The following is a 288,358-nucleotide window of genomic DNA, read 5'->3' on the forward strand; positions in this document are numbered from 1 at the left end:
TCTTTGACGTAGATTTTATAAGCATTCAGGAAGCCTAAATTCCTCATATAATATATCTAAAATTATAGCAAACAAAGGTTTGAAATTTTAACCATAGGTACATGAATACGTTTTATCTGTTTCCTTCTTATTTCATATTTAGAAACATCTTAAAATAAAAGTTATAGTGAAAATTCCAAGCTAGCCTATTTGATGAGCATTGAGGCTGTCTAATTTCCTTAGACCATATTTGTCAGGCCAGGAGGTAACTCCTCAAATGAAATTGTGTTTACATTTAGATTGTTCATAGTTACATACATGAGGGAGTGACTCTTGGGTTTCATCTCCCAATGACTCTTCTTTTTCCATTATTTATTATTTACATTATTTGCAACTGTTCACCCAATCCCCATGATTAGGTGTCAACATTAACCCCTTAATATGAAGGGATGTTGGTGATTCCAAGCATCGTTCTGAATCTTTCAAGCACTTTGGTGAAGATGTTTGCAATCTTCTCATTAGTGGAACAATGGCGTAGATGGATTGTCTTGGCCTCAACATGATGTCGAATCACATGGTATTTTGTATTGATGTGCTTTGTTAGATCATGGAATTTTTGGTTCTTGGCCAACTTTATTGCAGAGGTGTTGTCAATCATGAGTGGAGTTGAATGTACTTGTTTTATCTGCAAATCTTCCAAAATTTTCCTAAGCCACACAATTTCTTTTGTTGCCTCAGCTGCTGCTACATATTCTGCCTCTGTTGTGGAATCTGTTGGAATTGATTGTTTGCATGATCTCCAAAAGATAGCTCCTGATTCAAGACTCATAGCATAACCAAAAGTACATAACCCAATTTCTTTGTCTCCATCGAAGCCTGAATCAGAGTATCCAATCAAGTTGAAGTCGACCACTTGTGTATACTTGAGTCCAAAGTCTTGAGTTCCCTTCAAGTACTTTAGAACTCTTTTTGCAGCAGACCAATGTCCCTCACAAGGCTTTTGCATAAACTTGGAGAGGATTCCAACAACAAACGACATGTCTAGTCTGGTAGTAGTGATGTAATTGAGACTTCCTACAAGCTATCTATAATTTGTTGCATCCTCAAATTCTTTTCCTTCAGTGGATGTGAGCTTTAAGTTTTGTTCCATTGGAGTAGTTAGAGGATTGCACTCACCCATGCCAAACATGTTCAACAGATCTCCAATGTACTTCTTTTGAGAAAGGAATATAGAATTCGGATGTTGAATTACTTCAATACCAAGATACTAATGAACATAGCCCAAATCAGTCGTTTCAAAACCTTTTCTCAATTCTTTCTTTATGGATGGAATGTAGCTCTCATTATTCCCTGTCATCAAAATATCATCTACATATACCACAAGATATACAATTGTTTTGCCAACTTTCTTGACAAGCAAAGTTGCATCATCAAGATCATAATGTTTGAAATTGAGTTTCAGAAGATTCTCAGTTAACTTTTCATACCAGGCTCGCAGTTCTTGCTTGAGGCCATACAAGGATTTTACAATTTTGCATACTTTATGTTCATGTCCTTTCATAGAAAATCCTTCAGGTTGGGACATAAAAACATTATCTTTTAGATCTCCATTTAAGAAAGCTGTTTTTACATCCATTTGATGGACTTTTCAGTTATTCTAAGCTGCTAGGGAAAAGAGTGTCCAGATGGTAGCCCATTTTGCTGTGGGGGGACAATTCTCCTCATAATCAACCCCTTATTTCTGTGCAAAAGTTTTTGCCATAAGCATGGCTTTGTGCTTTTCAAGTGAGCCATCAACTTTATACTTGTTCTTGTACACCCACTTGTAGCCAGTTGGTTTGGTTCCCAATAGAGGATCAACCAGCTTCCAAGTGTCGTTCTTTATCAAGGAATCATACTCCTTTTGCATCACTTCTTTCCACTCATCATGAGAAGCGTCTTCTTTGAAGGAAGTTGGTTCAAAATCTATAGACAAATTTAGTTCAAAATCATAAGAAACATCCATATCAATAGGTCAATCAGAATCATCTACATCACCTCTATTTTGCCTAGTTGAATTTCTTGTTCCTGTCTTTCCAACTTCATCAGGATGAACACTTTCAAGTGTCTTTGTCAACCACTTTGGAGGACCTTTCTGAGATGTTCCAGGTTGCTCAGTTGATTGAGTTGGGACTGAATCAAGATTGAGTCTCCCAATTTTGTCAATCACATCACTCAAAGTATCACGAGTGGTTGGAGTTTCATGTGGTGGAGAGAGTGCTTCAGAAGAAAATTCCATAGATTTATCGAGTATATTAATCCTCTTTCAAGATGTGGAATCTGATTATCAAATTCTTGAAATGATTTTGCATTTGCGAATCTATCCAAGCAATCAAGTTGCCGCTCAACAACATTGTCAGCTTTGGAAGATTCAAGAAAGATTACATCTCTAGACACAATAAAATTTTCATTAACTTCATCATAGAGATGGTATGCTTTGGAGGTGTTTGAATACCCCAAGAAGATACACTTACGACTCCTTGCACCAAGTTTGTTTCTATGTACTTTTGGTATCAAGGCATAACAGGTGGACAAAATACCATGAGATGATTTACCAAAGGAATGTGGCCATACCACATTTCATAAGGACTCTTGTTTCTAATAGTGATAGATGGAAATTGCTTAAGTTTGCTAGGAATTGTAGGAAAACCAGTAACCCCATTTTTCTTCAACAAGCGAAGGTTGTCATAGTTCAAGTGTCCAAATCTAGCATGCCATAATAGACTTGATGGAAATGTACCTTCATCATAAAGAGAATTGTATGAGAAATTTTGTGCACAAGCAGAGGTACCTTGCAGCTTGAGAAGTCTTTCTTCTTCTATCCCCGTCATAACAAGTGGGTGATCTAATGCTTTTCTCACCTCAACCTTTTCATCAAACATATTAATGGAGTGTCCTTTCTGGTGGATGTGGACCAATGACAACAAGTTTCTCCTCAGCTGTGGGAGATATAAAACACCATGCAGATGAAAGTCTGGAAGACTAGGAAATTTGAGCCTGATTGTGCCAAGCCCTAATGGCTTGAGTTTTAATTTGTCTACAAAGTATACTGCTCCATAAACATTTTCAGTAAATTCTTCAAAAAAATCTCTTCTAAAAGTCATGTGTCAATTTGCTCCTGAATCAAGCGACCAATCATTTTTCCAAGAGGCAAGTGAAGCATTAAACAAGTCTTCATTTACTCCAAGATTACAATGTGCCACAACATAGTGAGCGGATTCAGGTGCTTTACCTTTCTCTTTGTCATTATTTTTACCTTTGGGTTGACTTCTTTCCTGCTCAATTCTGTCCCAAGGCAACTTTCATGTGGATGCATCATGTGATCCATCTCTATTGCAATGTATGCAATGCAAATCTCACTTTTCTCCTTGAGAGTGTCTACCCCCCTTGCCTCTGAAATTTCTTCCTCTTCCTCTTCGACCACCTCTTCCTCTGGAAGAATATTGAGAAAGATTCTTCTCTCTATGTGCAAGGCACATAGCCTCTTCAGAAGATTAAGGATTTGTCTTCTTCCCACAATATTTCTCTCTCTCAACAAATTTATTCACAAGGGAGTCAAAGGTAATTTCCTTGAGGTTTCCATTTTCTTGCAATGACACAAGATAATTTGAATAATAGGGATAAAGTGCCTTGACAAAAGCTATCAGAGGAATGTCTACTTCAACATTGGTGACTTTGATATCATGCATAATAGATTTTACTTTTGATGCAAGAGCAAGGGGATCATCATTTTGTAATTCAAGGCCGAACAATTTAATCATGAGTTGAACAACTTTAGGTGCAAAGTGTGAGTCATAGAGTTCCTTCAGTTCTTGTAAGGCTTTGAAAGCATTTGAAAATGTTGAAATATGGCGACTCACCTCTTCATTTATGGATGTTGCAATCATGGCATAAGCCTTGTTGTTCTTATTTTCCCAAATGGCGAATTCCTTGTCTGAGGTAGGCTTTTCTAGTTCTTTGTCTCCTTCTCCAACACACACTCCTTTCCATAGCTCATTAAAAATGAGAGTGTGTTTTATCTTTCCCAAACATTCTAGATAGTTATCCTTCCCGGTGAGAACCACTCCCACAATAGATATCAATGAATGCATTGTAAAATCTGTGTACTCTAGAAAAGAAATACTTCTGTTGCCAATATGTTGTAAGAAATAGCACTTCTAGTGGTAGTTTTGTAAAAAAAAATATAATTCGAATATCAATATGTAGCAAAGGTATTATATGAGGGAGGCGATTGGAGCCACACAATAATATATACAAAAATGAAATGTAGACAACCTGATACGGAGGCCAGCTAAGGGTTGAAGTATTAAAAAACACACTATTAAAATGCAGTGGGAGTGAGTAATAAAAAATGTATGGAATAATCTCTTATAAAACTTCAAACTAGAACATTCAACCTTTGGTGAGTAGTAGTATCCTGCACAAGTAAAAAAACATGTATATCATTCCCAAGTTTGCTACCCTCATTCCAATGTTTGGTGGCCATAATAATGCATTGAATGCATTGCCTTCTGACGTGAGGGATCAACTATTTCAAGTTGAGATTAATTCCCCAAGGAGAGGAGGACTCGGAGGGTGATTACACGTCACTGTCATTGACCAACATTCTGGCAGACTAGAAGGAGATACCCCAAGCACTCATTTTCATGGTGGAACTTCTAAGTCTGAGCAAGGAGATGATAAAGATATAGGTGTGACCTCCAGACAACATATAGCACAGCGAAGAGCGAACTTGTATTATGGTAGATGGGTTGTATGAGTCGAGCGTATTATCATAGATAATGCAGAGCGTATAAGTTGCAGCATGGGGTGTGAGGGACTACTCACCACACCAGGGGTTCCGACTATGCAAGGGACTGGGGTTAACATATCACGCCTTCCGAGATATAGTCAACACCACCATGATTAATGTAGGCACCTGTTTTAGCGGCTACAACCACCATCCAAAATTTTTCCTTAGCTTCGTTTTGGAGCCTCCCTACTAACCTTTCATAGTAGCATGTGTTTCCTTGTCAAGTACACAAGCTTCAGTGATTTTTTTCTAGAATGAAAGCCTGTCCATCAAATCTTGTTGCATCCCCCTCACAAGATGTTTCACCAGACTTGGTCTAGCTGCGGGTTTAGTAGCTCCCTTAAGAAATTGTGCAATTCTGGAGGGGAACCAACCTTCCCTCCAGAAATTGCGTAATTCTGTTTGGCAGCCTGCTGGGCTCCAGAATTGTGCAAATATACCTATCAATGTTCATTGGAAAAATTAGGCAATTCCTCCCAGCAGGACTGCTCAGCCCAAAAATTGCGATATTCTGGGTAGCAATGAGCTACTCTACCTAGAAATTGTGAAATCCCTCTAGGGAGCTAGCCCAGCTTCATCCCAGAAATGCACATTTTTTCCTCCTAGCTGAGCAGACTGTTGCATGTGTAGTTGAGTTGACCAGTTCCCTCCAGGACCAAGAAAAACTGATTTGCATGCATGGGCTTCTTCTCCCAAGGCAGCATGCAAAGGCATCCTTGATTAAAGGATCTACTTTTAGTAGAAGGAGGTTGCATGCAAGGATCATTTCAGAAACCTCCCACCAAGTGTCGCTCTTCCTAGATTTGTGGCATGCGCGTCACATCTTCGATTTTATCGAAACTCATGAATCGAACGCCACAGAGCTCATTCCTCGCATCAACCTTACACCTCTGACATCCCACATTGCATTTGGGATTCGTCGGCACATTCAGCTCATTTGTTTTAGGGTAAGCCCGCATTCCATGTCTTGTGTTACATTTCTGTCGCTTTTGGTGTTTCGCTTTGTGTGATTGTTATCTGCTTGATTTCATTGAGTGTTTGTTGTTTCTTTGATGCATGTTAGCTTGTAGAAGCACCATTTCAGTTTTCGTTCGCATCTCACTGCTATCGCATGCATGACACTGTTTTGCACAGACAGTCATCATTATAGTGAATCGCTTCACACACATGCATGCTTTCCCGTTTTCAGAATCCTACACTTGTTGTTTGCATGAATGATCATTCACTCTTGTTTGCAATCGTCTCATCATGCATTTGCACTTCTCATGTTTTCAGTCTCCCACCACCCAGACTGGGCTGCCTTGGCTCGGACCATGCCTTGCCTGGCTAGCATTGCGCATTTTTGGAAGCGAAGTCCCTTCCTTCCCTCTAGAAATTGTGCAAATTTAGCCAGGCACTGACCTCCATGCTTGCATTGCGCAATTCTTGGAGGCAGTGTCCTGTTGGCCCCAAAAACTTTGCAATGGAGTTTGCTAGTTGCATGACTACTGACTGAAATTGCGCATTGCGTAGTTTCAGTCCTCAATAGGCCAGGATGGACTGTGCATTGTGTAGTTCTAGTAGTCAGTCAGGCACCTGACAACCCAGACTATGCCTTGCATAGTTTTCGCAGTAAAATCTCCCAACCTCCCAGCGGAAATTGCGTAACCTTCATGATGAGTCACATAGGTATCTTGCAAGTCAGTTCTCAAGTTTGTTTTGGTTTTTGAATGACTGATTTCTTGCCATGAGTGTTTCCATGTCTCCAGATATCACAGGTGTTCATCTGCCTCTCAGTAGCATAGGTACTATGGTTTCCAGGAGAGCAGAGTCAAAGACACTGTCCACAGCACACTTGGGGATGCAATTGATCAAGTGTCTATGAACTTGCCTACCCACAAAGACATCGAGTTGTTCATAGACAAGGACATCAAGATATGACAATGGCAGCATCACAACAAGAAACACCATCAACAACAGCTAAAGGAAGCATACCGGATGCAACGAACGTAAGAGGAAGTTTGTTGACAACACAAAGGTGGAACAAAGTTGCAAGCTAGAGCAGATCTACTTGTGATGAAAGAAACTTTGGAGATTGAGGCTATGAGGTGATAGTACGACAAGACGATTTCACAAGAGTAGAGAAAAGAACAGAGAAGGAGTTGCAGGTGATGAAGCAGCAACTCAAGGAAGAACAGGAATTTCACAGATGAGAGAATGAGTTCCAACAGGAACAAGTACATCAGGGGACACAACATGCATACACGGATGAAACTACGCCCATACAAGTTATATATCCATCCCATCAACTGGCACAAAGCAGACATGGTGAGCAGTGTTGTTGATCACATGCAAGGGAATTCAGCAGCATGCATGCATGAGATCCCACCCATTCAACACACTCACCAAGGCAAAGACAAGAAGAAAGTCTGACTGGAGCTGAACATGTAGTTGACAGTTGATGCGCATGACCACTAGCACACACTCGAAGATCAGCACGGACATTGTGCATCAGTGTGCTGCCAGTTCGGCCACACCCAAAAAGACCATATGCATGTTAGCAGACCAGTCGGATGGAGGAGCCACACCAATGTACCGGGATGCAACAGAGGTAAGAGTTCGCTTCAGTAAGATGTCACCATGGAGCGCATGCACACCATCATGGATGACCAAGCTTGGCATCAACTCACCACCTTCACCATCACAAACACGTCAAAGAGTTGGTCTCATCACGACGGACCAAGTATCAGTGATGTCTTTCATGGCTCGTTGAAGCCATTTTGTCTCACATGGGCACATGTGCATTGTAATGTAACGTCTTGTCAAGTGTAAGTTCAAGTGTCGATAGTTTGATGTAACATTCATAGAGTAGATGAAGAATCATGAGGGTAGATGAACTGTCACAAAGGGGATTGTCAAGGGTCACCCCACCCTTTGCTATAAATAGAACCTCATTAATCGTTGTAAAGGCTTTTTGTCAGCCAAGCTTCCGATAGGACTATCTTAGAGAGAGCTTGGACAGTATTGTAACAAGCCTTGGCTTATCCACTACACAGAGCTATTATATCTCTTTGAAGGAGCAGGTGGTTGTGGCTGTAATGTTCTGCTGTCGGAACTAGTGGTTGCACATGGATGTATTGTATGACTGGAACTTACACTTCTTAATATAATAGAGCCAACATGTTTCATGCATATGTTGTATTGTATTCTATTTGGTTTACTCTAAATGATATATGTGTCTGTTTTCTTGCGTATGCATGTATGGACTATTCTGTATAAGTATGTATGAATATTTCTTAAATGTGTTGTTGGTTTAACCATCACTTTGGATTGCTAGCTAACTTGCCTTCCATGTTGTGGTGCATCTTTGCTTGTGTGTTCCCTTCTTAACTCCCTGCTATCACAGGTTTCCAAGGGGCGCACTCATCTCAACCCCTATGTGTTTGAACCTCTCATGCACTAGTTGGAAATAATTAATTCCTACTTGTCTATGGTTGTACTTTTCTATTTGAGGAGCTTGTTCCTATGTAATAGGAATTTAGTTTCTCCTAGTTTAGTGTGTGGTTGAGAGAATCTCTCAACCACACTACTGTACGTCTAAGATAGCATTCCTGTCTTAAAACTACTGATTGTTTAAATATGTGTGTAATCATTCAAGAATTAATAGAATATATTGACTATCTATAATTTTATCTTGGTATCCGAGCCTGAGGGCCTAGCCCCTCGTGGGCTTGGCTGCTCCTGGGTGGAAGAGAATAAAAGTTTTGTGTATATTTGTTTGTCCATCATCCGTTGTCCAATTAATAGTTCCAGGTTACAATTGTCTCTGAAATCGGCTGATTTGTGTCGTTGAGTGTATTCAGATCGGGTAATTCGAAATGGCGAAAGATCTCTAGAATGTGGCGTAAGGAAGATTCTGTATAGGCACCCCTATTTTTAAATCATGGCATATGACAGTAGAGTTTCAACGTTACGTTGCGTGGTGCAGTTCGTTTGTTACTGGCCTCTGCAATACTATATATTGACTCTGTGTTTCGATGGGATTCCCGGATCCAGATTCAATTGAAGGAATCAAAGAATTCTTTGTGTGAAATTTTCAGCGGATATCGAGACAGCGAGCCGAGCTGGTGTGGGAGAAAGCCGTGGGCAGAGACGAACTGAGGAGGGTTTTCTCAACCTTCGACCAGAATGGCTACGGGCTTATCAGCAAAGAGGAGATGAAAGAATCCTTTGATAGGCTCAGTCTGTGCGTGGGCGAGGAGGAATTGGCCTCCACATTTCGAACCGTGGACGTCAATGGCGACGGGTACGTAGATTTTGAGGAGTTCGTTTCGCTGTATGAATCGATTAGTGGTAAGCGAGGGGGTGAAGAAGAAGACGACGCAAGGGCGGATCATGAAGACACGGATCTGGCGGAGGCGTTCGGCGTTTCCGACGAGAATGGTGACGGTTTGATAATGGTGGAAGAGCTGCAGGCCGTGCTCAAGTCGATGGGTCTTAAGGAAGGCCGAGTGATCGAGGAGTGCAAGAAGATGATACAGAAAGTTGATAAAGATGGCGACGGGATGGTTAATTATTTGGAGTTTAATGAGATGATGAGCACTGGTATCCGTGGTGCCTGTGCGTGTGGGGAAGGCTTAATACATCGACCCACTGCGCTTGCATATATTCATCATCTCTGAGGTTGGATCCTGCTAGGAAGCGGAGGAGGCTGGACCTGCATCGAGAAGAAGGCCTGATCGCTGACGCAGAAGGCCTGATCGCCAATGGAGGCCGAATTGGCTGTTTGGACAGAAAGAAGAGGGCACTATTGGTGAGGAGGCACAGCAGTGGAGGCTCAGTGTAGATCGGAGGAGGTAGCAAGAAGGGTGCTCGAAATTGGTGAGAATATGGCTTCCGGCAGAAAGAAGGTTTGAAGGTGCCCTGCGCTGTGGAGGTTTTTGAGGAATCGCTGCGGAGCTGTTGTGATTGTGGCAGTAGAGCCGATGGATTGCAGATCGCGGGCTAAGTGGTTTGCTGGAGATGGTGGATCGGAGCGCCTTGACAAAGCCGAAGTCGCTGGCGGAAGCGAGCAGCAGGATCCGCAAGAACTGGACGTATTTCCGCGTCAATTACCTGCTGCTTCTCTGTGGGGTGTTGGCCTTTAGCCTCATTTCGCACCCTGTATCATTGTTCCTTCTTGTTGCTCTGGTGGGGGGCTGGATCTTCCTTTATCTTCTCAGGACGGAGCCCCTGGTGCTACTCAATAGGACCTACAGTGACAGGGAGGTTCTCGGGATCATGACGGTGCTCACCATTGTTGTCGTGTTTCTGACGAACGTTGGGTCATTGCTCATCTCGGCTCTTATGGTTGGATTGGGGATCGTTTGCGCGCATGGTGCATTTAGGTTTCCTGAAGATCTGTTTTTGGATGAGCAGGAGCCGACGGTCGGATTCTTGTCCTTCCTCAGTGGTGGTGGATCCCAGCCCCCGGTGGTTAGCCATGTTTGAGAGTAGTCTTCTGACTTGTTGGCGACTTAAGTGGAATTGAGCTACCGAGGCTGCAAAGCAGAGCATTGGTGCTTTGGACATAACTGGATACAAGTGACATTGGTGCTTTGGACCTCTTGGATGGTTAATTCCCAGCGAAACGTTTCCCCTGGAAACAAGATCTGCTGGACAGAGCGTGACAGTGTGCGTGAATCTGCTTTGATGCTATTACCGTGGAGCTCACGGAATCATTATTGTTTATGATGTGACAGATATGGACAGTTTCAATAATGTCAAGCAATGGCTTAGTGAGATTGATAAATATGCAAGTGACAATGTGAGCAAACTTCTAGTAGGAAACAAATGTGACTTGACAGAGAAACGAGTTGTTGATCAGCAAATGGCAAAGTCCTTTGCAGATGAACTGAGGATTCCATTTCTAGAAACAAGTGCGAAAGATGCATCTAATGCGACTCTGAGCGGAGCCGGCGGCGTGGAAGTCGAAATCTGAGTGGATTTCCTGTCATTTGAGATTCGGCATATTTATGTTTTATGCCATTTGGACGGTGATTATGAAGTGTGAACCTGCGTGCAGGAGCAAAGAGTTGTTGCGTGGAGAAGAAAGCAGCATGGGTAAATTTTTGAGCTGTTGGTGTGTGTAGACCTCCTCAATGTTCTTGATGCCTTGCTACTACGCCAGTCTGCTGCGTGGTTTGTTTGCTGAATGGTCATGTGAGTAAAGTAAATCTGGTTGGAAAAAATTAATTTACTTATTGTGACAGTTAGTTTGGCAAACTATTGTCACGAGTATAAATCTATGTTGGAATTTGCCATTCCAACAATAGACAAATTTATTTGCAGGAATGTTCTATTACCAGATACGATGATGACATGACAATGAAAATGGCATCAAACAATAGTGGTTGGAGCTGCATGATGATCGCGTTTGTGTGATAATGCGACGGAGAATTGGACCATGGAGTCCTGGATTATTGTTCTTGAAGGGAAAATTGTGTTCTCTTCGTGTGGCTGTGAGTGCCTATGTTCCGGTTTCTTTATCAGTGGACCCCTCATAGATGAGGTAAAGGAGCAGCAACAATGTTTATGGTGGACAACAAAGTAGATGTTTTGGTTTGTGGAATAGACTCCCTAGCATGTTATTGTAATAGTCATTGTATGTACTCTGAAACTCCAAAATGTGGAATCAGATGTAAGATTTTTAAGGGCATCTGAAAGTTCGTGGTGATCTTAAAACCACTTTGTAATGGTTTATGGTTGGTGGTGAGCCTGAAACCATCTTTTGTCACTGAATGTGAGGGTTGGTGGTGAGCCAGAAACCATCTATATAGTCTTTGTGACTGAAGTGCCTTTGTGGCCAGCTTGCCTTTGTGGCTGAATCACCTGTGTGGCTTGAGGTGCCTTTGTGGCTGGAATCGTGGATGTCAACACGTTGTTTGACAAGCTAGCCTTCGTGGTTGTGTTGATCTCTGGCTGATTTGAGTCAGCGTGCCTTTGTGGCTGTGTGTACACGAGATCTTTGTGCTCAATTGAGCAGGTGGACTGCAGAACACCTGGCTTGGACTCAGATGTTTTTTTTTTCTGAGTAGAAGGGGATTGGTGTTTTGCGTTGTCTGTAATTTTATCTACACTTTCCTTGGCTTGCTATAGCTGTCACACCCTTTCTACCAACAGAGACACCTTACTTGCCTCTGTGTGAAATCGCAGTCAAGGCATTACGATATGACCCACTGCTGGGACTCCTACACCAAATGGTTTGAGGTCTAATTTGGACTTCTTACTGGGGGGATCTCCTTACATGTTGGCGGGTCGAGCACCATCAACAACACCATTACCACACACAACGGGAACCATTACCACATACAATTATACAAAAAAAATAGTCTTCAACAAATATTTAACATACAGGTAGCATACTGTCACCTTTCTCATGCCACTCCACAGTCAGCCCTCCGAAATCAGTGGTATCGGTTCACCTCACCGAATTGTTGTAATCATGGTATCACTACTATGAGGACTCTGCCAATAGAATTCAATGCACAACAGTGAGGAGAAGTGTGTGATTCTGCTACATATTCGACAACATTCAACACACAATAGTGATTTGTCAGTCTCCAAAATTGCATAATAGAGGCAGAAGGAGTTACAAGAGAATGAAGCCAAAAATAGAGTTTCCTTTGATACCATGTCAGGATAGGAGGTAACTCATCAAATGAAATTGTGTTTATTCATTTAGATTGTTCATAGTTATATACATGAGGGAGTGACTCTTGGGTTTCATCTCTCGATGACTCTTCCTTTTCCATTATTTATTATCTAAAATTATAGCAATCCAATGTAAAAAAAATTAACCACATATACATGAATATATTTTCCCTATATCCTCCAAGCTTTCCAAAACATTATAGAACAAAATTTATAATGGAAATTCCAAGATGGCATGTTTGATGAGAATTTCGGAATCCTTTCTTTCTTAGAACATATCTATGAAACTACAGTGAACTAGGGTCTAAAATTTTAATCATATGTCTATGAGTATCTTCTATCTATATCCTCCAAATTTCATGTTCTGAAACATCTTAGAAAGAACATTATAGTGAATCTGTCAAAATGACTCATGCACCCCATAAATGACATTTTTTCTTTACCTTTAGACTTTGAGAATCACCCCAAAAATAACTCCTCAGATCCTCTTACAATCTAAGATCTCTTGTTTATTTGATCAATATACAAATGAACTCATATTACCTTTAGTTTTAGTGTTTATATATTCACTTATGGGGTTTCTTTGAGAAAGTAGTTGGGTGGGCATACTTGTACTTTTGATGGGTCCTCCTGATGAAATATTTCCCATCTCCTCATTCCTATGGAGTTAGAGGGGGTACCATATACCATTGATAAGGTATGGGAATAAGATTTCCAACCATTTATCATATTCTCCAATTTGAACTATGAAGTTAGAGAAAAAGTGCCTTCAAATATATGGTATCCAAATTGGGCATAAAAAATCCAAAAGAAATATTTCCAACAATTTCCATTTTCCAATATTTACCTTGGACATATGTATTATCCCTGTGTCTTTGACATCAATGAAAACAATTTTTTCAACAACCTCCCCCTTTTTCATTGATGGAAAATCTTAGTCAATTCTACAATAATATTAACAAACTCCATCAATCTATGATTTTCCTTGTGCCTGCAACTTCTTCCCCTTTGACATCAATGAAAAAGGGATTCCGCCATCCCCTAACTTGTGCTTCTCCTTATCTGCAAACATTATTTTGTATGCAACTTTTCTTAGTTTCTACAACTCTTCCTCTATTTTCAACTTCTATTTTTTACTAAAACTCTTCCTCTATTTTTAACTTCTCTCAATAACTACAACTTCTTCCCCTGTTTGTAACACCCTCATCCCACATTTACCCAAATTACCGGTATGCTAGGGTAAACATGTGATGAAGAGTTACTATGAGATGATTCAACCTCCTAGATCACCTTAAGGAAGTGGGATCGACAAGAAAATACCTTAATGACTTCCTCAAGTTCTACAGGACCCCCAAGGGCTAAGCCATCCTTCTAGGTGCCCAAGCCCTGAGATAAGGCTTTGTTTCAGTGCCCTGATCTCTGAGATGTTGGCACAACTCTACCTGATTTTGACTAAAATCCTTTGGTCACATGCATGATATAAGGGAGTGACTATATTCTTTTTCACCTAGTTCTATGCCTGTGATTGTAGGATTTAAGCCACTTTTTCAGGCTAGGATTCAAACCTCTACCAGATTTTAATGAAACTTTCTAAAACCATGATTGACTCAAGGACAAAGCCTCCCATACAAATATTAGACAAGAACTTGACCTAAACAAGCACAACCATGATAGAAATTATGTCAAACACATCATGCACATGAAATGTATAGGTCATAAATACACATCTGAATATAGGGGTTTCATAATTATCTGAGAATCGCTAAGAAGGATTGGTGTCCTCTCATTATAGTTACATTATCATCTATTAGGTCATACATTCATTTTTCATTCATTTAATAATCAAAACATGATGAGATTCGTGACTAAGATCTGTCATAAAACCATGCTAATAACCAGCATATAAACAATATATTAACAAAGATAGGACATCCATTGAAATCACATAATAACCAAGCAAATTTGCTCATAAAACACAAGAGGAAAGGAGCTCATACTAACATATGAAAAAGACAACCAAGTTAGGGACTTCCATGTACCACCCAGCCATAGATTGGGCTGAACCAAATATTTCCTTAAGCCAATCACCCTCATTCCATATTCCAACCATGAATGAAGGACTCACAACAAAACTAACCATGGATTCATCAAGCTTTACCACAATCCCACCATATACTGATTAAATATTCCTAGGCCCAAACTCTCATCTATATAACCAGGATTTACCACAATCTCGTCATTACCGTTCAAGGATTCCCATGCCAAACATTAATCATACACTACTAGGCTTTACCGCAATCCCACCATTATCGGTCGAGGGATCACTAGGCCTTAAAAAACATGGATGCCTCAAGATTTCTCCACCTAAACTGTGAGGAATTTTACCGTATCCACCCTCAGAATTTACCACATATCCCACGTTTACCGGTCCAGGGATTTCTAGGACTTTGGGAATTTTCTTGTGACCAGCCCACTCAGTTTCAAAACCACATGGAAATCCATCTCAACCAAGTAATAGAAACCCATCACACCATGGCTATCCGGAAATGGAAAGGTAAGGTTGAAACCATTGTCACACCTGTAAAAACCATTTCCAATGACAAAAAGAGAACCAAATACACCCATGCATATACCATGCATGCCAAAACTAACAAGGAAATCATACATGAAACTAGATACCTGCAAGTAATCCCGTTGTAGCAGCTTAATCCAACTCTTCTTTGTTTGATCTTTACTTCCCTTTTCTTTCTTTTCCTTCCCCTACCTTCCTTTCTCTAATGCCAGAGTACTAAAAGAATGCTCTAAGTGTGCAAGAGTATGTGAGATAGAGAATAGAGAGAGAGCTCCAAGCTAATACTGAAAGAAGCTTGTGAATTGATCCTTAGAAACCTTTTTATCAATGAGGCCTCTATTTTCTTCATTTTCCATTATTTTCCTTCAAGTTCCTTCTCACATGCAACCCGTGACCTTTCACCTTCCTTTTCTCCTAATTTCAATTATTTTCATAAATAAATGTCAAATAATTCCTCTTGCCTTTTTAGTTCCTTTCACATTTCCTTTGCTAATTTCCCTTAGCCATAATAAGCCAAAATGAACACCCACTAGGATGCTTTTCCGAGCATTCAACTTTGAATACGCGTCCTATGACCTTGGTTTTTTTTCCTTTATTAACTTTATTACATGGATTTTTAACCCGAGACTGTTAGATACCCCTCCACCTTAGGGAAACACCATCCTCAGTGTTCAATGACACCTACAACCAGCAAACTGATGAATACCAAAACATACTACCCATGGAGCTTTATAACTTAACTCGATGTAGTATTTACAATGAACAACCTGCTAAAAAGAAAAACCATCATGACAAATATGACACATGAAAACCATAACACTTATTGGAGCTTTATAAAACAATTGTTTTGATTTTCCGACACATAGGAAATAGTTAAGTATAACTTGGTCTAGTATAGAGTCAGGTAAATTGTGTTTCTTTACGATGTACATTTTGTAACTTACAATCCGACGGTCACGATATGTAGTGATCCGACGGTTCATTCTCTCCTCGGTATTACTGACACTTGATTCGTGGCTTAACACCCGATTGGTCCATGATCTCTATTTAAAGAGCATGGAGGGTCATTTGTAGGTTAACTTGTTTGTGAGAGAAGCTTATGTAAATTTTCATTCTTTTATTAATAAATTGCCTAAAGTGGTCGCGTTGGCTCAGGCCATGGACTGTTTCCCTCTTTGAGGGTTTTAACCATGTCAAAAGTATTGGTGTATTGATCTGTGATCTTTTTGTGAGCGGTTTCCTTTGGTGTTCTATCTGAGGAACTTACCCTGTAAATTCCTACATGGTATCAGAGCTATTTGAGGGCCGCGTCCATTGGTGATCCAAATCTGAAGCCGGTAGAACTGCATCTGACTGCCATTTCCTAGATCTACTATTTCTGACTACTTTCAGGTTGATAGGACTGCTCTGTTGTGTTGGGAGCATCTGTTCCAGTGAGGAACCCCTTTCGTTTCACACGAAAAGGTTTCCGGTAGCCCTAGCTGTGTCATTTTTAAGATCTGGAGGTATACAGTATTTATTTGCAGTTTACAATTATTTTCTCTCTGTTTATTTCGGTTTTGGTTTATTTAGATTTTTTTTATTACCGGATCTATACCTTTCATTTCTGCGTATGCTCTTTGCCCCGCGACTCTGTGCGATCTGGGCAAATCAGAAACATAAAGGAAGGATTTTTCTCATGCGTATGCTCTTTTCCGCTGCGCCTTAGTGTGATCTCGGAAAATGAGAAACATTGAGGAAAATATATAGTTTCCGGCTAAAGCTAACTTCGAGCCGCAAGGTTCATTTTTTTTGTATGTCTGTGTTGGGTTTTTTGTTTTTTGTTTTGTAGGGAAAAAGAGCTTTCTCAAAGAAAGCACGCAACCCAAAGCATACACCTCTCTCTCTCTCTCTCTCAAACTTTTTGTATAGCTCACTTGGACCAAATCTAATTTATGAGAGTAGATGTCTTGTGTTCAAGTCTCCTTTTTGTGGGGGCGGATTTTTCATTTCCGCACATTCCCACACTTCGTCGGCATCTTCATCAATTTTTTTTCAAAAAGCCATAACTTCTTCATCCGGAAGCCGTTTTCAGAAATGTCTTTTTTGAAACAGCCTAATTTTTTGAGATCTTTCCATTGGAACACTTAGTTTCAGCATCTATAGCTTCAATTTCTGTTAAAATGGAAAGTCCATGCCAAGTTATTCTTGACAGCACCAACTACTTCCAATGGTGGTCCTACATTGTGGATTTACTTAGAAGTAAAGGTCTCTACATAATAGCCATAGGCCAAGAAACCAAACCAAAAGATGAAGATAAGGCAGCTAAATGGGAAAATAGGCATGATCAAGCACGTGGGTTGATAGGGATGTCTATTTCTCCAGATATTAGATTCCATATTGCAGAACTTGATACTCCTGATGAAGCATTGAAACAAATTACTAAAGTTTTTGGAATAAAAAATGAACTTAGAGCCCATCAATGAGTTTCTTACATTGGACCCCAATAATTTTTCTTGCATTGAAGATTTTTTGTCCAAGTTCAAGACCCTTAGACTTCTCTTGGAAGGTGTTAAGGTTAAGAAAGAAGATAGTAACCTTATCTATTCCATTCTTACTAAGTTGGGACCAGCCTACTCTGTGTTTGTTTCCACCTTCCATTCTACAAGAGAAGCCTTCATTTCTCAAGGACAAGACTACAAGTCCCCTTCCGTTGATTCTTTTTGTGATTCTTTAATAAGAGAACAAGAAAAACTCTTACACCTTTGTCTTCTTAATCTTGGAAACTCTTCTAAGAAAGCGTTAGTTGCCCAGCAGCAACCAAATCCAAAGAATGCTAAGAAGTTGTATCCTAAAAGGAATGGTCCTAAACAAAACAAGGGTCCTAAGAAATTTCAGCCTCAAAATGAAAAATCATTTCAACAAAATGATAAGACAAATAGAAACAAAGGGAAGAAGACTGATAGACATTGAAACTTTTGTAATCGAGATGACCACTTAGAATCCAAATGCTTTAAGAAGGTGGAAGCCTTGGAAGCAGCAATGAAGAAGCATAACATCCATTTGGAGCACTCTTCAACTTCAACTTCATCTTCAAGAATCGCACTTTCTGCATGTGGTTGTCAAGCATCTCGGTTTGGCTATGCACTAAATGTATCTTCTTCTTCTCATTCTCATGAGTGGCTCATTGATTCTGGAGCTTCTTATCACATGGCCAAAAACAAAGCCATGTTTTCTTCTTTAAATGATTGTAACACCAAAAAAAAAAATATGTTGGTGATGATAGCTATCTTAGTGTTGTAGGGACTGGAACTGTTCATCTAGACAATGGTCAGTTTAATGATGTATTATGTGTTCCAACCTTATCCTGCAACCTTCTATCTATATATCAGATAACTCATTCAGGTGAAGGTAAAATCGTTGAATTTTCACCTCACGATGTTGTAATTAAGGACCTAAGAGATCCTAGACAGATTTTAGCTACTGGCATTGCTGATGATTCTACAAGGTTGTATAAGTTTCAAAACTTTGGGTCATCAAATCTTCCCTCAATATTTGTTGCTCATAATGATGAAGTGAGCAAACTTTGGCATGAGCGATTTGGTCACTTAAACTATCGCTCTCTTCAAAATCTATGTAAAGAAAATATGGTGACAGGTCATCCAATGGTATCTTGCAGAGATGGTGTTTGTTCCAGATGTGTACTCGGAAAACATCATCGAGACAGTTTTGGAAAACGTGCCTCTTGGCATGCCTCAGCCCCTTTACAGCTCGTGCATAGTGATTTATTTGGTCCACTTCCAGTTGTTTCATTCTCTGGCTACAAGTTCTTAACTTTCATTGATGATTTCTCCAGGCGCACTTGGGTATACTTCTTAAAACTCAAGAGTGAAGTATTTAACATGTTCTTGGCCTTTAAGGCCTTTGTTGAAAAACAATTTGGACATCAAATTCTTAAGCTACGATTTGATAATGGTGGAGAATATGTTAACAACAAATTCATCAACTTTTGCACTGAGAATGGAATTCAAATGCAACATACTGTTCCATATACTCCACAATGAAATGGTGTAGCTGAAAGAAAGAATCGCACCTTAAAGGAAATGGCTAATTGTATGCTTCAATCTAAAGGACTTAGTCTTAATTATTGGGCATAAGAAATTAACTGTGCAAATTACATAATAAATCGCACTCCTACTAAGGTTTTAAAGAATATCACTCCAGAAGAAGCATGGAGCTCAATTAAACCAGATGTAAGTCACTTTCGTGTTTTTGGAAGTGAAGCATGGGCCCATATTCTAGATGAGAAACATAAAGCTTTAGAACCTAAGAGTGAAAAATGTATTTTTGTTGGATATTCTGAAGATGTCAAAGGATATAGAATTATTCCACTTAAGTCCAAAAATGTTATCATTAGAAGAGATGTAAAGTTTGCTGAAAATATATCAGCCTACTAGCCTAGTTCGGCAGATGTTCCACCTCTCCCTATCTCTTCTACTTTTGAAAATATTTCTTCTTCAGATGATGAAAGCGAGGATGAAAATCCTCCCCCACCTTCTCAGGATCCCCCTTCAGCTCCTTATCTTCCAAAATGGGTCCGTGCTACTCGGGATGCAGTAGGTGCTCTTGCCGGTGATCCTACAAATCAGCAACGTACACGTTCTCAGTTTGATAGAGCCTCTTCTTTACTGGCTCAAGATTAAGTGAATTATGATCCTGACACCTTTGCAGAAGCTTCAGGCCATCCATATTGGGAAGCAGCTATGAATGAAGAATATCATTCATTATTGGCAAATGATACATGGGATCTTGTTCCTCTACCAAAGGGACGAATACTTGTTAGATGCAAATGGGTTTACAGAACCAAGTATGGACCAGATGGGAAAGTTGATAAACATAAAGCTCGTCTTGTTACTAAGGGTTTTTCACAAGTTGAAGGCATTGACTACACTGAAACCTTCTCCCCTGTTGCCAAAATGAACTCTATCCGCCTTGTTCTTTCCCTTGCTGCCTCTTTCAAATGGGAAGTCCATCAGATGGATGTTAAATCTGCCTTCTTGCATGGGGACTTGCATGAAGAAATCTATATGGAACAACCTATTGGCTATATACAAACATAATCCAGCCTTTTATGTCGGCTTAATAAATCCCTTTATGGTCTCAAGCAAGCTCCTCGAGGTTGGTATGCCAAAATGGATAACTTTCTTTTAGAAAATGGCTTTTCTAGGTGTCATTTTGACAATACTGTCTACACCAAGAAAGTGGGCAAGTCCCTTATCATTCTTGTTCTTTATGTTGATGATCTTATCTTGACTGGTAGTGATCCCAACCTTATAAACCATGTGAAGTCTAGCCTTAAAAGGAAGTTGGAAATGACAAATTTAGGACACTTACATTATTTTCTTGGTCTTCAAGTCTTGCAATCCAAGGAAGGTATTTCCCTTTCCCAGTCCAAGTATGCCTGTGATATTCTACGACATTTTCACATGGAAGATTGTAAGCCAGCCCCTTCTCCCTTTCAATCTGGAGTCCAACTTTCAGTCACTTGTACTTCTCCTGAAGTTGATGCTACCTTATACCGTCAACTTGTAGGAAAAATTTTGTATCTAACCCATACTCGTCCTGACCTTTCATTTGTTGTTGGCCTTGCTGATCAGTTTATGCAAAACCCACGTGAAATTCATTGGAAAGCAGCTAAAAGAATACTTCGTTATGTTTGAGGTACAATTCAGTTTGGGATTCATTACAGTGCCGAAGCAGCTCCTCTATTGGTTGGTTTTACTAATTCCGATTGGGTTGGTGACCCTGATGATCGGAAGTCTACTGCAGGTTATGTGTTCACTCTTGGTTCAGGACCTATTACATGGGGTTACAAGAAACAAGGTTCCATTTCTCTTTCTTCAGCAGAAGCAGAGTATCATGGTGCCATAGAATCTAGTAAGGAAGCCTTGTGGCTTCGTCAGATCCTATCAGAGTTTGGCTTTCAGCAGCAACATCCGACTACACTTTGGTGTGATGATCAAAGTGCCATTCAACTATGCAAAGATCTAGTCCAACATCAGCGCAACAAACACATTGAACTGCACATGCACTTCATCAGAAAGCTCATCCACGACCATGTTCTTGAAGTGCAATATTTTTCAACAGATGATCAAGTTGCAGACATCTTTACAAAGGCTCTCACAGAGGTGAAGTTCACTAAACTTCGATTTATGGTTGGAGTTCAGGTAGTTGTCACTAAGGGGGGATAGGCTCTAGTGCCTCCTTCCTTCTCCTATTGTGTCATATTTGTAAATCCTTCAATCCTATCCCAATTTGTTCTTAAGGGGGGATGTTAGGATATTCTGACACATAGGAAATAGTTAAGTATAACTTGGTCTAGTATAGAGTTAGGTAAAGTGTGTTTCTTTACTATGTACATTTTGTAACTTGTCCGACAATCACGATATGTAGTGATCTGACAGTTCATTCTCTCCTTGGTATTAGCGACACTTGATCCGTGGCTTAACACCCGATTGTTCCATGATCTCTATTTAAAGAGCATGGAGGGTCATTTGTAGTTTAACCCATTCATGAGAGAAGCTTATGTAAATTTTCATTCTTTTATTAATAAATTGCCTAAAGTGGTCGCGTTGGCTCAGGCCGTGGACTGTTTCCCTCTTTGAGGGTTTTAACCATGTCAAAAGTATTGGTGTATTGATCTGTGATCTTTTTGTGAGCGGTGTCCTTTGGTGTTCTATCTGAGGAACTTACCCTGTAAATTCCTACATGGTATCAGAGCTATTTGAGGGCCGCGTCCATTGGTGATCCAAATCTGAAGCCGGTAGAACTGCATCTGACTGCCATTTCCTAGATCTACTATTTCTGACTACTTTCAGGTTGATAGGACTGCTCTGTTGTGTTGGGAGCATCTGTTCCAGTGAGGAACCCCTTTCGTTTCACGCGAAAAGGTTTCCGGTAGCCCTAGCTGTGTCATTTTTAATATCTGGAGGTATACAGTATTTATTTGCAGTTTACAATTATTTCCTCTCTATTTATTTCGGTTTTGGTTTATTTAGATTTTTTTTATTACCGGATCTATACCTTTCATTTCTGCGTATGCTCTTTTCCCCGCGACTCTGTGCGATCTGGGCAAATCAGAAACATAAAGGAAGGATTTTTCTCATGCGTATGCTCTTTTCCGCTGCGCCTTAGTGTGATCTCGGAAAATGAGAAACATTGAGGAAAATATTTAGTTTCCGGCTAAAGCTAACTTCGAGCCGCAAGGTTCATTTTTTTTGTATGTCTGTGTTGGGTTTTGTGTTTTTTGTTTTGTAGGGAAAAAGAGCTTTCTCAAAGCAAGCACGCAACCCAAAGCATACACCTCTCTCTCTCTCTCTCTCTCTCTCTCTCTCTCAAACTTTTTGTATAGCTCACTTGGACCAAAGCTAATTTATGAGAGTAGATGTCTTGAGTTCAAGTCTCCTTTTTGTGGGGGCGGATTTTTCATTTCCGCACATTCCCACACTTCGTCGGCATCTTCATCAATTTTTTTTCAAAAAGCCATAACTTCTTCATCCGGAAGCCGTTTTCAGAAATGTCTTTTTTGAAATAGCCTAATTTTTTGAGATCTTTCCATTGGAACACTTAGTTTCAGCATCTATAGCTTCAATTTATGTTAAAATGGAAAGTCCATGCCAAGTTATTCTTGACAGCACCAACTACTTCCAATGGTGGTCCTACATTGTGGATTTACTTAGAAGTAAAGGTCTCTACATAATAGGCATAGGCCAAGAAACCAAACCGAAAGATGAAGATAAGGCAGATAAATGGGAAAATAGGCATGATCAAGCACGTGGGTTGATAGGGATGTCTATTTCTCCAGATATTAGATTCCATATTGCAGAACTTGATACTCCTGATGAAGCATTGAAACAAATTACTAAAGTTTTTGGAATAAAAAATGAACTTAGAGCCCATCAATGAGTTGCTTACATTGGACGCCAATAATTTTTCTTGCATTGAAGATTTTTTGTCCAAGTTCAAGACCCTTAGACTTCTCTTTGAAGGTGTTATGTTAAGAAAGAAGATAGTAACCTTATCTATTCCATTCTTACTAAGTTGGGACCAGCCTACTCTGTGTTTGTTTCCACCTTCCATTCTACAAGAGAAGCCTTCATTTCTCAAGGACAAGACTACAAGTCCCCTTCCGTTGATTCTTTTTGTGATTCTTTAATAAGAGAACAAGAAAAACTCTTACACCTTGGTCTTCTTAATCTTGGAAACTCTTCTAAGAAAGCGTTAGTTGCCCAGCAGCAACAAATCTAAAGAATCCTAAGAAGTTGTATCCTAAAAGGAATCGTCCTAAACCAAACAAGGGTCCTAAGAAATTTCAGCCTCAAAATGAAAAATCATTTCAAAAAATGATAAGACAAATAAAAACAAAGGGAAGAAGACTGATAGACATTGAAACTTTTGTAATCGAGATGGCCACTTAGAATCCAAATGCTTTAAGAAGATGGAAGCCTTGGAAGCAGCAATGAAGAAGCATAACATCCATTTGGAGCACTCTTCAACTTCAACTTCATCTTCAGAATGGCACTTTCTGCATGTGGTTGTCAAGCATCTCGGTTTGGCTATGCACTAAATGTATCTTCTTCTTCTCATTCTCATGAGTGGCTCATTGATTCTGGAGCTTCTTATCACATGGCCAAAAACAAAGCCATGTTTTCTTCTTTAAATGATTGTAACACCAAAAAAAAAATATGTTGGTGATGATAGATCTCTTAGTGTTGTAGGGACTGGAACTGTTCATCTAGACAATGGTCAGTTTAATGATGTATTATGTGTTCCAACCTTATCCTGCAACCTTCTATCTATATATCAGATAACTCATTCAGGTGAAGGTAAAATCGTTGAATTTTCACCTCACGATGTTGTAATTAAGGACCTAAGAGATCCTAGACAGATTTTAGCTACTGGCATTGCTGATGATTCTACAAGGTTGTATAAGTTTCAAACTTTGGGTCATCAAATCTTCCCTCAATATTTGTTGCTCATAATGATGAAGTGAGCAAACTTTGGCATGAGCGATTTGGTCACTTAAACTATCTTTCTCTTCAAAATCTATGTAAAGAAAATATGGTGACAGGTCATCCAATGGTATCTTGCAGAGATGGTGTTTGTTCCAGATCTGTACTTGGAAAACATCATCGAGACAGTTTTGGAAAACGTGCCTCTTGGCATGCCTCAGCCCCTTTACAGCTCGTGCATAGTGATTTATGTGGTCCACTTCCAGTTGTTTCATTCTCTGGCTACAAGTATTTCTTAACTTTCATTGATGATTTCTCCAGACGCACTTGGGTATACTTCTTAAAACTCAAGAGTGAAGTATTTAACATGTTCTTGGCCTTTAAGGCCTTTGTTGAAAAACAATTTGGACATCAAATTCTTAAGCTACGATTTGATAATGGTGGAGAATATGTTAACAACAAATTCATCAACTTTTGCACTGAGAATGGAATTCAAATGCAACATACTGTTCCATATACTCCACAACGAAATGGTGTAGCTGAAAGAAAGAATCGCACCTTAAAGGAAATGGCTAATTGTATGCTTCAATCTAAAGGACTTAGTCTTAATTATTGGGCATAAGAAATTAACTGTGCAAATTACATAATAAATCGCACTCCTACTAAGGTTTTAAAGAATATCACTCCAGAAGAAGCATGGAGCTCAATTAAACCAGATGTAAGTCACTTTCGTGTTTTTGGAAGTGAAGCATGGGCCCATATTCTAGATGAGAAACATAAAGCTTTAGAACCTAAGAGTGAAAAATGTATTTTTGTTGGATATTCTGAAGATGTCAAAGGATATAGACTTATTCCACTTAAGTCCAAAAATGTTATCATTAGAAGAGATGTAAAGTTTGCTGAAAATATATCAGCCTACTAGCCTAGTTCGGCAGATGTGCCACCTCTCCCTATCTCTTCTACTTTTGAAAATATTTCTTCTTCAGATGATGAAAGCGAGGATGAAAATCCTCCCCCACCTTCTCAGGATCCCCCTTCAGCTCCTTATCTTCCAAAATGGGTCCGTGCTACTCGGGATGCAGTAGGTGCTCTTGCCGGTGATCCTACAAATCAGCAACGTACACGTTCTCAGTTTGATAGAGCCTCTTCTTTATTGGCTCAAGATTAAGTGAATTATGATCCTGACACCTTTGCAGAAGCTTCAGGCCATCCATATTGGGAAGCAGCTATGAATGAAGAATATCATTCATTATTGGCAAATGATACATGGGATCTTGTTCCTCTACCAAAGGGACGAATACTTGTTAGATGCAAATGGGTTTACAGAACCAAGTATGGACCAGATGGGAAATTTGATAAACATAAAGCTCGTCTTGTTACTAAGGGTTTTTCACAAGTTGAAGGCATTGACTACACTGAAACCTTCTCCCCTGTTGCCAAAATGAACTCTATCCGCCTTGTTCTTTCCCTTGCTGCCTCTTTCAAATGGGAAGTCCATCAGATGGATGTTAAATCTGCCTTCTTGCATGGGGACTTGCATGAAGAAATCTATATGGAACAACCTATTGGCTATATACAAACATAATCCAACCTTTTATGTCGGCTTAATAAATCCCTTTATGGTCTCAAGCAAGCTCCTCGAGGTTGGTATGCCAAAATGGATAACTTTTTTTAGAAAATGGCTTTTCTAGGTGTCATTTTGACAATACTGTCTACACCAAGAAAGTGGGCAAGTCTCTTATCATTCTTGTTCTTTATGTTGATGATCTTATCTTGACTGGTAGTGATCCCAACCTTATAAACCATGTGAAGTCTAGCCTTAAAAGGAAGTTTGAAATGACAAATTTAGGACACTTACATTATTTTCTTGGTCTTCAAGTCTTGCAATCCAAGGAAGGTATTTCCCTTTCCCAGTCCAAGTATGCCTGTGATATTCTACGACATTTTGACATGGAAGATTGTAAGCCAGCCCCTTCTCCCTTTCAGTCTGGAGTCCAACTTTCAGTCACTTGTACTTCTCCTGAAGTTGATGCTACCTTATACCGTCAACTTGTAGGAAAAATTTTGTATCTAACCCATACTCGTCCTGTCCTTTCATTTGTTGTTGGCCTTGCTGATCAGTTTATGCAAAACCCACGTGAAATTCATTGGAAAGCAGCTAAAAGAATACTTCGTTATGTTTGAGGTACAATTCAGTTTGGGATTCATTACAGTGCCGAAGCAGCTCCTCTATTGGTTGGTTTCACTGATTCCGATTGGGTTGGTGACCCTGATGATCGGAAGTCTACTGCAGGTTATGTGTTCACTCTTGGTTCAGGACCTATTACATGGGGTTACAAGAAACAAGGTTCCATTTCTCTTTCTTCAGCAGAAGCAGAGTATCATGGTGCCATAGAATCTAGTAAGGAAGCCTTGTGGCTTCGTCAGATCCTGTCAGAGTTTGGCTTTCAGCAGCAACATCCGACTACACTTTGGTGTGATGATCAAAGTGCCATTCAACTATGCAAAGATCTAGTCCAACATCAGCGCAACAAACACATTGAACTGCACATGCACTTCATCAGAAAGCTCATCCACGACCATATTCTTGAAGTGCAATATTTTTCAACAGATGATCAAGTTGCAGACATCTTTACAAAGGCTCTCACAGAGGCGAAGTTCACTAAACTTCGATTTATGGTTGGAGTTCAGGTAGTTGTCACTAAGGGGGGATAGGCTCTAGTGCCTCCTTCCTTCTCCTATTGTGTCATATTTGTAAATCCTTCAATCCTATCCCAATTTGTTCTTAAGGGGGGATGTTAGGATATTCTGACACATAGGAAATAGTTAAGTATAACTTGGTCTAGTATAGAGTTAGGTAAAGTGTGTTTCTTTACTATGTACATCTTGTAACTTGTCCGACAATCACGATATGTAGTGATTTGACAGTTCATTCTCTCCTTGGTATTAGCCACACTTGATCCGTGGCTTAACACCTGATTGTTCCATGATCTCTATTTAAAGAGCATGGAGGGTCATTTGTAGTTTAACCGTTCATGAGAGAAGCTTATGTAAATTTTCATTCTTTTATTAATAAATTGCCTAAAGTGGTCACGTTGGCTCAGGCCGTGGACTGTTTCCCTCTTTGAGGGTTTTAACCATGTCAAAAGTATTGGTGTATTGATCTGTGATCTTTTTGTGAGCGGTGTCCTTTGGTGTTCTATCTGAGGAACTTACCCTGTAAATTCCTACATGGTATCAGAGCTATTTGAGGGCCGCGTCCATTGGTGATCCAAATCTGAAGCCGGTAGAACTGCATCTGACTGCCATTTCCTAGATCTACTATTTCTGACTACTTTCAGGTTGATAGGACTGATCTGTTGTGTTGGGAGCATCTGTTCCAGTGAGGAACCCCTTTCGTTTCACGCGAAAAGGTTTCCGGTAGCCCTAGCTGTGTCATTTTTAAGATCTGGAGGTATACAGTATTTATTTGCAGTTTACAATTATTTCCTCTCTATTTATTTCGGTTTTGGTTTATTTAGATTTTTTTTATTACCGGATCTATACCTTTCATTTCTGCGTATGCTCTTTGCCCCGCGACTCTGTGCGATCTGGGCAAATCAGAAACATAAAGGAAGGATTTTTCTCATGCGTATGCTCTTTTCCGCTGCGCCTTAGTGTGATCTCGGAAAATGAGAAACATTGAGGAAAATATTTAGTTTCTGGCTAAAGCTAACTTCGAGCCGCAAGGTTCATTTTTTTTGTATGTCTGTGTTGGGTTTTGTGTTTTTTGTTTTGTAGGGAAAAAGAGCTTTCTCAAAGCAAGCACGCAACCCAAAGCATACACCTCTCTCTCTCTCTCTCTCTCTCTCTCTCTCTCTCTCTCTCAAACTTTTTGTATAGCTCACTTGGACCAAAGCTAATTTATGAGAGTAGATGTCTTGAGTTCAAGTCTCCTTTTTGTGGGGGCGGATTTTTCATTTCCGCACATTCCCACACTTCGCCGGCATCTTCATCAAATTTTTTTCAAAAAGCCATAACTTCTTCATCCGGAAGCCGTTTTCAGAAATGTCTTTTTTGAAATAGCCTAATTTCTTGAGATCTTTCCATTGGAACACTTAGTTTCAGCATCTATAGCTTCAATTTCTGTTAAAATGGAAAGTCCATGCCAATTTATTCTTGACAACACCAACTACTTCCAATGGTGGTCCTACATTGTGGATTTACTTAGAAGTAAAGGTCTCTACATAATAGGCATAGGCCAAGAAACCAAACCGAAAGATGAAGATAAGGCAGATAAATGGGAAAATAGGCATGATCAAGCACGTGGGTTGATAGGGATGTCTATTTCTCCAGATATTAGATTCCATATTGCAGAACTTGATACTCCTGATGAAGCATTGAAACAAATTACTAAAGTTTTTGGAATAAAAAATGAACTTAGAGCCCATCAATGAGTTGCTTACATTGGACCCCAATAATTTTTCTTGCATTGAAGATTTTTTGTCCAAGTTCAAGACCCTTAGACTTCTCTTTGAAGGTGTTAAGGTTAAGAAAGAAGATAGTAACCTTATCTATTCCATTCTTACTAAGTTGGGACCAGCCTACTCTGTGTTTGTTTCCACCTTCCATTCTACAAGAGAAGCCTTCATTTCTCAAGGACAAGACTACAAGTCCCCTTTCGTTGATTCTTTTTGTGATTCTTTAATAAGAGAACAAGAAAAACTCTTACACCTTGGTCTTCTTAATCTTGGAAACTCTTCTAAGAAAGCGTTAGGTGCCCAGCAGCAACCAAATCTAAAGAATGCTAAGAAGTTGTATCCTAAAAGGAATGGTCCTAAACCAAACAAGGGTCCTAAGAAATTTCACCCTCAAAATGAAAAATCATTTCAACAAAATGATAAGACAAATAGAAACAAAGGGAAGAAGACTGATAGACATTGAAGCTTTTGTAATCGAGATGACCACTTAGAATCCAAATGCTTTAAGAAGGTGGAAGCCTTGGAAGCAGCAATGAAGAAGCATAACATCCATTTGGAGCACTCTTCAACTTCAACTTCATCTTCAAGAATGGAACTTTCTGCATGTGATTGTCAAGCATCTCGGTTTGGCTATGCAGTAAATGTATCTTCTTCTTCTCATTCTCATGAGTGGCTCATTGATTCTGGAGCTTCTTATCACATGGCCAAAAACAAAGCCATGTTTTCTTCTTTAAATGATTGTAACACCAAAAAAAAAAAATATGTTGGTGATGATAGATATCTTAGTGTTGTAGGGACTGGAACTGTTCATCTAGACAATGGTCAGTTTAATGATGTATTATGTGTTCCAACCTTATCCTGCAACCTTCTATCTATATATCAGATAACTCATTCAGGTGAAGGTAAAATCGTTGAATTTTCACCTCACGATGTTGTAATTAAGGACTTAAGAGATCCTAGACAGATTTTAGCTACTGGCATTGCTGATGATTCTACAAGGTTGTATAAGTTTCAAAACTTTGGGTCATCAAATCTTCCCTCAATATTTTTTGCTCATAATGATGAAGTGAGCAAACTTTGGCATGAGCGATTTGGTCACTTAAATTATCGCTCTCTTCAAAATCTATGTAAAGAAAATATGGTGACAGGTCATCCAATGGTATCTTGCAGAGATGGTGTTTGTTCCAGATGTGTACTCGGAAAACATCATCGAGACAGTTTTGAAAACGTGCCTCTTGGCATGCCTCAGCCCCTTTACAGCTCGTGCATAGTGATTTATGTGGTCCACTTCCAGTTGTTTCATTCTCTGGCTACAAGTATTTCTTAACTTTCATTGATGATTTCTCCAGACGCACTTGGGTATACTTCTTAAAACTCAAGAGTGAAGTATTTAACATGTTCTTGGCCTTTAAGGCCTTTGTTGAAAAACAATCTGGACATCAAATTCTTAAGCTACGATTTGATAATGGTGGAGAATATGTTAACAACAAATTCATCAACTTTTGCACTGAGAATGGAATTCAAATGCAACATACTGTTCCATATACTCCACAACGAAATGGTGTAGCTGAAAGAAAGAATCGCACCTTAAAGGAAATGGCTAATTGTATGCTTCAATCTAAAGGACTTAGTCTTAATTATTGGGCATAAGAAATTAACTGTGCAAATTACATAATAAATCGCACTCCTACTAAGGTTTTAAAGAATATCACTCCAGAAGAAGCATGGAGCTCAATTAAACCAGATGTAAGTCACTTTCGTGTTTTTGGAAGTGAAGAATGGGCCCATATTCTAGATGAGAAACATAAAGCTTTAGAACCTAAGAGTGAAAAATGTATTTTTGTTGGATATTCTGAAGATGTCAAAGGATATAGACTTATTCCACTTAAGTCCAAAAATGTTATCATTAGAAGAGATGTAAAGTTTGCTGAAAATATATCAGCCTACTAGCCTAGTTCGGCGGATGTGCCACCTCTACCTATCTCTTCTACTTTTGAAAATATTTCTTCTTCAGATGATGAAAGCGAGGATGAAAATCCTCCCCCACCTTCTCAGGATCCCCCTTCAGCTCCTTATCTTCCAAAATGGGTCTGTGCTACTCGGGATGCAGTAGGTGCTCTTGTAGGTGATCCTACAAATCAGCAACATACACGTTCTCAGTTTGATAGAGCCTCTTCTTTACTGGCTCAAGATTAAGTGAATTATGATCCTGACACCTTTGTAGAAGCTTCAGGCCATCCATATTGGGAAGCAGCTATGAATGAAGAATATCATTCATTATTGGCAAATGATACATGGGATCTTGTTCCTCTACCAAAGGGACGAATACTTGTTAGATGCAAATGGGTTTACAGAACTAAGTATGGACCAGATGGGAAAGTTGATAAACATAAAGCTCGTCTTGTTACTAAGGGTTTTTCACAAGTTGAAGGCATTGACTACACTGAAACCTTCTCCCCTGTTGCCAAAATGAACTCTATCCGCCTTGTTCTTTCCCTTGCTGCCTCTTTCAAATGGGAAGTCCATCAGATGGATGTTAAATCTGCCTTCTTGCATGGGGACTTGCATGAAGAAATCTATATGGAACAACCTATTGGCTTTATACAAACATAATCCAGCCTTTTATGTCGGCTTAATAAATCCCTTTATGGTCTCAAGCAAGCTCCTTGAGCTTGGTATGCCAAAATGGATAACTTTCTTTTAGAAAATGGCTTTTCTAGGTGTCATTTTGACAATACTGTCTACACCAAGAAAGTGGGCAAGTCCCTTATCATTCTTGTTCTTTATGTTGATGATCTTATCTTGACTGGTAGTGATCCCAACCTTATAAACCATGTGAAGTCTAGCCTTAAAAGGAAGTTGGAAATGACAAATTTAGGACACTTACATTATTTTCTTGGTCTTCAAGTCTTGCAATCCAAGGAAGGTATTTCCCTTTCCCAGTCCAAGTATGCCTGTGATATTCTACGACATTTTCACATGGAAGATTGTAAGCCAGCCCCTTCTCCCTTTCAGTGTGGAGTCAAACTTTCAGTCACTTGTACTTCTCCTGAAGTTGATGCTACCTTATACCGTCAACTTGTAGGAAAAATTTTGTATCTAACCCATACTCGTCCTGACCTTTCATTTGTTGTTGGCCTTGTTGATCAGTTTATGCAAAACCCACGTGAAATTCATTGGAAAGCAGCTAAAACAATACTTCATTATGTTTGAGGTACAGTTCAGTTTGGGATTCATTACAGTGCCGAAGCAGCTCCTCTATTGGTTGGTTTCACTGATTCCGATTGGGTTGGTGACCCTGATGATCGGAAGTCTACTGCAGGTTATGTGTTCACTCTTGGTTCAGTACCTATTACATGGGGTTACAGGAAACAAGGTTCCATTTCTCTTTCTTCAGCAGAAGCAGAGTATCATGGTGCCATAGAATCTAGTAAGGAAGCCTTGTGGCTTCGTCAGATCCTGTCAGAGTTTGGCTTTCATCAGCAACATCCGACTACACTTTGGTGTGATGATCAAAGTGCCATTCAAATATGCAAAGATCCAGTCCAACATCAACGCAACAAACACATTGAACTGCACATGCACTTCATCAGAAAGCTCATCCACAACCATGTTCTTGAAGTGCAATATTTTTCAACAGATGATCAAGTTGCAGACATCTTTACAAAGGCTCTCACAGAGGCGAAGTTCACTAAACTTCGATTTATGGTTGGAGTTCAGGTAGCTGTCACTAAGGGGGGATAGGCTCTAGTGCCTCCTTCCTTCTCCTATTGTGTCATATTTGTAAATCCTTCAATCCTATCCCAATTTGTTCTTAAGGGGGGATGTTAGGATATTCTGACACATAGGAAATAGTTAAGTATAACTTGGTCTAGTATAGAGTTAGGTAAAGTGTGTTTCTTTACTATGTACATTTTGTAACTTGTCCGACAATCACGATATGTAGTGATCTGATGGTTCATTCTCTCCTTGGTATTAGCGACACTTGATCCGTGGCTTAACACCCGATTGTTCCATGATCTCTATTTAAAGAGCATGGAGGGTCATTTGTAGTTTAACCCATTCATGAGAGAAGCTTATGTAAATTTTCATTCTTTTATTAATAAATTGCCTGAAGTGGCCGCGTTGGCTCAGGCCGTGGACTGTTTCCCTCTTTGAGGGTTTTAACCACGTCAAAAGTACTAGTGTATTGATCTGTGATCTGTTTGTGAGCGGTGTCCTTTGGTGTTCTGTCTGAGGAACTTACCTTGTAAATTCCTACAACAACTCATTGTGGTATTTACATACATGGACATATATACATATAGTACCAAAACTTCTTTGCCTCAACAGGAAAATAAGGAAGGATACATAGCCCACATCTTATCAGCCATCTCCCATGTAGCTTCATCGGGACCAAAGTGCTTCCATTACACATTAACCCACTTGATTTCTCAGTGCTGGAGCATGAGCATCTTTCTTCGCAAAATGCATTGAAGTTCTAACTATAATTCTCCTTCTGGTTCCACCTGCAATACAAAATAATTAATCACATGATCAGCATCTTTCACATATATTTTAAGAGATGAAACATGGAAAACATCATGGAATATCAATATCGAAGGTAGTACGATTCTATAGGATGCTAGCCTAATCCTCTCAGGGATCTCGAAAGTCCCACAAAACTGAGGTTCCAACTTCGCACATGACCCAATACTCAAGGAGATTTTCTTGAGCTTGATCCGCAAGTACACATGTTCCCTAACATTAAACTCCTTGAATTCCTTGTGTTGATCTGCATAACTCTTCTATCTATCATATGTTTCCTTTAGATTCTTCTTGATGACTTGCATTTCTTGTTCCATTTCTACCAACATATCTGGTCTTATCAATACCCTGTTTACTAGATCACTCCAACTTATAAGAGTATTACAATTTCGCCCATAAAGTTCCACAAATGGAATCATCCTTAGTGACTCCTGATACCCATTGTTGTAAGAAAACTCCACCAATGGAAGATACTCTTCCCACTTCCATTGTTGATGTATCACATATATTCTCAACATTTCCTCCAAAATCCTATTGACCTTCTTCGTCTGTCCATCTATCTGTGGATAATAAGTTGTGTTGAAGACAAACTTTGTACCCAAACCCTGCAAATAACTCCTTCTAGAACCTGGAAATGAATTTGGCATCACTCCCTAACACAATCTTCTTCGGTTGACCATGATGCCTCACTACATCCCTGATTAATACATGTGCTACATCACTAGCTGAGTAAGTAGACTTAACTGCTATGAAGTGGGCTACCTTTGTCAATCTGTCACTCACAACCATGATGGAATCATGCTATCTAGATATCCTTAGAAAATATATGATGAAATACTTAGAAATGAACTCCCATTTCCACTTTTGAGTCAGAATCAGTTGTAGTAAACGACCTGGATGTTTACACTCTGCTTTTACCTGTTGACAATCCAAGCACCTAGCCACAAATTCTGCCACTTCCTTCTTCATATTTGGCCAATAGTAGAACTTCTTCACCACTATCAATTTCTTGTGATATCCATGATGACCTGAATATAGCTTAACATGGAATTCCCTCAAGATAAGCCTCTTGATCAAACACATAGATCATGTCCCTAAACTTGATCAAACCATGTGATGTAAGATAATAGTCCACATCTTGTTCACCTGTATCTTATGCCTAATATCCCTATACATGTCATCCTATTGTCCTGAATATAAGATCTGATCCTGTAAATCTATCCCATAAGAATTCATAACTCCTATATGATCTTCCTATCCTCTTCTAATAAGAGTGTCTACAACCCTGTTCTCTTTACCCTTAATATACCTGATATCAAAGTCAAACTAATTGATCGTCGCCAACCATCTAACTTGCCTAACATTCATATTTGGTTGGTCAAAAAATTATCTCATCCCACTATAATCACTCATCAAAATGAATCGCCTGGAAAGAAGATAGTACCTCCATATATTCAAAGCATGGATGCTCGTTGCCAAGTCAAGATCACATGCCACATAATTCTACTCGTGCTCATTCAATTTCCTTGATTCATTGCACACTACCTATCCTTCCATCATGAGGACTCCACCAAGTCCTATCTTACAAGCATCTTTACACGCCACAAACTCTTTATTTGAATCTACTATTTAGAACTAGAGTTTTTGTCAAGAACTATCTCAATTGCTCAAAACTAGTTTCACATTCCTCTATCCATTCAAATTTATTTCCTTTTTTTGAAATGACGTAATAGGATAGGAAATATTTGAGAAGTTCTTGATGAACCTCCTATAATAACCAGCCAACCCCATGAATGATCTAACCTCATCCAAATTTCTAGGAGTTTCCCATTCCATGATATCTCTTATCTTTTCTGGATACCTTGCTACACCTTCCTTGGAGACAACATGCCCCAAGTAATGTACCTTTGTCTAAAAGAAACTACATTTTTTAAGTTTGGCATAGAACTAATTCTCTCTTAGCAATCATAACACTGCAGCTAAATGTTCGACATTATCTTCCTCATTACTAGAATATATCAATATTTCATCAATGGATACTATCACAAACTTGTCCAAGTAAGGACACAATACACTATTCATCAAGCACATAAAAGTAGTTGGAGCATTAGTCAAACCAAATGGAACTACAACAAACTGATAATGCCCATACCCAGTCCGGAAAGAAATCTTGGAAATTTCCTCTTCTTTGATGCATACTTGATGGTATCCTGATCTCATATCAATCTTCACTAACATTGTTTCACCCTTCAACTGATCAAACAAGTCATCAATCCTCAGCACCAGATACCTATTATTGATGGTTACCTTGTTCAAATTTCTGTAATCGATGCATAGCCCGAGAGTACCATCCTTCTTCTTCACAAACAATACTGGTGCACCCTAAGGTGACACACTTGGCCTAATGTATCCCTTGTCAAGAATTTATTTCAACTGTAACTTCAATTCCACTAACTCTGGAGTGCTCATCATGTAAGGCGCCTTTGATGTTAGTGCTACCCTTGGTACCAACTCAATAGAAAATTCCACTTCCTTGTGAGGTGGAAACTCTGAAATATCCGCGGGGAATACATCCTAAAATTGTTCTAAAACTGGATACTTGTTCAATACCTCTGCATCCTCAACATCCTTACCTTTATCACTAGAAATATGCACTACAAATAACACACACCCTTTCCAGTGAGTATGCTTTTCCTGCATAACTGTAACCATTCTAACCAATGTAGCCTTCTTCTTACACTGTTGGATTCTTTGTTCCCCGTTATCATCCAAGCACTCAATAGCGTTCTCATAACAATCCACCTTAGTGATGTGAAGATATAACCAATCCATACCCAATAGCATACTATATGATCCCAACATAAGTACATTCAAATGCGTTGATGTAGGCATACCATTCAACTCAAATGCACAAGCTATTACCCAATGATGAACTCTTCTATTTTTACTTGTAACCAACTATACTAACCAAGATTCTGCATGTACTTATTTTTACAAACCACACTTATCTACTAGGTCAAGACTAACATAACTATAATTAGATCCAGGGTCAATCAAAATAGAAACAAATTGGTCACAAAGCTTATCGTCCATCTCAATAATAAATGCCTAGTGACCCACCTGCCTATTATCCAATGTTGCATAACTCTGTGGAATACTCTGCCCAACACCCCCCATTGTTTATGCTTCCTGTGCATTGTAGATATGAGGCCTACCACCCTAATTAGACAGAGAATCCTTCTTCAGATGCTCTATGCCACATGTCCAATACTGTAATTGTCTCCTACCATTACCTTTGTTTTGTTGTTCTTCAGGTTGAGGTCCATTAAACTTCTTGTAAGGTACAACATTCTCTTTCTCACTTGCATCCTGGGTTCTTTTTATTTTCAGCTGCCATTTATGTTTAGTCTTTTCTTTCCCTTTCCAACCTTGCTAATATTTCATCTTACACTTGATTGATCATAACAGTGCTTCAACTTCCCATTGACTTCTTTAAGTGATCGAGGCTTATCATACTCAATTTGATATTTAAATGCTAATGGTAATCCACTGACAAATATTTGGACTTTGGCCTTCTCATCCTTAAGAGATGGTGCATCCCTAGATAACTCCAATAACTTAGTCATGTACTCCTCATCTTTCATAGATCCCATCTTTATCTCATAGAACTCCTTGGCCTTACTGTCTTAGTACCTTTATGACAAATAGTTCTTCTTGAAAATTTTCTTGAATTCATACCAACTCAACTCCTTTTCCCTGATGTCTCTAACACGTTTCACGTCTTCCCGCCAAATGTTTTCTTTCCCTTTGAGGCTGAAGATATTTATTATGGCCTTCACATTTTCTGTGTAATCATTCAACTCAGAGAAATTTTTCATCCAAAGAAACCATGCTTCTACATCTTCCGACTTCTTCAAAACTCCATCAAAGGTCGCCGGCTTGGATTTCTTGAACTCATCTAGAAAATATCCCTTGTTATTCCTCCTATAAGGATGATGACAATTATGACCACGATACTTGTCAGAACCAAAACTAGAATAGAACTTATGTCCATTACATCTCATATTGCGTGTATCCAAGAACCTGTCATCTATGATCATGTCATCTCTATCCGACTTATGCTCACTTTGAGACCTACTACCATATTATCCATTAGTCCTTTCCTCCTACTCATAACCTATCCATGGTTGTCCATATCTCTGCAAGTTTGAAAAACTCTAAAGGATGACCACATTAATCGCTGCTTGTTTCTCCTATTCCCTAGCAAGTCTCTTTTGTGACTAAATGATCTTGTCATTATATGCCTTACAAATCCTTATTTTTGCCTTCAAACTTCTCAAAGTGTCCGCAATGTGAGGGGAGTACTCATCTTATGGCTGCTCATCTAACCTGTAAGGAGAGTCTCAAGAACTATAATCCATCCTTCTGTTATTCATATTTGCCTTCTACCTTTTGCAAGTATACCATGTCAGATAAACTAGATATAAAAACAAAATCAACATACCTTAGCGATGTTCAAGGGAGGATATCTCATCTGCAAGATCAATCATATTAGAAAGATACATGTATAATCATAATCATAACAATGTATTAACATCATCTTAGTCATTTCCCAATTACCATTCATGACCATACCAATTGTATACCATGACCTCATGTACGAAAATCATAACCACAACAATGAATGCATCACAAACATATAAACACTAACATGCATAAAAAATTCATAAACGACTAACATGTATTCATGAAAAACTCATCCCAATCAAAAACACCATCAATTTCTACATAGCAAGCACATATACAACCTACATGCATGCAAGACAACCACATTATGCCCATCCAGTCCAAGATTTCAACCATGCTCTGATACCACTCTGTAACACCCTCCTCCCACATTTAACAAAGTTACCAGCCTACTAGGGTAAACATGTGATGAAGAGTTACTATGATATGATTTTACATCCTAGATCACCTTAAGGAAGTGGAATCGATAAGACAAAACCTTAATGACTTCCCTCAAGTGATATGGGAACCCCAAGGGCTAAACCACCCTTCTAGGTGCCCTAGCCTTGAGATAAGGCTCTGTTTCAGTGCTCTAATATCCTAGAATGTAATATTCTAACTATACAAATACAATGAAATATCAATACATGAACTAGCTACAATAAACAAATAAACATGCAATTTGAAATCTCCACAAGAACAAACAATTTTAGAACATTGTTGAGTAGAAATAATAGAGTTGAGCCATTTTAATAAATATCCAATGAGAAGCCACGTACAAAAAATAGTGGAATGTGTGCATCTGGGCTTGCTAAAGAAAGCATGCAAAACCTAGGTGAGAATGAAGAAAACTCCATGCTGAAATGGCTCGCTCACTTTATGCTCTGCCCATAAATTTATTGTTGCTGCCACTAGATGAAAACGGATATTTAAGGCCTCAAATATGCTCCAAAAATTCTTAAATATTAGAGAGATACTTCTCACACCCCAACCAATAAAACCCAAAAATATTTTGAGCTAATCCCAACTAGCCTAGAATGCCCAAATTAGTGTGAAAATCTTAGCTAAACCAGCAACTCGCCCTGTTATAAGAATGATTATTTCATGCCTAAATATTGCTCATAAAAATTTAAAAAAAATTAGGACAATTGTCCCCAACCTCGGACCGACAAAACCCAAAAATATTTTGGGCTGATTCCAACCTTCTAGAATTACCCAAAATTATGTGAATTTACCCACTATCCAGCTCTATGTCTCACCAAAAAAACTGCAGCTTCTCCACCCAAAATCCTCCACCAAATAACTGAGAAATCACTGAGAAAAAAGCTTGTGAAATAGTAGAGTGAGGTTCTAGCTATTTCTGGCACAAAGCTGCTTGACAAATGCTCAACAAAACTGTCTAGAAAAACCCCAACACTGGCCCTAAGAAGAATGCGGCCCACACAAATGCAACAGTCTCGGGATTTGAAACTCCACAAGGAAATTTGTCCTCCTCCATGTGAAATTTCTACAAATTCTTAAGGTAAATTTCCCCAATAATTTCCTCCTCTAAGAAACTCTATTTCTACTACTACGTCCTCTTGAAAAAAATCATCCCACTTGTTGCAGAGATAAAATGACATAAAATTTAGCGGAAGAAATATCCAATCAGATCAAAATTTCTCTCCTAGGGTGAAACTCTAGGTTCATTGAAAGAGAGTTAGGGTTTTCTTCTTGGAAATCCCTGTGCTAAACAAAATTGGTTGATTTGGCTCAATATCTCAAGTGAACACTCCAAATTAGAAATGAAATGCCAAAAATAGAATGATCAAAATGAGGCTCTGGTCTTCCTTTTATAGTTGTTTTCTCTTCCTCATACCATAGTTTGATTTCTCCCACACTATGCTTTGATACCATGTTTTTATTTTTTCCATGGTCGATTTCCATTTTGGTAATCTCCACAACTTATCTTCACTTTAATTTTTCTTCTTTTCATAAGTCCAAATCATTGCCTTTTCTCCAAAATTTATTTAATATCTCCATATCTTATTTCTCCTAATTTATATATATATATATATATATATATATATATATATATATATATATATATATATATATATATGTCGCCAAAATTGAAAATTTGGGAATTTCCTTGTCAAAATTTTAATTTGGGACATGACAGTCTTCCTTGCCAAAAATTGATTGTCCTCAAGAAATACCTAAACAAGTAACCTCTCTGACTGTTGATCACCAGTGTAATCCACCAATAATACCAGGGTCCCAAATGTACCACTAATCCATCCCCAATATTAGCACTATCTCAACATGAAGGAATTCCTCAATACCAGGATCCCAATTTCTCCTGATCAAGAAGAACACCTTTCTCCACTCGCCGTCCAACCAGATACATGTACTAGAATCCCTCTGCATACTATCAATAAGTAGAGAATCAAGATAATAAATGATCATGAGAAACTCATCATGAATATTCCCTATTGAGTAGTCAATCTCATGTACATTAGAGTAGGCTCCTGAAGATATAATCCAATCCCTATGGAGATGAATTCCCACTTGCATGAGCTCCACTTGATTTCCTCTTGTTGTTCATCTGGTCATGCTGGTGAGGTACCCCATGCCAACAACAAACCACTAAAACCCAATGGAAGATCTAAATGATCTCCCCCTGCAGAAACCAAATCACCCCTGAGGGTAGTTGATCGAAGAAATCCTATGATGCCTGAATCCCATGCTAGTCTCAGAAGGGTGCCACCATGTTGACATTGCATCATTCTGAGTATGACAAACTTCCCATCATGCGTAGGTTATATCCTCCTCTCCTAGAACCTGATGGCGAAAATCTGTGAAGGCCAAGCTCATATTTCCCTGACATCTCCATGATGTCAATGTCTACCCATCTACTGCACATCTTGGTCCAGAGCAGTACCAAGGAAAATCGACCTTGCCGTGTGACTAAGGCCTTCGCACTCCCCCATATGTTAAAGCAAAAGTGAGTTGGGTCACTTTCTACCCTGATCTTGCTCGTCACAAAATAGAGTAACCAATCATCCAACTAAATTCCTAGATTTCATAGCCATATCGGTTGTGGAAAGGTCCTGAAAATTGTTGGCACCAACTCTTCACCCTACATGCAATTAGTATGTGTACTCTATACATCCTGAATTAGTCTAATGTGTCCAAGATTTCCCTGTGTTTTCCATACCACATTATGAGATCTGTTATCTTGTCTCTTGTAAGTGCTACCCAAAAGTGGTTGGAGTCTAAACATCCACTTGTAATATGGGCCCACCGACCATTTATATGCTCCTTATACATCTCTAAATGTCTCTCCCAACAGGTGTCATGCATCTCCCTAAATGTGGTCTCAAGGGTGGAGCACATGCTACCCCTGCAACAAATGAAACCATTCCCAAGATTCACCTGCTAACTCGCACCCTGACCATATGACATGACTAGAAATCCTCTCTTCTAACGAATTATGCCTTATCCAATTGTCTCAAATGAACCTCATGGGTCTTGTTGCTTGTGATGAGAGCATCAAGAGACAATAGCCAAGTCCCCTGTGTCAGTGTGTAATGCTGGAGAGTGATAAATGGAAGCTCAAAGTCAAACATGCGATCAACTCACTCTCCAAATCTGGGTGTGCCAAACCTAACAATGTGCCTGATATCCCCGTAAGGATATCTCTCTGGTTGCAATACTCCAACAACCTGTTGTGCATCACCATGCTCTGTTGTACATAAGTATGAACCCCTACACTCCTCTTCATAACAATGAACTCTGAAGCACAAATCCATGCACCACTGGATACCAATGCTCATAGTCGTACCAACCTGTAGCATATGGCATCCCATATGTTTCAATGCATCTCATGCTCCACTAGCAAACTCAATGTGTTGTAATTCTTTCCTCCCACTCCATGGTGCAAATCCATGCGCCACAACACACTTCCATGCATATACATGCTCACTTGCAAACCGCTGCTCGACGATGCATACTCCTACACTCCACTAGATGCCATGATCTAAAGCTGAGATAGTACAAGTCGACCTGCACCGCACTAGTATCGCCACCTCCATTGTTGATTCGGGTTCCTTCAACTACCAGAATTATCCAAGATCTTTTGCTTTCGTGATGTGGTTAGAATTTCATTTTATAAGAGAATAAATGAACATATATGCACGCTTAAGAAAATGGAAACATAATGACAATCAACAAACCATAAACAAGAGACATTGATAACGGAGTTCATCCAGTGTGGACTACGTATCCAAGCCCGATGTTAAGATGGTGTTGGCCGCTTCGTTTAGTGCTGGAAATGGTGAAGATGTACATGGACTATGTTTTCTTTCATACAAGGACATGTTCCCTCTACATGAGTGGCAAATTCTTTCCACGAGACGTTCCACTACAAGAATTATCACTCATAATAGACCTCCTATCAGCATGACATAATCTTACACATGGTGACAATGAGTATCCCTCCATCATGGCATCAAAGGGATATTAACTAAAACACCGATGGTGACAATGAGTATCCCACCATCATGGAAACAAAGGGATCTCAATCAAAACATACATAACAATCCATGATGAATACATCTCACATGAAATAGACACAAAGATTTTGCATCATACATCAAGCAGGAATCGAAACAACATCATACATCTCACAACAAATGATCAAAGAAGTACATGACAACAACACTGCATATACCTCAACTCTGATGTTGACTGAAGAATGGAATACTCAGTTGCTAGATCTGAATGCACCATTGAAATCGTGGAGTCGAATGGTATAAAATCAACTGTCCACACTCTGAAATTTGACACCATCGCTCCAATATAGAAAATGGTTGAAAAATAGAAGGCTCGACTGAAAACACTGACTGCACCATTGAATTTTTATTGTCGGGAGGTGTAAAATCGACTATCTATTTTTCGAATTCTGACACTGGAAAAATCTGGGCATGTAGGAATCTTTTAGATTCCCCCATGATTCTCCAAAGATTCCCTCTTCTGGGTTGACTGGAGATCTGTAACTCAAATCAGAAAATTGATCTTTCCATTGAGATCCTTGCAAAATTCTGAGAAGAATGAGTATAAAGTTGGTTGCATTCTGGATCTGGGAAATTTCAACCTCCAAGGAATCTAGAAGATTCCCTCAAGATTCTCCTCCATTGGGAATCTGAAAATCCACTACTTAAAAGGCAAATCCAGCCTCACCATTGAATTCCCTACAAAAATCTAAGAAAAATGATTGTAAACTTGATTACATTTTGATCAAATGAGATTTTACCTCCTAAGGAATCTTCGGCATCAAAAGAATATTCCTTGTCTCGAAAAACATGTCAAGGTTCTACCTCCTGGAACTGCGTCATGGTTGCACCTGGGTGTGGTTTAGCTGCACATAAATTTGTTTTCCTTCTGGCGCCATCCATTCTGTTCTACACTCCTCGACGCACTACAGAGAAATGTCTTTTATATTTTTTCGCAACAGAGATGACAAGAAAGGTTTTTTGCTGGCTAGTTGGGTCATTTGGTTTGAGGTAGGGAGGTCGGAGGATCAATTCCCACCCCAACCAAAATACACACGTTGTTTTTTTTTTTTGACATATGGTTAGTGACAATTTGGTTTAATGTCGTTACATTTAAGTTTTAATATGGAATTGGTTTGGTTGCTGTGTTGCCACATGGGGCCGCTCAGTGGGGGCCAACCCACGTGGGCCAGGCGGGTTCAATCCCCATTGGCTCCACTACTCCAAGTTTCACTGCATTAACATGTTGTGGGCCACGGGGAGGGTTCACGGTCAACCAGGCCCCGACCCCTCTTGTATACATGTTGTTTTTGTATGGACTTCGGCTGGGGATGGCAAGGTTTGATCGTCTACCACCTTATTCTTAATAAATTGTTTAATAATACATATCCAACTAATCGGTGGGGGTGGTGGCCTGCCACCCCTATTATATATATATATATATATATTTTGTTTTTAATAACCATTATGGTCCTTTTAAATTTGAACGAAAATAAGGGCCATTGGGCATTTTAAAGAGGAAAAAATTTCACCCGTCCGGTGGCCGGGTTCTGATGACTACTACCATGCAATTTGTAGGACCATTAAATGTAGCCAACAAGGAAACTTTGACCAAAAATTTGACTGGCTCTATGCCCTCCATACGAGCTCGAATTTGAGTTTCGTTCGCACTATTGGAATTAGGGCAAAAAATAATTCGATCTGGTGTTGGTTTGGGAGTAATATGACCACTTTGAATTTTGACCATTTCTGAGCCCTCTTGGACTTCTACATGTGTCTAGAGCCACATGGATCAATCCTCCCCACTGAGGAGCTTTTGGTCCTCCAAAAGCATGGAAAAAATAATCTGCAACTTCTCTATACATTGTCTGCACCACAAGTGTCTGATAAGTCACCCTTCCTTCTCCTTCACCTTTGTCCTTTGGAGCATAAGTGATGAGCCAACACCTGCAACCTCTACAAACTTGTAGTACAATTCTGCAAATTACATGCTTAATTCACATGACCAACTAATGACCCAAGCATCCCATACTTTCCATGAGTTTATAACACATACTTTGTGGTCAAGTTTACATCAAAATGGAAATAATACCCCAGCTATGAAAACAAGGCCAAAATATCATTGTTTCTTAACAAGTGATGGAAAACACATCATCACTTTTACATTTTAAATTGCAACAAATGATTTACAAAAACATGACCATGACAAGCTAACATATCTAGAAACCATTTTTCACTTATCAATGTGAATGGGTCATCCCCCTGTGGTGGTTTTTCTTGTCGAACGACTTTTTCAACTGGTTCATGCATTGACGCTTTGTCTTTAAGGTGTTGCTCTGGATGGAGCCTCCAACACGTGGCTCTTTGATGGCCACCTTTGTTGTAGTGACTGCAATAAGTCTTCTTCCTCCAGATCTTCTTAACCTACTTCTTTCTCTACTGTGGAGAAGGCCTTTCATGCCTCATCCTCTTTCGTGTTTCCATTCTCTTCCAAAATTCAACAAATATATGGTTATGTAAACCACAAAATGTACATGTTTTTCGATGCCATGATAAATGTCCATCATTAACAACATGATTGTAATCAAAATCAACATTAGAATACTGAGACTATTTATACATTTCCTAGTTGTCTTTGGTGTAATTATGGTTATGAGAGTTTGTCTCAGCTCTTTCCCTACAATGGGCACTTCCATGGGATGATGGTGATGTGTTCCCATCATTCTCTTTCCTCGACGATTTCAACAATGTCTCATAATCATGTAAAATCCTTGAGCATTCTCCTTTCGTGTATCCCAAGCCTGCAAATCGAGGTATTTGTATGACCTCTAATGGTTGAGTTATCCCTTAGCTATTAACACCAAGTACTTCTTCTTCCTTGTCCCTCATCTTGGTAAGGAGCCTCAGGTTTGTCCTTGTAATTGGTATCTCCACATTTCCAACAGAAATTATACTAGGTGAAGATCAAACTGAAGGGAAATCAACATATTTTACCTCCACTGTCGAGTTGGAAAGAACTGATGAGGCCTCCTCATCATCTGTTGTTGGTGGTTCGTTGGCTATCTTAGTGCATTCCCCAACTTCCTTCCCGACATACCCAAGTCCTACTTGATGGGTTAATTCCTCTACTTTGATGAGGTTTACAATGCCTTGGCCATTAATGCCCAAGCCTTTTCCTTCTTACCCCATTCTCTTCAGCAGTTTGGAGCCAATTCATGTGGTATGGTTTTCAAAAACAACGAAATCATCATCAATAAGCGTACATGAAGTCAGAGAATTATATTTTACCTCACATGGGTCACGCTGCAGCTTTTCCAAGACCTCTTCCTTAGCCTGTAGTTGTTGTAGCAACCTTTGTTTCTCCTCTTTCTCTTCTCGTAGAAGCATCTTTAATTCAACGTTATATGCTTAAAGACTCTGTTTTTTGTGCTTCAGTTGTTCCAGGGCCTCCTCCGTGGCTCGCAACTGAAGCTGTAATGTTGCTTTTCCTTTGTCTCTTTTTGTAGAGCTTCATACATTATGTCCATCTTTTTGGACACTCTGAGCATGGTCTCATACATCTCCTTGTCATCCTCCATTGTTGCACGTTCCATTGTTCACGCTCACAATTCACATCCATGTGAAGACCACTCCGATACCAAATTTGATCTGGGTTCCTTTAGCTACCAGAATTATCCAAGATCTTTTTCTTCCATGATGTAGTTAGAATTGCATTTTATAAGAGCATAAATAAACATATATGTATGCTTAAGAAAATGGAAACATAATGACGATCAACAAATCATAAACAAGAGACATTGATAACGAAGTTCATCCAGTGTGGACTACGTCTCCGGGCCCAGTGTCAAAATGGTGTTGGTCGCTTCATACATTGTTGGAAATGGTGAAGATATACATGGACTATGTTTTTTTGTTATACAAGGACATGTGCCCTCTACATGAGTGGCAAAGTCTCTCCACGAGATGCTCCGCTACAGGAATTATCACTCACAATAGACCTCCTATCAGCATGACATAATCTTACACATGGTGACAATGAGTATCCTGCCATCATGGTATCAAAGGGATCTCAAGAAAAACACCCATGGTGACAATGAGTATCCCGCCATCATGGCAACAAAGGGATCTCAATCAAGACATACATAACAATCCATGATGAATACATCTCACATGAAATAGACACAAATATTTCGCATCATACATCAACCAGGAATCGAAACAACATCATACATCTCACAACAAATAATCAAAGAAGTACATGACAACAACACTTCATATAACTCAACTCTGATGCTGGTTGAAGAATGGAATACTCAACTGTTGGTTCTGAATGCACCATCAAATTTGTGGAGTCGAATGGCATAAAATCGACTGTCCACACTTTAAAATCTAACACTGTCACTCCAATCTCGAAAATGGACGAATAGAAGGCTCAGCGGAAAACACTGACTGCACAAGTGAATTTGTGTCATCGAGAGGTGTAAAAATGACTATCCATTTGTCGAATTCTAACAATGGAAAGATATTGGCCTGTAGGAATCTTTTAGATTCCCCCGTGATTCTCCAAAGATTCCCTCTTCTGCGTTTACTGGAGATCTACAACTCAAATCAAAAAACTGATCTCCCCATAGAGATCATTGTGAAATTATGAGAAGAATCAGTATAAATTTGGTTGCATTCTGGATCTGGAAATTTCAGCCTCCAAGGAATCTGGAAGATTCTCCTTTGTTGGGAATCTGAAAATCCATTTCTCAAAAGGTGAATCCAACCTCACCATTTCGTTCCCTGCGAAAATCTGAGAAAAGTGACTGTAAACTTGATTACATTTTGATCAAATGAAATTTTACCTCCTAAGGAATCTTCGGCATCAAAAGAATATTCCTCATCTCGAAAAACATGTGAAGTTTCTGCCTCCTAGAACTGCATCATGGTTCCACCTGGGCGTGGTTCCACTGCACGGAACTTTGTTTTCCTTCTGGTGCCCTCTGTTCCACCATGTTCTCCCTCTGTTCCGTTCTATAGTCCCTGACGCACTACGGAGAAATTTCTTTCATATACTTTCATGGCAGAGATGATATGAAAGGTCATTTCGCCAGTTGGTTGGGTCATTTGGTTCGAGGCAAGGAGGTTGGGTGATCAAATCTCGCCCCTGTCAAAATATACGCGGTTTGTTTTGACATACGGCTGGTGACAGTTTGGTTTAATGTTGTTACAATTAAGTTTCAATATGGAATGGGTTTGTTTGGCGTATTGCCACATGGGGCTGCCCGATGGGGATGGCCCAGGTGGGCCGGGCAGGTTCAATCCTGGTCGGCTCCACTACTCCAAGTTTCTTTGCATTAACATGCTGTGGGACACTGGGTGGGGTTCCTGGTTAACCGGACCTCGACCCCTCTTATATACACGTTGTTCTTTACTACCCACCACCCCATTCTTAATACATTGTTTAATAATACATATCCACTCAACTGGTGGGAGTGGTAGGGGTGGTGGCTCGCCACCCCTATTTTATATATATATATATATATATATATATATATATATATTTTTTTTAATAACCATTATGTTCCTTTTAAATTTTAACAAAAATAAGGGTCACTGGTCATTTTAAAGAGCTAACAGTTTTTCCTATCCGGTGGCTGGGTTCTGGTGACCATTGTCGATGCAATTTGTAGGACCATTAAACCTAGCCGACATGGAAACTTTGACCAAAACTTTGACATGCTCTATCTCCTCCATATGAGTTCGAATTTGAGTGTCGTTCACACCATTGGAATCAGGGCGATGAGCACTTCAACTTGGTGTTAGTTTGGGAGTAATCTGACCTCTTTTAATTTTGACCATTTTTCAGCCCTCTTGAACTTCTGTATGTGTCTAGAGCCACCTGGATCAATTGTCACATCACCATACCCTCTAATGTATGGGGCTTGCCTCCAAAATCTCCTTGAGAGACATGAGAGGTGAATCCCCCTATGTACTAGTGGTGATGCCATCAATGTGTTGCTCTGCCATGACCATTGTCCCCCCATAACTGGGGAGAAACCTTGGCCCCATACAAGGCACTATCTAGTACCCTGTCAATTCCACCTCCTCTACCAAACTCCTGCCAGAGTATGGTGATCATCTTGTGACTCCATGCATAACCAACATGCTTAAACAACATGCAAAGTCTACTTTCTTCCCCTGTAAACCCAAGTTGTCACTAATGTTGATGGTGATCCGAAAGTGTGTGGATGCTCAGTAACTAGATCTATCACACAGCCAATGCCCTCACCAACCACATCCATGATGTGGTGGGGAATCCCACCTGGATCCCAACAACCATCATCCTCCATCTTAAGTATATGGTAGGAAGCCCTTCCTAGATCCTAATTCCAACCTGGGCCTCCACTATCCCCAATGTTCGGAAGATCCTGTTGAGTTTTACTCCCTATGTCCACCATCTCCATAAATGTAGCCCACTCCATTGGGTACCAACTTATAATATCTCACCATCCAACCCCAAGAAAGGAATCGAATTCATGAACTCCCATACACAAAAAATACATCGATGTTATGAATGTTGAACTCTGCGTAGCTCATGTCACCTCATCTCACCATTCCGTTCAACACATAAAATTTGTCAACATGACTCTACCTATTCTTCTCTAGCATGCAGAAGAAACCTACTAGTGCTAAAAGCCCCAACTATGTATTTCTGAAGATGGTTTCTTTGAAGCTCCAATGTGTACCCTAGTGGTACCATTAGGGAATCTAATTGTTCCCCAGTGCGAGTGAATTTGGCCACTGACTTGGTACAAACTTCTCCCATGCCCTCTAGCTCCTGCAAAATGGACCCTCCTATTTTTGTCGCCTTCTTTTTCAATGCTAGAAGGTTTGCATCGAACTGATGAAACTGTTGTGGGCAACTATCATTTCTAAACTTGGTCACAACTCTGGGCCCCTCTATGTCTCCAAGCACCTCATCATTGGTGGATATATCTCATGGTACCTCATCAATGGTGGATACCTTTGTGTCTCCTGGCACCTCATCAACCTGATGTAGGCAGTCATCTTCTGGAAGCTCTGTGACAACTCTAGGTCCTTCATCAATGAATATCTCCTCAAAATATGGCCCTACAGGTGCATGCTCAACTGTCTCCACTAAGGTGTCAAGTGGAGCTATCAAAGAAATCTCCAACAAGGGTGACTCATATGTCACTCTGGGCATATCTATGTGCTCCTCCTCTGCATCATCAACTTCATGCTCCACCTCTTCCTTAGGCATATCTAAAGCCAGGTCTCCACCAGTAAACACAGCTCTTGTTCTCACCCTCCAACTTCCCTCATCTATATGATGATCTAGTCCTTGATCTATGCTCCTCAAATGAGAGAACCCTCCTCATCCTAGAGTCCAATGTCTCAAACTCATCAATTGTATTGATGAAGGGCCTCATCAAATCTATAAAGATGTCGGGTTTTCTATCCTTCTCCGGTTCATATAGAAAATAAGGCATGGTAGGTCAATTAGGCTGGCCATGAGTATTGTTATTTTGTACTCCGTGTGCATGTGCATAGCATCTTTGCTAGTTATGTATCAACATTCCCAACATTTGTTGCATCCCCTATGGAATCTGTTGGTTTTGCCTCACCAACTCCTCCAAGATCCTCTGTGTACTCTTCCCATTTTGCATCATTTGAGTGTCCATAAATTCACCAATCATTGTGCATGCATATCTAAAACCTTCATGATCTTGCTAGCTTCCCTGCAACTGGCCAAGATCATGCTCTAATACCATTGTAATATTCTAACTACAAAAATACAGTGAAATATCAAAATATGAACTAGCTACAAAAAACAAATAAACATGCAATTTGAAATATCCATAAGAAAAAAAAAAATAGAACAAATTTAAGCAAAAATAATACTGAGCCATTTTATTAAATATCCAATGAGAAGATGAGTACAAAAAATAGTGGAATGTGTGCATCTGGGCTTGCTAAAGTAGAATACATGGATGTAAGTCAAGCAGCATGTGAGGTGATCTGGATGAGAAAGATACTTGTTGGATTTCTTGGTTAGATGATAGATCCAACTATGATCTACTGTGATAATCAGAGTTACATCAAGCTCTCTATGAATTACGTTTTTCATGATCGATCCAAGAATATAGATATACGGTATCACCATTTTAGGGATTGTGTGCAGAGCCAGATAATGTTGTTGCAGTACATTCAAACATAGGAAAAAGATGCTGACATTTTGACAAAGGCCTCGTCAAGAGTGTTATAGACATTTTTGTGCCTTATAGCTCTAAGCATGAAATGTCCATAAACCAAGGGCTCCTAAGTCCCTAAAATTGTTGTTCTAACTCCTAAAGGAACAAGGTCAAAACATTACAGCTTCTCCCAGAAGTTCTCCACCAGAAACTGCTCATAATAAGTCAAATCAAGATCATTTTAGCTGCTCCACTAGCCAAGTGCGTTGCATAGCACCTAAGTCCACTAGCTAGGTGCGTTGCAATGCACCTAAATGCACTACCAGGGTGCGTTGAGCGGGAAATGACAAATGGCAGTGTCATTCCGCGAGGTGGAGAGACAATGGAAGCTTCCAGAATCTTCTCCAATGACACTTGCCTCACTGAATTCGACCAAGGATGAGTAAGAGGCTTTCAGTCTCCAAGTGGAAGCAAGAACTGACAGAGAGAAGCCACTAATCAAATCATGAGCTGACTCATCCTCCTTGCATACATCTATATATGGATCCCTCATCCCAGAGATCCAGAGGCTGGAATTTTGCACATTGTAAGGAATTGTTGTTGGTTTTGAGATACATATCAGAGAATTGGGTGATCTATGCTATGTTGGGGTTGAAGAAGGGACTTCTTTGCTGGGAGGTTGATGCTGGGTCAGGAATCATCGGTTGTAACTCCTCCTGGATCTTCTTTTATATCAATAAAACTATTTGAGTTTCTTCTCCATGCTTGTGTTTCATTGATGCTTGTTACATTTGTATGGTTAACTTAAATCTAATCCTAAGTTATTTGTGAATATAAACCCATGTATTTGTATAGTTTCCTTCTTCTGTGATCTTACAGGTACTTGGTGAAGCTGGGCAAGTGAGGGAGCAGGTAGCTGGAAGCTGTCAAAGAGGAGAGAGATTGGATCAAAGGACTAGCGCAAGACACAGGTTGGTTCATCCTATTCCTCTTTGTTTATAGTTCATAAAGAAGAATACAAAAGTAGTTTTCTCTGTTTGTTTCTAAGGTAGATGTCACACCTTAGTGGGATAGAGCAATTCTAAATAGACACTTTTCTCGATAACAAAATGGCGACTCCGCTGGTGATCGTGTCTAATTAATTTGTTTGTGTTTCTCTTGTTGTTTATTTCATAAACTTATAAGTAGCAATCGAACTGTATTTTCCATTAGCAAATGCAAAGTAGACATCTGCTGCTTCAATCCATTCACTGGATCTGTTTATGATTTGAACAGCTGATTCATAGACTAACTAATTGCCCTTTGTTATAGACATTTTTGTGCCTTACAACATTGAGCATGAAATTTCCATAATCCAAGGGATCCAAAGTCCCTAAAAGAGTTTTTCCTACCCCTAAAGGAACAAGGTCAACAAATGACAGCTTCTCCCAGAAGTTCTCCACCAGAAACTGCCCAAAACTAGTCAAATCAGGATCAATTCAGAGGCTCCACTAGCTGCCTGCTTTGAAATGCAGAGGCTACACTGGCTAGGTGCGTTGCAATGCAGGTGGAAGCACTACCAGGGTGCGCTGAGCGGGAAATGACAAATGGCAAGCTCATTCAACGAGGTGGAAAGAACATGGAAGCTTCCAGAATCTTCTCCAATGACACTTGCTTCAATGAATTCGACTAGTGATGAGTAAGAGGCTCTCAACCTCCAAGTGGAAGCAAGAACTGACAGAGAGAAGCAACAAGTCAAAACATAAGCTGACTCATCCTCTCTGCTTACATCTATATATGGATCTCTCACCCAGAGGTTCAGGAGGCCGGAATTTTGTACTTTGCAGAGAATTGTTGTTGGTTTGAGATTGAGATTAGTAAATTGGGTGATTTATGCTTTGTTGGAACCGACGAAGGAATTCTACAATCAATGTTGATTGAAGGGACACCATGGAATGACTGCCACCATCGTTCCCTTCTTCTAGAATATGAAGAAGATACTCAAGATGACCTTTATCACCCTACAGTTTTTGAATTCCTATCAAATACTGTAAATACGGTGGATTCCGAGCGAAACTTATCCAATATTGGAGAGACTATAGCCATAAATATCTCGACTAAAACAAATGTTGTAGAGAATATTTATGTCGGCAAAGGTTGTTCTCCTTCAGAACTGGAAATTTATAACGCTCTTTTTCGCGAATTCAGAGATGTCTTTGCTTGGTCATATGATGAAATTCCAAGCATTGACTCGAGTATCGTTGAACACGAAATTAAGATGTATCCAGATGTCAAACCGGTACGACAACGGCTCAGGCAGGTGCACCCCAAGAAAGCCGCTGTCATTAAGGCAGAAGTTGAAAAACTTCTCCATGCTGGTTTCATCTACCCGGTTCCTCTAACCGATTGGGTATCGAATATTGTCCCTGTTATGAAGAAACATGGGAAAATTAGAGTGTGTGTCGATTATAGGGACGTAAACCAAGCTTGTCCAAAAGACAACTATCCTACACCCTTCATCGACCAGATAATTGATGAATGCGCTAGATGTGAAATCTTTTCATTCATGGATGGATTTTCCGAGTATAATCAAATAAATATCCGCCCACGGGACCAGTCAAAGACTGCATTCATTTGTCCGTGGGGCACATTCGCATATCGAAAATTACCCTTTGGTTTAAAGAACGCAGGGGCGATGTTTCAGAGGGCAATGAATTATGCCTTCCATGACATCAAGAACGTCGTTCAACCATACCTCGACGACCTTCCGGCTCATTCGCGAAAGCGGACTGATCATCCGCATCATTTAAGAGCGATATTTCTACGTTGCCGACACTACAAGATACGACTCAATCCACACAAATGTGTATTTTGCGTCAGTTCTGTTCGTTACTTGGCTTTGTAGTCTCCAACGATGGGATTCGTCTCGACCCTTGCAAGGTCCAGGCAATCATCAATTTGCCTCCACCTTCGAATTTGCTTCAGATTCAGAAACTCCAAGGGAAAGCAAACTTTCTGAGGAGGTTCATTCCAAATTACGCCGAACTTGCTAAAGGTTATACACGTCTTCTGAAAAAAGAGGTACCCTTCGTCTGGGATCAGGTTGCGCAAGCTTCCTTTGATGCTTTAAAGGATTCCTTAATAAAAGCATCATTAATGTACGCACCCGATTATCAAAGAGACTTTAACCTGTATCTGGCTGCAACAGATACAACCATTGCAATGGTTTTAGTTCAAGAAGTCGATGGAATTGAACACCCTATATATTATTTAATTAGAAACTTAAATGATACAGAAAGTAAATATTCTTATGTTGAAAAACTAGTGCTTGCAGCTGTTCAAGCGATACAAAGGTTTCGACACTATGTCCTCTTTCGGAAAACTACCATTCTGTCTGATTGCAACCCCATGACTTATATATTGTCGCGACAGTTGCTGGGGGGCAAATATTCAAAATGGATAGCAATCCTTCAAGAGTTTGATTTGGAATTTGTAAAATCCAAATCAAAGAAAGCTCTAGTTTTCGCAGAATTATTGTGCGATCTCCCATCGTCGTCCAACGATGAAACATCCGAAGAATCAATTGTGGACGAGAATTTGTTTCTGATATCCACAAGCAATGAGTGGTATGGAGATATAATAATTTATCTCCAAACCCAAAATTTTAGGCCTAACACCTCTCACTCAGAACAGAAACGTATACGATACCAAGCAAAAGACTACATGATCGTCGGTGATACACTTTACCGTCGTGGTGTCGATACAGTTCTCAGAAGGTGCCTCACCCATGAGGAGGCCGAGAAAGCTCTGAATGAGTTTCATTCAGGCGTGTGTGGGGGACATCAATCTGGATATGCTATAGCACAAAAAATCTTACGAGCAGGATACTTCTGGCCAACCATGTTCAAAGATTGCATAACCGCAGTCAGAAGTTGCCATGCTTGTCAAATTTTTGATAGCAAAACCGGAAGACCACCCGCACCTTTACAGCCAATAGTTGCTGTTGGGCCTTTCGCCAAATGGGGCATCGATTTCATGACATGTAACCCCACCTCGACCGAGGGGCATGGGTATATTATAGTCGCCGTTGACTATTTTACCAAATGGGTCAAGGCAATGCCTACATTAGATAACACTGGTGAAACAGCTGCCCTTTTCTTTTTCAATCATGTAGTCACCAGATTCGGCGTACCACAGGCTATAGTTACGGATCATGGATCACATTTTCGCAATCACATGATGGTTGAATTAGCTGCCAAGCTAGGGCTATCTCACGACAACTCTACCCCGTATTATCCGCAAGCCAACGGACAAGTTGAAGCGATCAACAAGGTCCTGAAGCGTATGTTGCAAAGGATGATCGGAGTTCACAAAATAAGGTGGCACCTAATCCTGTACTCAGCCTTGTGGGCTTACCGAACATCGGTAAGGAATGCAACCGGGTTCACACCCTTCCAACTGGTATATGGCTTGGAAGCAGTCTTACCAGTCCAGTGTGAAATCTCGTCTCTTAAACTCGCAATTGATCTCCTCCCCGGAACTTCAGGAGAAGAGGCCCGTTTCTTGGAATTAATCCAATTGGATGAAACCCGTCATGATGTCGCTTTGGCTAACGAAGCCCATAAGAAACGAGTCAAGGCGCAGTTCTACAAAAATGTCAAACCCCGTGTCTTCTCAGAAGGTGACTTGGTCTTGCTTTATGACCAAGAATCCGATAAATTGGGAGCAGGTAAATTTAATTCGTTATGGATGGGCCCCTATATTGTTAAACGAGTGTTAGCGAAAGGAGCCTACGAGTTGATGGATTATGACGGAATTCCACTGGCGCAACCCCATAATGGGTTGTACCTCAAGCATTACTATGCTTCAATAGTAACCAATATGCTTTTGTTGTATTTTGTTTTCGCTAAAGTGGTCGTTTGGTCGAGTAATCCACCTTTTTACATTTATTGCAGATGTCAAAACTTTTGGAGACATGTGTTGGATATGCCGACGGAGCGAGTCGTAGTTCGCAGAACCTGTCCTCCGCAGCCTGGGCCATTTTTGATCCAAGCGGCGAGTTAGTAAGTTTCAGAGGTGTATGTATTGGGAAATCAACGAATAACATCGCTGAGTATAGCGCGTTGATAGAACTGCTCTCTGATGCCATCACCCATGGTATACGTCGACTAATCGTCAGGCTAGACTCACAACTCGTAATACTACAACTCAATGGTATATATTCCGTCCGAAATCCAGCTATTTATCACATGTTCCTAAGAGTTAAGATTTTGGAAAGACAATTTGATTTAATTCAATACCAACATATTTCTAGAAACTTAAACACATTAACCGACTCATTAGCAAACTATGTGTTAGATGGACATTTGCAACATTTATAAAAAGAAACACATCATCAATGTTGTACATGTGGATCACATAACTCAACCAGAATAAAACCCCGAAAATCAAAATATATATACATAAGTTGTTTATGGTTTACATATAATGTTCTGTAACCAAGACAAAATCGGTCACATGACCCAAAAACTCAAAATGCTAGGGGGCACCCTAGTCTAGTGATGCTCGTGATAGCACGTCACAGCCTGTGCGATCATGCGTAAGAGACGAGTCCATCGTCTAGGCACACCAGTAGTATGCCGCTGCAACTGTAAAGGTAAGTCGTCGATCCTCACATCTGGAATACCGAGAGTAAGGCTCTCAACCTTCTCCTGCACAGCTGTAAGGGTCTCGGCCACATCAAGGTCACGAAGGATAACCCTCCCGGCGGCCTCTCCTGCTGGGGCAGCAGTTGGCACTCTCAGGCGAACTACTGGACGAACAGGACCAACATCTGCATACACACATGAGTTTGATTAAAGTCTTGATAGAATAAAGCACAAGGACATTATGAATAAAAACAGTAAACAATGATATGTTCGAAGATTTTACCAATAGCTCCCCACTGCTCGCCGTCCGGCATTACTAAATCCGGATAACCCCGGAAGTCCACGCCAACATATGGATACTCGGAATAGACCATCTCCTGACGCTAAAACCACCTGAAGGAGGTATCAGAAAAATAAATTTGAGATTGACCAACATGCCTAGACATGTGGTCAACCCATCTCTGCATGCGTGGTTCAATAGGAGAAGGCAAGTCGAGTGCAATGTACTGTGGCTGCATCAGTGGTATCTTCTCCAAAGCAAAGGCGGTCAAAATAGAACCGAACCCAAAGTTCTTCAACCTCCCGTCCTTTACCTTGGTCAACTGACTTTTCATCTGAAGAAGTACTGCATCACACCAGTTGAATATTTTCGGTTGGAGGCACTCCAAGGCATGCTGCATATAGGATCTGTTGGCTACATGAAGAGATGCACTACCGGCCATCCTACCAATAGTGTACAGGATAGACCTAAGGGACCTGTCAACAACCTCACGGATAATGATCTTGCCGTCTTTACTCGGCTGAGATCCTTCCCTGCAATACTGGCGGACATAATCTCTCACAGAGTCACTCCCTCGGGCCGAACCTGACAAAGAGATGGGGGCACCCCGCCTCGACAAGCCAGTCAAGAAGTAAATGTCTACTGCGGTCAAGGGGATATATTTTCCCCTAATCTGGAAAACTTGGTTGATAGGATCCCAAGCATCGAGCAAATACTGCAGTAGGTTGATCTGTTGTCTCATGCTAGAGATGCGGAAGAACTTCAGCAGACCACAGTTCCGCAGCGCGTTCACCGTAACCAGATCATCTAGGGCAATCATGTCCTCTTCTTCATGTTCTCGTTCTCGCCATGTAAGGGTCATTTTGCTCCAATATCTCTGAAAAACAAACATGAGATGAGTTAGATCCTGGTTTTCATGAGAAACAGGCAAAAAGTTTCATCAAAAACTGTGCAACAAAATCCTTTTCTGTGCCCAACGCACCTGCACAGTGTTCCACCTGCGTTGAAGGTCAAACTGCCTTCATACTGCTTGACATTCAGCGTAGGTTTCGAGGGCCCAAGGTGCGCTGATGGCAAAGCGACCCCATCAAACCCCAGGGGCTCAGAAAAATAGGAAATCAAGCACAGAATGCAGAAAGGAAACCATGAAATGAAAGAGCTCAGGTTTAGCTCCTACCTGGTCTAGACGGCGCCGAGAATCGTCCACAGAATCTCCCGAAATCAGCTGATGAAAATCAAGGGGAAGAGGCACCTCCAAAGCTCCAACAAACCAAGTTCAAATGAAATGGTAAAATGAGAGGTTAAAACACTTTTTAATTGCTTTTTACGTAGTTCGACGTGAAATATTAGTGTTTTAATCTCATTTTCAAGCAAATGTTATTCATTTCTAACTAGTTTGATGCAGCAATTGAGGGTACAGTACTATCTTTGAAAAGAGCAAAGCTATTTATGGTAAAAATCAAAACAAGACCATGTTATCGAGCAGTTTTAGCACATAGTTCATGCTCGTTAAAAAATAAACATAAGATCGAGCAAGTGTTTCAACCCGCGTTTAAGCTCGTTAAAAAATGAACTATCCTCCGGTAAATAACAACCATGAATGTAACATTATCAGCCATTAAAACCTTGGTCGTGTTTGCACCGTCACCTCCACTTTTCCATTGGCCGATCATTCACCTCCATATGATTGTTTACTCGTTTTGAGGAACAACTGCGAAGAGTGATTTCACTAGCCATCCTTGTGACACTGCTGTGATTGGAAAATTCCAACCCTTACCTGGAATCAGCTGCTAACCCGTTTTATCACTCGTTCCTCAAAAGACGAGTCTTCTTTAAGCTCTTTTCATCTGACTCGTAAAATATGAAAAGATTGCCGAGTTTTGGCCTTCCAGCTCGTTAAAGCGACCGGAAGTGCTATCCCTCCTCTAGATTTTAACCTTTTTGGACCTGAGGGATTATTGCACAAAAAGATTGAGCTCTTGTTTTGTTCGGCTCATTAAAACTATCGAAAACTCATCCCTTCTGTATTGTTTTATACTTTTTCGGACTTAAGGGATTAGATGACGAAAAAGGAACTTTGGAGTTATCTTTACGTACCTTTTTAGACTCTCTAAAAATGAAAAGGGACCGAGTTATCTTTGTCATTAAACTCGTTAAAATACATTAATAGCGACAAACTTGTCTTTAGACGAGAACGAGTTTCACTATCGCTAGGCTCGTTAAAACATAGCGATGGGTTTGCCCGAAGGGAAATTTATAGAACAAGCATATGTTATCCTCCTCAAGCTTGACAAAAATAAAGAGGTACTGGTCAACAATGACTGGGGTAAAATTTGGAAGAAACTCAAAGAACTTTATTGGTAGCAAGTCGCTCTTGAACATGACACTTTCACTCCGTGCCTGAGTCGGGTTGGGTTGTTTCATTCACCGGTCACATCACCATGGTCTCGCCATACCATCCACCTTTGGGGTAAATGCTACCAATCCATCACATAAGTGTCGCCGATATGTTCAAGAGAAGTCATCCAGAGAAGTCAACCGTGTCCCATCCACTACCATACATTATCCTTCATTTTTCATGACCGCCACCCTGAAACATATATCATCAGATCGTTTTCACCTCCATCAAAATCATTTGCTCCGTTCCATGTCACTGATGTGGGATACATTAAGGCCCTCCTTTGATGGATCGCTTCTTGTCGACATCAGCTCATTATCCAAGAAGTTGATCTAGGAACAACCCCTTCAGTACTTTGAAACTTGCATGCCTCAATGGCAAGTTTCTCACTTCCGGCGACAAGTATACATCAATGATCTTCGACCGAAAGATTTTGCGTGGTGTTCGACGCCAAGTCCTTTATTCACGCCACGTGAATTGTACTGCAGTGCCTTGAGGGTCATTATCATTATCAGTGATTCCTCTCGCGCTTGTTAACAGTTTACATCATCGACTGGTAATCAAGCGATGTCTTTCCATGTTCGAATTCAAAACATTTCTCACATGGATCGACTTGTACTTAGAGTGAAGATTGGATGAGATTGAAGACCCTGGATCTAGTTTCATCCATCTGGGCTGCGATATATATTCAGGAAAAATAAAGACATTGACATGTACAACATTGCAGCACAGACAATCATCCTACCAAAGGATGATGATTTCAGCAGGATCATCAGTCTATCATCAGACGATTGTTTGTTCTATGTATAGGAAAATGAATTTATAAAGCTGAGCATGGGAATGCCCGCCTCAACTATATCATGAAAACAGTATGAAAAATAATGTATTGTATTGTATCTTATTACAGGTCTCCTCCCAGCATTGAATGAACTTCGGATCCTCCTAATAAAGCATTTCACCCGATAAACAGCCTCATACTTTAGGGGGCACCTGTTATAGACATTTTTGTGCCTTACATCATTGAGCATGAAATGTCCATAATCCAAGGGATCCAAAGTCCCTAAAATAGTTGTTCCTACCCCTAAAGGAACAAGGTCAACAAATGGCAGCTTCTCCCAGAAGTTCTCCACCAGAAATTGCCCAAAACTAGTCAAATCAGGATCAATTCAGAGGCTCCACTAGCTGCCTGCGTTGAAATGCAGAGGCTACACTGGCTAGGTGCATTGCAACGCAGGTGGAAGCACTACCAGGGTGCGCTGAGCGGGAAATGAAAAATGGCAAGCTCATTCAACTAGGTGGAAAGACCATGGAAGCTTCCAGAATCTTCTCCAATGACACTTGCCTCAATGAATTCGACTAGTGATGAGTAAGAGGCTCTCAACCTCCAAGTGGAAGCAAGAATTGACAGAGAGAAGCCACAAGTCAAAACATAAGCTGACTCATCCTCTCTGCTTACATCTATATATGGATCTCTCACCTAGAGGTTCAGGAGGCCAGAATTTTGTACTTTGCAGAGAATTGCTATTGGTTTGAGATTGAGATTAGTACATTGGGTGATTTATGCTTTTTTGGAGGAGAGGAAGGGATTCCTTTGTTGGGAGGTAGATGCTGGATCGAAACTCACTTGGTTGTATCTCCTCTTGGACTTTCTTATTCTATCAATAAACTATTTGAGTTTCTCCTACATGCTGTGTACCAATGATGTTTTGTTATGCTTACATGTTTAGCTTAATCTGATCTTGAGCTTTTTATGAATGTATATCTATATCTTCGTGTAGTTTCTCTCTCTTGTGATCTTCCAGGAATTTAGTGAAGCTGGGCCGGTGAAGGAGCAAGGAGCTGGGAGCCACTGAATAGAGGAGCAATTGGATCAACAAACTAGCGGAAGACACAGGTTAGTTACATCCTTCCTCCTCATTTACATTTCATAAAGAAGAAATACTCAATTAGTTTTCCTTGTTTGTTGCTAAGGCACTATCACACCTTAGAGTGGGATAGGGGCATTCCGAATGGATACTTTTCCCAACAACACCCTTGTGATAGCTCTTAGACCCCCCTTGTGATTCCGAATGAATCTAACAACGCTTTGGAACTTAACGCACAACATTTAGAGGTTTAGGCTAGAGACGTATTCTAGCGTCGTAAAACCTGGTAACTGTTGTTCTCACTGATGGTTGGGTGATTCCTCCACGTTGAGATGATAAGTGCCAGTACGGACTTGTGCTCCTACGTACCGTCGAGTATATATTGGGAGACCCCTATAGGCTTAAAACCTTTATCCATAGGAAGCCGTGTCGGCCGCCCTACTGATCGCAATGCACCGAACACAGCATTCGGGAAGATTGACTGCCGTACCGTAAAAAGTATTCTGCAGTTTTTCGATTGGTTTGGTACTCCCTCTACCTAGACCTCCAGAGCAATCCCTTTCGTTCCTTTTTAGACTCTTTAACGGAAAAGGTCCATCTGAGCACTTGTCACTTCAGGCTTATTAAAAATCAAAGGAGACTAGAGTCATCTTTTGTTTTTTCTCGACTCTTAAAAATTGAAAAAACAAGTTGTGTCAAAGCGTCTAAAATTTATTTTAAACGGAATAATCATCACTTTTCCCTCGTTAATCTTCGAAGTTAGCCTCCCTTCATCACAAGTTCTTGTAGAATCGCTAGGAAATCTTTTGGATAGACTAGATATGTCTGAACAACCATCAACATCCAGGACTGTGTCATCCGATGCAGCAGTGGCAGAGCCTCCTGCTGCTACCCCAACGATGTTCGATGGTATACCAACTGTCCCGGCAAGTTATCAACAACAAGCCGGAGTCCAATCGGGGACTGTTTCGACAACATGGTCAGTTCCTATTTCTTCATCCAGATTATCATCGGGTATTTCTTATGTTGAAACTCAACAAGTTGATCCAATGTGTCTTCAAAGGCCAATCTACCCTTTAAGTACTGGATTTCCACCATATGGAGGGCAGTATGCCTTTTCATTGTTCCCTCCCAGAGAACAACCATATGGGAGTTTACAACAAAGTTCAGGTCAAACTGGAATTACATCCAGCGGTTGGGTACTAATACTGCCTCAACAACCAAGGGTTGTATATTCAATGCAACCAGTCCACCCTGTGTCGAATATTCCCACTATACCTGCTATGGTGACTGTGTCGCAAGTACAAGCGCTACCTATTGTATGTCAACCCCAAGTTTCTCAGGTTGCAATACAACAACCTCTTGTCTCAATGACTCAATCACAACCTCAGGTTAGTGCCTCCTTATCTGGAGCGACTCAAACTCAAACAGGTACTATGACTCCTCATCTTGGTCAATCATCCAGTATTGGGCAACAGAAAATGGTCCAACAACCATGTCTGGTTCAACCTCACAACCGATATTCCAGCAATCATATCAAGGACCTGAGCAAGAAGTCTCTATAAGTAATGGGCAACCGCATTTCCAAAGCGGTTATCAACAACCATATTATAATGGTTATGCCCATCAACCTTGTCAAAGTTTCCAGCATCAAATACATTATGTTGGTATGCAAAGACCCATTGCTCAGGCGATTCCATCTTATCCTGGGTATGCTTCGCCTAACCTGAATCAACAGTTACCCTTTGTAGCAACTCTAGAATTACTAGATCTAAATTGGCTGACAAATGATCCAATTGCTTATGCCACTTGGTGGCCAGCAATTCCGCATAAACTTCCATCAGATATTCCTAAATTTAATGGAAATCCGGGTGAATATCCGTTGAATCATGTGATGACCTTTCATCTGTGGTGTTCATCAAACACCCTAAACGATGATTCGATTAGGCTTCGCCTTTTTTAGAGGACGTTAACTGGTCCGACAACAAAATGGTATATCGAATTTCCTAGAGCTTCATTCGACAACTTCAGTACCCTAGCCACAACCTTTTTAACCCATTTTCAATTACCGATAAGGTACGAAACGGGAACGGAACTTCTTACCAATTTCAAACAAACAACGGCCACTCACATATCTGATCATATACATGAATGGCGACGTCGTCGTAGAATGGTGAAAACGTATGTTCCCGATCAGCTTTTAGCTGAATGGTTTATTAAGTCATTATTGCCTTCCATCACGGAAGATGTGGCAAAAGGGGGAGTCGTCACCGAAGAGCAAGTTATCGCTCATGCACAATATTTGGACTTGATTTACACTCAGTTCGGCACGCTCTACGATAAAATACCTGAAGCTCCTAGACCAGAATTCTCAGTCCCTCCTCCTCCTAAATCAAACAATGACTCTCATGCCGGCGATGGCGTGATTGGCACAATAGACATGAAATCGACAAAGGCTACATCTAAAAAGGCCTGTAAGATTTCTAGTCATAATGCAAATGAGGAACTTCTTGCCTCGGAAGTAAATGCCGTGTCGACCGACAAGGGCAAAAAACTAAAGCAACCAGGAGGAAAGAAGAAAAAGAAAGGGAGAAAAAGGAAGCAGGATGATTCATCTCCTGAAAAACCTTCTACAAACCCTTCTGGGCAAAGGAAACCCCCTGCTGGGTGTCATATATGCGATGAGGATCATTGGACGAGAGATTGTCCACATAAAGCTGAAGTTAAGAAACTCTTTAGGAGTTAAAAAACCTCAGCAGTATTGACTGATCCGTTTCCAAACCCGGGAACCAAACTGGTTGCTAATCAAAATTCTTATATTGTCTATCTCAGAGCAACAAAATGATGCTTTGACAAGGAATAAAGATTACGGGAATCCACAGCTGTCGAATAACAAGGCTAATAACAACCTAGTAGTTCGACAACAACTTTGACCGAAGTTGTGCCACCCATCATTCCTGAGCCAATGATAAAGTCGCCAAAGGGAGTAGTACACAAATTGACATTTAATCCTTGTGCAAAAATAGCACAGATAGAGGACCTGGCACAATCGCCGTCCGCTATGTCGACACTTGAGGTACCGCAAAATTGCCTCTCCCAAGAGCAAGCTTTATTATCAGCAATAGGTGGGATTGACCCAATGGATTCCAATCTTGTGGCCCTTGATCATAAAGGATATGACCCTCAGTTACCAGCTCAACTAGCTTTCCTTATTCAAGTGAAAGCCCTCAACAAAATTGTTCATCGAACAATTATTGATGAGGGGGCATCCACATGTATTATGTCGATGAGTTGCTGGAAAAATTTAGGGTCACCACCCTTGTCGCGATTGTCAACAATGTTAAAAGCATTTGATGGACGATCATACACTCCATACGGGATTTTAAGTAACTTGCAGGTTGAACTGGGGGGTAAAACAGTAGAAATTGATGTTGAAGTAATCGACAGAAACCTCGATTACAACATCATACTGGGAAGACCCTGGATATATGCCATGGCCGCAGTTGTGTCGACCTACTTCAGGAAGATTGCATTTCCCTTCCAAGGAGGAATTACAATCGTCGACCAACAAACATTTCTCCTCAATAGTTCACAAGTTACGGGAAGCATTCCAATGATCCATGGAAGCAATCATTCACTCCAAAATATCGGAGTAGGTCTCCTAAAAGAACCTACCTTAATGGGTATTTTTTCCCTACCGCCTCCGAGTAAACTGGCGGAAGTGGCCACAGTGGAATATGAAATCTTCTATATCTAATGGATTATGATTTCGAGGATGGTTCTTATCTCGTGTCAACCTCGTTAAAAAATGAAACAAGGAGTCATGAGGATAGTTCTTTTACTGTGTCAACCTCATTAAAAAATGAAACAACTCCCCTATCCAAATCTCAATGGTAAACCTTCATTCCAACCACCGAGTTGAATGCAATGAAGCTTGGGGGGCATGTACCTCGATTTACGTTATTATGCTGGGGGCATGCAAACCGCCACGAGCAGTGTTACTGCAGGGTTCAAGCTCGTTAAAAAATAAACCCGCATCGAGCAGTTTTAGCACATAGTTCAAGCTCGTTAAAAAATAAACATAAGACATGAGCAAATGTTTCCACCCGCGTTTAAGCTCATTAAAAAATGAACTATTCCCCTGGTAAATAACCATTGTGAATGTAGTACTTCAGCCGTTAAAGCCTTGGTCGTGTTTTCACAGTCACCTCCACTTTTTCATTGGCCGATCATTCACCTCCACTTGATTGTTTACCCATTTTGAGGAACAACTGCAAAGAGTGATTTCACTAGCCATCCTTGTGACACTGCCGTGATTGGAAAATTCCAAACCTTACCTGGAATCAGCTGCTACCCATTTTTCACTCGTTCCTCAAAAGACGAGTCTTCTTTAAGTTCTTTTCAACTGACTCGTAAAATATGAAAAGATTGTCGAGTCCTTGGCCTTCCAGCTCGTTAAATGGACAAGAAGTGTTATCCCTCCTCTAGATTTTAATCTTTTTGGACCTGAGGGATGATTGCACAAAAATATCGAGCGCTTGTTTTGTTCGGCTCGTTAAAACGATCGAAAATTCATCCCTTCTGTATTGTTTTATACTTTTTCAGACTTAAAGGATTAGATGACGAAAAAGGAATTTTGGAGTTACCTTTTCGTACCTTTTCAGACTCTCTAAAAATGAAAAGGACCGAGTTATCTTTGTCGTTAAACTCGTTAAAAAGGTTAATAGCGACAAAATTGTCTTTAGACGAGAACGTGATTCACTATCGCTAGGCTCGTTAAAACATAGCGATGGGTTTGCCTGAAGGGAAAATTATAGAACAAGCATATGTTATCCTCCTCAAGCTTCACAAAAATAAAGAGGTACTGGTCAGCAATGACTGGGGAAAAATTGGGAAGAAAACTCAAAGAATCTTTATTGGTAGCAAGTCGCTCTTGAACATGACACTTCCGCTCCGTGCCCGAGTCGGGTTGGGTTGTTTCATTCACCGGTCACATCGCCATGGTCTCGCCATACCATCCACATTTGGGTTTAATGCTACCAATCCATCACATAAGTGTCGCCGACATGTTCAAGAGAAGTCATCCAGAAAGGCCACCTGTGTCCCGCCCACTACCATACATTATACTCCATTCTCTCATGACCGCCACCCTGAACCATATATCATCAGATCGTTTTCACCTCCATCAAAATCATTTGCTCTGTTCCGTGTCATTGATGTGGGATTCATTAAGGCCCTCCTATGACGGATCACTTCTTGTCGACATCAGCTCATTATCCAAGAAGTTGATCTAGGAACACCCCATTCAGTACTTTGAAGCTTGCATGCCTCAATGGCAAGTTTCTCACTTCCGGCGATAGGTTTACATCAATTACCTTCGACAGAAAGATTTTGCGTGGTGTTCGACGCCAAGTCCTTTATTCACACCACATGAATTGTACTGCGGTACCCTGAGGGTCATTATCATTATCGGTGATTCCTCTCGCGCTTGTTAACAGTTTACATCATTGACTGGTAATCAAGCGATGTCTTTCCATGTTCGAATTCAAAACATTTCTCACATGGATCGACTTGTACTTCGAGTGAAGATCGGACGAGATTGAAGACCCCGGATCTAATTTCATCCATCTGGGCTGCGATATATATTTAGGAAAATAAAGACATTGAAATGTACAGCATTGTAGCATAGATAATCATCCTACCAAAAGGATGATGGCTCTATCAGAATCATCAGTCTACCATCAGACGATTGTCTGTCCTATTGTTAGGACTCAGAATTGACCAATTTTGACCTTATATTTTTGCCATAATATTATCCTTTTCAGTCATAAGTTGTAAGCTTTGATTACATAATGACTTAATCACCCCAAGGTACGAAGTAACTTTCCGCACATCTATATGTTTAATTGTTCATTGCATATTCGTGAGTATCTTTATATTTATCTTTGGAAAAGCTGACTAAGTTGCCAAGTAATTGTCTTAAGCCTGCAGGAATTATAATTTATAGTTGCTGTAACAATAGAAACAACAACTACGCAGTTGCCGCAACACCAAAAACAACAACTACGCAGTTGCTGCAACACCAGAAGCAGCAACTATGCAGTTGCTACAGTCAGCAACAGCAACCATCTAAAGCAGGCTATTTTGCAACAACTGGGAATAACAAATGGCAACTATCTGAAGAACGCTGACGCGGCAAGATCAAGAAGCTGTCTAAAGTGGGTAGAACACGGTTACCATTGCCTAAATTAGGAACAGCATGGGGAAACGATAAAGGAATGCGAGGATCCCAAGAAGACGGTCGAAGTCGGTTACCAGCTGTGTAACAGCCAGAACCTAAGAAAGAATATATTATTATACTCTTGTAACAATGTTCTGTAATTTTTATTTTTGATAGAATGGGTTAACTGAATGAACTGTAATAATCTATTGTAATAGATGTCTCCTCTATAAAGAGGAGACATCTACATTAGAAGGGGGAGGATTGTGGTCTGTAAGTGAGATTTTGAGAGACATCAGCAAGTCTGAACTTTATTGTACTTGAATCTTTTGGCAGATGAATAGAAGATTATTCTGAGCACTTAATCTAGCCTTTGTGTTCTGGGGAATCTTGTGAGAGGGACTGGGCCCACCTTCCTCACAAGATTCACCCATTTACTTTTCTGTCAAGTGTGTAAGTGAGTGATAGTTTCTTTCTGCTGGTACTCTGTTTGGATTCTGTAGCATTACCTCTGGTATTTCCGTTTTGCTAGTACTCTGTTTCATTAATTGCTTGAAGTTGTGCAAGGATATTTCACCGGTGAATTAGAGTGCAGTGTGTATTAGCAATCTGGTTACAGGGGCAGGTGTTGAACGTCCTCACCTGGAGGATAGGGTCCTGATCCTTTGCCAACAGAGCATCCATCACTTCGCTTTCCATATTTGTAATCTTAATTAATTACTTCCATTTTATCGGTACTGTGATAACTTAGCGTAAGAATCACGTATACTACAGCTTTTTAATGCTTTTAGAATTAAGTACATACAGTACGCGGTAGCCTTTGGAATAAAAAGACTTTCCTAGGTTGACAATTAATGTGGTACTTGATTGTTTAATCAATAAACAATTCAACTAGCCAACATTTTGGTGCCGTTGCCGGGGAAGGCAACTAGAGATTTCTAAAGGCATTAATGATTTCTTTTCGAGAATAACAGATGCATGAGAGGATGCAAGAAACCTAATTTCACAGGCGGCAAAGGAGGAAGAAAAACTTATATTGACGAAATCATCTCAAAGGCTGAAACATCACAGAGGACAAGTTCCCGGAGACCTCAGATCCAGTATTCCTCACAAACAGATCGACAGACGGAGGAAGTACTAGGACCTGAAAGGAAGCTGGAAGTACCAGAATACACCGAGGAACCAGTAGAAGAACCTGAAGAAACAGAAGACACAGAAGATAAAGCAAGTGATTCAGGAAAAAGATCAATGGAGGATAACAGAACAGAAGGAAGAGGGGAAAATTCGCTCTCTACCCTGGAACTCCCTATTGGGGAGCTCCCGAGAGGAACAACCCCCATGAAAAACATTCCACTCTCAGCATTACCCAACTTTCATGGGTTATCCTCTGAAGACCCGGATGAATTCCTCTTCGAATTCGACATACTATGTAGGAGTTATGATTATGTGAGCGCTAATTAGAAACTAAAACTATTTCCAGCAACACTGAAAGGGAATGTGTTAAGATGGTTTATGAGCCTAGGAGCTCAGGCAATCACTACCTGGGATCAGATGAAAGAGAGATTTCTGGCTAAGTATCAAGATTACTGCCAGACGAGAGAAAGGAAGGAAGAGTTGTTTAAAATGGTTCAGAAAGAGGACGCGAATTTGGAAGATTTTGCGGAAAGATTACAGTATAATCTGCAGCGGTCTGACCATCCTAATATGAGTAAAGATATTTTGAAGACTATATTGCTGAAAGGAGTACGTGATGACTACCTGTACATGTTAAACATGCTGGGAAAAGGGGACATTTCCAAAGAACCCTTTGATGAAATTATCAATCTCTACATGAGATGTTCAAAGGGAGCAGTAGGCAGATCAAAAAGCAGAGATAATGTATATTCAAGAGTTCAGAAGTCAGCAAGCGGAGGAGCAACAAGGGCTGAAATAGGTAATTTATTAGAAGAATTTAAAACTGAGATGTTAAGCTCTTTTGCTTCACAAATTGATGCTCTGCAGGTAAAGAAGAAACAGGCAGAAGCAGAAGCTGCCCTAGCTATTTTTTGTTCCAAATGCAGAGAAAAACACCCACTCAGGGAATGCCCACTAGATAAGATACCTATCTGCACAATCTGCGAGAAGGACCATGAAACCCAGCAATGCCCCTCTCTACCTGGAATCAAAGCAGCATTGCAGTCAACTGAAGAAGAGGCTGAAGCAGTGTACCTAATGACACAGAGGAGGCAATGGCCACAAAGACAAGGTATGAGCTCTAACACAGCATTCAGTCGTTGGAATAATAATTCTCCTTTTCAAACAAATTACCCACCCATGAACCAAATGCAGTACCCACCCTTTAATACAATGAATTTTCCACTTATGAAGCAACCAAATCTTCCTTTTCCTAATCCTACTATATGGAATCCTTGGGCTCCCCAGCAACCGTATTTTAATCAATGGAATCCAAACTGGGCAGCCCAACAGATACCATTTCCTCAACAACAACAGTCTCTTTCCTTACCATCCAATACTCCTCCAAATAACCAGGCAATTAGACCACAGCTGCCTGTACAACCTAACCCCAATCCAAATAACAATAAAGCCCTGCAAGTAATTGACATTCAAAATCAACCTGTCTCTCCCCTGCAATGTAACGATATCCATATTCGCTCAGGGAGAATTGTTGAACCCATTATAGATGATATCACTGACTCTGACAAAGAAGAAGTTAGAAAAGAAAACCCAGCTAACAATAATGCTGAAACAGCATAATCAGCACCTAATAATAATGATCAAACAATAGATCCGTCATTCCCTGAACGGCTGGCTCTCACTAAAACACTTGAGCAACCTACCTTTAACCTTTTAGGAGAGCTACAGAATTTGTATGTTAAAATCTCATTATTGCAAGCATTAAGAGATGTTCCTATTTATGCTAGAACTATTAGAGACATTTGTATAAAAAAACCGGGAAGAAAGGCTAAGGATCCCCTCACAGTTCATGTGATGGGAGAATTAATTGCTTTAATGACCGAAAAATATTATCCTGTGAAGTATGGTGACCCTGGTCACCCTACAGTAATAGTCCAGGTTGGAAAAACCTTTATCTCTAAAGTTCTAGTAGATTTAGGAGCTGCAATAAATATTATGACACTCAAAACAGCACAATTGCTTCAGTTAAAAAACTTTATTAGGGAAAATCCAACTATCTTAGAGTTGGCTGACCGCTCTACAATTAAACCTGAAGGGGTCATTGAAGATCTTATAATTTCTGTAGAATCCTGGAGTTACCCGGCTGACTTTGTGGTGTTACAAACTAAAACAAAGTTGGGGGGTCATCCGTTGATTCTAGGGAGACCTTGGCTGGCTACAGCAGATGCTTTCATCAGCTGTAGATCAGGATCAATAACCATCTCTAATGGGCAGGAAACTAAACAGCTTACCCTCAATCCTCATGCTACACCCATGATTAATAATGACAATTCTGTATGGGTAGACTATGAGGATGAAGAAACCCAACCTATATTGACTATTGGACAAGCCTTGACTTTTAAGGACTCCACCGAAGATGAATTAATCAGCAGCTTTATTTCTGAACCCTATTCGGTCAGCCCTGAAACATATAATCACTTCACTGCAATCTTAGAATCTGAATCCCAACAGAACATGAGAGATGAAAACTTATTTCAGACAGCAGTAGGCAGCCCTTCCAAAAGTACAACAATTGAAATTGAGCCTGGCAAAACATTAAATATAAATCCTGACTTGACTGATAATGAAAAACAGCAATTAATAAAGTTACTCCAAGAAAATAAAGAGGCATTTGCATGGGACTACACAGACATGAAAGGGATCTCCCCTAAACTATGCACTCACCGTATTTATATTAAGGAGGGATCCGGGCCAGTCTGTCAACCCCAGCGAAGAATGAACCCCAACCTTAGAGAAATTGTGAAGGAGGAACTCCAAAAACTCTTGAATGCAGGATTTATATACCCTATATCTGATAGTGAGTGGGTTTCCCCACTTGTAATTGTACCCAAGAAAAATGGGAAATGGAGAGTATGTGTGGATTACAGAGCATTGAATAAAGCCACCCAAAAAGACCATTTCCCTTTACCATTTATTGATCAGGTATTGGATAATTTAGCAGGTAAGAAATTCTTTTCATTCTTGGATGGGTTTAGTGGATATAATCAAATTAAGATTGCACCCCAGGACCAGGACAAGACCACATTTACTAGCCCATGGGGGACCTTTGCTTATAGAGTACTTCCATTTGGGCTATGTAACGCTCCAGCAACATTCCAAAGAGCGGTGATAGGGATCTTTTCTGATATGTTAAATGATTCATTAGAAATATTTATGGATGACTTTACTCCTTATGGAGTGACCTTTGAGGATGCACTGCAAAATCTTGAAAAAGTACTTAAGCGGTGTATAGAAGCACACCTTGCCTTAAGCACTGAAAAGTGCCATATGATGATGAATCAAGGTATTGTATTGGGTCATTTCATTTCATTTTTAGGAATTCAAGTCGATCCAGCTAAAATACAGGTAATTCAGAACCTTCCTATCCCCAAAACACAAACTGATGTTAGAAGCTTTTTAGGACATGCCAGATACTATAGAAGATTCATTAAGGATTTTTTCAAAATAGCTTCTCCTCTATTTGTGTTGTTAACGAAAAATGCTGAATTTAAGTGGACCGATGATTGTGAAAATGCATTCAATAAACTTAAACATCAGTTGTCCGCAGCTCCCATTTTGAGAGGACCTGATTGGGCATTACCCTTTCATATCTCCTCTGATGCCTCACACACGGCAATTGGAGCTATCCTGGGTCAGGAAGAAAACAGTCTCCCCTATGCCATATATTTTATTAGCAAGAACATGACACCAGCTGAGCTAAATTACACAGTTACTGAGAAGGAATTTCTAGCAGTTATTTATGCTATTAATAAATTTCGACATTATATTACTGGCTACACTACTTTTGTGCATACAGATCACTCGGCCATTAAGTATTTAATGAATAAATCAGTTACAAATGCCCGAGTCACCAGATGGTTATTACTATTACAAGAATTTGATATCACAATTGTAGATAGGCCAGGAAAAGAAAATATAGTTGCTGATTTCCTTTCTCGTTTAAAAACTGATGAAAATGCTCCAGTAGATGATTCTTTTCCTGATGAGTATTTATTTGCAGTATCTGCTCACTCACCTTGGTATGCACACATTGTCAATTATCTAGTTGCAGGAAAATTACCATCACACCTATCACACATGGAAAGAAGAAAGATCATCCAGCAAAGTGCTAGGTACAACTAGATAAGCAGGTGTCTGTTCCACATAGGAATAGATCAAGAAATCCAGAGATGCATTGGGGAAGACGAGATTTATGATATACTAAAAGCTTGTCACGATGGCCCTTGTGGAGGACATTTTGCAGACAAAAGAACAACACACAAGGTACTTAGAATGGGTTATTATTGGCCATCACTTTTTAAAGATGCCAGAAAATATGTGAAGGCTTGCGACAGCTGTCAAAGAATGGGCCAGCCTAACCATAGGGATGAAATGCCACTTAATCCCCAGGTAACTCTTGAACCTTTTGAGAAATGGGCATTAGATTTTATAGGTCCCATTAATCCTCCATCTAATCAAAGAGTGTACATATTAGTATGCACGGATTATATGACTAAATGGGTAGAGGCCAAAGCACTCATTAAAGCTAATGAAGAAGCAGTACTAACATTCTTATTTGAAGAAATCTTTGTTATATTTGGACTACCCAGAGAATTAGTCACTGATGGAGGACCTCCTTTTAATTCTCATGGCTTCAAAAATACGCTCCAAAAATATCATATCAAGCACAAAATGACTACACCGTACCACCCCCAAGCAAATGGGTAGGTGGAAAGTACCAACAAGGTCATAGAAGCCATTTTAACAAAAACGATAAAGGAGAATAGAAGGGACTGGTTTCAGAGGTTGCCCGAGGCTCTATGGGCCTATAGAACCACTTGGAGGAATACAACAGGGTTTTCACCCTATGAATTAGTTTTTGGAAAGAATGCTATTTTCCCTGTAGAGTTTGAGATCAAAACCTTAAGAACTGCCTTAGCTGTTAACCTTGATTTAACTGATGCACAGACAGCCAGGTTGCAGCAGCTTCAGGAATTGGATGAGAAAAGACTGGATGTCATCCATCAAACAACTATGATACAGCAACAAAGAAGCAGATGGCATGACAGAACCATCAAGCAAAAGCAGTTCCAGAAAGGTAACTGGGCTCTACTTTATGATTCCCGTTTCGAGAATTTCCAAGGGAAGCTAAGAACAAGGTGGTTAGGGCCGTATGAAGTGGATGTTGTTTTTCCAAATGGAACAGTTAGACTTTTAACAATTGATGGGAGCAGAAAACCACTGTTAGTGAATGGCTACCAACTTCGGTTATATCAGCGGCCTGTTTCCAAAGAAGATTTTAAAGCCACTTGCATGGCAATAAAACAGTATTCTTTTCCAGGGGAACTTGCTGTCCCTCAAAGCACTTGAGTTTCTATTATTTATGCAATTTTTTTTTCTTTAGGTTAGATATTCTTTTTTTTAAGAAACTAATAAATCCTGCCAAGGATTGCGATATTACATTTCAGTATTTTGCAGATTTTAGCTTGGGAAGTAGCTGAGAACAAAAGTTTCAAAGGAATTACTTTGCGGACTCAAAACTCCTGTTGCTGCAACACCATTCCCTGTTGCTGCAACACCATTCCCTGTTGCTGCAACACCATTTCCTGTTGCCGCAACACCATCCCCTGTTGCTGCAACACCATCTCCTGTTGCTGCAATGCCATTTCCATTGCTCCGACACCATTCATGTTGCTGCAACACCATTCCTATTGCTCCAGCACATTTCCCATTTTTACAAACGTCTTTTTCCCGATGATATAACATCATTCCCTATTGCCACAACAACAATTTTCCGTTGCTGCAACACCAATCCCGGTGCTACAACATCGCTTCCCGATCACGGAATACCCTTCCCAGCAAATTCCCTCACGTATGAAAACACCAGTCTTACCACTTCAGCCCCCAAGGAGCAAACTTTGATAAAATATACCACTTCTTTTGATGATTACAGCACCCTAATATCACTTTCCGTCATTACCATTACAAATCGCCGGTATTCCCATGCTTTGAGATCCGCGGTAATCATTATGATCGAGCAGAAGACAAGACAAGACTTTTGACGCAGCAATCAAAAAGGTAAAATACGAAGGTACGCATGATTATGTATAGACATTAAATAATAGATAATGCGGAGAAGTTGATAGGACTATCAAATAATTGTACTTCCAATCATATCACTTACACGTAGGAGGGGGGATTACCAAAGCAACTCTCATAATGACATTCTATGCCAACTACCGCCACCCTTAACTCTCCCGGTAATATGTAAAAGCCACCCTATCACGGCATGTTACCATTTGCAACGTTTTACTCTGAACTGAAATTGGAAGCTCGGCTCTGAACTCTGAAATTTACTGAAACAACAGCTATGGGAGGAACCCTCATTACACATGAACCTGGCACGACAGTAGTCCTTGAAATCTATCTGGAGATTTATCAAATTTTCTTGCAAGCGGGATGGATAGAGTACTTCAGGAGACTTTTGAACTTTGACGCGCAGCAAGTCCTTGAATTTGCATGCAATTTAACAGAAGGATTCTCTGTCGTCCAGGAAGTTCAAATCCCAGTCACGGAGGAAATTACAGCCCAAGTTACTGGGCTACCAGCTAATGGCACACGGTGGTTCAGCAGAAAGCACCTGATTCTTAATGCGTAGCAGGATTTTCTCCGACCAGGCGAGCAGGTAGAGCCCAAAGGCAGAGGCGTAGCACTTCGGTCGTTACCTCAACAGTGGCCGAAAGTCACTTAATTTGTCAAGCAATATCTGACGTGCGAAGGCTGCTACCAGGTAATTTACCAGCACGATTTCGTCCTCTTGAATCATTTGAGAAATGGTCAGTTAATAAACATGCCATATTATCTATTGGGTTGTCTCAAAAACATGTCACGTTATGCTGTTAACGCAAAGCGTCCACTTCTTTCCTTAAAACACCACCACTTAGCCCAATTGCTGATTAATAGAGCCCTCGCTCTAAATAACCCTCGACCCCCCATTAATCCCCATCAGGAGGTAGAAATTCCACAGCCGGAACATGAAATTCCTCATCAAGATGAGGAAATTCTTCACCAAGATGAGGACACACCTCAGCAAGATGAAGAACTTCCTCAGCAAACGGAGGACATGCCTGAACAAATCCCTCTAGAAAACCCTCAACAGGTAGAGCACATTCCTGAACAACTCCAGCAAACACCCCCGCAAGTTGCTGAGAATGAACAAGCAGCAGTAGAAATAACCACGAGAACAACCCCATCTCCCAAAAGAACCAATCCTTCCATTCCCATACTTGGTATTTCTACTGATGACTCCGATGACAATATCCCTATTACCCTGCTTAAACGAAAAAGGCAGCAGGGAAAGAAAACCCCATCGAAAAGAAGAAGAACTAGGGTTTCAGCTAAGGCACCTGCTACTCCGGCTACTGCCCCTATCCTAAAGAAAGCTAGCCTAAAGAGAAAAACGCCTGAATTCCCTGCTTCTCTACGAAAGCGAAGAACTCGGTCATCGGTTACAGCTGAATCTCCTAATTCCCCCAGTTCATCGCCCATCACTATAAGGATCCGCACTCCCACCAGTCCTCAAAACTCCTCTCCCTCACCCTCGGAAGCTGAGATGCAGAGTGTTCATAGCTTCGTGACATCATATTTTAAGACAGCTGACACACAAGAACCAGCTACCGACACCCAAGGTAATAGTGACCAAATGGCTGCAACACAAGAAACAGCCACTACCCCAAGTGACACACAAGAACCACCTATGGGGAATACTGATCAAAATGATGAAACACAACCTCTGCCTCCACTGGAATCTACCGCTCCATAAGACCAGCCTACCATACCTGCCCTACAGGAAGAAATTGAATTTCTGAAATCTTATATTCAAGACTATCAGGAGGAAATAATAAGTGTCAAGGAAGCATATCAGAATGAATTCAGCCTACATGTTTTAGCACGAGTAGCATCTGCAGCAGAGAAAATTAAGGATAATGAATATGTGTGTACCAATTGTGGTGAAATATATACGCAAGCAGGATATAATGTAGTGGAAGAACCAATGAAGGAAGCTTCCGCTGTTGTAGATGAAACAAAAGAGCCTGCTGTTACACAGACGGAAATGCCACAATCCTCTGCCGAAATAAAAGAACCTGTTGACACACAAGAACCAACAGGCTCTCCAGAAAAGGTGCAGGCAGAAGAACCTGTTGTCACACAAGAACCAACAGGCTCTCCAGAAAAAGTGCAGACAGAAGAACCTGTTGTCACACAAGAACCAACAGGCTCTCCAGAGAAGATGCAGGACTAAACTGAAGAGCTTACTGACACACAAGAACCAGTAAGTTCCCCAGAAACTACACAAGATCAAACAGAAGATCTTGCTAACATGCAAGAACCAGCAAGTTCTCCAGAAACTACACAGGTCCGAACAGAAGAGCTTACTGACACACAAGAACCAGTAAGCTCTCCAGAGATTGCGCAAGAACAAACGGAAGAGCTTTCTGACACACAAGAACCAGAAAGTTCCCCAGAAACTATGCAGGAAGAAACAAGGAATAAGAAAGAGGAGAATACAGATTCACTCCGGCCTACCCAAATTGCTATGGAAGAAGTAGTTACACAAGAATCAGCAAATGAAGAAGAAAACACAGACTCATCTCGGCCCACTCAAAGTGTCATGGAACGAGAGGAAGAAATAGAAGAAAATAAGGAAAAAGGTATAGACTCACCCCGGCCTACCCAAACTGTTATGGAGAAAGAAGAAATAGTTTCAGGAGGAAATGAAGAAAAATTGGACTCACCCAGCCCTATTCAAATTGCCAAGGAACGAGAAGAAGAAGAAGGAAATGAGGAAAAAGGCACAGACTCACCCCGGCCCACCCAAATCACCATGGAACAAAATGAATCAGTACAACAGGAAGAAGAGACACTAGCCAGAAATGAAGAAAAAGATGTTGGATCATCCCAGCCTACTCCAACAGAGCAGATTATCCTTGTTGATGCCTTTACACAAACAGAGCTTCCCTCTGTTAGTGATGTATGCACAGAAACAGATAGTTTTCAAGCATTAAAAGGAAAGTGGTGGAGAGAATATGAGCAGTCACAAGGCAAAGCATTCCAACAGCAAAAAGGGATCTGGTTTAGTTATGCATACAAGAACTGGGAAGAACTTGAGCAGTGCAGAGCCCAATACAAAGAAATCAAGGAACTAAAAGCCAGATTGACCCAGATGTTTGAGTTATTCCAAAGAATACTTGCCACAAGGAAACCCTCTTTTAATTATGCAACATTTTTGAGGGAAAGACTCACATTTTTACAGATAAAGGTTGTCAAAGAAGGTAGACCTCATCAGGTAGTTACATCAGAGCAGTTTATGCAAACCTTTGCAGAGGCACCTAAAAATGATCAAAATTTGTTATGCGAGCTCTATCTCCATAATGAAGCCATGTCCGAAGAAAGAAATATGAATATGATACCTGTAGTTGTCGACATATAGCTGAGAGCCTTTATCTCCTTTTTTAGCTAACCAACTTACATGCCAGAACGCCTTTGCTTCAGCTCAAAATAATGAACAGAACTGTCTTCTGTGGATTAGAGCTGAACCGCAGAACGCAGCCACCTTCATTGCACAACACCTGAGAATGGTAAGTGATCCTGAAATGAAGGACCACGTTAGGCAACTGCAAGCAATGGTCCTGAGAGACTGTCAGCATTATGTAAAGACTAAGGCATCCTTGGCTGTCAAGGCAAACAAACTGTTTTGGGAAAACTGCCCCAAGGAGAGGCAGGAATATCACCCTTATAATCCACCTAATTTGCAGGTAGCACTCTCAAGGGTACCTCATTATGTTAAATGCATGCAACACTGTGCTGCAAATTGGATGGGTTACAGATTTAAATTTCCACTTTTATGGCTATCTGGTGAACAATACAAGGGCCAGTTTGGATTATCCAACAGGGAAGAAGCAGCAGCATGGAGGCAAATACAGACTGTCTGTGGATTCAGGAAGAAGTTTGATGCCGCTTCCTATAACTATTGTCTCAGTAATCTACATTGTTCATCCCAGTACTCCGACTCAGACTCAGAGTAGGCATTGCATAGGGACATGCAATCTCTTCAGTTGGGGGGGATGTTAGTACTCAGAATTGACCAATTTTGACCTTATATTTTTGCCATAATATTATCCTTTTCAGTCATAAGTTGTAAGATTTGATTACATAATGACTTAATCACCCCAAGGTACGAAGTAACTTTCCGCACATCTATATGTTTAATTGTTCATTGCATATTCGTGAGTATCTTTATATTTATCTTTGGAAAAGCTGACTAAGTTGCCAAGTAATTGTCTTAATCCTGCAGGAATTATAATTTATAGTTGCTGTAACACCAGAAACAGCAACTACGCGTTGCCGCAACACCAGAAACAGCAACTACGCAGTTGCTGCAACACCAGAAGCAGCAACTACGCAGTTGCTACAGTCAGCAACAGCAACCATCTAAAGCAGGATATTTTGCAACAGCTGGGAATAACAAACGACAACTATCTGAAGAACGCTGATGCGGCATGATCAAGTAGCTGTCTAAAGCGGGTAGAACATAGTTACCATTGCCTAAATCAGGAACAACATGGGGAAACGATAAAAGAATGCGAGGATCCCAAGAAGGCGGTCGAAGTCGGTTACCAGCTGTGTAACAGCCAGAACCTAAGAAAGAATATATTATTATACTGTTGTAACAACTTTCTGTAATTTTTATTTTTGATAGAATGGGTTAACTGAATGAACTGTAATAATCTATTGTAATAGATGTCTCCTCTATAAAGAGGAGACATCTACATTAGAAGGGGGAGGATTGTGGTCTATAAGTGAGATTTTGAGAGACATCAGCAAGTCTGAACTTTATTGTACTTGAATCTTTTGGCAGATGAATAGAAGATTATTCTGAGCACTTAATCTAGCCTTTGTGTTCTGGGGAATCTTGTGAGAGGGACTGGGCCCACCTTCCTCACAATATTCACCCATTTACTTTTCTGTCAAGTGTGTAGGTGAGTGATAGTTTATTTTTGCTGGTACTCTGTTTGGATTCTGTAGCATTACCTCTGGTATTTCCGTTTTGCTAGTACTCTGTTTCATTAATTGATTGAAGTTGTGCAAGGATATTTCACCGGTGAATTAGAGTGCAGTGTGTATTAGCAATCTGGTTACAGGGGCAGGTGTTGAACGTCCTCACCTGGAGGATAGGGTCCTGATCCTTTGCCAACAGAGCATCCATCACTTTGCTTTTCAGATTTGTAATCTTAATTAATTACTTCCATTTTATCGGTACTGTGATAACTTAGCGTAAGAATCACGTATACTACAACTTTTTAATGCTTTTAGAATTAAGTACATACAGTACGCGGTAGCCTTTGGAATAAAAAGACTTTCCCAGGTTGACAATTAATGTGGTACTTGATTGTTTAATCAATAAACAATTCAACTAGCCAACACCTATGTACATGAAAATGAATTTATAAAGCTGAGCATGGGAATGCCCGCCTCAGCTAGATCATGAAAACAGTATGAAGATAATGTATTGTATTGTATCTTATTACAGGTCTCCTCCCAGCATTGAAAGAACTTTGGATCCTCCTAATAAAGCATTTTACCCGATAAACGGCCTCATACTTTAGGGGGCAACTGTTATAGACATTTTTGTGCCTTACAACTCTAAGCATGAAATTTCCATAAACCAAGGGCTCCTAAGTCCCTAAAAGTGTTGTTCTAACTCCTAAAGGAACAAGGTCAACAAATTACAGCTTCTCCCAGAAGTTCTCCACCAGAAACTTCTTAGAATAAGTCAAATCAAGATCATTTTAGCTGCTCCACTAGCTAGGTGCGTTGCATAGCACCTAAGTCCACTAGCTAGGTGCGTTGCAACACACCTAAATGCACTACCAGGGTGCGTTGAGCGGGAAATGACAAATGGCAGTGTCATTCCGCGAGGTGGAGAGACAATGGAAGCTTCTAGAATCTTCTCCAATGACACTTGCCTCACTGAATTCGACCAAGGATGAGTAATAGGCTTTCAGTCTCCAAGTGGAAGCAAGAACTGACAGAGAGAAGCCACTAATCAAATCATGAGCTGGCTCATCCTCCTTGCATACATCTATATATGGTTCCCTCATCCCAGAGATCCAGAGGCTGGAATTTTGCACATTGTAAGGAATTTCTGTTGGTTTTGAGATACATATCAGAGAATTGGGTGATCTATGCTTTGTTGGGGTTGAAGAAGGGACTTCTTTGCTGGGAGGTTGATGCTGGGTCAGGAATCATCGGTTGTAACTCCTCTTGGATCTTCTTGTATATCAATAAAACTATTTGAGTTTCTTCTCTATGCTTGTGTTTCATTGATGCTTGTTACATTTGTATGGTTAACTTAAATCTGATCCTAAGTTATTTGTGAATATAAACCCATGTCTTTGTATAGTTTCCTTCTTCTGTGATCTTACAGGTACTTGGTGAAGCTGGGCAAGTGAGGGAGCAGGTAGTTGGAAGCTGTCAAAGAGGAGAGAGATTGGATCAAAGGACTAGCGCAAGACACAGGTTGGTTCATCCTATTCCTCTTTGTTTATAGTTCATAAAGAAGAATACAAAAGTAGTTTTCTCTATTTGTTTCTAAGGTAGCTGTCACACCTTAGTGGGATAGAGCAGTTCTAAATAGACACTTTTCCCGATAACAAAGAGGGAAGTTTGAGTTCCAGAGGTGAATGATAGGGCTGGTTGATAATCCATTTCTTGCTGAGAAGGAGTGTTGAAATATGCAACAATAAATTCTCAATTTTATTTTTCCTTGATTAAATTGAGAAAATTCGAATTTCCACATCAACATACAACTTGACAATGATAACTTGTGTGACATGGATTGTGTCACATAGTTTACTCAGTAAATCTTAGTTGGAGGAGTTAGAGTTTATTTAAGCATGTGTGATTTCTAATTTGTAGCAATCAAGATTAGTTATCTAGGGTTGTTTTTAGTTAAACTAGTTCCAACTATTGGAGCAATGAGTGAAGGGTCATTTGTGCCATGGGACTTCATACAAACTTAGTGATCATCTAGTTAACTGATCAATCAACCAAAAATAGCTAGTGGATGTAGAGAATTTGAGTTCCCCAAGCTTGGCGGAGATTCCAAGGTAGTGTAACATCAGTTGTAGATTAGTCTTGAGTGTATAGGTGTTGCATGCAGTCAGATGATCAGCCTAAAGGAATTGTGCAATAAATTTGAGGAATTTCCTAAATAATATGGGCCTAATTCCTCAAGGAACATCACAAGGAAATAGGAGCTCAAGCAAAGCTAGAAATTGACTAAGTCAGGGTCATATTTTCTCAGTGAGCTGAGAGATAGGTTATAAACTTGCATGTTGTGCTCAGTTAAGAAAACAAATTACAATACATCTATATTCTTCTGATTTAATGCAAGAAGGAATTAGAGTTTTTAGCAGATTGCTTTCCTCGAGAAAAAATACTTTTTTCATGTGTGTGATTTCTTATTGCACGTATAAAATTATTCTTCTATATTGTGAATTACTTCCCGCAAAGCAGTAGAGTAGGTTTGTGCCCTGTGATTTTGATTAAAACTTCCTGACTAGTTGCAAATCTACAACATAATTTCTAAAAAATATTAACTGCAGGTACATGAAGATATATTATCAGTATCTTCCAAGTTTCATGTTATGAAACATCCTAGAAGAAAATTTATAGCAAAAATATGAAGATGACCTGTTTGATGAGCATTCAAAAAGTTGAACTTCCTTAGATCATATCTCTGAAATTATAGGGAACCAAGGTATAAAATTTTAACCATATGTACTTGAATACTTATATATGTATCCTCCAAGCATCACATTCTAAAACATCCGAGAAGAAAAGTTATAGCAAAAATCCCAAGATGAATTGTTCTCCCCATGAATCACATTTTTTGCTTCACTTTTAGACTCCAAGAATCGCCAAAAAAAATATTCCTCAACTCCTCTTGCGATCTCAAATACTTTCTTTCTTCGATTTATATTAGATGAGCTCATCTTCCCTTTATTTATAGTGTCTATGGGGTTGACTTGTAAAATTGGTTAAGTGAGCCTGCTTGTACTTTAGATGGGTCATTCTGACGACGTCTTTCATATATCTCCATTACTACAGAGTTAGAGAGACTGTCATATACCATAAAAAATGCATCAAAATAATTTTTCCAGCCATGTATCTTATGATCCAATTTGAGCTATGAAATTATAGTAAATATCCTTCAAATATAGGGTAACCAAATTGAGCATTAAAAGTTCAAAAACAATATTTCCAAAAATATTCATTTTCCAATCTTTATCTTGAAATATATAGTTTTCCTATCTATTTGACACCAATGGCAACAACGTTTCCATCAATTGATATTGAAGAGAAATTAAGGTACAATGAGAAATTCTTGATCTCAATTCATTTTCACTCACTAATTTTTTTTTTCTAAATAAGTCTAAGATCTATTACTGTAACAAAATGATATAAGGAGGCTATGGCCTCTGCAGTTCTGAGCCAAGGTTCATGGCATAATGCAGCAAAAACAAAATTAAGACTGCCCAGAGGTGGGAAACCAGTCCAGTCCAAAATAAGTTTGCTGCTCGCGCAGGGGAAACCAACATATGAACATGGAGCAATATTCTATTAACTTCAGTTTCAAGGCTAACTATTTTGCTCAAAAATTCAAAAGTAAACCCATAGACTTGGTTTCCAGGCACCTAAAATCTGAAGACGCATGGTGAATTATGTGTCATTTGGTGCTGATGGGTGTTCTTCAATAATGAAAAATCTGTAGGTGTCGAGGTCATCCTCGTCTTTCTGCAGCGCACCCATGTCATCCTTCGTCAGAGGTTCTTCTCAATTTTGCTCCACTACAGAAGGCTTGCCTTGAGCACTATCCCTCTTCTCCATTTCATTGGTGGGCTATCCTTCGTCGTTGGATGGCTCCTCTTGGAAGGTGACTATAATGGTAACTTTGATGAGTGGTCGATTCAGAGAGCAATGGTATATGAATTGGGCCGAATGGTTGGATTTCTGAGAGCTTGAAGGGATATTAGTAGTTGTAATGGTTGTTTGCAAAGGCTGGAAGTGGACAGTGCATATGTGGCCTCTGTCACTGTGAGTATCAGGATAATGGGCGGAGGAAAAATTTGTCGATGGGGGAGAGGAGTCAGAGACTATTGAGGGTGGGGAATGGGGCAGTCTTCCTCTGCTACTACCCCTCCTGCTTCACATTCGATGGCACAATCTGGGCATGATGGTATGGGGATGAAGAGACTGCCTGTGAGAGGTCCTCACTAAGTGGAGCTCTGACGTGGAAGGATCAGAAGGCTTAGAATCGAAAGTTAGGTTGCAGATCAAGCTTTGAGAGTAATGGTTGCCCTATCCAAACTCTATGCAGCAGAGAATGTTGCATTGCCTACCTGTTGTAGTGCGTGTACTTGGCTCCACTGCAGCCAGGGGGCACTTGCAACTCAGAGGTAGAGGAGTTGAAATAGAGGAGGTGGGTCGAATATTACCTGAGGGCTCCATGATGCAGAGCCGAGGCGTGATGGCGCTAGTGAGTTGATTCGAGTGCCGAATTGAATGGAATTTACTGCTGTTGCGAAACAGTTTTATTGCTTTGTGTGCGGGCTTATGGGTGGCCATGTGACTATGCCGCTTGCCATCCCATTCCTATGCCATCAAATCAGTCTTGGCGTTCATCCATATCTAGAATTTTTGCTTCTCTGTGCACCAGGTCAATACATTCCTGAGTGCTATCATTAAGGATGGTGAGGGATCCTGATTGGAGTACCTGATCATAGTCTACCCCTGTATTTGCCAGAAGATCAGCAACCTTGTTGCCCTCTCTCTTGACATGATTGAAGGTGATAGCTCTCCTGTTTTTTAGCCATTGCTCAATGAGTTCTAAATGAGCTGCCAGTCTCCAACTAGTAGCCACTTTCAAAGCCGAGGTCCCCAGTTGTATTTGGGTAGCCATGTTGATGAGGATTTGGGAATCCCCTTCTATTATAACAGGGTGAAAATTATGTTGATGAGCCAAACACAGTCCCTGCCATAATCCTTCCAGTTCTGCTGAGTTATTCGTATCCCAGCCAATTGATCCAAAGTACAGTAATAGAGGGGTGCCTTCATGATTCCTGAATATGCCTCCATATCCTGCTTTGCCCGGGTTTCCTTTTGAGGCCCCATCGAAGTTTAGTTTGATCACATTTTTTGGAGGGGGATTCCATTGAGTGGAAGGCCTAGAAGTGGTAGTTGAGATGTTGTGATCATCCTGAACCTGCGGAATCCATATATTCCAATTCTCCCAAATATTCTGTTCCTGTGCCTGAGTGGGTAGATCCTCTGCCTGCCATTTCTGGAGAGCCAAGGTTTCTTGAATGTTCTGGCAGAAATTGCTCCAAATGATGTCCAAGGGAGTGCATTGGTTTTTAAAGATTCTCTTATTTCTTTCCTTCCAAATTGTCCAAAGAAGTAGACCCGGAAGGATTTTCCATAGAGAATTTAGAAGCTTGTTGTTATAGGGAGTAGAGGCCCAATTACGAATGGTACTTGTAATGTCCCCTGAGATTCTGCAAGCTCTTTGACACCTGAAGCTGAGTTTTTCCCATAATTTGTTGGCCAAGTTGCATGAATCCATGAGGTGCTGAATGGTTTCGCTTTGCTGCTTGCAATTGGGGCAATATGATGGTCCGTGGAACCCTCTTTTAATGAGATTGTCCCATGTAAGAATTCTTTTATGATAAAGCAGCCATATGAAAGTAGATACTTTGGGCCATATTCCAGGGGTCCATATTCGTTCCCAGACTGGGTCCACTGGTGCCTGTGCTTGAATCATCAACCCATATGCCTCCTTTGTTGTGAATATCCCTCGCAGGGTGTATCCCCATCTTAAAATGTCTTTCTTGTCTGAATATCTAATTTTCCTATTGTTGAGCTCCATGTGCATTTATTTGTAGAAGTCTTCCATTTCTTGATGAATTATCTGTTCAGATTTTTTCCATTGCCTGTATCCTTGATTGATATGTTGAGTCCAGTGCTGAGAGACTTTTTCATTTTGGTGAATGGCATGTTCCTCAAGAGTTTGAGGAGGGATGGCTTCTAATAGTTTGGGTCGTTGTTGCCATGAGTCAACCCAAAATCGGGCAGTGCCACCATCTCTTATCTCCCAGAAACTGTGTTGTTGTATCATTTCCCTATGTTGTTTTGTTGCATTCCAAATTAGAGAGCCTATATCATTATTTGTGAGTCTGATAAGCTCTTCCGGCGGTCTATTATTTGCATATTTTGTAGTCTAAAGTTTGGCCCATGGTGTGTGTGGAGTTGATAACCATTGCCACCATAGTCTTGCCCCCATCATTGCATTATTGTGCTGAGGATCCCGCAATCCAAGGCCTCCCTACTTTTTTGGTGTGCAAACTATCGACCATTTCACTAGGGCCCATTTGCGATTTTGCCCTGAGGATCCCCAGAGAAAGTTGTGTTGTATGTCCTTGATCTTTTTGAGCACCCATTTCGGCACTGCGAGAACTGAAAAAAGTTATAGAGGCATAGTTTGTAATACATCTTTGACCAGAACAAGCCTACTTGCCATATTGAGGGCTCTATAAGTCCATAGAGATAGGTGGCCTTCAAGTTTCTCTAAGAGGAGCTGCTAGGATGCGTGCTTTATAGCAGAGTCGATCAATGGTGCACCCAAGTATTTGGAGGGTAGATTGGCAACAAAAAAACCTATGATTCGGGCAATATTTCTTTGGGTTGTAGGGGGAGTGTGAAAGAAGAAGATTTGAGACTTAACAGTGTTGATTGTGGTTCCTGAAGCCATAGAGAAGGTATCTAACAAGGATTTGAGTGTATGAGCTTCGTGGACTGAAGGGTGCCCAAACAACATATTATCATCCACGAATTGTTGATGAGTGATGGCAGAGGTTCCGTGGACAGAGATGCCTCTGAGGTCTTGAGAGTGAAGAGCATGTTTTATAAGGCGTCCTAAGCCTTCTGCCATGAGGACAAAAAGAAAGGGAGAGAGGGGATCGCCTTGACGTATGCCTCTAGAGGGGGAGAAGGGGCTTGAGGGGATGCCATTTACTAAGATGGAGAAAAAAGTGGAGGATATTAGATTCATCACCCATCTGACCCAGGTTGGGCTGAAACCAAAGGCAGTGAGCATTTGTTTTATATATGTCCAGCTTAATTTATCAAAAGCTTTAGATAAATCAATTTTGAGAAGCATACCTGCCTGTTTGTTGTGCTTTAGGGAGTGAATGATCTCATGCGTCAGAATTATGCCATCTAGGATTTGATGTCCCTCCACGTCTCCGAACTGTTCCTGCGAGATGAGTAATGGGAGCAGCGACTTGAATTTGTTGGTGATGACCTTCGAGATGATTTTGTATATAACATTGCATAGAGCTATGGGCCTGAACTTCTCCGGAGTGCTTGGCTGTTCTTCTTTGGGGATGAGAGCGATGAAGGTAGCATTTAGAGACAGAAGAAGCCAGTGCATAGTCCTAGATTCATCCAACACCTTCCAGACCTCCAGTTTGATGAGATCTCAGAAGTGATGGAAAAAGTTGGAGGTGAAGCTGTCAGGTCCAGGGGCTTTCCCATCTTTCAGTTGAGCTATTGCTGATTCGACTTCCAAAAGAGTGACTGGTCGAAGTAATAACTGATTGTGCTCTTCTGTTATGATTTTTGGCACATGCTGAAGAATTTTGTTTATTGTCAGTTGCCTATCTACTTGAGGCTCTTGATGTACCATTTTAAAATGGTTGAGGAGTTCTCTCTCAATGTCGTCATGTTCCTCCAATCTTTCTCCCTGTTGATTCTGAAGATGTGCAATGTTATTATGCATTCGTCTCTGGATGGTGGTGCGATGAAAGAATTTGGTATTCCTTTCCCCCTCTTTTAACCATCTGATTCTCGATTTTTGTTTCCAAAGTACCTCCTCTTGTTTCCTTCTATCTTCTAGCTGAGTGAGAAGAGCTTGTTCTTGAGTTGCTAGTGTTTCGGTTCTCCCGCCCTCAATAATTCTTTGTTGGAGCTCAATCATGCTTTGCTCAAGCATTTTTTGAGCTTGAAAAATATTGTCGAAGGTGGAGTGATTCCATTACTTTATTTTCTTTTTGAGATTCTTTAGCCATTGTTGGAATTGATACATGATTGACCCTTTAGGAGGAGTGAAGTTTTCCTAAGCTGCGTTGACTATATTTTTGAAATATGGATGTGAGAACCAGAAGGCTTCAAATCAAAAAGGCTTTCTGGTAGAGTCCCCTGGTCTTTGCCATTGAAGTGAAATGGGCCAATGATGTGAGCCTGATAGAGGCAGGATTGAGGTTGTGATGTCACCTCCCAGATGAATGGAGTTGTCTGAAATGAGAAATCTATCCAGCCGAGATGCAATTTGTTTGGATCCTGACCTTTTGTTATTCCAAGTATAGATTCCATTATTGAATGGCAAGTCTATCAACCAGTTGTTTTGTATATAGTCTCTAAAGCATCTACTTTCATTGTCCAACTTGACTCTACCGCCTTTTTTTCCTCCAGTTTAGTAATCATGTTGAAATCCCCGCCTGTAATCCATAGTGGGTGGGTTCTGGTGGAATTGAGAGCTTCCAAAGTGTTTAACAGTGCAATATTTTGCATTGAGTCCTGAGGAAAATATACATTTGAAAGATGACCATGTATATTAGTTCCTATGATGTGAAAAGTGGCCTATATAAGATGATGGGAGGCATGAAAGTCTGTTAGTAAAATAGCTTGTGTATTCCAAGCGATGGTGAGTCCTCCCGATGCACCAGACGCATCTACTATAATAGTTTGACATCCTGGCCAAGCTTTGGATAGAATAGAGCCCAATGTTCTACTGTTGCATTTTGTTTCTTGCATGAAGAAGATATGGGGTTTTTCATGTTGTATCATGTTTTTTATCATTCTGTATTTCCCAAGACTGTTGAGCCCTCTTAAATTCCATGAGATGAGCTTCATGGTTGACTAGTGGGTAACAATCTGTAGTACTTGGTTAACTTGGAGCATCTGCCTGACTCCACCAGCATTTCCCCAATGAGGATGGTTCTTTGTAGATCTGTCTTTCTGCCCCTTTTCTTACCATATTTGTTCATATTTTTCCCATCCTAGCTACTGCCTAGTTGTATTCCTAAGGTTCTCTATTGATGCACTCTTGAAAGGACTACTTCCAAATTTTCGAGTTGCCTATCCGGAATTTTGTCGAACTCTTTCTTTTTGCAAGCTTGTTCAAGACTGAAGATGTCTAGGTCTCCTAGGTCAAAGCTTTCTGGTTCTTCTTCCATATGGCTTTGTTGGCTACTCTCAGGCATTGAGTTAGTTTTCTTGGTTGGATCTAATAATAAGCTGTCGATATCCATTCCTTTCGCCTGCCATAGGACTGTATCTGTCTCTTGGAAGGGGATGGATTGAGAGGCTGCTTTCTTTTGATCAATTTTTTTAGCATGCAAAGGCAGACTAGGCTCATTGAATTTAGGTGAGGTGGATGGCATGGTGGATGGTTCAGCCATTTTGGACATATCGGCTTCTGGCATGGCATGTTGTGATAGAATATCAAAGCTGTTACTGGTGGAGGGTGCAGAGAAGGTGGGCAGGGGGTTTTTGGGGATGTGTGGGGGCTTTTTGGTGTGCTTCTTTCGATTGGTGACCTTGGTGAACCCTTCAGAGTCAAATTTTTCTGAGTGATCATTGGTTTTGGGGGAGGCATTTAAGGGACAGTCAAGGAATAGATGGCCATGAGCGTGGAATTTTCTACATCTAAAGGGCACATGTTCATAATATATGGGTTGTATCCATTCAATATCATCATGAAGAAGGCTTATCGAATTCGTGAGGACATTGCTGAGTCGCATGTATACACAGATGTGAGCATATGAGGTGTACCTTCGGAGCTTTGTTTCCTCTGCTATCTTTATGAATTCTCCTAGTCCATTGCCTATGGCTTTGAGTGATTCTTCATCACAATATTCCAGAGGCAAGGAGTACATTCATATCTAGACTGGCGCCCAACTGAAGTCCTCCTTGTTTGGATTGAATCTTTCAATCTAATCCCTTAAATACAAACCCGCTGCATTGAAGAAATAAGGGTTGTCGTCCAAGATTCTATTCCCGTCTTTGATGCAGTTGAATATAGCAGTGAAAAATCCTTTTGGCTGTAGTTGAAGGGTAACATGTCCTTTTGGTTTCCATTTTGAAGCAATCCATCCTTGCAAGGCTTTCTCAATTGGCCAGTAACCAATGAATTTACCGATAAGTGCATGATCCTTCATAAACTGTATTTGGGCGTTGATTCCATGGCTTGGTAGGTTGATCTTGGGCCGATCTGCTATGATGGGCTTGCATGTGGACGATGTCGCGTTCATGGGTTCTTTAGGTCCCATGGAGGTCTTCTCCTTCCCTTTGTTCAAATCTTCCACCTCCTATTGTTGGGCAGATTGATTCTGCGACTGTGTCATTGTTCTGGACAAGGACTTTTCAGTTTCATCATTATTCCAGTTTGGAATTTGATTAGCGTTTCTATTTGTGTGGGAGGCCTTGTGGCCTCCCCCATCTAAATGTTCATTGTGTGGACTTTATCAGCATGACTAAGCCCGTGCTTGAGAGACTACGTCACTGCACTGGAGGCCTGCCGCACCTGTGCTACTGCCGTGGAAGGGTTTGTCAGAAACCCTCGACTGCCATGGTTCCTCAGTTCCTAGTTCACATTTTGTCACTCACTATTTATTAAAAATAGAGAGAAATTAAATTAATGAAACGATATTTTATATTAATTTTTTAATAAAATATTTTATAAAGATTAATAACTTTAATTTTAATAATTTCATATAATAAATTTCATATTTATTATTTAATATAAAATTAATATTATTTAATATTTTAATATAATTTTTAAATAATTTAGAATTATACTAATAATATTATAAATTTATATTATAACGAAATTGTTAATATATTTTTTTAATTGTTAAAAATCTATCATAACTTAATAATATACCTTTAATATTATTTTAAAAGCGTTATTTTAATTTTAATAATTTAATATTATTTAAATTTTAAGAAATTTAGGAAATTATTTAATGTTTAATAAATTTACAATATATTTTTAATGTTTTATAGTTAACTGAGTTTATCTTGAATTGTTGGGAGGAATGATTGTTATATTTTTTTATGGACATTTAATTCCCATAAAATATCTTATCCACTACTTTTTTACATAGAAAAAAAAATAAAGTTTATAATATGAATAAAGTAATTCATATATCTAAATTTTTAGCATTAATAAAATGGTTGATATATTTGATTGTCTAACTTCCTAATGCTCATTTTTTCCTTAGTACCCAGTTTGTATACTCTATCTTTGAATGCATTTTTACTCTAAAGACCTTGATCAAATGGGAGAATATGATATATGTTTGAATACCTTATTCCAATATCTTTCCAATGGTATATGACACACCCTCTAACTCCGTAGGAATGATGATATATGAAAAATTCTGTTAAATTGGTTCAACAAAATGGTACAAGCTGACCTAGCCAGAAAGTATAGGTCGGCTTAGGAATTTTTACAAGTTAGCCCCATATGTGAACATAAAAGCATTATAAATAAAGGGCGTCTGAGTGGATTGAATACCATCCACAAAAGAAGAAATTTGAGGTGCACAACAGAAGATAGGGAATATTCTTGGGGTCTTAAAGGTGGAGTAAAAATGTGATTTATGTAGTGAACAACTCATCTTGAAATTTTTACTATAACTTTTCTGATGGGACGTTTTATACCATAAAACATAGAGGAGATAGAGGGGAGATAATCATGCACCTATGATAGAAATTTCAAACTTTTGTTCATTGTAATTTTGAAGATATGAACTAAGCAAGTTAGGGTTCTTGAATGATTTTGAAATGTTAAGCTTGGAATTTTCAGTATATTCTAGGGTGGTTTAGAGTGTAAAAATTGGATATGATATATTCGCATACCTATCATAAAAATTTCAAACTCTGGTTCTCTATAATCTTGGAGGTATATTGAGAGGAATTTAGGGTTCCTAAATGCTCATGAAATCTACTTCAAACAAGTTAGCTTGGAAATGTAACTATAATTTTTTTTAGATGTTTCAAACTATGAATTCTAGAGGAGATAGAGGAGACATATCTAGGTACTTGTGGTAGAATTTTTTTACCTTGTTTCCCTATAATTTGGATTTATGCTCTTAGTAATCCAATGTTTTTGAATGCTCCTAAAATATGATTCAAATAAGTTAGTTGGAAATTTTCATTATTTTCCTCTAAGATGTTTAAGGCAACAACTTCTAGTGGAGACAAGGGAGAGATATCCAAGTAAATAGAAAAGAGATTTGATAATTCGGTTCACTTTAATTTTAAAAATATTCCCAATGGAAGTTAGGTTTTCTAAATACTCCTCAAAATAGCTTCAAACATGTTAATTTGACATTTTTACTATAACTTATTTTCTGGGACTTTTAGAATGTGGAAATTTGAGAGATATGAGGAGACATACAAAAGTGACCTGGGTAGAAATTTCATAATAATTTTTGAAAAATTGGATGTGTGGCATGTTATACAAGTTTGTTCTTAGGATGAGACGATAAACAACAAGTTTTGGGAAAACAAACTTGGCGAAGGAAGAAGAAGTAAGAAAACTATGGTGTTACCATGAAATTTGTTAAACCATCAAACTCGGAGGAGATGGAGGTGAGATCTTCATGTACATGTGGTATAAATTTCAAACTTTGGCTCACTACAATTTCAAAAATATGTCGTGAGGATGTTAGGATTCATGGATGCTCCTGAAATCTAGTTCAAACAGGTTAGCTTGGAAATTTTATTATACTTTTATTTGAGATTTTCCAAACTGTCAAATCAAGAGGAGAAAAAGGAGAGAAATATTGGCACATGTGGTAATAAATTTAGATCTTGGTTCGTTATAATTTTGAAGACATGCTTTGAGTAAGTTAGGGTTCTTGAATGCTCTTGAAATGTTAAGCTTGGAATTTTCAGTATAAATTTTATTCTAGGGTGGTTTAGAGTGTAAAAATTGGATGTGATATATTTGCATACCTATCATAGAAATTTCAAACTCTGGTTCTCTATAACCTTGGAGGTATATTGTGAGGAATTTAGGGTTCCTAAATGCTCATGAAATCTACTTCAAACAAGTTAGCTTGGAAATGTAACTATAATTTTTTTTAGATGTTTCAAACTATGAATTCTAGAGGAGATAGAGGAGACATATTTAGGTACTTGTGGTAGAAATTTTTTACCTTGTTTCCCTATAATTTGGATTTATGCTCTTAGTAATCCAATGTTTTTGAACGCTCCTAAAATATGATTCAAATAAGTTAGTTGGAAATTTTCATTATTTTTCCTCTAAGATGTTTAAGGCAATAACTTCTAGTGGAGACAAGGGAGAGATATCCAAGTAAATAGAAAAGAGATTTGATAATTTGGTTCAATTTAATTTCAAAAATATTCCCCATGGAAGTTAGGTTTTCTAAATACTCCTCAAAATAGCTTCAAACATGTTAGTTTGACATTTTTACTATAACTTATCTTCTGGGACTTTTAGAATGTGAAAATTTGAGAGATATGAGGAGATATACAAAAGTGACCTAGGTAGAAATTTCATAATCATTTTTGAAAAATTGGATGTGTGGCATGTTATACAAGTTTGTTCTTAGGATGAGACCATAAACAACAAGTTTTGGGAGAAGCAAACTTGGTGAAGGAAGAAGAAGTAAGAAAACTATGGTGTTACCATGAAATTTGTTAAACCATCAAACTCGGAGGAGATGGAGGTGAGATATTCATGTACATGTGGTATAAATTTCAAACTTTGGCTCACTACAATTTTAAAAATATGTCATGAGGAAGTTAGGATTCATGGGATGCTCCTGAAATCTAGTTCAAACAGGTTAGCTTGGAAATTTTATTATAACTTTTATTTGAGATGTTCCAAACTGCCAAATCAAGAGGAGAACAAGGAGAGAAATATTGGCAAATGTGGTAAAAAATTTAGATCTTGGTTCGTTATAATTTTGAAGACATGCTTTGAGTAAGTTAGGGTTCCTGAATGCTCATTAAATATGATTAAAAAAGGTCAACTTGGAATTTTCATTATAACTTTTTTTCTAATATGTTTCAGACAATGTAATGTGGAGGAGACAAAGGAGAGATATCTAAGTACATGTAGTATAAATTTCAAACTTTGATTCATTATAATTCAATAGATATGCCCTATGGGAGTTGGTGTTATTGAATAGTTGTAAAATCAACTTCAAATAGGTTAGATTGGCATTTTTTCTATAATAAATTTTCTAGGACATTTTAGAGTATGAAAGCTTCAGAGGTCCATGGAGAGATACAAAAGTACGTCAAGTAAAAATTTCAAGATATATGTCATATTGTATGAGTTTGTTACTAGGAAGAGGCAAAAAAAAATTGTTCTTTGGGAGAAACAAATATGATGAAGGAAAAACCAACAAGTAGACTTGGTGAAGCCAGAAGAAGCTGGTAAATGTGGTGAAGGCAGAAGCAACTAGTAGACCCGATGAAGGAAAAAGTAGAAAGGAAACTCAATGAAGTAGGTTGGTTCCTACGAATATCTTGTAGAAGTGGTGATTGGTTTCTCATGTAGATTGGTGCCTACAAATCTTGCAAAAAATGAGATTGGTGTCTTCTATAGGTTGGTGCCTACAAATATTTCAACAAGGAGGATTAGTGTCTCTTATAGGTTGGTGACTACAAATAATATAGGAAGGGGGATTGGTGTCTCTTGTAGGTTATTTGCTATAAATCTTAAAGAAAGTGGGTATTGGTGTCTATTGTAGGTTGGTTCATAGAAAGTTTGTAACAATAGGTTAATTCCTACAAAAATTTGTTATAAAGAAGTTTTCATTTGTATCTTGTGTTCCATATGTGATATTTTTTTTGTTATGATTCATGAATGTTTAAATAAATAAGAAATTGTCTTACACTGATTCACCCAAATTTCCCCCACACTCAATCTATATTTGAATCTAATAATATTCAATTCAATATACAAATGAATGGTAGATCTAATTTTTCTTGAGTATATTAAGTTATATTTTACTATAATCAACATTCTTACTTTCTTGAAAAGGTGGGAAATGGTATAGCTTTTTCCTTATGTGTAAGTAGTAAGTGTAGAAGTTAGAGCATTCGATCTCTAGAACTACATCATTTAGATTACATTAAGACAACCTTCAGAGAAAGGGTTTGTGTCGTGCCCCCTCTTTTCATAGCATGGAATTAGATTGATTGCAATACATATAGAGGGATTTTGTGTAGTGATCTATCGTCCTCTCTATCTCTGATCTCATTAGATTAGGGAATAGATCTTCTTATCTATAGGAAGAATCGAGAAATGAAACCATGGGTATTTTGGTCTTCATGGAATTTGTTTCCTTTCAATTTATGATAATGTCTAGGAAGAAGCCAAAGTATATAAGAGTTGGCTTTGTGAATGTATAATTATGAAGAGCATTAACCACTTTATTTAATAAGATACATAGAGAATTTTTCTATATAGTATGTTGTGTGTTTACTTGCATTGTCGTAAGGTGATATTCATTGATTTTATTATATAACTCTAATTTTGCAAGTTCCCGGTCTATATGATTATCAAATCCATGATATTATCATGGCATAGCTAAATACCCTTATAATTGTCTTGAAGGAAATTTTAAAGAAATTTTAGAATTCACTTAGCAAACTCAAAAGACCAATCATTTGTGTAAGTTAAATCAAATACTCTATGTCTTTGTCTAAGAATGATAATCTCACTGCTTGAAGTATACTTTTGTCATATTCAGACTATCCTTATTTCAAATTAGTAATAGATTCTAAATAATGAATTTTGAAAAGATATTACTAGTATATGATTATAACATCTATAAATTTACTACATAAAATAGTGACATACAAAAAAATAATTTCTTAAAACTACAAATCTAATAAATTCATTATCTTTTTATTCTTATTTTTATTTAGATTCTATTTTAATATTATTCACAAATTTATTTTTTCAATCCGTTATTTTAATACCATTTTTTTAATTTGTACTTAGCACGTTCGGATTGTTCTGATTGTAATATTACATTTTATATTTTGATATGATGGTGAGTGAATCATTTTTTTCTGCCCATTACTCAATTAGTGTCAAATAATTCTTATAATTTTTTAATTACTCACTTACTATCACTTAAAATTTGAGTTGTTAACAATACCACTTGGGTATAATTTGAGTGGTTAACAATACCACTTGGACACATAGAGTGAACAATACCACTTAACCTAAATTCCTGTGACGGTAAATCTGATCACTATTAAATAATTGTAAATCACAACAAAATCGATGAAAACATACAAATTTCGGCTCCGGATTCTTCTAAATCAATATAATACTAAAAAAGAAAACTTCAATTGCTATGTGTTTTGCCAACAGACTTATGTAACGAAGCATCCGCCCAACTTAACATCTAGTATCTCTCCCATTACTCGCTTCATTAAGACGCTATATAATAAACTAACTTCAAAGCATTCACTGACATATCTCTCGTATTTGAACTGCAAATTTTGCATTACCTAGCCACCAACTCGCTGATGGAATCAGTGGCGTTAGATGCAGGAGCCAAACGAGTGTGAGCGGATGACACAGAAGAAGATGCGGTTGCAGACGCATGTGGCGATCCAGAACTGGTCATTTTGGTGGTTTGGGAAACGTAGGAAGTCACGAAAGCAGGCTTCGTTGGATCCGGCAAGTAAGTCACGGAATCGGTTGAAAGCATCAAATTGACGGTAGACATCAGTGGCCGAACATGGGATTCGGGTTGTGTACACAAAAGACCAACGTGAATGCATCTCAATGCTTGCGCCTCATCGCACGTTTCAATTATAGCTGGATCAATCAGTTGCGCAATATGATCTCCATGCCTGCATTAACACAACGGGTTCGTCATTATGATAAGGTATATATACACTTCGGACATGTCCAAAAGATGGACTGTGATATCCGTTATAGCGTACTCCCCTAAACGGTTTACAGATGAACTAAACAACATGATACTGTTAAAGTATCTCACCCATCCCAAAAGAATCTGCATTTCTGGTGACAAATTGTAATCGGTGTTCTTTCTTCCTGCGATAATTTCCAGGAGAAGAATGCCAAAGCTATACACATTAGCTTTTACAAATAATTGCCCTTGCATAGCATACTCCGGTGGCATATACCCGCTGCATTTCCAATGTACAATGTCGAAGATAACATAATAAGGGGGGAAATTAAAATTGGTAATGATAACATATTTGCATAGAAAACTGTTGTTGTATATTTAGAAAGTAAAAGCTTAACCGGAAATTATGTGTTCAAAAACAATACAAAGATGGCATAAACTACAATTTCAGTATTGTCAATTCTCTAGAAACGGAATCAGCAGAGTAAAACATATGCATTGACTGTACTGTATGAGAGCGATGATTTTATTGAAGTCTTACTAAGTTCCAGCAACTCTTGTGCTGACGTGAGTTTCATCTTCAGGGAAAAGTCTTGCTAAACCGAAATCTGCTATCTTTGGATTCAGTTGTTCGTCCAACAACACATTGTTTGCTTTAATGTCCCGATCAATGTTACTTGGGAGCGGGAGCGGAAGCGGGGAGCGGGAGCGGAAGCGGGAGCGGGAGCGACCATTTTCAGAAGCTCCCGGTTTGGGAGCGAATCCCGGAGCGATTTTTTAAAAATATATATATTTTTTATATTTTTTAATTTTTGATACATATATGTCAACAAAAACATGTAGAATGATGAATTAGATATAAAAAACATAAAAAAGCATAGATTGAACCATATAACAACAATCATCTAGAAGTTATAATCTTCATCAACCACGTCCGCAAGTTAGTAACATAGTAACATACAACATATTGAGTCTCATGATTCATCAATCTTAAATTTTCAAGCTTTCAAAATTCAATATATAACATTTATCATCATTGATCACCAAAGTTGTACTTGTAAGCTAAGTGTAACCATTACAACAAATAATATCTAACATGAAATGAAATGTTATAAAATGAAATGAAATGAAACAACTTTCAACTTTCATGAAGCATCATATTCATAATTCATTACTAATGAGTTATAATTGCCAACTTCAAACTTAAATTGTCATATATTGTTTAAAAAAATATCATAATAAATATGAAAGAGTCAATAGTTATAAAAGCTACTAGAAACTAGAAAAGAGAAGTAAATCTATTATCTATTTCTTATGCTTGGGCCTCTTGCCACCACGAGAAATGTCTAATTTTTTAGTCTTGTTGCAAAATCAAGATCTTTGTCATTAATATCACCCTCCAAGCATTAATATCCAGAGGTATCTTTGTCATTACCTTTGTATCTGTATAGGGATCTTTGTCATTAATATCACCCTCTAAGCATTAACATAAGATAGAAAAAGCATAGCATGTCAAGTCAAGATTTTGTTTGAGTGATGCGTACATTTTTAGAAGGGTCATGATAGAGGAGTTCGACAACCAATGTCACTAACATCAAGGTACATAGAGGGATTGGTACTCTTGATTAAATATGAGTTCCATACCCTAATACATGACAAAATTCAATGGAAACATTGCAATCCCCCAATCCTGAAATCCTGAAAAACTGATAAGTCTGCTGGATTTTGAATGAAATCTAAAATTCTACTTTCTCCATATGAAATCCAATGAGGACGAAACCACTCTCAAACATCCTGAGTCATTTCATGGTAATGTTAAAAATTTAAGTAAAAGGATGAAAATGAAAATTAAAGAAAATGTCACTTTTACTTTAAGAATTTAACATTACCATGAATAGCATATCAATACTAGGGCCTAGACTTGATCATTAAGTTGACCCACTCAAAAACTATTTGTTTCTTTCAAAAAAAATTGCATTTCGAACATTACTACAAAAAAAAAAATGCAAAAAAGGCAAAACGCTCCCGAAAAGGCAGGGAGCGAAATTTTTTTTAGGGAGCGCGCTCCCGAAATCGCTCCCTTTTCGGGAGCGATTTCGGGAGCGCGCTCCCGACCCGCTCCCGAGTCGCTCCCGCCCGGAGCGCGGATCGGGAGCGGGAGCGAGGGGGGGGCGCGCTCCCGCAACACTGGTCCCGATGAATAATCCGCAGCGGAGAATCCTGGTGAAGATAGAGAAGCCCGCGAGCTACTCCCATTATGATGTTGTGACGCTTCTGCCAATCAAGCGTTTTGCGTTTGTTTGGATCTGTATCTGTGAATGGGCTTTCATTACATGCATTCTTGGAACATTAATGTTATGTATCTACATCGATAATAAAATGGAAATCACTCACCGAATAGGACTTTATCAAGGCTCTTATTGGGTAAATACTCGTAGACAATCAACCTTTCTGACCCCTCTGCGCAACAGCCTAGTAGATTCACAAGATTTTTATGTTGAATTTTGGCCACAATTTTAATTTCATTCAGAAATTCTTTTCTCCCTTGCATAGATTTTAAAGACAGTTTTTTCACAGCTATTTCTGTTCCATGCTGAGTAGTTCCCTGACAGATTCAAACCAAAATTTCTATATAAAATTTGTATATTGCATTTAGGCTTAATTTTCTTGCAAAATATTTGCTATCAAGCTAATAATATACATCCAACCGTCATTGGTGCAATTAGAACAACGGCTTTTTCTATAATTTAAGATTGTAAAAATGAATGGTGTTAGCTTTATTAGCTCATGTTACCTTGTACACAGGGCCAAAGCCTCCCTCTCCCAGCTTGTTATCATCATGAAAATTTCTCGTAGCAGCTACTAATGTTTCCATTGTAAATACCATTTGTTGATCATGATCGAACAATGTGCTTTCCTCGGGCTTATCTATACAATAAAAACACAGAGTTCGAATTTATATTACAAACATAAAGACAAAGATTCAATTTTATAGTTTTTAACCAGCGAAGGGGATAACGAGTTTTACCATGCCTCGGGTCTGAAAATATAATAATTAGAAACCATTGTAAATTTGAGTCGTCTTAATCTAAAATAAAATAAAAGAACAGTTTTAATCCAAAATAAAAGAATAGTTATAAATTTATGGCAAGGAAAATTTTTAAAATGGAAATTTGTTTTAAAGTTTAGAAATTTTTGCTAATCTTACAAGTTTCTAATATATATAGAATTACCAGTTTCTAATATACAGAATGTAAAATGTTTAGTGATATTTTTGTAAAGATATCTAATTTCTAATTATTTTATATAATTTTTATAAAATTTTGACTTTCTATGATAACAAAATTTTATACTATAAAAATTGGGTTAATATCCATTAAAAAAAAATAGAAATTGGTGAATATTTTTTTGGAAAAACCATAAAAAATTAGCCTACATACAAATATCAGTCCCTAAAATTTCCTTATTTATAAAATTTGAGAATTATCACATTTTAGTATATTTTTATATTTCTATAATAATAATAATAATAATATTTTTTATTGATATTTTTTTAATTACTATTAATGTCATATTTGATTTAATTTAATATTTTTTAAATATTATTTTGAATATTTCTGAAAAGTTTGAACGAGGAAGCAGCCAAAACTGAGAAAAGTGAGAAGATAGATTTAATGAGAAAATGGCCTAATTCATGCATTTCATTTACGGTAACTATCAAGTACCAGATCAAGAGAGGAGAATTGCTATTAAAATATGTGGTTGATAATTTCAACCCGCAAACTGTGCTAATCTGCATGGTATTATGCTGTATGTTATCATGTATGATCATATATGTAATTCTTAAAATTACAAATTAACATAAACATTACAAATTACAAATGTTTATATATATCTAAACATTTAACCAACTTTCTTAATCGGCATATTATTATTATTATTATTATTATTATGTTATTTATGATAATTTATATTTTTAAATTATTTATATATATATATATATATATATAATAAAATTTTATAATTTTATAAAAAATTATAAAATAACTGAAATTTAAAATGATTAAATTGAACTTTTTCAAATATATCCTACAATTATGATAGACAGCGCTTCATGATTTATCAACCCTCACCCTCTGTGTGTAGTTATATATTTAAATATTAGTTGGAAACTTTAGGATGAATAGTAGGAACTAAATTGGAAATTATGAACTCTGTTTACAAATGAGACCTTTTGCGGATATAAATGATGTGGGTAAAAGAAAGATTGGAATATTTAGTAAATGTATTATCTTTTTTTATTAATATAGAGAAGAAGTGTTTTTTTACTAGAAAAAATGAAATTTAAAATATTTGGAGGTAAAGAAATATGTTTATGTCTCAAGATTTAAGGACTCGTGAAATCTTGCTCCCTTATGGTTACTAGTTGATAATTCCATGTGGGGTGAGGTGGTTTTTCTTGAATAACAATGATGAGTCTAATCCTCCTCTCTTAGATCACCAGTGAGTAATTCTATATAGAATGGTGTGAATTTTCTTGAAAAACAATAATGAGTGAACCTAAATTCACAAATAACAATTAGTAATAATTATCCTCACTATTAATTTATTAATTAAATTATAATAAAATTTCTTTATTTTCCAAATAATAATAATAATAACATCCTGCAACCATAGGGCCTTATGACTTCTCTACAACTATAGGGGTTCTGTGCAACGGTGTATTAAATCTGAATATGGTAACTCACACCCATATCCGACTGGTATAATCTAATTTACACACAATTTTCCGCAATTTTCCGCTAAAGGCCATCAAAGCCCTTGGTTTAAATGGTCATGGGTTAGCTGTCAACGATATGCAATATCTATTCTTTTGGGCACTTCACGCCAACGCTGAAGAACAGGAATATGGTGGTATCCTCGAGAACACCAGAGTGGATGCAGATCGGGGTCCAACCTTAGCTGTTGGGATGGGGTTAAGGTGAGCCATATATCTGGTCGTTGCTCCTAATTGATCTGGAGAACATGAATAACTGCAGTGAGAATGCGTTTAACATAGCTGAGCACAATATGGGGTTTCACCAATAGAGCATAACAACAGAGGGAGACTTTGTTCATCAGTCCGTATAGGACACACGTTTATAAAACTGGTGAGATTACTTCCAAATTGATTCTAAAAACTAAAATTCCAGAGATTAGAATTAATTCATTTTTTATTTTAGTATATGCTTTTTAAAATTAAATTAGTTTATTAGAATTTATAATAATATAAGGATAGTCTTTGAGAAAGGTTGTATTTCTTCATGCTTGAATTTTAAAGTGGTGAAATTATAAAATTTTGATGTTATTGATACAGTTTGAGTAGGTCTAATGGTTAAGAGCATGTGTTTCTTGTTAAGAGGGTATAAGTTCAAAACCAGAAAGATAGAGTATGTATTCCTTTTTAGATTTTGTAGTTAAATAGCCAAGTTAATGTAGATCATTTGTCCCACAAACAAGGAGTTCATACACCAATTTAGTGTCTAACCTAACCCTGACCTTAAAATTAGATCATTTGTCCCACAAACAAAAAATTCATACAGCAATTTAGTGTCTAACCTAACCCTGACCTTAAAATTAGATAATAATAATAATTCACCCTGAACTTAAAATTAAATAATAATAATAATTCACTTGAAAAAAAACCTCACTTATAATCTCTAATCGTTTTTCTAAAAAGAGACTATATTCAGCATCTACGAGCACATGATAATATGAATTCATATTATATTATCAGACATAGCTCTCTGTTCTTTCATAATTACCCGATTGATTAAAGTTTCAATGGATAATCATTATTTGATTAAAGCCTACGAGGTTTACGAATCTATCTTATAATTATGAATTTTTGAAAAAGCTATAAACTTATCTTTTGTCTGGCTAAACCTCAATAAAACTGGAAATTTTAAAATCATTACCAGTAATCCTGATTCTATATTATTTTAGGAAAACATCTTACAAAACCATCCACACCTGAGTAAACATTTGATAAATCTAAAACTTCAATCAAAGCGCGGGTTTGGATTACTATCTGCTAGTTTTCAATAAAGCAATAAGTATGAGTTCATAGAATGAATCATATGGCAGTAATACGTTGGTATTCCCTTGGAGCTACGGCAGACTTCAGTCTTCTGGCCGTTGCGAACGCGCCTATGATTAACCCGAGAACCAACCCACCCACAATACCTAAAATTATGTATATTCTTTTGTCTGAAGACTTGCTCTCTGGACTATTGGCTGCGCTCCCTGGAGGGGCTTGCGGAAGCTGCATAGACGAATTATAGAAAGGATATATTTCATAACGAAGGATGCAACTTCTACTCCAATACTGAACTCCTGCAGTCGTATCAGTTGTGAATATTGTATTGATCGAGTATGATAGGCATGTGCTGCATTGGTCAGTACTTAGATCTCTTGTGCACTGGACCAGACCGTAAATAGTTTGTGACAAGGAACCCAGAGCTATACCGTAAGCAGAGCGTCTCGTTTCAGTTGTTGCTTTAGCTAACAAGTTATTTAGGAGATTCTTAGCAGCAACTTGAAAGTCATCGGGGACGAAGACCCCCGCATCCCCTCCGAAGCCCTCCGGAAAATTAGACCCTAAACTTGTGTCCAGTATTCCAACGAAACTATAGTTTTCATAACGTAAGAAGCACAGTGATATGGGGTTTAACGGTAAGTTTCGTTGGGTGAAACCCACGAGACGGAGGTTCATGTTGAAAATATAATTTCAATGCAGTCGTACTGCGCTCTCCAAAACCGCCAGACTGAAAACCACAAAACCGCCCAGAGCTCATCGCACTGCCTTCCCATGAAAATTTGTTTCCGTATGTTGAGCTCCGATGCGATTTGGAGGCGATGCGTGTCACCCGCATGACATCAGCAAACGAAACCCATCGGAAGCTAAAGCTCGGTGACAAACTGCCCTCCGATGTCATCTCCGCCGTCCGATTGTCCTATTCGTCCTCTGCCGTCGATCTCGGAAGCTGCTGCCCGCCTGCGTCAATTCAATGCATTGCGTGGAGTGTTTGACTTTTCCACTGACCGCCGAGGATGGAAGCGTTAATGCTCTTAATGGCTGTTCGTATTGTTTGGTGGAGGCCCTTTTAAATGGTTATGGGCACGTTAATGATTTTTATATATATATGCACGATGGTATGGGCACACATATCATATGTGTTATGTTTTAAAAGAAACGTTGACCATATGTGTTAAAGAAAACCCACGGTAGTTGAATGTATTGAATTAAGTTTTTAATATGATGAGCCAAATACATATATGCTCATGGGTTGTAATATGTGTTAAGCAATTTTGTAATATGAGAGATTGTGGCAGCATTTTTTGAGAGCTGGGGGGAGCGTTTTAAAAAAAAAGAGAGAGTGCACAGCAGTGCATGAGGGAAATAGCGTAAAGTTATTGTTGCACATGAGAGTGGTGTAACGCGCAGCAGCGAAAGAGCAGGGAGTGCTCAGAATGAAGACCAGCATGTGAAGCAGGGGAAGATATTGCACAGCAGTGCATAGATTTTTTTTAATGTATTGGGTATGCATTGAAATGCAGGAGAAAAGAGCGCTCAGGTATTTTTTGAGATTGTGAATGTAATGAAAAGTTTACTGTATGTGTAAAATATTTTTACAGCAGTATGTGTAAAAATAATTTTACACCAGCAAATGTAAAAATGGGTTTTACAGCAGTAAACCCAGCACAGTGAACTCTCAGGTGGAGAGAAAAGACAGAGTTCTGTTTTTGATGGGTAAAAGTAATTTTTGTAAATCCCTCTGAGTGAAAGAGGATGAATTTGTATCAGGCATGTATTTTAATGATAGAAATGTTTTTATGGCTGTGTAATACTCTGTTCTGAGTAATTTTATTTAAAAGCTTCCCTGTGCATAAAGATCCTGGACAGAAGAAACAGAGCATTGTCTCTGTGGTGAATTTTAATTGGTTTTTGGTATTTTCCCCGTTTAAAAATACCCAACAGTGGTATCAGAGCTAGTCCAGGCTCTTTGAAGACTCAAAGAAGCTGAAGGAAGGTGTGGTTGCAGCAGCAGAGAAAGCTTCTCCAGCAGTGTGAAGTTTCAGCCAAAGGGATTCAGGTATTTCTCAAGTTTTTTTTGAGTTGCTGTTGAAGAGACAGAGAGTCATTTTAAAAAAAACACAGTCAGGGATTTTAAAAATAGTTAAAAATGGCAAGGTCAAAGAAGAAAGTGTCCAAATCCCCTAAGGTTGTGTCTCCCTCTTCTACTAAAATAGAAGACAATCTATTTGAAAGTATTATATTTGAGGCTTCAAAGTTTAATGGAAATTTTGATATGTGGGAAATAAGAATGAGGGCTGTCTTACAGTCTCAAGGGATTGAAGTCTGGGAGTCAGTGATTGATGACAGCAAAATGGATAAAGAATCCATGGAGTATGATGCACAAGCAGCAAAGACTATCTTGGATGGACTCCCTGATTCTGTGAAGAGGAATCTAGGAAGATATACATCAGCAAAGGATATATGGGACAGACTGCATGACCTTCATGCAAAGGGAGCACTGACCATGACAATGAGTCAAGAAGAACCCATCATAGAAGCTGAGAATGAAAAGCTTGACCTCATCAAGCTTCAAGTAAAAGAAAGGGATGAAGAGCTTACCAAGCTGAAGAAGGAGCTTGACCAATGCAAGAGGAAACATCATGAAGAAGTCATATCCATGACAAATCAGCTGAATGAAGCAAAGAAGCAGGGAGATGCCTTGACAAGTCAACTTGAACAAAGACACAAGAGAGTGAATAAGCTTGTGGAAGAGATTGGACAGTACAAGGTAGAGGTCTCCTCCCTTAAGTCTGAACTAAAAGAATCCAGGAAGCAGGCACAAGGAGCTGAAAAGAAAATGGAGAGCAGTCAAGCAAAAATCTCCAAAATGAAGTCAGATATTATCTCCTTCAAAATAGTAGCAGCTGAAGCTACTCATAGCAAGGAAGAAACTGAGCGACAACTAGCAAAGAAGAATAATGAGTGTGAAAAGTTAGAAGAAGAGATTGTCCTCCTCAGGAAGAAGGTTGAAGGGATGAATAAGATCATGAAGAGCTCTCAAGCTCTGGATGACATGCTCAGATATCACAGATCTCCATTTGATAAATCAGGACTTGGGTATGTAGGTGAACCCTCAAACAAGGATGAAGATGCTTTAAGCAAAGGAGATGTGAAGAAGCCAGAAAGAGATGGTGATGCTCCTAGTTCCAGCAAAGGCAAGGAGAAAAATGAAGGCTGCAATAGAAGAGATCCTGCTCCAAGCAGAAAACCAGCTCAAAGAAGAAATGTAGCTGATGTCAAAGAGGCAAGATGCAATGATCATCAACAAAGGATTTCAAGGCAGCAAGGATTCAGAAGTACATCAAGAAAACCTCCATCTCCCAGGTATCAAAGTTCATTTTATGGTTATTGTTATGCTTGCTCAAACTTTGGTCATATGGCAAAAGATTGTAGAGCATTTCATGAAGATAAATGTGGTTTCCGAAAACCTCCAAGAGACAATTTTAGAAGAAATCATGAAATGTTATTCATGAATAATGTTGAATGTTTCAAGTGTCATAACATTGGGCATATGGCACGAGATTGTAACTTGACATGGGCTCTTACAGAAGCTAGACCCATGCAAAAGAAGAAAATTACACAAGTGTGGAGAAGAAAAGAAATACAGTGTGAAAGCCCCTTAAGCAACGCAGCTGATCTAAATTTGTTTTGAGAAGAGTCTGCCAAAAGAAGACAAGCATACATTAAAGGGGAGCTTGAATTTTTTTTGTTTGCTGAACTGCATTAACAGTCATTTGTTGATGGAGGATGTATTGCAGCGCAGCAGTTGCAAATGAAATTTTTGTTAATCCCTCTAAAAGGTAATATGCAGCAGTGATGAAATCAGCAATGTTTTTGCTTTGTGTTTATGCAATATGCACAGAAATGCATAAAGAAGAAAAGATGGCAGCGCTGAAATGTAAAGAGCAGCAGCGAGATAAGAGAAAAATGCAAAGCATGGAGACCCTCACAGCAGTGGGAAGATAGAACATAAGACAGCAGTTTGGAAATTTTTTTTGGAGCACATGGATTAGAATGAACAGCAGTTTTGAATTTTTGCATGGCAATGGAAGGTAGTTTCCTTCTATGTAATGTGAGAGAATATACTCACAGCAGAATGAGTGTAATGCACAGCAGATGAAATGTTTTGTATTGGGAATGAAAATGCAAAGCAATGAGAAGAAAATGAGAAGAAGGCAAAACGCAGCAGAGCGTAAATGCCCAGTGGCTGAGAATGCAATGAAATTTTTGTTACACAGCAGTAAAAAAAATGTAATTTTTTTTATGCAATGCAGCATGCAAAGAAATGCATAAAGAAATACATGGACATCAGATTTTTAATGCACATGGGTGAATGATAATGTGTGGCCGCAGAAAAATGAAAGGAATTGCACAGTAGTGCACTGTGTAAAAAATGAAGACTAAGATTGTGTGAAGCAAGGGTGCATAAGAAAAGGCAGCAGCCTGTGTTTTTTTTTATGGAGAATGAAGTGCCAAGAGTATGGGCACAACAGTTTGATGAAACAAAAGGCAGCCACAGTGCAAATTGCAGCAGCAACACAACAGCAAGTGTATGGACAGCAGCATGATGGCAAGAAGGAGAAGCACACAGCAATGCAAATGTGAAAAATGCAGCAGCAAGAAGTTTTGAACAGCAGCACATGCAAAAGAAATTTTCCTTACAGCAGTAAAGGTAAATGTAATGAATTTGTTGTTCATTTGAGTTGAAATGCAATATATGCAACAACAGTGAGTGTAATAAATGTTTACACACAGCAGTGTAAATTTGTAAATTGGGACAGCGTAATTGTTCCAAGAAGGACAGAGTATTTTGTCTTTGAAAAGTGCAGAAGCAGTGCAAGTGTAGACACAGCGGTGTGGGATAGACACAGTAAAGAAGATGGCACAACAGTGCAGCAGAGAATATGCAGCAGCATAAAAGAACATTGTAATGAGTTTGCACACACAACAGTGCAATGAATGTTTGTTTTGGAACTGCACTTGAAGCAGTCATTTGGTGAAACCCTCTGTTAAAGAGGAAGGTGCTTTTAAGCACATTGTCATTAGTGAAACCCTCAGTCAAGAGGAAGATGCTTTTCAGCATAGTGTGGTAAATCCCTCTATCAAGAGGATGATGCTTTTCAGCATAGTCACATGGTGAATCCCTCTGTCATGAGGAAGGTGCTCTTCAGCACATTGTTATGGTGAATCCCTCTGTCATGAGGAAGGTGCTCTTAAGCACAGTTTCAGGTTAATCCCTCTATTAAGAGGAAGACAACTTTGATTGTTTATGAACTGCATCAGAAGCAGTTGGTGAATCCCTCTATGCGAGGAAGATTGGTGAATCCCTCGATGTGAGGAAGTGCTTGGGTAAGATTGAATGCCCAGCAGTTGAAATTAAAGGGGAGTGTTGAAAATATAATTTCAACGCAGCCGTACTGCGCTCTCCAAAACCGCCAGACTGAAAACCACAAAACCGCCCAGAGCTCATCGCACTGCCTTCCCATGAAAATTTGTTTCCGTATGTTGAGCTCCGATGCGATTTGGAGGCGATGCGTGTCACCCGCATGACATCAGCAAACGAAACCCATCGGAAGCTAAAGCTCGGTGACAAACTGCCCTCCGATGTCATCTCCGCCGTCCGATTGTCCTATTCGTCCTCTGCCGTCGATCTCGGAAGCTGCTGCCCGCCTGCGTCAATTCAATGCATTGCGTGGAGTGTTTGACTTTTCCGCTGACCGCCGAGGATGGAAGCGTTAATGCTCTTAATGGCTGTTCGTATTGTTTGGTGGAGGCCCGTTTTAAATGGTTACGGGCACGTTAATGATTTATAGATATGCACGGTGGTATGGGCACACATATCATATGTGTTATGTTTTAAAAGAAACGTTGACCATATGTGTTAAAGAAAACCCACGGTAGTTGAATGTATTGAATTAAGTTTTTAATATGATGAGCCAAATACATATATGCTCATGGGTTGTAATATGTGTTAAGCAATTTTGTAATATGAGAGATTGTGGCAGCATTTTTTTGAGAGCTGGGGGGAGCGTTTTAAAAAAAAAGAGAGAGTGCACAGCAGTGCATGAGGGAAATAGCGTAAAGTTATTGTTGCACATGAGAGTGGTGTAACGCGCAGCAGCGAAAGAGCAGGGAGTGCTCAGAATGAAGACCAGCATGTGAAGCAGGGGAAGATATTGCACAGCAGTGCATAGATTTTTTTTAATGTATTGGGTATGCATTGAAATGCAGGAGAAAAGAGCGCTCAGGTATTTTTTGAGATTGTGAATGTAATGAAAAGTTTACTGTATGTGTAAAATATTTTTACAGCAGTATGTGTAAAAATAATTTTACACCAGCAAATGTAAAAATGGGTTTTACAGCAGTAAACCCAGCACAGTGAACTCTCAGGTGGAGAGAAAAGACAGAGTTCTGTTTTTGATGGGTAAAAGTAATTTTTGTAAATCCCTCTGAGTGAAAGAGGATGAATTTGTATCAGGCATGTATTTTAATGATAGAAATGTTTTTATGGCTGTGTAATACTCTGTTCTGAGTAATTTTATTTAAAAGCTTCCCTGTGCATAAAGATCCTGGACAGAAGAAACAGAGCATTGTCTCTGTGGTGAATTTTAATTGGTTTTTGGTATTTTCCCCGTTTAAAAATACCCAACAGTTCAAATCTCGTTGAGTACATGGCCTGTTGTGTCTTGGCTAGAAGGGTAGGCGACCCCAGAGTGGACGTCTCGGCTCTTGTTGAGGCATAAGTTCTTGCTATGTGTGGCTTGCAGGTTGCTGCACCTAGCCTAGGTTTATAGTGGCAGCCAGTTGGATTTGATCCTGGGCCTGCCCAGGATAACTCTCACCAGTTACCGATTGTCCTAGTGTTAAAAAAAATAACGTAAGAAGCAGTGGAAAGGCCAACAAGTAGCGCCAACGCTACTCCCACATCGTTGTCGTATGCTGAGCGTTGCCAATTGCCAACAAGTGTAGCATTGGTCGATTGTCATGTCTGCCCTGCACTGGAAGAGGCAATATATTTGACGCATGCGATTTGACGAATGTTCCCCATTACCATTCCATCTAACGCAGGGCGGTGGCGACCACTCCTTTCAAATTCTACTCTTCCTAAGTTATTCATTGACTTGACTCACACAGCCTAATATTTGCCATAACGCTTATTGACTTGACTAGACTTATTGCATAGACCTTAATATTTCCCGTGACGATGAATGCATTGCGAAGCATGCCCCACACGGCAATGGGAGGAACTCACAGCTGACTAGCCTTCGATTTTGACTGACGTGGGATGTATGTTAACGTTAACCCCTTTTGACCTGTGACTCCCAACCTGCCTTGACTCGTACTTTGATTCTGAGAAGATATATGTATCACTTTCCAAGTATGTTCACCATATTTTTCTCAGATTAGTTTAAAGAGGATATAAATTTGTTTGGAAAACAGTGGAAATTTTAGTATTTTTAGTTAAAATTGATAAAAATTTTGGGAAATCTAGGTTATAGTTGTGTAAGTTTCAGGATTTTGGGTGTCCAAGGGTTGATGTTCTTGCATCTATTTCCACCATTGATTCAAACACTCCTATAATCAGATTTTTTGAAAAGAAATCACCAAATTCCAGCAAAAAATAATTTTACCAATGAATTTGTGGTCTTGATAGACAAAATGTGTAGTTAAAATGTGTAGTTAACTTAATAATGGTTGTTAATTTTAATGTGGTGTGTAAGTGAATCAATACTACTTTAGATTTATTTTAATTCTAGATTTACCAAGGGCTAAAAAAAATTAAAGATAAATTTAAAGTAATTTAATTATTAATTATAATTATGATTATAAATATAATTAATACCTTTATTTTTAGTTTTGTATAATTTGATCATGGCCAAAAAAATAGCATTCCAATATGGTGGGGAATTTATCCACTTTGCATCTACGAGTGCTTTATTTTTTTATTTTTTTTTTTACTATTCAACATGCTTAGGACATGACCGCTGGGGTGGATGGCTTTCGCTCCCCCAGCCGAGTTCGAACCCTGCGGAGGTCCCCTCTTTAGCGATTTGTGACGGCTTTGTCGTATCTGCCGGCTTCGGCCGTATTCTGACTGGCTTCGGCCGTATTCTGACTGGCTTTCGCCATATTGTAATCATGAGGGCTTCGGCCATATGTGGATTTTCACTCTGAAAAAAAAAACGATTCCAAATTAAAATATATTCTAACCTTAAAAATAAAATGTTTGTTCAACAAATAACACATTAAATTAAAAATTTTATTTTTATATTTTAGTAAAATAGAAATTTTATTTTATTTTATTGTATTTAGAATAAGTTAAAAAAAAATAATGAATATTTTTAATTTTTTATAAATAAATTAAAAGAAAATAATATATATATATATATATATATATATATATATATATATTTTTTATTATATATTTTATAAATTTTAAAATATTTTTAATTAATTTTAATTATTAACATGTTTTGCAATTTAAAGTTATTTTTTTTATATAGAGACAACTCATTAACTCTATAACTAGACTCATAGAGTTCTATCTCACCTATTTTACATGGAAACAAATCACTATATTTTTTGACAGCATCATATTTGCTAGATACGCTCCTTACAGTTCGAGACTAAAGATCGCTATTTTATATTTCAATAGAATCCTAGTGCCAAACGATTCTTTTAAATTTTGTAAGTTTTTCCTAAGTTTTACTTCGTTTTCTTTAAACACTTATGGCTTATGAAGATCATAGTGGTTTAATCTTCTTACTTTGAAGTAAGTTTGATTTTCATCAACAATTTACTATAAGCTAATTTCCCAAATTGACAGACATAGTATTGATTACCAATTACTGTTATCTTTCTCACACTAGTAGAAAGAGGTCTTGTGGCCAATTACTATGCTCAGAAGATAAGCTTGCAAGGTTTTGTACACTTCATGGCTACCATGGCCTCACACATATAAGTTTTTCTTGAAAGCATCATGTCTTGGAAAGGGAGCCTCCTTCTCAAGCTTCTTCATTTCATCCCATCTCATTGTGTTGATGCTTCCCAATTATTTTATTATTCGTTTTTTATCTTTCCTCTTTGATGTCATTTGAATTTCTCCCTTTTATTTTACATATTTTATTCTTTGCAATTTCATGAGAAAACTTCAACCTTTAGTGGATATTAATATCTAAAATTAAATTAAATTAAAATAAATATTAAGGACATGAGCATGATTACAAAATTTAGTGCTTTTGTGCACTACTACCTAGGAAATAGCTTTCCTTACTTTAATGAAGGATGAATTGAAAAGAAATGAACCTTCCTAGGAGGACCTAAGACACCTAAGTTAAGAAACAATCAAGTCTAAAATCTTTTAAGTATCTACCCAATACTTCCACATATTTGGTTAGTCACAAACAATTTATTTCCATAAACTAAGAATGTTCGATAAAAGAAAAATATTTTAATTTTATACTGAAGGAATCATATCAATATCACGCAATTTTTCTCAATCTTCAAAATTTCTAATCTTCAAAATTTCTAACTAATCTTGTTGATTCCAAATTTAACAATTGTGCAGAAGCCTCTCCTATATCTCATTTAGACCATACATTCCTTGCATTATTTTCTTTTAACTTAATATACAAATAAATAGGGTCCTTCATGGTCCTTAGCATATATATATATATATATATATATATATATATAAACAGAGAGAGATTTGTTGTTTTTCCCTTAATCTTTTCGTAACATGTAACCTTGTGGTCATCCTTGGAAATGAAAAGATACACTATAACATCCTCGTCAACACCTTGAGTCTATGTGACGATAAATCACATACTTTATAACTATAATGTGCCTTATTCCTACCTCTTGTTGTTGTAATGGTTTAGTGATAAACATATATTTATATATGCACTAGCTTGTTAACACTCTTCATGTGGTATTATACAAGGTTAACTTGTGAAATTTTTTATGTATGAGTTATCAATTTATGTTGACCCTTTCTTCATCGATCTCCCCTTTGTTCTAGACCATTCAATCCAACTGTCGGCGATTGGATTTCTTTAATGTTTATTTCTCTTTCCTATGTGGAGTTGGCCTTGTTGGAGCTCTCAGAATCATTGAACTCCTCTCAGTTTGGACGATGGAGATTGCGTGGTGGGAGGTTAGGATAACTACCCTACCAAAACCCTGTCATCACTACCACATTTGCATTGCGTGAAAAATAGGAATCACTCCATTCACTTGCAACTCCTACTATAATTTCTTGGATTCTAAAGGTCGATGGGCCATTCTTTTGTCGGTAACCCATCCCACTTTGTCGTAGAGTATTTTTCATGGTTATCCCCACGATGATTATGAGGTATATTTCTCGGTCTTGGTGTTTTTTAGTTTAATTTGGTTAGCGCGCACAAATATTGCTCTTCATTATCTTTACATTATGGTCTCATAATCTCTTGGCAATGAACTTTCGAGGGTTGACATAGGTCTTTCGAATCACACAACCAAAATTTAGGAATAACTCCTAATACCCTTATGCATTTACCATGGAGGCTTCTTAAGGGTTTCCATGTGTTTACAATGTAACTTCAAATCTCTTTCCTCTAGCTTGTTAATGACTGCTTCTTATTCTTATTATTTTTTTCCTTTTTTTCTAACTATAGTATCCTTGCTGATTTTCGATATTATTATACATGAAGTACCTATAGGAACACATGTTTCCAACAATTCAGGTAAAGAATGTGTAACACCCTCCTCAGATGGATTACAAGAACACGTGTTTCCAATAGTTCAGGTAAAGAATGTGTAACCATGTCAACCGGGGTAAACATGAGACGAGAGACTACTATGATAAGATTCGACCTCCTATGTGACCTTAAGGAAGTGGAATCGACAAAAACATCAGAAACAATCATCCAAAATCATCAACGATACCGTCAGGAGACAAGTCAGCCACTTAGACAGCCAGTCCATAGGTCCTGCTATTGTTATAGATCTCTTAGGCCATAGTCATGCTCAGGCTATGGGCAAGGGAAAGACCAATAACCTAAAGGAGCTCTCATAGGCTTTCCTATTTGCAACCAGAGACCAAAAATGCTAGTTTTGTGCCAGCGATCCAGGGATTTAAGGTAGTTTTTCAGGTCCAGAGCCCAAGCCATTGCCCAGAATGGAGTCATAGCTTGAAATCATTAAAAATACATGGAAACAATGATGCAAAAGAAATAAGCTGAACGAGACCATAACCAGTCCCCTACTATCCATGCCAGTCATTTCATCAAACATATCATCAACATGTAACCTACAGGTTTAAACAACATAATTAAGTGCAGGGATCTCATCCTTATCTGAGAATCACTATGAACCATTTTTCCCTCATGTCATTTGTTTCATTATCATCTATTAGGTCATAGATGCATTATCCATTCATTTACAAATAAAAAGAGATGAGAGCTATATATAGTTGTTGTCATAAAATATACATATAACCAACATAATAGGAACATAATTACCATAAACATATCAGTCATCAAAATCCACGTATACATCAATACATTTTCACATAGAAATCAAGGGAATGAATTTCTCATTAATGAATGTAGTAAACCAACCAGAGAAGAGACTACCACATTTCACCTGATCATAGAATGGCTTAGCCAAATCTCTCTTCAGTCATTCACCCCCGTGCCATATTCCAAGCATGAATGTGGGACTCAAACCAAAAGAACCAACGAGGGCATACTGAGGCTAAACCACCTCACCCTAATCAACTGAAATTAGGCTTTACCGTAATCCATCCCAGATCACTAGGCCAACACAATCAACACATCATAAAAGGATTTATCATGATCTCTGCCTGATCACTACGCCAAGAAAGCATGGATGCCACCATATTTCTCCACCTACACTATGAGGAATTTTCCTGTCTCCTAGTCTCTCAGACTTGACCGCAATCAAACCCGGATCACTAGGCCCTAAACTGAGACCCACTCTCCAAGCTTTACCACATATCCCAACCTGAGATTACTAGGCCCAATGGAGAGAAAACCACCTCTAGGCTTTACTCTATATCCTGCCATTCATCGGCAAGGATTCCCAGGCCATCCGAGGCAACACAAAAGCTAAATTTACCACAACCCACAGTCCAGCTCAGGGGTTACTAGGCCATTTTTTCCATCATTAGAGATCCACCTCTCTCAACTTCGAATCCATCTAGTAATCCATCTCAACCAAAACATGAGAAACCCATCACAACATGGTTATCCAGAATTGGCAAGGCTAGGCTGAAAAAACTGTCACATCTAGCAAAACCCATGCCATGATAGAAAATAACTACATGCAATACCATGCATGCCAAATCTAACAAGGAAAATATGCATGCAAGTTGATACCTGTAATGAAGCATGTTGTAGCTGCTTGATCCTGCCTTTCCCTGCTTGATCTTTTCTTCCTCTTGCCTTCTTTTCCTTTCTTGCTCCAATGCCAAAATTCTCCAAGAAAACTCTAAGTGTCCAAGAGTATAAAATAGAGAGATAAAAGTTAAAGAGCTCCAAAACTCAACTGTCAAAACGTTACCAACTAATCCTAAAAACCTTTTTATGAATGAGGCCTCTATTTTCTTCATTTTCCATTATTTTCTTTCATTTTCCTCCTCACATGCAAACTATGACCTTTCACCTTCCTTTTCTCCTAATTTCCATTATTTTCATAAATAAATGTGCCAAAAATGGCATTTTTCCTTTCCTAAGCCTTAGCCATTGCCTTTGCCAATTTCCTTAGCCATAAACAACCAAATGAACACCCCTTAGGATGTCCTGCCCAACATTCAACTTGGAGTAAGTGTCCCATCAACCATGGTTATTGTTTTTAACTTTATTACATGGAATTTTCACTAGAGTTGTTATAGAACCCTCCCCCTTGGGGGACATCGTCCTCAGTGTTCAATCACACATATACCTCAACGATTTTCTAAAAGAATACATACTGTTCATGAAGCTTTATAACACATCTCATTGCAATATTTACAATGAAAGACATGCTCGAGACAAACCATCATGACAACATGACAACATACCGCATAGTGGAGCTTTATAACACAACTCATTATGGTATTTACAATGATCATCCTACTTAGTGCCAATCCACATGACATCATAGCATCGTGATAACATAACCACATGATAACATAATAACATGACAACATAACGATAATGACATAACACCCATACCGCATAGTGGAGCTTTATAACTTAACTCATGGCGATATTTACATCCATACACATGTGTACATATAGCAACGTTACCAAAATATATACCAAAACATATACCAAATCATATACCAAAGCATATATCGAAACATATACTAAACAACATATCTAAGCATATATCAAAACATCATATAACATATACCAAACCATCATAAAGCATATACCAACCACCATAAAGCAGATACCAAACCACCATAAAGCACATATAAAACCAACATAAAACATATACCAACCACCATAAATCATATATCAAAGTTTCAAACCACCATAAAGCATATACCAAACCACCATATCGAAGTTTCGTTTCCTCAACCATCAAACAAGGAAGGATACATAGCCTGCATCTGATTCACCATCTCCCATGTCGCTTCATTGAGCCCAAAGTGCTTCCATTACACTTTAACTTGCTTGATTGCTCGATCCCAGAGCATGAACGCCTTTTTATGCAATATACATTGAGGGTTTTGCTAGAATTATCCATCTAGTTACACCTGCAATACAAATCAGTCAATCACGTGATCAACATCCTTAACATACTTCTTAAGCAAAGATACATGGAAAACATCATGGACTTTCACTTTTGGAGGTAGTGCAAGTCGATAGGCTATTGGCCCAATCCTCTCAATGATATTGAATGTTCCAAAAAATCATGGTTCCAACTTAGCATATCATCCAATCCGTAAGGAGCTCTTCTTCGGTTTGATGCGCAAGTACACCCGTTCCCCGACCTGGAACTACTTGAACAAACTTTTCCTATCTGCATAATACTTCTGCCTATCTTGTGTTGCCTTTAGATTCTTTTTTATAGACTTCATTTCTTGTTCCATGTCTGCAAACGTATCTGGTTCAATCAATACCCTTCTAACCAGGTCACTCCAACTAATAGGAGTGTTACAAATCTGCCCATATAATGCCTCAAAAGGACTCATCCTCAACGACTCTTGAATAACCATTGCTGTATGTGAACTATACCAAAGGGAGATACTATTCCCACTTCTATTGTTGATGCATCACATACATCCACAACATGTCCTCCAATATCTTGTTGACCCTTTCTATATATCCAACTGTTTGTGGATAATATGTTGTGCTGAAGGAAAATTTTATGCCTAAACCTGTAAATAACTCCTTCCAAAACTTGGAAGTGAACTTCGCATCCCTGTCTGACATGATCTTCTTCAGAACATTGTGCAATATAACCACATCTCAGATGAATACCTATGATGCATCGCTAGCTGAGAATGTATACTTCACTGGAATGAAGTGTGCAACCTTTGTTAATGTTTACACAATGACCATGATGGAATCATGCTACTTCACTGTCTTAGGAAACCCTGTGATGAAATCCATGGAAATAACTTGCCATTTCCATTCTGGAATCTCAATCAACAATAGTAGTCCACCTCGATGTTTACACTCTTCTTTCACTCACTAAAAGTCGAAACACCTCGCCACAAACTCTAATACATCCCTCTTCAAATTCGACCAATAGTAAAATATCTTCACCTCTGTCAGTGTCTTCTGATAACCTGGGTGACTTGAATAAGGTTTCGCATGAAACTCCTTCAATTTCACCTTCTTGATCTCACTGTTATCCGATACATATGTCATGTGTCAGAACCTGACCAATCTATCCTCTGTAAGACAATAATCCATACCTTGTGCACCTGCACCTGTATATGCACATGTACCCTACTGCAACCTATGCACAATCTCCATATATATGACATCTTGTGGACCTGCCTATAAGATCCTATCATGTAAGTTTGTCCCATAGGAGCTAATAGTTTCCAAGTGATGTAAAAGTACCCGTCTACTGAGAGCATATGCTGCCCTGTTCTCTTTACCTTTGATATCCCTGATCTCGAAATCAAACTTGTTGATCGCGGCCAACCATCTCGCCTGCCTGGCATTCAGATTTTTCTAGTAAAAAAAATACCTCAACCCAATATGATCACTCATCAGTACAAATCTCCTGCCAAGAAGATAGTGCCTCCACACCTTCAATGCATGTATGATCGATGCTAACTCAAGATCATGTGTCGGGTATTTCTTCTCGTTCTCGTTTAGTTTCCGTGACTCATAACATACCACCTGTGCATCCTGCATAAGAACTCCACCAAGCGCTCTCTTGTAAGCATCTGTGCATACCACAAACTCTTTGTCTCGATCAGCAATGTGTAGCACTGGTGCATGTGTCAACAATTTCTTAAGCTGCTCAAAGCTAGCCTCACACTCCTTTGTCCATTCAAACTTATTACCTTTCCTTTGCAATGATGTGATGGGATAAGAAATATGTGAGAAGTTCCTGACGAACCACCTGTAATATCCTGCTAGACCCATGAAATATCTTACCTCATCCACTGTCTTAGGAGCTACCCACTCCATGATGGCCCTTATCTTCTCTGGATCTACTACAATTCCTTCCTTGGAGAAAACATGTCCCAATTTGTGTATCCGAGTCTTAAAGAAACTACACTTGTTGAGCTTAGCATACAATTGATGCTCCCTCAACAACCTCAACACTACTGCTAAACGCTCAGCATGCTCTTCCTCATTTTTAGAATATACCAATATATCATTAATGAACATGATAACAAACTTATCAAAACGTGGATGAAACACACTATTCATCAAGCACATGAATGTAGTTGGAGCATTAGTTAAGCCAAATGGAACAACAACAAACTCATAATGCCTATACCTGGTCCAAAAACTTGTCTTGTAAATGTCCTCCTCTCTGATGTGTACTTGATGGTATCTGGATCTCAAGTCAATCTTCAAGAACGCTGATGCTCCCTTCAGTTGATCGAACAAGTCATCAATCTGAGGCAAAGGATACCTATTCTTGATAATCACTTTGTTCAACTTCCTGTAGTCAATGCATAATCTAAGGGTTCCATCTTTCTTCTTCACAAACAAGACTAGTGCGCCCCAAGGTGATACACTTGGCATAATGTATCCCCTATTGCTAATTCAATAGAAAATTCTACCTCCTTGTGAGTTGGCAACTCGATAATGTCCTCAGGAAATATATCATTGAACTACTGCAAAATTGGGTACTTGTTCAACACATACGCATCCTCAACCTCCTTACCCTTATCACTACGAATGTGTATTGTAAATAGCTCTCACCCCTTCATATGGCTATGCTTTTCTTGCATAGATGTCACCATCCTGACTGATGTGGATTTCTTCTTACCCTGCAAGACTCTTGGTTCCCCATTGTCATCAACACACTCAATGGATTTGTCATAACAGTCTACCTTGGTCCTATGAAGATACAACCAGTCCATGCCCAAAAAAATATTGTATGAATGCAATAGTAATACATTCAAATGTGTTGTAGTTGGCATACCATTTAAGTCAAATGCACAAGATCTTACCCAATGATGAACTCCTTTCTTCATAGTTGTACCCAACTCTACTAACCAAGACTCTGCATTCAATTCCTTACTCAAACCACACTTATCCACCAAGTCAGGACTAAAATAGCTATAATTAGATCCAATATCAATCAAAATAGAAATAACTTGATCAAAAATCTTATCATCCATCTCAATTATAGATGCTTGGTATTCTTCTTGCCTATTGTCCACTTCTACATAGATACATGGAATAGTCAGACCAACATCCCCAATAGTCTAGGCCTCATGTGCACTATATATCTGAGGCCTACCACCCTGATTTTGTGGGCAATCTCTCTTAAGGTGCTCCTTATCGCATGTCCAATACTCCAACCGAACAATGCCCTCACCTCTATGATGTTGTTGTTGATGTGACCCATGTCCCCATCTAGTTGCATTAAATCTCTTTTGTGGTGCCATATTCTCTTTCTCATTTGCATTCGAAGGCCTTGTCCTCTTAGGATACCATTTACCTTTACCTTTTTCCTTTCCTTTTCATCCATGCGGAGATTCATTCTTATGCTTTTATTTTTCATAGCAATGCTTCAGTTTCCTAATAACTTCCTCAAGTGACCGAGGCTCATCATACTCAATTTGATCTCTAAATGGTAATGAAAAACCAGTGATAAGTCTATGAAATCTATCCTTCTCATCAGTAAGATACATTGCATACCTCAATAGCTCCAGAAACTTGGTTGTGTACTCTTCTTCTGTCACTGGTCCCATCTTTAGCTCATAGAATTCCTTACCCTTACTATCGTAGTATGTTTATGACAAGTACCTCTTCCTGAAAATCCTCTTAAACTTCCACCAACTCAAATCATATGTCTCGATGTCTCTGACCTGCTTCACATCTTCCCACCAAATGTCTGCTTTAACTTCAAGATGAAGGTAGCTACTCTGTCCTTCAGGTTATCTATGTAATCATGCAACTCAAATAATTTGTTCATCCCAGGTATCCAAGCCTTTTCATATTCCATCCTCTTCATATCTCCATCAAAAGTAGGTGGCTTCACTTTCTTATACTCATCGAGCAAGTATCCCCTATCATTCCTCTTATAAGGATTATAGCAATGACGATCATGATGTCTATCAGAACCAGAACTAGAATAGTACATGTACTCATCGCCTCTCCGATCCGGGGTATCCAACAACCTTCCATCTCTCATTGTATAAGATCTATCTGACCTATATCTACTAGGAGAATTACTGTCATATGCCCCATTAGTTCTATCCGCATGTCCATGGCTGATCCGAAGTGGCCCTTGTCACCGAAATTCTAACAAATTTTCAAGAAGTACAACATTAACCTCTCCTTTCTTCTCTTGTGCCTGTATGATCCACTCATTATATAACTTACAACTCCTTATCTCTTCCTTTAAAATTTTCAATGTAACTGCCAAATCAGAAGAGTTCCCAACACCATGCTGCTCTTCAGATTCATAGGGAGAGTCTTTATAGTCAACCATCTCGCTAGCCATTTGATCTTTCTTCCTGCAATGCATAATATGTTAGATAAACCAAATCACAATAAATAAATGTACCTTATCATAATTCGAGGACGATACCATGTTTACAAGATCACCAAATCAACGTGATACATGTATAACATAATAATAACAACATATATACATATGCAAACACATAAACATCACTCTAGATAGGGTCCAGTCGTCAATACAAGGCCATATCAACAATGTATGCTATGACCTCATGCATGACAACAACCATTACTCTATTGTACACATTGCCACATGCAACCAACAACATGCATAAGCAATTCCTAATCAACTACACATACGCATAAGCACATGTAGTCAAATATAAGTGACCAATTCTTGTAATCAACCTACAAAAATTATACATGTAATCAAAATATTCAAGAATGTAACCTAACATACAAGGATGTGAGTGGCAACATAAAATCAACATGTAAGCGACATATAATCCATATGCAACCAGTCACATACTCATGACAAATACATTTCATGAAATCAATATAAATTTCTCCATGACATCCTTACTTCGACCATAAGAAATCAGTAAGAAAATGCAACAAGCACATGAAATGCGAGTGTAAGAGACACACATGCAACTAATATGCATGCATGTCCAACACACACCACTCATTCATTCTGAGAGTTGAACCATGCTCTAATACCACTTTGTAACACTCTCCTCCCACATCCACCCAAGTAACCATGCCAACTGGGGTAAACATGAGACGAGAGGCTACTACGATCAAATTCGACCTCCTATGTGACCTTAAGGAAGTGTAATCGATGAAAACATCATAAATAATCATCCAAAATCATCAACAAAACCCTTAGTAGACAAGTTAGCCACTCAGACAGCATGTCCTTGGGTCCCACTATTGTTCTATATCTCTTAGGTCATAGTCACCCTCATTCTATTGGAAAGGTAGTGACCAACAACCTAAAGCCGCTCTCACAGGCTTGCCTGCCAGCGACCAGAGACCAAAACTATCATTTCAGTGTGATTGACCCCGGGATTTAAGCCACTTTTTCAGGCCTAGAACCCAGGCCACTACCCATAATGAAGTGATAGCTTGAAATCATTAAAAATACAGGGAAATAATGATGAAAAACCAATAATATGAACAATACCATAACCACACCCCTACTAGCCATCCCAGGAATTTCGTCAAACATATCATCAAAATGTAACCTATAGGTGTAAACAAAAAGAATTAAGTGTAGGGATCTCATACTTATCTAAGAATCGTTATGAACCATTGTTCCCCCATGTCATTTGTTGTATTATCATATATTAGGCCGTAGATTCACTATCCATTCATTTACAAGTAAAAGCATGCTGAGAGCCATACATAATTGTTGTCATAAAACATACATATAACCAGCATAATAGGAACAGAATTACCATAAACATATCAGTTGTCAAAATCCACATATACATCAATACATTTTCACATAGAAATCAAGGGAATTAATTTCTCATTAATGAATGTAATAAACCAACCAGAGATGGTACTACCATGTTCCACCTGACCATAGAATGGCCGAGCCAAATATCTCTTTAGCCATTCCCCCATGCCATATTCCAAGCATGAATGTGGGACTCAAACCAAAAGAACCAACTAGAGCATACCAAGGCTAAACCACCTCACCCTCATCAACAAAAATCAGGCTTTACCATAATCCATCCTGAATCACTAGGAAAACACAATGAACACATCATAACAAGAGTTACTGTGATCTCCACCCGATCACTAGGAAAAATAAGCATGGATGCCACCGAATTTCTCCACCTACATTGTGAATAATTTTCCTACCTCCTAGTCTCTCAAGATTTACTGCAATCCAACCCGAATAACTAGGCCCTAAACCGAGACCCACTCTCTAGGCTTTACAGCGTATCGCAACCCGAGATTACTAGGCCCAATAGAGAGAAAACCACCTCTAGGATTTACTATATATCCCACCCTTCACTGGAAAGGATTCTTAGGCCATTCGAGGCAACAAAAAATATGTCTTTACCACAGGCTATAATCTGTCTCAGGGGTTACTAGGCCATGTGTTCCATGGTTTCGAAGATCCACCTCACTCAAATTTCAATCCATCTGGAAATCCATCTCAACCAAAACATGAGAACCCAATCATAGTATGGCTATCTAGAAATGACAAGGCTAGGATGAAAACACTTTCACACCTGGAAAAACCCATACCATGATAGAAAAGAACCACATGTTATACCATGCATGCCAAATCTAGCAAGGAAAATACACATGCAAGTCGATACCTGCAATGAAGCCTCCTATAGATGCTTGATCCTTCCTTTCCTTGCTTGATCTTTGCTTCCTCTTACCTTCTTTTCCTTTCTTTCTTCAATACCAAAATGCTCCATGAAAACTCTAAGTGTACAAGAGTATGAAAGAGAGATAGAATAATGAGAGAGCTCGAAAACTCAACTAACAAAAGGTTACCAATTGATCCTCAGAAGCCCTTTTATCAATGAGGCCTCTATTTTCTTCATTTTCCATTATTTTCCTTCATTTTCCTCCTCACATGCAACCTGTGACCTTTCACCTCCCTTTTCTCCTAATTTCCATTATTTTCATAAATAAATGTACCAAAAATGCCATTTTTCCTTTCCAAATCCTTGGCCATTTCCTTTTCCAATTTCCTTAGCCATAAACAACCAAATGAACACCCCCTAGGATGTCCTGCCCAACATTCAACTTGGAATAAGTGTCCCATCCACAGTGGTTATTCTTTTTTAAATTTTATTACATGGTATTTTCACCATGGCTATTAAAGAATGTAGAAATTCCTTGTAGATTCAAACTGATTATGTAATATGCTAAAATAAAAGACTTGAATCTACTCTACTCATCAGAGGAAACAATTATCAATCGAAAAATAGAAATATAAACATGAGACACGATTCAATCACATATGCTCAGAGATTTGTCTAAGGGGAAAGAAACTACTCAAAACCCCTTCCTATCTGTATTGCATCAGTCAAAAAATAGAGAAGAAATATAATTCTTATTCAAGCCTGAACAATCTCTGCACAAGTATAATCTATCTCATTGCCTCACAAGCTAACTCTGGCCAATACTTAGCCAATTCTGCTACCTACCAAGTTCCTATTTCCTTGAATTATTCCTCAAGGAATTAACCCTCTGTTAAATAGGAAATTATTCATCCAGAACTGCACAATCCCTATAGGTCCTTATTTTACTGCATGTAACACATGTACAACTTGGATAATTATACAAATGATAGTACACTACCCTTGAACTCCAATATCAACTGGATAACTCAAATTTAATGCTTGCATGAGTTAATTAAGGTTTATTTATTAGTTAAATAATTGAACACTAAAGTTGGTGCCAAGTATTAGACCTCCTACTAGTTCCTGCAACAGTTGGAACCAGTTTAATCGACATTAACTCAATTTAACTGAATTAGACTATTGTAACTCAAATTAAACTCAACCTAGGCTCCTAAAATTTAGGAACTACTCTACATGACTTAAGTTGGTCCCTTAACTCAAATTAACTGAGCCAACTAAGTGAAATTAACTTAGTTAACTTATTCTTGTTGTTTTGTGATGTGGAGTTACAATTTTCTCCTAATTTAATTCAAGGGAAAATTAAATAAAGATTTTCTTGTTGTCATTTTCAACACTCCCTCTCAACAAGAAAGGGATTCACATCTACCTTGATCCAACACCTTTAAAATGTATTGCATGCAACACTTCTCACTATTATTGTTGCCACTGCAACATCTGCAACTGAGAATAATAAATAAATAAATAAAATTAATCACTAAATTAATCTGCAACTGTCTATTGGGAAAATTGTGTTTCTACTGACTCTGCTATTAAGCCTCCTACTCTATTGTCAACATTGCTCTACACTCCTCAATATCTGACTTATATTGATCCTCCTTCTACTAAATATTGTGGGCCCTCGTAGGAAGGTAATGATCCATGAGACAAGAAAACCTCAATGGACCCTGCCCAAATTTCTGCAACTCTTGGACTAAGGATCTACATCGCCCCACCTCACTCCTGGAGTTATGGTTGCATGCATGGTGAAATATAATCTACTCATACTTATGTTGTTACTTATTTGTTTCTACTTCCACACCGATGTTGCAACTACTACAATAATGAGTATGATCTCCCTAAATCCTAAAGTACTAGCTTCCATAGGGCTGCTCCCTCTGAAACTAGACTCCCTCTGAGTTTCGATCTCCCTGTGGGAAATCTCTCTGCCCCTCAATTTGCCAATATCAATGATCACAACTCCTTTTTTTGTCACTAAACATTGGCTCACTAATCTGCCCACTAGTAGCCTTCTTCCTCCATTAAGAAGTTTGCACATAGGGTCTTTTGGATCTGCCCTGAATTAAGGCTCCATCAACTCTTCCTCCTAACAACTCATTAGTTATTCAATGATCATTGTACATGAGGACTTCAATGACTGTTTCTAATGTGAATCCTTCTTTGAAGTGAGTCCAACTTTGATACCATGTAGAAATTCCTTGTAGATTCAAACTTCTTATGTAATATGCTAAAACAAAAGACTTGAATCTACTCTACTCATCAGAAAAAACAATTAATCAATCAAGAAATCACAACATAAATACAAGACAAGATTCAATCACATATCCCAGATATTTATATAATGGAAAAGAAACTGCTCAAAACCTCTTCCTATTTTCATTACATTAGTTAGAAAATAGAGAAGAAATACAATGCTTGTTCAAGCCTGAACAATCTCTGCACAAGTATAATCTATCTCACTGCCTCACAAGCTAATGTTATAAAATTATATATTATAAAGAAATGGAACACATAAAATATTGCAGAAATATAAATACAGAAAATGCATAAAACAAGAGAGACACAGATATGTGTGGTTCACCCAGTTTGGGCTACGTCCACGGAGAAATAGCTAGTCCTTCATTTTATATTATCCAGCAAATTGAAGAGATACAACCTACAACAGATTCGATGTAACTCCCTCTTCCTCTCAATCTCCTCTCTTCCTCACTCATAATATAGATATACATAGATGCAATACAATTCCCTCATATATAGTGAGGGGTTGCCTTCTAGGGCAAAAAACCATAAATTAAACATAACTTCTATCGTCAGATCATCTGCCTAATGAACAACCCAGATTGACTAGAAATTACTATATTTTTACAAGGTAATTTTACATCTGTTTTTAGCTTGGGGGCGCTACCCCCGAACCCCCGCTGGGGGACCGATGGCCCCCGAACCCCCATCCAGGGGGGATCAGTGCCCCTAAACCCCCACAGGGAGGATAAGTCCTCCTCGCACCCCCCCCCCCCCCGCGTGGAAGGGTGTACAATCTTTCTGGGGTATACATCCAGCTGAGACCTTTGAATACAGAAGATAATCAGGCTCCACACCCAACAATCTTCCACTTGGAGACTGATTATAGAAACTCCACCGCTGTTTCATTTGCTACACAATGACTCCACTTTGGACCTGGTTGTTTCTCATCTTCTTCATCATACTTGAAGACCAATTGAAACTGAGCAGATTCTCAGTTTCTCCCTGGTTACAACTTTTGTTAACATATCTGCAGGATTCTGGCTAGTGTGTATCTTTTCCAGCTTCAACTGTCCATCTTCCAACGCTGACCATATGAAATGGTACTTGAGATGTATATGCTTAGTCTTGGAATGAAATGCAAAGTTCTTTGCAAGATGCATGGCACTCTAGCTGTCACTGTATAACCTACCCAACTCCTGCTTCTTACACAATTCATACCGAAACCTTTGTAGCCAAATCATTTCTTTACTAGCCTCTGTAGCAGCAACATACTCTGCTTCTGCTGTTGAGAGTGCAACAACACCTTGCAGTTTTGAGACCCAACTGATAGTTGTTCAATCTAGAGTAAACACATATCCTGTAGTGCTCCTCTTGTTATCTCTGTCATTTGCCATATCTGCATCAACATATATATCCCTGTAGAGCAATGTTTGAACCACCAAAGAATAATGCTTGATTTGTGGTACCTCTCAAATACCTGAGAATCCACTTCACTGCCATCCAATGTTCTTTTCTTGGATTTTTCATGTACCTGCTTACAACTCCCACTGCATTTGCAATATCAGGTCTTGTGCAGACCATTGCATACATTAAGCTTCCAACTACTGATTCATATGGAACTTTACACATATAATCTATGTCTTCTTGGGTCTTTGGGCACATCTCCTTAATAAGTTTTAAATGGCTAGCAAAAGGTGTACTATCTGGTTTTGCATTGTGCATATTAAATCTTTTCAACACCTTTTCTATGTACTCACTTTGAGACAATGTTAATTTGCGATTCTTCATGTCTCTAGTTATTCTCATACCAAGGATTTATTTTGCAACAACCAAATCCTTCATTGCAAATGAGTTTTCCAATTTCCTTTTGAGAAAATTTATTTCCTGCATGTTAGACCCTACAACAAGCATGTCATCTACATACAATAACAATATAATATAGCTACCATCATTCTGCCTTTTGAGATAAACAAAATGATTAGAGTGACACCTATTATAACCTTGTTCAGACATAAACCTGTCAAACTTTAGATACCACTACCTTGGAGCCTGTTTTAAGCCATACAAGCTCTTCTTCAACCTACACACTAGTTTCTTCTTCCCTTTTACCTCATATCCTTATGGTTGTTGCATATATATCTCTTCCTCCAAATCCCCATGGAGAAAGGCTGTCTTTACATCTAACTACTCAAGATGCAAATCTTCGACTGCTACTAGACTTAGAATAATTTTGATTGAAGTCATTTTCACAACAAGAGAAAATATCTCATCAAATTCTATACCCTTTTTCTGTCCAAATCCTTTCACCAAAAGTCTAGCTTTATACCTTTTTCTACCTCCATCTTCTTCCTTCAACTTGTAAACTCATTTATTCTGCAATGTTGTTTTACCTGCAGGAAACTTGACTAAGTCCCAAATCTAGTTATGTGCTAAGGAGTCCATCTCTTCTTTCATGGCTTGCTCCCACTTCTTCCTGGTTTCTACCTGCACCGCTTCTTCATAACATTCTGGTTCACAAGAATCAGTGAACAATACATAATATAATGAAGGAGAGTATCGTTCAGGGGGTCTACTTATCCTGGTAGTTCGTATAACACCACTTTCAGGTGTTTGAGGTGCTTGTTTCTATTTTGGTTGTTGTTCTAGTTGTTGATCATTATGATTTTCAGGCACCATCACTTTTCATCTGATATCATCAAGCATTGTGTATTCTCTGTTTTGTTTTTCCTGTTTCTTTTCTTGTAAATGATTCTTATACAAGACCTTTTCATTGAATATTACATCTCTACTCCTAATGATTTTGTGATTTTCATAATCATATAAGCGATAACGAAAATCATTAACACCATATCCAATAAAGGTACATTTCTTTGATTTTTCCTCAAGCTTTGTTCTATTTTTTTATTAATTTGGACAAAGGCTTCACAACCAAAAGTCTATAAAAATGAGTAGTTTACCTTTTCACATGTCCATGTCTCCTCTGGAATACCACCATCCAAGAAACTTGAAGGGTCTCTGTTTATTAGATAAACAACAGTGTCTACAGCATCTGCCCAAAATTGTAAAAGCAATCCTGTATGCAATCTCATGCACCTTGCACGCTCCATGATTGTCCTGTTCATCCTTTCAGACACACCATTTTCTTGTGGTGTTCTTGGAACTGTCTTCTCTCTGCAAATTCCATTCTTTGAATAGTACTTATCAAACTCTTTGCTGCAATATTCACCTCCATTATCTGATCTGAGACACTTCAACCTTTTCCCTATCTCATTTTCAACCAAAGCTTTCTATTTCTTGAAAGTATCAAATACATCAGATTTATTTCGAATACAATGAATCCAGGTTTTTTTAGTTTCATCATCAATAAAAGTAACATAATAACGAGAGCCACCAAGAGATGATACCTGAGCAGGTCCCCATACATTTGTATGTACAAGCTCTAATTTTTTTCTCTTCTTTTCTTTCCCAACTCTAAGGAATCTGACTCTCTTCTGTTTTCCATAAACACAATTTTCACAAAATTTTAAATCAACATGCTTCAAACCTGGCAACAAATTTCTTGAATGAAGAATCTGCATCCCCTTCTCACTCATGTGCCCGAGCTTGTGATTCCACAATGTCGTATCTTCTCCTGTAGAGGTTAAAGCATTAACAGAATTAGAAATAGCATTGCATAAATACAATGTACCAACCTTTCCTCCTTTCGCTATTACGAGGGATCCTTTAGTGACCTTCTAGGTTTTATCTGTGAAAGTAGTTACGCAACCTTCACCTCCCAACAGCCCTATTGAAATTAGATTTTTCTTGAGATCTGGAACATGCCTTACCTCCTTTAGTAGGCATTGGTTTCCATTCTACTGTTTTATGAAAAGTGTACCCATTCCAATGATTTTACAGGGTTTATCATCACCCAATCGAACCTGTCCAAAATCTCCTTGAACATAATCATGAAAATGTTTCTTATCAGGTGTGGCATGGAATGAGCCCCCTAGATTACCACCCAGGCATCAATAATATTTTCTAATGAAAGAATCAAAGCATCTTGCAACACATCACCTATTACATTCGCTTCATGATTAGTTTCTTGTTGCGCATCTCCTTCTTTTCCCTTCCGAGACTTGCAGTCTTTCTTCAGGTGTCCTTTCTTCCCGTATTTCCAGCACACTATCCCCGATCTGGACTTGGATCTACCTTTTCTTGACTTACTGTGATATCCTGGGCTCTTTCCTCTTTCCATTTTTATTCCCCTAGTCTTTGCAGTCAAAGCATTACCTGATGTCTCACCGGAGCTTTTCCGTCGCATTTCCTCGCTAAGGATTGCACCGACAACATCATCAAACTTTAAAGTACTAGATCCAGAGATAGAGTTACTAATGGCCATAACTAAACCATTCCAACTTTCTGGTAATGAGCACAGAAATAACAGAGCCCTAATTTCATCATCAAGATTTACCCCTACAGAACTTAACTGACTTGTAACTGTATTAAAATCATTTAAATGATTAGCAATAGATCCGCCCTCTGACATCTTCATATTAAATCAACGCTTCATAAGAAATACCTTATTTGAGGCCGAGGGTTTTTCATATAGTTTGGCCAATGTCGAAATTAAACCCTCTGTTGTCGTTTCCTTTGAGATATTAAACGCTACTGACGCCACTAGGCACAGCCGTATTGTTCCAAGTGCCTTTCTGTCGAGAATAGTCTATTATGTTTCGGTCATACTCGTCAGCTTCTTTGCCTTTCCGCTTAATGCTAGGTACAGATCTCTCTGATACAAATAATCTTCCATCTACATCTTCCATAGCTGGTAGTTTTGACCGTTAATTTTTTCGAACCTAAACCTACCATCTTCTGCAGTTGCTCCCACTCAAACCAGGAACCCTTCTCTCCTGCAAGTTTATCAGCCAAATAGACCTTCAGCTCCGATACTAGTTGTTAGAAAATTATGTATTACAAAGCAATGAAACACATAAAATATTGCAAAAATATAAACACAGAAAACACATAAAACAAGAGAGACACAGATATACGTGGTTCACCCAGTTTGGGCTACGTCCACAGAGAAACAACAGATCCACTATAACTCCCTCTTCCTCTCAATCTCCTCTCTCTTCATCACTCAGAATATAGATATACATAGACGCAATACAATTCCCTCATATATAGTGAGGGGTTTCCTTCTAGGGCAAGAAACCCTAAATTAAACATGACTTCTACTGTTAGATCATTTGCCTAATGAACGGCCTAGATTGACTAGAAGTTACTATATTTTTACAAGGCAATTTTACATCTGTTTTTATCTTCGGGGGCGCTGCCCCCGAACCCCCAGCCAAGGGGGATCGCCCCCCCTCGAATCCCTGCGGGAGGGACAAGTCCCCCCTGCAGCCCCTCGCATGGAGGGGTGTACAATCTTCCTAGGGTATATATCCGGTTGAGACCTTTGAATACAAAAGATAATCAGGCTCCACACCTAACAGCTAACTCTGTCCAATACTTAGCCATTTATGCTACCTGCCAAGCTCGTATTTCCTTGAGTTTTTTCTCAAAGAATTAGCCCCCTATTAAATAGGAAAATCCTCATCTAGAACTTCATAATCCCTATAGGCCCTTCTCTGACTGCATGCACCACCTGTACAACTTGGATAATTATACAACTGAGACTACACTTCCCCTGAACTCCAATCTCAACAAGGTAACTTGAATTTCATGCATGCATGAGTTAATTAAGGTTGATTTATTAGTTAACTAGTTGAACACTAACGTTTCACCCCACTGTTAGACCTCCTACTAGTTCCTCCAACAGTTGGAACTAGTTTAACTGCCATTAACTTAGTTTAACTGAATTAGACTATTACAACTCAAATTAAACTCAACCTAGGATCCTAAAATTTAGGAACTGTTCTACATGACTTAAGTTAGGCCCTCAACTCAAATAAATTGAGCCAGCTAAGTAAAATTAACTTAGTTAAATCATTCTTGTTGTCTTGTGATGTGGAATTACAATTTTATCCTAATTTAATTCAAGGGAAAATTAAATCAGGATTTTCTTGTTATCATTTTCAACAAAGAATACCCCATTTCCCCAGTGTTTGTTTAACCCAGGTGGATATTGGTGGCCACACACCTATTCCACTTGGATCCCTAACATTGTTTCCTGTTAGTTTCCTATTTTCCAGCATACATTCTATTTTTGGTAGTTTTTTAGGTCCTGAACTTCTGAATCCATTTTGAGGTCCTAAATGACATTTTTTTGGAAAATGGACAAACTTGCAACTTGTTGATCTAAAAAAATTTGTGAATACTTTCTTAAACAAAAATATTCATTACAGGAGTTTTAAATAACACTTAAATTTGCATGTGGACATGAGCAAGTACATGCTTTAAATGATGCTTCACCAATCCATCAACATAATCAAGAACAAAAAATAACACAAGACATGATAACAAATTTCTTCTAGTATGGACTATGTCACATGGACCTAGGTCAATAGTGTGGAGGTTGCTTCATTAGTCTCAATAAGAAAAGATGAGTACATAGAAAACTATTTGACAACATACTTATGAAACTCTCATCTCATATGGCATTATATCTCCTATAAAGAGACGTTCTCCTACAAATAACTTTCACTGACTAAGAAGTTCTCTTTTGATAAGAAAAATAAATTACTTCTCGCAGAAGTGGCATAAAATAGAGACTCTCACATAAGTGGCAAGAGGTCCTCTTTAATTGGTCTGAACTTAAACAGAAACACAACAACTTACATATATAATCATAAACACAGAGATGCAGCTGAAAACACTTCATTTCATTAATATAAAAATACTAAACTATGTTTACAAACAGAATGGAAATAAGATAGCTCGGGCCATGGTAGCTTATCTCTGAGAAGAGATGTGGCGGCTACATGCCTCCGAATTGAGTTATAATGAGGCTCAATGGCCTTTTTATTATTGAACAATAAGAGAAAACCCTAAACAACCAAAACCATAACCCGAGGAGATGTAAAACCAAGAGTTTATGGGCCTCGTTGGGGTTAGTTCGGCAGCTAAATTCCCAAGGTCGTAACTTAATCATATTATCTCCATTTGATGCATATGATACCTCATTGGAAAGATATCTATGAGGAATATAGTGACCAACATGATTGCCCTAGTAATCACTGAGTATTTTTTCAAAAAAAATGTCATTTAGGGACTCAAAATGGATATGGAAGTTCAGGACCCGAAAAAATGCCAAAAATAGTAAAATGTGCTACAATTAAGGAAACTGAAAAACTGAAAGAAACAAAGGTGAGGGTCCAAGTGGAATAGGCAGGTGGCCACCAATATCCACCTGGATTAGTCCTTCCCCCTTAGGAAGCAATGGTCCACATTACATTGAGTTCCTCCATGAGATGAGGAATATTCTGCTGAACTTGGTCCTTGGTGAGCCATTTGCCTTAGTGAAGGAGTTGGCCTACTTTGACAGCTCGATATAGTTTTATCCTTTGTTGTCAAGTGTTATTGATACATGTGTCCATGATCTGATCAGTTGTGGCTTGTTCCATGCAGTCCAGGTTGAGCTCTGTTGGTGTGAGCTATTCTGCAATGTCAAATGTGTCCAACAATGGTGGACAGTATGGCTGAAGGTGATCTACATTGAAAATTGGGTGTAGAACAAGGATTGATGGGATGTTGAGCTCGAAGGCATTGTCACGGAAGGCTTTGGTAATGGTGTATGGCCCATATTGGAGCGGGTGACGTTTGCGATGGGGTCCAACAAGGCACTCCTGCAAATGTAGCCAAACTTTGTCGCCACTTGGAACTTGTGCGACACTTGATGTTGATCATGGTGTTGCTTTTACTTAGCATTAGCTATGTCTAATATATCATGGACTTATTGGCAGATGTGTTAAATGCGCTCAATGAAGTTGTTAACCCTTTCAATTTTGGACTTCACATGAGTCGAATCTACATGAGTGGTTGCAAATGGTATGGCCACATCAATGGGGCATAATGGCTAAAATCCCAACCCTACCTGAAAGGGGTTGTGGCCTGTTGAGCTGTGAAGAGCTCTGTTGTAGCTGTGTTGGACATAGGGGAGACTTTCATCCCATGTGTGTGCATGATTCAAGTTGTACATGTGTAGAATGTGTACGATCATCTTGTTGACAGCCTCTATTTGGCCATCAATTTGGGGATGGAAAGTCATGGACCTAGTAAGTTTTGTTTCCAACATTGACCAGGGACTTGACCAAAATGCACTCAAGAATTTATTGTTTCAATCTGAGATAATGGACTATGGGATACCAATGTGTACCCACACTCACTCAAAGAAGAGCTTAGAAGTGGAATTTGTTGTGATACTCTTCTTGCAAGCTGCCATGATGGCCATCTTAGAAAATTTATTGATGACCACGAAAACGCAATCGTTTCCATGCTTAGTAGAAGGAAGGCCCACCATATAATCCATGGAGACAAACTCCCAAGGCCGACTAGGAGTAGGTAGAGGAGTATATAGATCTTGCTTCTTGATGGTTGGTTTGGAAATGACGCAAGTGGTGCAAGATCTAATGTACTTCCCAACATCATGATGAAGTTTTGGCCAATAAAAACACTTCTGCAATACCACCACTATTTTCTCTACTCTGAAATGTCCAATGACCCAAATGTAGTGCATCTCCCAAACCATCTTAGAATGCTCACTTGAAGGAACATAGATGTGTCCCATGTGGCATAACAGTGCATCCTCAAGATAAAAATTTGGAAATTTCTTCCCTTCCAAGAGTGTCTGGTATATGCTGCTAAATTCTGAATCGCTCTTGTAAATATGCAACCACCCAGATGTCTCGTGCCCACAAGAGTCGAGCACAATGATTAGCCCCATGACCGATGGTCGATTGAGGCAATTAGTGACATTATTGGTGTTTCCCTTCTTATACTTAATGTTCAAATGGAATTGCTGCAGATAGCTGGACCATTTCTAATGGAAATCGTTCTATAACTTCCCTTATGTATGTATGAACTATAGACATCAGTGGTCTGTGTGGATGACCGTTTCCTTCCCCAGAATGTAATGCTTCCATTGACATCAAGCCTGCACAATGGAATACATTTATTTGTCATAAGTGGGGTACTTTCAGAAAGTGTCTCACTTTGGTAAGCCACTGGATTCCCATGCTGAGTAAGAACTGCACCAATAACATAGTCATAGGCGTCTGTCTGAATCTCAAATGGTTGTTGTGGGTCTAGTAACGTCAGCACTGGTTCAGAACAGAGGTGATTATTCAACTCAAAGAACACTCATTGTTGGCTTTTCGACCAAAAGAAATTTTCTTTCTCTTCGCCCTCCGTGACTTGACTTAAATGCCAGATGATATGAGAGAACCCCAACATGAACCTATGGTAGAAATTGGCAAGACCCAAAAAGCTGTGGAGCTCTGTTAGAGTGGTTGGCACTAGCCAATCCCAAATGACTTGTATCTTGGATGGGTCCACATGCACACCTTTCTCATCAATGATGTACCCCAAATATTGAACCTAGGTCAGGCCAAAGGTGCATTTCTCTAAGTTAGCACACAACTTGTGTTTTCAAAGGGTTTGAAGGACCTGTCGAACATGGTGGAGGTTCTCTTCCCAACTCTAGCTGGAGATCAAGATGTCATCTAAATACATCACCATGAATGTATTGGTGAAGGGTCACAAGATGTTGTCCATTAGTGTCATGAATGTTGCAAGGGCGTTCATCAATTCGAATGGCATGACCAACCATTTGAAAAGGACGTCGTTGGATTTTAAGGCAGTCTTCCACACATCGAAGGGTTCGATAGGCACCTGGTGATAACCTGACTTCAAGTCAATATTGCTGAATTATTTTTCCCCCTTGAGCTAGTTTGGAAGGTTATCAATTCATGGAATTGGGTACCTATTCCAGACAGTGATCTTGTTCAACACCTGATAGTCAATACAGAGCCTCCAGGTCCCATCCTTCTTCTGTACCAATAAAATCAGGCTCCCACAACATCATGAGCTTTGCTTGATGTGCCCTTTCTATAGTAGTTCCTGCATTTGCCTCTTGATCTCACCGTTATCTAGAACAGAGTGTCAATAGATTGGTCAATTGGGCACCGACATGCCCGGTGTCCGATTGATGGAGTGCTTGACCTGACAATGAAAAGGTACCCCTGTGCGTGAGGCAAAAATATCCATGTACTCCTCCACGACCTTGTCCATCTGTTGCTGCTGGGTAGAGGAGTTCTATCTAGAAGCCATGGACACAACCTTCTTCTTTCCTTGGGGGAAAATCATTAGAAAAACAAATTTCTTGGTCAGGTAAATGATCTTATGGCATTGTTTTGCAGTGATCAAAGGGATGGCAGTCAGTGGGGATACCTTTGGTATCTTGGACAACTTATTAGCCAAAGTAATAATCATAGAACGAGGCCTAGACTCATATACAACATTTCACTTCCAAAAGTATGGTTGTCCTAACAATACATCAGAAAATTCAAGAGGAGAAACCTCATAAAGTACCTCATCTATGAAGAGCTTGATGTTGTAGTGAAGGTGACAATGTGCGCTGACGCGAAGATCTCATCCTTGGTGAATCCACCTGATGGTGTACGTCTGTGGATGTTTTGTAGTCTTTATGCCCATTCTCTTTAGCACCTACTGAAATGAGGTTCTTTTATCTCCAACTGTAGACAATGAATTGTAGTGGAGAACCCTTCACCCACATTTGTGAGTAGAAGAGTTGTACTCCTTCCTTTGGATCTTTAGGCTCAAATTTCTAGACCTTTGTGGTGGCCATGATGGCATTGGGCTCCATATCAATGATCTTCTTCCCTTTGTCGGTTCCCTTATTGGGTTTTGATTCAGAGTTGGAACCTACGTCTAATTTGTAAGCCTTCAGCTTGACCACCAGTGACTGTTTGGCCCAACACTCACTTGTATTGTGAGTGGAGCTCTGATGGAACTCACACCATTTCCCCACATCCTTCTTCGTCTTCATGGTGTTTTTATTTGCTGGTGGCTTCGATCGTTGTCCTGGGTATCCTCGCCTTGGCTTGGTCCTTTGTTCTGTGGTTTGGGGTCACCCTTCCCTTGCTTTGGATTTGCAGATCCAAAGTCCTGCTTCTTCTATTTATACGTTTTCTCAATCTCTACATCGAACTGATACATCGTGCTAAGCGAGGAGATGTGTAGGAACTCTATCTCATCCTGGATGTAATTTTGTCGATAACTGCGGTACTTGAGCACCAAATTTCGCTCAGTGTCCTTGATACCCAACTTCATGTGAAGGGTATGGAAAGTATTTGTGAACTCTAGCACATCTTGGTCCCTTCCCTGATGTAGCGTGGTCCACTTTATGTATTTATCTTCATAGCTCTTGATAGGGTAATATTATTCCTTGATGGCATCTCAAAAAGAATTCCAAGTAGGCATGGCTGAATAAAAAAAGGGTTCACTCTCATCCTTTTGTTCACAATAGGTTTCCCACCAGTCCTTAACGTGTGGGGCGGCTTTATGAAGTGCAAAAGTAATATTTTCCTGATTGGAAAAGTCATGAACTGAAAACTATCCTTGTAATAGATTTAACCATTTATCTATGGTGTCTACATCTATCAGGCCTTCAAATATGGGAATATTGATGTTAACTTGTACCTTAAAAGGAGTGGTGCCTCCAGAGTGGTTGCTGGATGAAGATGCATTGCCTGTGGGTAGCCGTCGAAGGATATAGGCAAAGTTATCCATCATCGCATCCCTCTATCACTCGAATGCTTCCTTGAGAAACATTTTGAAAGGATCTCCTACCCCTAATATTTCTTTTCTTCTATCATGGGAGGTCATTGGGTTTTGCGAGGGTGATCATGTAATGGTTTAACGAGATCAAGCCCTAACTCCTTATAGCCTGACCTCATTCGGGACATGCCAAGAAAAACAGAAAAAGAGAAGACCGCTCTTATACCACTGATCCAAACTTAAACATGAATACAACAACTTATAGATATAATCATAAACATGGAGATGCATCAGAAAAATACTTCATTCCATTAATAGAGAAATATAGGACTATGCTTACAAACAGAATGGAAATAAGATAGATCGGGTGATGGTAGCTTATCTCTGAGAAGAGATGTGGCAGCTACATGCCTTTGAAATGAGTTACAATGAGCCTCAAGGGCCTTTTTATTATTTAACAATAAGAGAAAATCCTAAACAACCCAAAACCCTAACCTGAGGAGATGTAACACCGAGTGTTTATAGGCCTTGTTGGGGTTAGTTGGGAAACCAACTTCCCAGGGTCGTAACTTTGCCATAGTATCTATGTTTGACGCATATGATACCTCATTGGAAAGATCTCTATGAGGAATATAGTGACTCACACAATTTCTTCGGCAATTGTTGAGAAATTTTTCCAAAAAAAACTTCATTTAGGGCCTCAAAATGGCTCCAAAAGTTTAGGACCCGAAAAACTGCCAAAAATAGTAAACTGTGCTACAATTAAGGAAACTGAAAAACTGAAAGAAACAATGGTGAGGGTCCACGTGGAATAGGAGGGTGGCGACCAACGTCCACCTAGATCATGAATCTACTAGTCAGATTTGTTGACATAGATTGTCATTGATGTCAATATGGCAATATTCTAGGAGCTAGAGGAAGCCAAGCAGAGCTATCGGAGCTACAGGAGGAGCAATATATATATATGTCATACATATATGCCTAAGAGGAACCTATTGGAGGAGCAAAACAGAGCTATTGGAGCTTAGGAGAAGCCATATCGGGAGCAAGGTATGCCAAATAATACACTATTGAGAGCAATATATGCCAAAAAAGAGTTAAAGGAGGTGGAAGAGTTAAAAGACGTTGAAAACACACACACACACACACACACACACACATATATATATATATATATATATATATATATATATGCAATATCACTATCGGAGGCGGAAAAGGGTGTATATTTTGAAATACACTATCGGAGGTGGAAAATACATATATATTAGCAGATCGGTGTTGGTGATGCCACGAGGCAAGGGAAAGACCCCCAAGGACATGCGACATGCGATTGCGATGATCGGGGATCGCAATATCACATTACCGCGATGCAAAGGAGCGGGGCCAATAAAACATGCTACTGCCGATTGCGATTACACAGGTGGACCTGATGGGTTTTATAAACCCGACTTTATAAATTTTAAGTTCCGTGCATAAAGGTTTTTTCTGTGTGTTGGTGAGTTTTGGTGTAAAAACCGAAATACAAAGGACAAGCCCTGAAACGATAAATACCAGACCCGAAAGGATTTTTAGAAGTGGCCCTATAAGTACTTAAGTTCCGTAAGTGCGATTTCGAGCGGGCCTTAGGCGGTAAATGGTATTGGGCTGGTTTTGCCCGATCCCATATAATGGGTGACACGTGGCTGGAAGAGGAAAGAGATAAACCGCTTTCTTCGGGCAGGTAAACTCTATACTTCTGGGCCACTCGAAAATGAATATCGACTGCTAGATTGAGGATCCCACAGATCGACAGTAGGCTCGCAATAGCAACCAAAGGTGGACCTGAAGAAATTATAGATGCGGGTGTAAAGTTCTTTGAAGTCTGCCCTCGAGAGTTTTGTTTGGGATTTTCATATATTTCCTGTGTATTTCAGTATTTTTGTTGCCTAGGATTTTTAGGCCAAAAATCTTATAATTGGGGTTCCGATAGTTCAGTAGACCTGAACAAAGCCGATTGTGATTGCGATGGTGATGTGGAAGGTGGGGCCTCCTCGTTGGTACTATCCCTCGAATAAAATCTCTCCATAAACAATAAAATCCATTGGATGCACATTATTATTAAAAAGGGCCTCTATTGCAATTTTCTAATGTGCAATAGTCTTCTATGAGTATATTCGGTCCTCGCTGTTGAATCAACGTGTCCCTGAAGTGTTGGTGAACATGAAGAGACAGAGGAAGCCAAAAATCCGTGAAGCTAAGGACAAGTGAGCACAGAGGAAATCGAAAATTCGGGAAGCCGAAGGACCAGCCAGTGCAGAGGAAGCCAAAGCGATGAAGAATAGGGAAGCCAAAGGACAAGCCAGCATAGAGGAAGTTGAAGCAAGCGTTGAGGAAGCCCAAGGGCCAATGGAACATGGAAATCAACAGTTAGAGGCATCAGGAACAAATAAAAAAAGAAAAAAAAGGAAAGGGTTTTTGTGTGCGTATAATCAGAGTAAGAGAAAGCTGAAGTTCAAGCAGAGGTAGGAGAAGCAGGAGAACAGGAGTGAAGCATAAGCTCAATAGGCTTGGGAGCAGAGAAGTGCAAAAAAATAGTTTATAACAGTTGATCATAAAGGGTTGGAGCCTCAAAACAGAAAGGATTGGAATCCTTGAGAGTTGGTGCTCCTAAGTCCAGGATTGTTGCTTTGGCAAAAAAGAGTTGGTGCTCTAGAGGTTGGAGCCTCACAAAAGTCCAAGTTGGTGCTTGGAAACTAATTGCAACCATTTATACATTGTATCTATTTCATTACACTGTTTATGTTAATAAAAGCATTTATTCTAGCTATCTATTTCAGTGTTCCATATATAAATGTTTTGGTGATAAAAAGAACAATTAAAAAAAAAGAAATACTGGTTCACCCCCCCCAGTATTTCCAACAATTGGTATCAGAGCAGGCTTCTTCATATTAGCCTAACAACTTGAAGAAATATTCGTACTCATGATGAGAAATCACGAAGTGTCAGGAAAACCTCCTCTGCTTGACAACACCAACTTTGGTTTCTGGAAAAAGAGCATGACCCACTACTTAATTTCACTTGGACATGAAGTCTGGAATTTCATTCTAAATAAGTACCCAACTCCTCCCACTCTTCCAATAGATCAAGACGAGAGGAAAGCCTACATTGAAAATGCAAAAGCCTTGAACTCCATCACTAGTGGAATCACTAATTCCGAGTTTATAAAAGTCATGAATTGTAACTCTGCCAAAGAAATGTGGGATAAGCTAATTGGCTTATATGACAGGGACTCAAAAGTCAAGAAGGAAAAGATTCAAACTCATAGAAGGAAATTTGAAAGTCTGAAAATGGAAGATTGAGAAGATATTGCATCATACTTTCTCCTAGTAGCTGAAGTGGTCAACTCTCTTAAAGGATTGGAAAAAAATATTGAAGAAAGTACCATTGTTCAAAAGGTCTTAAGATCTCTTCCAGACATATTTGACTCCAAAATAAGTGCCACAGAAGAAATAAAGGATCTAGATACTGTCAATATGGATGAACCCCATGGAATCCTCACTGCCTATGAGATGAGAAAAGGTGGCCCAAGCTGCAAAGATGCAACATTTAAGGATTCAAAATCAAAGAAGGGGAAAGAAAGGAATGACTGTAGTGACGACTCCGATGTGGAATCTTAATTTGGCACAATTTGTACGAAGCCTGAAGAAAGGATCTAAGCTAAAAGGTAAGTACCCTCTTATCTACTTCAAATGTGGAAAAATACATCATTATGCTGCAAAATTTCCTCATAAGCATGATAGTGATGATGAAGAAAATTCTAAAAGAATGATATACAAAAAGAAAGGGATCAATAAGAAGAACCTATTCTCTAAGCAAGATGAGTCTGATGAAGATGAATTTGTAGTCATAAAAAAGAAATCAGATGAAGAAAGTGACCATGTTGAAAGCCAAGAAACATTATTCATGGCATTCACAAATGATGATGACTCAGGGCTAGAAGGAAATGTAGATGAATTGTTAATAAGTGCCATTGAGGAAAATGATAATTTGCAGAATAAAATCATTTCTCTCAAGGTAGAAAATGAGGAAACAAAGAGAAGGGAAGATCTCTTGGAAACAAAGCTAAAAGAAAAAGAAGAAACTTGTGAAGAACGTGAAGCCGAAATAGTATCTCTGAGGAAGGAATTGGAGCAAGTTAAAAAGGGTTGGAAAAGCTCTCAAATACTTGACAAAATCCTAAAAATTTAAAAACCTCAACATGAAAAATCTAGAAGGTTTTAAAGGAGAATCATCAAGCACTAAGAATAGTGTGAAAAGCTATGCCGATGCACTTTCTAGCAACCCAAAAGAAGAAAGAGTATCTCATCAAAGGCACATCCCAGATCCAAAGAATGAAGAGAGAATCACTCCAAAGAAGAATGTGGATTCGAATCATGGATATTACAACAGATACAAACCAGTATTCCATCAAAGGCCCATCTCAAATCCAAAGAATGAAGCGGGAGTAATTCCAAGGAAGGAAGTTGATTCAAACCGTGGCTACTACAACAGGTACAAAACTATCTTTCTTGGACATTGTTTCCATTGTAAAAACTTTGGTCATCAACCCAAACATTGCATGGCTCACAAGAAAGGCTTGTCATGATGAACCATGTAGAGGACACTTCACTGATAAAATACCTGCTTATAAAGTCCTTCTCTTAGGATATTATTGGCCTTATCTTTTTAAGGATGCCAAGGAATATGTTAATAGGTGTGACAATTGTCAAAGGATGGGGAAACATGTTCCTTCAAATGAAATGCCTCTACAACCTTAGGTACTTATTGAACCTTTTGAGAAATGGGCTTTAGACTTTGTTGGTCCAATCAATCCACTGTCAAGACAAAAAACGCACATTCTTGTTTGTATAGATTATGTCACAAATGCGGTAGAAGCTAAAGCACTTCCTTTTACTACTGAAAATGTTGTAGTTTCATTTCTTTTTTAGGATATTTTCACTTGTTTAAGTGTCCCAAGGGAAATTGTGACAGATGAAGGCACTCAATTTACATCCAAGTTGGCACAAAAGATAGTGGGAATACAAAATCAAACATAGGAAGTCAAGTTCATATCATCCATAAACCAATGGACAAGTTGAATCTACCAATAAATTAATTGAAGCAATTCTTACCAAGACTGTGCATCTACATAGAAGGGATTGGGAAAAAAATCTTCCAGAAGCTTCATGAGAATATCATACCACATGGAGAAATACAATAGGACACACTCTCTATGAACTTGTTTATGGAAAGCAAGTCATGTTTCCTATTGAGTTCCAGATAAAGACTTTTAGAACAACAACCAAGTTGGGTCTTGATTTATCAGAAACCCAAAGACAAAGAATGGAGCAATTGAATGAACTTGAAGAGATATGACAAGATTCTATTCATAGAACCAATATAGTCCAATAGCAAAGATCCAAGTGGCATGATAAGTTTATCAAAGAGTGAAAATTTCAGCTTGGTGAGTGGGCATTGCTTTTTGATTCAAAATTTAAATATTTTCAAGGGAAATTTCAAACTCACTGGCTTGGTCCTTATGAGATTGAAACTATCTTTGATAATGGAGCAGTGAGAATTAGAACCATTGATGAAGAAAAAGTAACCTTCCTTGTAAATGGTCATAGATTATGAATATATCATAAACCATTAACAAGGGAAGAATTCATAAGAAATTTGCAAGATAATCTTGATTTGAAGTTGGTCAAGGAAGATTCTTCTTCCTCTCCAACTTAGCCTTCTACTTTATTTTTCAAAATAATAATAATAAAAAAATGTAAAATATATATATATAAAATAATTGTATAAACATGAAAACCAACATTCTTTCCATGTTTATATAGAAAATCCAAGTTGAAAACCAAGAGTTCCTGGAAACCCAGATTTTATTTTCCCTATCATAGTCCCATTTTCTTTTTAACCCTCTTTTCTCTTTTAGAAAATGAAGCAGCTACAAAATTTTCAACAATCTGCAGCTCCAATAGAATTTCATAGTTGACTTGGTAGATTGTGACCAGGGCAGATGAAGATCATGTCAAAACCAAATTCAATTAAGATTGTGTAGGTTTTAACCCTGTACAGAAATTACCTGCATATGAATTCTAAAACAAAGAAAATAAACAATGCGAGAGCATAACACATATGCACAGAGATTTTCCACTGGATACCAAAATCGTGACTACCAGCTTGATTTTTCATTATGTTCCTTTCAATGTTACAATATATGTTTATACATGCCGAATCATCTAATACCATGGGCCGAAAACCATCACATCCAAAACCATGTGCGAAAACCATGCACAAAACCATAGGTAGGACCGCCCAACCAAATATAGGGTCCAAAAAAAAATTCCCTGGGGCGCTGCCCCAGACCCTGTAGAGGGGGGCTATCCAGCCCACTCAAAACCCTTGGAAAAGGGGGGCTACCACCCCCCTAGAGACCCCCCACTGCATAATCAGTGAAACAAGGGGGGACTTTGCCTCCCTTCTAACCCCCCAATTAACTAGGGTAGCTAGTCATGTGTTATAGACATATTTGGGCACTGCAACCCCAATCTTATATGTCCATAAACCAAGGGCTTATAAGTCCCTAAAAGTGTTGTTTCATACCCTAAAGGAACAAAGTCAGCTGATTACATCATCTCTCAGAAGCTCTCCATGAAAAACTGCTCAGAACTGGTCAAAACTAGACCATCTCACCTGCTCCATGGTCAAAGTGCGATGCATCCCACCTAATGCACACGAGGGGTGCAATGCATACTGAAAAGCTCTTCTATGGGGTGCGATGGGCGAGAGTAGACAAATGGCAGAGACAATTTGCAAGGTGGATGATCATGGAATCTTCTAGAAACTTCTCCTGTGACACTTGCCTCTCTGAATTCGCCCAGGGATGAGTAAGAGATCATGAAATCTCCAAGTGGAATTAAGAACTATCAAATAAATGACACTAATAAAAAACCCAGAAGCTGACTCACCCACCTACAAACATCTATATATGGATCCCTCATCCTAGAGATCCAGAGGCTGGAATTTTGCATCTTGTAAGGAAGTGTTGTTGGTTTCTTTGTGGAACATCATAGTGTTGGGTGATCTAGCTTTTCATGAGGTGAAGAAGGGCTTTCATGCTGGGAGGATGGTGTTGGGTCAGATCAATGGGTTGTAATCCTCTCTTCTACTACTTCTATCAATAAAGCTATTTGAGTTTTCCTCCATATTCTTGTATGTCTTTGAATATTGAATTGATATATGCATTTGTATGGTCAATATATATCTGATCCTATATTGTTTATGATTGTAGATCTCTATGCTTTGATGGTATTATGCTACTTTGACTCTACAGGTGTTCTTTGAAGTGGGACAAGCGAGGAAGGAGCGGCAAAGATCTATCAAAGGGGAGAGGAAACAAGCAAGGAGCCAAGCGAAAGACTGAGGTTGGTACTCTCTGCTTCTCTCTCATCTACTTCTCATAAAGGAAAACACAAGTGACTTTAGTTTGTTTGTTTCTAAGATAGCTACCCATCTTAGTGGGACTAGTAGCTCTGAAGGGACACTAGTTTTCTCCATAACAAAATGGCGACTCCGTTGGGGAGCGAATAGCTTGTTTGCTTGTTTCTAGCTTGTTTACTTTATAAGCTACAGACGGAACCTGAAGTTAAGCCAACTAGCCTTCAAATTTCTTTTGCTATGCAACTGCAAAGTAGATAAACGCTGCTTCAGTCAATCTCCAGGTTAGTTTATGAATTAAACATCTGACTTGCAAACATCCTAAGTGCCCTGGTGGTGGCTCAAGTAACCTCATTAGATCAGCCCCTATGTTTTGTATTTATTGACTATCATTAGCTCAGCCTAAATCCCTGAACTAAGTTGCAAACTGTGACCAAAAACCAAGCCCAGTCTCGTCCCTGGACCATCGCACTATCTCCTCTTGATAGGGTAGATGCATCGCACTTCCCGTGTGCTATAGGTGAGATGCGTCCCTGTTTCCCTATGTTACATGTGTGATGATAAGATAAGACCGTTTCTGCCTCCAGATTTTGGTTTTTCTTCATTCTCTTCATCTTTATTCAGGAGTTTTGCTATTTTTGATCAGTATACCACTGTTGAAACTCCCTTCCTTTTCATTATTCAACCTCCATTGTACAAAGAATTGGGAATTTTTTTATGTATTTTTCACCATTTACAGTTCTCCTTTACAAATAGTAGCTTAATCGAACTGTCGTCTTTTTATTTGAAACTGTCGCAAGTGTTGTTTTCAGTAAAAGAAAAGAATCCTCCTCTTTTTGATAGTTGATTACACTGTTACTCTTGTATTTGATCTGAATTAATAGTATTTCAAGTGTCGAAAGTAGTTTTCAATTCAAAATCACAAATTGTCATCCTTGTCTTCCTTTCGTCTTTTGAAAAGAAAATTGTTAGCACTGTCGCTTTGAAAAGATAATTCAGATTTGTACTTAGCATTCTTTTTGTCATTCACACATTAAGAAAGCGAAAAACAAATACATGCATGTGCATTTGCATTTAGGCTGCTTGTGGAGATTGATTTAGGACAGTGCATCTTAGTGTGTGCTCTCTGCTCTATGTTGAAAGAATTTCGCTTCTCTTTCCTTAGTAGCTAGGATTTTCATTGCAGAAAGAGAAAGTAAACATCTGGTTATCATCTTAGATTGCATATTTAGGAGTTGTATATCTACATCACGCAGTGAACCTTAAAGGAAAACTTCTTAAGAAAGATCAACTATAAAATAAATTCAATGAACATAAAAGCGCTTTGGAACCTAACGCACAACATTTAGAAGTCTAGGCTAGAGACGTATTCCGGTGTCGTAAAGCTTGGTAACTATCGCTTTCATCGTAGGTTGGGTGATTCCTCCTATTTGAGACGACAAGTGCCAGTACGGGCTTGTGCTCCCACGTACTGTCGAGTATATATTGGGAGAGCACAATAGGCTATATCCTTTATCCTTAGGAAGGCGTGTCTACCGCCCCATCGATCGTAATGCACTGAACACAGCGTTCGGGAAGATTGACTGCCATATCGTAAAAAGTATTATGCAGTTTTGCGATTGGTTTGGTAATCCCTCTGTCTAGATTTTGAGAGTACTCACTTTTGTTCCTTGGCAGACTCCTTAAAAGAAAAAGTCCATTTGAGCACTTGTCACTTCAGGCTCATTAAAAATCGAAGGCAACTAGAGTCATATTTAGCTTTTTCTCGACTCTTAAAAATTGAAAAAGCAAGTTGTGTCAAAGCGTCATAAAATTTATTTTAATTAGAATAACATCATTGTTCCCTCATTGATCTTAGGTTGAGAAAATGGAGTCCACCAACCAAGGATTTCCCCTTCGGGGAAATCCTAGTCCTTTCTCCTCGTGGGGAGATGTTGGTGCACTTCATATGGCCACATTGTCCCTTCCATGACTGACAATTGGCCTGCCAGTATGGCTATTCTTGAGCTCTATCATTCAAAGCACCGTGATTCCTGAGCAATCAAATTAGCAACCAGATGATACTCGAGTTACCCCCCAACCTTCTACTTCGTTTCTTTCTCCCTCTCCTTCTTCCTCTTCGCTTGGTGAAGCTAAAAACCAAGTAACTGAGAAGAAGAAGAAGCCAACGGCAAAAGGGGGCAACCAAGCATCGTCTAGCGAAAATCCACACGCTGCACCATCCAAACCTAAATCTCCATGTGTCATTTGCAAAGGGGACCACTATCATCGAGATTGTCCTTGCATCCCACGGATCTTAAGGGACTGGACTCCCCACTTGGACAATCCGGTGTTGTTATGAAACCATCTCACAAAAAGATAGAAAAGATAGATCAATGCCTTAGAATTCAGCCTCTTCGAAGGGGCAACCTCCTTTACATTACACAAATGAATGATTCCTTGATGATACAAATGAAAAGACCTCCTTTCTATATATAGGAGTCTAAGGGGTCATAACATAATCAGAGTCGACATAACAATAATAATGTAAGGGCACAATAATAACAATAGTGGGTTTCTATGGGGCACAATAGTAACAATATGGGCACTACAGGGGTACATCAATATAATAAGTGGGTTGTACTAATAACAATAAGCGGTTACACTAGTAGTATAGGGGCCTAACATACCCCTCTCCTTCAAAAAGCATTGTCCTCAATGCTTGAGTAGTTCTTGATGCTTCTGTATAAAATTCTTGTCCTCCCATGTGGAATGTTCAGCGGGTAAGCTCTTCCACTTGATGAGATACTTTTAAATTGATCGATTTCGTAGCTATCGGGTTCGTGTTTCTGTGACTGCTCCAAGTTTGAATATGATTTTTCCTTCCTCTTCAATTTCTGGCAATATTGTTTGAATTGGGATCTTTTGAATAAGTGGCCATACTTCTTCATCCTTCTTCCATTCATCCCTTGCTTCATTTATCCAATCTGGTTGGATAATAGAAATAGCACAAAACAATGCTTCCACATCCTCATCCTTGAAGAGCCTTCCCATTCGGTAAGGTCGCCATTTTTTAAGTGCATGTAGTATTGCCAACATTTCCTTCTCACAAATATCTTGCTTGAGATGTAGCAGTAAAAATACCCAATCACCTACATCAAAACATTTTTCACTATGATGTTGATCTACCTGTTGTTTCGTTTGATTTTGCACTGAAGTGGCGTATCCTTTAAAAGTTGGAGAACATGTTGTTGATGCTCGATGTGATCTTTCACTACTTGAACCTTTTTCTTCTTGATATGTCCTTCTATCTCTAGAGTTTGAGGAGTGGTAATTTCTTCCAATCCTTTACAAGATATGGTCGGATTCATTTCTTGATGCTCGATGTGATCTTTCACTTCTTGAACATTTTTCTTCTTGATATGTCCTTCTATCTTGATAGTTTGAGGAGTGGTAATTTCGACCAATGAATTACAAGATATGGTTGGATTCATTTATTCTTTCTCGATGTGATATTTCACTTCTTGCATGTTTTTCTTCTTGATATGTCCTTCTATCTTGAGAGTTTGAGGAGTGGTAATTCTTGCCAATGATTTACAAGATATGGTCTGATTCATTTCTTCTTTCTAAGGGGTGGGGTCTTGGCATATATCCTCTTTTTTTGTTGTTTCTTGATCCTTTCCTTCCTACTCTTCATATTCTATGTAAAATATTTTCTTCTCAGCACACTTATGACCTTTAGTGCATTTTCTATCACAATTGTAACAAAGCCCTTTTTCTCTTTTTTCTTCCAATTGTTGTGGTGTAACCCTTGTAGGTTGTGGAAGGCTAGGAGAAACAACACTTCCATATTTATAGTTGTGAGGGGTACGCTTCCTGGTTTCCATAATTTTTCTTTCCAGTATGTCACAAAGCCTTTTACTCTTTCCAATTGTTGTGGTGTTGCTCTAAAGAAGGTGTTTCTCTTTGTATCCTCATAATGTGTTATCATTTCCTCCATGAAAATTGACCACGTAACAAGTTGTTTACGAGAACAAAGCCCTTCATACCATAATAAAAGATACAGTTCTAAATATGAAGATGCAATACATACCTTTTGTAATAGTGGCACACCATGTAGATCAAAATATTGCTCCATCTGAAGTATCCAATTTATTGGATCCTTGCCATCAAACTTCCTCATCTTGCTTTTTCTTGATTTTAGGAGCTCAATCTTGAAACAACTGTAACTCTGTACTTTCAGATCCTTAAGTTCTGAAATTGTGATCTATAGTAGCCCTCTATGTCATCTTTCCAATGCCACTAGTCTGATCCAAATTGGATTCTCCAAGGAAGATTTATGCCAAATCTCCCACAGTGACCTGATTATAGACTAGTTCAGTAGAGTGAACTTGTACGACGCGCCACGAGTCACTGTTTCGACCTTTGGCTTTGAAAAATATAAACAAAAAACTAAAGTCTGTCCTCTTTCTGTACCTTCTTACAAAATCTCAATTTGATTCTCAGAGAGAAATTTATGACGATTTTCCCCAGGTCACCTGTTTGGAATGTAATTTAAGAGTCTACAAAAAGACCAACTTCCTCAGATCATATCTCCGCAAATATAGTGCGAAAAGCTCTGAAATTTGGAACTGAGACTCAGCGTGATTTCTTCTCAAATGGGTTTTCTTTTTATCTTCTAAAACGTCTCCGAAAAAAAGTTACAGTGAAAATTCCACGATGACTTGTTTGGAGTAGCGAAACCCTAGAATCCAAAGCTCTGATACCAAATGTTATGAAACCAGCTCACAAAAAGATAGAAAAGATAGATCAACGCATTAGAATTCAGCCTCTTCGAGGGGAAAACCTCCTTTAAATTACACAAATGAATGATTCCTTGATGATACAAATGAAAATACCTCCTTTCTATATATAGGAGTCTAAGGGGTCATAACATAATCAGAGCCGACATAACAATAATAATGTGAGGGCACAATAATAACAATAGTGGGTTTCTATGGGGCACAATAGTAACAATATGGGCAACATGGGTACATCAATATAATAAGTGGGTTGTACTAATAACAATAAGGGGTTACACTAGTAGTATAGGGGCCTAACAGGTGTCCTCAACCTCTAACAATCATGTTGAAAGTACACTGTCAACTAGTGAAAACGAAGTCACTGGACAGAAAGGGAGATTTAAAATTCCTTGTAGACTATGTGAAGGTGATCATGCCATCCACTATTGTCCCTTCCTAGATGCAGCTAAAAGAGTCTTGTATAACCATCCTGCTTCACCACTACGGCTTCCTCTTGGATACAAGAAACTCTTGTCGAGTCAATCACTAGTTGAAAATCCGATTGACACACCTTTGTGGTTGGTCAAAGCATATATCATTGAAGATAAACCCTCTGAGTCCACATCAGACCAAAGTCAACAGGTCGAGATGGAAGTGGACCCAAACTTGTCTTCAAAAAGTCTACCTTTAGATGATACAGTCACCAAAGGGAATGCGAACGACACCGTTCAAATTCTTTTCGTAAACACAGACTCTGATGAACATGGGGGAAATCTACCCGTTCCTTTATTGTAGGAAGGAAGTTCGTCAGAGGTTTACCTAGCCGTTTATTCGATCCCACCTCCAAGCAACCTAGTTTTTTCCTTCGATTGGAATCTACTAGGCAGACCTCGTCTACTGTCTAATGTACCATTCTGAATCATAGTACAAGCTTACAGAATGGTCATGGTCGGTACTATCATAGATGAAGGGGCTTCTGTGAGTATCCTTTCCTCAACTGCTTGGAAAGCGCTTGGTTCGCCATCGCTTCTGCCTGAGATGCGAAATATGACAGGCTTCGACAAAGGAACCAGTCGACTGTTAGGGATCCTTGCAAATTTTCCTATAACTATGAGAAGGAAAACCGTTTATCTGAATGTAATGGTAGTCCAAGTACCTTTAGATTACAATCTACTCCTTGTGTGTGACTACATTTATAGCATGGGATCTATTGTTTCTTCGCTCTTTAGAGTGATGTGTTTTCCACATGAAGGCAAAGTGGTCTAGCTCATAGACCAACTTTCATTCCCTGGTTCACACATAGCTAATAATCAAGTGCCATCCCTATCTGGTATTTTTGCACAAGGAATGTCTTATCAATCTCTAGCCAATCCACCTGATGAACGTGAGTGATTCGATGGATGTGGCTAAAACCAGGGGGCATGCACCCTGGTCTGCTTCGGCAGGAAAACTTTAGGTATAGGGTAGGTTTTCGCGGAGGATATATGACTAGTCTGACACACCTGTCCATTTAGGAAAATGGGATTACACTAGAATAGGATTCCCTCGTTAAGGTTAGGTGATTAGAGCTAGAATCACTTTCGTCTATTTCGATGGACTAAGCTGAAAAAGTGTTTCTGTCTACTCCGCAGGTGGAACCATCTTGTGGATGCAAAAACTTCTGTATGGTAACCTTGAAACTCTACTTCTCTATACCTGGGGGCATGCAAACATTTTTGCATGCAAGTGAAAAGCAACCATTTATTTTCTTAGTTTGTAGGCTCTTAACCCTTTAAACTTGTAGGATTGGTTGTTCCTAGCTTGCATAATGAAAGGCTTCGGAGCAAAGTTGCAAATGGGGCAAGCTCCCTAAAAAATGAACCTACTGATGAGACATCCTTATTTTACGACTGTCATGAGCAATTTTACGCAAAGTTCAAGCTCGTTAAAAAATAAACCTAGCAATGAGCATATTTTCCACCAGAGTTTAAGCTCATTAAAAAATGAACCCACCTTCGGTAAATAACCATTGTGATCGCATTATTATGAGCTTTTGAGCCTTGGTCGTGTTCTTACCATCACCTCCACTCTTTTTTAGCTGATCATACGACTCCATTTGATTGTTTACCCCTTTTGAGGAACAACTGTGACGAGTGATCCTATTAGCCATCTTCTTTACACTGCCATGATTGAAAAGTTCCAAACCTTACCTAGAACCAGCTGCTATCCAAAATCATCACTCGTTCCTCAAAAAAAGAGTCTCCTTTAAGCTCTATCCATCTGACTCATAAAATATGAAAAGATTGCCGAGCATTTGGCCTCTACAGCTCGTTAAAGTGATTGGGAGTGCCATCCCTCCTCTAGATTTTAATATTTTTGGACCTGAGGGATAATTGCACAAAAAGATCGAGCACTTGTCTTGTTCGGCTCATTAAAACTATCGAAAAGTCAACCCTTTCATAGTATTTTATACTTTTTCAGACTTAAGGGATTATACTACGAAAAAAGATTACTGGAGTTTCCTTTCTGTCTCTTTTCAGAATCTCTAAAATTGAAAAGGACCAAGTTATCATTGTCGTTAAACTCATTAAAACAATAGCAACAAACTTGTCCGTGCAGACAAGAGCGAGTTTCACTGTCGCTAGGCTCATTAAAACATAGCGACGGGTTTGCTAGAAGGGAAAAATATAGAACAAGCATATGTTATCCTCCTCAAGCTTGACAAAAATAAAGAGGTACTGGTCAGAAATGACTGGTGAAAAATTGGGAAGAAAACTTGAAGAAACTTTATTGGTAGCAAGTCGCTCTTGAACATGACACTTTCACTCCATCACCATGATTGAGTTGGGTTGGGTTATTGCGTTCACCGGTCATATCACCATTGGTCCTCCACACCATCCATTTTTGGGGTTAACACTGCTAATCCATTTCAGTGTCGCTGATATGTTCAAGAGAAGTCACTTAGAGAATTCACCAACCCAGCTTGTGTCTCATCCGCTGCAATACCTTCACACTTCATTCTTTCATGACCGCCACCCTGAGCCTTGTATCATCAGATCGTTTTCACCTCCACAAAATCATTTGCTCTGTTCCATGTCGTAGATGTGGGATTCATTAAGGCCCTCGTAAGATGGGTCACTTCTTGTCGACATCAGCTCATTATCCAAGAAGTTGACTTAGGAACAACCCCTTCAGTACTTTGAAGTTTGCATGCCTCAATGGGAAGTTTCTCACTTCTGGCGACAGGTTTACATCAATGGCCTTCGACCGAAATATTTTATGTGGTGTTCGATGCCAAGTCCCTTTTTCACACCACGTAAATTGTACTACCGTACCTTGAGGGTCATCATCATTATCAGTGATTCCTCTCGTGCCTGTTAATAGATCACATCATTGGCTGGTAATCAGGTGATGTCTTTCCATGTTCGACTTCAGAACATCTTTTCACATGGATTGACTTGTACTTCGAGTGAAGATTGAACGAGTTTGAAGACCCCGGATCTAGTTTCATCCATCCGAGCTGCAATATATTCAGGAAAATAAAGACATAAAATGTACATCATAGCTGCACATATAATCATCCAAGCTAAAGGATGATGGCTCTACCAGAATCATCAGTCTGCCATACCGACGGTTGTCTGTCCAATGTACATGAAAATGAATTTGAAAAGCTAAGCATGGGAATGCCTACCTCAGCTAGATCATGAAAATATTATGAAGATAATGTATTGTATTGTATCTTATTACAGGTCACCTTCCAGTGCAAAAAAACTTCGGATCCTCATGATAAAGCATTTCACCCGACATCAAAAGATTTATGACCTCATGCTTTAGGGGGAAACTGTTATAGACATATTTGGGCATTGCAACCCCAATCTTATATGTCCATAAACCAAGGGTTTCTAAGTCCCTAAAAGTGTTGTTTCATACCCTACAGGAACAAGGTCAGCTGATTACATCATCTCCCAGAAGTTCTCCATGAAAAATTGCTCAAAACGGCTCAAAACAGGACTATCTCACCTGCTCCATGGTCAAAGTGCAATTCATCCCACCTAATGCACATGGGGGGTGCGATTCATACTGAAAATCCCTTCTATGGGGTGCGATGGGTGAGAGTAGAGAAATGGCAAAGACATTTTGCAAGGTGGATGATCATGGAATCTTCCAGAAACTTCTCCTGTGACACTTGCCTCTCTGAATTCGCCCAGGGATGAGTAAGAGATCATGAAATATCCAAGTGGAATTGAGAACTATCAAAGAAATGACACTAATCAAAAACCTAGAAGCTGACTCACCCACCTACAAACATCTATATATGGATCCCTCATCCTAGAGATCCAGAGGCTGGAATTTTGCATCTTGTAAGGAAGTGTTGTTGGTTTCTTTGTGGAACATCATAGTGTTGGGTGATCTAGCTTTTCAATAGGTCAAGAAGGGCTTTCATGCTAGGAGGATGGCACTAGGTCAGATCAATGGGTTGTAATCCTCTCTTCTACTACTGCTATCAATAAAGCTATTTGAGTTTTCCTCCATATTCTTGTATGTCTTTGAATATTGAATTGATATATGCAGTTGTATGGTCAATTTATATCTGATCCTATATTATCTATGATTGTAGATCTCTATTCTTTAATGGTATTATGCTACTTTGACTCTATAGGTGTTTATTGAAGCGGGACAAGCGAGGAAGGAGTGGCAAAGATCTGTCAAAGGGGAGAGGAAACAAGCAAGGAGCCAATCGAAACACTGAGGTTGGTACTCTCTGCTTCTCTCTCATCTACTTCTCATAAAGTAAAACGCAAGTGACTTTAGTTTGTTTGTTTCTAAGATATCTACCCATCTTAGTGGGACTAGCAGCTCTGAATGGACACTAGTTTTCCTGATAACATCGTGGAAAGAATATTACACAACCCAACAGATTGCAACTCGAGCAACCTCACAACCTACAAAGAAAAAATCAAAATTAGTAAGGAAAAGGATCATATGTATGTAAATATTAAGTTATATAATAAAGGTAGAACATTCGAATTATGAAATAAATGATGATTAACCATTGCTACTGCCATATTGAATAATGATTAACCTTAATTATTCTCACATGACTTCAATTTTAACAAAAATATATGGATTTTAAACCATGTCATTTGCAGAGGTTTCTGTGGGGCGAGGTAGGCAAGTGTTTTAGCACTTTGAAATGAATGTGATGGTGAGTCTAAAGACTAGTGAGGATTTGGCGAGGGCATGCAAATGTCATGAGTCCTCTTCAAACAGCAGAAAATGTTTAAAACTAAATAAACCCCAAGGTATAGCACTGAAACACCAATGATTCCACCCTTTAATATTGATTCATTTAGTTATGCAGAAGAAGATAGATGATGGCACATATACACATAAGATAAAATGAATATAAGAGGAGAAAACAATGCTAATTCACATTACCACAAGAATCCCACAAAATGCTTCAAAACCCTGGTTCATTTCCTTGCCAAACTGCAGAAGTGATGTACAAAGTATCTCAATACATTCACAAGAGTCCAACCTTGACAAATGACTAAGAAAGTACAAGATATAGGCATGAAACCACCTATGCTAGCCATCGAGGGTCGAATCCATGAGTCAAGGCACTGTTTTCAACAAGATCTAAACTAGGAACTAAAAAATAAGCAGTGGAACAACTTGCCTCTAAAACTATGGAAACTTATTCAATCATCCTCAAACCAACTCTAACTGATGTATCTATCTTCTTAAGTCATTTTTCATCATTTTTACATCATAGTACATCAAGTTACATCATATTATATCATGAATTTACCAAGAGAGAAGAAAAAATAAAACTCGTAGAAAAGTAGGCGAAATTCTGATTTTTTAAGCAAAATTGGCAAAATTTTGCCTAATGCGTAGCGCCCTGAGCCTGATGCGCAGCGCCACTTCAAGGCTAATTTTGAACTCCCTCCACTTAACCAAATTAGGTCCAAGATGTCTTTCTAGAAAGCTCCGCCTGTCTACTTTCTAGGACAACTAGAATTTTTGGATTTCGAGTCCATTTTCCCCTTCAAAAATCACTTCTCACAAGACTGGTTCCTATGGGTCCAAAAAGTGTCAGAGAGGACATTTTTTAGGTGTTTTTTTCCCTTTAGGTGACCCAGATCTCCTCCAAATTTCATGAAAATTTCTGGGTTTTAGTATTTTTCGATGAGGAATCTAAAAATGCAAGCCATTTTGCAAAATTCCAAGCCAACTCAATGCGCAGCACCGACGGCGCTACGCATCAGCTAAAAATTCCTGTGTTTTGCACTTAAAAATTGTGAAATGACAAAAATTTCTCAAAATTGCTTCAAATTTGGCAAGAGGCAAGCTTACGCATTGCTTTGCTGAGCCAAGGAAGCTTCAGCAAAAATTTTAAGTTTATCTTACTCCTTTTTTGCTTTTAAGGCTCTCTTTAACTTAGCTTTTAAGCTTTTTATCCTTGTCTTGCAAATTTTATTACGAGCTAAGTAATGATAAGCCATGTGGCGCAACATGTTCTTCTCCTTGTTAGCCTTATCAAGCAGCTTCTCAAGGTGGATATTCACTCATTCCAACCATGATTCTTACTCGGCCTCTATTTCTTGCTCTAGTGAAGTCATCTTGATTTTTCATCTTTTTTCCACTTGCCAGTTTTCCCTAATGGTTTGCAGCTCCATAATTGTTTGTTTATCCTCCAATTGCTTATTCTCTTGCTCAAGGAAGTTAATGATCCATTTGGCCCTCTCAAGGTCAAGTGATAAGGCTTGGATTTCATCATCTTTCTCTTTGATGATCAAATCCTTGAGTCTTGAGCTTTGAGAGCCCAAATCAGTGTCATCTTCCTCAACCAAAACAAAATCCCTGTCTTGCCCTTCAGAAGGCCCTTCATCATGCAATTTTTGCTTTCCTTTGTCCTGTACCTGTTCAGCTGAAGACGAAGTCAAAGCCCCTTTCACCCCAAGTGAAGATAGCATTTTCTTGTGATCCGGTGAAGAAAACGAGACCCCTTCCACTCCTGGTGGAGATAATACTCGTCTCGCAACTGCAAAAGGTCTCCTTTTGCCCTTTTCATAAGTTATAAACACAGGAATGTGAGCCTCTTCTGTTTTTCTTTCAGGCTCTTTTTGTTGCCCAAAAGGTTCACCTTCCTCTTGAGGATCTGCAAAAATTTGAGGCCCCTTGAAGATTTCATGGGCAATGAAGTTTTCCCATGGCACTCCCAACTGAGTGAGCTGATGCACAACAATAATCTTGATGACAACAAAGTGATAAATACTGTTGAGCTGCTGTGTGTATGGTTTTCCTTTTGCAATCACAGTCGTCCTCTCTATGTTTTTGCATATGAAACATGGAATACTCATCATTCTGACCCTGGTGAAGTGCCTTAGTAATCTGACATGATAGGCATAAAGTCTAGAGAACCTACCCTCACATGTGAAGTATTTGATGATGAGTTTCATAAGTGGAACATACCGGTCCTCCAAGAACTTGAAAGGAAACACCCTACTTAATTTACCATGATATTAGGCCTTAATATATGGTTCATAATGCTGCTTGCTGATATTCTGTCTTTTGTTCCACGTTTCCCCTACATCTAGCATTCTAGTTGCTTCTGCAATAATAGCTGGTGAAAGAGTGAAATTGATCCCAGCAAGGTGTACCATATTATTCTCCATGTTTATGACAAATTGCCTTGCTAATTCATGATGATACTTAACCCTCTCAACCATCTCACAAAACTCAAAGCAAGATTGGTATCTGAAGCAAGTGGTAGCAAGGGGACAAGCAAGGAGTTCAGCAATGCTAATAGGTTCCTCTCTAATAATTTTCCCACCCTTGTGAGGTCTCCTAGGCTGTACATTTCTTTCTCTTGAACTGTCACTTAGTGTTTCTTCTTCATATCTTGACTCACTGTTTCTTGCCATGGTGCTTGGTGCTTATCTTAGGGAAGTGATGTGATGATTATATGGTGGAAAATTTTAATGAGGGAGGACAAGGGAGATGAGTATGAAGAGATTTTACTAATGGGAAATGGAGTTGGGGAATGAAGGGATAAGTTTTGGGAAACTAGGGTTTAGTGAGGGATTTAGGGTTTGATGAAGGGAATGAGTTGTTTTAGGGGAGTGGGATATGGAAAATGGGATAAATGGAGTGATTTAGGGAAATGGAAGAGAGAAAAGGGTTTAATGATGTTGGTTGTGATTATGGAGTGAAAGTTGTACAATGAAATGGAAAATAATGAAGACAAGCTAGGGTTTAACTTTCAAAATGCAAAACTCATGAAGAACATAGGTATGAGATCAAATTCAGCACAAGGACAATGATAACTTACTTGTAGAATAGAAATGCAGTGTTTTTGAGGGTTATTGAGTGATTTGGAACGTTTTGGCAACTTCTGGACTGATGCGCAACACACTGGGCCCAATGCGCAATGCCCTCCTGATGCGCAGCGCCCTTGCAAATTAACATAGGCAAAAACCCACTGATGGGCAGTGCCAATCTGATGCATATTACACTACCTCTGATGTGCAACGCCAGGCAAATTTGCTTGGAAAACAAGGTTTTTAACTTCCTTTTCTCAATTTGCCTCCAAATCACGAATTTTTCTCTCCAAGGGTATCTTGCACAATGAAATAATGAATAGCACTCTTTTCACTTTATATATGGATGGCTTTTAATTTTTACTTATTTCAAACCCAATTTTCTAATGTCAAAGTCACTTTGGTCATAAGCTTTGTTTTATCATTTGAATTGACTTTTCTTGATCACTTAGTAAACTGATGCATTACTGATTTTGCTTTTGTTTGCAGTGGTTGGAGTTGGCAAGGTGAGCAAGGGCAGCAGCTAGAACTTATTACATATAGTAAACATTTCAAATTACATAAATCTTGTACATAGAAATAAATAACTCTGTTTTCACCTCAAAATAGAGTTTTAAGGTAAAAAACATTTATTGAGCATATCATCAGTGAAATTTTGATCTTATGAACTTATAAGACCTCCTCATGTTCCTGTTGACCTTTTATTGAGTTTTCGATGACCATGGTGGCAAATCCTAGAGCTAGTGAGACTAAAACCCTAAAACTGGCTTTTGCAAATGAAATGACAAAAAATGACAGTAAATGAGCTAAACATGTGAAAACAGACCAACAGGTAAATGCCATGAGGGAAATTGATAATGAACCACTACCCTCAGTTGATCCATGACCTAATGGAATGTAGCTAATCAGATGGGACACCTGATATGCATGCAAAAAGAGAAATTTGATCACTGATGGAGGGATGAAGATACCAACACTAACATTGGCTCCAATGGGGATGGTAGCTCCTGGAAGGTGCCAAGAACCATAGATCTCTGGAAAAGCAGATACATGCCTTCATCCATTGGGCAAGATGGAGTCAATAACTTCAGCAAACTAAAACCAATATCTTGACTCAAAACTGACTCAATTACAAAGACTCAAAACTGACTCAAACAACTAACACTAAATAACCAAAGACTGAAGCCAGACATTCAACTTTATAGCCTTCACTTCGGGCCCCAAACTGAATGAATGACGATAGTACATACTTTGCAATGAAAGAAATAAAATGGTATGTACAATGACAAAATGTGACAGCAGAAAACTTCTCAAAGATAATACCGTTTCAGAAGCCGACCATTGACCGGCCCTCCTGGACAATCTTCCCCGTTCATTTCTTTGAGTAGAAAAGAATTTTGACCTCGATATGCAGCAATTCTATATGGTCCCTTCCATAGATTCTCGAACTTGCCATGGTTGCCTTTATCCTCGTTTCTAGCATCCCACTTTAGCACTATGTCTTCAATCCGAAATTTGTCCACCTTTGCCTTCCGATCATAAATCTTCTTAATTCTCTCTTGTAGCCTGAAGGTATTCTGAAAAACTTCCTCTCTCATCTACTGTAAATGGATCATTTGGCTTATTCTTCGCTGAAAATGATCTTCCTCACTGCCAGCTTCCTGCAGAAGTTTTACAACCAGGACTGCGAGAGATGTCGGGAACACCGTGTCAATACCATATACAATCTTGAATGGAGACATGCTGATTGACTTATTTTGACTTACTCTATCCGCCCAAAGTGCATTAACCAATTTCTTATGCCATCTCTTTTTGTTTGTTTCCAGCAACTTTTTTATGATGTTGACCAATGATTTGTTCGAAGATTCAGCCAATCCATTACCTTGTGGATAATACACAGTAGAATGTCCCAAGGTAATTTTGTATTTGCTACAAAATTCAATCATATTTTTGGACTTGAAAGCTGCTGCGTTATCTGTAATCAGTTTGTTAGGACAGCCAAAACATGACAAAATATTATTTTCAAGAAACTAAATTATTACTGAGTCTATGGCCTGCCGAGTGGGAATCGCCTCAATCCATTTTGTAAAATAATTCGTCGCTGTTAAGATCCACTTGTGCTGAGCTGAAGATGTGGGATGAATCTCTCCAATAAAATCTAGGCCCCACTACTAAAACGGAGCACTAACTTCGACTGGCTTGAGAGGTAGAGGCTGCAACTTTCTCCTTCCCTAAAAAATTTGGCATTCATGACAGCTTGTGACAGTTTTATAAACATCAGCAAAGAGGGTAGGCCAATAGTACCCTGCTCTCAAAATTTTGTTAGCCATCGTCTTCCAAAATAGGTGACCTCCACAGTCTCCCTTGTGAAAATAATTCATGACCTATTTTGCTTCCTCCTCGACCAAACAATTCAGCAAAATTCCTCCGAGATCTTTCCAATAAAGTGCATTGTTCATAATACAAAATCTAGCAACCTTCAGTTTCAGAGTTCTACCTTTATTTTTAGCCATCCCCGGTGGCGGTGAAAGGTGCTGGAGCACATATACAATATCTGAATACCAAGGAGAATGGAGAAAATTTTCAGATACCTGAACAAGCGAACTATCTTCATCTTCTTCGAACATAGCAGCAATTAGATTTATGTCTAAGGCATGCAAATTAGACTCCGCCATCAATTTTGCTAGACCCTGCCCCTTGATTAGCTTTGTTGGCTTTATCTCTAGGTCATATTCTAACAATGCTGCGATCCATTTGCCTCGCTTCTGTTGGACACGAATTGTCATTGATGTCAATATGGCAATATTCAAGGAGTAGACAGAGCCACCAGAGGAGCAGATGGAGACGGGAGGAGCAGACAGAGCCAAAGAAGAGGAGCACACAGAGCCATCGGAGCCATAGAGGAAGTAGACAGAGTTATCAGGAGCTATTGGAGGAGTAGTGGACGCGTTTAATAGCGAACAAACATGAGCCATCAGATTTCCAGCGAAAAGATCCGACAGCTACCGGGCGATAAAGATGCACGGGAGATAGCGAGTGGGGACGACAGTAAATGGTATTGATCGCACCGCCTTTGGAGGGTGCGCGGTAATTGTACGCGGGCGAGCGATCACAATCACCGGGCGATGCGTGGCAGATGGGACAGGGCAGAAACCGATCTGATCGCGCGATAATGCGCAGGAAGCTTGTGGGCGTGGGAGGTGCGAATGCCGTTGTATCTCTTGGTGGATGATCGGACGGTGTATATTATATCAATGCGATAATCAAACGGACCTGCGGCTCCATTATAAACCACCATAATGTAATATCCCATCCGCTGTGTCGCTAGTCTCAAAGGGCTGTCACCCCCGAAACCTCCGATTGCGATATACAGTTGCGTACCCGATGGTCCTATTATATCGTGTCCTAATGATATATCGTATCCATCATATCGGGATTTATGTATCGCAGTGTTTAAGCCTTGTCACATTAAAACTATTATAGCGATATGCATACGGACCCGACTACACCAGTGCAATATAATTTAATATATCATCGCATCCATCGCATACTGCAAGCCTCTTGTAAAGCCCTGTCACATTAAAATCACCGATTTCGATATATATATATATATATATATATATATATATATATATATATATATATATATATGGAACTGACAAAGTTATTAAAACAATTTAAAACAATATCACATCCGGGTATCGGGGAATTGGCTATGTGATGTGCAAATCTACCGATTGCGATAAAGTTGTGGAGGAGCGGACCAAATGAAGTTATAGATGTTGGGATAATGCATTTATAGTCTGGCCTTGAGTGTTTAGAGGATGTTTTTCTGTGTATTCCATGTGTATCCCTGTATTCCGATAAATGTGTTGCCCGGGGCTTAAAGTTAAATTAATGATACTGATAGTTTAGTGGACCTGAACCGTTGCGATTGCGATTACGGTATTACTATTGCATATTTTATGAATGTTATAAAGGGGGCCTCTCTGAAATTTTTCTTAAATATGCAACATTGTTGTAATTCAACCTCTCTTTCGCATTAATGTGTCCTGTAAGAATTTGATGAATCCGAATAGACAGAGGTAGCCATGGATCGGGAAGCTGAAGTGTCAAGCAAGCTGAAAGGTCAAGCGAGTCATAGGAAACAACAATGACCGAGGAGGAAGCCAAAGAGGCGGTGGAAAGCGGAAATGAAGAGTCAAAGACATCTCAAATACATCAAAAACATATAAACAAAGTGAAATTTTGATTGATGGATAGATAATCAGTGAGAGAGGAAGCCGAAGAATAGGCAAGAGGAAGGAAAGGCCAGAGAAGCAAGAGAACAGGAGAATAGCAGAAGCTCAGCAAGCTTGTGAGTAGAGAACAGCAGCAGAACAGTTTATATCAAGGTTGGGTTGGAGCCCAAGAGGTTGGAGCCTCAGAATTGAACAGGACTGAAGTCATTGGGGGTAGGTGCTCCTAAGTGCAGAACCACTACAAAACAGAGTTGGTGCTCTGGAGGTTGGAGCCTCACTGAAGTCCAAGTTGGAGCTTGGCAACCATTCAAAATCTGATATATACTTATATTGTATTTATTTCATTGCACTGTCTTGAGTTTTTAATAAAAGCATTAATTCCAGCTGTTGATTTCTGTGTTCTGTGTATACATATACATATTTATATATGCTTTTGGCAATCACTAGAACAATTAAAAAGTAAGAAATAATGATTCACCCCCCACCCCCCTCTCAGTATTTTCAATAGCCTCCCTTCCAAATCTGTTTGTACCAAAACATCTTTGACAGCTACATTAGGAACATAAGTAAGAATATGAGAGTGCAGAATATATACTCGGAAATATTTCAAAGCTTTCACCAAGGCAAGAGCTTGCTTCTCAATAATGTTATATTTTAAGGCTGCATCTCTTATTGTCCTACTGAAAAAGGAAATTGGCTTTTCAAGCTGGTCTCTTTTCTGCATTAGAACTGCTACCATAGTATGTTCAGAAGCGAATGAAAATAATATGAAATCCTAGGAATAATCTGGGCTGATTAAAATTGGAGCTAAAGAAAGAGCCAACTTTACCAAGTTGAAAGACTTCATGGCTTCTTCGGTCCACTTGACCACACTATCTTTCTTCAACATATTTGTAATTTCCCTCAAGTGTTTAGCTAGATTTGGCACAAAATGACGTAAGAAGTTCATCTTACCGTTAAATGCTTGGATCTCTTTTTTACTATGAGGAAAATCATTTTTCTGAATGGCTTCCACTCAAGCAGGATCGATGCAGATGCCTTCCTTTGATATTATGTGACCAAGAAGCTTCCCCTCGTCCATGGCAAAAAAAGCTCTTTTTGGGATTGAGTGATATTCCATATTTTCTGTAACGTTGAAAAGCAATTTTCAGATGGTAAAGATGCTCCTCATATGGATTTGAAAAGACAGTCAAATCATCAAGATACACTACTAAAAACACATCTTTTTCATTTGCGAAGGTGATGTCCATAGCCCACTAAAATGTTGCACCAACATTCTTTAAACCGAACGACATCTTGGCATAGTGGAATTTTCCCCACGGAGTGGTGAATGTTGTTTTGTCCCTGTCGTCCTCATGAACCAAAATTTGATTGTAGCCAGAATACCCATTGAGCAGCAAGATACGAGATGCCCCAACTACTCTTTGGAGTATGTGGTCCATTTTCAGCAACGGGTAATTATCTTTCAATGACACTTTATTGAAATTTCTAAAATCTATGCACAATCTAATCTCCCCTATCTTCTTCTGCACAGGTACTAAATTGGAGATCCAATTTGAAAATATGAATGGAACGATTATACCAGCCTTGTACAATCGGTTCACCTCTTTTTCTATTGATGGGAGCAACTTCGGATTTATCCTTCTCAACTTTTGGCGAAATGGCTTCTGATTTGGCTTAATTGGAATGATATGTTGAATTATACTTTTTTCGTACTCCTTCAAATTTGTATAGTCCCATGCAAATAAATTTGTAAATGAAGATAGTAAACTAATGTATTTAGCTTTTACCTCAGGAGGTAATGCCTTTGACAACTTTACCATCTTTGGATTTTCTGCTGTTCCGATATTCACATCTTCAACTCCCTTCTCAGTCGGCACTAAGCTTGGTTTTCGGGCTACATCATCTTGATCAAATGATTCCTCTAAAGGTATAAGGCCTTTAGGGATGACGTTGTCTTTCAACTGTAAGACTTCCATCTGATTTACCTCTATTTCAGGTTTATCATCATCTTGCTCACTATCTATAGAAGTGTCTTTATATTTGCCTTCATTTTGCAGAAAATCTTCAATCTCTTTGTCATCTTGAAGCACCTGCCAATATCTTAGATTATCAGGGATAGCTGGGCAACGCTTCACATGAATTTCAAACTTATTGTTTGAATTCATTGGGATCTTTAAGTTACTTGCAGCTGTAGCAAGAGAATCTGCAATAACATTTTGTGCACGAGGGACACATGTCAAAGTATGATCTGGAAACAACCTCAAAATATCTAAAACCGCATTACAGTAAGCCCTCATTTGAGGATTTTTGGCTTGGTATTCACCCTTGACTTTTTTGATTACTAATTCAAAGTCACCATAAACTGAAATTCTCTTTGCATTCAACTTCCTAAGGATTTTCAAGCCTGCAATCAGTGCCTCATATTCGGCTTCATTATTAGAACAATCAAAAGCCAATTTATATGAACAAAATCTTACATTACTTAGGACTTTATTTGGTAGGAAAATTGGGCTGCGTATCCAAATACCAATTCTTGCACCATCCTTACCTACTACTCCATCAAAATCCATACTCCACAAACCGGCTTCTTCCTCCAAGTGCTGGAATTCTGCCTGCTCTTCTACCTTTGGCTGCTGTCCATCAATTTTCTGCTGTTGGCGGAATGTAGACTGTTCAGCGGTACTTTCAAGCCTTTGTCTCTCTTGATCAAGTACTACCTTGAAATTTTCTTTTATCTTTGGAATATCTTTGACTTCAACTAATTGACTATTTACATCATTAAAACCACTATTAGAATAAAGAACAAAAGATTCTAAATATGTATGTACATAATTAATTGGATGATTCAAAGGTTTCTCCTTGCTCGTGATCATATACTTCATCTTTTTCTCCCTATATAATTTTCTCAACTGACCAAACACGGGAATAGTGGCATAGGAGAAATCTAACTGTAATGTCCCTTTGAGTTTTGCACCCCACGACCTAGATAAAAGCATGCCAAATCTAGGGGGATGTCAGCCACAACTACATCCATGAGAACATTCTTTGCTGGAATCTGATCTAAAGTCACAACCAAATCCTTAATGAGACCAATACATCTGACCCTACCAAAATCAAAGGAATAAAGATCATGATACTTGCGAGTGATGTCCAAACCCAATTTTTCCATAATTGCCTTTGGCATTAGGTTGTGAGATGCTCCTAAATCAAACATGGCATTGTGCAAGACATAATCATGCAATCTAAGGCTAATGTAAAAAGGGGCTACATCACTATCCTCAGATTGGCCTTCTAATGCCAGACCAAAGATAAGCTCGGGTTGGTCATCTTCCACATTAACCATATCAGACAGGGGATATACATTCAAAATATTTGACACTTGACTTTTATAACTGTTATTCTTCATTAATTCAGTCAAAGGTATTGACACTTTTAACTTAGAAATCTCATTCTCTAAGCTAAAGGTTGTAGTTTTCTCTACCTCTTTGACCTAAGCATCCTTCTTTCAGACTTCTCCTTTGCTACACTTAGCTGATTTTACTTTTCATTTGCTGATTGTACTTTGCTGGAAGTAGGATCTGCTGGCTCCTTTCCTTTTTTCTGAACATTTGGAGAATCATTCTTTGGTGGTGCTGCTTCCTTCCGTTTTTGAATTGGATTGATTAGTACATCCATGCTCCTAAGTGACTACTGTCTTTGCTACACTGTGAGTGCATTCATATATCCCCTCTAATATTCATCTGATTCTTCCTCTAGGACTGTTTCATTTACTAATATAAAATCTTCATCTTTCTGTACAACTGGGCTTTCTGAATATTCCTCATATTCCATGATATAAATTGGCAAACCATCTGGTGTAAAGAAGTGATTCTCCTCTCCTATTGGATTCTCGTCATCATCTGATTCCTAGACATGCACATAATTCTACTGAAATGGTGTTTTGACTTGCTGCTGAGCTGATTGATCTTGCGCTCTTTGCTCCCATTGTTTAATCCTGAACTGTGGCTATTGCTGACCATAGAAATTTGGGTTTCTAACCTGTGTCTCAGGCTAATCAGCAATGGTTAATCTATCGAACATCTTCTCAAGTTTGCAAAGCAAATGATCTGAGGAAGAAGCTTCTTCCTTTATGGTCACCTTCTTCTCGGTCTTCGTTCTAGCTCTCTTAGCTAGCAGATTTGCCTCCACACTCACTGCAATTTTCTGCATCTCCTCCAACGTAGCCACGTCTCCTTCTCTCAATTGATATGCCATGTCAGGATCAAAACCATTGGGAAAATTTATCAAAGCTAGACCCATTGGTGGCTTGATATCAGTTGGAATAGCATTATAAGAAGTGTTGAATCTTACACAATAATCCTGGACACTTTCACCAACATTCCTCTTTATGTTTTCATAATCAGAAAGAATTTGGAGTGGATTTTTCTTTACCTCCCAACGATCTAGAAATTTTCTATGAAGAACTGCCAATGTATTGGTAGTTCCCGCGGGAAATGCTCTGAACCACTTTCGCACTTCGCCTCCTAAAGTTTGCACAAATAATCTCATATTCACATTCTATGCATCTATCTCATGAATATCAAATAAATCGCTCATCCTATCAACATGCTGCTGTGTTTTGATACCTTGGGTAGCATCAAACAATGGAATTTTACTTTGGTAATCGGCAGGCATAGCATCCAAGTTCTGTGGCAAAACGAGAGGTGCATATCTAGCAGCCATTGCTCGAGGTGGATTTGAAACTGGCCTTGGGGATGTAGTATTAATTGGAATAACATTGTTGAAGGAGGTGAGGAAATGATAGATGTTTGACGTGTAGAAGGGGTTGATGGGGGAGAAGAGATAACAGATCTCTGATCATATATGGTGGGCTACACGGGAAGAGTGGGGATAAAAGGAGGTTCAGTAGGAATTTCTGAACTAGACACAACAACAGATGAACCAAGAGTAGCAGATGCAGATTCTAAGAACTCGGGAATATTGGTAGCCACAATAGAAGTTTGAAGATTCAAAATATAAGCATAAATTGATCTGTTTACCCCTTCAATTTCAAGATATTGGACAAACTCCAGATTTAGAATATTACCACCAACTACACTTTCAGATTTAGTTTCAAACAAAGATAGATCAAAATGTTCATCAAACGGGAGATCTTCAAGATATTCAAATATAATTGGGCATGAATGAGATCTAAAAATCGGTATCATGGTAATTTCTTGCCGAAAAATTCTTGGAATGAGATTTGGGTTTTCATACACAAGAGGAGGATCAGGATCAGGATTGGCCCTGGTGTATCGTCTGGAAGCCAGTGTGTTGAATTATTCCCAAAATTCAAATTGACATTACAATCTTGTCAGCCTACTGAATTCTAAACTCATCATCCAAAAGTCTAGAATTGTTTAATGTACTGGGGTAATAGTTGTCAGTTCTTCCCCAATGGAGTCGCCACTATGTTAGGGCCTAAATCTACCTCAGGCTAAGAAAGGCAGGTCTAGGGTCACATCAAACCAGGCTTAACCTAGAAGCTAGCCCTACCAGCTCGGGAGAGGGCTCTCTCCTTATCAATCTTAAAGAAAATATGGCAAGTAAAGCTTGAGATGACTGATATGAATTCTAATTTTAGGCTAGGTATGTTTGCTCAGAGGATTTTGTTTGATTTTAATGGTTGATTGCTGGATCATATGGGGAAGGCAGTTTTGGGTCCTGGAAATCAACTCAGATTTGCATAGGTTTCTGTGGGGCGAGGTAGGAAAGTGTTTTAGCACTTTGAAATGAATGTGATGGTGAGTCTAAAGTCTGGTGAGGAGCTGGAGAGGGCATGCAAATGTCATGAGTCCTCTTCAAACAGCAAAAAATATTTAAAACTAAATAAACCCCAAGGTAGAGCACTGAAACACCAATGGATTCCACCCTTTAATCTTGATTCATTTAGTTATGAAGAAGAAGATAGATGATGGCACATATACACATAAGATAAACTGAATAAAAGAGGAGAAATCAATGCTAATTGACATTACCACAAGAATCCAACAAAATGCTACAAAACCCTAGTTCATTTCCTTGCCAAACTGCAGAAGTGATGTACAAAGTATCTCAATGCATCTACAAGAGTCCAACCTTGAAAAATGACTAAGAAAGTACAAGATATAGGCATCAAACCACCTATGCTAGCCATCAGGGGTCGAATCCATGAGTCAAGGAGCTGTTTTCAACAAGATCTAAACTAGGAACTAAAAAATAGGCAGTGGAACAACTTGCCTCTAAAACTATGGAAACTGATTCATTCATCTTCAAACCAACTCTAACTGATGTATCTACCTCCTTAAGTAATTTTTCATCATTTTTACATCATAGTACATCAAGTTACATCATATTACATCATGAATTTGCCAAATAGAGAAGAAAAAGTCAAACTAGTAGAAAACTAGGCGAAATTATGATTTTTTAAGCAAAATTGGCAAAATTTTGCCTAAAGCGCAGCGCCTTGAGCCTGATGTGAAATGCCACTTCAAGGCTGAGTTTGAAGGCCCTCCACTTCACCAAATTAGGTCCAAGATGGATTTTTGGAAAGCTCTGCCTGTCTACTTTCTAGAACAACTAGAATTTTTGGATTTGGAGTCCATTTGCCCCTTCAAAAATCACTTCTCCCAAGGCTAGTTCTTGTGGGTCCAAAAAGTGGCAGAGATGGCATTTTTTAGGTGTTTTTTGTCCTTTAGGTGACCCAGATCTCCTCCAAATTTCATGAAACTTTCTGGGTTTTAGTATTTTCCGATGAGGAATCAAAAAATGCAATCCATTTTACAAAATTCCAAGCCAGCTCAATGTGCAGCGCCGGTGGCGCTGCGCATCAGCTGAAAATTCCTGTGTTTTGCATTTAAAAATTGTGAAATGACAAAAATTTCTCAAAATTGCTTCAAATTTGGCAAGAGGCAAGCTTACTCATTGATTTGCTAAGCCAAGGAAGCTTTAGCCAAAATTTTAAGTTTATCTTGCTCCTTTTTTGCTTTTAAGGCTCTCTTTAACTTAGCTTTTAGGCTTTTTATCCTTGTCTTGCAAATCTTATTACGAGCTAAGTAATGATAAGGCATGTGGTGCAACATGTTCTTCTCCTTGTTAGCCTTATCAAGCAGCTTCTCAAGGTGGATATTCACTCTTTTCAACCATGATTCTCGGCCATCCTGTTGGGTCCCTATAATACTAGTGATTACCCCATTACTATTGTAGTTATACCCCTTATTTATATTGTTGTGCCCCTATTACCCCCATATTGTTATTTCTGTGCCCCATAGAATCCCTCTATTGTTATTTTTGTGGCTTTATATTGTTATTGTTAGGTCGGCTGGATTATATTGTGACTCCTTAGACTCCTATATATAGAAAGGAGGTTTTGTCATTTGTATCATCCAAGAATTGTTCATTTATGTAATGTAAAGGAGGTTGCCCCCTCGAAGAGGCTGAATTCTAAGACGTGGATCTCTCTTTTCTATCTTTTTGTGAGCTGGTTTCATAACATTTGGTATCAGAGCTTTGGATTCTAGGGTTTCGCTGCTCCAAACAGGTCATCGTGGCATTTTCGCTATAAATTTTTTCTGTGACGTTTCAGAAGTTGCAACAAAAACCCATTTGAGAAGAAATCACGCTGAACCTTGGGTCCGAATTTCAGAGATTTTCACGTGATATTTGCGGAGATATGATCTAAGGAAGGTTGTCTTTTTGCAGACTCCTAAATTAAATTCAAAACAGGTGACCTAGGGAAAATCATCATAACTTTCTCTCTGGGGATTGGATTGAAATTTTGTAAGAAGGTACAGAAAGAGGACGGACTGTAGTTTCTTGTGTGTGTGTTTCAGATTCAAAGGTTGAAACAGTGACTCGTGGCACGTCGTACAAGTTCGCTCTACTGAACTAGTCTAAAAGCAAGTCACTGTGGGATATTTCACATAACTCTTCCTGGGAGAATCCAATTTGGCTCAGACTTGTGGCATTGGAAAGAGGACGCAGAAGGCTAATACAGGTAGCAATTTCAAAACTGGATGATCTGAAATTACAGAGATACATCAGATTCAATATCAGGCTTCTATAAAGTGAAAAAAGATGTGTAGTTATTTTTAAATTTTTGTGTATGCTTGGTTTAACGGAATTCAAAGGGCATAGTAAAGCATTATTATCGGTAACTGATTCCCCGAGGAAAGAAAATGCAAACAGCTAGTAAGGAACCTGAAAGCTCTAGCATGACTTATGAAGAAGAGGAAGAAATGCTACATGATATATCAAAATTACAAGAACAAGTGCAACAAATGTCACGCTCACAAAAGCTAACAGAAGCTAAGATAAGTGGCGTGGAATCTAAGATAAATGGCATGGAATCTAAGATAAAGGGCATGGAAGCTAAGATGGAGGATTCGATGGCAGATTTGAAGATAGATTTGAAGACAGACATGGAAGAATTGAAGAAGTTGCTACAAGAAAGGGTCACTAATGGTGAAAAGGTAGTAAAGGAAACTCATGATGAGAACAAAAGAAATGTTAATCATGATTCCATAGACGCTAATGTTGAATCGAAGAACCACCATATTCCAAAAATCGATATGAGGAAGTTTCATGGCAAGGATCTTGCCACATGGATATTACAGATGGAGCAATTCTTCGATCTCAATAATGTGCAAAACGCACAAAAGGTACGTATGGCAACTGTATATTTGGAACCAAATCAGTTTGTATGTTATCAATGGCTTTGCTCTTGTAAACAATTTATCACTTGGGCAATTTTTACGGAAGAACTGATAGCACATTATGAAGATACGAAAAGCGACACTTTTTTTAGCCAATTGATAAGTCTCAAACAAAAGGGTACAGTAATGGAGCACATTGAGGAATTCCAAAAATTGAACATAAGGGTAAAGATATTCCAGAGGAGCATAGGATTGATGTGTTCATAGGGTCTTTAAAGGATAATATCCAACATGATGTTCGCCTTTGGGAACCTGATTCATTAGAGAAGGCATTCAGGTTAGCAAGAAAAATGGAAAGCAAAATTATGGCAACCAGGAAGCATACCACTCACAACTATAAAGACGGAAGTGTTGTTGCTCCTAGTCTTCCACCACCTATAAGGTTGACACCACAACAATTGGAAGAAAAAAGAGCAAAAGGGCTTTGTTACAGTTGTGATAGAAAATACACTAAAGGTCATAAGTGTGCTGAGAAGAAATTATTCTACATAGATTGTGAAGAGGAAGAAGAAAAGGATCAAGAAAGGTCAAAAGAAGAAGATATACTCCAGGAACAAAGCCTAGATGAAGAACAAATAAATCCGACCATATCTTGTAATGCATTGGCAGGAATTACCACTCCTCAAACCATCAAGATAGAAGGACAAATCAAGAAGAAAAAGGTAATAGTGTTGATTGATTCAGGAAGCACCCACAATTTTATTCATTATAGGGTAGCAAAAGAATTGAATTGCTTCCTATATCCAGCACCAGAGTGTCAAGTGATGATTGCAAATGGAGGAACAATAAATTGCTCTGGAATGTGCCATAATAGCAAGCTATCCATGGGAGAATATGTATTGACTAGCCCAATGCTTTCCATTCCAATGGGAGGTGCTGATGTTGTACTAGGAGTCCAATGTATACAATCCTTGGGTACAATAGCTTTTAATTTTCAAGAACTTTTCATCAAATTTCCTACGGAAGGAAAGGAAGTTGAATTAAGGGGTATTTCAGGGAAACCAGGAAAGATAATCAGCTCTAATGGCATGACTAAGCTTCTTAAAAAGGAGCAAAGAGGTGTAATTGCACAATTATGTTCGCTACATGTTTCCACATTGGAATCATCTATTTCTCCAGATCTCCAAAATGCCCTGGACAATCATTCCAAGGTATTTGAGACTCCCAAAGGTCTCCCACCTATGCGTGATCATGATCATGCTATTCATCTGATTCCAGGAAGTGTTCCTCCAAACATCAGGCCGTACAGATATCCCTATGCCCAAAAAGTGAAATTGAACGTATGGTTGCAGAAATGCTAGAGGCTGGTATAATTCAACCGAGTCAAAGTTCTTTCTCAGCTCCAGTAGTATTGGTGCACAAGAAGGATGGATCATGGCGCATGTGTCCGGATTATAGGGAGCTCAACAAGCTCACTATTAAAGATAAGTTCCCCATTCCTGTCATTGATGAATTACTGGATGAATTGCATGGATCAATTTACTTCACCAAGTTGGATCTTCGTTCGGGATATCATCAAATCAGAATGAAGATTGAAGACATTCCGAAAACGGCATTTAGAACTCATGAGGGTCATTATGAATTTTTGGTCATGCCTTTTGGCCTTACCAATGCACCTTCAACATTTCAAGGTTTGATGAATTCAATTTTCAAACCATTCCTTAGAAAATTTGTGTTAGTATTTTTTGATGATATACTAATCTACAGCAAGTCTTGGAAGGATCATGTTGAACATGTTGACAGGGTGCTACAACTATTGGAGGAGAAACAATTATATGCAAAAAGATCCAAATGTTTCTTTGGAGTCCAGGAGGTGGAATATTTGGGTCATATTGTATCTCATGAAGGAGTTAAGGTAGACCCTAGCAAAATTAAAGCCATTAAGGAATGGAAAATCCCCACATCCATAAAGCATCTGCGAGGATTTCTTGGGTTGACAGGGTATTATCGCAAGTTTGTTAAGAATTATGGGAGAATAGCAGCACCTCTAACAACATTATTGAAGAAAGATTCATTTTCATGGACTCCGGAAGCAACAAAGGCCTTTGAACATCTTAAAGAGGCAATGTGCCAAGCACCGGTCTTAGCTACACCGGACTTCACAAAAACCTTTATTGTGGAATGTGATGCTTCAGGAAATGGAATTGGTGCTGTTCTAATGCAAGATGAAAGACCCATTGCTTTTGAAAGTCGTCCAATCAAGGGAAAGTTTTTAAGCAAAGCTATTTATGAGAAGGAAATGTTGGCAATACTCCATGCACTTAAGAAATGGCGACCCTACCTAATGGGAAGACACTTCAAGGTAAAAACGGATCATGATAGCCTTAAATACTTTTTAGAACAAAGATTATCCTCTGAAGAGCAACAAAAGTGGGTCACAAAGATGTTGGGTTATGACTTTGAAATCATCTACAAAAAAGGGAAGCAAAATGTGGTGGCAGATGCACTCTCAAGAAAGGATGAGGATGTGGAAGCATTGTTGTGTGCCATTTCTATTATCCAACCAGATTGGATAAACGAAGCAAGGGAGGAATGGAAGAATGACGAAGAAGTGTGGGCACTTATTCGAAAGCTACAACAAGATTCCAGTACTTCTGATACATTTAGCTGGCAAAATGATTCGTTATGGTACAAAGATCGCTTATACCTCTGTAAGAATTCCCAGCTAAAACAAAAGATTCTTATGGAATTGCACACTTCTCCCTTAGGAGGGCACTCAGGATTTTTAAAAACTTACCACAGGGTTAAGAAGGAATTTTTTTGGGATGGCCTTAAATCAGATATTCAAAAGTTTGTGGCGGAATGTTTGGTTTGCCAAAAAATAAAGTTGAAACAATTAAGACACCGGGTCTATTACAACCTTTATCCATTCCAAGCCAACGTTGGGAGGAGGTTTCAATGGATTTTATCACAGGTTTACCCAAGTCTGAGGGAAAGAGTGTCATCATGGTGGTAGTTGACAGACTTACCAAGTATGCACACTTTTGTGCATTATCACATCCATTTAAAGCCAGTACAGTTTCTACTGCATTTATGGAAACAGTTCAAAAGCTACATGGAAACCCAAAGATTATTGTAAGTGACAGAGATCCCATTTTCACTGGAAATTTTTGGACAGAATTATTTTCTTGTCTTGGTACTCAGTTAGCTCATAGCTCATCTTATCATCCTCAATCTGATGGGCAAACTGAGATAGTAAACAAATGTTTGGAAGGATATCTTCGTTGCTTTGTATCTGATAAACAGACACAATGGGTCAAATGGTTGCCTCTGGCTGAATGGTGGTATAACACTTCCTTCCATACAGCAACAAAAATGACCCCATTTATGGCACTTTATGGGTATCAACCACCATCCATCACATCATATTTAAGAGAAAATTCTAAGGTTCAGGAAGTGGAACATCACATCGAACATCAACAACAAGTCCTCCAACTCTTAAAGGATAACCTCGTGTTGGCACAAAATAGAATGAAACAACAGGCAGATCAACATCACAGTGAAAGAAGTTTTGATGTAGGTGATTGGGTATTCCTACGGCTACAACCATATAAGCAAATGTCCCTAAAGCAAGCTAAGAAGGTGATCTAGGTGGATATTGGTGGCCACCTGCCAAGTCCACCTAGACCCCCACCATTGTCTTTCTCAGCATTTTCAGTTTCCTTAATTGTAGCACAACTTACTATTTTTAGGAGTTTTTCGGGTCCTGAACTTCCGGAGCCGTTTTGAGGCCCTAAACGACGTTTTTTGGGGAATCCGGGGACAACATGGGTCCATGGAATGGACCGATGTTGCCTGCTCCAACAATGATAGTGCTCGGATAGATATTTCTAATGAGCTATTGTATGCGTCAAACGGAGATCATATGCCAAAGTTACGACCCCGGGAAGTTGATGTACCAATTTACCCCAAACGGGGCCCACAGTTTGGCGTTTCATCTCCTAGGGTTAGGTTTTTGAATGTTAAGGGTTTTCCATTGTTTCTCAACAATAAATAGGCCTTCGAGCCTCATTGTAACACAGTTCAGAGGCATGTAGCCATCACATCTCTTCTCAGAGATAAGCTACCATCGCCCTAGCTGGTTTATTTCCATTTCTGATTGTAAGCATATTTCAGTATTTTCCATTAATGAAATGAAGTATTATTTCCGCTGCATCTTTGTGTATATGGTTATCTCTGTAATTTGTTGCGTTCTTGTTTAAATCCGGATCAGTGGTATCAGAGCGGTCTGCTTTTTCTCTGTTTTTCTTTGCATGTCCCCAACAAGGTCGGGATATAAGGAGTTAGGGCTTGAACTAGTTGAACCTTTGCAAGACCAGCCTCGCAAATCCCGACGGCCTCCCATGGCGAACAAGAAGAAAGACGAGGGGGCAGAAGATCCCATCAAAATCTTTCTCGAAGAAGCCATCAAGCGACAACGGAACGCGATGATGGACAACTTTGCCCAGATCCTTCAGCGGCTACCCAGAAGCGACGCATCGGCTTCCAGCAGCTACTCTGGAAACGCCACACCCTTTAAGGTACAAGTTAATTTTGAAATCCCCATATTCGAGGGTCAGATAGACGCAGATGCCGTAGATAAATGGTTAAATCTGCTAGAGGTTATTTTTCTGTTCATGAATTTTCGAGTCGGGAAAAGATTGTTTTTGCTCTTCTCAAAGCAGCCCCCCACGTCAAGGACTGGTGGGAAACCTACTGCGAGCAGAAGGATGAAAGTATTGGTTCACTATTTTCAGCCGCACCCACCTGGGATTCGTTCCAGGATGTCGTCAAGGAGCAGTACTACCCTGTCGGAAGCTATGAGGATGAATACATAAAGTGGACCACGCTGCGGCAGGGAAGGGACCAAGACATGCCGGAGTTCACCAATCTTTTCCATACCCTTCGCACAAAGTTGGGTATCAAGGATTCGGAGCAACATTTGATACTCAAATACCGTGGCTGCCTGCACAAGTACATCTAGGAAGAAATACAATTCCTAAACATCCCCTCGCTCGGCGCAGCATACCGATATGCCGTCAAGGTCGAGCAGAAGTTTAAACAAAAGAAGCGAGACTTTGGATCTGCAAATCCAAAGCAGGGGAAAGGTGCCCCTAAACCACAGAACAAAGGACAAAGCCAAGGCGGGACATCCCAAGACAACCAGCCGAAGCTGCAAGCAAAGAACAGCGCCGCGAAGCCGAGAAAGGACACTGGAAAATGGTGCGAGTTCCATAAGAGCTCCACTCACAACACAAGTGAGTGTCGGGCCAAGCAGTCACTGGTGGCTGAGCTAAAGGTTTCAGAATCAGATGCATGTTCCGACTCTGAGTCAGAACCCGATAAGGGGTATGAAAAAGGGAAGCAGATCATTGATGCGGATCCCAGCGCCACTGTTGCTACCCAAAGATCCAGAAAAATGAACCCGAAGATCCAGAGGAGGAGGAGCGTCTCTTCCACTCCCAGATGTGGGTAAAGGGCTCCCCGATACAGTTCATTGTTGATAGCGGGAGTCAAAAGAACCTCATTTCGGCAGAGGTCGTGAAGCGGTTGGGCTTACCGACCACAGCACATCCACAACCATACACCATTGGGTGGCTTCACCAAGGACGAGATCTTCGCGTGAGCCAGCAGTGTCGCCTTCCATACAACATCAAGCCCTTCACGGATGAGGTATTGTGTGACATTGCTCCCTTGAAGTTTGTGATGTATTACTAGGACAACCATACTTGTGGAAGCGACATGCTGTGTATGAATCAAGGCCCCGTGCTGTTATTATTACATTGGGAAATAAGTTGTTCAGGATACCAGAGGTAGCACCACCTGCCGCCATCTCTTTGATTACTGCAAAACAATGCAGTAAATCATTTCCAAAACCAGGAAATTTGTTTTCCTGATGATACGCCCTCAAGGAAAGAAGAAGACAGTGGCCGCAGCCTCCAAACGAGTTCCCTCTGCACGACAACTACAGATGGACAAGATTGTGGAGGAGTACGAGGACATCTTCACCTCCCCGGCAGGGGTTCCTCTGCACTGTCAAGTCAAGCACTCCATCGATCTAACCCCAGGTGCGCCGCTGCCCAACGGACCAATTTATCGGCGCTCTGTTCTGGAGAAAAATGAAATCAAGAGGCAGATTTAGGAGCTCCTACAGAAAGGTCACATCCGTCCGAGTTCATCGCCCTGTGGGAGCCCGATCGTGTTGGTACAGAAGAAGGATGGGACGTGGAGACTCTGTATTGACTATCGGGCGCTGAACAAGATCACTGTCCGTAATAGGTACCTAATCCCGCGGATTGATGACCTCCTAGACCAACTAAGGGGGGCGAAATATTTCAGCAAGATCGATCTGAAGTCAGGATATCACCAGGTACCAATCGAACCCTCCGATGTGTGGAAGACTGCCTTCAAATCCAAGGAGGGCCTTTTCGAATGGTTTGTCATGCCTTTCGGATTGACGAATGCTCCTGCAACCTTTATGAGGCTAATGGATGACATCTTGCGGCCATTCACCAACTCCTTTGTAGTAGTATACTTGGATGACATTCTGATCTTCAGCCAGAGTTGGGAAGAGCACCTCCACCACATCCGACAGGTTCTCCAAACACTGCGGCAACACAAGCTATGTGCCAATTTGGAGAAATGCACTTTTGGCATGACCCAAGTTCATTATCTGGGATACATCATTGATGAACAGGGGGTGCATGTCGATCCAGCCAAGGTCCAAGTCATTCAGGATTGGCCCTCTCCAACCACTCTAACAGAGCTCCGCAACTTTCTAGGTCTTGCCAACTTCTACCGCAGGTTTGTGTTGGGGTTTTCTCATATTTCTTAGCCCTTGAGTCAAGTCACCAAGGGAGGGGCGAAAGCAAAATTCTTTTGGTCTGAATCTCAACATAAGTCATTCAAGGAGTTGAAGGATCGCCTCTGCACGACACCAGTGCTCGCGTTACTAGATTTACAACAACCATTTGAGGTCGAGACAGATGCCTCTGACTATGCTATTGGGGCAGTCCTTACTCAACATGGACATCCAGTGGCATATCACAGTGAAACACTTTCAGACACAGTCCAGAAGTACCCCACTTATGATAAAGAGATGTATTCCATTGTACAGGCCTGCCGACAATGGAAGCATTACATTTTGGGGAAGGAAACGGTCATCCACACAGACCACCGACCCCTGCAGTTCATACATACCCAAGGGAAATTGCAGAATGATCGCCATCAGAAGTGGTCTACATACCTGCAACAGTTTCACTTGAATATCAAGTATAAAAAGGGCAGCACCAATAATGTTGCAGATTGCCTCAGTCGACCACCAATCATGGCACTAACCACCGTGCTCAACTCTTGTGGGCACGAGACTTCTGATTGGCCATTTCTCTACAAAAGCGACCCAGAATTCGGCCACACATACCAGACACTCTTGGAGGGTCGGCATGTTGCAGATTTTCACCTCCAGGATGCCCTATTATGCCACCTCGGTCACCTTTGTGTTCCTTCAAGCGAGCGTGCCAAGATGATTTGGGAAGCACACTACAGTCGGGCTGCGGGCATTTCGGGGTCGCGAAAACAGTGGCAGTACTGCAAAATTATTTCTATTGGCCGAACCTTCGACAGGATGTTGGGAAGTACATCCGATCATGTACTGCCTGTGTCATTGCCAAACCGACCATTAAGAAGCACAACCTCTATACCTCGTTGCCTACCCCTAGTCGACCTTGGGAATCCATCTCCATGGATTACATGTCAGACCTTCCTTCCACTAAACATGGAAATGACTGTGTTTTTGTGGTCGTCGACAGGTTCTCGAAGATGGCCATTATGGTGGCCTGCAAGAAGAATATCACAGCAGAAGCCACTGCTAAACTCTTCTTTGAATGAGTGTGGGTGCACTTTGGGATCCCACAGTCTATCATCTCAGATCGGGACAGTCGGTTTCTCAGCACATTTTGGTCCAGTCTCTGATCAATGCTGGACACGAAACTCACGAAGTCCACAACCTTCCATCCTCAAACTGATGGCCAGACAGAGGTTGTCAATAGGATGATTGTGCACATTCTGCGCATGTATAACTCAAAGCATCCACGCACATGGGACGAGAGCCTCCCCTATGTTCAGCACAGCTACAACCGAGCTCTTCACAGCTCCACTGGCCATAGCCCTTTTCAGGTGGGTTTGGGATTCCAGCCACTATGCCCCATTGATGTGGCCATGCCACTTGCAGCTACTCACATGAATTCAGCTCATGTCCAGTCAGAAACAGATAAGGCCACCAGCTTCATTGAGCTCATCCAACATATTCGCCAGTAGGTCCATGACATTCTTGAGAAGTCAAATGCCAAGTACAAGCAGCGACATGATCAACATTGGGTGCCACACAAGTTTCAGGTGGGCGACAAAGTCTGGTTGCATTTGCAAAAGGAACGCCTTACTGGAGCCTATCGGAAATTGACACCACTCCGATATGGTCCTTACACCATTACTAAGGCTATGGGAGACAATGCATTTGAGCTCAACATTCCCCCATTCCTTGGCCTGCACCCAGTGTTCAATGTGGACCGCCTTCGGCCATACTTTCCACCATTGCTAGACACATCCGACATTGCAGAACAGCTCAAACCCACAGAATTAAATCCAGATTGCATGGAACAAGCTGCAACTGATCGGATCATGGACACACAGATCAAGAAGACTCGCCAACAGAATATCCAACTGTATTGAGTTGTCAAAGCAGGCCAACTCCTTCAGCAGGGAAAGTGGCTCACCAAGGAACAAGTTCAGCAGAAGTTTCCTCATCTCATGGAGGAGCTCAACGCAATGGAGACCATTGCTTCCTAAGGGGGGAGGAATGATCCAGGTGGATATTGGTGGCCACCTGCCAAGTTCACCTGGACCCCCACCATTGTCTTTCTCAGCATTTTCAGTTTCCTTAATTGTAGCACAACTTACTATTTTTAGCAGTTTTTCGGGTCCTGAACTTCCGGAGCCGTTTTGAGGCCCTAAACGACGTTTTTTGGGGAATCTGGGGGCAACATGGGTCCATGCAATGGACTAATGTTGCCTGTTCCAAAAATGATAGTGCTCAGATAGATCTTTCTAATGAGCTATTTTACGCGTCAAACGGAGATCATATGCCAAAGTTACAACCCCAGGAAGTTGATGTACCAATTTACCCCAAACGGGGCCCACAATTTGGCGTTTCATCTCCTAGGGTTAGGTTTTGGAATGTTAAGGGTTTTCCATTGTTTCTCAACAATAAATAGGCCTTCGAGCCTCATTGTAACACAGTTCAGAGGCATGTAGCCGTCACATCTCTTCTCAGAGATAAGCTACCATCGCCCTAGCTGGTTTATTTCCATTTCTGATTGTAAGCATATTTCAGTATTTTCCATTAATGAAATGAAGTATTATTTCCGCTGCATCTTTGTGTATATGGTTATCTCTGTAATTTGTTGCATTCTTGTTTAAATCCGGATCAGAAGGATAATAAATTATCACCAAAGTATTATGGTCTGTACAAGGTGTTGCAAAAGATTGGTACTATGGCATACAAATTGGAGCTTCCTGCAGCTTCTCGATTGCACCCAGTTTTCCATGTTTCATGTTTAAAGAAGGTTATAGGTGACAAACTCCCAATTCAAACAATATTTCCAGAACTTGACGAGGAAGAAAAAATTATATTGGAACCGGAAGCAGTCACAGAAACAAGAACTCGACAGCTACGAAATCGATCAATTTCAGAGTATCTTATCAAGTGGAAGAACTTATCCACTGAAGATTCCACATGGGAGGATGAGAATTTTATGCAGAAGTATCCAGAACTACTCAAACGTTGAGGACAACACTCTTTTGAAGGAGAGGGGCATGTTGGGTCCCTATAATACTAGTGATTACCCCATTACTATTGTAGTTATACCCCTTATTTATATTGTTGTGCCCCTATTACCCCCATATTGTTATTTCTGTGCCCCATAGAATCCCTCTATTGTTATTTTTGTGGCTTTATATTGTTATTGTTAGGTCGGCTGGATTATATTGTGACTCCTTAGACTCCTATATATAGAAAGGAGGTTTTGTCATTTGTATCATCCAAGAATTGTTCATTTATGTAATGTAAGGAGGTTGCCCCCTCGAAGAGGCTGAATTCTAAGGCGTGGATCTCTCTTTTCTATCTTTTTGTGAGCTGGTTTCATAACATAGCCTCTATTTCTTGCTCTAGTGAAGTCATCTTGATTTTTCTTCTTTTTGCTACTTGCTGGTTTTCCCTAATGGTTTGTAGCTCCATAATGTTTTTTCTATCCTCCAATTGCTTATTCTCTTGCTCAAGGAAGTTAATGATCCATTTGGCCCTCTCAAGGTCAAGTGATAAGGCTTGGATTTTAGTTCTTTCTCTTTGATGATCACATCCTTAAGTCTTGAGCTTTGAGAGCCCAAATCAGTGTCATCTTCGTCAACCAAAACAAAATACCTGTCTTGCCCTTTAGAAGGCCCTTCATCATGCAATTGCTACTTTCCTTTGTCCTATACCTGTTCATCTGAAGAAGAAGGGAAATCCCCTTTCACCCAGGTGAAGATAGCATTTTCTTGTGATCCGGTGAAGAAAACAAGACCCCTTCCACTCCTGGTGGAGATAATACTTGTTTGGAAGCTACAAAAAGTCTCCTTGTTCCCTTTTCATAAGTTATAAACATAGGAATGTGAGCCTCTTTAGTTTTTCTTTCAGGCTCTTTTTATTGCCCGAAAGGTTCACCTTCCTCTTCAGGATCTACAAAAATTTGAGGCCCCTTGAAGATTTCATGGGCAATGAAGTTTTCCCATGGCACTCCAAACTGAGTGATCTAATGCACAACAATAATCTTGATGACAAAAAAGTGATAAATACTGTTGAGCTATTGTGGGTATGGTTTTCTTTTTGCAATCACAGTCATCCTCTCTATGTTTCTGCACATGAAATATGGAATACTCATCATTCTAATCCTAGTGAAGTGCATTAGTAATCTGATATGATAGGCATAAATTCTGGAGAACCTACCCTCACATGTGAAGTATTTGATGATGAGTTTCATAAATGGAACATACCGGTCCTCCAAGAACTTGAAAGGAAACACCCTGCTCAATTTACCATGATATTTAGCGTTAATATATGGTTCATAATTATGCTTGCTGATATTCTGTATTTTGTTCCACCTTTCCCCTACATCTAGCATTCTAGTTGCTTCTGCAATAATAGCTGGTGAAAGAGTGAAACTAATCCCAGCAAGGTGTACCATATTATTCTCCATGTTTATGACAAATTGACTTGCTAATCCCTGATGATACTTAATCCTCTCAACCATCTCACAAAACTCAAAGCAAGATTGGTATCTGAAACAAGTGGTCGCAAGGGGACAAGCAAGGAGTTCAACAATGCTAATAGGTTCCTCTCTAATAATTTTCCCACCCTTGTGAGGCCTCCTAGGCTGTACATTTCTTTCTCTTGAACTGTCACTTAGTGTTTCTTTTTCATAGCTTGACTCACTGTTTCTTTCCATGGTGCTTGGTGCTCTTCTTAGAGAAGTGATGTGATGATGATATGGTGGAAAATGGTAATGAGGGAGGACAAGGGAGATGAGTATGAAGAGATTTTACTAATGGGAAATGGAGTTGGGGAATGAAGGGATAATTTTTGGGAAACTAGGGTTTAGTGAGGGATTTAGGGTTTAATGAAAGGAATGAGTCGTTTTAGGGGAGTGGGCTATGGAAAATTGGATAAATGGAGTGATTTAGGGCAATAGAGGAGAGAAAAGGGTTTAATGATGTTGGTTGTGATTATGGAGTGAAAGTTGTACAATGAAATGGAAAATAATGAAAACAAGCTAGGGCTTGACTTTCAAAATGAAAAACTCATGAAGAACACAGGTAGGAGATCAAATTCAGCTCAAGGACAATGATAACTTACTTGTAGAATAGAAATGCAACATTTTTTAGGGTTATTGAGTGATTTGCAATGTTTTCGCAACTTTTGGACTGATGCGCAGCGCACTGGGCCCAATGCATAGTGCCCTCCTGATGCGAAACGCCCTTGCAAATTAACACTGGCAAAAACCCACTGATGCATAGTGCACTGCCTCTGATGCATAGCGCCAAGCAAATTTTCTTGGAAAACAGGGTTTTTAACTTCCTTTGCTCAATTTGCATCCAAATCGTGATTTTTTCTCTCCAAGGGTATCTTGCAGAATGAAATAATGAATAGCACTCCTTTCACTTTATATATGGATGGCTTCTAATTTTTACTTATTTCAAACCCACTTTTCTAATGTCAAAGTCACTTTTGGTCATAAGCTCTGTTTTTTTATTTGAATCGACTTTTGTTGATCACTTGGTAAACTGATGCATTAATGCTTTTTCTTTTGTCTGTAGCGGCTGGAGTTGCCAAGGTGAGCAAGGGAAGCAGCTGGAACTTATTACATATAGTAAACATTTCAAATTACATAAATTTTGTACATAAAAATAAAAAACTTTGTTTTCACCTCAAAACAGAGTTTTGAGATAAAAATCATTTATCAAGCATATCATTAGTGAAATTTTGATCTTATGAACTTATAAGACCTCCTCATGTGCCTGCTGACCTTTTATTGAGTTTTTGATGACAATGGTGGCAAACCCTAGACCTAGTGAGACTAAAACCCTAAAACTAGCTTTTGCAAATGAAATGACAAAAAATGGGAGTAAATGAGCTAAACATGTGAAAATAGGCTAGCAGGTAAATGCCATGAGGGAAATTGACAATGAACCACTACCATCATTTGATCCATGACCTAATGGAATGCACTTGATTGGATGGGACACCTAATATGCATTCAAAAAGAGAAATTTGATCACTGATGGAGGGATGAAGATACCGACACTAACACCTCAGAGGCACTACCTTGTTTGGACTATGGTATAGACGGACAAAGGGAGTGAATATGTGTGGCTTCATAGATGAATATTGGGTAAGGACTCCATCAAAATGAAAGAGTACATGAGTTCGAATTTTAAGTGTTGGGTCCGTAATAGTTTACTGGTGCAGTAGGAAGCAAATATTTGTGGTGCTCGGTTCGACAGAAGAAAAATACATGGTTGCAATTCAAGTAGTATGTGAGGCGATTTGGATGAGAAATATGCTTGTTAGATTGTTTGGTCAGATTATGGATTCAACTGTGATCTACTGTGATAATCAAATTTGCATCAAACTTTTTTAGAATCCTATTTTTCACGATCAATCCAAGTATATAGATATCTAGTATTACTATTTACGAGACTGTGTGCAGAGGCAGATAATGTTGTTACAGTACATTCTAATAGAGGAACAAGATGTTGACATTTTGACAAAGGCCTTGTCAAGAGGGAAGTTCGATTTCCACAGGTGTAGGATAGGGTTAGTTGATCATCCCTTTCTTACTGAGAGGGAGTGTTGAAAAATTCAGTAAGAAATTCTCACTTTGATTTTTCCTTGATTAAATTGAGAAATTTTTAATTTCCACGTCAGCAGACAACTTGGATGTAGTTAGCTTTTGTGACATTCCTTATTTCACCCATTTTACTTAGTAAATTCGAGTTGGAGCAATTAGATTTTAGTTAACCATGTGTGATTTCTAATTTGTAGCAATGAAAGTCAATTATCTAAAGTTGTATTTTGTTAAACTAGTTCAAACATTTGGAGGAACTAGTGGAAGGTCAGTTATGTAGTGGAAATTCAATCAAACTTAGTGATCATCCAATTAACTAATCAATCAACCCAAAGTAGCTAGTGCATGAAGATAATTTGACTTCCCCAACTGTGGTGGATATTCCAAGGTAGTGTGACATCAGTTATAGACTAGTCTTGAGTGTACAAGTGTTGCATGTAGTCAGCCAATGAACTTAAGTAATTGCAGAATCTGTTTTGGAGAAACTCCTAAATAATAGGGGCCTAATTTCTCAAGGAATAGCGCAAGGAAATTTGAGCTGAAGCAGATGCATAAATTGACTAAGTCTAGATCAGAGCTTCTTAGTGAGCAGAGAGATAGGTTATGCACTTGGAGGTTTTGCTCAGTCGAGCAAAGCAATTGTAATACATCTCTATTCATCAAATTAATGCAAGCAGACATTGGGTTTTTTAGTAGTTTTATTTCCCTGGGAAAAATACTATTTTCATGTGTGATTTCTTATTGAATGTATAAGATTTTTGTTCTAAATTGTGAATTAATGTCTGCAAAGAAATAGAGTACGTTTATGTCTTGTGATTTTGATTAAAAATTCATGAGAAGTTGCAAATATACATCATAATTAGTACACTCAACATGACAAGGTGATGCCTAAGAAAGATAGTAAAGAAGATAAACAAAGAACAATTGTAGAGAAGAAGCACAAATAAGAATAATCATGAAGACATGAAGTAGATCATGGACCAAGACAGAAAGATGACATTGCATGATGACTCATAGGATTCTGATACTAATCAAAGACCCTTGGGAGGGTGAAGATAAGAAACAAAGAAAATCTTCCATGAAGATGAAGCATAGATCATATTAGCCCCAAGGGTTATCTTAATTGTTCGAGTTCCCGTTGCTAAGTGCCTCGCTAGTTGGGATGTCACGGGGTCAAATCTCCTTAACACCCTTAGGGTTAGGCCATGCTTGTTTGGCAGGCAGGTAGATCCCTTCAGGTTCATCTGCCTGGATTTTTCCTATGGATGTACCAGCCACCCAGTGTCAGTGAAACACCTTTGAAAAAGAAGCATAGATAATATTTATCATGAAGAATGAAATATGAATTAGCAAGGAAGACAACTTGGCATTTCCACCTCATCATGAATTCCATATCATCATTGTCAAATTGTAACTTGCACAAGTGTCATCATAATGGTAAATATGTGTCCATGTGTCATGCCACATCATGTGGGATGTAATTATGTATTCTCAAGAAAGGACAAAATGTAATGTGTGGAAGTCCAAGAGTCATATGTGGAACATGAAGAGTCACATAGTCATATATGGACAGGGATTGTATAGAAGTCCAAAAGTCATTTAGAAGTTCAAGAGTTGTTTATAAGTCCAAAGGACACACTATAAGTCCAAGAGTCATGAGGGTACTCCAAGGGTAATGAGGGTACTCCAAGAGTCATGAGGATATGAAATGATATTCCTCATGTTATTAAAGAAACCTCATAACTCAATAAATGGGGCTTTTGGAGGCTTAAGCTTTAGAGAGATATTCTTAGCTTCTCTACTTAGCATAAGAGAGAAAACTATTCTTTGGAGAAGCAAGAAGTGACTCAATGTTCCATTACTGGAACTAGTGCCTTGTCATTATAACTATCTACTTGGATATTTCACCTTATCATTGAAGCTCGATGAGCCAACACATTTTCATGCATGTATTGTGAATGTCTTGGGACTATTATTTAGATGTTTACTATATATTTTTTGTTCATATGTACTAAGGAAATTGAACTATTTCGGTGGCTTTGCTACTTATCTTGTTGAAGGTGTGTTTTATGTGTTTTAATGATTGTTGTGTCTATATCAACTATTTTGCTAGATAAGTACTGAATCTCTCTTTGATCGTGTGTCTCTCTTAGGTTAGTAATATTACTTCTAATCTAAAGGCCTACTTTTGTCTCCCCCCTTCTTGAAAGTATACTTTTACATATTACAATCGATGTTTCACAATGTCAACTTACTTGCTTAATCAAGGTTTATGTATATAATCACTTATATTATTTGTTGAAAATAAGGAAAACATTTTTGTTATGTTGGTCGGGCCAATAGTTCGAATAGGGCTTCTACTCCAAATGGTGTGAGGTCTAATTATGACTTCACATGGGGGAGATCTCCTACATGTTGGTGATATCCAACACTGTCAGCACTAGGAAATCAGAGTAAATATATAGAGGAGAGTCATACTTTAGGTGGTGTGGAACTAGTCCTTGGTATCAAAGGGAGCCAATTACCACTAACCTCAATACCACCATCCTTGTTAATATTATAGGGATGTTTAATAATTTCAAGACCTTCCTTGATTCATCTGTATCTAATAGTGGTCTTCTTTAGCAATGATACTAGCATCCTCTAGGAAAATATGATGTTTAGTTTTAAGGGAGTGTTCAACAAGGGAAAAGAGCATGAAAATTAATTCTTAATGTCAGCTCCATGCTCCCTTGGTATTATTACAAGGAACGTCCTATTTCTCTAATATAAATTTCACAATAGGAGAAATATATTCTATAGAATCCTCTAAGTTGACGATGATCAATACTATCTTTGAAAGACTTAATTCTTTGTTTAATTTTTCCTACTAGTGTGAACACAATAGTTATATCTTTCTTACTTATGATTTTTTTGACCTTTTTAGTAATTCCATTGATGTGAGGATGGTGGGCCTTACTACTATGTGTTTTATATCCCTGAGATAAAAAAAATATTTCATCCAGTTTCATGGCCTTCCTCATGTCCATGTCCTTATATCCCATATTTTTAAAAATTGTAGTCACGTGTTTATTCTCCTCATCAAGGTGATCAACATCATAGATTCTAAGGCTTTTTGTTGGGTTGTGTTATATTCTTTTCACAACTATCCCACGTAGTTAAACAGGGAGTTAGAGGGGAAGTGGAGCCCCCCCTTCATTGCACAGATTGCACAGTAGGGGGTCACAAGGGAAGTGGAAGCCCCCCTATCCAGGGGGTTTGATGGGGTGGGTAGCCCCCCTCTATGGGGTCTGGGGCAGTGCCATGGGGAATTTTTTTTGGACCCTATATTAGGTTGGGCGGACCTACCTATGGTTTTGTGCATGGTTTTCACACATGGTTTTGGACACAATGGTTTTTGGTCCATGGTTCTAGACGCGATGGCTTTCGGTCCATGGTATTGGATGCTTTGGCATGTATAAATAGGTATTGTAACATTGAAAGGAACATAATGAAAAATCATGCTTGTAGTCCTGGTTTTGGGATCCAAGGGAAAATCTTTGTGTATATGTGTTTTATGTGTTATTCTCTCGCATTGTTTATTTTTTGTTCTTAGAATTCTCATGCAGGTAATTTATGTATAGGGTTAAAATCTACATTTGGTATCAGAGTTGTTTTGGCTTCAAGGGGATGCCTTTGTTTCTAAGGGGTTACACTCGGGCCTCTGGTCACCCTATTCAGTGGGAGATCTGCGGGATTGATTCTGGTGGTGATAGAAGATGGCGAGCAATGGAAATATAGAGATTGATAAATTAATGGTCATAGTTTTGAGTTGTGGAAACTCAAGATGGAGGATCTATTGGTGGATAAAGATTTGTGGATCATTGTAGATCTGGGTACTAAACCAACAGGAGTGTTCGATGAAGAATGGAAGAAGTTGGATTGGAAGGAAAAGAGCACAATACAATTATGTGTCTCAGATTCAGTATTGCTAAATGTATCAGGGGAAGCTACGAATAAGGCTTTGTGGGACAAGTTAGGGACTTTCTACCAATCTAAGTCTCTGGTGAATAAATTGTTCCTACAGAAAAAGCTACATAACCTAAGGATGAAAGATGGAGACTCGGTGACAAAGCAGCTGAATGCATTTAATACTGTGGTAAGTCAATTATTGTCTGTTGATATTAAAATTTCAGATGAAGATAAGTGCATCAATTTGTTGTCTTCCCTTGCAGATTCGTGGGACAGTCTGGTTATTTCAATAGGCAGTAATGCAACTACCTTGCAGTTTGATGAAATAGTCTCATCCTTACTGACGGAGGAGATGAGACTAAAAAATATGGAGAGGCAGAATGGTGATGCCTTGTCTATATTAGGACATTCCCAAAATAGAAACAAAAATAAGTCATCGAGTGGGAGATCTAAATCTAGAGGGATATCTAAATATCCCGGAAAACCTGTAAAGGTGGTGTGCTGGAAATCTGGAAAGGAAGGGCACTACAAAAGGGACTTTAAATCTAAATCTCCTGACAAAGGAAAGGGATCTGATGATTCTCCTTCTGCAAAGGCGAAAACCACCTCAGATGAAGGTGGGGATGTGTACTTGGATTCTTCAAGTACACATGTAGATCATGAGGCATGGATGATTGACTCAGGCGCATCCTTTCACTTCACTCCCCATAGAGAGTGGTTCTACGAGTATGAGAAATATGTTGGTGGTGATGTCTTCTTGGGGGATGAAAAGAAGGCTAGAATCATTGGTCGCAAAAAAGTAAAGTTAAAGTTGCAAGGTGGAAGGCTTAGAACACTTCTGGGTGTTCTGCATATTCCTGTATTAGCCAGAAATCTGATTTCTATAAGCAAGTTGGATGATGTAGGTGTAAAAATGGTGTTCGAGAAGGATACCTACAAGATGGTTTGGGAATCATTGGTATTGATGTGGGGAGTTCAAATTGGAACTCTGTACAAGATGTAAGGTAGCACTATTGTTGATGGGTGCAATAGTTTTGTGGTTCCTGAAAGTGGAGCAGAAAATTTAGTGGTCTCTGGAGAGAAGACCATGTTGTGGCATCAAAGGCTTGGACATATTGGAGAGAAGGGCCTTCAGATACTTCATGGTAAAGGTATGGTAGAAGGTATGAGTAATAGTTCTCTGGATTTTGATTTCTGTGAAAATTGTGTATATGGGAAGCAGAATCAGGTGAGTTTCCCCTCTAATGGTAAGAGGGTGAAACAGATATTAGAGATTTTGCACAGTGATGTGTTTGGAACTGTGAAGGTTCCATCACTGGGTAAGTTTGTATACTATGTATCATTTATAGATGACTTCTCAAGGAATAAATGTATTAAAATTGGCAACTACGGCCAAACTCCATGTGGGTCATATTATTTATGCCAGCTGATATTTTTATTGGATCCCTCTCATTGAGAAGTGTAGGATTGATCTAAAGATCATCCGATTCCGATAAGTATTTATGAAGTTATGAATTTATTTATGTTATGGACAAATTGTTAACTCGGCCAGCAACTTATGTAGGCTCAGAAGCCCAATAGTCATGTCTATTCAACCTCTATGTTTTAGTATAAATAGAAGAGGACTTCAAGTCATTTCTACACACACTTGGATCTCTTCCTCTCTCTACTTGTCTTTAGGTTTTAGTAGGAGGAGAGATCCTAAGGAAAAGCCGGAAAATTTGGAACTGCCGAAAAAGCCAGGATAGCTGAAAAAGCTGGAAAAACTGGAACTGCCAGAAAAGCTGGAAAAGCCAGAAAAGCTGGAAAAGCCGGCATAACCGGAAAAGCTGGAACTGCCAGAAAAAAGTGGGAAAAGCCGAAACTGCCAGAAAAGCCGGAACTGGCTTGACTTCAGGCTTCGTCTGCAAGTTTATAAAACAAACAAATATAGACAAGAAAACAAGCTATTCGCTCTCAGTGGAGTCACCATTTTGTTATCGGGAAATCTAGTGTCCACTCGGAGCTGCTAGTCCCACTAATACGGGTAGCTATCTTAGAAACAAACAAACTAAAACTACTTTCGCTTTCCTTTATGAGAAGTAGATAAGAGGGGAACAAAGGATACCAACCTCAGTCTTGCGCTTGGTTCCTTGCTTGGTTCCTCTCCCTTCTGACAGATCTTTGCCACTCCTTCCTCACTTCAGAGAGCACCTATAGAGTCAAAGCAACATAACACTATAAAAGTACACAGATCTACAATCATAAACAATATAGGACTAGATATATATTGACCACACAAATGCATATATCATCAAACATACAAGAATCTGGAGGAAAACTCGAGTATATTTATTAATAGAAATAATAGCAAAGAGGATTAAAACCCATTGATTTGACCCAGTGTCATCCTCCCAGCATGAAAGCCCTTCTTCACCTCATGAAAAGCTTAGATCACCCAACACTATGATGCTCCACTAAGAAACCAACAGCACTTCCTTACAAAATACAAGATTCCAGCCTCTGGATCTCTATGATGAGGGATCCATATATAGACGTTTGCAGGGGGGTGAGTCAGTTGCTGAGTTTTTGATTAGTGTCCTCTCTCTAATAGCTCTTGGTTCCACTTGGAGATTCATGATCTCTTACTCATCCCTGGGCGAATTCAGAGAGGCAAGTGTCACAGGAGAAGTTTCTAGAAGATTTCATGATCATCCACCTTGCAAACTGTCTCTGCCATTTGTCTACTCTTGCTCATCGCACCCTACAGAAGGGCTATCCAGTATGCATCACACCTTTTACATTGAGCAAGTGGGATGCATCGTACCCTTAGCACTGAGCAGTCTGTATGGTCCAGTTTTGACCAGTTCTGAGCGGTTTTCCATGGAGAACTTCTGGGAGATGATGTAATCAACTGACCTTGCTCCTTTAGGGTGTGAAGCAACACTTTTAGGGACTTAGAAACCCTTGGTTTATGGACATGCATGATTGGGGTTGTAGTGCCCAAAAATGTCTATAACAGTTGCCCCATAAATCATGAGGTCGTTAATCTTTTGAAGTCGGGTGAAATGCTTTATCATGGGGATCCGAGGTTTTTCGAGCTGGAAGGCGACCTGTAATAAGATACAATACAATACATTATCTTCATAATATTTTCATGATCTAGCTGAGGCGGGCATTCCCATGCTTAGCTTTATAAATTCATTTTCATGTACATAGGACAGACAACCATCTGTGTAGCAGACTGATGATTCGGACGGAGTCATCATCCTTTGATTCGGATGATCATCTATTTGACAATGATGTACATTTGATGTCTTTATTTCCCTGAATATATCGCAGCCCGGATGGATGAAACTAGATCCGGGGTCTTCTAACTCGTTCAATCTTCGCCCGGAGTACAAGTCGATCCATGTGAAAGATGTTCTGGAGTCGAACATGGAAAGACATCACCTGATTACCAGCCAATGATGTAAGATGTTAACAGGCGCGAGAGGAATCACTGATAATGATGATGACCCTCAAGGTATGACAGTGCAATTCACATGGTGTGAAAAAAGGGACTTGGCATCGAACACCACGTAAAATCTTTCGGTCGAAGGCCATTGATGTAAACCTATTGCCGAAAGTGAGAAACTTGCCATTGAGGCATGCAAGCTTCAAAGTACTGAAAGGATTGTTCCTAGGTCGACTTCTTGGATAATGAGCTGATGTCGACAAGAAGCGACCCATCGTAGGAGGGCCTTAATGGATCCCACATCTATGAAACAGAAGGGAGAAAATGATTTTTGTGGAGGTGAAAATGATCTGATGATACAAGGTTCAGGGTGGCGGTCATGAAAGAATGGAGCATGAACGTATTGCAGCAGATGAGACACAGGTGAATTCTCTAAGCGACTTCTCTTAAACATATCGATGACACTGAAATGGATTGGTAGCTTTAACCCCAAAGGTGGATGGCATGATGGACCAATGGTAATATGACCGGTGAACGAAATAGCCCAACCCGACTCAAACATGGAGTGAAAGTGTCATGTTCAAGAGCGACTTGCTACCAATAAAGTTTCTTCAAGTTCTCTTCCCAATTTTCCCCAGTCATTGCTGACCAGTACCTCTTTATTTTTACCAAGCTTGAGGATGATAACATATGCTTGTTCTATAATTCACCCTTCAGGCGAACCCATCGCTATGTTTTAACGAGCCTAGCGACAATGAAACTCGTTCTTGTCTATATGACAAGTTTTTCGCTATTGGTTTTAACGAGTTTAATGACAATGATAACTCGGTCCTTTTTCAATTTTAGAGAGTCTGAAAACGGATAGAAAGGAAACTCCAATAATCCTTTTTCGTCATATAATTCCTTAAGTCCAAAAAAGTATAAAATAATACAAAAGGGATGAATTTTCGATAGTTTGAACGAGTCGAACAAGACAAGCGCTCAATCTTTTTTTGTAATAATCCCTCGGATCCAAAAAGATTAAAATCTAGAGGAGGGATAGCACTTCTGGTAGCTTTAACGAGCTGGAGAGGCCAATCGCTCGACAATATTTTCATATTTTACGAGTTAGATGAAAAGAGCTTAAAGGAGACTCATTTTTTTAGGAATGAGTGATGATTTCGAGTAGCAGCTGATTCCAGGTAAGTTTTGGAATTTTCCAATCATGGCAATGTCACAAGGATGGCTAACAAGATCACTCGTCACAGATGTTCCTCAAAAAGGGTAAAAAATCAAATGGAGGCATATGATCGGCCAAAAATAGAGTGGAGGTGATGATGAGAACACGACCAAGGCTCAAAAGTTGATGATAATGCATGCACAATGGTTGTTTACCGGATATTGGTTCATTTTTTAATGAGCTTAAACTCTGGGGGAAACATTTGCTCATTGATTAGGTTTAATTTTTAACGAGCTTGAACTTCACATAAAAACTGCTTGTGCTAGTCATATAATAAGGACATCTCATCGATAGATTCCATTTTTATGGAGCTTGCACCTTTCGAAGCTCTGCTCCGTTGCCTCTTGTATGTAAGTTAGGAACGACCAACTACTGTCCTAGGGGTTAGCTAACTACCAAGGTTAGGCAGGAAAATTTTTCCTTTACTTTGTCGGTGCCATTTGGCCCCTGCGAAGGCGAATGGTCGATTTGACCACTCACCCAACTTAGGCAGTTGAAGTCAGTGGAACTATAGAGTTAGCGTTACGTTGGTCACTTTTCACTTGCACACAAAAAGGTTTGCATGCCCCCAGGTATAGCGAAGTAGAGTTTCCAGGTTACCCTTCAATTTGCAGACAAAACATTTGTTCTATCGGGAAAGGCCTACCTTCTGACGGAGGTATCTTATCCTAGTCTAATTCCCTTTTCCTAGACGGACATGTGTGTCAGGCTAGTCATATATCCTCCACAGAAACTTACCATATACTTGAAGTTCTCCTGCCAAAGAAGACCAGGGTGCATGCCCCCTGGGTTTCAGTCCTAACCACCGAATTACTCGTGTTCTTTAGGTGGATGGATTGGAGATTGATGAGACATTCCTTGCATGAAAAGACCATTTAGGGATGACAGTTGACTATTAGCTATGTGTGAGTTGGGGAACGAAAGCTGGTCTACGAGCTGGACCACTTTGCCTTCGTGCGGAAAACACATTACTTGAAAGAGTGAGGAGACAATGTCTCCCATGCAATAAATATAGTCACGCCCAAGGAGTAGATCATAATCTAGAGGTCCTTGTACTACCATTATGTTCATATAAACGGTTTTCCTTCTCAACGTTATAGGCACATTGGGAAGGATCCCTAACGGTCGACTGGTTCCTTTGTCCAAGCCTGTCAGATTTCTCATCTCAGGCAGAAGCGATGGCGAACCAAGCGATGTCCAAGCAGTCGAGGAAAGGATACTCACAAAAGCCCCTTCATCTATGATGGTATCGACCATGACCATTCTGTAAGCTTGTACAATGATTCGGAATGGTACACTAGCTGGTAAATGGGGTCTGCCTAGTAGATTCCAATCAAAGGAAATGACTAGGTTGCTTGGAGGTGGGATCGAATAGATGGCCGGATACGACTATGACGAACTTCCTTCTCGTGGTAAAGGAACGGGTAGATTTCCCCCATGTTCATCTGAGTCTGTGTTTATGAAAAGAATTTGAACGGTGTCGTTCTCATCCTCTTTAGTGACTGTATCATCTGAAGATGGACCTTCTGAAGGCAAGACCGGGTCAACCACCGCCTTGACCTTTTGACTTTCGTCTGGTGTGGATTCAGAGGATTTATCTTTAATGATAGATGCTTCGACCGACCACAATGGCATCTCAGTCGGATTTTCAGCTAGTGATGGACTTGGCAAGAGTTTCTTGTATCCAGGAGGAAGTCGTAGCGGTCAAGCAGGACAGTTAGCCAAGACTCTTTTAGCTTCGTCTAGGAAGGGACAACGGTGGATGACGTGATCGCCTTCACATAGTTTACAAGGAAATTTACATTTCTTTTTTTGTCCAAATACTTCACTTTCACTAGTTGACGGTGTACTTTCAACATGATATTTAGAGGTTGATGACACCAGATTGTGCAAACGAGGATACCAATCCCTTAAGATCTGAGGGATGCAAGGACAATCTCGATGATAGTGGTCTCCTTTGCAAATGACACATGGAGATTTAGGCTTGGACGTTGCAGTGTGTGGATTTTCTCTAGACGATGCCTAGTTACCCCTTTTTGCCTTTTGCTCCTTCTTCTTCTTTTCCTTCTTCTCCTTCCCCTTCTTCTCCTTTTTAGTTACTTGATTTTTAGCTTTACCAGCTTCATCAAGCGAAGAGGAAGGAGGAGAGGGAGAAACGGATGAAGTAGAAGGTTGGGGGATAACTCTAGTATCATCTAGTTGCTGACTTGATTGTTCAGGAACCACGGTATTCTAAACGATGGAGGTCGAGAAGAGCCATATTGGCAAGCCAATCATCAATCTTGGAAGTGACAATGTGGCCATATGGGGTGCACCAACATCTCCCCAAGAGGAGAAAGGACTAGGATTTACTCCAAGGGGAAATCCTTGGTTGGTGGACTCCATTTTCCTCAACCTAAGACCAATGCAGGAACAGTAATATTATTCCAATTAAAATAAATTTTTGACACTTTGACACAACTTGCTTTTTCAATTTTTAAGAGTCGAGAAAAAACAAAAGATGGCTCTAGTCGCCTTCGATTTTTAATGAGCCTGAAGTGACAAGAGATTATATGGACCTTTTCCTTTAAGGAGTCTGAAAAGGAACGAAAGAGACTACTCTGGAAATCTAGACAGAGGGATTACCAAACCAATCGCAAAACTGCAAAATACTTTTTACAGTATGGCAGTCAATCTTCCCGAATGTTGTGTTCAGTGCATTGCAATCGATAGGGCGGCAGACACATCTTCCTGAGGATAAAGGATATAGCCTATTGCAGTCTCCCAATATATACTCAACGGTACGTGGGAGCACAAGTTTGTACTGGCACTTGCCATCTCAAAGTGGAGGAATCACCCAACCATCAATGAAAGTGACAGTTACCAGCCTTTACGACGCCGGAATACGTCTCTAGCCTAGACTTCTAAATGTTGTGCGTTAGGTTCCAAAGCGTTTTTATGTTCATTGAATTTATTTTACAGTTGATCTTGCTTAAGAAATTTTCCTTTCAGGTTCACTGCACGATGTAGATATATATTTCCTAAAATGCAATCTAAGATGATAAACAATCTTTTAATCTTGTTTTTGCAATGAAAATCCTAGCTACTAAGGAAAGAGAGATGATATTCTTTCAACATAGAGCAGAGAGCACACACTAGATGCACTATCCTAAATCAAACCAACAAGTAGTCTAAATGAAAATGCACATGCATGTATTTGTTTTTCACTTTCCTAATGTGTGAATGACATAGCACAAATCTGAATTATCTTTTCAAAGCGACAGTACTAACAAATTTCTCTTCAAAACGAAAGGAAAATAATGATGACACTTTGCGATTTTGAATTCAAAATTGCTTTCGACACTTGAAAAGCTACTAATTCAAATCAAATACAAGAGTAACAGTATAATCGACCATCAAGAACAATAGGATTCTTTTCTTTGACTGAAAACGACACTTGCAACACTTTCAAATCAAGAAACGACAGTTTGATTACGCTACTTCTTTGTAAAAGAGAACTGAAAATGGCGCACAATACATAAAAACATTCACAGTTCTTTGCACGATGGAGGCAGAATTATGGAAAGGAAGGAGGTTTCCTCAGTGGTATACTGATCACAAACAGCAAAACTCCTTAATAGAGCTGAAGAGAGTGAAGAAAAACCAAAATCTGAAGGCAAAATTAGTCTTTTCTGATCATCGCACCTGTAACACAAGGAAACAGGGATGCATCCCACCTACTGCACATGGGAGGTGTGATGTATCCCGATTTCCTTGAAGAGAATGTGCGAAGGTACTAGGACGAGACTTTACTTGGCTTTTGGTCACAATTTGCAGCTCAGTTTAGGGATTTAGGCCGAGCAAGTGATAGTCAGTAAATATAAATCACAGGGGCTGATCTAATGAGGTTACTAGAGCCACCACCAGGGAAATTAGGATGTTTGCAAATTGATTGTTCATTTTATAAACAAAACCCGGAGATAGACTGAAGCAGCATTGATCTACTTTGCACTTACATAGCAAATGCAGTTCGAAGGCTAGCTGGCTTGACTTTAGGCTCCGTCTGTAAGTTTATAAAAAAAACAAATATAGACAAGAAAACAAGCTATTCGCTCCCCAGTGGAGTCACCATTTTGTTATCGGGAAATCAAGTGTCCACTCAGAGCTGCTAGTCCCACTAAGACGGGTATCTATCTTAGAAACAAACAAACTAAAACTACTTTTGCTTTCCTTTATGAGAAGTAGATAAGAGGGGAACAAAGGATACCAACCTCAGTCTTGCGCTTGCTTCCTTGCTTCGTTCCTCTCCCTTCTGACAGATCTTTGTTGCTCCTTCCTCGCTTCAGAGAACACCTGTAGAGTCAAATAAGCATAACACTATCGAAGTGCACAGATATACAATCATAAACAATATAGGACAAGATATACATTGACCACACAAATGCATATATCATCAAAAATACAAGAATGTGGAGGAAAACTCGAATAGCTTTATTAATAGAAAGAATAGCAAAAAGGATTACAACCCATTTATCTGACCCAGCATCATCCTCCCAGCATGAAAGCCCTTCTTCACCTCATGAAAAGCTTAGATCACCCAATACTATGATGCTCCACTAAGAAACCAATAGCACTTCCTTACAAAATACAAGATTCCAGCCTCTGGATCTCTATGATGAGCGATCCATATATAGATGTTTGCAGGGGGGTGAGTTAGCTGTTGGGTTTTTTATTAGTGTCCTCTCTCTGATAGTTCTTGGTTCCACTTGGATATTCATGATCTCTTACTCATCCCTGGATGAATTCAGAGAGGCAAGTGTCACAGGAGAAGTTTCTAGAAGATTCCATGATCATCCACCTTGCAAACTGTCTCTGCCATTTGTCTACTCTTGCTCATCGCACCCTACAGAAGGGCTATCTAGTATGCATCACACCTTTTACACTAAGAAGGTGGGATGCATCAGACCCTTAGCATTGAGCAGTCTGTATGGTCCAGTTTTTACTAGTTCTGAGCAGTTTTCCGTGGAGAACTTCTGGGAGATGATGTAATCAGCTGACCTTGCTCCTTTAGGGTGTGAAGCAAATTTTTTAGGGACATAGAAGCCCTTGGTTTATGGACATGTATGATTGGGGTTGGTGCCCGAAAATGTCTATAACACACGGGGAAAAAAAAATTGGACCCTTTATTAGGTTGGGCAGACCTACCTATGGTTTTTTGCATGGTTTTTACACATGGTTTTGGACACGATGGTTTTCGGTTCATGGTTTTGGACGCGATGGTTTTCGGTCCATGGTATTAGATGCTTAGGCATGTATAAATATGTATTGTAACAATGAAAGGAACATAATGAAAAATCAAGCTAGTAGTCCTAGTTTTGGGATTCAGGGGAAAATCTCTGTGTATATGTGTTTTATGTGTTATGCTCTCGCATTGTTTATTTTATTTTCTTAGAATTCGTATGCAGTTATTTTTTGTACGGATTTAAAACATACATTTGGTATCAGAGCTATTTGGCCTTCAAGGGGATGCCTTTGTTGCTGAGGGGTTTCGCTCGGGCCTATGGTAGACCCTGTTCAGTGGGAGATCTATGATGTTCATCAAGGTGAACAACATCACAAATTCTAAGGATTTTAACAAAAATTGTATTAAGTACACCAATTTTTTGGGCACGATGATAATATGAACCAACATGGAGGTAACACTTCGTCTGAGTTTTCTTTTTGAAAGCTTGATTCCGTAATGTACCAGCTTCCATTTTGGTGATAAAAACATATGTTGGCATTATGATACAGATTTGGCACTATGACATAGGTGTTGTCCTTGTGGCCACCCACACAGATGACAGATCACAGTTCAGGCTCACAGAATGAAGAAAGAGAGGTATATGCAGGTTCCCCATTGACCAAGATGCATGTACATGCGGGTTCGCAGACCAAAAGGCATGTATAGTGTACACACGGACTTTCACGGAAGGAAAGGTGTGTACATGTTGAAAAACTTAGTTCTGGTCCGTGGTATTTGGTCCATGGTATTTTGATCTATGGTATTGGTCCAAGGTATCTTGTCTGAAGTGTTGACCCCAGGTATTTGGTCCAAGGTATTGATTTTAAGTGGTTTTGGACCATGGTATCGAGTAAGGCCTAAGACTATAAAAGGAGGAGAAGATCATCAGGCAAAGGCACTCATGAATTGAATATCTAATGAAGAGCAAGATCTAGAATACAGGTTATTGGGTTATGGTGCATAGCTGGATCTGAATCAAGGATGAACATGAGCGCTTAAGGAAGGATAAGTTCTATTTATGGGTCAAGATCTTAAGGCTTGAAGAGAAGTGTCTTTGTGTGGTTTTGAACTTTTATCTGAATAATTGGCACATGTTGTAATCTGTAAATATGATGATTTGGGTATAACTGATGTCTAGAATTGTTGTAAAGTTTAAATCATCATGTACAGATCTATACACAAGTTCACTTTAGCAGAGGCACATATACATGTTGGTTTTGCATATCAAAATAGTGTATACGCAGGTTTGCCTTGAGAAAACGACGTATTTACGCAGGTTCGACACATTGAAGTACCATATACCTAATAAAATATGCTTTAGCTACTTCTGTTTGCTATTGCGGTGTTCTAGGTTCTAGCTTGGGTTCTGGTTACGACATTCTAAGAAGTGATTGATTGATTCAGTTTTGGTTGGTGCAAAGAAGATTGATTGATGTAGATATATTTGATGGATCCAGTCTGAAAATTTATGAAACATGGTCCTGGAAGAAAAGAGAAGGTTGTAGCCTTCTGTAGGCCAGCACTTATGTACTAGTAAACACATCAACTAGTACAAGAGCTAGGGGGTTGTAGCTCCCTTCCAGAAGAAGCTGGAGAATGAGAGAAGGTTGTAGCCTTCTACATGTATAAGCCTGCGTACTGGTATAAGACTACACCAGTCCAAAAATTGTAAAAGGAAGTTTCTTACTAAAACAAGATAGAGACGATTGCAGTAGGTGGTTTTCACCCACATTGGGTTTCCACCTTGTATCTTGTGTTCATGTGTGTGATTGTCTGTTTTATTTTTATTGCACCCGGTTACTGTTTATATGGTTCTGATGCACAGATTAAAGATCAACATATGATGAATTAACTAAGTTATGTGTTTGAAGGGTATACGCTAGTTGCCTTAAATATAGTTGCATATACACGCAAGTTTTATTAACTGAAGTAGCGGATATAAATCTAAAATGAAATATTATTGACTTTCTAATACTAATTTAACCCCCCCGAGTATTATTTCCAACAATTGGTATCAGATCAGGTCGTTCAGAAGAAGCTTCATTATGAGTAACTTCGAAAGAGAGGGATCCATTAGACCGCCAATCTTTGATGGGAGCAACTTAATTTATTGGAAGGTAAGAACCATAGCCTATCTTCAATCTCTTGGAACAGATGTCTGGGAAATCGTGGAAGGAGGATAAACATTTCCATCAGCAATTTTCTACAGATACGGCAGGTAAAAAGTAATATGAAACCAATGTCAAGGCTATCAATAAATTATTGGGGAGTCTATCACAATCATAATTTTTCAAGGTTATGCATCTCAAAACCACCAAAGAAATATGGGACAAGATCATTCTAAGCTATGAAGGAGACAATCAGGTAAAACATGCAAAACTGCAATCTCTCAGAATTCAATACGAAACTCTCAAAATGCACAATGATGAAAGTATAGCTAATTACGTCTTACATATGGATCAGATCATTAATTGCATGAAGAACTTGGGTGAAGAGATAAAAGAAGTTACTTGAGTTGAAAAGGTTTTAAGATCCTTGTCTACTAAGTTTGAATCAAAAGTTTCTGCCATAGAAGAAAAGTAGGATCTTCAGAGTATCACTATGACATAGCTGCACGGAATCTTAACTTCTTTTCAAATGAGAAAAGGAGGTCCATCAGACATGAGAGAAGCTGCATTCAAAACTTCAGGAAGAGAAGAACTCAGTGAATCAGGACATATTTCAGAAGAAGAGGAAGAAGCAAACTTTGCTAAGAACCTTCAATGAGGTTCTAGAAGATTCAGAAGTAAACTACCTTTCAAATGTTTTGCTTGTGGAAGATTTGATCACTATGTTGCCAAATGTCCTCATAAAGATAAGCTAGATAAAGGTAAGGAATCAGAAAAATGGAATAGAAAGCAAAGTGTAAGTAAGAAGAGCTACTATACGCATGAAGATAGCGATGGTTTATCAAATAGTGACAAAGATAACAATTACTATAGACTTCTGATGGCTTTTGAAGATGATGATTTCTTGGATGCTTTAGATGAAGATAATCTTTATGAAGAAATCTCTAAACTCAAAATCTGTTTAGAAGAAAAGAATATGATTAGAAATACTCTGACATTCCAACTTTCTGAAAGAGAAAAACACAATGAAAAACTAGAATGTGAAATTGTGGGACTAAGGAAAAATATTGAGAAAACAAAAGCTCTCAATCTTAGATTTGCTAAAGGATCAGAAAATTTAGATGAATTATCAAACTGCAGTGTTCTCCTCTGATAAAGACAGGTCTTGGATATAATGAATAAGCATCTCAAGCACAGAAGCCATTAACCTCCACTAAAAGCTATCTTGATGCAACAAAGAGTAGTGAATAGTTTGACAATCATCAGAAAAGGCATAAAGCAATTCACCAAGTAAATCAGGTTCAATCTACTTCAAGGATGAATAGAAGTTACAACCAAACTCAGGTAAATCATACTCAATTTGCTTCAAGAAAGAATGTCAATGGAAACTACAATCACCAAGTCAGTAGATTCGATAATCCCGGGAACTTCATTAATGGCCAACATTTTTCATGTCATAACTTTAGACACAAAGTTGCTCAATGTGTTTCCTACAAGACCATCATGACTAGAGAATCATGAAATAAAAGGAATGTGACAGGGATCATGAAAAGGACCTACAATAACTTTTCTCTTCTTGAAAATGAAATAGAATGCTCTATCTGTAACAACTTCAGTCATGAAGATTCTGAATGCAGGAGTAAATTTCAGGAAACATCACAGAAGGAGAAAACTTCATTGAGTCCAAAAATATGGAGAAAGAAAGAACCATAAATAGAAAGATGTGGTATAGCCTTGTATGCAGAAGGACAAGAAAATCAGTGGTAAATCAACAGTGGATGCTCAAAACACATGACAAGTGATAAAGAAAAACTTCAATCATACAATGCCTTAAAAAAGGAAAAGAAGGTCTCATTTGGAAATGACACTCCTACTATCATAAAAGGTAAAGGTTTTATTCTCTTAAAAGAAAAGGTTAAAGTTGGGAATGTTATGTATGTTGATGGTCTAAAGCATAACCTATTGAGTGTCATTCAAACGTTTGATCAAGGACATGAAGTAGTATTTCGATCAAATGGATGTGTTGTTCGTGAGCTTGATACAGGGGAAACTGTGATCGAAGGCATAAGAACTCCAAACAACTTATACATACTCAAGGGAGGACAAAAACAATGATATCTAAGCAAAAATGATTAACACTGGCTATGGCACAGAAGATTGGGGCATCTAAGCTTCCCAAAAATAAGGCAAGCATGCAAATTCCAGGTCGTTCATGATCTTCCTAATAACAACATTCTAGAAAATACAATATGCAAATCATGTCAATTTGGTAAGCTAACCAGAGCACATTTCCCTAAGAAGGAAGGATCAACTAGTAAGCCTCTTGAACTTGTTCACACTGATTTGTGTGGTCCATCAATGAAAAAGTCACCTCGTGGAGAAGAATACTTTATATTGTTCATTGACGATTTTTCCAGAATGTGTTGGATAGGACTTCTAAAGCATAAATATGAAGCATTTGAAAAGTTCAAAGCCTTCAAAGCTTTGGTTGAAAAAGAATCAGATCGCAAAATCAAATGCCTCAGATCTGATCGAGGAGGGAAATTTACCTCAGATGAATTCTGACTTTTGTGAAGAACATGGAATAAAAAAGAATTCTCCACTGCAAGGACTCCTCAAAAAAATGGAGTGGTAGAAAGGATGAACAAAACTGTTCAAAGAATGGCTCATGCCATGCTAGATGAGTCTGGAACTCCTGCAACCTTCTGGGGTGTAGCTGCATTTGTTGCCGTCACTATCCTCAACAAAGCAAACATTCGGGTAAACAGCACTCTAACTCAACATAAACTTTGGTATGGTAAGACTCCTACTGTAAAATACTTCAAAGTTTTTGGAAGCAAATGTTACATCAAATGGACTGATGAAAAACTTGGCAAGTTTGAACCTAGAGCAGATGAAGGCATTCTCCTTGGTTACTCTTCCCGAAGTAAAGGATATAAGTGTTATAATAAAATACTTGGGAAAATTATTGAAAGTATTGATGTTGTGGTTGATGAAGCAGGCAAAAATCCAAAGCAGGTAAAAACCGAAGAGTGTGAAGAAGATGAGGATTATTCTTCCACATCAAATTAGACTAATTCTAAAGAAGAAGAAACAAATGAAGCACCAGAAGAACAGATAACAGCATAAGAAAAGACTCCATCCATGTATGTTCAGAAAAATCATCGAGAGGCTAAAATTTTGGGACAGAAAGAGGCAGGTGTGAAGACAAGAAGAACTATTACAGAAGCTTCAAGCTATCTAGCGTTTCTTTCCTCCATCTAACCTCAAAATGTAAGTGAAGCATGCAAAGATGAATGTTGAGTCAAGGCCATGAATGAAGAACTTGAGAAAATTGAAAAGAATAATACTTGGGAATTAGTTCCTAGACCTCATGATAAGAATATCATAGGAACCAAATGGATATTTAAAAACAAGCTGAATGAAAATGGTGAAGTTATCAGAAACAAGGCTAGAATTGTTTGTAAAGGATACACTCAATAAGAAGGTATAGATTTTGAAGAAACTTTTGCACCAGTTGCTAGACTTGAAGCCATAAGAATGTTCCTTGCTCTCTCTAGCTTTCAGAAATTCAAAGTATACCAAATGGATGTAAAATATGCCTTTCTTAATGGAGACTTAGAAGAAGAAGTATATATTGAGCAACCAGACGGATTCATCCTTGGAAATTATCCAAAACTTGTATGCTGACTCAGAAAGGCTCTCTATGGTCTAAAACAAGCTCCAAGGGCCTGGTATTACCGTCTTGACAAATACCTCCATCAACAAGGTTTTTCAAAAGGATCAACTGATAGCAATCTATATACAAAGATTGATAATGATAAATTGCTAATACTTGTATTGTACGTTGATGATATCATTTTTGGTAGCAATGAAGAAGCCATGAGTCAAAAATTTGCTTTCGTAATGAAGCAAGAATTTGAAATGTCCCTGCTTGGTGAGTTCACATATTTTCTCGACCTACAAGTTCAACAAAATGAAGATGGTATTTTTCTATCACAAACCAAGTATCTTAAGCAGATCCTGAAAAAATACGACATGAAAGATTCTAAACCAGTATGTACCCCCATGGTAACAGGATGTAGTCTCAGCTCAAATGATGAATTAGCAGCAATACATCAACCAACCTACAGATCCATGATTTGCAGTTTGCTTTATCTAAAAGGAACCCGACTAGACATCATGCATGCAGTAGGAATAGTTGGAAGATTCCAAGAAAATCCAAAGGAATCACACCTTTAGGCAGTCAAAAGGATCTTCAAATATCTTCAAGGAACTAAGAATTTTGTTTTATGGTATCCTAGGGATACAGATCTTACACTTCATGCATATACAGATGCAGATTGAACAGGAAGCGTGGATGACAGAAAAAGCACTAGTGATGGTGCATTCTATATGGGTTCCAGATTAGTGTCTTGGTTCAGCAAGAAACAAAGTTCAATTGCATTATCTATAGCTAAAGCAGAATATGTTGCTGTTGCATCTTGTTGCACACAACTCCTTTGGATGATGCAAACATTGCAAGACATCCAGATCACATGTACTCCACCCATCTCCATTCTATGTGATAATACAAGCGAAATCAGTATTTCAAAGAATCCAGTCATGCATTCCAAGACCAAGCACATACCCATCAAATATCATTTTCTACATGAACAAATGCTTGATCAAAAGCTCAAATTGGAGTATGTTCCCTCCAAAGAACAGGTTGCTGATATATTCACCAAACCACTGCCCAAAGAGACATTTGAATATCTCAGATAGAAGCTAGGAATAGTTGATGCATCATCTTGTTGTTAAAACTTATCTATTTCAGAGAAAAGTGGTTGTACGCGAGTTTCATGAAGCGTATCCACGTACATATGTCGGTTGTTGTGGATACAGTCGCGTATATGTTGATTTGAATAAAAACAGTGGATGAAAGGAGTCTAATATGGGTCTAACAGTGATCATCTGGCACAGGTTCACGGGGGGCATATACTTATAGTAATGCATTGTTGACATTATCTTAAAATATCTTGGTACAAATTCATAGTTGTTTTTGATTTAGGTGTAACAGGTTCAAGGGGAGATCATGGTTGCTAGTTTGGATGGTGATTGACAGATGCTGCTGATGATAGTTGCTGATAACTATCATAGTCTTGTTTTAGATATTTGGTCTCTATGTCATGTATATCTTTTATTGTCAAGGTCATGAAATGACCTATTTTGTTTCCCCACTATGCATGGGATGGATGACGTAATGTTCTTGTCCTGACATGTATAAACATTTGGTATATACCCACTTGGTTGGGTGGATGAGTCAAACATGGTAAATCCCCACTTGGTTGGGAGATGGATATATGTATGAGTCATTAGTGATAGGAAGGTCATTTATGATGTATGTATAGAGTCATATTTTTTCAGACCTTGGTTATATTCATCAGGAGCCTGGACAGCACACTTCAACATATCAGAGAATTCAGCTTGTACTTAGGGGGAGCATAACCCTTGGCCTTTGATGAAAAAGGGGGAGAGTGACTTGGGGTTGCCATCAAGTCCAAAGGGGGAGATTGTTGGCATTATGATACAGATTTGGCACTATGACACAAGTGTTGTCCTTGATGGCAACTCACACAAATGACAGATCACAGTTCAGGCTCATAAAATGAAGAAAGAGAGGTATACGTAGCTTCCCCATTGACCAAGCTGCGTGTACATGCAGGTTGTTGGCATTATGATTCAGGTGTTGTCCTTGATGGCAAACCCATTCAGGTGATAAATCAAGAAGGACGCAGGAAATATGTTCAGCAAGTGCGTCCCCGCAGGTATACCATACAGAACCCGCGTCCAGGGACGCAGGCCAGCCGTTCAGGAGGTGCGCCCGCCCAGTGCACACATTTCAAGGCAGAGAAAAGCACGTGGGGGTTTCTTGTGTGGTATCTAGCCGACGGTTTTGTGTTTCTATGGTGTCAGCTCGTGGTTTTGTTCCATGTTTTGGGGAGAAGCTTGCCTATATAAAGCAAAGGAGTTCATTTGGATTAGGTATCATTTTGGTTGAATATCTTTTGGTGAGATCTAGTCCAGATCTATGAAGGCGAATCTTCTAATGGACTGTGATCTCTATGGCGCATGATCAGATCTGTGGATCTGAGTGTTTGGGTTCGTTCTGAAGTCCTCATATCTTTTATATCTGAAGGGACGCAGGTTCAGTGAAGGGAAAGTGCGCCGGGACGCAGTACAGTAAAGGCTCAGGTGCGTCTCTGAGGCAAAGGACGCGGCGTGACTGTGTTATTGGGTGCGTCTCTGAAGCAAAAGACGCGGCGCGATAGTGTTTCTGGGTGCGCCGGTCGCAGCAAAGCATAGAGGAACAGTGCGTCGGCACGCAAAACAGTGGAAGGTAGACTGCGTCCAGTCGCAGGTCACAGAAAGAAAATATGCGTCCCTGTCTTAAGATGATCTGTTGACTGTATATTTCTGTTCATAAGGTGTTCTGGGTTATTTCTGTAATTACTGATCTGATATCTGTAGTGGACTGTATCTGTTGTATACTTGTTGATCATTTGATTCTTCATGAAAAGAAGTAGGGGGTTGTAGCTCCCTTCCAGGAGAGACTGGAAAACGAGAGAGAGTTGTAGCTCTCTGCAGGTTGCAGCCTGCGTGCTGGTAAAGGACTGCACCAGTACAAAATCATTGTAAAAAGAATTTCTTGAAAGAAGATAGAGACATATTTCAGCAGGTGGTTTTCTCCCGCATTGGGTTTCCACCTTACATCTTGTGTTCTTTGGTGTGACTGTCTATTTTCTTTATTCATGCTCATTATTTTATGGTACTGATATGCAAGAATAATTCAAAAGATCAAATAAGGAAGATTTGGTAAATTGCTTGATAATACTGATTCACCCCCCCTCTCAGTATTATTTCCAACAATTGGTATCAGAGCAGGTCCTTCAGAAAAGCTTGATCGCTTGAAGGTAGATCGTTCATCATGAGCAACTATGAGAGAGAAGCATCAATCAGGCCACCAGTTTTTGATGGGACAAACTTCAATTATTGGAAGGTAAGAGTTACTGCATATCTTCAATCTCTTGGTACTGAAGTTTGGGACATTGTAGAAACAGGCTATGCTTTTCCTTCAGCTACTCCTACAGATCCAGCTGAGAAAAAGAAGTATGAAACAAATGCAAAAGCAGTCAGTACTCTATTAGGAAGTATATCCCAAACAGAATTCATGAAGGTAATGCACTTCAAATCAGCAAAAGAAATATGGGACAAAATGATCACAAGCTATGAAGGAGATGAACAGGTAAAACAAGCCAAACTTCAAACTCTCAGAATTCAATATGAGACTCTCAAGATGTATAATGATGAAAGTGTGGCTAATTATTTTCTTCGGGTAGATGAGATTGTAAATTGTATGAAAAATTTGGGTGAAGAAGTAAAGGAGTCTCTAGTAGTTCAAAAGATTCTAAGATCATTATCCCCCAAGTTTGAATCCAAAGTATCTGCAATAGAAGAAAAAGAAAATCTCCGTGTTCTTACTATGTCTCAGCTACATGGAATTCTAACTGCTTATGAAATGAGAAAGGGAGGACCATCAGACAGAAGGGAGGCTGCTTTTAAAGCATCAGGCAAAGAAGATTACTATGAAGCAAGCCATGATCCAGAAGAAGAGGAAGAAGAATCAAATTTTGTCAGAAATCTTCAAAGAGGTTCTGGAAGGTTCAGAGGTAAGCTACCTTTCAAATGCTTTGCTTGTGGAAGAGTAGGTCATTATGCTGCAAAATTCTCTTATAAGGATAAAGGAAAGGAACCAGTTAGATGGAACAAGAAACAAAGCGCAAATAAGAAAAGCTACTACACCCATGAAGATAGTGATGGCTTATCAAACAGTGATGAAGATGAACAAGGTAATAAATATAGGTTGTTAATGGCATTTGAAGATGATGATTATGAGGATGCTGTAGATGTGGATAACCTTTATGATGAAATTACTAGACTCAAGAGATGCATAGAAGAAAAGAACATGATTATTGATACTCTACAATTCCAAATTGATGAAAAGGAAAAACATCTTGAAAAATTAGAAGGTGAAATTGTTGGTCTTAGAAAAGAAATTGAGAAAACAAAAACTATTAATCTCAAGTTTGTCAAAGGATCTGAAACTTTGGATGAGATTATCAGTGTGCAGCGGTCTCCACTAAATAAGACAGGTTTGGGCTATAATGGAGAAACTTCTCAAGCATCCACTTCAAAAAGTTATCTTGATGCAGCAAGAAGAAATGAGCAAGAGCACAAGGAAGATCATCAGGTAAAGCAGGGACAAATGTCAAGCAGAAACTATCAGGGGCAATCCAGCTTAAGGGTGAACAAAAGCCACAACCAGCCACAGGTAAAATCTTCTCAATTTGGTTCAAGAATAGATGAAAATAGAAATTACAATCAGTTGGCTGGTAGATCCAATAATCGCAGAAGCTTCTTCAATGGACAATGCTTTTCTTGCCATAACTTTGGTCACAAAGCAGCTCAATGTGTTGCGTATAAAACAATCATGACTAGGGAAGCTCAAAAACAAAGAAGTATGACAGGGATTACAAAAATGACCTATAACAACTTTTCAGCTCTTGAAAATGAAGTTGAATGTTCTATTTGCAATAATTTTGGACATAAAGACTTTGAATGCAGAAGCAGGTTTCCGGAAAGAAAGGTACAAGAGCAGAAAAAGGAACAAGCCTCAGGCGCCAAAACATGGAGAATAAAGGAACCTCAAACAGAAAGATGTGGGATAGCATTTTATGCAGAAGGACAAGAAAATCTATGGTACATTGACAGTGGATGTTCGAAGCATATGACAGGTGATAAAGAAAAACTTGAGTCTTATTCTAATTTAGAAAAGGGAAAGAAAGTCTCTTTTGGAAATGATACTCCTGCAACTATAAAAGGAAAAGGTATTGCTCCTTTAAAAGAAGATGTTAAGGCTGGAAATGTTTTGTTTGTTGATGGATTGAAGCATAATCTACTAAGTGTCAGCCAGATGTGTGATCAAAGAACCGAGGTTATATTCAGATCAAATGGATGCCTTGTTCGTGATCTTGATACAGGTAAAACAGTTCTCAAAGGAAAGAGAACTCCAAATAATCTATACATATTTGATGAAGGACAACAACAATGCTATCTAAGCAAGAATGAAGAGCACTGGTTATGGCATCGAAGGTTGGGACATCCAAGCTTCTCACAAATAAGGAAAGCTTGCAAATATCAGGCAGTTCGCGATCTTCCAGATATCAAAATTCCTGACAACACCATATGCAGATCATGTCAGTTTGGAAAACAAACCAGAACTAACTTTCCAGAGAAAGAAGGATCAGCCAGCATGCCTCTTGAGCTAGTACATACAGATGTATGTGGACCATTCAGAAAAAGAACACCTAGAGGAGAGGAATACTTGATATTATTTATTGACGATTTCTCCAGGTTTGGTTGGTTAGGTCTTATGAAGCACAAAGATGAAGCATTCGAAAAATTCAAAACCTTCAAAGCCTTGGCTGAAAATGAATCAGGTCACAAAATTAAGTGCCTCAGATCTGACAGAGGTGGGGAATTTACTTCAAATGAATTTTTCGATTTCTGTGATGAACATGGGATAAGGAGAGAATTCTCTACAGCTAGAACGCCTCAGCAAAATGGAGTTGTTGAAAGAATGAACAGAACAATCCAACAAATGGCTCGTGCTATGCTTGATGAATCAGGAACCCCCGCAACCTTCTGGGGTGAGGCTGCACATACTGCGGTTATTATTCTCAACAAGACAAATGTCCGGGTGAACAGCACTCAAACCCCTCATGAGCTCTGGAGTGGTAAAACTCCTTCGGTAAAGCACTTCAAAATATTTGGGAGCAAATGCTATATCAAGAATACTGAGGAGCAGCTTGGCAAACTTGATCCTAGAGCAGATGAAGGCATTCTTCTTGGCTATTCTCCACATAGCAAAGCATACAAATGCTACAATAAAAGACTTGGCAGAATTGTTGACAGCATTGATGTAGTGGTTGATGAAAAGGGATATATTCCTAGGCAAATACATCGTGAAGACATCGAAGAAGATGAGAGCTACCCTCAAAGACAGAATGATGAAGAAGAAGAACCTCAAGAAGAACCTCACGAAGAAGCAGAAGAACGGACAAGAATAGAAGAAAAGACTCCATCCAGATATGTTCAGAAGAACCATCCAGAATCTCAGATCATGGGACAAAAAGAAGCAGGTATACAAACTAGAAGAACAGTTGCAGAAGCTTCAAGCTATTTGGCATTACTTTCCTCCACCGAACCACAAAATGTGAAAGAGGCATGCAAAGATGAATGTTGGGTGAAAGCAATGGATGAAGAACTTGAGCAAATCGAAAAGAACAACACTTGGGAGCTGGTTCCTAGACCAAAAGATAAGAATGTTATTGGAACAAAATGGGTCTTCAAAAATAAATTGAATGAAAATGGAGAAGTAATTAGAAACAAAGCCAGACTCGTCTGTAAAGGGTATGCGCAGCAAGAAGGAATAGACTTTGAAGAAACTTTTGCTCCTGTTGCAAGACTTGAGGCCATCCGAATGTTCCTTGCTCTCTCAAGTTTTCAGAACTTCAAAGTATTTCAAATGGATGTGAAATCAGCCTTTTTGAATGGAGACTTGGAAGAAGAAGTGTACATTGAACAGCCAGATGGGTTCATTCTTGGAAATGATCCAAATCTTGTATGCCGATTGAAAAAGGCTCTCTATGGTCTCAAACAAGCTCCAAGGGCTTGGTACTACCGGTTGGACAAATATCTTCATCAACAAGGTTTCTTAAAAGGTTCAGCAGATAGCAATCTGTATATAAAAGTTGAAAATGACAAATTGCTAATACTTGTTGTGTATGTAGATGACATTATTTTTGGCGGCAATGAAGAAGCTATGAGTCAAAGCTTTGCTTCAGTCATGCAGAAAGAATTTGAAATGTCCTTGCTAGGAGAACTGACATATTTCCTTGGTTTGCAAATCCAACAGAAGGAAGGAGGAATCTTTTTATCTCAAACCAAGTATCTCAAGCAGATTTTGAAGAAATATGGCATGGAAGATGCAAAACCAGTATGTACACCCATGGTCACAGGATGTAGTCTCAGTGCAAATGATGAATCTGCAGCAGTACATCAACCAACCTACAGATCTATGATTGGAAGTTTACTATATTTGACAGGTACCCGACCAGACATCATGCATGCATTTGGAATAGTTGGAAGATTTCAGGCAAATCCGAAGGAGACTCATCTTCAAGCAGTGAAGAGAATTTTCAAATATCTTCAAGGGACTCAAAATTATGGCTTATGGTATCCTAGAGATACAGATCTTACTCTTCATGCCTATACAGATGCAGATTGGGCCGGAAGCGTGGATGACAGGAAAAGCACAAGTGGTGGTGCGTTCTTTATGGGTCCCAGACTGGTCTCTTGGTTCAGCAAGAAACAGAGTTCAATTGCCTTGTCTACAGCTGAAGCAGAATATGTTGCTGCTGCATCTTGTTGCACCCAACTCCTTTGGATGATGCAGAATTTGCAGGATTATCAAATCACTTGTACTCCTCCAATCCCTATCTTATGTGACAACACAAGTGCAATCAGCATCTCAAAGAATCCGGTTATGCATTCAAAAACCAAGCACATACCAATCAAGTACCATTTTCTCCGGGAACAAGTACTTGAACAGAAGGTCAAGTTGGAGTATGTTCCTTCTAAGGAACAAGTTACTGATATTTTCACCAAACCGTTGCCCAGGGACACTTTTGAATACCTCAGGCAAAAGCTGGGGGTTGTTGATGCATCATCTTACTGTTGATCATCTTCCTATTGGTGGTATAGGCTCAGGGGGAGCACATAATGCATTGTTGGAATTATGGAGAAGGAGATCTTGGAAATAGCTGCAATATGTCTCTATCTCCTTCATGATGGATTTCTGGTTACAGATCTGGAGATGCATGAGCATAGGGGGAGCATACCCTTTGCCCTTGATGTCAAAGGGGGAGAATGAAGCTGAAGATTATGTGGTTGCCATCAAGTCCAAAGGGGGAGATTGTTGGCATTATGATTCAGGTGTTGTCCTTGATGGCAAACCCATTCAGGTGATAAATCAAGAAGGACGCAGGAAATATGTTCAGCAAGTGCGTCCCCGCAGGTATACCATACAGAACCCGCGTCCAGGGACGCAGGCCAGCCGTTCAGGAGGTGCGTCCGCCCAGTGCACACATTTCAAGGCAGAGAAAAGCACGTGGGGGTTTCTTGTGTGGTATCTAGCCGACGGTTTTGTGTTTCTATGGTGTCGGCTCGTGGTTTTGTTCCATGTTTTGGGGAGAAGCTTGCCTATATAAAGCAAAGGAGTTCATTTGGATTAGGTATCATTTTGGTTGAATATCTTTTGGTGAGATCTAGTCCAGATCTATGAAGGCGAATCTTCTAATGGACTGTGATCTCTATGGCGCATGATCAGATCTGTGGATCTGAGTGTTTGGGTTGGTTCTGAAGTCCTCATATCTTTTATATCTGAAGGGACGCAGGTTCAGTGAAGGGAAAGTGCGCCGGGACGCAGTACAGTAAAGGCTCAGGTGCGTCTCTGAGGCAAAGGACGCGGCGCGACTGTGTTATTGGGTGCGTCTCTGAAGCAAAAGACGCGGCGCGATAGTGTTTCTGGGTGCGCCGGTCGCAGCAAAGCATAGAGGAACAGTGCGTCGGCACGCAGAACAGTGGAAGGTAGACTGCGTCCAGTCGCAGGTCACAGAAAGAAAATATGCGTCCCTGTCTTAAGATGATCTGTTGACTGTATATTTCTGTTCATAAGGTGTTCTGGGTTATTTCTGTAATTACTGATCTGATATCTGTAGTGGACTGTATCTGTTGTATACTTGTTGATCATTTGATTCTTCATGAAAAGAAGTAGGGGGTTGTAGCTCCCTTCCAGGAGAGACTGGAAAATGAGAGAGAGTTGTAGCTCTCTGCAGGTTGCAGCCTGCGTGCTGGTAAAGGACTGCACCAGTACAAAATCATTGTAAAAAGAATTTCTTGAAAGAAGATAGAGACATATTGCAGCAGGTGGTTTTCTCCCGCATTGGGTTTCCACCTTACATCTTGTGTTCTTTGGTGTGACTGTCTATTTTCTTTATTCATGCTCATTATTTTATGGTACTGATATGCAAGAATAATTCAAAAGATCAAATAAGGAAGATTTGGTAAATTGCTTGATAATACTAATTCACCCCCCCTCTCAGTATTATTTCCAACACAGGTTCGCAGACCAAAAGGCATGTATAGCGTACACACCACTTTCACGGAAGGAAAGGGGCGTACATGTTGGAAAACTTAGTTTTTGTATGTGGTATTTGGTCCATGGTATTTTGATCCATGGTATTGGTCCAAGGTATGTTGTCCGAAATGTTGACCCCAGGTATTTGGTCCAAGGTATTGATTCTAAGTCGTTTTGGACCATGGTATTGAGTAAGACCTAAGACTATAAAAGGAGGAGAAGATCATTAGGCAAAGGCACTCATGAATTGAATATCTAATGAAGAGCAAGATCTAGAATATAGGTTATTGGGTTATCTGAATCAAGGATGAACCTGAGTGCTTAATGAAGGATAAGTTATATTGATGGGTCAAGATCTTAAGGCTTGAAGAGAAGTATCTTTGTGTGGTTTTTATCTTTTATCTGAATAACTGGTGCATGTTGTAATCTGTAAATATGATCTGGGTATAACTGATGTCTGGAATTGTTGTAAAGTTTAAATCATCATGTACAAATCTGTACGCAGGTTCACTTTAGCAAAGGCGTGTATACACGCCGGTTCTGCATATCAAAATAATGTATACGCAGTTCACCTTGAGAAAACAACGTATGTACGCAGGTTCGACACATTGAAGTAGTGTATACCTAATAAAATATGCTTTAGCTACTTCTGTTTGTTGTTGTGGTGTTCTGGGTTCTAGCTTGGGTTCTGGTTACTGTTACTGTATTCTGGTTACGGCATTTTTAGAAGTGATTGATTGATTCAGTTTTGGTTGGTGCAAAGGAGATTGATTGATGCATATATATTTGATGGATCTAGTCTCAAAATTTATGAAATGTGGTCCCTAGAAGAAAAGAGAAGGTTGTAGCCTTTTGTAGGCCAACACCTATGTACTAGTAAACACATCAGCCAATACAAGAGCTAGGGGGTTGTAGCTCCCTTCCAGGAGAAGCTGGAGAATGAGAGAAGGTTGTAGCCTTCTGCAGGTAGAAGCCTTCGTACTGGTATAAGACTGCACTAGTACAAAAATTGTAAAAAGAAATTTCTTATTAAAGAGGATAGAGACGATTGCAACGGGTGGTTTTGACCCACATTGGTTTTCCACCTTATATCTTGTGTTCATGTGTGTGATTGTCTATTCTATTTTTATTGCACCTGGTTACTGTTTATATGGTTCTAATGCACAGATTAAAGATCAACATATGATGAATTAACTAAGTTATAAGTTTGAAGGGTATATGCTAGTTACCTTAAATACAGTTGTGTATACACGCAATTTTGATTAACTAATGTAGCATATATAAATCTGAAGTGAAATATTATTGACTTGCTAATACTGATTCACCCCCCCCCCCCCCTTCTCAGTATTGTTTCCAACAACATCCGAGAATGGTATGTTCTTGTGCTCTTGTATTATTATTATTATTATTATTATTTAGATTATAAAAATTAAATAATTCTACTTCTGATTCATACCTTAGGATTTAATTAATTAAATTATCAATACTTTAGTAAGATTATTTTATTATTAGATTCACATTTTTAGGTATAGAGTTCAATCTGTCATTCCCTCTCCTTTGAATCTTTGTACTTATACATTCTCCTTGCCTCTTCTTTCTTTCGAACATTATCTTAAAGATGAATCCTCTTTTGTATTTGAAACTTTGACATATTTCAAACATCGCTGTCGAAACAAGATTTTTGTATATTGAAAAACACACCACAGAAACCTAAAATCTACCATTCTTTGGGAATACTTGCATATATACATGACTTTCATGTCATCAAATCGCATATAAATTTCGGGAAAATGTTTTTAAGATAAACTTTGGCTTCCATAGGGGAAAGGGATGTTTCCATATTCAATAAATGGATCTCATGTTAAGTGAGGAAAAATTTGCTATAACATTTGAGTATTCTAATTTTCAATTAATACAATACCTTTTCAAGCATGATGAAATCATTCTTGTTTGTATGGATACGGATTTGGTAATGTAGCTACTATTGTTTTCCTAGTATTTGGTTTGAGGAGGTAAGGACCCTTTCATAAGACAAGTATTGTTGTATTATATAAGTTTTCATAGATTTTAGTGTCAACTTTAATCACATTAGGAAGTTTTTTTATTGATTAATTTATTCACAAATTATAACCATTACTTTCCAAGACTGTTCTTCAACATCCAATTGGAAATTGGACTTTGTGATAAGTAAATTCCTTAGAATTATTTCCTTTGAAGATTCAAATCACCCTTTCAAAATTTGGTGATGAGAGATTAATTATATTTTCTTTTTGTTAGAAATTATTGTTCAATTGGGTTGTGTGAATTCAACAATTATTAATGTAATACATTTTATAATTAATTACCAAACATATACCTTCATTTTGTTGGAATTAATTTCATCTTCAGTAGTGAATAACCTTATAGCTTTTTAATGTACTTATCTTGACTTCATAGTGATAGAAATACTCTTAATGAGCTCGAATAAATAATTATGATTATTAATATGAGTATGAACACATGTAGTCTGGAAAGGCTTTGTATTTCAATTCTTCCAAATTAGTGTGATTTATTCCAAGGTGTGATTTAATTTTCAACAAGTGTGATTTCAATTTCAGCAAGTGAGATCTCAAATTCGTTGGCAAGAGTGATTTCAATTGCTACATATTTGATTTCAATTTAACAAGAGTGATTTCAATTCTTCCAAGTGTGATCTTCATTTTAAGCACATAACAAATATTTATTCTCATTGCAATAGTAGCTTTCCTTCCATTATCAATTTGTAGACTCTTTCTAATACCACTAGTACAAAATGGCTAATTAATTACTAAAAAAATGACTAAAATTTTACATATAAACAACCATTTTTTAGTGGGTGACCAATAGTAGCTAATTTATAGTATCTTATAACGCGACCAACTTTTAGTCGTTTTTAGCTTAGTCATTAATAGTTGTCTCAATTTTATCATCTAGTAGTATATTTAGTCATAAATTTGCTCATTAGTTTAGTCATTTATTTAGTCATTAATTGTCGCAATTAATGACCAAATATACAACAAAATATATTACTATATGATTACCTAAGAAAACCAATTAATGTCCAAAGAAATATGACCAAAAAGTTGGTCGTGTTATAAGATATTGTAAATTAGCTACTAATAGTCATATATATGCAAATTTTAGTCATCCTTTAAAACCAATTAATGACTAAAGAAATATGACTAAATTTTAGTTATGTTATAAGATACTATAAATTAGCTACTGATAGTCGTATATATGCAAAATTTAGTCATCATTTGTAATCATAAATTTATCATTTGCATTAGTCATTTATATGTTTTTGTCAGTTTCATATTCATTATATAAATGACTAATTTAGTAGTTTCGATTCATTTCATTCATAATCATTATAAATGACTAATTTAGTCATATATTCATTTTATTTGTGTTCATCATTTATCAATATTAACTATTAATTTAGTAGTTTTAAATTGATTTATGTGTTCATTATTAATCAACATAAATTAATTAGTATGATTTTGCGACTAAATTAAAACAAATGGCATACAATGTGAATGTTCATCTAATATAATAACACAAAGTTACAAATGTAAATTACAAGACTAAATAATATCAAGTGCAAATAAAAATAATTTCAACTACATAAATTTTATTATATAAAATTTCAAGTATTACAATATGAGCTTCCAACTTAATATTGGTTGGACTGCAATTTACACATGAAATATTGTTTCATCATTTCAAAACATTATCACTATGTTGCCAAGGCATTGCAAGTGAATTCACCAACTCTGAAGACTTGACCACCAGTCTCTATGTTTGTGTCTTATGCAAGATATTGGCTCTAAGGGTATCACTAGACCGGTTCTTTTCTATCTTATTTTGCATTTGTCGCTCCACTGTTATTATTCTCCTCTTTCTTCAATTTATTCTTCTTACCATCAATATTGAATTCCTCTCCTGAAAATGAAATAAAATATAATTCAGAGTACAAGACATGAAAAATGATGAATACTTGAATATAAACTAAAGTAGACTATAAAAGATTTATACGACATATACCTTAACATCAACAATGTCAATGTCATTTTACCCCATAAAAGCAAGAAACTCAAACAAGTTTTCTTCAATTGAAGATAGTGGCCCTTATGTGGCCATATGACCTATTTAAACAAAGCAAATAAAACATCACCATAGAAAAGAATAACTTTGTAACTTATTTATATTCAATGCTCAGAGAAAGGTTAGGCACAATCATGCCAACAAAGTTACATGTTAAAAAGCTTATGTTGTACATAACTTGTTAAAACAAATAAATTGAGTTGTGATGTTTAACCCTTGTTGTTTTATTTGCCACAACATTTCATTCTCTAATATGTGAACTTGGTCAAGTATATAGACAACCTGTGCTCAAATAACAACATGAAAGTAAAAAAAAATTAAAAGTCATGAAAATATAACACAAAACAACTAAAAGGATTTCAATTAATATCATGTAATACTAAACTCATCTTCAAGCTTTGGATGTTTTTTAAATGGACATGATACCAAGTATTTTCAATTTCATAGTTAAAATACAAAAAAAAATCAAAAGAAACATTCAAAATACAATCAAATAATAAAGAGATGATATCATGGAATGAATATTGCAATTATAAGAAATTTGTTTACCTATCCGTTAGTGTCTTGTCTAGCATTACTAAATCATTTTCTTGCCCAAAATAACCATGAGGTGAAAGAATCACAACACTAAAAACCATAGAAATCCCTACTAGAAACATTTCCAAAGTCAATGGCTTAGATGCCTGAAGGGTCTCCAACAACAAATGAATCATATCGAAGACATGCTCTGCATTGTCTCCCCGTCCTTTTTCTAATCCCATTTCCTGTAACCTGCCCACACCATAGTCAAGTTATAACAATCAAATGAAGGCATAAAATATATATCCTTTGCTTAAAATATATATCCTTTGCACAATCAAAGGAAAGCATAAAATATATATCCTTTGCATATGTAAATGTAGTGTTAAATTAAAATTCCTATATTTGGGAGTGGTTGCAATGAAAAATATTTTCAAAGGATATGTTGATGAATGATGTAAGTAGAAGCATCCATTATCCAACATATCCAATGGAATTTTCAAAAAAAAGAATAGCATCTTATCAAGAAATAATGCAAATTACGACACTGACACCATGCAAAACATTTCGATATGCCACGATGCAAAACTTGTAGATATGATTGGTGATATGCCATTTAAGTTGTACATTAATCTATAATACCTCAAAAATGTCAGCTACAAATTTGCAGCACTTGATTTGAATTCCCTCTCTCACCAGATATTTCGACATTTGATTTTCTTCTTCAAAATGTATGATGATCATCAAGAATGAGTTTTTTAAAAGAACCTTCCTTGCCTATACTACCACTATATGATATCCCTTGTCATAATTTATCGACCTCCTCGAAGCTTAGGCCTTTCATCTCAGGAACAAAAGTAAGGACAAAAAGGAATGCAACCCCAACAATTGCTGCAAATACTATAAATGTTTTAGATGTGACCAATACATCAATCAAATATAGGAATCTCTCTGAAACAATTAGATTAAATATCTGACAAATTATTGCAGCAATGCCTCCGCACATACTTCTATATTTTGAAGTAGAAATTTTGGAATTGACTATCCATGGAGATGGTCCCCTGTCAGGTGAGAATAAAGTTATATATAAAACCAAGCCACAAACAACATGCCAACCATAACCAAGAGCGAAAATGATGGGAATAGTATTACTCAGATGTTATCCTTTTTATTAATGAGATCTGAGGGCATTATTTATGCCAGAGCCCCTAATACATCACCCAACCTTATCGTTTTTTCGACATGACATATGGGTTGGGAAAACCCAAGCAAAAATGGGACCCTAGTATGGAAGGCCTCGTACTCCATTGAAGTCAACAGTAAACGAAGGCCATGTTAGCTATATAGAGCTACTAAAATAATGAGTTTTAAATCCTATATGATCTTTAAATACCTAACACTTGCAACAGTACCCCTACTAAGAAGGCTTGAAATTCGAAATAGTTTAGGGAGATGGAAAGGGTTTAAAGCCATAAGGACATAATCTTTATTTTCTTGATCATGCTATCGAAACGAGATATATTTCAACAGAGGTAGTCTCATGGAAGCTCAACACTGAAATTTGTGAACAAAAATAATGTGTTTACACTCAAGAAGTTAATTCAGGTAATATTGCTACTATCTATAATTTGTTGAAGGGACATCATTGGGATATGTTGGAGGAATTATCATCTGAATTGATTCCATGTGTTGTAATTCAAGTATTGCTTGAAATCCAAGATAATGTTGGATTGGCATTGCAATTCTTCAACTTGTTAGAAAAACAACATATTATTCAACAAACTATACAAATTCACTTAACTCTTATTCATATATTGATAAGGGAAAAGTTGTACAGTGATGCACAGGTTGTAATGGATCATTTTGTTATTACTTGCAAGGATCAATCCTAAATTTCAAACATTTTTTGGGCATCAATTTCTACATATTTAGGTTATTCGGTACCTATATTCCTTTAAAAGTTGAACAAGACTTGTGCAAAATGTCAAATGATGCTAGAAGTTGCTGACATATTACAAGTATTTGCAAGTGACGTTCATTGTTGCAATATGCTTCTTAAATCTTTAGATCATATGGAACAACTAGAATTAGTGATGGAAATATTTAAAGAATTGTAAGAAAGGGTATTTTGTCCAAGTACTAACACTTGGAATTATGTTTTTGAAACTTTTTGTTATAGGGGTAAGCTACCAAAAGCCCCCAAAATTATACAAGCCATCCATCAAACAGGTTGCGTTCCTGAATTTTGTACCTATGATTTACTCATTGATGGATACTACAAGGAAAGTAGAGTGTTAGAAGCTCTTGATAGTGTGAATTATCTCATTTCACAAGGAGGCTTTGTGCCTCAAATAAAAACTTACAATGCATTTATCAAAGGTCTCTGCAGGATAAGTAATTTGAAGGATGTCAACTACCTCCTACAACAAATTCATCAAAGGATATTGAAACCAAGCTTCGAAATTTATACAATTTTAATTGAAACTCATTTGCTGAAGGGAAGCATTAGACATGTTACATAACTACACAATAAAATTCTAGAACATGGTCTTCTCCTTGACATAGCTAACTACATCTCATTCATTAGCATACTTTTTAACCTTGGAATGGTAGAGGAAGTGAATAATCTTTCTTTCACATGTTAGACTGGGGATTAGTTCCTACATCAACAATTTTCTCTATAGTTGTGGAGATCAACTACCTTAAGGGAAATGTTGAACAACTAAACATAATCCATGATGACATTATTAGAAAATGTATAGTATTGAATGTGTTAGAAAATTATATATTACATAGCAATGGAACACATAAAATATTGCAGAAATATAAACACAGAAAATGCATAAAACAAGAGAGACACAGATATATGTGGTTCACCCAGTTTCGGCTACATCCACGGAGAAACAGCCAGTCCTTCTTTTATTATATTATCCAGCAAACTAAAGAGATACAACCTACAGCAGATCCGTTGTAACTCCCTCTTCGCTCTCAATCTCCTCTCTCAGAATATAGATATGATATCTATATATGCAATACAATTCCCTCATATATAGTGAGGGGTTGACTTCTAGGGAAAAAAACCCTAAACTAAACATAAATTCTACCGTTAGATCATCCGCCTAATGAACGGCCCAAATTGACTAGAAATTACTATACTTTTACAAGGCAATTTTAAATCTATTTTTAGCTTCAGGGGCACTGCCCCCGAACCCTCGACGGGGGACCACTGGCCCCTGGAGCCCCCAACCAGGGGGGATCGGCCTCCCTGCGTAGAGGGGTGTACAATCTTCCTAGGTTATACATCCAGCTGAAACCTTTGAATATAGAAGACAATCAGGCTCCACACCCGACAGAATGTTGCAACTTATACTACACTGATTGAACGATTGTATAAAGGAGGGAAAATGGAAGAAGCAAATGAATGGTTTAATGAAATGTAGGAAAGGGGTTTGTCTCCCAAAAAAAGTAGTTATGTCAAGATTATATATGGCCATTGCCAGAGTGGGAATTCAAGGATGGCATTGAAGTTGTTGGAGGAAACAATTCACAAAGGTTTTCCTCCTCCTGCCATATCTATCTACGAAAAGGTTGTTGGTGGGATTAGGAGGATGGAGAGATTCAGGAAGCTCATAATATTTCTATTCAAATACTAAAGAAAGGTCTCATACTCCAAAAAAGTTATTTATGCCACACTAAGTCTTGGGCACTTGTGGGAAGGAAGTATTCAAGAGACTTTGGTTCTAATGGATGAAATGATTGCAAAAGGCATTGTTCCAAAATCAGGCATATGCATACTATTCATTACTCAACTTGCATGCAAAGAGAAAAAAATGCAGCTGATAAACTTTTTCACTGCATGATCAATAATGGGTTGCAACCCATTGTTTCAAATTATAACATGTTAATTGATGGTTATTGCAAGGAAGATAGAATGCAGGGAAGCTTTAAAAGTGTAAGAGAAGATGGTCAAAAAGGGTTTGGCTTCTAACATTAATAATTTCAAGATACTCATCAATGGGTTCTGTGTAAAAGGAGAGTTGGAGGCAACTGAACGAATCTTGGACAATATGCTAGATAGGGTGTTGAATCCAGTTGTTTCTATTTACTATGATGTTATCCATGGCTATTGCAGGAGTGTAAAATTAGAGGAAACATTTAGAATTAGGGATAACATGTCAGTTAAAAGCATAAAACCTGATGTGGACACTTACAACGCACTTATCTATGAAATTTTACACTTCTGACAAAAATAGTTAATGGGAGAGGAGGGAACTCAAATCAGTTACCAGTGATAAGTTATTGATGACACACACAAGTTAAGATATCTCCTTGATAACTCCAACTTCTATATGTTGAGTTCTATGTTTGTAATGATGCGATTAAATGTGTTATGGGAAAGTATTTTCATTTTTTCCATACAAAGGGAATTATGACAAAATAATCGATCTATGGATAACATTCATGAAATACGACAATAGCTTTTGATCGGAAATTCTGAGAAAATTATATTTTGTTAAAAAATGTATGGAAATGACTACCTAAAGGTGGGATCAATCACAAGTGTGTCTCATGAGTGGGATACTTATTAAGTGTTGCAGTACCAACTTTTAGCATTTACTAGTTTTCCACTAAAAGATTTCCTAAAAACAACGAGGACATGCCTTACTTTCGGTGTAGTTTATCTATTAGATAAAATAGACTTCTTTCCTACCATTTTTTTTGCTGCCTCTGGCAATCTGACACCCTCAAAACCATTTCCATCCTGACCCTTCCACCATATTCGTTCTGTCTCCGTCCCACAGTCAATGTCCTTACATTAATGCTATGAGGTTACAGATTTCCAAGTAACCTCCCGGAATTCAAATGGGAAGCAGAGGATTTCCCCTCTTACTCCCTTGTTTCTTTCCTTTCCTCTCCTGTCTACAGCGCTCTGCACCTTCTTCAGATCCAATGGTTTCATGGTTTCACAGATGAAAAGGTGTAGTGTCTCTGCTCCAAAATAATTTAATTCTTCCAGTATGTACCAGGACATGTTGACATGTATCAGGATAAAGCAGGACCAGTTCACTTTGGGCAGTGTTTTGGCTATGTGTGCTAAGCATGCAGTGCTACAACAAGGTAAGGAGGTCCATGCCCACTTTATACCTAGATTTGGATCAAGAGTTATCATGGGGAGTGCCCTTGTTGACATGTATAAAAAATGTGAGGATGTAGAGGATTCACTAAAGGTTTTTGAGGACATGCTTGAAAGAAATGTGGTTTCATGAAATGTCATAATTATTGGATGTGCTCAACATGGATGAGGTATAGGGGTTCTCAAATTGTTTAGGTATATTATGCAAGTAGTAATATGTACCGATCTTGTCACCTTTATTACACCATATCCTCCTGAGAGGACTGCACCCTAATTTAATAGTGATACCTAGTCGTTGCATCTAATGTGGAAAACACAATATTGATAGCTCTTGTTCCCTCTGATAGAAATCCAAGTTCTTATTGCAAGACTAGGCAAGAGAAACTTCCATCCCACGAGCTACAAATAGCCTCACAGATGGTGCATCCTAATCAAGACTGCCCCTTGCAAATCCCTGCAAATTCGAGTAAAATTTCAAATTTGAATCATGAAAATAAGCTCTTTCAGACCAATTTTTTAGTTCATTACTGCATGAAATACTACTAGACACATCAAAGTTGGCTAAGAACACATAAAAGCACCACAGTAGTAATCAAATTATATTTTTTTCACAATAAATATATTTTTTATAAGAAAATGTTGCAGTCAAGCCAAACATCTTAGTAATACAAAAAAGAAAATTGGTAGCCATAGCCGAATGTCCAAAATGAAAAATTATAGTCCCTCAAACCATATGGTCAATCTTCCCTTATCCAACCTCTAGTGGACTTACAAGTGTATTTCCTTGCATATATAAAACTGGAAAAGAAAAATACTAGTTTCCATGCATACTACAGGCATGTGATTATTTCTTCTCCTTTGGCTCACTTTCAACAGCCCTCCAATTGCCTCTCTTTCCCGATTGCAGCAACAAGGCTGACCATATATGTAATTTCAGCCATTACCATATTTTGAACATGCTAAATACCCACTTGATTTTCTTCTTTCATATTCATTTACATCCTGAAAAATATCCAAACTAAAACTAGCTAAAATTGAATCAACTGTAGTATCCATTTAAACAATTGCTAAATATCTAGGAGCAATATAAACACCCAGTGGGAAAAATAAAAATCCCCAATTTACAAGTAATACCTAGTTGTTGCATCTAACGAGGAGCACACAACATTGATAGCTCCTATTCATTTTGCATAAAAACCTGAGTTCTTGTTGTAGGACTGAGAAACAGGAAATTCCATCCCACGAGCTACAACCAACCTCACAAATGATGCATCCTGATCAAGACTGCCACTTGCAAATCCCTGCAAATTCAAGTAAAATCTCAATTTTGAATCATGAAAATAAGCTCTTTCAGAAGAAATTTTTAGTTCATTACTACATCAAATACTAAGACACATCTAGGTTCTCTAAGAACACATACAAGCATCACAATAGTAATCAAATTATATTTTTTCACAATAAAATATATATTTTTATAAGAAAATGTTGCAGTCAAGCCAAACATCTTTGTAATACAAAAAAGAAAAGTAGTAGCCATAACCGAATGTCCAAAATGAAAAATTATAGTCCTTCAAACCATATACTCAATCTTCCCTGATCCAACCTCTAGTGGCCTTACAAGTGTATTTCCTTACATATATAAAAATGGAAAAGAAAAATACTAGTTTCCATGCATACTACAGGCATCTTCTTATTTCTCCTCCTTTGGCTCACTTCCAATAGCCCTCCAAGTGCCTCTCTTTCCCGATTGTAGCAACAAGGCTGACCTTATATGTACTTTCAACCATTACCAGATTTTGAACAAGCTGAATACCCCTACAATTCTCCAAATGACCAAAGATATAGCCACAAATGGACTTGAATCTTCAAGAGGGGGATATGACAATTTCTAGAGGTAAATCAAAATGGGCCACAATTCTTCCAACCATATGTTGTAGAGACCATAGATGTCCATTGAACTCCAAATAATTCCTATAGTGAATCCCAATGAATGCATCACTTTTTTGACAATCCCATATTTCCAACATGTGATTGTTGTGTCCATTGCACAAGAGTCCCTAACACAATTTTTTTTCAGAAAATGCTTCTCATACTCTTCCTTCCATTTTCTTTTCCACGTAATATATTTCTCAAAGTAACCCACTATAATTTTTCCTTCATTCTGAGGATGTTACACAGGGTAAACCCAATTCTATGAAGCTCAAAGCTTTCCCACATCACTTGCAAGAATAGAACCTGAGTGGGAAGGATAACATCATAATGCTCTATCAAAGAATGGTGGAATTCATCATACTACACTGCACCTCCACTATTTCTTTTGCATGTGCTTCACTCCTCTTTTTACCCTACCATGCTCAGAAAATTCACAAGCAAAATTCTTGCAATGGTGGTAAGCCATTGTCACAGTCCCAACAATCTAAACATACAGTAAACCACCATTCTATCTCCATTTCTCATGCCAAAGGTCAAAGCCTAAAGTAGAGACAAATAAGTCAAACAAAATCCTAATTCCCTATCGAACAAGCCCACACACCCATTTCTTGCACTTGGAGAGGGGGTCAAAGCCCAAATCAAGGGAGCATAATGCAGTCCTCATCCCAATTCCTAGCCAAATAAACCCACAAGTGGCACTTGACTCCTCCAATGTAGCCTTCATAAACACCTATGAAAAAGCTGTGAGGAAGAACAACAAGGGGTGATATTGGTGTATTAACTTACTACCATATCAAAATTTACATGATTTTATGTGTGTTTAAATGAGGGCTCACCCTAAGATTCAAATTAATTCATGGGGATAGATGGATAGTATGGCCCCATTTGAATCACACACCCGTCTGCAACCTAGTTCCCTTGTTAGTCTACTTGTCCACGACCTTGTTTTGCTTTCATGGGACATTAAAAAATTCAAATTTTTTCAAAGTATTTAACCTCTACTAGAATTCTTTGTGCTAGCCTATATAGATTGAAATTCTTCGAAATCCTTTTGATATATTGATGTTTGAATTATTGAGGGGTCCCCACCATTGTAGCTATATGGACCCCTTTATATTTTAAGATTAAGAGACCTTTGTATAATTCCAAGGCTTCCACCTCATTATTAGTTGATATCCTTTAAGGTTGAAGATACCCTCCCCACACCTACCTCCCTAATAGTAATCAAATTATAACATGTAACAATAGACCTCATCTATGGAGAACAACATGAACAAGTTTTATTTTTCAGCACGTAAGCCAACATACCACCCCTTTGTTGTTTCACTGCAGTTGGTTTTTTCCTTTGCTTATCTCTGTTGGGTGGTTGAAGTTTCTTGGCTAATGTTGGTTAGGGTTTGAGCTTATCCTCTGCTGAGATTTTGACTCACCCTCCCACATCCATGGACAGGCACATCCCAATCCTTATCTAGAAGAGGCCAGAGCTAAAGTGATGAAGAAGTGGGGTCTACCCCCATTGTCCATGGCAAGAGATTTTCAAGTTGCAGGACTATAGGTTACCCTAGAGAAAGAAGGGTTCCCCCTGGCTCAAACAATGGAGAAGATATTGATGAAGACATTGAGAAGTCAGTCTTTGGGAAAGGAAATCCTCCTTATTTCAAAGTGGGCAACAAACACCCACATTCATCCTTCAACTACAATCACTCAAGAAGCCTACACGAGGTTGCTAGGCTAGATGAGGAGGCACGACAAGATGACAAAGGAAAGGGTCTGGAAGGCATCCCTCCCTCAAATTTTTTGTTGAATGATCCTAGGAACACGAGACACTTACCTAATGGTAGAACACTTTGGACATGATGTGGCACATTAGATATTTTTTGGCTCTTGTCTTGATGCAAGAAGTTCATAGACCTTCTTAAAGATCTATTTTCATATCTGGAGCTGACATTCACAACTCTTTCCAAGGGGATCTCCAAGCAAACCTGCAACCTGCATACTCTCTCAAGTGAAAGTGCTCCTTGCTCAGTTGCATGACAAGGGAAAGGTTGGAGAATAGGTGGACCAGTAGTAATCCAACCCATATGAACCCCTTATTTCCACTGGCTAGTGTCATAGTATGTTATGACAACCTAGATTACTATCAAATGCATGTCAATAACAGTACAATTTATATTGTTTCCTATGTTACTAGTTCCAATGTCACCCTACAATTTAGTATGGTACATAGTCTTGATAGACTCTTGCATGTTAGTAATCATACAAACTATTGGTAGACTCTTGCATCCTGGAATCAACAGATTGATGATATTCTAATTATTCTCAGATTGATAATCAAATTATGAGGGAACTTGCAATGAAATCATAAAGATTTGAAAATGAAGAACCACTAAAAATGAAAAAGTTGTTTTGAAAAACAAAATAAGACTTGTCGATATAAAAAAATTTAAACAAGTTAAAGAAAAAATTAATATGCAATGAGTGATTCACAATATAAACCTTGTAAACATAACCCCCATATCATCAATAACCTAATAAGCAACATCAAAGAATCAGTAAGATTATTTTCCTGAATGACATCAACAATATTCTCCCACTACTTAGGAGTTAGATCAATTCTAGTTGAATTGTGAGCACAACAATGAAGCAACACAAAACAACCACTTGGTGCAGGCTGAAGGAAGTTGAGAAACTATCAGTCTCCTCTACTAACAAAAAATTAACAGTGCATTTACCAATCATCTCTCTGTGAAAAGATCCAGGAACAAAAATGTTTCTTACCTTGATGTTTGTAATCACCCCTTCAAATATAGTCCTATAGTTTTAGGATCATAGTATCAATATTCTAACCATGGAACCCCAACATCATTGGAAAATTTATTGTGATTCCTTGGTCAAAATCAAACTAGAATCAAATAGTTTCATATAGATCAAATATTATTTTGCATCAAAATGATTAAAAATGTTCAATTGTAAGATGGTCATGAAAACTCTAAATACATAACTTATAGTTCAGTATCACAACTCTAAATACATAACTTAGAGTTCAATATCACAACTCTAAATACATTACTTAGAGCTCAAAATATAAAATATAACAATTACCCCAAGTTGGAGAAGAAATCAAGACTTGTGCTCCAGGGAAATATCTTTGAATAAAGGTAGCAGCGAGGCGAAGAGAACCAGTTCCTGAAAGGCCTTGGATAATAGCCACTTGGATAAGCATCAACAGGGTATTATGTAAATTTAATTCCACATACACAAGCACAAAATATCATCATCCTAACACACACATCACAGAAGCACTATAATGCTAGTATGAAAAACGGGATCTATGATACAAACCTTCACTACCATCTCTTAGGTGATCTACATAGATACAAATATCCTTTTCCTAACATAGTCTGTATAAGGGAAAATATTGTACCACCCATCTCAACTTTCCACACCCACCCTACTCTGTCCATAATAATTCAGAGACAACATATAGTCCTTGCTTGGTTGCATTATTGTTAGCTCCCACCAACAATTCCACAATAGCCTTCTTAAAAGCAGCCAAACCTTCAATAGGGAGACAAAGCATAACAAGATAATGTCAAATATGTAAAAACTTAAAATGATTCCTATGGAAAGGGTGCAATAGTTTCTTCACTAAAACCACATGCATACCTCTTCATTGTCTCCCTTCTCCAACATCAGATTCTCTGCCTACAAAATAGAAGCAGTGATAAGAAGGATTCCAATTGATAATATAAATCTAAAAGAGCCCTCAAAATGCTATAAACTAAGATAAAGACCTCAAAAGCTTTATACTATTCAATGCAGATTAGCTAAAAGAAAAAAGAATTCAATGACACCTTTTCACCACATTGAGCACACAGGGTTGAAGATCTTCTATTTTGTAAGCTCCAACACCAAGATTAAGCTTCAAATCACTTATTTGTTTTAAAGGATTCTAAAACACACAGAATTGGATCTGGAGAGCCATGTTAATTCTGCTCACAATCTGTACAGAAAATCATTCTATTAGGGAAAAAACTCCACCCATGGGAACAAATTTCAATTAAACTTGCTTTATATCAATATACTATGGAAAATACAGTTGGTGGAAGCAATGCATTTAAATCAATAGATATGGAAATACAATTACATGTTTGAGAAACTCATTCAAGAACCTCAGATACATTACAGGTCTTATATTTCTTTCTTAATTAAGAATAATTTTAAAAATACTGCTAATTTGAAATAACATAACTCAGAAACCAGCAAAGATAAATTTCGAATATCACTTCCAAGCAAAAGTATTTCCTATCACTGATCTATTTGACATTGATCACCTCAACAAATTTCTTCACTAACAGCTGATTTTATCATGATAGAATAATATTTTTAATCGCAAGTATCTTAAATTCACTTTTTTATTCATGAAAAATATTTGAATTCTTTAAGAAATCATCTTACGCAAGGTACCTTAAATAAATTTCATGATATTCTTTTGCCATGAGACTTTACCAATGCTTTATATTTGATTGAGTGATTATGAATGTAAATATTGCGATCCTGAGTCTACTCTATAAGAGCCAATAAAATTGTAACAAGACAAGACCTATGCTATCACCATGGCTGAATAGTCACCATCCCAGCCACACCACATGGAGTAAATGCTATTTTTAAAACTGGAAGATGGCATTCACCCATATATTTTACAATTCCCTATGATATATTTTACTAGTAGCAGAATCTTTGAGGGGAGGTTTACACACTTTAACTCAAACTCTAATTTGCTTCTGGTTAAATATGAAAGATAAAGACACACATAAAGAAATAAAGATATAAAGACACACACACACACACACATATATATATATAAAGATTTAATGCATATGGTTAAAATTATAGTTGTCCATCCACTCCTAATATGTTAGAGGCCTTGTCAAATATCTAGTTATGTGTCTTATCTCATTACATTATACATGCATTATCTCATTGATTATCATCATATCAGTCAAAAACATAAATAATTGTTGATATCATTATCGAAGGATATGAAGCCAAAAGACAAGAGTGGGAAAATCATTGGAGATCTTGCCTTTGTTGGTCTATTTAAACTGTGGCATAGAAATATCTCTTGCTCTTATTCCTTCAACATGCAAACTATAGCCCCAATAGAGCCCTCTGATGCATCAAAACCTTGAGGAGATTATTCGTCATTCGCTAGAACTTGATCCATCTCAAAGGTTGAAATTTCGACCATATTTTACTGCCGGCTAGACCTTCAATCACTGGATATGCACAAAGTATTCTCCAATTGAAAATCAATGGAAAGTAGGAAAGGAAAAAAAGGGTCATGGAAACAAACAACAATGAAAGAGGAATAACGGAAAGAGGCCCATGATTCTAGAGTTTTCCTCTCGTTATGTACAACATGAGTTTGTACTCTCAAGTAGGGTCATAAGTGAATGCGAGTTTGATATATTCAAGATTAGTTCTTCCCCATCCGTAGTCATATCAACATAAACTAGCTTTCCCTAATGGGTAAATTAGCAAGTAAGCACGTGTGAGCTACTACATGTACAAAGAGGGCAATGTGAGGAGAACAACCACAAGACAAAAATGTTGCAAAGTCTCCAAGGTGACAAAATATCATAGTCAAAAGGGATATGCATGAACTGAGGTGTTTTCTACAATCAGATCAACCTCACCATGGGGAAAGGGTGTTGGATTGATAGAGATACTAACAACTGAGAAAATTACACCTGGTCGAGAATCAGAATTTGATCTATGGTAAATAGAATGATGACTTATGAATAGATTCTTGTTTCATTGTATTGTCTTATGTAGAACTTTTGTCAAATAAAAATATCTACTCCAAAGTACATGGTTATTAGAGTGTATGTGACTAAAATTTTACTTGAATTTTATTTTCATTGTCAATGAAATAGATATGATGTCTTTAGAATTTCCAATTCCTTCGATGCATCTTCTAAGTCTCTTGATATTTGCTTGTCACTACAATAAAATAAAATCAAGGAATACATATCCACCATATCGTGTGTTATTTCACAATGACAATTATAACAAACAAGAGTATGATGCGAAAGTTTTGATGGAGGTTATGCCAGGAAAGAACCTTGATATTGTTGTTAATATCCTGCACAAAGCCCACTACAATGGCCTCGTATTCATAATTATTTGTGCTCAAGTTGATGCTGAAGAACACTATACATAGCTTCAAGGAAATAACTTAGTTCCATTGAGCCTGCCAATGATGGTTGCCGGAGATTTCAGTCATATTGACTTGTCAAGAGCACTACATACTATGATTAGGTAAAAGTTGTAGGTATGCACATCAATGTTAGTAATATAAGTACAATATGTAAAATTAACTATAGGAATCTTATAATGCAGTCCATTGAAAATGCAATGCTAATACCTCTATAATTATGAATGCACATATATAGCTCTCTGTAAATGAAATGAACGAAAGAAAAGAGATCATGCTACTTGGTAGTTCAAGAACTTGCTTTATGGAGGAAATGATAGAGAGTATTTTTTGTCTTCTTTTAGTTTGCATGGGTAAATTCCGTGCAGTGCATATCCTTGTTTGCAATTCATGGAAAGTTATATTTAGTTTTATTTTCTAAATTGAAAGATAATTATTTTCCCTTGCAAATCATTTTGGTGACTTGGTGACTTGGTCATGGTTTTAGTTTAAAAGGATTAAAAAATTTTGAGAGGTGTTGAATAGAATCCAGCGAAATTGGGCGAATAATATAGTGTCCCATAATGCCTTTTGAAGGGATTGGTTCTGTTTTCCTATTATATTCGAGAATGAGAGAATATCCAATTAGTCATGTCTCTCACTGTACACATGCTTGATTGGTCATTAAACATGAATAACGATAAATATTCATATCATCCAGAACTGTTTATGAACCAGAGAGACTTATGATGTAAATTGCTCTAGCCCCATATACCTTAGAGAGTGAGCAGTATGCTCATCTTATTGTTGTATCCTCATAAGTCTTTTTTGTATATCTTGGAATGCAAGAACATCAAATTCTTGTGAAATCATGTCTGATGGGTCCTCTTGGAAATTGATAAGAGCTTTAGTAGCATTGTCTTTGAGCTCTTCTGATTCATTCTGCAACAATGAAAGAAGTATGGGGATGACCCCAGCATCTGTTAATGCTACTATGTCAGCATGATCATAACTCAATTGTGCAACAACAACAGATGCCTTCTCTCTAACATCATCATTCTCATCGTCCAACAGTCTTAGAAGTAGATGGATTGCACCTGAAGCTCTGACAACAAAGCCAAAATGTTTGTAGCTAGAGAGAGCTCATACAACATCTGTTGTTGCAGCTTTTGCTTCAATATTTGAACCTTGTAGTATCCTCACTAAGTGCTCTGCAATGGCTATAGAATTCTCTTCTGCAACTGCCAAAATACAAAAGACATATTCAACATTTTCTTTCCCCTAGGGATTGGTTCCTTCAAGCAATTCCACAAAGAGGGGAACGGCACCAGCCTGAGGAACGGGCCTAAGATAATCAACATGAGCCGATATTATTCCAAGAGCATTCCCAGCAACAAGCTTTGCAGCCAAATCATTTTATTTTAGCATCTGAATCAAAACAAGAATAACACCTGCATTCACAAGCATCCTTCTGACCCTTCTGGTGACTCCTAACTATCCAATTCCCTGAGATGCCCTGACTCTATATGCAATCCTTCCTAATTTAGTTGACTAGATTAACATGGGGATTCCACCCAAACTAGTTGTTTCTCATTGAATGTCCTTCAAGTGTTAATGAAGTCAATAATTCTGCAACGATTTTCTTTAGATCATCAGGGGATGAATCTATAAGATTCATTATTAATTATGCTCGACTCCTAGGAAGAATTACTTGGTTACTTTGTGTACATATGATAAGCTCCCTCAAAGCCTTGACCACCACCCTCTGCATTCTTCCTTCAAATTCTAGCAAGAGTCATACAAGGATGGGAATAGTTCTGAATCTCCAACAATAGAGCTCAAATGATCCCCTCTGCGTTTAAGCCTTCCCAAGGAAAAAGTAGTTGTCTCTTGAATAGATGGAGACCCACCACTAGAGGGAAGACATAGAAGGGCAGTCAAATGTGGCATTATTTGTTCTAAAATGTCCTCTAAAGAAATTTTTTCTATTCTCCCAAGTGTAATTGTGGCTCTAATTTGCACTAATTCCCTACGAGAATTCAACAATTTTACAAAGATCTTAACTCCCTGTTCCCAAGCCCACTGCTCGGTGAAATATTTATCATGTGAAATAGTAGATAAAGCCATGGGGTTAATTGGGCTTCATGTTTTAGATAGTTTTCTATTCCATCTTGAAAAATGTGATACTCCAAAGAAAAGTTGGGACAATCTGGCCTCTCTATTTGGAAAAATAAATGAGTTCAAGGCCTTACAATTGGAAGCAGAATTGTCTTCATTGTTCCCTGATGAGCCCACTTTTATTGAAGACTATCTTGTCAAATTTTGGTCATTGGTTGCACAACTGAAAGGATCCAGAGACACCAAATCAAACAATGAGTGCATTTTCTTGATTCTATCCAAGCTAAAGGGTCTGTATCAAGTATTTGCTTCTACATTTTATTCTACAATGGATGCACTTGGTGATAATTTTAAAATGCCTTCTTTTGAGTTATTTTGTGAACACTTAACAAGAAAACAATCTAAGCTTCAACAATTAGATGTTCTTTCTAACTCAATGTCTCAAGCTCTTGTAGCACATATCTCCAAAGGAAAATCCAAAGCTAGTCCTCAAAAGAAGAAGGATTCTACTCAAAGTAGTGAGCCTCCCTCCAAACCTCAGCAAAATTCAAAGCCCTCTCCATCCTCTTCCAAGTTCAAAAGGTCTTCCTCCAAGCCATGGAAGAAGAGGTCAAATGAAACCTACAACTTTTGTGGAGGAGAAGGGCATCCATAATCCAAGTGTTATAAGAAACTTGAAGCATTGAATGAAGTGATGAAGCAACATAATATTTCAATATCCAAACCCTCTTCATCTGGTAGAGGGCATGCTTTATTTTCTCGAGCTTTACATGCATTCTCAGATAGTTGGATATTTGACTCAGGTGCATCTCATCATATGACTCATTCCAGTAATTTTCTTCCATCTCCATTTGATTGTAGTGTTTCCCAGATTACAGTGGGAGACTCTTCAAAGCTTGATGTTTGTGGATCAGGAATTGTGCAATTAGATGGTAATTGAATCAAGAATGTTTTGCTTGTGTCTGACATCTCTACAAATTTACTTTCTATTTATCAGATCTGTCATTATGGGGATGGGAAAACAATTGAGTTTTCTCCCAATGATGTAGTCATTCAAGAACTACAAGATCCAAAAGTTGTTGTTGAATATGAAAAGGTAGATCACAGCTCTCGCTTATACATATTTACAGGTATTGAGCCTTCTTCTGATAACTCTTTTATTGCACGTGTTGATTCATTAAGTAAGATTTCGCATGAAATATTTGGACACCTTAACTACATATATTTGCAACAAATGAATTCTCGAAATATTGTTCTTGGGCTTCCTAAGGTGTCCCGCACAAATGGAGTTTTTTCCAGGATGTTTTCTTGGAAAACAATATCAAGATCCCTTTCCAAAAGGGAAATCATTACGGGCTACTATTCCTCTTGAGTTGGTGCATAATGATCTTCTGATCTTCCAAACTCATTCCTTTTTAGGAGCTAAGTATGCACTTACCTTCGCTGACGATTTCTTGTGCAGATCTTGGGTATATAAGTTTGAAAGTGAAGTCTTGGCCACTTTAAAAACTTTTAAAGATTTTGTTGAGAAGCAATCCTCTCTTTATATCAAGAATATACACACAGATAATGGTGGGGAGTATGTCATTCAGGAATTCAAATATTTTTGTAGAGAACATGGCATCTTGCATCAACACTTTGTTCCCTACACCCCTCAGCAGAATGGCGTTGCTGAAAGGAAGAATAGGACATTGAAATAAATGGCCAATTTCATGATTCAGTCTAAGAACCTGCCATCCTCCTTCTGGGCCAAAGCAGTGAACTGTGCCAATTATATTCAGAATTGAATGCTTCATAAAGTAGTGTTACATATGACTCCAGAGGAAGCTTGGAGTCATGTCAAACCTGATGTCTCTACTTTCAGAGTCTTTGGCAGTGCAGCATGGGCCTTGATTCCAAATGAGAAATGTAAATTTGTGGAGAAAAAGTGCCAACCACTATTTTTTTTTTTTGCTACTGTGAAGACATGAAAGCATACAGATTGTTTGATCCTCTTACAAAGGATGTTTTGTTTCATAGAGCTATTCATTTTGATGAGAACTTCAAACACTCATCAAAACCCACTATGGATGGTGTAGGTCATGTTGATAGTTTTATTCTTGATGATCAAGAGGATGATGAGAATCCTCCTCCTAAAGATGAAAATTATCCAGAAGAACAACCACTTCCTGCAGTTGATCAGACTACACATGACATCTTAATCATGAACAAGAGAGGAGAAACATTCGCCAGAAGAAGTGACTTGAATGGTATGGCTATGATGTATTTGATTTCAGTTATTTTTCTCCTGCTCCGAACAATACTCAGCCCAAGAGAGTTGGTATTTATCTTTTCAGTCATGCCATTTCAGAGGATCCCCATAAATGTTTTGATGTTGTTGGTATACCTGAATGAGAAGCTACCATGACAAAGGAGTATTATTCTTTGATGAAGAATCAGACACGGGATCTCGTCCCTCTTCCCAAGTGACGAAAAATAGTTCGTTGCAAATGGGTCTATAGGAAAAAGTATGTTGTAGATGGTATTGTTGACAAGTATAAGGCATGACTAGTGGCCAAGGGTTTTTCATAGGTTGAAGGTATTGATTACTCTGAAACTTTTGCCCCTATTGCCAAAATGAATTCCATATGTCTTGTGTTGTCTCTTACTGCCTCACAATGCTGGTTAGTTTATCAGATGGATGTGAAGAGTGCTTTCTTGCACAGAGATTTGCAGGAATAAATCTACAATGAGCAGCCTCCTAGGTTTGTGCAAGACTCTTCTCTTGTCTACAGGCTTCGTCGTTCTTTGTATGATCTCAGACAAGCTCCATGAACTTGGTATGAGAAGATGGATAGTTTTCTACTAACTATAGGCTTTGCTCGCTGTCACTGAGATCCTACAATTTATACTAAAAGAGAAGGAACTGATCTTTTGGTATTAATTCTTCTTAAATTTCGCAACTAGGGCCAAACATCACTTTGGACAGCTCTTATGAGGTAGCTAATATTTTTCTTGGATTCCTCTTTTCGAGAGGTGTAGGATTGATCTAAATATCATCGCATTCTGAAATGTACAAATGAAGTTATGAATTGATTTTGATTATGGACAAATTGCCAAGGTTCGCCAGCCATCAAATTAGCCTCCTCTAGCCTTCAACGTTGCATATAACTACAAGGTGCTTCCTCCTCATTTTGGCATCACTCTCATTCATATTTATCTCTCTCATCTTGATTGGGTACAGATTTCTAGGTTTCTCTCTCTCGACACATGTGAAGGAAGGTCTGATTTTCTAGCTGCTACATTCACCATATTTGACCGAAATTTCAGGATACAGAAATTTCAGGAGGCCAAAATTTCATAAGGCTAACTTTGACCAACGTTGACTTCAGTTTTGTGAGGGAGACTTCTGTTTGGGCAGGCCGCAGTTCTGGACACAAAAACCGAGGCAGTTTGAACCCTATGTTGACTACCCTAGTTCTGGTTGTTTCATTGATTTTAGTTAACTAGGTTTGACTGGTTAATTTCATACTGTTTTGGGCTACATTATTTTGTTTTTGGAGGCCGAGTTGACCGAGTTGTTTTGGAGGTCAGTTTATGTCTCTGTTTCTACTATTTTGACTGATCAGATTGGGTAAGTGAATATAGTAAATTGTACTCTCTGCTGAACTTTTGAAGAATTATAAGAATAATTGATTAAGGGTTTACCCATATTGGGGTTTATCCCTGGCTGGTGCCATATCTTGCATCCTCGTGTGTTGGCTTGTCTTCTACTATTGTTGTTTATGTTCTCTCTGCATTTTAATATCATGATGATGTGATTTCTGAATTGGATATTGATGTTGGGCTAATAAAGAAATTGAAATTAAATTGCTCTAAGCATAGAACATACCATTTTTATCCTAAAATTAACATGGGATCAAAGCTGAGGTGAAGACAAAGCCCAAGAAAGAGCGAGAAGAGAAATCACTAATAAAAGACAAGATTCAATGGCTTCCACGTCCTACTTCAAGTCTGATGATAAGCTTCATGATAAGTTTGATTATCTTGCATGGAATCTGTCTCTTGATTTGACATTAGAAGAGCAAGATGTGATGAATTTTGTGCAGGGAAAGATTTCAAAAACTCCTTCTAATGCACCAGTTGCTGCTAAAACCAAATACAAGAAAGGTGGAGTCAAAGCCAAGAATATCATCAGGGATTCTTTTCATAAGCATTTAGTTGTTTACATTTCCGATTTGGACACATCAAAGGGGATATATGACAAGTTGGTTGGCTTGTTCAAATCTATAAATTCAAATCAAATTATTTTCCTCAAGAACAAGATGAAGGATATAAAGAAGGGAAAAGGTGAGGATATTCAATCCTACTTCATGTGGATTACTGAGATAAAAAATGATCTTCTATTGATGTTGAAGCTATTGCTGACAACAAGTTCACTCTCATTTCCCTTGGAGGTCTTCCTCCCAAATGGCATGTATTCAACACTACTATTATCAATAACGACATAATTCCAGGTTTTGAAGAATTGTTGACTAGATGTTCTCAAGAAGAATCAAGGATGATGGAATTGGAGATGCCTTCAAATAGGAATAATCCTACCGCATTCTCCACTCATGCCAAGAATAAGAACAATGTAGGTTCAAAGAAGCAAAGTCAAGGAAGACCGGGATTCAAAAATGGAAGGAAGGGAAGATGCTTCACTTGCAAAAAGTTTGGTCCAAATAGAAGGGACACATCTCATGATGATGATCACAATCATTCCAAGGGAAACATCAACAATCAAAGGAATGACAGGCACAACAACAAAGGGAAAATAAATGCTTCCGCTACTCAACTTGGGAATGATCAAGCTTCTAAAAGGACAAGAAACTCTAGGTATGATGAGTCTAACGTTGTAAATTCTAATAAAAAATAATTTTATCTTATATCTGCCCTCTGTACTACCTCTTGTCTAGATACTTTGGAAATTGGTTCATTGATAGTGGTGCCTCACAACACTTCACTGGGTACAAGGAAGCTCTTTCAAATCTGATAAAGAATATACAAATTTCGAAATTATCCTTGGAGACAATGCCACCTATCCCGTGAAGGGAGTCAAGAATGTTACTCTTCAATTGAATCAAGGTAACATCGTTTATCTTCAAGAAGTACTATATGTACCTGATCTAAAGAAGAATCTTGTGTCTATCTCAGTGATGGAAGACAAAGGATTCAAGGTGGAATTCATCGATGGAAAGGTATGTGTATGGGAAAGAGATTTCAAACACGCATTTACTCTCGGGTTCAGAGCAGAGAGTTTATATGAAGTTCAGGGAAGTCCATTGGGAGCTATGTCTTGTGACGCATCTCTTCAATCTGAACTATGGCACCAGAGGTTTTCTCATCTTCACTATAAGGCTCTACCCAACGCAAGGAAGATGGTTACAAGTATGCTCGAATTCAAAATAGAGCATTAATGTGTATGTTAGGGATGTGCCAAGGGAAAACATAGACCATTCCCCTCAAGTGATAGTAAGACCACAGACATTTTGCAATTGGTTCATTATGATCTATCTAGTGCAATGCCCATGAACTCATTGGGAGGATACCTATATTATGCAACCTTTATAGATGATTTCTCTCTCAAGACTTCGATATATTTCTTGAAGAAGAAGAATGAAGTATTCTCATGGTTCCGTTCTTTCAAAGCATTGGCAGAAAATCAAACCGAGAATAAAATCAAAATATTAAGGACCAATAATGGAACCAAATACATATCAAATGGGTTCAAATATTATTATAGAGAAGTTGGCATTAAGAGGGAAACTACTACCGGATATACTCTAAACAAAATGATGTTGCTGAAAGAAAGAACCATTCTATCATAGAAGCCACTCATGCTATGCTTCATGATCAAAGCCTTCCAGAGGTCTTATGGACTGAAGCTGCAAACATCATTGTGTATGTTCAAAATAGATGCCCTCATCAAGCGTTGGGCTCCAAGACTCTTGAAGAAGTTTTCACCGGTAAGAAACTTAATGTTTACTTTAGATTTTTTTGGTAGCCTCGTACATTTTTGTGTGCTGAAAGAAAATAGAAGAAAATTGGATGCTTCCGGGAAGAAAGGAACATTTGTGGGCTAGAGTGAAACTTCTAAGGCATATATAATATATGTGTCTAGTCAAAGAGAAGTGGAGATAAGTTACAATGTCACTTTTGATGAGGATGTTGCCCTTGGGTAGATTAGTAAACTTCCTCTTCCAAGGAAGGGCAAAGAAGCATTTTCCGGAATGTAGGGAGAATCACGGGATGAGCAGATGCTCGATGTTGAAGGACTAATGGATCCCATTGATCCACCCCCTCGCGAGCCCTCCTCCTCGAAAAGGAGACCCTCATGGCTTAGGGAGACTCTCAAAGATGCCGAGAGACATGTTGCACCTCGGGGGACATTTAATGAAACTAAGAAGCCAAATTGGTACGAGGGGTACTTAACTGCTACGAGCACCATTGTTCAATTTGAGCCTTGCACATTCGAAGAAGCTACCAAACACCAGGTTTGGAAGGATTAAATGAAAAAAGAGTATGAGTCAATTATGAAGAATGATGTCTGGAATGTGGTCCTTAGACCTGAGGACAAATCCTTTGTCAGCTCGAAATGGCCCTTCAATATCAAGCATGCAGCTAATGGAAGTGTTGAAAAGTTCAAGGCCAGATTTGTTGCTCAAGGCTTCTCTTAAAAGGAATGTGTAGATTATGATGAGATATTTGCACCAGTTTCCCGCTACACCACCATCCATTCAATAATAGCCCTTGCTACCTCGCAAGGATGGAATCTTCATCAGATGGATGTCAAGATTGCCTTCTTGCATGGTTCACTTAAGGAGGAAGTCCATGTAGGAAAACCTTAGGGATTCGAAGTTCAAGATCATCAGTCACATGTATGTAGGTTGAAGAAAGCCCTCTATGGGTTGAAGCAAGCACCCCAGGATTGGTATGAGAGGATTGGTAGCTATCTATTGAAGGTGGTATTTACGAGAAGTGAAGTTGATCTGAACCTTTATTTTAAGGTTGAGAATGATAGACCTCTCATCATGGTACTCTACGTGGACGATTTCTTTTTAATAGGTGAAAACCCTCTTATTCATCAATGTAAGAGGGAGTTGGCTTCCGAATTTGAGATGAAAGACCTAGGACTGATGCATTACTTCCTAGGGTTGGAGGTCTGGAAAAATCCAGGTGATATTTTCCTTTCCGAAGGAAAATATATTGTGAATATTCTTGAAAGATTTGGGATGGTGGACTGTAAATCTGTGACTACTCCGATGGAACTTAACCTCAAGAATTTATGTGGAAGTGCTGCTGGGCTCGATTTGGGAACTCCTTCTAAGTATCTTCAACTCATGGGGGCCCTGATGTTCTTAGTGAACTCCCGTCTGGACATATGTTTTACAATGAATACATTGAGCCAATTTATGGTCAAACCTCATCACATACATTGGATTGCTGCCAAGAATCTATTGAGATATCTTCGGGGAACAATCACTTATGAACTGAGATACACTGTCGAGAATGTGAGGCTCCATGGTTACTTTAATGCAGATTGGGCTGGCAGTGTGGTGGATCGTAAAATCACATATGGATGTTGCTTCTCTCTAGGTTCTGCTTCGATATCATGGATGAGCAGGAAGAAGAAGTCGGTTGCTTTGACCACCATTGAGGTTGAATATATTGCTGCTAATTTTGCCTCCCGTGAAGTTGTTTCGTTAAGGAAGCTCTTTAGTGAGCTATTTGAACATGTGTTGGATACGACCGTGATCTTCTACGACAATTAGAGTGGGATTCGTCTTTCGAAGAATCTTGTTTTTCATGACCACTCCAAGCATATTGATATCAAGTACCACTATATCTGATGTATGGTACAACGGGGAGAAAGAAGGCTCCAACACATTGGGACTAATGATCTAGTCATTGATATCCTTACGAAGCCCCTGGGAAAAGTCAAATTCTTGACCTTCCGTGAATGACTTGGATTCGTGGAGAGACCCTCTTATGAGGGTCCCATATGAGATGGATGTTGAGCTCTGGGAGCTCTGGGGAGCTTGGGGTACTTCTTGGAGTGATGAGCGACCATAGGGTGAGTGGTTCACATTCCCCTGTGATACCCCATGGTGGCATATGCATAGGATGAGTGGTTCACCTTCTCATATGGCATATGAGCAAGATGAGTGGTTCACCTACTCCTGCAGGCACATCCTACCCATGCAGTCCGAGACTCATGGGATGTACCTCTCATCTGTCCAATGAGTAGGGAAATGAGGATAGGGACCATAGTACTATGGATTAACGCATCGTGTACTACTGTAATCCCTATGCTAAGATGTTGATATTGATCTGGGGTCAATGGAAACTGAATTTGGGTCAGTTAAGAGTGGTATGACAGACTCTATTATTAGAGACTGACTTTAGGTCAGTGGAGAATGGTATGATACATTCTCGATCATTTCTTATTTCTTCATGGTTCAGTAGAGTAGAGTAGTGACAAGGATGGTACAAATTGTCAGGCAGTTTGGCAGGTGATCTTCTCCCTAGTTGAGAGCGAGTGTTAAATTTGGAAACTAGGGCCAAACATCAGTTTGGATAGCTCTTATGAGGTAGCTGATATTTTTCTTGGATTCCTCTTTCTGAGAGGTGTAGGATTGATCTAACAATCATCCCATTCTAACATGTGCAAATGAAGTTTGAATTGATTTTGATTATGGACAAATTGTCCAAGTTGTCCAGCCATTAAATTAGCCTCCTCTAGCCTTCAACGTTGCATATAAATACAAGGTGCCTCTTCCTCATTTTGGCATCACACTCATTCATCTTTCTCTCTCTCATCTTTATTGGGTACAGATTTCTGGGCTTCTCTCTCTCTCCACACACGAGAAGGAAGGTCTGATTTTCTAGCTGTTGCGTTGACCATATTTGACCAAAATTTTAGTAGGCCGACTTTGACCAACGTTGACTTCAGTTTTGTGAGAGAGACTTTTGTTTGGGAAGGCCGCAATTCTGGGCACAAAAATAGAGGTAATTTGAACCTTGCATTGACCAACGTTGACTGCCCTAGTTCTGGTTGTTGCGTTGACTTTGGTTGACCAAGTTTGACTGGTTAATTTCAGACTGTTTTGGGTTGCATTATCTTGTTGTTGGAGGCCAAGTTGACCAAGGTTGACCAAGCTATTTTGGAGGTCAATTTCTGTTTTTGTTTCTACTGTTTTGATTGATCAAATTGGGCAAGTGAACATAGTAAATTGTACTCTCTCTCTCTACTAAACTTTTGAATAATTATAAGAAGAATTGATCAAGGGTTTCCCCACATTGGGGCTTGTCCCTGGCTGGTGCCATATCTTGTGTCCTCTTGTGTTGGCTTGTCTTCTACTATTGTTGTTTATGTTCTATCTACATTTTACTATCATGATGATGTGATTGCTGAACTAGATATTGATATTGGGCTAATAAAGAAATTGAAGTAAAATTTCTCTAAGCATAGAACATACCATTGTTATCCTAAAATTAATAGTTCTATATGTGGATGATTTGATTATTACTGGGAGTTCTTCATCCATGATACATAGTGTACAATAATAGTTGATGGAGTAGTTTGACTTGATAGATCTTGGATTTCTGCATTATTTTCTTGGTTTGCAGGTTCATCAATCTTTAGATGGCATCTTCATTTATCAGCAAAAGTATGCTCTTGATTTGCTTCAGAGATTTGGCATGGCTGATTTTAAGTCAACACCCTCTCCATTTCAGTCAGGTGTTACACTTACTGCTAGTTGCTCGTCACCCAGTGTTGATCTAACCTTGTATCGACAGTTGGTTGGGAGTTTGTTGTACTTGACACATACCCAACCATACATCTCTTTTGCAGTTGGACTTGTCTATCAGTTCTCCCAGGATCCACATGAGAGTCACTAGCAAGCAGCTAAGTGCATTCTTTGGTATATTCAAGGTACTTCCAAGTTTGGCATTCAATACACCGTTGGTTCTTCTAAGCTGGAAGGTTTTACCGACTTTGATTGGGTTGGTTTTGTTGATGATCGAAAGTCTATATCAGGATTTATTACCATCTTGGTCAGCTCCTATTTCCTGGTCCTGCAAGAAACAATCAGCAATTGCATTGTCTTCCACCGAGGCTAAATACCATGCTGCAGTCTTGGCTAGTCAAGAAGTCCTTTGGATTTAAATAGTTACTGATGGAGTTTGGAATTCAACAAGAGCATCTAACCACTCTTTGGTGTGACAACAAAAGTGCCATCAACATCTCCAGAAATCCAGTTGAGCATTAGCAGAGCAAACACATAGAGATCTACATGCACTTTATCTGGCAATTAATCCAAGATAGAGTTCTCAATCTGGAATATCTTCCTATGAAGCGCAAGTGGCTGCCATCTTCACTAAACCTCTTGCATATCCTAGGTTTCTTTAGCTTCATTCGATGCTTGGGGTGAAGGAAGTAGTCTTTGGGGAGTCCTCTTGGAGCATCTGACCACTCTTTGGTGTGACAACCAAACTTCCATCAACATCTCCAGAAATCCAGTTTAGCATCAACGGAACAAACACATAGAGATATACATGCACTTTATCTAGCAATAGATCCAAGATAGAGTTCTCGGTATGGAATATCTACCTACCAAAGCACAAGTGGCTGACATCTTCACTTAAACCTCTTGCATCTCCTAGGTTTCGTCAGCTTCATTCGATGCTTGGGGTGAAGGAAGTAGTCTTTTGGGGGTCCTCTTGAATCCTCCTACCTTCACTAATTTTTTTTCTTTGGTTTCTTGTTTTTGGTTTTCTTTGAGGTTTCATTGTTGTTGTACATGGGTACCTCATCAGGCCTAGTTGCTCGGACCCATTTGTTTGCTTCCTCCCTACATTTAACTAATGGGGGGGTGTTGGTGTTGGTAATTTCTAAAGAAAGCAAATTAGTTTTCTTTGTTGTGTTGTGAGCTGTAAGCTCATATAGGTTTTCTATTTTCCCACTATGGAGGTTATCCATGGGGCTCATCCCATTGTATATATACACATTAATTTTTTTTTTTTAATAAAATAAAAAGTTTTCTTTGTACTCTGATCCTAGAGTGTTTGAGACTCTTTCAAGTTCCTCAGGGGCAAGAATCAGTAATTATTATAATTAAAAAATAAAAATAAAACACAATTAGCTACCTACCTTTTGAGTGGATTTGGCCTCTAGAAGCTTCTCCTCTTGGCACAAATCCTCAATCCACGCCCATTTCCTCGGCATCTAATTTATTTTCTTTAGGACTCTCAAAAGCCTGGGTCCAAGAAAATCCGAGGTCCTTTTTGGGTCTCTTTCATTTTTAGGGATGATTGGATAATCAAAATCCATATGTGCTAGAGCATTTTCTTGTAAATACCTATGGCATTAGTATATTTGATTTTTTTGGTCATAATCAATACATTCTTGCTCTCTTATTTGTTTATTTTCTTGGTTGATTTTTGTGTCAGAAAGGCACCTGTCATCTTCTTTGGTGAAGCCATTATTGCCTATGCCTTTGGGTTCATCTTCCTCAATGGAATCCCGAACATATAGCCTCATAATACAAGTCAAGAAATACAAGTCAAGGAGGACAAAGAGAGAAAAATAAACATATAGTTGATTTAGCTTACACAGATAGAGAAATGATTCCCAAGTAGTGTGAGGTGCACCAACCAAACAACTTCTCCATCCAAGCTTATTTGACGATGGAAATAACCTAATGAAACATTGGCTTTAACCTTCGAATCCCCGTTTTAGGCACCTTTGTGTGCCTTCCCAGCCCTGCTAGTACCCAGGATTCCCTCCAAGCCCCAATACATAATCCAACGGGAAAGCTTGATTGATAGATGGTATACCCTTGATACGACTATCTTTATTAGAGGTGAGGCTCGTTTCCATACCCTAGTTTTTAGACGTTTCCATTCCACGAAGATAGATCTCTGGTAGTTGAGTGCCTCTTTGTGCTTTTGTAGAAGTATTTTGAAGTTTCTCAGATAGATGGAGGGCTTGGGTATGGGCCATCACCCAGTAGTGTGGGAAAACTTGTGCACATTCGTGCGGTAGAACCAAATCACCAGGATTGGAGGCACGAAGAATCCAATCTCATGAATTGGGTTTGTCGCACCCTTCCTCCTGAACAAACTTTCAAATGGAGGGAAATAAAAAAAATTGATATTTCACAAAGAAACAAATCATGAAACTTTGAATGGAACTTAAATGAAATGTTCCTTTTAAATGATCGTGTGCTTTTAAAGGGGAATTAAATCCCATTAAATAAAATGATGAGTATTTTCTTGTTTTTAATGCCAGGGATTTCTAATTATAAGTAATTATTTTAATTTTCAAGAGGAATTAAATTCCATTAAATAAAATGTTGAGTCTTTTTTGGTTTTAATGGGAGGTATTTCTAATTATTAATTTATAAAAATTGTTAAGTTTTTGTATCACTAAATATTATTTGAGGGGATTTTGGTTGATTTATTAAAAGTGAATTATGGTGATATCAAAACAAGTTTTGTGTGGTTAAAAAGTGCAGAAAAGTAGTAATGTTATGGTAATGATCAATCATCATTTCCAATTAAATGTTTGGTTTAAATAGGATAACTAATTTATGGAGATTTTTCATGATGTTCAATAGAGGGATTTGACATAGGAAAGGTAATACTTTTTCTCTCACATGTTTTAGAAAATTGATATCTCTTTGTCCATAAACATTAGGGGTGAAAAATAACATAGGTTCTAGAGCTAAGTTTGTTCCAACTTAGTTATATCTTGAACCACAAATTGGTGTTGACCTCATGGATATGATAGAAATTTTGTGGCTTGTAGGGTAGTCTTGTCATGAAATAAGAAGGGTAGACATCAAAATAAGCTATGTGTGGTCAAAAAGTATAGTGAAGTAGTAATGTCATAGGATTAATGATCATTTCCAATGAAATGTTTGTTTTAGTAAGGATAACTAATCTATGGAGATTTTCCATGATGTTTAATAGAGGGAGTCAACATGGGAAAGGTGATAGATTTTCTCCCACATTCTTTAGAAATTGATATCTTTGTCCATAAACATTAGAGGTGGAAAAAAATCGTAGGCTCTAGAGCCAAGTTTGTTCCAAATTAGCTATATCTTGAACCACAAATTGTTGTTGACCTCATGGATATGACAGAAATTTGGTGGCTTGTAGGGTAGTCTCATCATGAAATAACTTTTTCACCTATTATCTATTCATATTTTTTAATCCTAGACTAAATTATTCATTTAAGTTAGTCGTTTTTAGTTTAGCCACTTATTAGCTAGCCGTATATTTTATCCCTAGACTAAATTAGTCATTTAAGTTAGTCAGTTTTTGTTCGGTCACTTAAAATTGCTCAACTTTAGTAGTAATTCACTTGAAATAATTGTGGTGACTAACTTTTTAGTCACCTGGTCATTAATTTCATCATTTTCTACTAGTGTACGATTGAAACATATATGCACTCTTTGTAATGTAATTACTAAAATTAAAGATGCAAATACATATCATTTTATGAAAACACACACACACACACACACACACACACACACACACACACACACACACACATATATATAGAGAGAGAGAGAGATATAATTCACAAGTTCCATATGAACCATGAGTTGACAATTTAATGTGTAGGCCCTTTGATCATATCTCTAAATAGTTATAAAGGAGATTAAAATGTCTGTCAAGTGCCAAATTTCTATCAAAATCTATTTTGTTTGATTAAAAATGATTTTTTCTAACAATTTTAAATTAAACAAAAAATAAATAATTATTTTTCTGGATTTCACTATATGGAAAATGGACTATTGTCTCATAGATCCTGTCTTAGGATCTATGAGAAAATAGATAGATGACAAGATCAATTTCACTAAAATAAAATTACATAGAGTTCCTTTCATAAAAGACAAGAAACAAAGAAGGGAATGAACCTAGGCATCATTGCATGTTTCTGTAGCTTGTAGGTTTGATCTATTAGTTGAATACCTTTATCCTCACCCACAGAGCTTGATCTAGTTTTCTGACCATGTCACCTACACACATTCACAAACATACAAATAAAATCCTTGCCTCCAATAAAAAAGATCTAATTATAACATATAGAAAGACATCATGGTCTCATGCAATACAACATGTAAGAGAAGGGAAACAAATCAATTATCTATATAAATGGATAGTACAATGGGAACATATATTTTACTAGTTGGATGTTCCCCTATGATCCCTTGATTTTCCTCATTCCTCAACTTACACACACAATTGGCTTATATATGCAACATGGAAGGATTTCCTAGTAGCAATCCTCTAACATACAAATGCACTATAATCAATTTACATTTGACATGAATCAATTTTATGTTGCATTATACTTCTAGACATTCCTCATGATCAATTACTATAGTTGGTCACTAAACTCCCTCTTTGGAAGATATAATTTGCATGAATATGACTTTGTCTTGAGGGGTTACTTGCACACTAATAGGATGACATCCTATCTTTTTGACATATTCTCACAAAATAAGGTTTGTGATTCATTGTCCCATGAGAACGAGGTGTTTTAAGCTTAAGGTGGGCACAAATCAATATTGAAAAAAAGGAAATAACAAGATATAAAGTTCAAATTACAAAAGAAAATGAAGGGATATAATAAGTTAAAATACAAGGAAAGATTCAAGGCATTCCCCATGTCCTATCTAATGAAACACATACCAAAAAGGAATAAATGAAATTATGCCAAGCCCTATGCATTCAAATTCATATAGAAAAAAGGAGACTCAATTAAATGAATAAAAAAAATGGGGTGAATAAAGAAAAAACAAGAAAAAGGAATGTGAAGGGGTAGTTAGACACATTTCTAAGGAAAAGTAACTCAATGCATATGCACTCCCTTAGCAAAGGAACTAATGTGGATGAATATCATAAAAAAATGACATGACTATGGAATACAATTCATTAAGTTATCTCCCAAAAACCACACCATCTACTAATACACTTACTTCTTGATGGGATTTCTAGGTGTTAGATAATCAAAAATATATAATTAATAATTCACAAAGTTGGGATAAAATATTTATTAATTTAGAATATTTAACTAATATTTGAGAGACTTAGAAATAGAATATTGTTGTAAAATATATGACATCTAGAATAGTGTCATATCTTAGGCTCCAATTTAGGAGTAGAGTTAGTATATTGGTTAGAATTGCATTTATTGTAAATTGACACTTGTTAATTTAATAAGTGGTCCATAACTAGAATAGTTTAGGACATTGAGCTTATATATAAATCATTCTCCAAATTGTGAGTGTGTTGGAGTGTGTGTGTAAACTCTTGCAAAATTATTATGTAATTTCTTTTCCTGATTAATAAAATTGTGTGTCTGAGGACACTTGTACCATTATTGTGGTATCAGAGCTACAGTAATGCAGTTGATGGGAAGACCGAGACTCTAGCACTACAGATCCTTGGAAAACACAATTTAATTGCTTAGAAATTGATTGGTATGAAAATTGTGGAAAAGAAATTTGATTATTATTATTGTTTTTAGATTTTTAAATATGTACATCAAGTTTTTATTATCATCCAAAATTTTCTTTGAAAATCTAACATTTGTCAGCAGAGATGTAATTTTTGATGAAACTGAGAGTACGAGTGTTGAAGAAATAGAAAATCGTCTTCAAAAATTGGAAACAAAAGGAGATAAAAGGAAAGGAAACATTCAAAGTCAACCAAATTCACAAAATTGGTATGAACTTGATTTTCCTTCCTCTGAAGATGATTCATCCAGTCCATCTACTTCACCAACATAATCTAGGTCTTCTGGCAGTTCATCAGAATCTCCTAGTAGCAGCAGTTCTTCTAACAGTGATTCTCCGCCCCCAGAATCTGTAGTTGATCAACATACCTCTGTTTACATTAATCCTCTTTATAATGATGGTGACTTTTCAGAATCTCAAACAAGTGAACATCAATTGCCAAAATGGGTTGTTGAACTTTTGAAATATGTAAGGCCTGATGAGAAAAATAAAATAGGAAACAGGGTGTTGGGTCCCTATAATACTAGTGATTACCCCATTACTATTGTAGTTATACCCCTTATTTATATTATTGTGCCCCTATTACCCCCATATTGTTATTTCTGTGCCCCATAGAATCCCTCTATTGTTATTTTTGTGGCTTTAAATTATTATTGTTAGGTCGGCTGGATTATATTGTGACTCCTTAGACTCCTATATATAGAAAGGAGGTTTTGTCATTTGTATCATCCAAGAATTGTTCATTTATGTAATGCAAAGGAGGTTGCCCCCTCGAAGAGGCTGAATTCTAAGGCGTGGATCTCTCTTTTCTATCTTTTTGTGAGCTGGTTTCATAACATTTGGTATCAGAGCTTTGGATTCTAGGGTTTCGCTGCTCCAAACAGGTCATCATGGCATTTTCGCTATAACGTTTTTTCGGTGACGTTTCAGAAGTCGAAAAAAAAACCCATTTGAGAAGAATTGTCGCTGAACCTTGGGTCCGAATTTCAGAGCATTTCGCTTGATATTTTCGGAGATATGATCTGAGGAAGTTGGTCTTTTTGCAGACTCCTGAATTACATTCAAAACAGGTGACCTGGGGAAAATCGTCATAACTTTCTCTCTGAGGATCGGATTGAAATTTCGTAAAAAGGTACAGAAAGAGGACGGACTGTAGTTTCTTGTGTGTGTTTTTCATATTCAAAGGTTGAAACAGTGACTCGTGGCACATCGTACAAGTTCGCTCTACTGAACCAGTCTAAACGCAAGTCACTATGGGAGATTTCACATAACTCTTTCTTGAAGAATCCAATTTGGCTCAGAATTGTGGCGTTGGAAAGAGGACACAGAAGGCTACTACAGGTAGCAATTTCAGAACTGGATGATCCGAAATTACAGAGATACATCAGATTCAATATCAGGCTTCTATAAAGTGAAAAAAGGTGTGTAGTTTTTTTTAAATTTTTATGTAAGCTTGGTTTAAGGGAATTCAAAGGGCATAGTAAAGCATTATTATCGGTAACTGATGCCCCGAGGAAAGAAAATGCAAACACCTAGTAAGGAACCTAAAAGCTCTAGCGTGACTCATGAAGAAGAGGAAGAAATGCTACATGATATATCAAAATTACAAGAACAAGTGCAACAAATGTCACGCTCACAAAAGCTAACAGAAGCTAAGATAAGTGGCGTGGAATCTAAGATAAATGGTGTGGAATCTAAGATAAATGGAGTGGAATCTAAGATAAATGGTGTGGAATCTAAGATAAAGGGCATGGAAGCTAAGATGGAGGATTCGATGGTAAATTTGAAGATAGATTTGAAGACAGACATGGAAGAATTGAAGAACTTGCTACAAGAAAGGGTCACTAATGGTGAAAAGGTAGTAAAGGAAACTCATGATGAGAACAAAAGAAATGTTAATCATGATTCCATAGACTCTAATGTTGGATCGAAGACTCACCATGTTCCAAATATCAATATGAGGAAGTTTGATGGCAAGGATCCCGCCACATGGATATTACAAATGGAGCAATTCTTCGATCTCAATAATGTGCAAAACACACAAAAGGTACGTATGGCAACTTTATATTTGGAACCAAATCAGTTTGTATGGTATCAATGGCTTTGTGCTCGTAAACAATTTATCACTTGGGCAATTTTTACGGAAGAATTGATAGCACATTATGAGGATACAAAAAGCAACACTTTTTTTAGCCAATTGATAAGTATCAAACAAAAGGGTTCAATAATGGAGCACATTGAGGAGTTCCAAAATTTGAACATAAGGGTAAAAGATATTCCAGAGGAGCATAGGATTGATGTGTTCATAGGGTCTTTAAAGGATAATATCCAACATGATGTGCGCCTTTGGGAACCTGATTCATTAGAGAAGGCATTTAGGTTAGCAAGAAAAATGGAAAGCAAAATTATGGCAACTAGGAAGCATACCATTCACAACTATAAAGATGGAAGTGTTGTTTCCCATAGTCTTCCACAACCTACAAGGTTGACACCACAACAATTGGAAGAAAAAAGAGCAAAAGGGCTTTGTTACAATTGTGATAGCAAATACACAAAAGGTCATAAGTGTGCTGAGAAGAAATTATTCTACATAGATTGTGAAGAGGAAGAAGAAAAGGAGCAAGAAAGGTCAAAAGAAGAGGATATATTCCAGGAACAAAGCCTAGTTGAAGAACAAATAAATCCGACCATATCTTGTAATGCATTGGCAGGAATTACCACTCCTCAAATCATCAAGATAGAAGGACAAATCAAGAAGAAAAAGGTAATAATGTTGATTGATTCAGGAAGCACCCACAATTTTATTCTTTGTAGGGTAGCAAAAGAATTGAATTGCTTCCTATATCCAGCACCACAGTGTCAAGTGATGATGGAGAGGAGCATGTTGGGTCCCTATAATACTAGTGATTACCCCATTACTATTGTAGTTATACCCCTTATTTATATTATTGTGCCCCTATTACCCCCATATTGTTATTTCTGTGCCCCATAGAATCCCTCTATTGTTATTTTTGTGGCTTTATATTATTATTGTTAGGTCGGCTGGATTATATTGTGACTCCTTAGACTCCTATATATAGAAAGGAGGTTTTGTCATTTGTATCATCCAAGAATTGTTCATTTATGTAATGTAAAGGAGGTTGCCCCCTCGAAGAGGCTGAATTCTAAGGCGTGGATCTCTCTTTTCTATCTTTTTGTGAGCTGGTTTCATAACACAGGGGTCAACGAGGAATGAAGGAAATTTTTCCTTGATCACGAATTATTTTACTGAACCCTCCACATACAAAGATGTAGTAAAATATAAAGAATGGAAATAGGCTATGGTTGAAGAATATAAGGAAGTTCAAGACAACAACACTTGGAAACTTGTTGATTGTCCTCAAAGTGTTAAACCCATCAGATGCAGATGGGTTTATTGAATTAAGTACAACCAAAATAGAGAAATCGACAAGTACAAAGCTAGACTTGTGCCTAATGGTTTTGCATGGCAGGAAGGCATTGATTATGAGGAAAAAAATTCTGCAACAGTAAAATGGAACACCATCCGCTTAACACTTGCATTAGCAACACAAAATGGATGGAAAGTTCATCAGATGGATGTAAAGAGTTCTTTCCTCAACGAAGATTTACAAGAAGATAGATATCTAACACAACCGCCAGGTTTTGAAATTGAAGGGAAAGAACTTAAAGTCTGCAAACTGATCAAGGCTTTATATGGTTTAAAACAAGCTCCACGAGCTTGGTATGCTAAAATGGACAAATACCTTTGGAAAGTTGGCTTTCAATGAAATCAATCTATTGATACATTGTATGTACATCAACAAGGTAAAAATTTGGTGATTCTTATTATGTATGTAGATGATTTGATCATTACTGGAAACAATGGTGATCATATTGTACATGAAAAAAAGGAGTTATATGCAGGATTTAAGATGACAGATTTGGGACTACTTCACTACTATCTTAGAGTTGAAGTATTCCAATGTCCAGATCATATTTTCATTTCTCATAGTAAGTATGCAGCAGAAGTTCTTCAGCGATTTGGAATGTAGTATTGCAATCCCGTTCTTACCCCTATGGAAAAAAACTTGAAACTTTCAAAATTTGAAGGGGGGGGAAAGGTGTACAACACTACATATAGACAATTGATTGGAAACCTGATGTATATGACAACCACTCAACCAAATCTATCTTATTCACTTAGTATTCTCTCATGCTTTATGTAGGAACCATGTGAAAACCACTGGAATGTAGCCAAAAGGGTTCTACGATATATCCAAGGAATAAAAGATTTTGGTCTTCTTTACAAAAAGGCTAAAACCTTTGTACTTGGCGGATTTTCATATGCTAACTTTTCTGGAAGTGTTGATGATCAAGCATTAACCTCAGGTTATTTGATGAACATGGGGCCAACTACAGTATCTTGGAGTTGCAAGAAACAAGCTACAGTGGCCACCTCTTCAGCCGAAGCAGAGTACATATCAGCATGGGAAGCAACATGTGAAATTGTTTGGTTGTGCAGAGTTTTGAAGGATTTGCACATTCCTCATGCAGAAGCTACATCATTAGTCATAGATAGCCATTCAACAATAAAGCTTGCCAAGAATTTAGTTTTTCATTCAAAAACAAAGCATGTGGACACCAAGTATCATCACATCAGATCACTCATTGCTAAAGACGTCACCAAGCCAATTTATTGTCCTTCAGAAGATCATGTCTCCAATATTTTCACAAAACCACTTGGCGGGATAAAATTAACTAAGTTCAGAGATGAACTTGGTATTTTTTTTAATGTATCTTTGGATCATAGGGGGGAATGTTAGATGATCCAAAATACATAATTCATAATTCACAAAGTTAGGATAAAATATTTATTAATTTAGAATATTTAATTAATATTGGAGAGACTTAGAAATAGAATATTGTTGTAAAAGATATGACATCTAGAATAGTGTCGTATCTTAGGATCCAATTTAGGAGTAGAGTTAATAGATTGGTTAAAATTGCATTTATTGTAAATGGACACTTGTTAATTTAATAAGTGGTCCATAACTAGAATAGGTTAAGACATCAAGCTTATATATAGCTCATTCTCCTGATTGCAAGTGCGTTGGAGTGTGTGTATAAACTCTTGCAAAATTATTATGTAATTTATTTTCTTGATTAATAAAGTTGTGTGTCTCAGGACACTTCTACCATTCCTAAGGAGATACTTCTTTTTAGGGTTATTATCATATGTAATAAGGGTTGATGATGACCTCCGCATAGCTAAACTTTGAAAATTGTATGACTTATATGAGTTGTTATGAAATTTTAAGATGATTCTAAATGTGATCTACATAGTTCCATCTAAATTTGACATGAATAATTTTTTATGTTGCATTGGACTTTTGAACTTGCCATCAAATTGATGACTACACTTAGTAAGTAAAGTCCCTCTTTAGAAGATATATTGTTTACACATATGACTTGGTCCTTTGAAGGACATTAAGGTGTTTCATAGACACTTGGAGGAGGATGTATTACCTTTTTTAGAGGTTTTTCCTCTTCATTGAGAGGATATTTGGATCCTTGATGACATGGCACCTTCTTGATAGAATGTGGCCCCTTTTTGAGATAAAATTCCACTTAGAGGATGTAACATTGCACCATTTGGAGGGAATTTTCCACTTTGGAGCACTTACACACAACCTTTGACTGAGTCGTCCACTCTTGGAGGTCACACATGTCATACATGTGATTCCCATCATGTGTTTATGGAAGAAATCTTGACATTAGAAGATTTTTAACTTCATTTTAGGATCATTATTGGGGATATGTTGACTCATCCACTTCCGTATCATGTATATTTTATGTATTATGACCTTATTGCTAGGGCTTGTAAAGAGGGATTGGACTTTTTTATTTTCTTAGATATTTTTCTGGGAAACATGTATTATTATTTTAATGAAAAGTGTGCTAAGTCTCTCATATAAATAATAGAAGCACTTCTCATTTTTAACTCATTGCTAGAACTTTTGGGTAACAACAAGTTGTCTACCTTTACTCTCTTTTTCCCTCTATATTTTTTATCACTGGATAGATAAAGTAAATTCTTGAGAAGATACTTTGTGGATGGATTTATAACTATATGGATGCCCATGACTAAGGTTTGTAGATGAAAATGATTTATTAAGTAGTTTCACTTAATTTTGCTGGATTTATTTATGGATGGATACAAGTGTAATTCTACTTCTCTAATGATTGTGGTGTATTCTCTTGATATTGACCTTGGAAAATATCTTCTTTCATATCCTTTGAATATTACTAGGGATCTATCATCTCTTGAATTTTATTGAGGTTTGTAATGTACTAGGTGAATATTTTAAGGATTGAAATGGAAAAATGTAGATATCACCCTAGATATACTTATATCCTAATAAGGAAGTCCTTAGTAAACCCCATAAGCCTGAGAAACATAATTTAGGAACTAATCTCCTCCCATATAGCCAATTTAAAGCTAAAAGAAAAATCCTTCTTATTTTTTCTTTTGGGCGAAATTGTGAATCTAAGTCTTCATAACAACATACTCACATTTTGGGCTCTAAATAAAGCTAAATGACTCAATAATTGTGCATGTATTTGATAAAAAAATCCATCTTATTCTCATAAATTTTCTTGCTAACTTTTATTGCAACCTAATTAGGGATATATATCATTATATCTTTGCTTTTTATATGATCTTTAATTTTTAGAATAAAGTTAGTTAGACAAGCCCTAGTTTATCTGTTATTTTAGCCATAATTTCTAATTATTTATAACTTGTTTTAAGAAATAAAGTTTGTTGCTATTGTAACTTGTATTATTGTTGTAATTTCATATATTTTATTCAAGTTTTGAAATGTCCTTGAGGAATTTTCATATTTATAGTGTTTGGGGACCATTCTTCTTTGAATAAAAACTTGAGTAACCCTCCTAAATAAACCTTAATGTACATAAAAACCTATATATTGAATTTACTTTGAGTAAACACCTTATAATTTGATTTATACATATCTTTGGTATTTAATTGGGTAGATACTTAAAAGGCCTTAGACTTGATTGTATCTTTACTTAGGTGTCCTAAGTCCTATTAGGAAAACTCCCTTGTGTTGGATCCATCCTTCACTGAAACAAGAAAAGCTATTTCTTAGGTGATAGTGCATGTAAGCACTAGATTTTTGTGATAACGTTCATGATCTCTAAATTTAATTTAATTTTAAGTATTAATATCCATTAAAGGTTGAACTCTCTCCATGAGATTGCAAGGAATAAAATATGTAAATATAATTAGGGGAAAATGAAAGCACATCCTACAGGGAAAAAAAAAACGAAGAATACAGTAACTGGGAAGCATCAATACAATGAGGTGAGGAGCAATGAATAAGCTCGTGAAAAATGAGGTTCACTTGTCAAGACATGATGCTTTGGAGAAGAACTTGATAGGTGTGAGGCCATGATAACTATTGGGTCTGCAAAACCTTGCAACCATATTATTATCACTTTGTAATTTCCCTAGGTTGAGGAGAGAAACCCAGAGGAAACCACCAAACCACTTGTAAAGATGGGATCTAACCCTTCTAGCTTCAGAGAGGGATCTCTCTATTTGATTTAGATTTCTGTTTTTTAAGATATTAGGCTAGTTATGAAAATTTGAGGTGGTGTTTTTCAAAAGTTTGGTTGAAAAATGCAATAAAAATCCATTAGGCATGGAGTCATGAACCTTTGGGAAATGAATCACAAACTGACAAAGCAACTGTAACAGGGCAAGATAGACAAAATTTTGGAACTTATAGGGTTTCTGTGGAGTGAAAGGATGAATATTATTTAAGTTCAATTAAATATAGAACATACAGAGATGAATTCTATACTTATCATCAGAATGAAAACAATGATATTATTTACAAGCCAGAGCAGAGTACACTTAAGAAAATTTGGCCCTTAATCCTCTTGCAACAATAAAGAGGGAAAACATATGGAAAACTGAGAAAATAAACATTTTTTACATAAGAAAATACATCATCAATTGTTTGACATGGGAATCGTGGAAGAAAACTCTTTGTATTTCTGTAAATTGATCACTTTCATTATAATGCACAACTTACATCAGTACACAACTCCTTTCTTCATAAAAGTTACAACCTTTTCTAAATATTATTACAAAGTATTTATGGACTTTCTACTGAACTAACTTCATATTCCAAAAGGAATTGGTTACAAGATAACATTTAACAAAATTACAAAATTTCTAAAACAAAAGCTAGAAAATAGAAATTCCTGACAAATTCGGCTATTTGTTGAAAATTAGAAGGAAATATGTTGCTCACTGTGGCCATTTTCCAGCTCCTCCTTTCTGTTTTTGTACCAAAATTGTAGGTCTTCTATTTATGCTTGCTCGACCAATTCCAGTAATTGGTCCCACCGTTCTTCACCTGGGATAGAAAAATTCACCATGTTTCTAAACCTTTCATCTACCTCAGTGTAAATTTGAAGCATTGATTTATTCAAAAATACATGATGAATTTCATGTTGTATGTTTAAATCGGCCCTCCAGAAAGGCTTCTCCACTAATAGATCCCTTTTCCTTCACAAACTTAGACGCATCTGCAACTATGCTGCATAACTATTCTCGGTAATTTTCTAATGGAATCAATTTTCCATTAGAGTTTTTGAGAGTGGGAAGTCCTTTTTCCTACAAAAAGAAAAAATTATGTTGAATCTCTTAACTTTTAGCTCCAACTCTTTGCACTTGTTCTCCAATTTCACCATCAAATTCTTCTTAGTCAAAACTCTTTTGACTTCCATTACTGTCTATGTTCTATCTTGAATGTTGAGCTCTTCAAGTTCTTCTCTGGTTTTGGAGTTCAACATTCTGATGATCTTCTATGCTTCTTCTGGCCTATTCTCAATATCAGCTTTAGTTTGCTCCATTGCTGCTTTAACTCTTTGGACCAATTCTTCCTGTTCAAAAATGATTTGGATGGAAGGCCATAAGTCTGTAACATTGGCATTGATATTGTGTCGAATGTTACGTTTTGACTCTGCTAACATTTGAATAATAATAGACTGGTCTTCATACTTCTAAATATGTTGAATAAGTTTGAAGTGCTTTTGTACTTCTACCAAGTATGCATCATCTACCTTTATCTTGTTTTCTTCCATCCTAGTGAGCACTGCTGACAATTTCTCCACCTCTTTGTTTGTCAATGATAATTCCCCCAAAGCTTGAGTTAGTTTTTCTAAGGAATCTGAAACTAATACTTGCGTTGTAATTTGGGTTACAATCCCTGTCATTGATGTTCCTATTGATGTCCCTGTTGTTTCTCATTTCTCTTTTTCTTTTATCAGTGGCTCCATGTCTTGCTCCATTTTATGTATTTAAGAATTTCGTTCCACTACTAATGTAAACAAATTCTCTTTCTCCATCTCCAAACTAGTGACTTCTTTAGTGGGAGGGTGTTCTATAGTTGGGAGTTTGATATTTTTCCTAAGAGATTGAATATCTACATTCTTTCTTTTGATCACCTCCTCGGTTGCCTTGACATCACTAGGATCATATCCTAGTTTAATAACTAATTCTTCCAATGTTTTGATTCTGGTGTCTTTGGCCATAGAGGACATCCTCTCAATCTTAAGTTGTGAGTGCATATTGTTCAATGAAACCTGCAATTTTGAAGTAGCCATGGTAGAGCTAGTTAGAGTTGAATAAATCATCTCACCTGCCTGCTTATGCAAATCAATCTGATCGATTGCATGAACTTGCTTAGTATCCGTTGGAAAAATGGAGACCTTATAATCTTCAGCAGCTCTGGGGCTGACACTTTGGGTTCCAAAAAGGCCATTTGAAACTGCCCCTTCTCTATGTCAAAAGTAGACAAAGACTTGTGTTGAGTGGTGGCAGTTTGTTTACAAAATTCTAGGTATGTAGAATCTTTGAGAGCTTCATTTTTTAAATTAATCTCTATGTACCTTGTGAATATACTTGGATGTGGTGGAACCTGAGAAGTAGAAGGGATAGGATACTGATTTGTCTCTTCTACATAAGGGAGAGCAGTGGTAGCAGTGCTTGTCAAAATCAAAGTAGCCTACTCCTATGCATCCCTTTCTTATGAATATTCTTCCTGGATAGTGATCACCTGAGGACTAGCTATGTTATTATTTTTTGTTGTACTCTGTGGATCCTTCTTCCTTCTCTTGGACATAAGAAAATCTGAAACTTTTGTTTTTGAGTCTATGGGAGACATGATTTCCCTTGTACTTTTAATTTCTTTATCTTTAGAGATAGGAGTCTGTAATGAACACTGACTAACCATCTGCTCTTCTAATTCCTGTAATTTGTTTTCTGTCCATTCTCCTTTGGTTAGCATATTGTTCTATCTCTGACCTTAGTGTAGGAGGATATGGTTTACTTTTTTGTTTAGATCTCAGCTTAGAGATTACTCCCAAGGTGTCTGTTGTGGCCAGAAACAACCCCCCTTCTTACTTAGTTTTATCATTAATACTAAATAAGTGGGGACCCTTATAAAAAAAAAAAAAAATAGTGCTTATATTCCCTTTTTTTTGGATAAAACTTACTATCATAAACTTAGGAGAATTCCCAAAAAACTAAAAAACACTTAAGTTTATGATAAAGTTCGAATAAAACCACTCCTTTAATAAAGAGCGTCGCATCACAAAAAGGTAATGGATGCCTTCCTACAAGCGGAATCTTTAAATTGCGAAATCGCAATGTGAAATCACGCATCAAAGAACCACCATCGCATCGCATGTTTCAAATATAACTTAAGGTAAAAAACCTCGAACCACCGATATGCGATGGCATGTCTCGCAAAACGTGTTTTGTAGAAAACACATTAACGAACGGTTGCCACACGCAGCGGATTAGCGATATTGTGATCTGCGATATTGCAAAGCAAATCACAAAATCGCCTTATCACAGATCTACCGGGCTCGATGTTCGAAAAAGATTTTCCATAAACCGATGCCCAGTTATGCGCATTAATGATAATTAATGAGTTAGTTTGAAATCATTAATGAAATATGGATTTGATTTGATCGAAGAGCCATTTCACGTAGGGTGATATATTTTATATGTTTTCGGCATTTGAAGCTTTCCCATTACCTTTTTGTTCTTTTCATTACTCTTGCCTCATTTCTAAACTGCAGGAGTGAAGGTCAAATATATATACAAAGCAGTGTTCAGAAAATTATGGGAAAGAAGGGGAAAGCTCTGAGTTCTGAAGATAAAGAAATGACGCCCTTGTACACAGACACCACCTGTAACAAAGATGCTAGCATTACTACTTGGGAGGGCATGTACAGTCTACTCAAGGAAGAAAATCCCAAAATAATGGAGGTTACAACTACTACAGGCTCATATGGGTCTTCCGAGGTGTCAATTTCAGAACTGGCATGTTCGTTCTTGCACCGGATAGTGGCGAGACCCAAAATTCTTCCATACACGGAAATGGTCAAATGGGTATTGGATAGCGCTGATATCACAAACATATGGTTTTTATACTCAGAGCCAAGAACTCATGGAATCATTCTTTCCACAAATTTTAAGGTTTATATCCTCTAACAAAAAGTGTGTAAGAGGCGAAAATCGCACCAGGGAAGCCCGGATCAAGAAACGGAGGCAGTGCATCGCTGGGCAAAACCCCTCGAGAAGGAAAGCCTCTAATCGCTCAGTCACCTGTAAGCCCAGAAATTTGTAGGAAAAGGCGCTAAAAACGAAAAGCAAAACCTGAACTCTAAAACCAGTGGTATTTATCAAAAATATCTACAAGTGGTATGTAAATATCTACCAAGTGTACAGCATCTACAGAGAAGCTAGAGACAGAGGGCTCAAGAGAAAGCATAGTTCATCAAAAGTTTAACCAAGTTGAATTAGGATTCTTACTAGACGTACTTGGTAAAACCACACAGCCAGTGCATGACTCTCAAATGTATCATTAATTCTGCCAAGAAGATGGCGCCAGCTCTTGCCGATTCCGTTTTCGCAGGACAGCTAAAGTCGGAGGTCGGCCAGCCAACTCTCCTCAAGCAAATGCTGAACACTTACGACTACAAGGAACAGATACATAGATAGTTAGTTCTCAGTTTAGTTTTAGATTTAGTTTTAGTTTTAAGTTTTGATTTACTTTTGCTGAAATGAGGATGGTCATTTAAACCATATCCTACATTTTTGTAATAAATTATTTTTAGATTTAGCTAAGTAGTATTTAGACCCTTCTCATGCATTTAGAGAAGGGTCCTGAAATTTGTCAAAAACTTGTCCTCAGAACATGCACTTTTGCACCCTCCGAGGAGGTTTTGATGAATGAATGGAACATGATTTATTGATATCTGCGTTTAATATCTACTACTGATGTTGCACTTTTGTACTCTTAGTAGATGTTGGATTAAGAAGAGATAAATCATTATTGCTTGAAGCTCATGAGTAGAACTAGTTATAAATGGTACTTTTATCTCTTAACTATTTCTGCTTATGTGTTAAGGTGATATTCATGTTCAGTTATTTATATATGAATGCGTGAATGCTTGAGTTATAATTTGGCACTTTTGTACAATGATAGCTATTTATTTATGCTTAATATATGAGTGACTTATTATGCAATATGTTTTTCACAATTGTTTCGTCTAACTTTTTATACGAAATGGTTTATCTTTATTGAATTCTTTTCTCATAGCAGTTGAATGATCTTTATTACCAATTTCCATTTGAAACTATTTTAGATCGCATAACGGAAAGACTAAATCCCGGGTTAGTTTAGAATTAGATATTTCTGTTTATTAGAATACAATTAGATTAGATTTAGAATAAAAGCATTTTACTTAGAGATCATTAGGAAGGAAATATCAATTCTCAACACACACACACATAAATTAGGAAACTGGTCCCATATCCCCAGTCGGACCCACTATACCAAACAGAAAAGGAGATGCTAACTAAGGTCCGGACCAGGTGGGTATCCCCCTTGTTGTAGACCCAATTTTTGGGGCTTCAACAGTGTCATAGGACCATGTAAAACTGGGTTTAAACTTCATCTTCTTTAAAATTTCTTCCACCTCCTTTGTAGTTTCTCTGGTGTTTACAATGTAAGGGCCTAATTGTGCTTTTATCTTGAACTATGATTTCTTCTTGTTGGACACAAAATGTAACTCATCCATATTTTTCATATGTCTGGCATACTCCAAATTAAAAATCCTCACTCGCACAAAGACTCGTAATCTATAAGGAGGGAGCTCACATCCATAAATTTTAACCTATGTATAATTCTAGTATAAATACCAATCTCCAACCTTTGACTGTTCTGGTATAATTTTGGTATCAATTGACCTTAGCTGAAATAGTTCTGGAGAAACCTACCATTAACAGGTCCCCCTGGTAGTGTTTCTCCAATTAGATCCTCTAACAAAAATGCATGAGTTCCACAGACAACTACAATCTTATAAAGGTCTTTCCATAAACTATCAAACTTTCCGTTGTTGGGTGTGGAACCTGATTATCTTCCGTATTCAAAGGTCTCAGCCGGATGTATACCCCAGGAAGATTGTACACCCCTTCGCATGGGGGGGTGTGGGGGGAATTTTCCTCCCCACGGGGGTTCAGGTGGGCTGATCCCCCCTGGCTGGGGGGTCTGGAGGCCAGCGGTCCCCCGATGGGGGTTCGAGGGTAGCACCCCCAAAGCTAAAAATAGATGTAAAATTTCCTTGTAAAAGTCTAGTAATTTCTAGTCAATCTAGGCCGTTCATTAAGCGGATGATCTGACGGCAGAAGTTATGTTTAGTTTAGGGTTTTTTTGCCCTAGAAGGCAACCCCTCACTATATATGAGGGAATTGTATTCTGTCTATGTATATCTGTATTCTGAGTGAGGAAGAGAGAGGAGATTGAGAGCGAAGAGGGTGTTACAATAGATCTGCTGTAGGTTGTGTCTCTTTAGTTTGCTGGATAATATAATAAAAGAAGGACTGACTGATTCTCCATGGATGTAGCCCAAATTGGGTGAACCACGTATATCTATACCTCTCTTGTTTTATGCGTTTTTTTATGTTTATATTTCTGCAATATTTTATGTGTTCCATTGCTCTATAATATATAATTTTCTAACAACTGGTATCAGAGCCGAAGGTCTATTTGTCTGATAAACTCGCAGGAGAGAAGTTCCTGGTTCAAGTGGGAGAAATGGCGGAAGATGGTAGGTTTAGGGTTAAAAAAATCAATGGCCAAAACTACCAGCTGTGGAAGATGCAGATGGAAGATTATCTGTATCAGAGAGATCTGTACCTACCATTGAGCGGAAAGACAAAGAAGTCGACAAGTATAACAGACACAGAATGGGATATTCTCGACAGAAAGGCACTTGGAACAATACGGCTGTGCCTAGCGACATTGATAGCATTTAATATTTCAAAGGAAATGACAACAGAGGGTTTAATGTCAGCATTGGCCAAACTATATGAAAAACCCTCGGCCTCAAATAAGGTATTTCTTATGAAGCGTTTATTTAATATGAAGATGTTAGAAGGTGGATCTATTGCATACCATTTAAATGAGTTTAATATAGTTACAAGTCAGTTAAGTTCTGTAAGGGTAAATTTTGATGATGAAGTTAGGGCTCTATTATTTCTATGCTCATTGCCAGAAAGTTGGAATGGTTTAGCTATGGCCATTAGTAACTCTGTCTCTAGATCTAGTACTTTAAAGTTTGATGATGTTGTCGGTGCAATCCTTAGCGAGGAAATGCGACGGAAAAGCTCCGGTGAGACATCAGGTAATGCTTTGACTGCAGAGACTAGGGGAAGAAAAATGGAAAGAGAAAAGAGCCCAGGATATCACAGTAAGTCAAGAAAAGGCAGATCCAAGTCCATATTGGGGATAGTGTGCTAGAAATGTGGGAAGAAAGGACACCTGAAGAAAGACTGCAAGTCTTGGAAGGGAAAAGAAGGAGACGCGCAGCAAGAAACTAATCATGAAGCGAATGTAATAGGTGATGTGTTTCAAGATGCTTTGATTATTTCATTAGAAAATATTATTGATGCCTGGGTGGTAGATTCAGGGGTCTCATTCCATGCCATACCTGATAAGAAACATTTTCATGATTATGTTCAAGGATATTTTGGACAGGTTCAATTGGGTGATAATAAACCCTGTAAAATTGTTGGAATGGGTACAATTTTCATAAAATAGCAGAATGGAAATCAATGGCTATTGAAGGAGGTAAGGCATGTTCCAAATCTGAAGAAAAATCTGATTTTAACAGGGAAGTTGGGAGGTGAAGGTTGCGTAACTACTTTCATAGATAAAACCTAGAAGGTCACTAAAGGATCCTTGGTAATAGCGAAAGGAGGAAAGGTTGGTACATTGTATTTATGCAATGGTATTTCTAGTTATATTAATTCTTTAACCTCTACAGGAGAAGATACGGCATTGTGGCATCATAGGCTTGAACACATGAGTGAGAAGAGGATGCAGATTCTTCACTCAAGAAATTTGTTGCCAGGTTTGAAGCATGTTGATTTAAAATTCTGTGAGAATTGTGTTTATGGAAAACAAAAGAGAGTCAGATTCCTTAGAGTTGGGAAAGAAAAGAAGAGCGAAAATTAGAGCTTGTGCATACAGATGTATGGGGACTTGCTCAGGTATCATCTCTTGGTGGCTCTCGTTATTATGTTACTTTATTGATGGTGCAACCAGAAAAACCTAGATTTATTGTATTCGAAATAAATCTGACGTATTTGATACTTTCAAGAAATGGAAATCTTTGGTTGAAAATGAGACAAGAAAAAGGTTGAAGTGTCTCAGATCAGACAATGGAGGTGAATATTGCAGCAAATAGTTTGATAAGTATTGTTCTAAGAATGGAATTTGCAAAGAGAAGACAGTTCCAGGAACACCACAAGAAAATGGTGTGTCAGAAATGATGAACAGGACAATCATGGAGCGTGCAAGGTGCATGAGATTGCATGCAGGATTGCCTTTACAATTTTGGGTAGATGTTGTAGATACTGCTGTTTATCTAATAAACAGAGGGCCTTCAAGTTCCTTGGATGGTGGTATTCCAGAGGAGGCATGGACAGGTAAAAAGGTAAACTACTATTTTTTAAAGATTTTTGGTTGTAAAGCCTTTGTCCACATTAATAAAGAAAATAGAACAAAGCTTGAGGCAAAATCAAAGAAATGTACCTTTATTGGATATGGTGTTAATGATTTTGGTTATCGCTTTTATGATTATGAGAAGCATAAAATCATTAGGAGCAGAGATGTCATATTCAATGAAAAGGTTTTGTATAAGGATAAACTGCAGGAAAAGAAACAGGAAAAATAAAATAGAGAATACACAGTGCCTGACAATATCACAGGAAAAGTGATGGTGCCTGAAAATCATAATGATCAACAGCTAGAACAACAACCTCAATAGCAACAAGCACCTCAAACACCTGAAATTGGTGTTAGAAGATGTATCAGGATAAGTAGACCCCCTGAACGATACTATCCTTCACTATTATGTATTGTTGACTGATTCTGGTGAACCAAAATGTTATGAAGAAGCAGTGTAGGTAGAAACCAGGAAGAAGTGGGAGCAAGCCATGAAAGAAGGGATGGACTCCTTAGCACATAACCAGAGTTGGGACTTAGTCAGGTTGCCTGCAAGTAAAAAACCATTGCAAAATAAATGGGCTTACAAGTTGAAGGAAGACGATGGAGGTAGAGAAAGGTATAAAGCTAGACTTGTGGTGAAAGGGTTTGCACAGAAAAAGCGTATAGACTTTGATGATATATTTTCTCCTGTTGTGAAAATGACTTCAATCAAAACTATTCTAAGTCTAATAGCAGCTGAAGATTTGCATCTTGAGGAGTTATATGTAAAGACAGCCTTTCCCCATGGGGATTTGGAGGAAGAGATATATATGCAGCAGCCACAAGGATATGAGGTAAAAGGGAAGGAGAAACTAGTGTGTAGGTTGAAGAAGAACTTGTATGGCTTAAAACAGGCTCCAAGGCAGTGGTATCTAAAATTTTACAGGTTTATGTCTGAACAAGGTTATACTAGGTGTCACTTTGATCATTGTGTTTATCTCAAAAGGAAAAACGATGGCAGCTATATTATATTGTTATTGTATGTAGATGACATGCTTGTTGTAGGTTCTAACATGCAGGAAATAAATGTGCTCAAAAGGAAATTGGAAAACTCATTTGCAATGAAGGATTTGGGTGCTACAAAAAAAATCCTTGGTATGAGAATAACTAGAGACTGGAAGAATTGCAAATTAACATTGTCTCAAAGTGAGTACATAGAAAAGGTGTTGAAAAGGTTTAATACGCAGAATGCAAAACCAGTTAGTATACCTTTTGCTAGCCATTTCAAATTAAGTAAGGAGTCATGTCCCAAGACTCAGGAAGAAATGGCTCATATGTCTAAAGTTCCATATGCATTAGCAGTTGGAAACTTATTGTATGCAATGGTCTACACAAGGCTTGATATTGCACATGTAGTGGGAGTTGTAAGCAGGTACATGAACAATCCAGGAAAAGAACATTGGATGGTAGTGAAGTGGACTCTCAGGTATTTGAGAGGTACCACAAATCAAGCATTATGATTTGGTGGTTCAAACATTGCTCTACAAGGATATGTTGATGCAGATATGGGAGGTGACAGAGATAATAGGAGGAGCACTATAGGATATGTATTTACTGTAGGTGGAACAATTGTTAGTTGGGTTTCAAAAATCCAAAGTGTTGTTGCACTTTCAACAACAGAAGTAGAGTATGTTGATGTTACAGAGGCTAGTAAAGAAATGATTTGGTTACAAAGGTTTCTCGATGAATTGGGTAAGAAGCAGAAGTTGGGCAGGTTATACTGTGATATCCATAGTGTCATACATCTTGCAAATAACTTTGCATTTCATTCCAAGACAAATCATATACAGCTCAAGTGCCATTTCATACGATCAACATTGGAAGATGGACAGTTGAAGCTGGAAAAGATACACACTAGCCAAAATCCTGCAAATATGTTAACAAAAGTTGTAACCAGGGAGAAATTGAGAATTTGCTTAGCTTCAATTGGTCTTCAAGTATGATGAAGAATATGAGAAACAGTCAGGTCAAAAGTGGAGTTATTGTCTAGCAAATGAAGTAGCGGTGGAGTTGCTATAATCAGTCTCTAAGTGGTAGATTGTTGGGTGTGGAGCCTGATTATCTTCTGTATTCAAAGGTCTCAGTCAGATGTATACCCCAGGAAGATTGTGCACCCCTCCACGGGGGGGGGCGGGGGGGGTGCGGAGGGAATTTATCCCCCCACGGGGATTCAAGGGGGCTGATCCCCCTCGACTGGGTGGTCTAAGGGCTAGTGATCCCCTGGAGGGGGTTCAGGGGCAGCACCCCTAAAGCTAAGAATAGGTGTAAAATTTCCTGGTAAAAGTCTAGTAATTTCTAGACAATCTGGGTTGTTCATTAGGCGGATGATCTGATCGTAGAAGTTATGTTTAGTTTAGGGTTTTTTGCCCTAGAAGGCAACCTCTCACTATATATGAGGGAATTTTATTGCGTCTGTGTAGATCTTTATTCTGAGTGAGGAAGAGAGAGGAGATTGAGAGCGAAGAGGGTGTTACAACAGATCTACTGTAGGTTGTATCTCTTCAGTTTGTTGGATAGTATAATAAAAGAAGGACTGGTTGTTTCTCCGTGGACGTAGCCCAAACTGGGTGAACCACATATATCTGTGTCTCCCTTGTTTTATGCATTTTTTTGCGTTTATATTTCTGCAATATTTTATGTGTTCCATTGCTCTGTAATATATAATTTTCTAACATCCATATTTTCCTTTCTCTTCATTTCTAGCATTGTCACACAGTTTTTTTTTCATGTCTCATGTTCACTTCCCATTCCATATCCTGAAGTGCCAAAAAATTGACTACTATGCAGAATATCCATCATGATGTACATACCAAAACCTCCCTTAAGAATCAAAGGGAAGCTGCCCTGAAATCATTCTGGAGAAAGTTGCCTTAAAACCTAATTCTTCGCATCAATGCATTTTGCTCCACTTCTTGCCTGTGTTAATGGCAAGTTGCTCAGTTATACACTCACACTTCTAGCATCGTTTTTCATAGGAAAAGTCGTGCTAGCCTCCTTCTGGCAAGTTTCCCCAAATTGGAGGAGAAGCTTCGCCCACTAGAACCTTCGGAAACAAAGAGTTGGATATTGGTTGTTGTTGATATGGTAAAGCTCTCTCATTTGGGCCTCTTGATCTTATCATCATGGGATTTCCCCTTGAGATGTGGACCTTCCTCCCTATTTTTTGGATCCCTAACTCCCTACCCCTTCCTATAAATTCACCCCCTTCCATTCCCAAATGGTTGGTCATTGATTCTTGCATCTCTATGCTAAGATTATGCTCATCTCTATGCTAAGATTATGCTTCCCATTCTAGCTTGGAGAAGGAGTGCTTGAAGAGTCTTTTCTTGGACTTGGACATCCAACCAAAGGAAGGCCTCAACATCAAGGCATAGGTTGTATGCTTCCCTTTTTAGTTTCTTAATATATACATCTGATGTTCACTTTCCATAATTGTGTAAATATTTATACAATTAGCTTAATGTTCATTGATCTATTAAGTAGTTAATGCTTGATATATGTTATATATGCTCTTGTGTCTTGCATAGTACTTTGATCTTACTTGCATGTTTTTGTACGTGAATAATGGCTGAGGAGCGAGGCCTGGAGAGAAAGATTCAAAGTTATCTCTGGAGAACCAACAGTTAGCATCAAAATGAGCTAGGTTCCTCTTTCTCATTACATTTGTCAAGCATAATCTAGGAAAGTGAGTATTAGACTATTTTGTTTGTTGCTAGACCCACTCATTGGGTTAGATGCATCGCCTCTATCCGCAAAGGGGATTTTCCTTCACAACAAGCATCCTACTTCAAAACAATGTCATAGAGCTGAAAATCATTTGCTTTGACCCCCCTGTCATTAATTCTTTTGATTTTATCTTGAATCACTTGTGTATTATTGTAAAATTATTCTCTAGTCTGCTACAAATGTATCAATTGATTGATCCTTCTCTAGGTATCATTTGGTTCTTCTTCCTCTTCCTACAACAATTTCAGTATTGGAATTCCTTGGGAAATAGGAAAAACTGCGTATATTCCATGAACCAATTGGAAAGGTGACATTCCAATTGACTTATTTATGCTTATACTATCATCCCATAGAGCATTTAACAATTTCTTCTACCAGGATTTCTTGTTTTCTTGCAGTAGTTTCTTTATGATGTTGACCAATGACTTGTTAGAAGATTCTACTAACCCATTTCCCTGAGGATAATAGGCAGTATAATGTCCTAATACTATATGATATTTGTTACAAAAATCAATCATCCTTTTTTATTTAAAAGCAGCAGCATTATCTGTAATAATTTTGTGGGGACAACTAAACTTGGAGAGAATATGACCTTCAATGAATTGTATGATTACATAATATGTATCTTATCTAGTTAGAACTACTTCTATCCATTTGGTGAAGTAGTTTGTTGCTGTCATGGTACACTTGTGTTGAGCAGAAGAACTTGGATGAATTTCTCCTATAAAATCTAAACCCCAATGCTGGAAACGAACCTCCACTGAGATAGGTTTGAGTGGTAGAGCTAAGAGTTTTCTCGTGCCTTCAAAAATCTGGCGTTGATGAAAAGTTGAAACCTTTTTATGAATGTCAGCTAACAAGGTAGGCTTGTAAAATCCAGCTCTCAATATTTTTTTGTTGTGGCTTTCCAACAAAGATGTCCTCCACAGTCACCTTGATGTAATTATTCCATGATCTTATATGCTTCATCCTTCAATAAACAATTTAACAAAATACCTCCAGCATCCTTCCAATACAAATCTTGATCTAAAATGCAAAACTTTACACCTTTTAGTTTGAGAAATCTAGCCTTGGTTTTTGTCAAACCAAGAGGAGCTTGTAAATTCTAAAAAACATACACAATTCTTGCATACCAGAGAGAAGTAAGAAACTTTTCTGATACCTGTGGAGTCTCCATATCTTCTTCATAATCAAGAACAATTACAAAAGTTATTTCTAGTGCATGAAAGTTTGACTCAGCCATCAATTTGGCTAATCCTTGACCTTTGATAAGTTTTGTAGGCTTTATTTCAATGTCATACTCCAAAATCACTGCTATCCATTTACCTCTTTTTCCATCTAGATCAGCCTGAGTGAGGATATCCTTTACCACTGCACTTGGAACAAAAGAAATTATGTGAGAATGTAATACATACACTCTGAAATCTTTCAAGGCCTTTACTAAAGAAAAATATTTCTTTTCCATGATATTATACTTCAAGGAGGCATCTCTTAATGCTCTGCTGAAAAATGCTATAGGTTGTTCATGTCCCTCCTTGTTTTTTTGTAATAAGACTGCTGCAATAGTATGCTCTGAAGCAAAGGAAAAAATAATGAAATCTTTAGTGTAATCTGGGCTAATCAGAACAGGAGCATAGGTCAAGGTTTTCTTCACATCACTGAATGATCTTTTGGCTTCATCATTCCATTTCATCTCATTGTCTTTCTTCAACATGTTTGTAATAGCTCTTAAAATCTTAGCTAAATTTGGGATAAACCTTCTTAGAAAAATTATTCTACCAATAAAAGACTACACTTCTTTTTTGTTCCTAGGTGGATCAATCTTCATAATAGCTTCAATTATAATTGGATCAATTTGGATACCATCCTTTGAAATTATGTGACCAAGTAGTTTACCTTCTTCTAAACCAAATAGATACTTCTTAGGGTTCAAGGAAATACCATATTTCCTGAATTTCTCAAAAATATTCTTAAATGAAAAAAAAATTCCTCATCAGTTTTGGAGAACAAGGTGATGTCATCTAGATATATTACAATAAATCTATATTTCTCATCCACGAAAGCAATATCCATTTCTCTCTGGAAAGTGGCTCATGCATTCATAAGGCCAAAGGGAATTTGCAGATACATGAAGGTTCCCCATGGTGTTGTGAAAGTTATTTCGTGTTGATCATCTGGATGCACAAGAATTTGGTTGTAGCCTAAGAACCAACTACCTGCTATAAAATATGATCCATTTTTGGTAAAGGGTAGTTATCTTAGAGTTAAACTTTGTTTAAGTTTCTGAAAACCCACACATAATCTTATTTCCCCTATATTTTTCCTTGTTGGCACCCGATTTGATAGACATTTTGAACATCTCTAAGGTACAATGATTTTGGCATCAAAAGGTTTTCTAACCTCTTTTTCTATTAAGGGTAACAAAATTGGATTCACCCTCCTTAATTTCTATTCGAAAGGTTTCTCATCCTCTTTGATGGGAATGGTATGTTGAATAATGCCAGTATCATATGCCTTTAGATCTTCATATCCCCATGCAAACACATCATAATACTCTTTCAATAAATCAATGTACCTTTGTTTTTCTTTAGGGGGTAAATATTTGGACAACTTTACAATCTTTGGATTATCCTTAGTACATATATTACAGTCTTCAACTTCGGCTCCTACAGGTTCTATCTTGGGCTTTCTAGTTGCATCATTAAAATCAAATTGTTCTTCTAGTGGCACTAAACCCCTTGGTAAAAAATTAACTTTCAATTGTAGAATCTCAAGTTCTTATGGTTTCTCACTGATCTAGTTCAACACTATTTCATTTATATCCTTATCTACATTGTTATCTGTATCTATATGTACATTCTCAAATTATTCCTTTAACTGCAAAAAAAATTCTACCTATATATCACTTCCAAACACTTGCCAATATCTAATATTATCAGGGACAGTTGTTCTATGCTTCACTTCAATCTCATGTTTTTTATTGGGATGGAATGGAATCTTACAGGTACTCGTTGAGGTGGCCAGTGCATCATCTAATACCTTTTCACTCCTAGGAATCAAAGATAACTAATACTCTGGAAAGCACTGTAGAAAATATAAGACAAAAATCATGTAGGCCCTTAACCTATGATGTTTAGCTAAGTACTCAACTTTAATATGATTAATGATGAGTCCTGAATCGCCATGTACAGAAATCTTTTTATCTGCTAACCTCTTCAAAATATGCAATCCTAAAATTAGTGCTTCATACTCAGGTATATTGTTGGTGCATTGAAAATTAAGCTTGTAATAATATCCCTTTGCTATACCCATTTTTGAGTTTAAGCCCCAAATGCTTGCCCCTGCTCCTTCCTTACTAACTACCCCATTCAAATCCATATTCCACAGGGCTTCATCCTCTTCATTTTTTGTTCCAGTATTTGATTTCACATCCTTTGTTTTGCTTAACTTACTTTGAATGTCTAATACTTCTTATTCTACACATATATCATTGTATAGAATGAAAGAATCCATGTATGAATGCACAGGATAAAGGGGGTAGTGATTTGGTTTGTCTTGTCTGCTTACCATATATTTCATTAATTCTTCTGTGTACAACCTCCTCTATTGACCAAAGACAAAAATAGTTCCATATTCCATATCCATCTGCAAGGTACCTTGTAACTTTTCTCCCCAAGATGTTGATAATAGCATTCCATATTTCGAAGGCATGTCGGCCACTACAATATCCATAACCACATTCTTTGTTGGGATTTGGGCCAGAGTCACATATAAATCCTTGATGGGACCTAAGCATCTTAATTTGCTAGAATCAAAAGAGTAAAGGTATTTATAGGGTCTTGTTATATCTAATCCTAGATTTTCCATGATGACTCTAGGTATGAGATTGAGCGAAGCACTAGAATCAAGCATAACATTGTGTAAAATGTAGTCATGAATGTTTAATTGACAAGAATGGTGGCACATTACCATCCTGAGACTTCCCTTTAACTTCAGGTCCAAATAATAATTTAGGTTGGTCACTAGTTAAGTTAGTTGTGTTTATTCCCTCCCCTATTTTTAGTGCCTTCATGACTTGAGTTCTATATGCATTCTTGTTAATCAATTTCTTCAAAGGAATAGAAATTTTGACCTTGGCTAATTAATTTTCAATAGTGAAAGACATTTGAGGTTTATCTACTTCTTTAATACTTCATCTTGTTTTTGAGAAACCTCTTTTAGAGAGTCATCCTTTATTAGGCTAGTGGACATTGTATCAATATGAATTTTCTTGGGAGGGTTTGTTGCAGCCTTCATTCTTCTCAAATTGTATTGTTTGTGTACTTCCATAATAGCATTTTGGTATCCCTTTTTATAATCAAATAATGTTGTAGGGATGACTTCTAGTTGTGATAAAAAGAACATATCTTGTTCCTCCTTGGTTAAGAAAATATTGTCTATTCCTCCTTCCCCAAACAAATTAATTTGATTCTCTTCGAGGTCATATTATGCCTTAGTTTCTTCATTTGCATAATTTTCCTGGAACAGAGGTATGATTTGTTGCTGCTTTGTTGGGGCTCTTTGCTCTCTTTGTTTAATTTGGGGCAGATTCCTCCTAAAATTAGGATTTCTGATCTGAGAACCCCCTTGAGTTTCTTTTGGTGTAGCCCTATCAGTCAAACTCATCCTTTCCATCATTATTTGCATCGTTTTAACTAAGGTGTCTAGCTTTGCGTTAGGTGAATAAGAAGAATGTTCTTCTTTGGTAGTCATTCTTCTTTTAGCCTTTAACTTTTCTCTTTTGGCTAACAAATTTTCTTCTACACTAACATCATTTATTTTCATTTCTTCTAGGGTAGCAATATTTCTCTCTCTCAATTGATAAGCCATATCAGCATCAAATCCATCTATAAATTAGATTAAAGTTATCCCTAGTGGAGGTTTTATTTATGTTGGAAGAGAATTGTTTAACTGTTTCTCTGGGAGCTCTTCTTAGAATCTCATATTCTACCAGGATCTGAAGATGGTTTTTTTTACTTCCCATATTGTAAGGAAAATTTGGTGAAATTTCTCTAGATCTACAATACTACGTGCTGGCAATTCCCTGAACCATTTTCTAACTTCCCCTACCAAACTTTCTGCAAAGAGCTTCATTTTCACATCATCATCATCAACTTCTTCCAAATATGACAATTCATTCATCTTATATATGTGTTGTTGTGTTGTAATAGGCCCAGTGCTATCAAAGTAGTGTATACATTGGCCATACATTTGGGGCATGGAATTCAGTTGTGCTGGTAAAGCCATAGGGGCATAAAGTGCTTCCATGACTGGAATTTGAGAAGAGGATGAAGCCACAGTTGTGTTGCATGTTAAAGGTGAAAAATAAGTTGGAATTATAACTTTCTAAGTTGGTATAGAAGGATTCTGGAAGGTAGATGAAATGGGAACAATGGTGAAAAGAGAAATCACAGGAGGGGTTTATGATGAGACAGAAGATGAAAAGGTAGTTGATTGATCTGTAAATGGTTTCTGAGTGACCTGATTCAATTTAGTCACCAGATCTTCAAGTTTTTTAAACTATTTTAAAACATCCTTATCAGAATTTGAAATGACAAGTTGATGTGCTCAGATATAAGGTTTCAAAATATTTTCATCAAAGATTGTCTCAGAGACAAAACTTTCTAATTTTCTTTAGAAAAGAATCTGCTCAAAAGGTAAGTCAAATTCAATATCCTCAATAGTTATAAAACTTTCAAGAAGAGAATTAACTCTTTGAAAAGGATTATTGCTTTCTTGGCTCTCAGTAAAACTCTTCTTCATAATCAGCTTCTCAGTATTATTTACAATTTCAGGTGGGTTAGGATCTGGATGCGATCTGGTGTAGATCTTCTAGTGAGCTAGATATTCAAATAGATTATTTACAGATAGCTATATGCACAAATTCTTGGTGGAAAAATAGCCTTAATAGCATCTACTTCACTGTCATACATAGAAATATCTTTGGAGCTCTTAAAGGAATATTTAGCAGGGAAATATGTTGTTTATTTAAGGTTGTCCCCAGTATGGTCGCAAGAATTTTATCACTCCATAATTTCTCTAAGTTGAGGAGAGAAACCCAGAGGTAACCACAAAACCACTTGTAATTCTGGGATCTAACCCTTCTAGTTTCAGAGAGCGATCTCTCTATCTGATTTAGATTTCTGTTTTTTAAGATATTATGCTAGTTATGAAAATTTGAGGTGGGGTTCTTCAAAAGTTTGGTTGAAAAAAGCAAGGAAAGTCCATTGGGCATGGAGTCATGAACCTTTTGGAAATCAATCACAAAATGACAGAGTAACCGTAACAGGGCAGGATAGGAAAACGTTTGGATTTTATCAGGTGTCTGTGGAGTGAAAGGATGAATAAGATTTAAGTTCAATTAAATATAGAGAATACTAAGATGAATTTTATACTTAACATCAGATTGAAAATCTTGATATTGTTTACAAGCCAGAGAAGAGTACACTTAAGAAAATTTGGCCCTTAATCTTCTTGAAACAATAAAGAGGGAAAAAATATGGAAGACTCATAAAATAAATAATTTTTACATAAGAAATACATCACCAATTATTTAATACAGGAATCCTGGAATATAATAAACAGCTTACATCAATACGCAACTCCTCTCTTCATACAAGTTCCAACCTTTTCTAAGTCTTATTACAAAGTATTTATGGACTTGCTATTGAAATAACATCGGATCCCAAAAGGAATTGATTACAAAATAGCATTTAACCAAATTATATATATTTATGAAACAGAAACTAGAAAATATAAATTATGGACAAATTCAGTTGTTTATTGAAAATTTGAAGAAAATTTGTTGCAAAATGTGCCTATTTTCTAGCTCCTCCTTTTCATTTTTGTGCCAAAATTGTAGGTTTTTTGTTTATACTTTCTCGACCAATTCCAGTAATTGGTCCCACCGTTCTTCACTTCGGATAGAAAAATTCACCATGTTTCTAAACCTTTCATCTACCTCATTGTAAGTTTGGAATTTTGGTTTATTCAAAAATAAATGATGAATTTCATGTTATATGTTTAAATCAAACTGTAGGCCCTCTAAAAAGGCTTCTCCACTGATAGCTCCCTTTGCCTTTGCAAACTTAGACACATTTGCAGCTATGTAGCATAATTGTTCTTCGTAATTTTCTAATGGAATCAATTTTCCAATAGAGTTTTTGATAGTAGGAAGTCATTTTTCTTGCAATAAAGAAAAATTTATGTAGAATCTCTTAACCTATAGCTCCATATCTTTGCACTTGATCTCCAATTGCACAATCAAATTCTTCTTAGTCAAAACTCTTTTGACTTCCATTATTATCTCTTATATGTCCTGAATGTTGAGATCTTCAAGTTCTTCTCTAGTTTTGGAGTTCAGTATCATGATGATATTTTGTGCTTCATTTGGCCTATGCTCAATATCAGCTTTAGTTCGCTCCACTGCTGCTTCGACTTTCTAGACCAATTCTTCCTATTCAAAAATTTTTTGGATTGAAGGACACAAGTCTATAACATTGGCATTAATATTGTGCCAAATGTTTTGTTTTGCCTCTGCCAACATTTGAATAATAATAGACCGGTCTTCATACTTCTAAATCTCCTGAATAAGTTTGAACTTCTTCTGTACACAATGTTTGATTGGTAGGTGATTTGAATGTCCAACAGTTGGATGACGTGGAGATGGAGTGACTTGGAGAGGGGATGAGGTGGAGGAATGACATGGAGGGTAGAAAAGAGGACAAGTGGCATGAGCGTATGGGCAGAGGTGATAGGCCGAAAAGGTTAGGAGTAGTTGTTTTCGGGGGGGTGTGGTAGGTACGGTAAACAGCTTTGGGAGGGAACCCCCAGAAAATGTTGAGGATACACCACGTCGCTTCGCTGATATTTGCGCAAATAAATTTTTGAGACCCCCCCTCTCCATTAAACGTTGATAATGTGGGGGGTCTAAATTCCTTCTCTTGTCATTGATCTGGGCGGGAATCATCACCGTCATTGATTGGTGCGCGAACGTTATTCACAAAGCGAAAAAATGTCATGTCAAGCGATAAATGAAAATATAAACTATAGTTTTAAGAAGAATAACAATTAATCAATTTTTTTGTAAATTGAAAGCGACATTTTAACTGGCATGCTATAGGCATTTTTATTTTCTATTTTTTAATTTATTTTATTCTTTTATCTCATACATACATATATTTTCACTCCCATTTTATTTTAATTTTTTTCTTTTGAGCTAAACAAACTTAAAATGAAAATATAAATTTTTACAACATCCCAATGGGATGAAAAAATTATTAAAAATGCTAGACTCATATATTTATAGTTTCCGAACACATATCTTGTGAGTTTTGAAGTCGACCACAAGACCTCTTTCTACTAGTGTAAAATGGCTAGAAGTAATAGGTTTGCTAGTGTGAGAGGCCTATAAGTAATAGTTAATTAATTTAGTGCATGTCAATTTGGAAAATTATCCTTTGATAAGTCAATGATGAAGATTGAACATCTCTCGATGGAAGAGAGATAAGAATTAATGATATTCATAAGCCATAAGTGTTTGGAGAGAACATGAAACTTACAAGATTTAAGAAATTCGTCCAACAATCTGGCACTAGGTGATCAGGCGCTGAGAATTATGCTCAAAAATCAAAGTTTCAGAATGTTTTCAAACTCAACTTCAGATTGAAAGGCTTGTCATTCTGAATCCAACTATGTGAACGACACTCAAATTCGAGTTCGTATGCATAAGATATAGTAAGTCAAAGTTCAAGTTTGAATTATCTATGTGGCAAGATTGGATGACATGGCAATGATCCCAATGAATGGGAAAGCACCAAGTGGTAGGTTGCCACTAGGTCCCGCATATTGCATATTGGGAAAAAAAGAGGCGTGGGTTAAGAATTGGCCCCCGCAAATCACACCAAACACCCTACTGTTATGTTGTTGCCACTGGTAAAGTTTCGATTGTGATAAGACTCTCAGATGTGATACTTTTTATGTGTTACAGTTTAACATCCCAGTGGGTCCATCATATCGCACTGGTTATGTAACGCATCCGATTGCAATAAGACCCAGACGCGGGAATTTTATATATCATAGTTTAATACCCTGGAGGGTCCACAATACCACAATCGTAGTGGTCCCATGTTAACAAGACCTTCAATCGTTGAACTTCGTCGATTGTGATGAGCGAGAGGTTCCGGGTGTGGGATTATATGTGTTGTAGTTAATTATCGCTAGTGGGTCTGCAATAATGCAATCGCAACATTTTTCTCTATTGGCAGCCTGCAGAACTTTCCTATTGCGATTTGGATATATCCGATAGAATATAGCCCACTGATCGGTGAATTTCTCACTCCATTAGCAGATTTTGGAGCAGAAATGGGGTTTTGGTCAGTTTTGGAGTATTTTGTGGAACAAATAGTGGAAGAACTGGGAGAAGTCATAACTTCTTCAGTTCTTATCCAAATTGGATGAAAAAAGAGGCTAGATAGCCATTTTTGAAGATTTTGAACCCATTGAGACAGGTTTCAAAAGCATTTGAGCATTGTAAACACACTTTTTATTGTAAATTGAGCATAATAGAAGAGGCCCAAGCCATTGGAAGCTAGACCAAGGAGACGTAGCTCAGGAAGGGTGAACTCCTTTATCATGTTCTTGCTCTGTGTTCTATTTTGATGTTGTTTGTTGTTATTTTGTTGTTGTTTAGCATATATTTTTATGTTAAATTGTTTTATAACATTGACATAAGAAATTCTCATGGGAATCAGTTATTAAGAAAAAATATTGAATCCTTAAGAACTTGATAAGCAAATGATAATAATCTTGGGTTTTATTCTAAATGGGGAATTAGCACAACATTACTAATCTACTCCTTTTGAGATCAAGTTGGTTACTGAACACTGATTTTTTCTTACTAGATTTGTTTTGTGAAACAAGGATTTAATTGTTTGCAACTTTATGTCATGCTTACAAGGTTAAAAACCAAAAGAGGAGAAGGGAAGCTAGTTGAAAGCCCTATAGTTATCTCAAGGGGAATAAGAGCAAGGTTGCCAAATTCTTCTACACCAGTACATCCTCAAGTTGCAGAAGTTACAGTTGAGTCTTCAGAGATCATGTGTCATGAAGGAGAACCTATCATGAAGAAAGATGAAAAGACCTTCAAAAAGGATTTCTTTGATATGACAGAGATGGTTAAGGTCCTCTATGAAGAGAGGAATAGCAGGTTGCAAGGAGAAAGTTCCAAGCCTCCCAATGGAGAAGGCTCTTCAGGAGGAGGTAATAGAAAAGAAGATAAAGGAAAAGGAGGTAATGTGAATGGAGGCAAACCTCCACCATCTCCACCATCTTCTTCGTCTTCTTCTTTGATGGAATCTTCACCCTCTTCCACTACTATAACCCATACTCATACTCATCATCATTCTTTGAAAGGAACTGGTAAATCACCTTTTCTAAACCTTGATGTCAAATTCGAGTTGCCTATGTATAATGGTGAAGTTAATGCAGAGAAGATGGATAACCAGATTCGTCAGTTGGAGGTGTATTGTAGAATTCAGAACCTTCAAGAGGATGATATCGAAATTCAGTTGGCTTCATTAAGAATGGATGGATTATCACTTGTATGGTGGGAATCAAGGACTCAATACGAGATCAAAAGAGATGGTAAGATCTCTATTTCTTGGAATGATTACATTGCTATTATAAAAAGAAATTTCTACCCTTTAACTCATATGCAAAAATCTATCATGAATTGGAAAAATTTCAGACAGTTAAAAGGTCAAAATGTGCAAGAGTTTAGGAAAAGAGCTCTTATGTTAGGAGTAGACTTACAGTCACAAGATACTTTGTTGAAATACATAGGAGGGATTCATAGCTATCTTTTACATGCCATTATTATGTTTAGTCCCACGAATCTTGATGAGGTCTATATTCAAGCTACACACCTCTAAGAAAGAGGGAAAAATGTACAAGAAGAAGGTACGAAGAAGTCATTTCAAAGTGGTGAAAAAGGGAAGAAATGCAGAAGAAAAATTCTTCTATTAAGAAAGAAGGGGAGAAACCCGTGTGCAAGAATTGTTCCAAGGAGGGTCATGATCAAGAACATTGCAAAAAGCTTCATCCAAAATTAAGACTGAAGAAATTTAATAATAAAGGGAAACAGAGGACAAACTGTGTTGCACAAAAATACTTGGGTTCCGACTTAGGAGATGAAACCAAGATTGCAGCCATAGTCACTAAGGGAAAACTCGTGGAAAAAGCAAGCAAAGAGGAAGCCATGGCAAGCACCAGTGCAACAAATAACTCCAATAATGCTTCAAATGAAGAAAAATAAATTATGTTGTTCCATATTAGAGTTATTTCCAAACACACCAAGATTAATACATTGTTTGACAGTGGATCCCAGGTAAATTTATTTTTTGCATATTTGGTCAAGAAATTGAATCTGGAAACCATGCCTCATTATAAACTATATCTGTTGGGTTAGATAACCAAGGATGCCAATTTTCAAGTCACACGGAAATGTGTTTTCAGGTTTGCAATCACTGCCAATTTCATTGACGAAGTCAAATTAGACGTTGTGCCATTGGATATTTCTGGGATTGTGTTGGGAAGTCCGTATTTGTATGACAGGAAAGCCATTTTCCACCGATGTGAGAACAAATATCATTTTTTCAAAGAAGGAGTGGAGTATATTGTCAGATCCCATCACAGAAATATTAGTCTATCTTTAGCAAGCGCAGGGGAAATGAAGCCACTAGTCAATTCTAGCAAGAGTCGCGTGCTCCTTATGATCAAGCAGAAGAATGACACGGAGCAGGATTCCTCTGCATGCAGTGATATGAAGATGAAAGATGAATTGGTTGATGTGGTAAATCAATATGGAGCCATGTTTCACGAACCAAAAGGATTTCCACCAAAAATAGGAATTCAGCATGAAATTTAGCTACAACAGGACTGTCCACTCCCAAACATCAATATGTATTGAATTTCAAATCTGGAAAGTTTAGAAATTAAGAAACAAGTCCAAGAATTTTTGGATAAAGGTGTAATTCATCCCTCGACTTTGCCATGTGGTTCACCAATTGTATTGGTACCCAAGAAATATGGAACCTGCCGCATGTATGTAGATTATCGAGCTTTGAATAAGATTATAATAAAGAATCAATACCCACTACCCAAAAATTAGAATAGATTATTTGCTAGATCAGTTGAAAAATGAAAAATATTTCACTAGATTAGACTTGAGAAGTGGATATCAAGTAAGAATAGATGAGGAGGATATTTGGAAGATTGCTTTTAGAAACAAACAAGGATTATTTGAGTGGCTAGTTATGCCTTTCGGTCTTTATAATGCTCCAGCTACATTCATGAGAGTTATGAATGATGTTTTAAGACCATTTCTTGATCAATTTGTAGTTGTTTATTTAGATGATATTTTGATATTCAACAAATCATGAGAATAGCATGTCAAGCATATGAGGAAAGTTTTAGATATCATGAGAAAAGAAAAATTATTTCTGAATATTTCTAAATGTGAATTCGGGAAAGCTTATTTAGTGTACTTGGGCCACATAGTTGGAGGAGGTGAGGTGAATATTGACCCATCTAAAGTTTCGTTCATTTTGAATTGGCCAATACCCAAATCAATCACAGAAGTAAGGAGTTTTCTGGGAGCAACGCAGTACTGGAGGAAGTTTATTGCTAACTTGTCTTCCATAGCAGCTCCACTACGTGCTTTGACCAGCGTGGAGGTTGTCTTCCAGTGGGGAGGAAAACAACAAAAAGAGTTCGATTCTTTGAAACAAAAGATCAGTTCAGCCCCAGTTTTAGAATTGCTGGACTTGAAACAACTCTTTGAAATACAAACAAATGCAAGTGACTATGCCATGGGTGCAGTTCTTTTACAACATGGTAAGAACATTTCATTTTATTCTGAGATTTTTAATGGTTTTGTTATTAATTATCCTTCATATGATAAAGAGCTTTATGGATTGGTAAAAAGTGTGAAGAAATGGAAGCATTACTTGATGGGAAAATAAACCATTATTCAGGCTGATCATCACCCTTTGCAGCAGTCAAGGCACTTTCGTTGGATGGGATTTTTACAGCAATTCCACTTCGTAATCAGGTACAAGAAAGGTATTTATAACAGAGTTGCTCATCTGCTTTCTAGACCAGTTATCAATGTAGCCATTCTACTCAAGACCCATTTTGTTATTCCTAAAAGTTATGTTTAACAATACGCACAGGATGCTGACTTTCAAGAGGTATATTTAAACTTGAGTCAAGGCCACCAAGTTGAGGAATTAGACTACCATGCACATGATAATCTGTTGTATCATTTTGGAAAACTTTGTGTTCCACAGGGAGAGAGAGTAAATGTCACAAGGGAAGTGCACACTTCTCTTATTATTGGACATTTTAGTGTAAGTAAAACAATGGAAAATCTTCAGAGATATTTTTATTGACCTCGTATGCTTGAAAGTGTGTCACGTTTTATCAGAGGTTGTTCATTGTGTGTAGTCAGTAAGCCTAGTAATAGGAAACTAGGATTGTACACACCACTTACAGTGCCTTCACAACCATGGGAAATGTTAGAAAATTATATATTACGGAGCAATGGAACACATAAAATATTGCATAAATATAAACACAGAAAACGCATAAAACAAGAGAGACATAGATATACGTGGTTCACCCAGTTTGGGCTACGTCCACCCCGAACAACCAGTCCTTCCTTTCTATTATCCAACAAAATGAAGAGACACAACCTACAGCAAATCCGCTGTAATATCCTCTGTTTTCTCTCACAGTCTCACCTCTTAGTTTCTTGCTCACATAATACACATCTATACCTCAGCCTCAAATACAATGCCCTCATACAAAGAGAGGGGTTGCCTTCTAGGGCAAAAAAAAAACCTAAACTAAACATAAGTTCTACCGTCAGATCATCTGCCTAATGAACGGCCCAGATTGACTAGAAATTACTATACTTTTACAAGGCAATTTTACATTTGTTTTTAGCTTCGGGGGCGCTGCCCCCGAGCCCCCGCTGGGGGACTGCTGGCCCCCAGACCCCCCAGTCGGGGGGGATCGGTCCCCCTGGACCCCCGCGGGGGGGACAAGTCCCCCCCGCACCCCCCCGCGTGGAGGGGTGTACAAACTTCCTGGGGTATACATCCGACTGAAACAAAGACCTCTGAACAATCATGCTCCACACAAAACAGGAAAGTGTTTATATGGATTTTGTAGGAGGTCTTCCTTTATTAAGGAAAATTCATGATTATTTGTATGTAGTTGTGGATAGGTTCAACAAGATGTGCATATTAGTGCCTTGTAAAAAGAAAATTACAGTTGAACAAACAACTAAACGTTTCTTTCAAAATGTATGCGTTCATTTTTTATTTCCTACTTCTATTGTAAGTGATCATGATTCTTGAGTTGTTGGGAATTTTTGGTCAAGTTTATGGAACTTCATGGACACCAAGTTGAAGAAAAGTACAGTCTTTCGTCCGAAAACAAATGGTCAAACTAAAGTGGTTAACAAGACAGGTATTCACTTACTAATAGGATATTTCAGAAAACATCCTAAGTTGTGGAATGAACAGTTGCATTATATTTAGCATGCTTACAACCGAGCAAAACACTATTCTACTCTAACTTCACCTTTTGAAGCATGTCTTGGTTATTTGCTGAAATTGCCTTTGGATTTCATCTTTTAGAAATATGTAGTTGTAGATGGACATAATGACATAGACAAAGAAAAGAAATTCACTAAGAAAATTCAGTTGATTCACCAAATAGTTCAAGAACAACCAGAAAAGAGTCAAGGCAAGTATAAGGCAAGGCATGATAAGCATCGTGTGGATCATCGGTTTCAAGTAGGTGATGAAGTTTGGCTATACATTAGCAAGGAAAGGCTTCAAGGTGAAGGTAAAATGTTGAAACCAATTCGTTATGGTCCATTTAAAATTATGGAAAAGATTGGTAATAATGCTTTCAAACTTGATTTACCTTCATATATGCAAATTTATTCTGTTGTTAATGCTGAAAATTTGAGATTGTATGAACCTCCTTTGATTGAAGATTAAGGAGAGAATTTTCAAATTCCATCTGTTGAAGACTTTTCTCCATAATTTCTTGATGTGCTTCAGCAATACACTATACTTGACAAAAGGACAAGGACAACTAAAAGGGGAAGTATTGATTATCTTCTAGTGGGTCTCAAAGGTACACATCCATTAAAAGCCAAATGGATGGAAGTGGGGAAGGTGAGGGAATAGTACCCTCATCTGTTCAATAATTGAATATAAATATTTTGGAGTTCAAAAGGCTTCCAGTCGAGAGGAGTGATCAGGTGCTCAGAATTATGCTCAAAAATCAAAGTGTCATAATCTTGTCAAAATCATCTTCAGATTGAAGGGCTTGCCATTCTAAATCCAACAGTTCGAACGAAACTCAAATCCGATTTCATATGAAGAAGATAGAGCAAGTCAAAGTTCAAGTTTGATTTGTCTATGTGGCAGGATTAAATGTCATGGCAAGTGTCCCAGTGAATGGTCAAGCACCAAGTGGTAGGTTTCCATTGGGTCTCGCATATCGCATATGGGGGAAAATAAGAGGCACAGGATAAGAATCGGCTCCCTTAAATCACACCAAACACCTTGTTGTTATGTTGTTTCCACTGGTAAAGTTCCAATTGCGATAAGACTGTAGGACGTGATACTTTTATGTGTCATAGTTTAACATCCCAGCAGGTCCGTCATATCGCATTGTTTATGTACCAGCAACCAATTTCCAATTTCGATAAGGCCCGGATGCGGGAATTTTATATATCACAGTTTAATACCCCGGCGAGTCCACAATACCGCAACCGACGTGTTCCCATGTTAACAAGACCTTCGGTCGTTGAACTTCACAACTTGCAATGAGCGAGAGGTTCCGGGCGTGGGATTATATATGTTGCAGTTAATTATCCCTAGTGGGTCTGCAATACCGTAATGGCAACATTTTGTTGTGTTGGGAGCCAGCAGAACTTGCCGATTGCGATTTGGATACGGCCAACAAGATATAGCCCACTGAAGAATGAATTTCTCACTCCATTAGAGGTTTTTGGAGCGGAAATGGGGTTTTTGGTCAATTTTGGAGCATTTTGTGGAACAAATAGTGGAAGAACTAAGAGAAGTCATAATTTCTTCAATTCTTAGCCAAATTGGATGAAAAAAGAGGCTAGATAGCCATTTTTTAGGATTTTGAACTCATTGAGACAGGTTTCAGAGGCATTTGAGCATTGTAAACACACTTTTGTTGTAATTTTAACATAATAGAAGAGGTCCAAGCCATTGGAAGCCATACAAATGAGACGTATCCCAGGAGGGGTTAACCTTTATCATGTGCTTTCTATGTGTTGTATTTTGATGTTCTTTGCTATTATTTTGTTGTTTTTCAGCATATAATTTTATGTTAAATTGTTTTATAAAATTTACATAAGAAATTCTCATGGGAATCAGTTAATTAAGCAAAAGTATTGAATCCTTAAGCACTTGATAAGAAAATGATAAGCATCTTGGGTTTTATTCTAAATGGCAAATTAACATAACATTACTAATCTGCTCCATTTCAGATCACTAGGAAAGCCTTGAAATATAAGAAAGTGATCCGTGCTATTAGAGTCCATGGAAAAAAATATTGTAAATACGATGTTCTCGAGGAATATGGTGATATGTTTCAATGTAAAATTAATGGGAGAAAACTTTAAGATGAGTGAGAGACACCTATACACTACAATGTAACTAGATGTCCATTATGTTAATGAATTTATCTCTTCATAGGAAATACAATATTTAATAATAAAACTCACTAATAATAAGATTTAACCAAAAGCACACTTTATTTAACCAAAAGCATTTTAAAATAAATAAATTTGTAAAAGTAAAAAAATTTAAGTTACTTATAATATATCTACATATAATAATATAAAGCATTTAACTTATAAAAACCATTGTGTGTAGGATTTTCATGTCCACCCCTATGGTGACGGCGTTGGACCCACCAACATTCAGGGGATCTCCCCGGTAAGAAGTCCCAACTAGACCTCAAACCATTTTGAGTAGGAATCCTAGCAATGGGTGGTATTGTAGTGCCTTGACTGCGGTAGCGCACAGAGAAAAGCATGATGACTTTGGCTAGACGAAAGTGTGTGACCTTACAGTGAGTCAAGTGAGACGAATGGGGCTTCTAACACATGGAGGGAAAAATGAAGTGTGCCCCTTAGAATCTTGTAATAGTACGCAGTGTTGAAAGGAACACACAAGCGGGATTACATCACAGGCTAAGATGCAAAATAGTCCACAAGTTAAAGTGATGGGTTAATCCAACAACATGCACTCAAAAAGATTCATTCAATTGCATACAAAGTAGTTCATAAGAAAATTCGTAAGTTAAACAACATACATTTCTAAAGCAACCAGAATAGTCCAACTACAATAACAACATATGCATGAAATCATGTTGTCTTTGTTATTATTATTATAAGTGAAAGTTACATCCATACATACACCATTGATAGCCACCAGCCCTAATAACGGAACATTACATTCAAGAACACCTTCTCCTCCAAAGAAGTATACTCACTCTATGTTGTGAAGAAACCAAGGCTCATCACAATACTCCCAAGCCTTCTTTAAGCCTAAACCTAGCCAAAATCGTGGCTCCCAAAAGCCTATTCTATGAGTTATGAGGTTCTACTTATAACAAAGGGTGGGGTGACCCTTGACATTTCCCTTTGTGACTCTTTGACTACCCTCATGACTCTTCAACTTCTCTACAAATAACTCATTACATTACATAGTGACTTTTCACATTCCACTAATGACACTTGGAATTTCACTTACAACATATTTACAAATAATATGCATTTTTCACATGTGCCCATGTGAGGCAAACTAGGCTAGAGGCAACCTAACAAGACAAAACACTATGACTCGGAAGTTTGGGGAAATTGTTGGAAATAATACTAAGAGGGGGGGTGAATCAGTATTAGCAAGTCAATAATATTTCGTTTCCATACTCAGACTCATATACGCTACTTCAGTTAATGGAACTTGCGTGTATACACAACTTTTATTAAGGCAACCAGCGTATATCCTGCAAACTTATGATTCAGTTAATTTTTCATATGTTGACCTTTAATCAGTGCATCAGAACCATATAAATAGTAACCAGGTGCAGTAAAACAGAACAGACAATCACACACACATGAACACAAGATATAAGGTGGAAACCCAATGTGGGTGAAAACCACCTACTGCAATCGTCTCTATCTTCTTTTAATAAGAAACTTCTTTTTACAATTTTTGTATTGGTGCAGTCTTATACCAGTACGCAAGCTTCTACTTGCAAAAGGCTACAACCTTCTCTCGTTCTCCAGCTTCTCCTAGAAGGGAGCTACAACCCCCTAGCTCTTGTACCAGCTGATGTGTTTACTAGTACGTAGGTGCAGGCCTATAGAATGCTACAACCTTCTCTTTTCTTTCAGGGACCATGTTTCATAAATTTTCAGACTAGATCCATCAATAACATCAATCAAACATCAAATTTATTTGCATAAACCAAAATCATTTTCACCAACCAAAACTGAATCAATCAATCACTTCTAAAAATGTTGTAACTAGAATATAGTAACAGTAACCAGAACCCAAGCCAAAACCCAGAACACTGCAACAGCAAACAAAAGTAGCTAAAGCATATTTTATGAGGTATACACTACTTAAATGTGTCGAACCTTCGTACATACGCCATCTGCTCAAGGTGAACCTGCGTAGACACTATTTTAATATGTAGAACCAGCGTGTATACGCGCCTCTGCTAAAGTGAGCCTACGTACAGATATGTAAATGATGATTTAAACTTTACAACAATTCCAGACATCAGTTATACCCAGATCATCATATTTACAGATTACAACACACACCAATTATTCAGATAAAAGATCAAAACCACACAAAGATACTTCTCTTCAAGCCTTAAGATCTTGACCCATCAATAGAACTTATCCTTCATCAAGCACTCAGGTTCATCCTTGATTCAGATCCAATTATGCACCAAAACCCAATAACATATATTCTAGATCTTGCTCTTCATTAGATATTCAATTCATGAGTACCTTTTCCTAATGATCTTTTCTTCCTTTTATAGTCTTAGGCCTTACTCAATACCATGGTCCAAAACCACTTAGAATCAATACCTTGGACCAAATACTTGGGGTCAACACTTCAGACAAGATACCTTAGACCAATACCATGGATCAAAATACCATGCACCAAATATCACGGACCAAAACTAAGTTTTCCAACATGTACATGCCTTTCCTTCCATGAAAGTGCGTGTGTACGCTATACGTGCCTTTTGGTCTGTGAACCCACGTGTACACACAGCTTGGTCAATGGGGAACCTATGTATACCTCTTTTCCTTCATTCTATGAGCCTAAATTGTGATCTTTCATCTGTGTGAGTTGCCATTAAGGACAACACCTGTGTCATAGAGCCAAATCTATATCATAATTCCAACAATCTCCCCCTTTGGAAATGATGGCAACCCCAAGTCACTCTCCCCCTTTTTCATTAAGGGAAAAGGGTTATGCTCCCCCTGAGTACATGTTGAATTCTCTGATATGCTAAAGTGTGTTGTCCATGGTCCCCCAGAATATAAGCAAGGTCTGCAAAAATATGACTCTATACATACATCATAAATGACCTTCCTATCACTAATGGCTCATACATACATCCATCTCCCAACCAAGTGGGGATATACCAAGTTTGACTCGTCCACCCAACCAACTAGGTATATACCAAATGTTTATACATGTCAGAACATTACATCATCCATCCCATGCATAGTGGGGAAACAAAATAGGTCGTTTCATGACCTTGACAATAAAATATATACATGACATAGAGATCAAATACCTAAAACAAGACTATGATAGTTATCTGCAACTATCATCAGCCGCATCTATCAAGCACCATCCAGACCAGCAACCATGATCTCCCCCTGAACCTGTACCAGATGATCATTGCCAGACCCATATTAGACACCGTTCATCCTCTGTTTTTCTTCAAACCAACATATACGCAACTATATCCACAACAACAGGCATATGTACGCAGATACACTTCATGAAACTCCCG

At 38.3% G+C, this 288,358-nt stretch overlaps 4 pseudogenes; 2 read left to right on the plus strand and 2 right to left on the minus strand.

The window, feature by feature from the left end:
• LOC149174801 (calmodulin-like protein 6 pseudogene) overlaps positions 1–9,471 on the plus strand; it is a 10,898-nt pseudogene extending 1,427 nt beyond the window's left edge.
• A 340-nt stretch (positions 9,472–9,811) lies between these two features.
• On the plus strand, positions 9,812–10,373 carry LOC149174802 (PRA1 family protein B3 pseudogene; annotated as a pseudogene).
• A 99,596-nt stretch (positions 10,374–109,969) lies between these two features.
• Positions 109,970–229,076, minus strand: LOC149174803 (aspartate aminotransferase, chloroplastic-like; annotated as a pseudogene).
• Positions 229,077–231,324: 2,248 nt separating this feature from the next.
• On the minus strand, positions 231,325–232,707 carry LOC149174804 (uncharacterized; annotated as a pseudogene).
• Between the last annotated feature and the right edge of the window lie 55,651 nt (positions 232,708–288,358).

The sequence above is a fragment of the Pinus tabuliformis genome, chromosome 4_1 (genome assembly GCF_031772625.1).
Source record: "Pinus tabuliformis cultivar Carrire ecotype Pingquan chromosome 4_1, CPIR1, whole genome shotgun sequence".
Classification (NCBI taxonomy): Eukaryota; Viridiplantae; Streptophyta; class Pinopsida; order Pinales; family Pinaceae; genus Pinus; species Pinus tabuliformis.